Here is a 288,358-nt window from a genome sequence, read left to right on the forward strand (position 1 = left end):
AAAAAAAAAGGAGGACTATAAAAAATAATTCTAAACATTATTATGTCATTATTATGGCTTTAAAAGAATAAAAAACTTTATTCATGAGATCACGAGAAATAATAAAGAAATACGTTTGTCAGAACTCTGTGTGAATATCAGCAGCAAAACAACTTCATTATTCTAGCATTATAAAGCACAAAAGAATGCTCTGCATTAAAAGATTGAAGAATTTGCAGCGTGAGGAATGTGTTATCTCCATTACGAACGCTAGTTTTACCAGACCGAGTGCTTCTGTCTCGTACTTGCTTCAGAGCATGCGTCGTTTTTGGTGCGTCGGAACAGCATACAGACGAGTGTTTTTTCCAATAGTATTTTTTTCCGTCGGAAAAATATAGAACATGTTCTCTAAGTCCGTCTGAATTTTCGACGGAAAAAGTCAGATGGGGCATACACACGGTTGGAATATACGATGAAAAGCTCACATCGGACTCTTTCTGTCTGAAACTCCGACCATGTGTATGCGGCATTAGAGACCGTAAGGAAGGATGGAATATCAGTCCCTGAGAGAGCAGATCTGGCCGTAGTGGGAGGGACAATGGGCCCTCCACTGCCATCTTTACGATTTCTGCATACCATGACCTTCTGGGCCATGCTGGTGCCACCAGAATTACCGGCTTTCTTTTCAGCTTGATCCTGCAAAGAAGTCGAGACAGCAACTGAATAGGGGGGGGGGGGGAATGCATAGATCAGTGAGAACTGATCCCATGGGGTCACCAACACATCCGTTCCGCATGCGAGTGGATCCCTTGTTCTGTCCACAAAGTTGACTAACTTCATGTTGAACCTGGACGCTAGAAGATCTACATCCGGAGTCCCCCATCTTTGGCAAACACCCCGACATATGTCGGGGGTGAAGAGACCTTTCCCCTGGGGATAACTGCTGGCGACTCAAGTATTTCACCTGCCAATTCTCTACTCCCGGGATGAAGACTGCTGAAAGGCGCGGAACATTCCTTTCTGCCCAAGTTAGAATATGGTTCACCTCTCTCTGTGCTGAGAGACTTTTGGTGCCCCCCCAGCTGTGGCATTGTTGGGTTGAATCCTGACAGGACAATCCCGTAACCTGAAAGTCCAAGCTTTTGGAGCCAGACGTACTGTCCGAATCTCTAGGATATTGATGGACAGGGTTCTTTCGGTTCTTCACCACTGTCCCTGGACAGTTGTCTTTTCTAGTACTGCTCCCCAGCCTGAAAGGCTGGCATCCGTGGTTACCACTTTCCAGATGACTGGTCTGAAGGATCTTCCTTTCAGTAGAATCTGGGTTAGTAACCGCCAAGTGAGGCTTTGGGACACTCTTGGGGACAGCTGTATTGGTAAGTCTAAAGCTTGAATTGTTTTGTTCCAAGCAGACAGGATACTGTTTTGCAACAGTCTTGAATGAAACTAGGCATAGGGAACTGCTTCGAATGAAGCCACCATGGTTCCTAGTAACCTGATGCAAAGGCGAATGGAGGGGTCGCCATTTGACCTGACCATCCACACCAGCTCCTTTATGGAGTTGATCTTTGCCTCAGGCAAGAACATCCTTTCCTGAGCTGTGTCTATGATCAGACCCAAGTCCTCTAGTCTCTTTAACGGTATTAGGGAAGATTTCTCTAGGTTGAGAATCCAACCCATACTTTTCAGATAGTTTGTTGCTCCAAACGAGCCACCGACTGATCTATTAGCAATAGACTGTCTAGGTATGCTATGACTGTTATGCCCTGTGCCTTTAACCAGGCTAGAGGTGGGGCCAGCACTTTGGTGAACACCCGGGGTGCTGTGGCTAGCCCGAAGGGCAGGGCTACAAATTGAAAATGCTGCTGTTCTAACTTGAACCGCAGAAACTTTTGATGAGCAGGAAATATAGGGATATGCATTCCTGATTTCGATTGATGCCAGAAGTTCTGCTCCTAGAAGGATAGAAACTACTGACCTGATCGTCTCCATGCGAAAGGAGCAGATCTTCAGGAACTGATTTAGATCTCTTAAATCTAGAATGGGTCCGACGTCTCCATTTGGTTTTGGTACCATGAAAAGATTTGAATAAAACCCCAGATCTTGCTCTTTTGTGGAGATCTGTATAATCACCCTTTGAGATATTAATCGGTCTAGTGCCTGAAACAGAGATTGTCTCTTCTCTGGATCTTTGGAAATGCTTGACCTGAGGAAGCGTGAAGCGTTACCGTGGAGATGACCCATCTGTCCTGAATCTCCTTTTCCAGACTTCTGAAAACTGCAGAAGTCTTCCCCCCACCTTGGTGAGGGGGGTTGCCTCTTCATGATGAGGCTTTAGGATTCTGCTTTGAAGGTTTCCGACCCCAGGACTTCTTTTGAGCCTGGGTCTGACCCAGGTTTTCCTGTAGAGTCTGACGGCGGAGGCCGTCGCCACTGCCTAGAGGCAGAAGCCCCTGGTGCAGGGGAAAGAGCCCGTTTAAATGAAGGGCGTTTATACTTTCTTTTGACTGGCAAAAGAGTACTTTTCCCACTAGAAATTGTTTGGATATATTTATCCAAGTCTTCTCCGAATAATCGCTCCCCATCAAAGGGGAACCCAGTTAGGAGGTTTTTACATGGTGCTTCAGCTGACCAATTTTTTAACCACAGGATTATATGCACAAGCATAAGGCAAGACGCCTGGTGAATAGACTCTATGGCATCTATGGCAAAGCATAATAGCTTTGGTAGTTCAACCAAATCCCGAGCTTGTTGTGCAGGAAGCTCTCTAAGGACCTGTTTTAATTGGTTCTTTTTTGGTATTGGCAGATGCCTATCGCAGAGACTGCAGGCTGAGTAACGGCACCTGCCAAGGAAAAGGCAGACTTTAGCAGGGATTCCAAGATTTAACTGTTGGATCCTTAAGCATCTGTGCATTGTCTACAGGAAAAGTTAGGCTATTATTCACATTGGAAATCGCAGTGTCAATTGCTGGTACTTTCCATCTTTTGGAAATTCTTTCTTTCAGAGAATAGAGAATTGAAAATCTCTTAGGAGGGAGAAAATGCTTATCTGGGTGATCCCATTCAGCAAAAATAAGCTTTTCTAGTAATGCATGTGCAGGAAACGCATGGAAAGGATGAGAAGGTTTTAAGAAACCCAAGGAAGAAGCTGAGCTTTCAGGAGACTCCGTTAGGGGTAGCATGAAAGTAGAACGAACCATGTAAGAGTTTGTATCAGCAATTTCTCAGATTGAGAGGCTGAAAAAGGTTCATCTACTGTTGTTTCCTTCACAGAGGAATCATCGGTTTGCTTTTCCTCCTGATCGACTGAGGGTAACACCTCATCCTGTGCCCACTGTTCCCCTTGCAAAGGTTCTGAAGTGGGGGGAGGGGATCTAGCACGCTTCCTATACATTTGAATGGAGGATGCGATTAAAGCTGCTAATCTTCCTTCCAGACCCTGCAGGGAGGAGGAAAGGACATCTTCAGTCACGTATACAAGGGCTGAGATGTGAGAAGCAGCTGCACCATCAATTTGTTCCAATGGCTCACCCTGGCTTGCCATGACTGGTAATTCAGGTGAGGATGCCAGCGTGCAAATGCGACTCAAGATCCTAATGCCTGGGGGTGAAACCTCTAGTATCGTTTTGGTTTTTGTGGTGTCTATTTTGGCAGGCATAGTCCTAAGTACAAAAACAGAGGCACTATTCAAGTTTGCACTTAATTGCTGAAAATAGTGATGACTTTTAAAGCCGCTATACAGTTCAGGATAGTGCTGGATAAAGAGTGTCGTTCCTGTATTAGGAATGCCAGTTTTGCAACCCATACGTGTTCCACAGCTCATGTCCTTGTGTTGCAGGCTGCTTGTCTCTTCCTCATCAGCAGAGGAAAGACTTTCACAGCTGTGGTATTTATCTGTTTTTAGCCTGTCGTGCATCCTCGTGGGCGTTCACCGCGTTTAGGCCCCGTCCCCTCCAAGAAAAAATTCTGCCCCTTTTTCCATTTAAAATTTCCGGCGTCTGTGCGCTTTTCGCATTCCAGACCCGACATGAGGGGGAGAGGGGGAGTGGGAGGCGGGAAGGCAGAGGCCCATCCAATAGTAGGCACAAATATAGTAAAAAACAGCCACAGTAAAACCTTAGCGGGACCTCTGCGCTGCTGTCCCCCTAACCCTCTGGTCCCATCAGGGGGGAGAAGAAAACACTTTTGCAGCTTTCTCTTACCTTGCAGATTCTCCCTCTACACGCTGCTGCAACCACACACGGACTGAGCTTACAGTGAAGACAACAGAGTAAGGTATGTGCTTAGACTCCCTATAGTGGAGAATTAAGGCATGACAACATTTTTTCCCGAATGGAATACATATTTTTAATACCTAAGCTTCTTCCCTTACCTTATCCTCGCCGCAGGATTTGCTAAATTAACAAACAATCCAACCTTCACCCATCACGGTGGGCTGCGTAGCAAATCTTCAGGGACTGGGTCCCTAAAATGGGGTTCCAACTGCCCTGGACCTGTAAAGCACCCCACCAGGAGGTTTAGGTAATGTAACAAGACCTAAGCCCTGGGTTCCTGTGGTTCAGCCCTACAAAGAGAGGTGTTACAGGCAAAACCTCGTGCTTCGGATACGAGGCCCCAGGTACCATCCTTTTAGGCCTCAGTGGCACTTTGGATGGATCTGGTGTATGGAGGCTATTTAAATCCAGCATGGATCCCTCCTGGAGCTCTTCAGAGCACATCTTCACTCGTGACCAACACCTTTAGACACTGGCGAAAAAACTGATATGCTCCTGGAAGGAGGAGGGGTTATATAGGGGGTAAACTTCCTTGATTGGGTTTACCAGTGTCAACACCTGAAGGTAGCCTATAACCCATTAAGTAATTACTTAAGGCTCTGTGTCCCATGATGTACGATAAAGAAAAAAAAAAACGACTAAGTAATTTTTACTCTCTGGCTATGTTGTACTCTCATTCTTCTCTATTTACTGACTATAACATTAAAAGCAAAAGGGAACTACTGAGGATGGATAGATTACATAGATGTGAGCTGCCATTAGTGTCTTTGTTTCTTACAGTGCAATCTCCAAGGCTGACTTCCTAACTTTGTCTTCACCACCGAAGTAGTCCCTGATCTGGAGCAAACACTAAGCGAAGTCTGAATTCCTGTTCTACTTTATTGCTCTGGGTTAGCGACTCACTGACTGTAAAAGAAAACAGCTCTGTAGTCTGTGCCTTTAAAAATTTCAGGTCTGCAATGACAACTACCATATTTCCATCTTTCATGTTCCTTTATATATCTCAGACATGCTGAGTGTGCTGGTTATGCAGAGTTCATAAAACAGAGTTGTCTGAGAGTCAAGAGCTACTGCCTGTGTTTCTAAAAGGGGCAGTTTTAAATATACAGGATACACAAGGAAATCTCTAATACAGCTCTATAAGAGGTGAAACCCTCTGAAACCTCCACTTCAAATGCTGCAATAGAATGTTTTTTTTTTTTTTAAATTAGAGAGAAAAAAAAAGAGCCGAGTATGCAGTTCACACATAAAAAGACCCGTAGACAACTGAGACTATTTATGCCTCATTTACATATGCATACACCGGTGCAAAGGGATTTACCAATGCCTTCACGGGATTTACAGGTGTTCCGTGAATTAGTGTAAAGGCAGCTCCATTTATTTCTGTTGGGACGCAGTGGCTGCACGGACACAGCTGTTGGTCCCAATGTGACATCTGTGTGCGTGCACAGCCCTGAACACACACAGCCTGAATGAAAGAAATCTTAAACGCATTGTACACTTTCAAATGTTATTCTTGTTTAACTAGGTATTAGTGTAGCAATAGAAGATATCAGTGAGTGCTAGGGTTGCACCAATACAACTTTTTTAAGACCGAGTATAAAGTACCAATCCCCCCCCCACCCCAAGTACTCGCTGATACCAATTACCGATACTTTTTTTTTTAATGTCATGTGAAAGTGGCACTAATATGCAGCACTGATGAGGAGGCATGAATATGCAGCACTGATGGGCACTGATGAGGCGTGGTCTGTGTCAGTAGTTTTTTTTTTTTAAATTTTTTTTGTTATTTTTGTTTAGTGGAGTGGACAGTGTCAGTTTTTTTTATTACTTACATTTTTACAATTTAACCTTTAAATATTGTATTTATTACAATTCTTTCTTTATTTTTATCAGCCCTGTTGGGGGGCTTTGGTGAGATATCAGGGGTCTAAACAGGGATTTGGACCCCTGACATCTCCCTTTTGAGATAGGGAAAGGAGAAGGGACTGAGGACACAGATTTCCCAGTCCCATTTCTCAACAGCCTCAGCTGCACTGAAGATGAATGGACAGGAGACAGAGGCTCCTGTTCATTCATAAACTGGAGCAGAGTAAACATAGTATAAGATGCTCCGTGACAGTTATGAATGGACAGAGTCAGTGATCCCTGACTCTGTGCATTCAGCAAAGGAAGGAGCCAGTAAATGACAGATTTACCAGCTCCTACCTCCCCTCTCCATCGTGATAGATCCGGGATAAGGGGGACCAGAGGAGGACACGGAGAGAGCGAGGAGCACACAGGGGAGGCGGAGAAGGACCCAGAAGAGGACACAGGAGACAATCGGTGCGGCGGGGGGTTTACAAGCACCGATCTCCCTGTATAGCTTTCAATAAAGCAGCTCACAGCTGTGGGAGTGAAAGGAGAAGTGGCTGTCAGGTGCTTTATTGAAAGCTATACAGGGAAATTGGTGCTTGTAACTGCCCCCACGATCACCTGTGAGGCTGCCTGGTCCCCTTGCTATGCTGAGGATGCCTGGCCTGATACAACAGGTATCGGATGAAGCATCGAAGCATTTGCACGAGTACTCGTGCAAATGCTCCTATCGGTCCAACTCTAGTTTGTGCCCATTTTCCTAAGCCGGTTCTAGACTGTAAAGTGAAGGTGATCTGGTGGCCGTATAACTGCTGATCATTTTCAGTGCAGGAGGCATAGTTCTTGGGCTGCCTTGCTCTTACCAGGAGCCTGGAACCACAATGAAGGGCTTCAAAATGGCAAGTAGGAGCAGACAGAAACATCCATTCCTTGGATCTCCTATACACAGAATGAAACTGGAAGCAACAATGATTTAATCACTTCCAGTTTTAGAGATGGTATTCATTGGCTCATACAGCCAGGGAAGCATCTGAGTGGATCTCTGCTTGGTTAGATGCTTTGGAGGGCATGGGAGACACTGGGGTCTATTAACCAATGAAAGCAAAAAAAATAAATACAAGTAAAACAAAAAAATTAAAGTGTTACTAAACCCACAACAGTAAAATCAGTCTGTATATGTAGTAAAGCATGCTTGTTATACTCACTGTGGAACCTAAGGGGTTAATCCTCTGCATTGTGTAAAAAGGCTGTTTGATCCTGTATGCACAGATCCTCCCCTTCTTGCATTGTCCCCAAAACATCTCCGGATAAGACAGAGATAGTGGAGTCAGTCTGCACATGCTCAGTTTGGTGTGTATTGCTAGAGAGGTTTTTTTTCCCTTCGGGAGAGTTCATGTGAGCAGCACATGGCCGATCTGCACTATCCAGACAGAGGGTCAGGCATCCTTATAGTACATTTATGGGAGAATGAGAACTCATCCTACAAGCTTTAACCAGACACTGATAGAAGTCACAAGACTGCTATATACTGCTGATGAAAAAAGGTATTTAGCAGTTTATATTTACTAAAATAATTGCATTCCATGTTCTGTGGGAGATCAAATATAGTGAATGCAGGGTCCTGGGATTAGTAACACTTTAAATTACAACAAAATTTATTAAAAAAAAAAAGTAAACTGATATTGCACCACACATGTGAAGTATTGCTGTGACCGTCAGTGTGAGAGCAATAATTCTAGCACCAGAGCTCACAGTTAACTCTAAACTGATGAGCAGTAAAGGCTTTTAATTCATCGCATATGGAGATTTTTGGGTACCATTGTTTTTCTCAATATCCTAGGTGCACACCATTTTAAAGTGATACTAAAGTCTTGTTTGTTTTTGTTTAAAAATAACAAACATGTTATACTTACCTGCTCTGTGCAGTGGTTTTGTACAGAGCAGCCCTGATCCTCCTCTTTTTGGGTACCTCGCCGGTACTTCTGCCCCCCCCCCCCCTCTGCCGAGTACCCCCACAGCCAGCAGCTTGCTATGGGGGCAACCAAGCTGAGCCGCTGCTCTGTGTGTCCATTTAGACACGGAGCCGCAGCCCGGCCCCATCTCTCTCCTCATTGGCTGACTAACTTTGACTGACAGCAGAGCAGAGGGAGGCAATGGTGCCCGCTGCTGTCTCAGCTAATGAGGAGGGAGAGTCCCAGACAGCCGAGTCTCTTGTGCAACATCGCTGGATTGAGATGGGGCTTAGGTAACTATTAGGAGGGCTGCTGCACACAAAAGGTTTTTTTTAATCTTAATGCATAGAATGTATTAAGATAGAAAACCTTCTACCTTTAGAACCACTTCAGCCCTGGAAGGATTTGCCCCCTTCCTGACCAGGTCATTTTTTGCGATTCGGCACTGCGTCACTTTAACTGACAATTGCGCGGTCGTGCAACGTACCCAAACAAAATGTATGTCCTTCCCCCCCCCCCCCACAAATAGAGCTTTCTTTTGTTTGTATTTGATCACCTCTGCGGGTTTTATTTTTTGCGCTATAAACAAAAAAAGAGCGACAATTTTGAAAACAATCTCAACCAATCAGCAAAGAGAATATTGGACGAATGAGAAACTCGTGGACATCACTGGACAGAGCGGGACCTCAAGTAAGTGTTTAGGGAGGGGGGGGGAGCTGATGCACACAAAAAGGTTTTTATCTTAGAATGCATTAAGATAAAAAAAACCTTCTGTCTTTACAACTGGATGTAAACCACTCTCATCCTTTCTAAACTACTGCCATAGGGGTTATCTATAAGGATATACATGCCTCCTGCATGAATCCTTACCTGTCAAATGTCTCCCCTCTGTCTGTGATAAGGCCCAAAAAACTGCATATTCTATGGGTGGGTCTGTTGTCTGGAGCTCGGTGGGTGGAGTCGTGATGTCAGTACACTCCCCGCGTCAATATGCATTTTCTCCTGTGTATTGCTAACACTGAACTTCTTCTATGATCACTAACATCCAGTCAAAACCCAGAAAAGTCACCACATGACTTCAGCATGCCCAATTATGCTGAGGTGTGGAGCAGCCAATCCTGGGAGAGCTGGAGAAGAAAGGAGGAGGGATGTGAAGTACACAGAATGCCTCTCTCAGGCTTGTGCATGAAATATGTAAATCACCTGTCACTCACAGCAAGGGGGAGAAATTGACTCCTATTTCTCTGTCTGACCATTTTTAGCTCACTGAATAAAGATAAGAGGACTGCCCTGAGCTTGATTAACTCTTCGTGGCAAGACTGGGCACAGATGACATGAAATCCTATACTGTACAAAGTGCAAGCATTAAAAGAGAAAAAAAAAAATTGGGTTTACATCCACTTTAATTCTTGGCATATTTGGAATCTATTTACTCGGCACAACCCTCTCTTTTACATTTTACCAAAACACTGGGCATTATATTGTGTGTGTTTGTGGTGTATTTTTTTTCCTGAAAATATGTGTTTAATAAACAGTTGTGCAATTATCGTGCAACACAAAAAAAAAAAAAAAAAAAAATCAATCACAGCACAGGTCTTTTTATTCTACAGGTCTTTGGCTTTCAGAAAATATATTTTTTACGTGTACAAAAAAAAAAAATATATATTTATTGAAAAAAAATGCCTCTGTGTTGAAGTGGTGAACAAGTATGCCCAGCTTTAGGCTGTGGTTGTTAGACGTGCTGTTTCTAGAAAAGGAAAGACAGAAAAAAAAAAAAAAAACGACAGTTTATACACAGTTTATGCAACAATCTATAAAGCCATTATGCCTGCCTATAATCCTGCATATACAGTATAGCTTAGCTAGAATTTAATAGTTATACAATATATAGCTGTTTTCTAGGGACATACATGCACAGATATTTCAGTAAACAGTAAAAATGCAGTGAACTAGATTTTCGGTATATAATAAAAGAACAGTACTTCCCAACCCAAGAGAGATGAGTCCTGCACTATGTGTGGTGAGTGGAAGTGTTCAGAAGAGATTAGAGCAGCAAAGTACTTACCCTGATCCTGCTTTGATCACTGCAGCCAAATGCTTCTCACACCGCTTAGTAGGGCATGCTGTCAGACTGCAGCTGGTGGGAGGGAGGTCCTGTAAACCAGGAAGTGGCTGCAATGAATTATGGGATTTGTAGTAAGCACATGGAAGGAAGACTCTGATCATGTGCCTATAGTCCCTGGCTTGTTTCCTGCACAGAAGACTTGAGACACAAGCAAGTGAGTAGGAAATGCAGTCTTCAATAAATCATACAGATACAGTTTAGAGCACAACAAATGGCGGCTACTTATGTTTGTTTTACATGTATTTCAGTTCTTCTCTAAATGCAAAAACAAATATTTTAGGCTAAATCAACATCAGTATGAAATATGTTTTAGTGTGCATTGCTGTGCTGTACTGTTAGTAAACAGGCACTAATATCAGTGCAGCACAGCAACCCCTGGGGAAATACAAAACGTTTTACTTAGTTACGCTTTAAAAGCATAGTCTACCTTTTGCTAAAAAGTAATAAATGCACCCACAATATAAAAAATTATAAATGTGTATTTATTTGTTTTACTTTTATTTTAATTTTTTTATTTTGGAGCCTGCAAAGATCAGTGGATTGCTCCAGCCTTGGGTCTGTACAGGGGAGGAAGTAATGAATGAACCAACTACTGTATGTGCTTGGAGGTGTCACAGCACTGGTACTCCATTGAGATCTATGAGTCTTCGTGCTGTAGTGGCAGATGAGACATGTAATCTTCTATTGACTGATCTGAGTGGTTCTGTGAATGAATGACATGGATGTGTGGGTTGCTAGGACACAAGCAGCCATTCAGCACAGGCTCTGCTGACTACACATTGATATTCACATTTTGACTGGCAGTGACCAATAAACTGCATTAGTGCTGTACACTAGTATGCATGTAAACCTTAAAGCAGAGCTTCACTTAAAAGGAAAAGTTCTGCCCATCCTCCTCCTCCCCCTTCTCTACCACGATTGGCAGTTATTTTTTTATTCTATTTTTTTGGGAGCGTGTAGTCTTTTCTGACAGGTACCTGCTCCCACTTCTGCAATTGTCGCATAGGGGCAAACACATATACATACTGCTGTGTACGTGCCCAAAAACTAGATGCTATGTGCATCTGTACACAGCGCTTTTCATGCCCTAGGTAACACCCACATGATGTGATGGTGAGTTATCATATTTGAAAGAACTGGAATGAAAGGTCCGGGCTAAGGACTATAAAGCTGGGGAGGAAAAAGCTGGACGACCTTGGATGTCCTCCAGCCAAGTAATGAGATGAGCTCTATCTGACTTTGCTGCAGCTTTTAAAAGAGAAGTTCGGGAATGCAGAAAATAGAAATCCTACTCGCCTACATGGCTGCAGCACCGATCCCAGGTGCAACTGTCCCCCTCCGGCTCTACCCCTAGAACTGAGCAATCAAACTCCGCTGATCACTCAGTTCCCCCCCTTCGGTCTGAGCCAAGAGCTCTGACCGTTAGTCACAAGCTCTCTGCTCTGCCCATCCAGTGCTCAATAGAGCGCCGGGCTGTGGAGGGGGCTGGATTGAGGGGCTCGCTCAGGCTCTTAGCTGCCGGTTGAAAGCCTGGACCAGCTTGGATACGTCAGGGAACAGCGGGCTTTAGCTGTAAACAGGTCACAGGAGTGCATAACGAACTGCACTGCTGTGATCCATAGGAGAAGCTTAGCCAAAAAAAGCTTTTGTTATACTTTTCCTTTAATGCACATTGTGAAACTCTCACAGTGTGCAGTGAAATCAGTAAGTAATCTAAGTACAAAAGAGGAGCCTGAATAACCTTGCAAGACTGAAGGTACAGCTAGAATTCAGATTTAATATGCGAAAGCTTGTGTGTTAATGCCCACAAAGGTGTCAAGGAGTCCTTACATATTTTGTCTGTTTTTAAAGGAAAAGTATAGCCAAAGCTATTTTGACTATGCTTCTCCTATTGATCACAGGAGTGCAGTTCATTCTGCACTCCTGTGGCCCATTTTCAGCTGACAGCGGATTAATGTCCTTTAGCCGGTCCAGGCTTAGGAAAGATACAGATTTTACAGTTGGGATCCGTCAAAAAGCCTGGACTGGCAGCTGGCTCAGGCTCTCAGCAATACGCTGAGAGCCTGAGCCAGCCACTCCCACCCCCTCCACAGCCCAGTGAATGCTGGAGGGACAGAGCAGAGAGCCGGTGACTGACAGTCACCGGTTCTCTGCAGGCTGAAGACCAAGAACTGAGCGATCAGCTGTGTTTGAGTGCTCAGTTCTCTGTCTTAGAGGGGATGGGGGACAGCTACAGCTGGGATCGGCGCTGCAGCCATTTACGTGACTATGATTTTTTTTTTTTTTTTTTTAAAAGCCATCATTTTTGTTTAATTATTTTATTTTTCAATGCATTTTTTTTCTGCATAAGGTAGAACTCCCTGATCTGCATGTTACCAAGCTGCTGCTTCTGGATTTTTAGAGCCTCATGCACACTCTTCTGAATGTTTTTTCTCCTTGCAGGTGTAAAAAAACACACCTAAAGCTGCGTTTAGGTGCATCAAATGTTTCAACGTTCATTCATTTCGTAGGCCAGAATATTAATTTATTCTGGCAAGTGAAGTGAATAAACACTGAAGTACTGAATTTGCATAGCGTTTAGGCATGTTAAGCATTTTATTTGCCATAACGCTTCTTTCCTGAATGTGCATGTGATGGTTTTTTTTTGCCTGTAAACACCTATGTATGCATGGACACATAGGCTAATATGGAGGGGCATTTAGAGGCAAAAAAAAAGTCAAATGCCCTTGTAAACCCTTACACACCACTTTTACCTACAGGTAAGCTTACCTGTAGGTACTGGAAATATCTCCTAAACCGTACAGATATTTACCGTATACGATTGACCCGATGTCATTGGCACATGCGCACTGAAGAAAGGGCACGATCATGCCATGCCGCGACCGTCGGCTCCCTTAACACCGACCAGTCACAGAGCTGGAGTCCACAGCCCTGAAAGGAAGAGGGGTAAAGATGGACGTGGCCACCAGGGGGGACATTGCGGGCTTTGTTTGCAGGTAAGTGGCACATAATGGGCTAGTGTGCGATGCATACTAGCCCATTATGCTTTTACTTTGCAGGGAACAAAAGAAGAAGTAAAACTCATCAGGGTTTACTTCCTCTTTAAAAGTGGTGTTTCTGACACCCAATGTGTCCAAGCCTTGAGCACTTCTGTGTTCTTTTAATTCAGTACTCTGATGCACGGATAGATCTCCCTTCCTATCTCTATCCTCCATACCTCTTCTTTTGTCCCAAGCTTACAAAACAGAAATGTGAACCTGTGGATCAGGAGGGGGAGTGGGTTGTTTGCCAGATAGCAGCCAAAAAACTGCCATGCAGAGCTCCCGGCAAAAAATCCCTGGGGAGAACACTGTAATTGTAGTGATAATGTAGGGCCAGGTTCCCATCTATCTGTGGCTTTTTTTGTCTGTTTTTATGTAATTTTTTTTTTTTTTAATGTGTGTTGTAGCAAGTTTGCATTATTCTATTGGGAATTACAGCTCATGAAGAGGCACAGAAAATTAGACATGCTTCATTTTTCCCAACGCAGTGCAAAGCAGTGTACAGATAAGGCATCACTGGATTCGATGTATTTTTATGACGCGTGTTTTTGTGCATTCTGAAAAACACAAAGATGTGAACCAGGCCTTAGGTTAAATGCAGAGCTTTTCATTATCACTGCAAGCAATGTATGATCACTGTTGGATAACCTAGATATTTATTGCGTGGATGCTTTTTTTAAATAGATGTGAAACAAAAAAAGGAAGGGTTTTTTTACTAATTATTTGAAAGCTCATGACTGTTATTTCTTTTAAATTAATAGCAGATGGTCAGTAGTGACTGTTAAGCATTCAGCAATGTGGATTTTAAGAAGGTGTTTGAAGACATTTGCTTCAAGGTAAGTGTAATGCTGCCTTTTCGAAATCCAGAGATGGGACGTGTAGAATTACAAAGCAGGGTATGTTTGAGGATGAAACATGAGAATAGGGCCTGCTTGATAAAATCAATATAATACAAATAGGTCTTAGATACAGAAAATCTAATTTTATTCCAGCTTCTTTGGAACCCCGCAGTGCAGTTGGCTTTTTTTTGCTTACCATGTTTCCACCCAACTCTGCCATAGGGTATTTTGACCTGACAGGTTCACGTGTTGGCAGGTAAGTTATAATATTCTATGGCAGCCATTCCTAACCAGGGTTCCGTGTAACTCTAGGGTTCCTCCAGAGGTTGCAACAGGTTCTTTGAGCTGTGGCTGCTTGACCTCCCACCTTATGGTGCCTGTATAATTCTGGGTCCAGCATCACATGGCAGAGTTAGCGGCATACTGCAAAAATTGAAAGAGATAGTCCAGCCACTGCACACCTCACCTGGCCTGAGTGGTTAGCAGGTAAAAGCAGCCTCAGCTCAATTCATCCAAGCCAAATCCCCAACATGTTTCGCCCCACTCTAGGGCTTAATCATTCTCCATGGTTAAGACCCTAGATGGGGCGAAACATGTTGGGGACGTGGCCTGGATGAATCGAGCTGAGGCTGTTTATACCTACTAACCACTTTGGCCTGGTGAGTTGGGCAGCAGCCAAGGCTATCTCTTCCTATTTTTGCAGCATGCTCTGGGCTGGACAGACCTCCCCATAGCCTTTACCCTCATCAGTCAGCGGCATCCAACTCATTGGACCTTGAAATTCTGAGGGGGGACCCTTAAGCATTTATCATGGGTCACAGAGAGCCAGCGGCATGGCACCAGTGATCTTTTTAGCCATCTGTAAGGAAGACATTCTTCCCACTGACACCTGATGAATAAATTTTATCTGGGGTTCCCTAAGACCTGGAAATTATTTAAAGGGTTCTTTTGGTGTTAAAAGGTTGAGAAGGCTGACATACGGGAGCAACGTGCACAAGTCAAGAATAGGCAAGTTGTGCTACAAGTTGCTGTAGAAACTGATGGCCAAGTCATTGATACTATATGGGAGCCGCTGCCATTTCCATAGTTGTCAAAAGGACTGCACTGTAGGGTAGTGCTGGGAAACCCCAAATTTTGTCTGGGCAGGATAGTAAAATGCCTCTGTCTGCAAATGAACTTTTTACTTGTTTTTCCATTCTAAAAAACATCATCTGCCCTTTACAATTTCCACAGACATTAAGTCTTACCTTATCCAGCAGCTTTTTTCCAGCCAGGCAATAGTTACATGTCTGTCGCAAAAGCAGAAACCATCTAATAATTTTTCACGGCATAATTGGTCAGATAAGTTTGAAAACTTTGCCCTAATGCTTTTATGCCCCAGACATAAGCCAGTGGTGGCAATGCCATTATCCAACATCATCCTCTTCCCTCCTCCTTTCTTCCTTAATAGCGTAAGCACAAGCCCTCATGATGGAGATTGTGATGTCATCAGCCCAGCTCTCCTCCTCAGCCAGTCAGCCATTTATAGAATCCAAGGCTTCCCGTGAATGACTGACCAGCTCTCAGCCCAACTCGATTTTGTCCTGGTAATGGGAAGGGAAGTCACCATCCCACTTCCGGAACACAGTTCTTCTGTATACTGTATGTAGCTGAAGCTTTATACAGTCTATACAGCTTGGTCCAAACAAACTATTTAAACTTCACTAAATACTAGAGATCAGCTTTAATAGTAATGCAATGCGAAGAGACCTTCCAATGAGGGGAAAGCAAGTGTTAATCTCTATCCACCAAGGTCCTACTCTCCAGAGAGTCTGCTACTCCTTTTGTGTGGAATCAGAGGAAAACAAATTCAGATCATATCTCAGAAACATGCTGTCAGGACTTCCATGGCAGCTTTTGTTGATTCACACTGCTCTTCTGTAAAAGTGTCAGGATTCTGTAACAAGAACAACAATATTCTGCAGCCAAGTGAAGCACTAGCAGACCTGAGATTAAGGAATGCTCCACTTCTGTTATCTGTGACCTTTTCCTGGTTTGCAATATATTGTTGTTATTATGCTTGTTGCAAGATTCTGACAGTATAACTGAGTCTTGTAGGCTTTTTACTATAAGTAAAAATGTTCTTTAAAGCGGAACTCCCGAAATTACAGTACTTTCAAGAAAATGCTGGTTTTAAGGGTTACATCCAACATAGTGTATGCCATCTTAGGGAAGGCTCTCTTTCATTTACCTGCACCGAAAATACAGCTATTGGTTTACTTCCGGTGCACTGACATGATCTGTGCTACACAGATGATTTCAGCCACTCTGCCCGCTCTCCCCTTCGCTGTCCATTCACGGATCACTTTGAATGTTGTAAACAGGTTCACATAATACAAAGCCTTCCGTGACAGGGCAAGAGGAGAGGGTGGGTGGGGAGACCTGAAAATCCAGTGTTGGAGTGCCAGAAGCATAGGTATACTTAGAGATGGCAAGGCCTGAAAAAGAATCTTTTTTTTTTTTTTTTTCAATTCTTTTTTTAGAATGCATTAAGGTAAAAAAACCTTGAGGGTTTACAACTCCTTTAGACTTTAGGTGAAATCTTATTTTATTTTTTATTTTTTTTTATTCACTTTTTTTGCACTTTGCAAAAATATCCTGTAGTTTGGGAGTCTTTTTTTGTGACGTAAAACAGAACTACACTGCTTCTAAGCACTACAAACCAAAAACGCTATTTATTTTATTTTCTATATTCAACGAAGACTCGCCCATCCATGTCCCCATACTTGGTATAGACAGATGATTCATGCAGTATTTACCTTCTGGAATCTATCTGCCTTCAGCTCAGGCAGGTGAGCATGCTTGGCTGAGAAAACCCCTCCTCCCTTCCTGAAGACTCTTGGGATGTATGATATAATTTGCCTAGGCCTGGAACCAGGAAATTCTGAAAAATGTTCCCTCCCCCTTCTCCTACCTATTGTCATATGGGGGCCCAGGATCACCTCCAGACACTTGTAAAAGTGACAGAGTTTTGGTATTTGCAAACTGTACAGAAGATAAAACCGCTTACTTGCAGCACAACAAACACAAAGTAATATATATCTCTGGCTTACATGGCAAAAACAAGGTAATAGTGCACCACCACCATACTGGTCCCACATTGGAGGTTTTGGGGTTTCACGTTGGCTTCAGGGGTCCAGAGAGGAGGATTTCACAGCTCAGCAACCGTGGCTTGTTCCTAAGGTGAGTTCACCCTTTTCACTCAGGGGTCCAGCTCTGTCTCAGAGCCCAGATGCCGACTGTTTCCTCTTCCTTTTCTGGACTCTGAGGCCTCCGGGTTAACTTCTTTCTGGACCAAAGTCCCTGTAATCAGGGTTTGGAGGTTCTTCCCGCCCAAAACTCCTTGAACCTCCGAAATTCCAGGTCCCTAGTAAGGTCTTAGTATTGCAGAGAGTACTGAAAGTCAGTCCTGTCCTCTCCTGTCCCGGCTATCCCAGAACCCCTCACTCTGCATGGGTGAGAACCCCTGAATAGTCAACATTACCTCTAAATTGTCCCCCTTAAAGGGACCACAACCCAAGTAGTGGGGAAATATACCTGCCATTCAGTACCAGGAGGCATCCTGTAAACTGTCTTGCATAACCTTTGTAAAAATGATCTGTGTGCTTACCTATTTTTAATCCTCTCTGGTCCGGTCAAGTGGACCTGCACCTCTGGCTCTCCTGTGTCAGTGAGCCGCTGCTGAAGGAAAGAGGAGGGAGCGCTGACATCGGCTGTGCCATGGGAGCCTATAGGTGATGTCATGTATCCCAGAATTCCCAGCCATTGTATAGTGCTCCCTTACACTGAGGTACTGGAGCTGCACGATTCCATGACAGAACCAGGCGGGATTAAAAATAAGTACACAGATCTTTTTTATACAGAGTATGCAGGATAGGTAGGAAGCGGGGGAGGAAAAGTTTTTAAGAATAGTGTATTAGGGCCCTTTCACACGGGCTGTCCGATCAGGTCCGCCTGTCAGGTTTTCAGGCGGACCTGATCAGACCCTCTAGTCTCCCCTATGGAACGGCAAATATCGGCAGTGACATGTCCGCCGACATGCACCGCTATCCAATCCTGCAAAATCCACAGATGGTGGTTCTATTTTCCATCCCTCTGGTGGATTGGATACGATTTCCCCATAGAGGAGAGTGGGATGCTCTGCACAGTGAGCGGAGACAGACCTGCCATCCACCTGCTCAGCGGGAATCAGCGGAGTGGAGCGATCCCCCGCTGAGCAAACAGGTGTGAACGGGGCCTTAGGCTTTCCTTCTACTTTAAGTTGCTGAATAGCATAAGGTAGTGCTTGCATACCTTTTGGATTCTTTACTAGAATTTTTTAAAATATTAATTTAAAAAAACTGTTGTGGTAATGGGGTTTAGAAGAGAATATAGTAGTTACTGAAAGTTTGTTCAGTTTTGGCATTGTTTAAGTAGCATTTCAATATGTTTATGATCATTGGTTAAAAGAAATTGTGTTGACAATCATGTCGCTTACTGATGCTTACACACAAACTCAATTTCTAAATGACTTATGCAAAGTTTAATCTTAGTATTAAAAAGGCATTACCATTAAAGTAGATGCAAAAATAAATCTTTTACATGGTAATGCCATTTAATAGTTTTTTGTAAGCTGCAGCTTTCATTAAAGTAATACCTGGTCATCCTGCCACGTGTTCTTCAGGCACTTCCTGTTAGGGGGACAATGTTCTGTCCCTGTTTCCCATTTGCTCTCCTGCAGTTTCCTGCAGCTCTCCTGCTCTGACGGCAGTTGTAAATGCTGCCTACACACCCTGTGTGTGGCCAGTAGCAGCTTTCAGCAGCAGCTATCAGATTTGTACAAATCAATGCCCAAAGCTGGTGCTGCATGCATGTAACTGCAATGAGCTCCCAGCACAAACACAGGTTCACACATATGCAGCCCGATGGAAGAAGATCAATTTCAGTGAGGCTGCATATGTATGTACGTACACTTGTCATAAAGGGGTTATTACACGGTGCACCAATGATATAGCCCCACAGAGCTTTAGTTTTTTTTAAAGGGAGAGCACAGCAGAATCCGTTTACTATTAGGCTGTCTGTCTGCAATTGCATCTCTGTAAGGCCCTGTCTGAACAGAGCAGGCAGGGACTGTGTGCTGGGGAAATTGGTCACTCCCGTGACTCATTTGGTTGCGTAAATTTACTGGAGTTTGTGCTATTGAGCTCTCTATGACACTTTGCTACAATGTAAAGTTGTGAGTGTACAGCTTGTATAACAGTGTAAATTTGCTGTCCCCTCAAAATAACTAATCTCTAATCCGCTGGCAAGAAAAGGTGAGCACACCCCTAAGTGAAAATGTCCAAATTGGGCCCAATTAGCCATTTTTCCCACCCCGGTGTCATGTGACTCATTAGTGTTACAAGGTCACAAGTGTGAATGGGGAGCAGGTGTGTTAAATTTGGTGTTAACTCTCTCTGAGGATCTGAAAAAAATAATTGTTGCTCTACATAAAGATGGCCTAGGCTATAAGAAGATTGCCAAGACCCTGAAACTGAGCTGCAGCACGGTGGCCAAGACCAAACAGAGGTTTAACAGGACAGGTTCCACTCAGAACAGGCCTCGCCATGGTCAACCAAAGAAGTTGAATGCACGTGCTCAGCGTCATATCCAGAGGTTGTCTTTGGAAAATAGACGTATGAGTGCTGCCAGCATTGCTGCAGAGATTGAAGGGGTGGGGGGTCAGCTTGTCAGTGCTCAAGACATACGCTGCACACTGCATCAAATTGGTCTGCATGGCTGTCGTCCCAGAAGGAAGTCTCTTCTAAAGATGATGCACAAGAAAGCCCACAAACAGTTTGCTGAAGACAAGCAGACTAAGGACATGGATTACTGGAACCACGTCCTGTGGTCTGATGAGACCAAGATAAAAATATTGGATTCAGGTGGTGTCAAGTGTGTGTGGAGGCAACCAGGTGAGGAGTACAAAGACAAGTGTGTCTTGCCTACAATCAAGCATGGTGGTGGGAGTGTCATGGTCTAGGGCTGCATGAGTGCTGCCGGAACTGGGGGGCTACAGTTAATTGAGGGGAAATATGAATGCCAACATATACTGTGACATACTGAAGCAGAACATGATCCCCTCCCTTTGGAGACTGGGCCGCAGGGCAGTATTCCAACATAACGACCCCAAACACACCTCCAAGAGGAAGCTGAGGGCAAAGGTGATGGACTGGCCAAGCAGGTCTCCAGACCTAAACTCTATTGAGCATCTGTGGGGCATCCTCAAACAGAAGATGGAGGAGCGCAAGGTCTCTAACATCCACCAGCTTCGTGATGTCGTCATGGAGGAGTGGAAGAGGACTCCAGTGGCAACCTGTGAAGCTCTGGTGAACTTCATGCCCAAGAGGGTTAAGGCAGTGCTGGAAAATAATGGTGGCCACACAAAATATTGACACCTCGTGCCCAATTTGGACATTTTCACTTAGGGGTGGACTCACTTTTCCAGCGGTGTAGACATTAATGGCTGTGTTTAGAGTTATTTTGAGGGGACAGCAAATTTACACTGTTATACAAGCTGTACACTCACTACTTTACATTGTAGCAAAGTGTCATTTCTTCAGTGTTGTCACATGAAAAGATAGAATAAAATGTTTACAAAGATGTGAGGGGTGTACTCACTTTTGTGAGATAGCGTAACTGAGCAGAGGATAGCCTGGATAGATAGCCTGAGTAGAGAATAGCCTGAGGATAGCTTGGAAGGTAATGTAAGATGCAGCATAAAGCTCCATCTGCTGGCTGGAAATGATAATGCAGAATATAAATATGTATTATTTAAATTTTTCCTGACTAAAAGGATAATGTTATAGTCTTGGCCATAATAAAAAAAAAAGAAAAGAAATATTTAGAACAGAGAACGCATGCAGCCCCATTAGGGTTATTTCAGACTTTCTCTTCAAAGTTGCACTACAGATTGTTTAAATGTAATGTCAGATTGTTTGAATGTAATGTATGCCTAGGAGCAGGGGGAAATATAGGTTTCTGGCACTAATCCCTGTAATGTTTTATGGTAGGATGAAGGGCTGGGATTAAGGAAATGATGATTCAGTAGAAGGTTAAGGAAATATCTCTTTCAAGGCTTAAGGACATAGATAAGCATTTGAATGTGTAAATTCTACCAGTGGTAGATTAAACCTTTTTTGAGCTTAAGCTGCCCGGGGAATTGGAGTGATTTAACCCATTTTTTCCAGAGAGACTTTGGAAAACTTTTTATTACCATGAATTTCTGGCGTCTCGAGCAGCATTACAGTTAATGTAATCTTCAGACACTAATAGGAGCTGCTGAAGTATGTCAGGCCTGATTGACTTTCTTGAAAAAGTACTCTGTATAAGGTTGTATAACAGGAGACATATACTGTAGTAGCTCAAATAAATTGAATTCAACAAGGAATTGGACAGCTTGTAAAAAAAAAAAAACTATATGTGACGGCATTATATATTATATTCTGGGGTTCTCTGAGCAATGTATATAGTGTTTGTTAAAGGGAAACTATAGTCTTTTGCTGTTTTTTTTTTGCATATGCATGTGAAAATGAGCAACTTTACATCAATTCAAGCACTTGCTGTACAAGTGACTGTACATTTGATATTTATTTCCAGTGGCTTAGAACATGGAGTGTTATGTAAATTGCAACTAGAGCTTGGATGGTTGTATTGTGTCCCTCAGCTGCCTTATATACGCAAACTCTACCTACTGAATGAAACAATAACCACCAGTGTTTGCATTAGTGTCAGTGGGTGCATTAATAAACCCTCATTATTGGAGTCAATAGATTTTTTTCTGCCTGGAAACTCCCCTCAGTGTTAGCCATTGTGCCCATGCACACTATGGCTTTTTCAGGAGTTTACAGGCTTATGATATTACTCGTGTTTTTGAGAGGCGCTTTCGAGCAGAAAATTGCCTAAGTGCCCAAAAACGTGAAAAGAAGCTCGAAAATGCACATTAAAAAAAGGAAAAGTGAGCCGAGAGGGAGGGTTTGTGAAAAAAATGCTTCTGCTGCAAAAAGCACAAAGAAGCTTAATAAAAACGTGTAAAAGAGCAAATGCCTGTAAAAGCTTTTTTTTTTTTTTTTTGAGCTGCAGTGAGCATGAGCCCTTAGGCTCGATTCACATCTATGCATCTTGCTTTTGAGTGTTTCTGCAGTGCTTTTTGCGGTGCTTGCCGCCTTTTTGGACGCGCGAATTTGCCGCAATTTGCGCTCTTTTTTTACACGGGAAGCCGGCGGCGGCGTCCTCAATAACCAGCTGTCAGCGGGCTTCCCTGCTGACAGCTGAATGTAAAAGAAAAAAAACGAATTGCCTGCTAAAAAAAAATCCTGAAAAAAAACAGCGTGGGGGACCCCCCTCTAGGTCCATCCCAGGCCCTTGGATCTAGTATTGATTCGGAGGGGACACCCCACGCCAAAAATGGCGTGGGGTTCCCCCAAAATCCATACCAGACCCTTATCCGAGCATGCATCCCGGCAAGTCAGGAAAGGAAGGGGACGACTGAGCCCCCCCCCTCCTGAACCATACCAGACCGCATGCCCTCAACATGGGGGCGTGGGTGCTTTGGGGCAGGGGGGGCTCTGTTGATGGGGACCTCTTCCCCACAACCCTTACCCGGTGGTTGTCGGGGTCTGCGGCCGGGTGGCTTATCGGAATTTGGAAGCCCCCTTTAACAAGGGAGCCCCCGGATCCTGGTCCCCTCCCATGTGTATCGGGCACATTGTACCCCTACCCATTCACCAAAAAAAGAAGTGTAGTGTGAAAAAACACAATAGACAGTTTTTGACAAGTCTTTTATTAAAAATGTCTTCTTCCTCCTCCGGGCTTCTCCCGCTTCTTCCTCCGGTCTTTTTTCGCTCTTCTTCTTTCTCCTGTCTTCTTCTTTGTCCGGTGGTGTTCTTCCTCCGCCACCGCTCCCGTCGACGACCCTCCTCTAAAGCTGCGTCCTGCTGATCTGTCCACGCCTAAGCATTTCTTAGATAACGATGGGGGCGTGGCCATCGGATGATGTCACCCGGAGGCCCCACCCCCTTGTGACGTCACCGCCCAGGGCATGATGGGCCTGGGACTTAAAAAAATGGCGTGGGGTACCCCCCAAAATTCGTACCACAAGGGGGCTCCCAGATCCCAGCCCCCCCCCATGTGAATGGGTATTGGGTACATCGCACCCCTACCCTTTCACTCCAAAAAGCAGTGAATTTAAAAAAAAACTGTTTTTTGACAAGTCCTTTATTAAAAAAGAAGCCCAGAGCTGACTTTTCCCCGCGCTGTCTTCTCCCTCGCCGCCGGTTACCCGCTAAAAACAAAAAAAGGCCTTCTTCTAAGACTGTCTTCCTCTGTTGTGCTGTCGCCCGCTGTCTGGCATTATATAGCCATGGGGCGTGGTTATCCGATGATGTCACCCAGAGAGCCCCCTCCTTGTGATGACATGCCCCCAAGCACCCCCCCATGTTGAGGGTATGGGGCCTGGTATGGTTCAGGAGGGGGGGGCGATTGCCTGTCCCCTCCCTTTCCTGCCGGACTGCATGCTTGGATGAGGGTCTGGTATGGATTTTGGGGGGACCCATGCCATTTTTGAAAATAATTTGGTCCGATTCCATACTAGACCTTGAAGGGCCTGGCGTGGACCTGAGGGGGAGGGGGGCTGTTTTTTTTTGCAATTATTTTTTTTTTTTCTTACATTTAGCTGTCAGCGGATAGCCCTGCTGATAGCTGATGACTCATCGGTTGTTAAGGACGCGACGGCCTGCTTCCCAGCTTCCTCCTTAGCAACCAGCTATATACAGTGTTTTAAACAGAAAAATAAAAACTGCAAAACACATCAAAAATCACATCACAAACACAACACTACACATTTCTGGTGCAATTCCATTGAAGTTGATTACACACAAAACTCGGAAAAAAGTCCCCGACCCTTTCCAAAAATGCACTGGCCGCAAAACGCATAGATATGAACGTGTACCACGGGAAACCATGTTAATTTGACTGTAGTGCATTTCTGCAAACTACAAAACACACTAAAAAACACATGGGAGTGAACCTAGGGTAAGTAAATCAACCCTGGATTCTAGAGTCTGGGCTCTAGTGGGGCACTGTCAATTTGTAGTTTCATGTATAAAAACATACTTTTGCATTTAAACGCAGCATAGGGGTTCAATAGTTTCTTACCCACTCCTGCAAAGGTGCTTCTCTGTAGGGCTGGATCTTTCCGCCTGACAAAGGTAGCACTAGTGCAGTGTGCGGTGGTAGAACTACTCTCCAGTGAATACCCCACTTTAGTAACAATTATCTCTGTGAGATCTGAGTAGCAGCCACAGATGGTTTGTCAGTAAATTATAACTGCCTGGAGTTATTATCTTTCTCTTAACTTGGTGAGGTTAGCCATTTTACCAATCATCAAACTATTATATAAACTATTAATTTTTAAATCAATCCATCTTATGACATCCGAATGTATTACATTCTGATTGACATGTATGTAGCAAATCAATGCTAATGGTATTTGTTGTTAATTATTAAAACATATATTTTAGTAAAACATTAATACCATAGGCCTTTTCATGTTGTAGGCATTAATAATTTATATAAAACAAACATAGTCCTAATGTTAACAAAGATCTCTATGCATATATTTGGCTATTTTGTTACTACAGTAAGTTTTCTACATGTACCCATTGGGGCTGATTTACGGAGAAAAACTGGAGAGTACAAAATCTGATGCAGCCCTGCATAGAAACCAATCAGCTTGTTTAACTGAACAAGCTGAAGTTAGAAGCTGATTGGTTACCATGTACAGCTGCACCAGATTTTGTACTCTCCAGTTTTTCTCCGTAAATCAGCCCCAATGGGTACATGTAGAAAACTTACTGTAGTAACAAAACTCTCCAGTTTTAGTAAATCAACCATATTGTCTACAAAATTGCAGTTCTGTGAAAATCTGTTGGTTACACAGTTATCATTTTAAATGTAAAACATGTGCAATTAAAGTGCATGTACTAAAGCTTACAAACTGTTTTTATACTAGTGATGGTACACTAATTATTTTATCCAGTGGTCCCCAAACTTTTTTTTGGCACAGGGGACCTGCGTTGTGGAAGAAAATTGTGCCAAGGCCCAGTGTATGTGGGCTTTTGTGGGCAATTTGTGGGGGAAATGGCTGGTGTTAGCGCTTCAATCATCACGCGACCATGGTTGATATGGTGTCAGGATGATTGAAGCACATTATTTCTATTATTACACCCTGGTTAACATTGGTGCGTTTTGACATGCGATTTGACATGTCAAATCTGTGGCAATTTCCGGCAATGGCACCGTCCTAATCGGTGCGATGCTGCAACGATTTCAAAAAGTAGTTTCTGTACTACTTTTTTGTGATTTCGGGGTGCGATTTCCATTGACATCTGTGCAGAAACCCACACAGATGTCTGTGAAATCGGGACTGACGTGCGGGAGTTTAGCTGAACTTGCACGGCTTCATTCCCGCAGTTCAGCGTGAACCAAGGCTACAGTGTAATATAAAATGAAACAGTTCTAATTACCATAATGCAGAATCTGCCACCAGATGCAGAGTGTCACTTGCCACGTTGCCTGCCACCAGATGTGGTTTGTCACTTGCCACGTCGCCTGCCACCAGATGCAGCTTGTTACTTGGCACGTCGCCTGCCTCCAGATGCAGCTTATCACTTGGCACGTCGCCTGCCACCAGATGCAGCTTGTTACTTGGCACGTCGCCTGCCTCCAGATGCAGCTTATCACTTGGCACGTCGCCTGCCACCAGATGCAGCTTGTCACTTGGCACGTCGCCTGCCACCAGATGCAGCTTGTCACTTGGCACGTCGCCTGCCACCAGATGCAGCTTGTCACTTGGCACGTCGCCTGCCACCAGATGCAGCTTGTCACTAGGCACGTCACCTGCCACCAGATGCAGCTTGTCACTTGGCACGTCACCTGCCACCAGATGCAGCTTGTTACTTGGCATGATGCCTGCCACCAAATGCAGCTTGCCACTTGGCACGTCGCCTGCCACCAGATACAACTTGTCACTTGGCACGTCGCTTGCCACCAGATGCAGCTTGTCACTTGGCACGTCACCTGCCACCAGATGCAGCTTGTCACTTGACACGTCGCCTGCCACCAGATGCAGCTTGTCACTTGGCACGTCGCCTGCCACCAGGTGTGTATTGTCACCTGCTACCAGATGATCTCACCTCTGCTCCCCCGCCTCACCTCCAGCAGTATAGCAGCCCTGCTATGTCATCTCTCTGCACGCCTGCCACTGCCGCACGTCAGACAGTGCAGCTTTCGTGGCCCAGCTGCAAACAGGCCACGGCCCGGTAGCAGGCTGGGGCCCAGGTGTTGGGGGTCTCTGATTTTACCAATACAAAATGTGTTCTGTATTCTCACTAACATATTTTAAATTATTATGCAGAATTATTATTTATTTGTAGCACTCCAATTTTTGACAGTTATGTAGGTTAGTACGATTTTATTATAATATTGTTTCGAGGAGAAGTTATAATCAAAATATGACTAAACAGTAACCGTGTATATCCTATTGTTAGCAAATATTTTTGCAGGTTTGGTTCCATAAATGTTTGGGTTGGTGGGGAGGGGGAGCTGTGCCTTTAAAGTAGCCTATAGAGGATACAGTTTTTCTTCATTCAACCAGGGTTTGGAACGAAAAAAATATAAAAAACTATTCCCACATCCACTTGGCGAATCCTCCCCACTGAGTTATTGTATTTTGACAGTGCTGCTGTCTATAGCCGGATGTGTTGATAGAGCGGGGAAAATCTGACATTGCGGTTGTACAGAAGTTGATCAAGAGATCAACTTCTGTACAACTACCCTGCCGGTTCCTGCTGAGGCGGCCAAATTTTGTTCCGTGTATTCCGGCTTAACTCTGTAGCTGGCCAAGGTTTAAGCCATGGGTGTCCCTGCTAATGCCACCTGACTCAGCAAACTATGTTTGAGTAATTGAAGGAGCCAAATGGAAAAAGGTTGGCCAAATAATGACGTGAAGGCAATTTAGCTGCACTCACTGTTTGTGTATTCTTACAGCCATAAGTGGCAGCTGTCAGAATACAATAGCCGGTAGTGGAAGAGTCGGCCATCTGCAATGTTTAACATGGATGGAGAAATCTATGGAGTTGAGCCAAACTAGAGAAATCATCATGCTTGTGATGCAGGGTTTAAAGTGATGACGTTTAAAATAAAAATGAAAGGCTAAATATTTGTGTATAGATATAAAAACATTCTAAATACCTTTTCTCAGCTGCGTAATAACTGGGGAAGGAGAAACCAGCACACTGAGCTTCCCAGTGAATGGCTGTGCAGGGGCGTGTCAGAACAAGTCTGATCATTGGAGGAGAGCAGGCTGAGTTCCCAGCATAGCTAGAGAACTGACCACAATGTGCTCCCCTGCTTAGTGTGGTCAGTTTTCTAATAGGGAAGCAGAGGGACTGGCAGGAACACCAGGGATTTCACACAAAGAAATACTAAGAGAACAGGATACTTTCTTATACAAGTACATGGTACAGCAGGTACATATCAGAGAATATGAAATCTGAGGTAACATATAAAAACAGCTGGTGGGGAGGCAGTATAAGGCCTCCTCACTGCCTGTCAAATGCCATCTTATTCAAAGCATATTGCTCTTTAGAGGGCACCACATGTGTGTATCTGCTTCTTACAGTGTCCAAAATTAAAGCATATCTAAAACCAAAACAAACTTTTTAATATATCGCAGTTTACCAATCCTAAAATGTGGTGGATGCATCTTTTCTTTTTTTAGTCTTTTTTTCTTTTATTTTCACCTGGTGAACTGGCTAGTAACACACTTTCAATCTTAGGTTGTTTCCACTCTGGATAAAGGCGCAACAAAGACATCATTTGACATAGTTAAATTGATTGAAAAGTCTTGTTGTTTTTTAGTTACAAGTACCAAACATGTCATACTTACCTGCTCTGTGAAGTGGTTTTGTACAGGGCAGCCCAGATCCTCCTCTTCTCGGGTCCCCCTTCGGTGCTCCTGGCCGCTTTCTCCTGTTGAGTGCCCCTACAGGAAGCAGCTTGCTGTGGGGCACCCGAGCCGAGTCACAGCTCCCTGTGTCCATTCAGACACAGAGCTGCAGCTGGGCCCCACCCCATTTCAAACATCATTGGCCGACTGACTTTAATTGACAGCAGCGGGAGCCAATTGAGCTGTGCTGCTGTTGCAGCCAATGAGGAGGGGAGTCCCAGGCAGCCGAGACACTCGTGCAACATCGCTGGATCTAGATGGGGCTCAGGTAAGTATTAAGGGGGCTGCTGCACGCAGGTTTTTTATTTTAATGCATAGAATGCATTAAGATTAAAGAAAAAAAACTGCATTTACAACCCCTTTAATCTAAGGCAGTGGTTCTCAACCTATGGGTCAGTACCCCCTCGGGGGTCGAATGACGATTTGCCAGGGGTCACCGAATCCTGGGCTGTTCCTGAAGCCCGCACCACTCTCCCAGCCTTTTCGCGGTCGCCCAGCAAGGCTGTCCCTGGAGCCTGTGGCCGCTGAGCTGGGCTGTTCCTGGAGGCCACCCACTAAGCCTCTACGCAGCCACCCATTCAGTTCACGGCATGGTTGGGGGGCAGAGACTAGAGGCCAGCTGACTGGTGAGGAATGTGAAGTGGGAGAGGCTGAAGGAGACCCTATCTCCTGATGCCAGCATTGGTATCACTGCTACGAGACACCAAAAAGTCCAGCAGCACTGCCACTGATCCCCCCCCAGCACGGCCACTCATCCCAACTCCCTGCCAGCGCCGCCTCTCATCCCATCCCCCCCCCCCCCCCCCCACCAAGGAGTAAGACAAGGAATAAAAATAGAGAATACATAGATGGGAGAGGAAAAGAGGGGAGGGGGGGGGACAAAGAAAAAGGGAGAGAAAGAATAAGAGAAAGAACAAGAAAGACGGCTAGAGAGAGGGATGGGAGAAAAAAACAAGAAATTAGGATAGAGAGAGATAAAAGGGAAAGAAAGCAGAACAAAGAGAAAGAGTGGTACATCCTAAAATGTACCATAAAGGGTTTAATATTGTACAAGTTGAAGGGACTCAGGGAACGCTAAATGTCTGTGGGTTAGGGGCGCAAATTACTTGTATTGCCTTGCGTGCTGACAACCCAAGCTATGAAAATAATTTTACTGTTAGAAGGTGGGATTTTATGAGGGTGGGATAAAGGTTTTATATAAATGAGTAAAAGCTGACCATTGTAAGTAAGCACCCCTGTAAGTGCTAAATGGTTTGTCTCAACCCTCTAAGTACCACTTTTGCTGTCTAGCTTGGTCTGTTAAAGCAAGTTAAAAAATTTAAAAAAGTACTGGACAGATCACCAGGTGAAAATAACGAAAAAATGTCTAAGAAATACAGCCACCACATCTAAAAATGGGTAAGCTTCAATATAACACCTGTTTGCTTTTGGATTTAGATATGCTTTAAAGTGGTATTAAACCCAAAAGCAAACATTTATTATATTGCAGCTTATCAACTCTCAGATGTGATGGCTGTAATTAATTTTTTTTTCTTCTTTCTTTTCTTTATTTTCTAAAGCCAGTAAGTCTGTTGTTTTTCAAAAGATCAAGCTCTCCAGCAGAATGTGTTAGTTACAGAAATGAGATTTAAGACCAACAGGGGTGCTTACAATTATTAGCCTTTATATTTGTAAAAAAATGTATCCCAAAGATTTAATTTGTTAGTATATCTAAATCTGCCAGTACATCTAACATGCCCCTCCCCCCAGATTAACAATGCTGCTGTGCAAAGGTGCACCCTGTGCTCCTTCACCCAGAGCGAGGGCACTAATACAGGAGGTGTATTACTGGCCAGATCACCAGATGAAAACAATGGGAAAAAACTTAAAGAATGCAAACGAATGCAGCTACCACATCTAATCCTTGGTAAGCTGCAATATATTACATTTTTGGTTTGGGGTTTAATACCACTTTAGGTTCCATTTCTGACAGCCGATCTTAGGGTTTTCTAAAGCTGAATCCTTGTTGTTCCTTACAGAAGATGGCATATGAACTGCTTTTTTTAGGCTAGAGAAACTTGTACTGGCTATCCTATGTCCTTTAAAGTGGACCTGTACTTTTTGCATACTAAAGCATTGGTGGAGGGGGGTTATGGTATGGGCTTGTTTTTCAGGGGTCAGACTTGGCCTCTTAGTTCCAGTGAAGGGAACTCATAAGGCATCAGCATACCAAGACATTTTGGACAATTTCATGCTCCCAACTTTGTGGGAACAGTTTGGGGATGGCCCCTTCCTGTTCCAACATGACTGCACACCAGTGCACAAAGCAAGGTCCATAAAGACATGGATGAGGGAGTTTGAGGTGGAGGAACGTGACTGACCTGCACAGAGTCTCGATCTCAACCCGATAGAACATCTTTGGGATGAATTAGAGTGAAGACTGTGAGCCAGGCCTTCTCGTCCAACATCAGTGCCTGACCTCACAAATGTGCTTCTGGAAGAATAGTCAAAATTTCCCATAGATACTCTTAAACCTTGTGGAGAGCCTTCCCAGAGTTGAAGCTGTTATAGCTGCAAAGGGTGGGCCAACTCAATATTGAAAAAAGGAGGGGTGTGGAGGCGCCAACTGTGGTAGCTTGTTTATGCAAAAATAAAAGTTAGTGTAACAATTACACTTACTGGTTCGCAGGGTGGAGGTGTTTCTTTGAGATTTAAAAGTGTCCTGGGATGTGCTGTGATCTTGTTTCCGGCTCGGATTTCATTCCTTCAGGCGTCTGGGTGTGGAGTCTGTACACAGGCTGAACCACTGCATCCAGTGCATGGAAAGCTCCACGCTGACCACTCTGGAGTGCAGAAGAGGAAATGATGTCACTGATGCACGGCAAACGTCCAGGCTGGTGTTGGGGATAATGCAGGGATAGTACAGGCTACGCGCTCGGGGCTCACAGCTCCTTCTACTGGCCTTTTTGCTCCCTGGAGGAGAGCAGCTTGAATATATAGTGGAGGCAATTAGGTTAATTAGGTTAATTGGGTTAAGGTGTATGGGCTGGAGGTCTGTGGCTGTGGAACCACAACAGCCAGCAGACCCACAATCTTCCAAAAAGCACAAAAAAGTTGAAAGTAAAGTATGAAGAATTAAAAATATGATGAATTGGGGGTAAGTTTAATAAATATAAATATAAGGATAATAATAGTTAGTGGAATTAGAGTTAAAACATTTATTTAGAAGATGAAAAAATGTGGGAAAAAAAAAAAAATGAAATAAAAATAAATATAAACTAAAAAATAATAAAATGAAAAATAAAAATAAAAATGAGAAAAAAACAATGAAAAATAGAAATAAAATAAATAAATAAATAAAATAAATAAAAAAATAATAAAATAAAAATAAGTATAAAAATAAAAATAAATGTAAAATTAAAATAAAAAATAAAAAATGAGATTAAAAAGCACTGGGATACACATTATGAGGATGAGCTCAGGGGGACATGAGGGAAGGGGGGGTGGGGGGGGGGGGAAGGGGGTGAAGTTGTTATATAGAACGATGGAGTTGCTATCTGGGTCCATGAGGGGACAGCGGTCCCTCAGGTGACTGGATGATACGACAGCAAAGGACCATGGGGGTATTTTTATGTTGTAAGAAACTTCTACATGGTTTGTATAGTGATGGGCAAGGTGTATATATATATATATATATAATAAGAAAGTGAAGAATGAATGTATGATTGGAGAGGGGAAGGGGGGGGGGGGGAGTAAACTACAACAAAGAATGTGTTTCTAATTCTTCATTGAGTCCCCCTGGCGAGAGAGTACCCAATGAATATATCCAGTAGGCCTCCTGCTGACACAGGCGTTTAAAACGTTCTGCAGCAGGAAGACCTCTGGGCATGGCCTCGATGACCCAGACTCTGAGACCCATGGTAGATTTTTGGTGTTCCTTCAAAAAATGAAGAGGGACACTGTGTTTGTCCCAGCCCTTTTCTATGAAACGTCTGTGTTCGCCAAAACGTTGGCGTAGGGGGTGTATGGTCCTGCCCACATAAAAGAGACCACATGGGCAGGTCAGGCAGTACACCACGTATTCACTGGAGCAATTATAAAAGTCTTTTATGGTGTATGTTTTGTCTTTAACAGTGGAGTTTTTTTTGTCCATGGTCAACAAATTTGCACATTAGGCATAATTTTTTCCGGCATTGGTACATTCCCACTAATGGAATTAGGGGGATGTGTGAGGCTGGAGTGAGTGGGACTTTACGGATTTTACTGGGTGCTATCCTACTTTTAATATTTTTTGCTCTACGATATGAAACCTTGGGTAGTTGGGTGAGGGAAGAACCTAGAAAGGGGTCTCCAAGCAAGGTGCACCAATGTTTGGCTAAGATGTTCTCCATCTTCTTGTGACAATCATGAAACTGGGTAGTGAAACGTGTTGGTTGTGGATTATCTGAAGTTTTGAGTTTGGGTGGAGGTTTCTTTGCCTGTTGGAGGAAGGCCTTTTGTACCAGATGTGGTGGGTATCCTTTGTCTTGAAATTTATTGGAAAGGAGTTTACCCTGTATGTGGTAATCTTCGTCCTTGGTGCAATTCCGACGAATTCTATGGAATTGGCTCTTCGGTATGTTGTTGATCCATGTTGGATGGTGACAGCTCTGGTAGTGAATATAGGAATTTCCAGCGGTGGGTTTGACAAAGTTTGTAGCATGTATTTCAGATTCACTATGAAAAAGTTCTAAGTCCAAGAAGATTAGTTTTTCAGGGTCTATGACATAGGTGAAGGATAGCCCTAGGGAGTTGCAGTTGCAATGCTTGACAAAGGACTCTATACTCTCTGATGTGCCCTCCCAGATCAGAATGATATCATTGATGTAGCGCCCATAATATATGATATGGGCGGCAAAAGGGTTCTTATGTGAGATGTATTGTAGTTCCCAGTAGCCCATAGTCAGGTTGGCGTAGCTTGGGGCAAAATTGGCACCCATGGCAGTGCCTTGAGTTTGTAGATAGAAGGTGTGGTCAAACTCAAAGTAGTTGTGGATGTACTGGGCCTGTCTGGGATTGATGAGGGGGTCCTCAGAGAGAAAATATTCTACTGCTCTGAGGCCTACTGCGTGGGGGATGGAAGTGTATAGAGATGTAACGTCCAAGGATACCCACTGGTAGGTGGGTTCCCAGGTGTAGAAGGAAAGCATCTCCAATAGGTGGGTACTATCTCTAATATAAGATGGGAGGTGTTGTGCAAGGGGTTGAAGGAAATGGTCTATGTACATAGAAAACCCGCTGGTGATGCTCTCCATAGCAGCTACTATGGGATGGCCTGGTGGGTTGGACTGGTCTTTATGGATTTTTGGTAAATGGTAAAAATAGGGAGTTTTACGAAAACCTTTGATTAGAAATGACAGTTTTATTGTTATTATTATATTTTATATGTCATTTTGTAACATATAGCGCACTTTTTGTATTGAGTCACTTTTCATCCAATTTTGAAGTATTCCTTGTTTATTTTCTGGCCATTGAAAGATGGCTCGAACCTAATTCTTTGCTTTTATAATTTCTATTTATACACATAGCGCTACACTATATATACATTTTTTGATTTACTTCTATCTTTGTCTTAGAGGTGTGTTAGCCGCTTATTGTGTAACTACCTTTATAACTTATTATTGGAGCAGCGCTGTACTTACTTCCCATTTGATTCACTTACTATTATTATCCTTATATTAATATTTATTAAACTTACCCCCAATTCATCATATTTTTAATTCTTCATACTTTACTTTCAACTTTTTTGTGCTTTTTGGAAGATTGTGGGTCTGCTGGCTGTTGTGGTTCCACAGCCACAGACCTCCAGCCCATACACCTTAACCCAATTAACCTAATTAACCTAATTGCCTCCACTATATATTCAAGCTGCTTTCCTCCAGGGAGCAAAAAGGCCAGTAGAAGGAGCTGTGAGCCCCGAGCGCGTAGCCTGTACTATCCCTGCATTATCCCCAACACCAGCCTGGACGTTTGCCGTGCATCAGTGACATCATTTCCTCTTCTGCACTCCAGAGTGGTCAGCGTGGAGCTTTCCATGCACTGGATGCAGTGGTTCAGCCTGTGTACAGACTCCACACCCAGACGCCTGAAGGAATGAAATCCGAGCCGGAAACAAGATCACAGCACATCCCAGGACACTTTTAAATCTCAAAGAAACACCTCCACCCTGCGAACCAGTAAGTGTAATTGTTACACTAACTTTTATTTTTGCATAAACAAGCTACCACAGTTGGCGCCTCCACACCCCTCCTTTTTTCAACATTAATTATCAACAGAGGTAATGGACACCCTCTGAGGATGGCTGCCTCCTCATTCTAGAATTTACCTGCCTTATTTTATTTACCTTAGACATCACATGTTGCGGAGCGCCGGAAAACCCCCCCTTTTGTTTCTCTGCTGATTACAACTCAATATTGAACCCTACGGACTAAGACTGGGATGCCATTAAAGTTCATGTGCATGTAAAGGCAGGTCACAATACGTTTGACAATATAGTGTATGTTGTTTTTCAACAGAACAAACTGTCCTGCAGATGTAGCAGTTAGATTCTTCAGGTTCGATCTGAGATTAACATGCAAAAAAAAGAAAAAAGGTCATTTGTCTGATAATCTCATCGTGTGTACCAGGCATTAGATGTTTTACTATTGGGAGTATCTCACCAAAAATTAAATTTTTGTTGCAGAGGATGCCTGAAATCTGACTTGTTTCTTAGTGCAGACTTCTGGGAAAATTGGTGAGCCAATCACACAAGCAGGAAATGATGTTTCTGAGGGGGGGCGTACTGTACATATTTTGTGAACAGAACACCTCCGGGTAGCCATATTTCATTGCATTTTACAGGAAATTACAGAGCTGCAGATTGAAAAAGAAAGGTCATTTTTAATAACATTCAATTACACTATTTAATAAAGAGATTTTGGATTGCGAGATCAGAATGGACAGCACATCCCAATTTTTTATGAGGAATACATGAAAAAAGGAAAACTGTGGGACTTTAAAGGACTCCAAAAAAAATATGTAGTATTTTTTTAATTATAAAAAATATACTTTATTAATGTCGATAAAAACATCATAAAAAAATCCCTTGTTGCATATCAAATTCATTTCATATACATATACAGACACTACCGCTCTACATGTTTTGCTTCGAGTGAGCTTCTTCAGGAGCTTCTAGAGTGCTGTATGAAATGATTACTAAAAAAAGTAAATAAAACAACAACAAAGATGGGATTAATTACTACAAAATTACAATTAATTACAATTCATCAAAATAGAGGTGCATAAAAATACACTTATGTATATATGGAGTATCGCCAAAAAGGAATTTTACAATCAAACAATATTGTTGAAGCATATTCCGAAAAGTAGATAAAAAGGTAGTGGTAAAAAATGATTACCTGGATTAATGTTGGTAGGATCAAAAGGAAAGGAGAAATATCATTCAGGCTGAGTATTTTAGCCTGAGAAGAGGGAAGAATTGCAGGGTGTAAATCTGGGGGAGCAGAATCCAAGTCTGTTTGAATATCACTCCACCATAAATCCCCCAGTGTTTGGTTCCCCTAAATAGAAAGTACTGTATATACTCGAGTATAAGCCGAGATTTTCAGCACATTTTTTTGTGCTGAAAATGCCCCCCTCGGCTTATATTCGAGTCAAGCACTTTTCTGCAGCAGAGAATGACATTTTCCGAACCGATTTTGGGGCCCCCGTATCTCGGGGCCACTTGGTGCTAGGAACCCCAGTGGAACTAGCACTACAACATATCAAAAGCTGGGGTTCCTAGCACCAAGTGGCCCCGAGATACGGGGCCCCAAAGTCAGTTTGGAAAATGTAATTCTCTGCTGCAGAAAAGTGCTTGACATTTTCTGAACTGACTTTGGGGCCCCGTATCTCGGGGCCACTTGGTGCTAGGAACCCCAGCTTTGGATATGTTGTAGTGCACTGGGTTTGCACACCAAATTTGGGGTTCCTAGCAGCAAGTGGCCCCGATATACGGGGCCCCAAACTCGGTCAACTGTATCCATCTGCAGCAATGTCATTTCGGGACCCTTTGGGTCCAGATACCCCAAATTTTGGCTGCAGCTAGGGGGCATCTAGGAACCCTTAACTACTGAGTTTGAAGTTCGGGGGACCTATGGCTGCAAATGGGCACAGTGAGGCTGCAAATGGGCATTGTTGACCCTCTTTTCCACTTACAGTAGCTGCACATTTCTCACCCTAGGCTTATACTCGAGTCAATACGTTTTCCCAGTTTTTTGTGGTTAAATTAGGTGCCTCGGCTTATATTCGGGTCGGCTTATACTCGAGTATATACGGTACATCAAAGATGGCTTGCCTGAAAGACAAGCCAAATAATAAGTGATATTGTTTGAGAAAATAAGAGTTTGTCCATAATAAAAAAGTTTGCCATAGATTCAATAGTTGAAAAAGAGCGAGTGAACAGCAAACAGACAACGATGTATCACCTGTCCGCAAATAACCGGATCCGCCATCTTGGAAATGGGCTGCCAGCACATTGCGAGAGCTGCTGAGTGTGAGGACCCAGAACAGCGCAACAATTGCAACAGCCTGCGCAGGAGGGAGACAAGGCTAAAAGCTTAGCTGGAATGGAGCTCAACCTGATAAGGGAACATTAGACTTAAAGCGGGCTCCGGTCAGCATTTCATACTTGAACAATTAAGAAAAGACTGGTGCCCGGGGCGTCTGTGTGGTTACCAAGTGTCCAAACAATCAAAGCCGTTCTGCTGAGTTACCTTCAGAAAAATAGACGAAGTATTATTAGGGAAATATAAAGAATAATAAGTAAAAAACTATATACCGGTATTAAAGTCCATCTTAATGCTTCAGTACAAAACTGCATACATTAATTGTGATAAAGAGTATACAAAGTCGCATATTGAAAATACTTCTTTTTGATACATATGAAGGTGCAAAGGAGATATATAAGGAAAAGCAGTTATAGAGAGAAGGTACATTTTTTTTTTCAAAAATGTAGTTTTTCTAAAAAGTCAAAGCATTGTGATGCACTTTAACTTTCTATAAGAAAGGTTTGTAACTCAGTGCATCATTCAAGCCTGGAAGGTTTAGGGCTGATAGACTATGAATCCAGCAGGCTTCGTGCTGTAGAAGTATTTTGTCATTGCCCCCCCCTCTTTCATTCAAAGGAATATGTTCCAGCGCATAAAAATGCATCTGAGAACAATCAAAGCCGTGAAACAAGCCTATGTGCTGGGCACCAGGGAGACATGGTCACAGATTCGATGAAAGAAGGGTCTTTTAGTTTTGCCCACATAGTATGCCCCACAACTACACAGCATAATGTATACCGCTCCCACTGATTGGCAGGTAGCCAAAAATTGAGGTCAAAAACAGACGCCCATCAGGAAGAGTCATTTCTGCTGCTTTAAGAATATATTTACAAAAATTACATTTGTTGCAAGGAATGGTTCCTTTTAATTTGTTCTGAGTTCTTACCTTTGGTTCATAATGACTATGGACAAGTTTGTCCTTGAGCGATTTGGATCTTCTGAAAGTAATTTCAGGATAAGTTTTTAAATACTTAGAGATAGTGCTGTCAGCCATTAGGAGATACCAGTATTTTTGCATGATTTGACGAACCTGTCTGTGCTGACCCGAGAAACGGGTAATCATTCTGACTCCTGGATTAGCTTTGGGATCTTTTCGACCATAGATTAATGAGGCTCTATCTGTACTCTTTGCTTTGACGTTAACCATTTTGAGGCATTTCTTGCTATAGCCTCGTTGTATGAGGTGTAGCTGAAGTGCCTTGGCTTCGGTTTCAAAAGTCTTGTTGTCGCTGCAATTTCTTTTTAGCCTTCTTTCATCGAATCCGTGACCATGTCTCCCTGGTGTCCAAAAAATGAATGGAGACACCAATCAGCCGACACATGGGCTTGTTTCACAGCTTTGATTGTTCTCAGATGTATTTTTATGCGCTGGAACATACTCCTTTGAATGAAAGAGGGGGATGCAATGACAAAATACTTCTACAGCGCGAAGCCTGCTGGATTCATAGTCTGTCAGCTCTAAAACCTCTAGGCTTGAATGATGCACTAAGTTACAAACCGTTCTTCTAGAAAGTTAAAGTGCATCACAATGCTTTGACTTTTTAGAAAAACTAAATTTTTGAACAATAATGTTTACCTTATCTCTATAACTGCTTTTCCTTATATATCTCCTTTGCGTGTTCTTATGTATCAAAAAGAAGTATTTTCAATATGCAACTTTGTATACTCTTTTATCACAATTATTGAATGCAGGTTTGTACTGAAGCATTAAGATGGACTTTAATACCGGTATATCGTTTTTTACTTCTTATTCTTTATATTTCCCTAATAATACTCTATTTTTCTGAAGGTAACCCAGCAGAACGGCTTTGATTGTTTGGACACTTGGTAACCACACAGACGCCCCGGGCACCGGTAATAATTTTTTAATACTACCTTTTTATCTCCCTTTCGGAATAATCTGGGTTTAACTATAGAGTTATATAAATGTACAATTATATGTGGGCAATGGGGATATGTCCCGGTACACTTTCTTTCTCTCTCTCTCTCTCTGTGTATATATATATATATATATATATATATATATACACCCCATATAGATATATATAGGTTTCCTTCTCAGGATTCAGTCTGTTTATACCAACATCGCCCCCCTGTGGTTACCATGTCCTGTACATGCAGTTGTCTGCTGGGAGTATTCAAAAATTAAACGCCCAGGCGTTGTATTTTGCAAAAGTTCTCATACTCTGTAGGTCCTTTTATGCTTCAACAATATTGTTTGATTGTAGAATTCCTTTTTGGCGATATTCCATATATACATAAGTGTATGTTTATGCACCTCTATTTTGATGAATTGTAATTAATTGTAAATTTGTAGTAATTAATCCCATCTTTGCTGTTGTTTTATTTACTTTCTTTAGTAATCATTTCATGCAGCACTCTAGAATCTCCTGAAGAAGCTCACTTGAAGCAAAACATGTAGAGCGGTAGTGTCTGTATATGTATATGAAATGAATTTGATATGCAACAAGGGATTTTTTATGATTATGCTTTTATTGACATTAATAAAGTATAGTTTTTATAATTAAAAAATACTACATCTTTTTCTTCAAGTTTAAAGTCCCACAGTTTTCCCTTTTTCATGTTATCCTCAGTTGTATACACTATATTATTTTTTCTTTATTTACTATTTTTTTCCTCACAAAAGTGGAGTTACCCTTTAAATTTGCATATGAACCCTGAGATTTACACCTGAAGAAAAGTTGATCATTGTGAAATCTCTTGGGTTGGTTTCTTGACTGCAGCAACATCTGCCTAAATACCCTCAGCTTGAATATTGGTCCTGATTAGAGCCATCTATGTGGGCCTTTAGATCTGCAGCTGTCTATGGTTTGTATGCCTGCCATTAACCAGAAACCAGTACTAAAATCCTGTGTAGGTAGTATGACCAGTCTTGTATGCAGAAAGAGGAACTCTGATTTTGAGGTATGTGCAATATGAGTTTTAATTGTGAACAAAGTGCAAAGACAAACAATGGTGTAAAAAATAATGGACAAGGAAATGAACAAGAACTCAAACTAATGCAACTAGCATGACCGTGATAATAAAAAATATCAGTGTAATAACAGAGTGTCAAGCAGGGTTAAACAGGATTAGACTAGGATCAGAGAAGGCAGTGTAATGGATAGGAAGCCACAAAAAAGGCAAACATGCCAAGGTACAGGTCACAGGAATGTGTGGAATTAAATGGTCAGCCAGGCTTGGGTAGAAGTTGATGATAAAAGTGCAATGACTGTTGGGAGACACGCACTGGTGGCTTTCAGAATTACAGCAAGAGAGCCACAGGAGCACAGAGACACCAGCAGGTAAAACAGGGGAAGAACAAGTTCCTAGCAGCCAGATTAAAAAAATGCCTATCAATCCTTTGCGCTTCCTCTATCCATTTTTAATACTCAGTCTGTCCAAAAAAATTAACTGGTTGCGTATCCATGCTGTACTGATAATTTTTTCCGGTATGGTCTTTTTTTTTTTCTTGACTACATGCATCTTTGGGTATCTTATACTATTAAATAATACTCTAGTATTAAGAAACGGGTGATGCTAGCACCCCTATGCAAAAGCCTTGATTATGTATAATTTCATGTAAATATTCACAGAAATCCAACAAACTAATTTTCTAGCGGTAGTTTTCTTTTAGAACTTGGAGAATTGTATAAAAGCTCATGCACTGCTTTATATAAATGTATGTGAATGAATTAAAGATACTAAAGTCTTGTGTTTTTCTTTTCCATTAAAAATAACAAACATGTCATACTTACCTGCCCTGTGCAGTGGTTTTGCACAGAGCAGCCCAGACCCTCCTCTTCTCGAGTCCCTCTTTGTTGCTCCTGGCCCCTCCCTCCTGTTGATGCCCCCACAGCAAACAGCTTGCTATGGGGCACCCGAGCCGCAGATCCCTGTGTCCATTCAGACACGGAGCCCCGTCCCCCGTCCCCTTTTACTCATTGGCTCACTGACTTCGATTGACATCGGCGGGAGCCAATGGTGCTGCGTTGCTGTCTGAGCCAATGAGGAGGGAGAGTCTCGGACAGCCAAGACTCTTGTGCAACATCACTGGATCTAGATGGGGCTCAGGTAAGTATTAGGGGGCTAAAAGGAGAGCTGCACACAGAAGACTTATTATCTTAATGCATAGAATGCATTAAGATAAAAAAAAACTTCTGACTTTACAACCACTTTAAATAAATATTCCAAAAGTGAACAAATGTGTATGTTGTATATCTCTATATTATATTAATTGGGACTGCTGTTACCACTGTTAGAGTGTACCAACACACTACTCAATCAAAATACTATACAAATAAATGGTGCACTGTCTCTTTTAAGACAACTGATCAATTTTAAACCAATATACACTTATTGTGATTTTCTTTTTTACCAAAGACATGTAGCAGAATACATTTTGGCCTAAATGTATTTATTTAATTATTTTTGTCTAAATTCTTTTTATCCATTTTAGAAAAAAGTTACAAGTGCAATACAACACAATAAAAAACTCATAAAACAAACAAACAAAAATAAGGAAACATTTAGATTGCATACACAACACATATACATATACTTGCAGACATATATAAAAGGTGTATATCCTAGAACCTTATCATAACAACCATGTGTATCATAACTAAATACAGTGGAATCTCGGATTGCGAGTAACGCGGTTAACGAGCGTTTCGCAATACGAGCGCTGTATTTTGAAAAATCTTAACTCGGTTTGCGAGTGTTGTAAAGCAAAACGAACGAGATTCAGGCCAAAGCGGTGTGCAGTACCACGTTTGGCCTGAGGTGGGGCGGGGGCGCTGGAGCCGAACTGCGCCAATCGTAGCCGTTCGGAAAGACTCAGAAATACTACGTTCCTGAGCCTTTCTGAGGTTTGCCGAGGTCAACAGAGCTGTCCTCTGGTCTTTCCCGGCTGTTTCCGAGGCTCTCCGGCACCCCCCGCCTCTGGCCGCAAGCGGTATTGCATCCCATTGAAGTCAGTGCGGAACAAATTATTTTCATTTCCATTGACTTCAATGGGGAAACTCGCTTTGATATGCGAGTACTTTGGATTACGAGCTTTCTCCTGGAACGGATTATGCTCGTAATCCAAGGTTCCACTGTATTCCCTAAAGGGGAGGCGAGAGACATTATGAGAGGTGGAGGTCTCCCACAACTAAATGTAAATAATCCGACAGATCTTTCTCCCCAGTAAATCTAGGAGTTACTAGGCCTCTCTACCTAATCCCTACCTTCCGTGTCCTTAGTCACCCACCCCCTTCCTAACCCCCCTCCATCACCACCAACCACCCCTTACTTCCAGTGTTTGTGACCTGATCAAAAAAACAAACAAAAACATTAGTGGTGCTATAAAAAGTTACACTTGACTTCCTCCTTAGTTCTACCCTTCCCTTCTCATGCCGTACTCCCATACCCTTCCCCTTTATCCCTCCATTCCTCAACGGAAAGGAAAAAAAAAAAAAAAATGATATTTTCTATTTTTTGTTATAAAATATATCCAGTAAAATCAAATTTCTTCATAAATTTAGGCCAAAATAGGGATTTCATAACGAAGTAGAAACTATATATTTTTTTCATTTATAAAATAAAAAAAAAACAGTGGTGATCAAATACCACCAAAAGAAAACTTTATGTGTAAAATTTTTTTTATATAAATTTCATTTGTGTACAGTAATGCCAAACTGTGCAATTGCCAGTTAAAGTGGCACATCGCTGAATAGCAAAAAATGGCCTCGCCATGAAAGGCGTAAAACCTTCCAGAGCTCAGGTGGTTAAAACTTTTAACTCAACTGCATTTAGTGTGCACTCTTCTTGTTTGTTTGTTTTTATGTCATTCTTTTTTTGTTGTTGTATCCCTTTCATGACTAAGCCTATTTTTGAAATTTGGTGTTTACAAGTTAAAATCCGTATTTTTTGCTAGAAAATTACTCAGAGTTCCCAAACATTATATATATTTTTTTAGCAGAGAATCTAGAGAATAAAATGGCGATTGTTGCAATATTTTTTATCACATGGTATTTGTGCAGCGGTGTTTTAAACGCAAATTTTTGGGAAAGGGACACTTTCATGAATTTTAAAAAATCCAAACAGTAAAGTTACCCCAATTTTTTTGTATAATGTGAAAGATGATGTTACGCCGAGTAAATAGATACCAAACATGTCACCCTTTATAATTGCACGCACTCGTGGAATGGCGACAAACTACGGTACCTATGAATTTCCATAGGCAACGCTTTAAAAAATTTTTACGGTTACCAGGTTTGAGTTACAGAGGAGGTCTAGGGCTAGAATTATTGCTCTCGCTCTGACAATTGCGGCGATACCTCACATGTGTGATTTGAACACCGTTTACATATGCGGGTGCGACTTCTGTATGCATTTTGTTCGCTGCTCGAGCTCGCGGGGACAGGGGCACTTTAAAAAATGTTTTGTTTTTTTTTTATTTATTTTATTTATTTTTTTACTTTATAAATTGTGTTTTAAAAAAAAATTTTTTTTTTACTTTTATTGCTGTCACAAGGAATGTAAACATCCCTTGTGACATTAATAGGTGGTGACAGGTACTCTTTATGGAGGGATCGGGGGTCTAAAAGACCCCTGAACCCTCCTCTGCACTTCAAAGTATTCAGATCGCCGAAAACGGCGATTCTGAATACTGTGTACTTTTTAAAATTCGGCGCCATTGGCAGCCGAGTAAACGGGAAGTGACGTCATGACGTCGCTTCCACATTACAATGAGAAGGCTGGAACGAAGCCGCCCACAGCTTCGTTCCAGCCCGCCCCCCAGCCGCTGAAGGTACACAATTAGACACCGGGCCTCCCGATCGCACGGGAGGCCCGGTAACAGCGGCGGGAGGCGGCGGGAGGGGGGATGTCCCCTCCCGCTCCTCCGGTATAACAACCGAGCGGCTTTTAGCCGCATCGGTTGTTATACTCGGGTAGCCGATCGCCCGCTGTAAACAACGGTACCGGGATGATGCCTGCAGCTGCGGGCATCATCCCAGTATAACCCCGGAAAGCCGAGTACGCATATCTGCGTACGGTCGGCGGGAAGGGGGTATAGAGGAGGAGGATAGACTGGTGCAAAGTGTTATTTTAGTGTTAAGGTCTGCTTTAAAGTTTATGTTCAGCCAGAAACTTGACTGGATTTGGAGTTGGGAAGAGGTTAAAATCCTTGTCTGGTTTTTACTGTTGTTCGTAGATCATTTAGAAAGATTTACTCTGACTTCCTGTCCTGCTGACAGCATTTTACCAGACAGGAAGTGGGGGTAACTCTTCAGCAGCAACACAGACAGAAATAAAATGATTTTCTGTAGAATAACAAAGGAAGAATAGAACCCCTGTCAGATGTTTATTGCTGTCTGCAGCCCTGTTGCAGATTTTCCCCACTCCTGCCTTGGTAATATGGTTGTCAGCAGGTCAGGAAGACGAGTGAAAATTTCTCTAAACAAGCTGTGAACAACAATAAAAACCCAGCAGGAGTTCTAATCCTCCCCCACTCTATCCAAAATGAAAGAAAATGATATGTAATTGATAAATGATATATAATTCTTCTTTGTCGATTTATCTTCAAGTGTTCAGACTATATCGGTGACATATCCTAGGTTTTTAAAAATATATATATAAATAATGCGCTATAAATCAACCTTCTAATAGTGCACGGTGCCTCAATAAATTAATTCCATGTGCAAATAATAATAAACCAACTATTCAATAAATTTATACTAGCAGCATGATGGCTAATGAAAAAAAAAAATATAAAAAGAATGTGCCACAGTAACCAAATAGAAAACAATACAAAAACGATTATTGAGCTCAAAGTCTTTGCTGAAAACCCAATTAAACAGACTTCAATAGATGATCATAATAATAGATGGTCAAATCAGAGATTCAGCTACTTGTTCATTAGTGCTGGACAGGATGTGAGCCTGGTTTTGTTCCCGCAGTACTCAAGGAAAGAATAGGAAAAAAAAAACCATTGCGCAGATCATAAAAGATAGATTAAACTGTGTGATGACGGTGCATAACACTCACACTTTTACTGCCGAGCAGATCGCATATAAAAATGGTCAGTTGCACACAGAGAAACAGAGAACTCTCCTCCTCATTCGCAGACAATGCCAACCAAGCACTGTGGGTGACGTCACTGGCTCCTCCTGATGCGTTGCGTCACTAGACACGTGACTTTTTCAAGTAGCTGAACAAGTAGCTGAATCTCTGATTTGACCATCTATTATTATGATCATCTATTGAAGTCTATTTAATTGGTTTTTCAGCAAAGACTTTGAGCTCAATAATCCTTTTTGTATTTTCTATTTGGTTATTGTGGCACATTCTTTTTATATATATATATTTTTTTCATCAGCCATCATGCTGCTAGTATAAATTTATTGAATAGTTGGTTTATCATTATTTGCACATGGAATTAATTTATTGAGGCACCGTGCACTATTAGAAGGTTGATTTATAGCGCATTATGTATATATATATATATTTTTTAATATTATTACTTGTGTTGTCAGTACACTTTTTACTAATTGCAGCTGTATCATTTGGTTATCTTCTAATAATTTATCACATAATTTTAATTATTCACCTCAGCGCTTTAGTATTATATATATATACTGTATATCTTAGGTTTTCTAGTTGTTGGGGTTATCAGCCTCATGCCAAATCCAACCTTTCCTTTGAATACTTCCAGGGTTTGTTTCCTTTTCCATTTAGCTTTACTACTTTTGAAAAGCCTGCTTGCATTTTCAGTTGTTCTCTACTATTTCACACCCTCCTTTCCTTTCAGCTTTCTGATTTGGGTCATAAGGGGCATACAGTCCCTACCACAATAAGGTAGCAGTTCCCAGGAGTTACCATATTCTGTTTAGTGAACTATAATCACTTTTATTTTGTGAAGCGAAGCATTTGCAGCACTTGTTATTTATATTGAACTATTGTCATAATTCATGACTTGTATTTTACAGATCTTTGAAAAGGTGGAGACATAATGATTCAAGAGATACTATATTTGCACTTTCCTCTGGCCATGGAAAATGTGGTGTGGCAGTGATTCGGACCAGTGGCCCCGCCAGTCAACAGGCACTGCAACAGTTAACCAAATTGAAGATATTTCCTCCACCACGGCAAGTCACCCTAACATCGATTATTTGTCCAACATCTGGAGAGCTGTTAGACAGGGGACTGGTGGTATGGTTTTCAGGTAAGCAAATGCCTGCACATTCATTTTCCAGGTGTCACTACTGCAGCTAATACAGATATAATATCTTTAAAGGGTTACTAAACTCACAACAGTAAAATCAGTCTATATATGCAGTAAAGCATGCTTGTTATACTCACTGTGGAACTTAAGGGGTTAATCCTCTGCATTGTGTATAAAGGCTGTTTAATCCGGTCTTCTCTGATTCTCCCCTTCTTCCACTGACTCCAGAACAGGTCCAGATAAGACAGTGCCTTTGGAGTCAGGCTGCACATGCTCAGTTTGGTGTGTAATGCTAGAGAGGTTTTTTTTTTCTTGGGAGAGTGCATGTGATCAGCACAGATTCAATCAGCACTGTCCAGACAAAGCCAGGAGCCCTGCAGCCTCATAGGACAGCTCAGTGCAGTATGAAAACTCCTCCTACAAGCTTCACCAGGAACTGATAGAAATCACAAGACTGCTATATACTGCTGATGAGAAAATGTATTTAGCAGTTTATATTTACTAAAATCATTGAATTTCCATGTGGGAAACTGTGGGAGACCAGATATAGTGAATGCCGGGTCCTGGGTTTATTAACACTTTAAATGCACTTTAATGGAAAAGGGGGGTTGAAAAAAGGTTCTAAGTTAGTGGTCTCCAAACTGCCACCCTTTGCTTGCCTTTATCTGTATTTTGGGGCTCTATTCCTCCCACTGATATTAGACTCTATTCTGCCAACTGACATCAACAATGGGGCACCATTTCTTCCACTGACAATGGGGTACTACTCCTCCCAATGATACCAGTGGTGGGACACTATTCCTCCCAATGATACCAACAATGGGGCACTATTCCTACTCTTAATACCAAATGTGGCGGTTTACTCCCACTGATGCCAGGAAAATATACAATCTCGCTGGCCACAGGCTGGCCCCTCTAAAGTCTAAAGGTCAATAAATTGGTTTGGAGACCTCTGCTCTAAGGGAATTATGTTTGGAAAATAAGAAATAGTACTCAGTTTTACAAATTTTTCTTTCCCTCTGCAACCCTTATGCTACATAATTCTTGCACCTATTAATCATCAGTTATCTGTCTTTTTTATAATCCAGTAGATGTCTGTGGGTTATATAAGGCTTGTTCTCATCGGATTATTTAATTCCTTTATTAAAACTGCTGTTATTTTAATGTATTTCTTTTTTGTTAGGTCCACGTAGCTTCACAGGAGAAGACTGCTGTGAATACCATGTGCATGGTGGACCAGCTGTGGTCAGTGGCATACTACAAGCTTTGGGTAGGATATCCATGAAAAACACCTTCAGTGGTGGAGATTATGTATTTGCTACTTATTTTCCAGTAATTTTAGATATTACTGGAAAACCATGAAGGAAATTTATAACCTCACACTCCTCATCGACTGACTTACATCTTCAGCTCTCTTCCACCCCTTTGTTTACTGCAATCCTCTCCTTCACTATATGCCCTTCCACCTCTGCACCCCCTTTCACCACTGTGCTCTCTTCCACCTGTGCACACATTATTGTACCATCACCACAGCAACCACTTTCACCTCTATGATTGCAAAGACCTCCCCAATACATTTGGTATGCAAAACATTCCTGTGTGAGGATTTAAATCAACCTGTGGAATTATAAAGCCCCCCTGACAATTTAAAGGGAATCTATTAATAGTTTGCAATTTAAAGGGAATCTATTTTGGTTTGTTAAAAATAGGTACTTTAGAGGTACTATTGAGAAGCAAGTGTGGAAAAAAAGAGAATAAAGGAAAGATAGAGTAGAAAAGGAATATAAGAGGGAGAAATGAGGGAAGAAGGGTGAGAAGGGAGGAGAGGGGAGGTGAAAGGTTGCCGGCATGCAGGGCCATGTGTTGAAGAGAGGGTTGCATTAGGGAAGTGAGAGACAATGTTAGGTGGCTAAGTCTGATTAATTAGTTTAAGGGGTTTCGGTAATGAGATTTTTATATGAGGAAGTGGTCTTAAATTTTTTCCAAGAATCCCATATGAGAGAATGTTTTTGAGAGGTCCCTCTGTGATCATGGGTGATACTTTCCATGAGGTGTACGTTATCAATCATTTGTAGCCAGTTTTTAATAGGAGGAATTACTGGTTGACCCCATAGAGTGGGAATCAAGGCCTTGGCAGTGTTCAGTAGATGAGGAATAATTGAGCGTTTGTACAACCTTATGGGAGTTTTTGTAACATGAAAAAGTATAGCCCACGGGTCGTTCGGTATGTGAACCTCTGCAATCTGAAAAATCAGATCACGAATGGCATCCCAGTATGGACGGATAAGTGGGCAGGACCACCATATGTGTGCATGGGTAGCTTTGTTCCCACAGTTCCTCCAGCACAAAGGGGAACTAGCAGGGAACATTTGGTGCATTTTAACTGGGGTGTAATGCCATCTAGTGAGCAATTTATAGTTGACCTCTGACATTTTTGATGCTAAGGACGTGGTGTGTGCTAATTGTAAGATCCTATCCTTTTGAATATCAGTCAGGGGAAGATCAAATTCAGCCTCCCATTTAGTCAAGAAGTGTGGGAATCCGGGATTTTGGAGAGTGATAAGGGCTTTATAAAATAACGAAATGCTATGTAGGGGAGGGTCTTTTGGATAAAATATAGCTTCTATAGCGTTTAAATCACTAACGCCCCTAAGTGGAGTAGTAAGAGAGTTTAGGAAGTGTTGTATCTGGTGGTATCTCCATTTATCTAAATACGTAACAGGTTTAGGGGCGAGGATCGTAGATAGTGGTTTCAATACATTGCCATTAAGGATATGATGTAGTAAGAGAGGTTCTCCCGGTCTCCATGTCTTAAAACCTGAATCTAGAAGACCCGGCAAGAAGTATGTATGGTTGAGGAGAGGTAATAGGGGGGGAGTCATAAGCCCAGGAGAGTTTTTTACGTAGGGCGTCCCATACATCTAAAGAGGATATGGTGAGAGCCGAGGTGGAGCGAGCAAGGTTCCTGTGAGCTTTGGGTATCCAGGGCGCCACTGAGAGATCCATGCCACTCAAGGAATACTCAATTTGTACCCATAGCTTCGAGTTAAGAGCATATTTCCACTCAGCTAGCCTGGCCAATACAGTCGCTTGATAATATGCTTTGAAATTGGGAAGTGCCAGGCCACCTGAGCATTTGGAACGAAACAGTGACGCCCTGGATATTCTAGGATGTTTGTCCTTCCAGATGAAGCGGGAAACCATGGATTGTATAATAGTAAAGAACCCCACTGGAACATCCAATGGTAGCATTTGAAAAAGAAAGAGAATGCGAGGTAAAATGTTCATTTTAATTATATTTACTTTCCCCAACCAGGTGTGAGACAGGTTGGACCACTTTCGTAAGTCATTTCTAATCCTATTTAGCATGGGAATATAATTATATCGGAAAAGGGAGTGGAGGTTAGGAGTGAGATAAATGCCTAAGTATTTTATACATTTTTGTTCCCATTTAAATGGAAAGAGGGGTCTAAGCGAGAGAGCCTCAGATTTAGGGATGTTAATGTTTAAAATTTCGGATTTAGATAGGTTTATTTTGAAGTTTGAGATTGAATGAAACAAGGAAAATTCAGATATCAAGTTGGGGATCGAAGTACGTGGTTGTTGAATGAAAAATAGAACATCATCTGCATAAGCTGCATATTTGTGGGATTTGTTGCCTATTTGTATGCCTTTAATATTAGCGTTGTTCCTAATTGTAGCTAAGAAGGGTTCTAAGGTAATAGCAAAAAGGAGAGGGGAGAGGGGGCATCCTTGCCTGGTTCCATTATGCAGAGCAAAGGGGTCACTTAGCGTCCTATTAATTCTGATTTGAGCCAAGGGATCAGAGTATAGTGATGAGATACGGTGGAACATTTTAGGTCCCAGACCAAAGTGGCGTAAGGTCAATTTAAGGTACTCCCAGTCCACCCTATCAAAAGCCTTCTCTGCATCTGTAGACAGGAGTAGGGTGGGCTGGGAGTAGCGTCGGACATATTGAATTAAGGAGATTGCCCGAAGGGAATTATCTTTTGCTTCTCTGGTGGGTATGAAACCTGATTGGTCGGCTGGGATCCATTTGGGTATAAGGGGAAGTAAGCGATTTGCCATGACTTTGGCGAATAATTTAGTGTCAGCGTTAATTAATGATATTGGTCTATAGCTATTACAATGGGTAGGGTCCTTATCTGATTTGGGAATGACAGTGATATGAGATAGAAGTGATTCCGGGCGAAGACCTGAGGAGTGAGAGATAGAGTTTGCATATGCAGAGAGACGAGGAAGCAGAATGTCGCTGAATGTTTTATAATATAGAGTAGTGAACCCGTCTGGTCCAGGTATGTGACTGTCTCTTTTAAGCCTATAAGCTTTTATCTTGAATAGGTGTTATGTCTGTTCTGATATGTAGAGTGCATTGCCTTAATGCCTGGCACGCCAAGGTAACCCTTAAGTAACAGTTGGTTTACTTGACCTTTAAGGATAGGTGTCTCTTTCTGATTAAAAAAAAAAAAAGTTTTTTATTGTGCAAAATGAAATAAGGTACAAACATTCAAAGTGCATACTCCATAGGTATCAAAAAGACAATCAGAAATTCGTTTTACTCTATAATTACTCTACAAAAAATATTTCTTTCCCTTTTACCTATAGTCTGTACCTTTCAACAACATGTACTTTTTGTCTAGTAAAGAGAACAAAGCAAACTAAACAAACTTAAAAGAAAAACAAAACTTGTTTCGTATATGCATTCCACTTATAAGCATATATATGACACTTGGAGAACTTTTTGCCCGTCATAAAGCGACACTTCACCGGCATTAACATCCAACCTCCTACTCTGGCTCACTGCATGTACCCTCAAAAACCTCTTCATATATGAAGCAATCTGGTAAGAACTAATTTCAAGGCAGCTCCCCCCCGGGAGTATCCAACCACTTCTGCCACATTTTTTTGAATTTTTTTTAGGTGTGTTCCTATGCTGATAAGTGTTTTTTTCCGGAATTAATATTAATATAGCCTGTTGAATCCACTGGTGGCATGTAGAGGTTTGAGGCGATAACCAAAATCTTGCTATCATTTTCCGGGCTAAATAAAGCAGCCTGACAAGTGCAACATATGTGTGAGGAGGATATAAGTCTTCTACTAAACCACCTAGAATACAAGTAAGTGGATTTAAATCAAGTTGCACTTGGTATATACGATTAATAGTCCTAATAACCTCTTGCCAATACCGTACCGATTTAGGACATTTCCATAGCACATGACTTAAGTTTCCCTGGTGCATTTGACATTTCAGACAAATAGGGGAATCCCTCCTACCCCACTTATGCAGCTGCACTGGCGCGCAATATACCCGGTGAAGAATACAGAGGTGTGATAATTTTTGAGCAGCTTATACGAACACCAGTGGGCCAGCTGCCAATATTTGTTCCCATTTATCACTGTCCATGGGGCCAACATCCTCTTCACATTTTTCTTGACAGGGCAGCAAATCTGGCGCCTTAATATAGGTCAATAAACAAGCATATATGTGAGTAAAAATTTCTTTTTTATCAGAGATAGTAAAAATAGTATTAAGAAATCCTGATTCCTCCAGTTGCAAGGAACTTCTGCCCTGCATTCTCATAGCATGATGTAATTGCAGGTACAGATAGTGGCATTTATGCAATAAGGGGCACTCAGCGCATAGCTGATCAAAGGATTTCAAATCCCTCCCACTAAAGAGCTGTGAAAGATATTTGACTCCAGCATCTATCCGTATAGAATAGTTCAAGAATTTTCTTAATTTCTTATAATATCTATTACGGCAATTAGGGGTGCATTCAAGAAAGCCCACTATGCCTAGTCTGTGTTTCATTTCCAACCAAAGATTCAGCATCAGCTGCACCCGTAGGGCAATGTAACGGCAGCTCCGGGAGACCCATTTCCATCTGAGATATGGCAGAACACTTCACTAAAGTGGATGTAAACCCTCACACATACTCAGTGAAGTGAACAGCCCCAGATGATACACAGGGATGAAACAAATCTCCCTACATAAGATTAACATGTATATCTGCTGTCTTCATCATTATATACTGTTTAAAAAAGGGCACATTGTGTTAGGAGATTTTCTCTTCCCGGCCAAGACAGCTGATTGGAGGAAAGGAATGAATCAGCATGGTCCTAGAGGGGTCAGACACAAGGATAGGTGTCTCTTTACTTCTGCCTGTGATACTAATATTCCTGATGCTTCTGGTGCTCTGGCTGTCACCTGCCTCAACAAAGGAGATCTTGGAGTGAAGCAGTACCTCATTATTCATCTGCTTCCTCAGTAGTACCTAGGAATGCAGTGTCTGCTTTCCACTTAAGCTTCAGATCTCAAGGCCAGAATTCCTCTACCTCATCTGTTCAGCCATGAAGATATGCCCCACTTTTGTCAATGTAAATATCTCAAAATGAAAGTGTACTGCGCTTTATAAATTAAATTACTGATGATGATAATGCTACCCTTACTCCATTAAAAAATAAAAAAATACAAATGTCTGTATACATGACAAAATGAATACAGTGGAACCTCGGATTACGAGCATAATCCGTTCCAGGAGTATGCTCGTAATCCAAAGTACTTGCATATCAAAGTGAGTTTTCCCATTGAAGTCAATGGAAACTAAAATAATTTGTTCTGCATTGGCTATAATGGGATGCAATACCGCATGCGGCCAGAGGGGGGGGCGCTGGAGAGCCGCGGAAACGGCCGAAAAGGTACACTGCGCTTTATAAATTAAGTTACTGATGATGATAATGCTACCCTTACTCCATAAAAAAAAATTAAAAAATACAAATGTCTGTATACATGACAAAATGAATACAGTGGAACCTCGGATTACGAGCATAATCCGTTCCAGGAGTATGCTCGTAATCCAAAGTACTCGCATATCAAAGTGAGTTTTCCCATTGAAGTCAATGGAAACGAAAATAATTTGTTCCGCGTTGGCTATAAAGGAATGCAATACCACAATGCAGTAGAGGCAGGGGGGGGGGGCACTGGAGAGCCTCGGAAATGGCCGAAAAGGCCCAAGGACACTTCGGCTGACCTCGGCTAACCTTCGGAAAGACTTCCTACCCAAGATTTGCCAAGGTCAGCTGTCCTCGGGCCTTTCCGTGCATTTCCGAACAGCTCTGCAAAAAAGCGGTACTGCACACCGCTTTGACCTGAATCGTGCTCGTTTTGCGAGACAATACTCGCAAACTGAGTTACGATTTTTAAAAATACAGTGCTCGTATTGCGAAACGTTCGTTAACCGCGTTACTCGCAATCCGAGGTTCCACTGTACATATCTTTTATCAAAATATTGCAATTCCCATGTGAGCATAGAAAATGTGCAATGAGATGTACAAAAAAAAATTATATATACGTATCGATTTCAAATATTAAAATTATAAGTTTAAACAATACTGAGGAAGTCACTTGTGATGAAATGCTTCAAGTGGGAGGGACTGCTGATGTCTCCAAGTTCAGTGCTCTGATATCACTGACAAATTATCAGTTAACCTCGAAAGTGTTACTGATCCAAGCGCTCAAATGGACAAAAAGTTTAAATGCACACCATCAGCTATTATAAGTAAAATCAATCAATAAAATATGCTAAAAAAACAAAACAGTCAATTCAGCATTAAGAGCGCTAAAAGTGCAATGAAGGAAAAAGCCCTTTAAAGAATTAATCCACTACAGAATATATAGAAAAAGTCCACGTTTAAAATAAATGAAAAATAATAAAAGATGTGCTCCGTAACCCTTAGTAACCGGGGCTAGGTTTTTCATCTGGATACCATGCACGAGGTGTTGGTGATGGTATCTAGATGAAAAACCTAGCTCCAGTTACTAAGGGTTATGGAGCACATCTTTTATTATTTTTCATTTATTTTGAATGTGGACTTTTTCTATATATTCCGTAGTGGATCGATTCTTCAAAGAATTTTTCCTTCATTGCACTTTTAGCGCTGTTAATGCTGAATTAACTGTTTTGTTTTTTTAGCATATTTTTTTTGCTCTGATATCACTGTTGCTGATGCTGGGGAGAAGGGATATAAATCCAAGGAAGTCTGAGCAAGCATTGTGGAGCATTTCTGTAACCTGACGCGCTGTTTGACCATTCATAGTAAAGTGACCATTATTCCCTGGTGAGTGCTAATCCTTGAGGGGAAGTACATTTTTGGTGGCCTGCAGTTACTCTTTATATTTTGAAGAACTTTATCATCACAAAGGGGGATTATATATATATAGGTGGATTCAACCTTATTTCCAAAAAATTTTGGGATGCTGTGTAAAATTAAATACAGAATGCAATGGTTTGCAAATCTTATCAACCCATATTTTATTCACAATAGAAAATAGAAAACCTATTAAATATGTAAACTGACAAAATGTATCATGTTCAGAAACAGTTAAGGTCATTTTGAAATTGATGGCAGCAACACATCTCAAAAAAGTTGGTACATGCCCATGTTTGTTCATAACCAAATGGAAAGAACATGGCACAACAGCAAACCTAGCAAGAGACGGCCGCACACCAAAACTCACGAACCGGGCAAAGAGGGCATTAATCAGAGAGGCAGCACAGAGACCTAAGGTAACTCTGGAGGAGCTGCAGAGGTCCACAGCAGAGACTGGAGTATCTGTACATAGGACGACAATAAGCCGTACGCTCCATAGAGTTGAGCTTTATGGCAGAGTGGCCAGAAGAAAGCCATTACTTTCAGCAAAAAACAAAATGGCACGTTTTGAATTTGCGAAAAAGGCATGTGGGAGACTCCCAAGATGTATAGAGGAAGGTGCTCTAGTCTGATGAGACTAAAATTGAACTTTTTGGCCATCAAAGAAAACACTATGTCTGGCGCAAACCCAACACATCACATCACCCAAAGAACACCATCCCCACAGTGAAACATGGTGGTGGCAGCATCATGCTGTGGGGATGTTTTTCAGCAGTCGGGACTGGGAAACTGGTCAGAGTTGAGGAAAAGATGGATGGTGCTAAATACAGAGATATTCTTGAGCAAAACCTGTACCACGCTGTGTGTGATTTTAGGCTACGTTGGAGGATCACCTTCCAGCAGGACAATGACCCCAAGCACACTGCTAAAGCAACTTGGTTTAAGGGGAAACATGTAAATGTGTTGGAATGGCCTAGTCAAAGCTCAGACCTCAATCCAATAGAAAATCTGTGATCAGACTTTCAAGAGTACTGTTCACAAGCACAAACCTTCCAACTTGAAGGAGCTGGAGCAGTTTTGCAAGGAGGAATGGGCAAAAATCCCAGTGGTAAGTTGTGGCAAGCTCTTAGAGACTTATCCAAAGCGACTTGGAGCTGTGATAGCCACAAAAGGTGGCTCTACAAAGTATTGACTTTAGGGAGGTGAATAATTATGCACATTGACTTTTTCTGTTATTTTGTCCTATTTGTTGTGAGCATGTTCTGTAAATTAAATGATGCAAATCCTCAAACAATCCATGTTAATTCCATGTTGTATTGCAATAAAACAGGAAAAATGCCAAGGGGGGGTGAATACTTTGGCAAGGCACTGTAGATGCAGGATGTGGTTTAGCATTGTCTGCTGAATTATGCAATTTCTCAACCGGGGTTCCGTTCCGCAAGAAGTCCCCAGGGGTTCTGCTACAATTCAACATTGGGGTGAAAGTATATCGGCTCAATGTTGTTTCCATTATTCCCAATGCACGCTGACAGTGAGTACTGTCAGCGCACATTGATACCCGATGCCTTCTCTGTAGTTCCGGCTCATAGAACTCAGAAGGCGGAATCAAAAGGAACACAGAAAGCGGGAGTTCTGATATTTCAGAGCATGGAGACCGAGAGCCGTGGGAGCCAAAAATGAAATATGTGGAAGCGGGGAGCCGTAAAGGGAACTGAGATTGAAAACCATGGAGGCAAGAGCACAGAGTGGGAGCCGTGAAGAAGACTGAGGAGGCGGGGAGTACAGAGAGGCAGCCGTGATGAGAGCCAAGAATGGAGGCAGGAAGCACCAGATCAGAAGGTAAGATCCTGTCTGAACAGTGGCAGTAATGCATACTGTGGAAGGGGGAGCAGAGAATAGGAGCACAAGGCTGGATTGGAATGTGAGTCCCTGTGTACAGAAAGGATAAAATGTAGACTGCAAGGGGGTGGAGCAGAGAACAGGAGGTGACATCTTATGTGTATGTATAGCAGCACTGAATACAGAGAACAGGAAGGGACATCTTATTTGTATGTATATTAGCACTGAATGCAGAGAACGGAGAACAGGAGGTGACATCTTATATGTATATATAGCAGCACTGAATGCAGACGGCAGAGAACAGGAGCACACAGTTGGATCAGGCTGAATGTAGCAGGAGGTGAGATTATAATAGCATTATGTACAATTATGGCATATTATAATCTCACCTCCTGCTACATTCAGCCTGATCCAGCTGTGTGCCCCCACTCTCTGCTCCCCCTTCTGCAGTCTGCATTCAGCCACTGCCATACACAGGATCTCGCCCCCTGCAACATTCAGCCATGTGCTCCCACTGTCAGCACTCCTGGCACCACCCTCACAGGTTAAGAGGAGCTGGAATTGTAGAGGAGGCACCAGGTATCAGTGCACATTGAAAATAACATTGGTATCATGTGCGTGTAAAAATTCTCAAATGACACCAACATTATGGTGTGAACAGGGCACATAGAAATCAATTGTTTTCTTTATGTCTTTACAGAGACCTACTGTACGTTAGAAAAATGCATGTCTCGTGATGTGGACAAGACCAAAGTATTCTATGCAGGTCAAATCTGCACAATTTTCCATAAATTTCATCAATTATCCATGCATGCATGTTATGAACAAGGCCCAACTGTTCCCGTAGTCTGCTGTCATATTTATGAATCTCAATATTTGGGAGTTTTGTGCAAGTTCCGCAAGGCCTCGTTCACAGTATATGTGCAAAAAAAAAACAGCTATATATATCAAATGTTCATTTATCTATATATTTTTTATTTTCTCATATGGACAATATGGTTTATTATATTTTTAGATATATTTCATAGAAAATTCGGTCGCATCAGCTCCTGATGAGTGGGGAAAACCCACGAAACGCGTCAAGCTCTGTTTTTGATGCCCCAGCTACATCTTACACGGAACCATAGTTATTTGTACCATCTGTTTCTCCTAATTACTTCAACTTTTTCCTTATTCAGTAAATGCACATTTACCATGTGGGGGCATGTGTCGGTATCAGGCATGTTGTTGCTAGCAATATTATGCTCTATTACTTTTTATCAACATCATATCAAGTGCTGCTATATGTATATACTTGTTATTATGCCTATGTTATGTGTACATCTCTTATACATATTATGTAATGAATTTTTTATTGTATATGAAATGAATACGTTTTTATTGTCTGTTATTTTGTACAATCAATAAACATTTCATAATGCAATTTAAATATGGTTTATTTTACCTCCACTACCCAAGCGCTTCATTTAAAGTCCCAACTTCCCTTTCATTTTTACCAAAAAAAAAAAACGAAGAATTTGTGAAGATTTGACTTACACAGAATATTTTGGGCTTGTTCTAACGTAGGTCTCTGCAAGGACATAAAGAAAACAATAGATTTCTATGTTCCCTGTTCACACTATAATGTTGGTGTCAGGTTAGTTCTAATATTTATTCTATTATTTAAAGCTATTTTTACAATAATTGTGGTTATAGCTACAGCTCGCTAATCAGACCCAATGTTCCGTGAGCTGTAGATCTGAAATTTTTTTTAGGGGTTCCCTGAGATCTAAAATGTTTTGCCAAGGGTTCCTCCATGATAACAAGGTTGAGAAACACTGCTGTAGATGATGATAAATTTAGTCTTTGCAATTTTACGTTGAGAAATATTATTCTGAAATTGTTCAATCATTTTTAGTCACAGCTTTTCAGACTGGTAAACCTTTGCCCATCTTTACTTGTGAGATACTCTGATGCCCTTTTTATACCCAGTCATGTTACTGAGCTGTTGCCAATTAACCTACTGTAATTATTTGCAAAATGTTGTTCCAGCTCTTTCTCGTTAGTTCCACTTACTGTGCCAGCTTTTTGTTACACTGTCCCAACTTTTGTGAGACATGTTGCTGACATGAATTTCTAAATTTCCTTTTTTTTTCTCCTAAGATGGTACATTTTCTCAGCTTAAACATATGTATGTTTTCTATTTTCTATTGTGAAAAAAAAAAATGTTTCTGAGATTTGCAAATGAGGCAGGGTGGTTAGAGGCGGGGTTATACAGGGGCTTGCTAAATGTTTTTGTTTTTTTGTTTGTCAATGTCCTGACCTCCTAAAGGTGACACTATAACCCAATTGTCTACAAATTTCTATCTTTGTGTCCTCTGTACAAAAATCAGATTTTTTTTCTCCTAGGACATCTAAAAACACTTCGCCCTGCAAAGCCAGGAGAATTTACAAAGAGAGCTTTTCAAAATGGGAAACTAGATCTAACTGAAGTAGAAGGTCTGGGGGATCTTATCCATGCAGAAACTGAAGTTCAAAGGCGACAAGCATTACGTCAGATGTCTGGAGACCTTGGACAACTTTATCACAAATGGAGCCATCGACTGATTCGGGTTAGAAATAGCATGCTGTACATGTGCCTTTTGTGACTGTATTGTGTTTTCTGCTTAAATTGAATTTATTATGTATTTTTAGTAATATTATTGGAACATTTATCTAAAAGTAATTTTGACAAAGCTTTCACTTTGCTTTCTTAAGCTGGCTATAAATTATTATTATTATTTTTTAAACCAGCGGGCTCATCGAAAAAAAACAAATGGATTCCTCTCTATTCACACACTGGTGGATAGAGGAATCATCCCTGCTTAAACATTGTATTCTGATAGCGGGAACTGTAAATGCCATCAAGTCAACTCATTTCGTTCAAAAGCCCTTAAAATTTGTCTGGACTTGCTATTTATATAGAATATGAGACATATTAAACAGGCTTCATTAGCCCTCGTTCACATTAAACGCGGCTTTGAGTAACCTCTTGTCATCCTGTCAATGACTACCTCCTTGCTTCTTCTGCTGTCCTCATTACTCATAGAAAGCCAATGCATGTACGGGGGTTTATCCAGCTTACATCCAATTGTTATTAGCCACGGTTGCTTCGTTGTAAGTGATCTCCCCTGCCTGATAATCAACATGTGATTTTCTTTCTTTTTTTTTTTTTTTTTTTTATTACTTTGTGTTTTTTTTTCTTTATTTCATTCTCTACTATATTTGTTTATATGATTTATTTATTTTTGTTTAACTGTTTCTTTTACCACTGAATGTATGATTTCTCTTACTCAGCATACATACACTGTACATCATGTTTCTATATGATTCCTTTCAATAAAAATACTATTAAAAAAAAAAAATCGCGGCTTTGAAATCATGCAACTTCATCTGAACGCGCATGATTTTAAAGCCGCATTTCAGTACAACTTCGGGGGCGACTTGAAAGACTTCTGTGCGGGTTCATGCACAGATGTCTATTGATGTCGTCGCCAAAAGTAGTGCAGGAAGTACTTTTGGAAATCGGCGCGGCAAAGTCGGTGTCGCACCAATTGGGACGGCGCCATTGCTGGCAATAGGCTGCAATTTGTCATGCGTTTTGACCTGTCAAATCGCAGGTCGAACTGCATTGATGTGAACGAGAGTTTATAGTTAGAATTTTGTTTCTTTGATATTTTTTTTTTATCCTGTTTCTTCGAATTTTTGAATTACAAAATTTCGAAATATTTTTTCAACAAAATTCTACTAGTGTATGGCCTGACTATGTCCTAATATGGGCTGACAACACACAATACTTTTGCGGACTGAGTTTTGTCAGCCCTGCCTAGTCTTCTCTTGACAAATTCAGACCGTTTGTCTTGCCATTCCGAGGTTCGCTGTTTTTTACTGAACTTTTTTTTTTCTTTCCTAATCAGGCATTGGCTCATGTTGAAGCCTTTATAGATTTTAGTGAAGATGACCATATTGAAGAAGGTGTTCTGTCCGCAGGTATCCATAGAAATTCTGTCTATGTTATTGTAGTATATTGTGCATAGATGTTATAGCATTTATGTTAGTATTACCGTATTTAACAGCAGGGAGTACAATAGCATATGAGCCAAATAATACATGACATCATTATGCGTTCAATTCCTTTCAGCCAAAACAACTGTTATTTTGCTAGCCTGACAAGCTGAATCAGTTTTATACATGTAACCTCACATTTATTTAAAAGGATTTTCTCCCAGAAATGCTGCTAGAATACAGGAATATACAGTAAATGTATTAATATTTCTTAATTTAAACATCAATGCAGTCCAACACATTATGGCCCCTTTCACACGATCGGACCATTCAGGTCCACCTGTCAGTTTTGACGGCGGACCTGAACGGGCGCTCCACGTTAGCCTATGGAGCGACGGATGTCAGAGGAGACATGTCAGCTAACATCCGACCCCGTCTGATCTGCTAAAAGCAGACAGATGGCCCTACGTCCGGATCCGTCGCGGGCAGATCGGATCGGGTGAGATCTGATGAAAACGGACATGCTGTCCGTTTTCATCCGATCCCTCCATAGGCAGCAGCAGCGCCTGACAAGCCCCTCCCTGAGTCTCTCCCTCAGTGAGCAGAGAGGGACCTGTCATCCGCCAGCTCAGCAGAGATCAACGGAGAGATCTCCCGCTGAGCTGGTGGACCGAGGCGGACTCCGTGGAAGCGGAGTCCGCCTCGTGTGAATGAGGGCTATCCTTTATGTTTAAAACATTGTAACTGCTTAAATGCAAATCCTAGGCCTTGCAAAGTCTTAACTGTAAACTATGGGCTCTCTGTGAATTTGCTTTACTGCCATTTAGTATTAATGTCATTCATTTATAAAGTGCCACCATGATATGTAGTGCTATTTATTAAGCAATAAAACGATGCGGATTACAATCTGCAAACAGAAATTACAGACACAAAAAAGGTCAAAACTTTTGATCTAACTCATTTGAATTGGCAGTTGATGAAGAAGTAGAAAAGCTTCAGAAAGAGCTGGAGGAGCATCTCAAGGACAACCGCCGAGGAGAGAGACTGAGAGATGGGGTGCAGGTGGTTCTAGCAGGAGCTACTAATGCAGGGAAGAGTAGCCTGCTTAATGTAATAAGTAAGTATCTGCTTCTTTTTTTTTCTTTGTGGTTATAATATTTGAAATAAAAACAAACCTGTGCTCTTTAAATGACAGGTATTTTAGACAGGAAAATCTTAAGCACTTTTTTTATGTGCTTATGTTTTTATCCGCTTGCCTGTTCCTTCCTGCCTCCTGCACATGCTTATTGGAATCATAGTGATGAGCCAATAGGAATGAATGTGAGACTTGTGGCTGATTTAGCAAAGGGGTACATTTTCAGTTATCAGAGAAATTTTCCCTTGGCTTAATAAATGTGGTGAAAATTCACTTTGCAAATAATACCCAATTATATGCGATAAAAAAAAGAAAAAAAACAAAACATTTTTTTCTTGGATGAAGGAACTCAGCAGAACTTCACCTCATTCACTAAACTAAGGACAAATTTGCCTGCAAAGTAAACAGCTTATTTGCCTTTAGTAAATCCGCTGTATCTGTAGGCTTTGAAAAGCTGTTGCAGGTTAGTGCATGCAACTTTAGATTCCTACACTTTCTATCTGTAGCAATTGTTTAGTTTATTTTTGTTTAATGACTTAACATTTTGGTCTTTAGTAAAAAGATGTTTTCACTTGCTGAAAGTGGATTATCCCTAATGTATTGTAGCAGATCCCACAAGTGGTCTGACATCTGTACCACCTGGATGTTGGTATTTTTTTTATTGAGAGTAGTTTGATAAGGAGGGGTGGGTGCCTCAAAATGTAGGTCTTATGCCCTGTACACACGGTCGGACGACGGAATATGTTTCGATCGGAGCTTGTTGTCAGAAATTCTGACCGTGTGTGGGCTCCATCGGACTTTTTCCATCGGAATTTCCGACACACAAAGTTTGAGAGCAGGCTATAAAATTTTCCGACAACAAAATCCGTTGTCGGAAATTCCGATCATGTGTACACAAATCCGACGCACAAAGTGCCACGCATGCTCAGAATAAATTAAGAGACGAAAGCTATTGGCTACTGCCCCATTTATAGCGTCAACGTACGTTTTTTACGTCACCGCGTTCAGAACGATTGGATTTTCCGACAACTTTGTGCGCCTGTGTGTATGCAAAACAAGTTTGACCCAACATCCGTTGGAAAAAATTCATGGATTTTGTTGTCAGAATGTCCGATCAATGTCCGATCGTGTGTACAGGGCATAAGACCAATCCTCCTCCAATGACTGCCTTCCTAGAACCCAATCCTAGGCTAGCTCAAAAGGTGGCCTCTCTTTGTAAGTCATCTCTGTCAGCATAGCAAATAAATCCAAAATTGCTCAAAGGTCTGCTGCTGGAGAAGTTCATAAATGTTTAAAATTCTTTAACCACAATGAAACCCCTGCCCAACCGTCATTTTGCTATAGGCCAGGTAGGGGTTTCATTGTTCTGACTGGACGTCATATGACATCCTCCAGAACAAGCTGCTCATGCGTGCCCCTGGGGGGCACGACGATCGGTGGTGTGGAGTGTCCCTTGGACACACCGCATCTCCAATCACTGTAAAGAGCCTATGATGTAGGCTCTTTACCATGTGCCACCTCATCAGTGCCTATCAATGCAGCCTATCAGTGCCCATCAGTGTAGCCTCATCAGCGCACATCAGTGAAGTAGAAAAATGACTTATTTACAAAATTTTACAACAGAAACTAAGAAAAACTTTTTTTTCTTTCAAAATGTTCAGTCTTTTTTCATTTATTTAGCAACACATAAAAAAGCCAGTGGTGATTAAATACCACCAAAGGAAAGCTCTATCTGTTTCTAAAAAAATGATAAAAATTTTGTTGGGGTACAGCATTGCATGAAAGCTAAGAATTGGCCTGGGCCGGAAGGGGGTAAAAATGCCCTGTATTGAAGTGATTAAGCAGCAATTTAGCAATGTCTCTTTGGATAGAGACCTATTGTAGTTGGGTAGTAGATATGAGAGAAAATGGACTGGGTTTTGAGGACAGCTGTAAGGATGGCAGAATTAAATCCCTTAGTTGTAACAGGAAGATAAGTATAGGTGGGAGAGAACTATCCTACTGAGTCAAAGGCAAGGATAAAATCAAAAAGTCAGATTTCTAGATATTTTTCATGAAGTTGCTAAGTGCCCCAAGCTGAGAGAATTCTTGTGGGATTTGGTATAATAGTGTTCAGGGATGAGAGATAGAATAAGAGATCATCAGCATAGAGCGCCAGCTTGTGATGACATGACACCAGACACAGGCCCTGAAGGGAGGGGTTGGTATCCAAAGCGACAGCCAAGTGTTCCATGGTATGGATATAGAACAATAATGTCAAGGCACAGCCCTGTCTGGTTTCTGTTGTGGATAGACGATGGCGAGGACGGTTGACCATGCACCCAAATCCTGGCAGTAGGTTTAGAGTTAAGAACCGTAATGTTAGATACAAAGACACTACTCAGGCCCAAATTGGTGACAGAGAACTTTATGCACCCTGTTAAATGCCCACTCTTTGTCCACCACAAGAAGGACTACAGGGAGTGAACAACTACAAGCTGCTGAGATGAGGTTGATGCTTCATATATTATCATCCTTCACCTGTCTACCTGAAACAAATCCTGTCTGATCTTGATGAATTGGGCAGTCATGCAAGGGCTGTAATATTAAGCGTAAAGCTTAACAGCCACATTAATCAGAGATATGGGGCGATAACTGTAGCAGATCATTAATTCTTTTTTAGTTTGGGTGGGATAGTAATTTAAGCTTAAGATGCTTGATTTGGAAATGGGCAGGGATTGGAAAGGGAGTTACTTTTTTGAATAAAGACAAAAGCAAGGAAAGCTCCTATGGTTTTATAGAACCTGACAGTAAAACTGTCCTAGTCCTGGACTCTTACTGATTTTGAAGGAAGCGAAATTCCTGTTCAGAGAAAAGAGTATTTTGTTTGTTTACATCTCCTGGGGCTATATGAGGAAATAGATTTTCCTTTAGGTAGATGGAGATTTTCGTTTCTAGATCCTGGGGTGGTAAATTGGCAAATTTACCCCTTATGTTGTATAAAGAGTCACTGAAGGATCTGAAGGTATCCAAGATCTCTGTCAGAGAGTAAACTAGTAAGTGTTTTAATGGACGAAATGTACGTAGACATCTTTCGAGGGTAAATGTTGTGTGCCAGAAAACAGCCATATTCATTGCTAAATTCAAAATATATTTGTGAAACCAGCCTCTCTGATTATTAAAGTTGTGCAAATTTTTTCTAACCACCATTAATTCTACAAAAAATGCTTCAAAACAAAGACATTTTTGGGATTTTTAAAGGTGCCCGAGTTGCCCAGAAGAGAGTCACGATTTGAATTTTTTTTTCTTTCTGCAGGTGGTACCCATGTTTCATAGTGATGCCCCAAGGGCACACTTAAGGGCTTCCCCCTGAACAGGGAGTGGAGTAGGGTATTCTAGAAATTGCTAGATAGTGAGGTTAAATTCCCCCTGGCATGTTTGCCTTTTATTAGGTTGTCATTTGGTCTTTAAAGGAAAAAGTCCAGCCTGAACTCGTTTGGCTGGGCTTCTCCTATGGGTCACAGGAGTGCAATTCGTTTTGCACTCCTGTGACCTGTTTTCAGCAGAGAGCGGTCTGAAGTCCACTCTCTGCTGACGTCAAACAGATTAGTCCAGGCACCGCGTCATCCTGACTCTGTAAGTCTGGATCCGCTAGGTGCCTGGACTGATCGCTGTCTCAGCCTCCCAGTGAGCCGCTGAGGGGCTGAGACAGCTGCTCCCTGCCCCTCCACAGCTCAGCGCTCCAGTGAGCTTGGAGGAGCAGAGCAGGAGAGCTGCTGATTGACAGTCAGCAGCTCTCTGCTTGGGGAGCCAAGAGAAATGAGCCATTGGCTCGGTTCTCAATGCAGAGGCCCCGGGGACAGATGCAGCATCGGACTGATGCTGCATCCACCTAGGTATGTATAAAGGGGCAAAAAAATGGATTCCTTTAAGAAAGAGGTGAGCATGAAGAATGGCAAATGAGGATGGGGAAGGTGACTGCAGCATGGTCTGACCACAAAATACGTGGCCTAAATATTACAGGTGATCCAACAAAGAGCGATGGACTTATACTTGATCTATCTTGACTACAAGTGTCGTGGACGGATAAGTAACAGCTAGGGTGTGAGATCCTCCAGCAGTCCTGGAACTTTTGCCTGTGCATGTGGTCTCAGAGTCTACCCAAAGGATGCTCTTGAGAGAGATGATTTGTTGTGTTCAGATGTGCATTTAGGAGCAGGTTAAAGTAGAATTATAAAAAAAAATCTCTTTGGATAGAGTAAGGGAGGGTTATAACCACTGCCAAAACAGGAGGTGAGAGGACATCCCTTTAAATTAAGGGAATCCTTTTGGGCCCCCGAGGTCTCCAGAACTAGTGTCCCCATTGGCAGATTGGGAAAACCCAAATTTTGGGGATTTTCTTTTACAACTACAATTCCCAAAAAATCGGGACACTGTGTAAAATCTCCATAAAAACAGAATGCAATGATTTGCAAATCTCATAAACCCCTATTTTATTCACCATAGACAATAGAAAACAAATCAAATGTTTGAACTGGGAAAATGTTCAGTTTAAAAAAATTAAGATAATTTGAAATTGATGGCAGCAACATGTTTAAAAAAAAGTTGGGACAGGTCCACATTTACCATGGTGTAGCATTCCCACCTCTTTTAACAACACTCTGTAAACAATTGGGAACTGAGGAAACCAGTTAGATGAGATTTGGGAGAGGAATGGGCAGAACTGACAACCTTAAAAGGGTCCTCTGCTCACTTAGCAGGTGGCTAGTAGGGTTAATGGGGAGGGTGGAGGGGTAAGTCAAGATTATCAGGTAGGAAGATGGGTTAATGCAGTTAGAGGGAGTCGTAGGGGCTCACAGAAAAGGAAGGCCAGCCCTAGGTTTAAGTACCCTAACAGATTTGCCAAGTTGGGTGAAAATGTGGGGGTGGCAAGCTCAGAGGTAGGAGCCCTAGATGTCACTGCTACCCCTAACAGCCGGGAGAGCAGCCCAGCTAGTAGGGGTGGTAAGGGTAGTGCTGGTAGTCCTAGACAGTTGGTGGTAATAGGGGATTCTTTAATCAAGAGGGGTTGATAGAATAATTTATCACCAGGGTCGCCTCAACCGTATGGTTTGCTGTCTCCCTGGTGCCAGGGTTTGGCATGTGATGGACCGGGTTGATAAATTACTGGGAGGGACTGAGCATGACCCAGCTGTCTTGGTTCACGTTGGAATCAATGACAGAATATATGGAAGGTGGACGCTCCTTAAGAACCAATTTAATGAACTAGGCTGTAATTTGAAGGGAAGGACCTCCAAGTGTTTTTTCACCAATGCCAGAAGTCTGCCAAGCAAAATAGGTGAGTTGGATGCTCTGGTGCACGAGGAGAACTATGATTTAATTGGTATTTCTGAATCTTGGCTTCATTCTTCACATGACTGGGCTATTAATATTCCTGGCTATGCTCTCTTTTGGAAAGACAGGGTAAAACGGAGGGGTGGTGGTGTCTTTCTCTATGTGAGACATGATCTCAAAGCGAGTGTGAAAGAGGACCTAGTTAATGGAGAGTGTGATGAGCCTGAAGCATTGTGGGTAGAAATGTACATGGGTGTGTGTACTACAAAGGTTATCATTGGAGTTTGTTATAGACCTCCCAGTGTTAATGAGCAGGTGGAGACTCAGCTCCTGGAACAGATAGAAAGGGCTGGGATGGTAATAATAATTGGGGATTTTACCTACTCGACGGACTTGACTGGAGTAATGGCACTGCTTCAAAAGTTAAAGGGCAAAAATGTATAAACAAGGCAATTTTATGATGCAGTTTATTGAGGCCCCGGCTAGGAATGATGCTTTGCTGGACCTGGTGATCTCAAACCATGAAGGGCTTATTATCAATATTCATATAAAAAAACATTTGGGTAGCAATGACCATAACATCATTTAATCTAATGTTAGCTGTAAGCAACAAATACATTTGGGAAATATTTAAACACTTAACTTTAAGAGAGCAAATTTTCCAGGGATGAGGGCTGCTCTCCAAGACTTAGCCTGGGCGGGAATATTGGCATTTATGAACACAGAGCAGAAATGGGAATGCTTCAACAAGACTGTATACGAACTCACTGCAAAGTACATTTCCACGGGCAATGAGTTTAAAAGGCTAAAAATAAAACCTATGTGGCTCACTGTCAAAGTTAAAAAAAGCTATAAATATTAAGAGAAGAGCTTTTAAAAAATATAAAAGTGAAGAAACACTATCATCGTTTATATGTTAGAAATAATATAATAAAATATGTAAAAAGGAAATCAAGAATGCAAAAATTCAAATGACAGATTGTAGTAGGACAAACTCCAAAAAAATCTTCAAATACAGCATCTCACAAAAGTGAGTACACCCCTCACGTTTTTGTAAATATTTTTTTTATATCTTTTCATGTGACAAAACTGAAGAAGTGACACTTTGCTACAATGTAAAGTTGTGAGTGTACAGTTTGTATAACAGTGTAAATTTGCTGTCCCCTCAAAATAACTCAACACACAGTCATTAATGTCTAAACCACTGGCTGTTTAAGACCTTGCGTTCCTCCACCTTCCGATTGAGGATGCCCCACAGATGCTCAATAGGGTTTAGGTCTGGAAACATGCTTGGCCAGTCCATTACCTTTACCCTCAGCTTCTTTAGCAAGGCAGTGGTCGTCTTAGAGGTGTGTTTGGGGTCGTTATGTTGGAATACTGCCCTGTGGCCCAGTCTCCGAAGGGAGGGGATCATGCTCTACTTCAGTATGTCACAGTACATGTTGGCATTCATGGGTCCCTCAATGAACTGTAGCTCCCCAGTGCCAGCAGCACTCATGCAGCCCCAGACCATGACACTCCCACCACCATGCTTGACTGTAGGCAAGACACACTTATCTTTGTACTCCACACCTGGTTGTCGCCACACATGCTTGACACCATCTGAACCAAATAAGTTTATCTTGGTCTCATCAGACTACAGGACATGGTTCCAGTAATCCATGTCCTTTGTCTGCTTGTCTTCAGTAAACTGTTGCGGGCTTTCTTGTGCATCATCTTTAGGTGCATCACCTTCTGGGACGACAGACCAATTTGATGCTGTGTGCTGTGTATGGTCTGAGCACTGACATGCTGACCCCCCACCCCTTCAACCTCTGCAGCAATGCTGGCAGCACTCATACATCTATTTCCCAAAGACAACATCTGGATATGAGACGCTGAGCATGTGCACTCAACTTCTTTGGTCGACCATGTTCTGAGTGGAACCTGTCCTGTTAAACCGCTGTATGGTCTTGGCCACCGTGCTGCAGCTCAGTTTCAGGGTTTTGGCAATCTTCTTATAGCCTAGGCCATCTTTATGTAGAGCAACAATTCTTTTTTCAGATCCTCAGAGAGTTCTTTGCCATGAGGTGCCATGTTGAACTTCCAGTGACCAGTATGAGAGAGTGAGAGAGATAACACCAAATTTAACACACCTGCTCCCCATTCACATCTGAGACCTTGTAATGAGTTACATGACCCCGGGAGGGAAAATGGCTAATTGGACATTTTCACTTAGGGGTGTACTTACTTTTGTTGCCAGCGGTTTAGACATTAATGGCTGCGTGTGATGTTATTTTGAGGGGACAGTAAATTTACACTGTTATACAAGCTGTACACTCACTACTTTACATTGTAGCAAAGTGTAATTTCTTTAGTGTTGTTACATGAAAATATGTAATAAAATGTTTACAAAGATGTGAGATACTGTATAGTAAATAGTAAAAAGGTCAGGTCTGAGCATGTAGGCCCTTTACAAAATAATCTGTAGTTGGTGACTGGGGCAAAGAGAAGGCAAATGTATTAAATACTTTCTTCAGCTCTGGGTATAATAAGGAGCATGGGGGAGCTCAAGTCCATAACGGGGATGGTATTGACACAGCCCCAAATTATCCACAAAGGCTGAAAAGTGATATGGTCCAGAAATATTTAGACTGGATGAAGGTGGATAAAGCACCAGGACCAGATGGCATCCACCCATGGATCCTAAAAGAATTGAGCTCTGTCATTGCAAAGCCATTGTTTCTAATTTTTAGGGACACATTAATGACTGGAATAGTACCACTGGATTGGCATAGGGCCAATGTGGTGCCTAAAAAATATTTTAAGCAACAGACAGCATGGATTCATGAAAGACAGAAGTTGTTAAACAAACCTGATTTGTTTTTATGAGGAGATAAGTAAAACCTTGGACAGAGGGGTGACTGTGGACGTAGTATACTTGGATTTTGCAAAAGCATTTGACATTTCCCCACACATGGCTAATGTGTAAGGTTAAGTCTACAGGCTTGGAAAGATCAGTTTGTTAATGAATAGAAAACTGTCTAAAAGACAGAATTCAGAGAGTAGTGGTTAATGATTCTTCCTCTGAATGGTCTAAGGTTATCAGTGGTGTATCCCAAGGTTCAGTATTGGGACCATTATGCCGCGTACACACGGCTGGACTTCCTGACAGAAAAAGTCTGATGGGAGCTTTCGGTCGGACATTCCGACCGTGTGTATGCCCCATCGGACTTTTTCTGTCTGCATTTCCAACGGACTCAGATATAGAACATGTTCTAAATCTTTCCGTCGGAAATGCTGACAGAGTTTAGCCCATTGGCAAGTCTGGCCGTGTGTATGCGGCATTACTTTTCAATACCTTTTATAAATGATATAGGGTCTGGGATTAAAAGTACCATTTCAGTCTTTGCAAATGACACCAAGCTATGCAGTGGCATAACATCCTTTACAGGATGTATCCAACTTACAAGCAAACCTCAATGCACTGTTTCATTGGGCTACTATGTGGCAAATGAGGTTTAATGTTGATAAATGTAAAGTTATGCACTTGGGGGCTAAGAATATGCATGCATTATACACACTAGGGGGAGCACAACTGGGGCAATCCATAGTGGAGAAGGATTTGGGGGTTTTGGTAGATCATAAGCTTAATAATAGCATGCAATGCCAAGCTGTGCTTAACAAAGCGAGCAAAGCCCTTTCTTGTATTAAGAGAGGTATGGACTCCAGAGAGCGAGATATCATTTTGCCCCTGTACAAATCATTAGTAAGACCTCATCTGGAATATGCAGTTCAGTTTTGGGCACTAGTTTTCAAAAAGGATATCGGGGACTGGAGAGAGTGCAGAGAAGGGCAATCAAACTACTAAGAGGCATGGAGGAGCTCAGCTATGAGGAAAGATTAGAGAAACTGAATTTATTATAGGAATTTTTTATAGGAGATTAAGGGGGGATATGATCAACAAATACATAAGGGGTCCATATAGAGAACTTGGTGTTGAGTTATTCACTTTTAACCACTTCCGGACCGGCCACCGTTGTTGTACGTTGGTACTTTGAAGGAGGATATCGTTGTTATGGTAGCAGCTAGCTGCCATAACCCCGGTATCCTCTTCTTCAGTGAGCTTATTGGCGGCGGGAGACATGGAGACGAGTGAGGGGAAGATGGTCCCCACCCGTCTCCATATTATTGCAGGGCGGAAGCGACGTCAAAACGTCACTTCCACCCATAGCTCTTAATTGCATTTTAGTGTAAATATGAGATCTCAGGTCTTTTTGACCCCAGATCACATATTTAAGAGGTCCTTTCATGCTTTTTTTTCTATTACAAGGTATGTTTACATTCCTTGTAATAGAAATAAAAGTGACACAATTTTTTTTTTTTACTGTGTAAAATTGAAAAAAACAAAAGTCAAAATAAATAAGAAAAAATAAATAAATTTCTAAACGGCTAAACGCATCCCGTCCCGACGAGCTCGAGTGCAGAAGCGAACGCATAAGTGACTAGCGCCCGCATATGAAAACGGTGTTCAAAGCACACATGTGAGGTATCGTCGCGATCAGTAGAGCGAGAGCAATAATTCTAGCCCTAGACCTCCTCTGTAACTTAAAACATGCAACCTGTAAAATTTTTTAAACATCGCCTATGGAGTTTTTTTAAGGGTAATAGTTTGTCGCCATTCCACGAGCGGGCGCAATTTTGAAGCATGACATGTTAGGTATAAATTTACTCAGCGTAACATTATCTTTCACAATATAAAAAAAAAATTGGGCTAACTTTACTGCTGTCTTATTTTTTAATTAAAAAAAAGTGTATTTTTTCCAGAAAAAAGTGCGCTTGTAAGACCGCTGCGCAAATACGGTGTGACAGAAAGTATTGAAACGACCGCCATTTTATTCTCTAGGGTGTTAGAAAAAAATGTATAATTTTTGGGGGTTCTAAGTAATTTTCTAGCAAAAAAAACTGTTTTTAACTTGTAAACAACAAATCTCAGAAAGAGGCTCGGTCCCTAAGTGGTTAAGGTCATCACGGAGGACAAGGGGGCACGCTTTACGTCTAGAGGAAAAGAGATTTCATCTCCAAATACGGAAAGGTTTCTTCACAGTAAGAGCTGTAAAAAGGTGAAATAGACTACCTCCAGAGGTGTTTCTGGCCAGCTCAGTAGATTGCTTTGATTCTTTCCTAGGTGTACATAATATAACTGGGTACTAAAATTTATAGGTAAAGTTTATCCAGGGAATATCCAATTACCTCTCGGGGGGGATCAGGAAGGAATTTTTCCCCCTGGATCATGCTTTGCTGGGGTTTTCCGCCTTCCTCTGGATCAACTGTGGGTATAGGATTGTGTATATGGGATTGTATGGGTTTTTTTTGTTTTTTTTTGCACTAGATGGACTTGTGTCTTTTTTCAACCTGACTAACTATGTAAGGCTGGGTTCACACTGCTGCGGTGCGGGAACGCAGCGAATTTACTGCGGGTTCCCGCATCGCACCAACTCGCACGGCAGTTCACACTGCCATATGCGAACTGCTGGGGAGTGTCATACAATGTTAATGACACCCCCAGTTCAGCCCGCATATTGCAATGCGAACTGACAATTCGGACATTTTCGGATCGCATAGGTGTGAACACCCATGCGATCCGATTTTGGTCCGAACAAAAAAAAGGGTCCTGTGCGAGTTTGGACCGAATGCGGTGCGATATCAGCCATACTATCTGTATGGCTGATATCGCACAGCACAGACATCGCATGTGATGTGAACAGCAGTGCGCTGCGAATCACATGCGATGTCTGCCACCGCAGCAGTGTGAACCCAGCCTGACTATGAATGTTGTCCTATTCTTACCCGATATAGGATGCTAACTGCTCAACATCAATTTTGATAGGACTGTTATTATTTCATGCTCACAAATCTATACCCGCAGGCCCCTATTTTAGACTTCTGGAAGTCTTTTGTTAATAAATTGGTACCATTGTATAAATTTACATATGAATTTATACCCAATCATATTTCTGGGCCGTTGTCAATGAACCTAATTAGTTGAAAAATGTTCTCCCAGCTTTCCCTTATTAATACCACTTACTTTGCCAGCTTTTTGTTGCCCTATTTTAACTTTTCTGAGATGTGTTGCTTCCATCAATTTAAAAATCACCTTATTTTTTGCATTCAAAATTTTTTATTTATGTCGGCATAAAAACAAAACAAAAAACAGCCATATGGCAACAATATCACATTGTCAAGAGTAACACACATAGTATATTTCCAGCATGAAAGATTATAGTTACAACAGAGCACAAGGAGACCTAGGTTGGAGAGAAAGTTAGTGTAATAGGAAGTGGGTCCCGCCTTTGTACCACCCCGGAATTCATGGACAAAGGTACAAAGCTCCCAGGTCTGATCAAACAACTTACTGCAATCGTTAACAATCCCTGAAATCTTTTCATGTACCGTGATCCAAGATATTTTATGTTTCAATCGCTTAAATGATACTGAGGGTGTCTTCCATGCTCCTGCTATAACAATCTTAGTCGCTAGCAAAATAAAGAAAATTAGACATTTCAGTGGACGTGGCCAGCCCGAAGGTAAGTTATTAAGTAAGGCTAGATAAGGTTATTGCTCAATAGAGAGTCCTGTTATTTTTCAGAGCATCGAAAACACCCTATTCCAGAAGGTCCTAATTTTTGGACACTCCCACCAAATGTGAAGCATGGAGCCTTGCAAATTACAGCTCCTGAAGCATTCTGCGGTGGCTGTGCTATACATCCTGGCCAGGCCTAAATACCATCTAGCCAATACTTTCAGACTGGCTCCTATCAGAGAGACATTCAGGATGCCTTTGTAGGAAATTTGAAGTCTAGAACACCAAGACTCCAGGTCCTCAGCACAGTCCTAGGCCAGCCAGCATGTATGGTTGTTTCTGAGGTGGAGTGAGCAGTGACTCATATAACATAGAAATTCCCCCTCTAGAACCCTGATCTTTAGTGCACCATTGCTCATATGCTGTTAGAGCAGGAGGCTTCCCCCGAGGGCCACATTGACTGCAAAAAATGAGCTATTTGATAAAAACTGAACCGTTCTGTTGGAGGCATCTCCAGGACAGAGGAGCAATGGGAAAGAGTAAGGGGACCGCGATGAGTAAAAAAGTGATGCGATATAGGCCCTTGTCCGTTCACCACCTGAATGCCCTAATGTCCATACCAGAAGGAAAATCAGGGTTATGAAAAATATGAGCCAGAGGTGTAAATGTGGAGGTCAGCAAGGGACTAGAATGCACTTGATCCCAGATGGCAAACGAGTGGGATTGTGTGGGGGACTGTATTAAGGGTCTTTCTTTGAGGGGGCGCCACAGGAGGAAATCAATCGCGAAGGACGAAATAGCTTGATGTTCCATTGGAACCCCATCAGGTCTCTTGTGGCAAGAGTAGATGGTCGATGGTTGCATTATTTGCACTGCCTTATAGTAGGCATAGAAATCGGGAACACCAAGACCCCTCCCCCTTGATCGGGGAGCAAACAAAGTGGAGCGAGCCAATCTATGACCTTTAGTGCCCCATATAAACGTTATCACTTTAGCCTGAAAGCGGAAAAGGTCCAACCTAGAGACCCTTACCAGTAAAGACCTGAATAAATATAAAAGTTTAGGCAAAAGGGTAATTTTGATTGCATGAATTCTACCAAGCCGCGAGAGATTATGCAGGGCCCAACTAGAAAGTAGTCGTTCCAGGTGTCTAAAACAGGAAGAGTAATTTAACCTCATATAATGACGAGTATGAGGGAGAGAGATTAATCCCTAAATATGGAAGAGCTACCTAGTGCCATTAAAAAAGGAAAGGATTCCCTCTTACGTGAGAGCAGTGAGGCAGGAACATTAATATTCATAGCAGAAGATTTTGTCTCGTTCACTCTGAGCCCAGAGATCTTGCCAAAGTTACGCAAAGTCTGAAGAATGTTCGGGAGTGAGGTAAGGGGGGAGGTCACAAAAAATAGCATAATATTAATTTTTAAATAGAATAACACACATTTATGTGTATGGGGACTACATAGCACTTCTTTAATCGGGTCTTCCCGTATCACCACGGCCACAGTTTCGATCACAATAGCGATAAGCAGTGGGGACAGCGGGCGATAGGGTCAGAATGGTATCCCAACAACTTACCCTGGCTTGTGGGCGAGAGTAGAGTGATCCCAAGATACGTAAAAAGAGAGGAGCAAAGCCCCAGGTCTCTAAATCCTGAAACATGTACGTCCAGGACACGGAATCAAAAGCTTTTTGGAAGTCTAAGGACAGGAGGAGCCCCTCCTGAGAGATGCCCCCAGGCCATCCCGACTGCAGAAGCGTGATGACGTCCACTGCTCTTCTTATCTGATCTGGCCCCTGACAACCTGGGATGAAGCCCACCTAATCTCTATGTACATAAGAACTGATAAAGGATGACAGTCTGTTAGCCAATACTTTTGTGAACAGTTTAAGATCATTATCTATAAGTGAAATGGGCCAGTAGTTTTCAACCTCCCCGTATCCTTATTGGGCTTTGGAATAACTGATATATATGCCATATGGGAGGTGGGGTCCAAGGCGGCCCCATCCCTTAAAGTATTAAAGTACCGAATCAGATGAACCAAAAAATCCTGGAACTTGTGATAATATAGAGCCAGAAAGCCGTCCGGGCCTGGAGCAGAACCTGTCATTGAGGATTTTAAAAACAACCTTTTTTTTTCGTATAATGGTACATTTTTCTAAACATTTGATATGTTTTTTATTTTCCACTTCCTTTTCCTTGTCTTCTGTCTGGAAGTCTAAATGGACCGCCATTGCCACTCCCTTAGATTTGGAGACTAGATTTAGGGTGTTAATCTAGGTAGTGTAGTGTTTACTTTGTATGTATATTTTCTGAAGAAGAATATCCATTTTTAGCGAAAATTATATAGTATTTGAGACCAGTAGATGTACCATTAAGGCAATTAGAAAGGGAGCAATAAGTATTACAATAAGCAATCTTTGTCATAGAGGGGGAAGGGGAAAGAAAGTATATGAGAGTGTATGAGGAGATGGAACAACAAACTACAGAAATTTTTGTAGCACCCATTTTGTGTGGTATAAAACAAAACCATAGTGGGGAATGAGTTAACGAACACGACTAAGAAGTGAAATAGAAGGGCAGTGAGAGAGTGGAGGCCCATGTAGCAGGTCGCCTTCTGTTCCGCACCCATCCCCCTTCTGCCGTAGTTATCACTGCAATGGTATTGGCATAGGATCATGGGATGCAGTCTGGCTAATTTGTTGTGTAGACCCCTATATAGACTATCTAGTAACATCATCGCCATTTAAAGCAGAATTTCACTCTCTCAATCAACATTGCCTATTTTGAATCCTTATGCTGCTAGAATAAGTAAATAGATTGGAAAGTATATCATACAATTACATTCTTCAGTTACTTTCTAGTTTCCAGGCCTAGGCCAATTATGTCATACATCCCAGGAGTTTTCAGGAGGGGAGGAGGGGTTTTCTCAGCTAAGCACACCCTCCTGCATGCCTGAGCTAAGGGAAGATAGATTCCAGCAAGTACAGTAAATTCTATGGGAATTATCTGCCTTTACTCAAGGTGGCCACAGCCAGAAATGCGAGGGGGTGTTTTCCAAAGTGACTTCTCAGCAAGATAAAGTATGGAGATGAAATAGCGTTTTTGGTTTGTGGTTTGGTGTAGTTCTGTTAAGGAGAACACCGATAAAGATAAAATTACTGCAGGTGGAGGTAGACTGTTTGCAGGACAGGAGTAGGTGGATCACAGTTTGAATGAAAGGGAGAAAATCCCCTGACTAGATATCAGATGAAGTCTCAACAGATATCAACAATAAAATCCGAAAGTGGTAGATCATATAAAGGACCATATTTGCTCTTGCCCAGCCTGTAGCAATTGGTCAAAAGACTGATGTGCTTTTGTCAAAGCAGCAGAGGTACAGCTTGTTTTCAAACTTGCCTTTTGCCGATGCAGCACAGAGCTCTAAGGTTAATGAGCTTAATTAGACTAGTCTCCATTTGTATGCACATTTTTCTGTTCATTTAAGATCTGTTGACCTAGCTATAATATCAGTAATTGCCACGGTCAGTCCAGGCATGTATAATGCAATGATTTCTTGCTGCTTTCAGTGTCGCAGTTTATGAAACATACTGGCACCTACATGCAGTACGACATTTTGTAGAAATAGTTCTGGCCCTAAAGAAAAAAAAAATCCTCATGTCTGAGGAGAGGTTGTATAATATCCAAACAATATTTTCCATTATTATTATATTATACAGGATTTATTTTGCACCAACAGTTTGCGCATTGCTTTACAAAATTAAGGCAGACATTACAGTTACAATACAATTTGGAACAAGCAGAGCCGGATTAAGAGCATTATGGGCCTGGTGCTGAGGATTTTGGTGGGCCTTAAGGGCTGTGCGTCAGCGTGTGCACCTGAGGTGAAAGGGTGCAGCAGGACAGGCCCAATGCTATGAAAGTCTCAGGCTTCCATAAGAGCCCTGCATTGGCGTGCATGGCGCGCCCTGAGGTGAGGTTGAAGGGCACAGCTGTGCAGCCCTAACACAACACTACAGAAGCTGAATACCTGGCTTCCATTAGTACTACCCACGATGCCCGTTATTAATCCCGCCACCCAGCCCAGGTGGCGCATGCGGAATGCAGGACCGGTCAGACCAGGGGAGAGCTCTCCCTCTCGGCCCATTGCTTTCCATGCACAGCCTGTTTTTTTTGGGAGGCTGGGCCTAGGGCTTTTTTTTCAGAGAACAGGTGCAGGAACCCCCCTTCCTGCGGGGGAGCACGCCACGTCATGGGGTGGGTGTGGCCAAATTGTACAGTGGGAGGAGAGCATAATACACAGAGCCAGGAAGTGGACAACGTCTTCTGTATAGCGGTACTGGCTTGTTGCGGTGAAGTAAACGCTCCTCACTACCTGCTTGATTGATTGCAAGTTTATTAAAGATCATTGATGTACGTATATTTATTGAAGGGGGGTGTATGTATGTGTTGGAAGGGATTACAGTCAATAAACAGGATTACGCTATGTGCGCCTCTCTCTTTGTTTTTTGACTTATTGTGAGCCCTGAACATCTATGATCCCTCCGGAGTGGTGTTAACAGCAGCTGCTGGTGTGAAGTACTATTTTGAATGCTTTATTACTTTCCAGCTCTGGTGAGTTTAACCCCCTGAGGGGAGTGTGTTCACACTGGGTGGAATCTGGAGTGATCGGTGGAAGGTGCACGTTGAGGAATTTTTTCATGATCACCTGATGAACGCTTTATGAACTACACTCTGAACTCTGCATCACTTTTCTTTTTAAGGGACTTTCTTTTAAAGGATTTTCTTTTGCATGTGTAGTTGGCCACATGTTTATCATATTATTGCTCAACATTAGCGCTGTTTAGTGTGACAATTTAGTCTGGTTTTAGATTATTTTTAAACACTGTTTTTACATAATACACAGAGCGCTGGGTTCAGGAGAGCGTAATACGCAGAGCGCTGGGTTCAGGAGAGCGTAATACACAGAGCGCTGGGTTCAGGAGAGCGTAATACACGGAAAGCTGGGTTCAGCAGGAGCATAATACATAGCGCTGGGTTTAGGAATGTGTAATACACAGAGCGCTGAGTTCAGGACAGCATAATACACAGAGCGCTGGGTTCAGGAATGTGTAATACACAGTGCTGGGTTCAGGAGAGCATAATATACAGAGCTCTGGGCTCAGGAGAGCGTAATACACAGAGCGCTGGGTTCAGGAGAGCGTAATACACGGAACACTGGGTTCAGGAGGAGCATAATCCATAGCGCTGGGTTCAGGAATGTGTAATACACAGAGCGATGAGTTCAGGACAGCGTAATACACAGAGCGCTGGGTTCAGGAATGTGTAATACACAGTGCTGGGTTCAGGAGAGCATAATACACAGAGCTCTGGGTTCAGGAGAGCGTAATACACAGAGCGCTGGGTTCAGGAGAGCGTAATACACAGAGCGCTGGGTTCAGGAGAGCGTAATACGCGGAACACTGGGTTCAGGAGGAGCATAATACATAGCGCTGGGTTCAGGAATGTGTAATACACAGAGCGATGAGTTCAGGACAGCGTAATACACAGAGCGCTGGGTTCAGGAATGTGTAATACACAGTGCTGGGTTCAGGAGAGCACAATACACAGAGCTCTGGGTTCAGGAGAACGTAATACACAGGCAATGCCCATCAATGCAGCTTCATCAGTGCCCATCAATAACGCCTCATCAGTGTCATTAATGCAGCCTCATCATCAGTGCCCATTAATGCAGCCTCATCATCAGTGCCCATTAATGCAGCCTCATCATCAGTGCCCATTAATGCAGCCGCATCATCAGTGCCCATTAATGCAGCCTCATCATCAGTGCCCATTAATGCAGTCTCATCATCAGTGCCCATTAGTGCAGCCTAATCATCAGTGCTAATTAATGCAGCCTCATCATCAGTGCCCATTAATGCAGCCTCATCAGTGCCCATTAATGCAGCCTCATCATCAATGCCCATTAATGCAGCCTCATTATCGGTGCCCATTAATGCAACCTCATCATCGGTGCCCATTAATGCAGCCTCATCATCGGTGCCCATTAATGCAGCCTCATCATCGGTGCCCATTAATGCAGCCTTATCATCAGTGCCCATTAATGCAGCCTCATCATCAGTGCCCATTATTGCAGCCTCATCATCAGTGCCATTAATGCAGGCTCATCATCAGTGCCCATTAATGCAGCCTCATCATCAGTGCCCATTATTGCAGCCTCATCATCAGTGCCCATTACTGCAGCCTCATAAGCAGTCCCCATTAATGAAGTCTCATCATCAGTGCCTGGCCCCATCCCTTCAGCCTTACCTGGCTCAGCTGGCTGTGCCCAGGCATCTGAAGAGGAGAGCCACCGCAGCCGGTTTACACAGAGCAGGCCCTGTGCGGCCGAGTGACACACGAGGTTCGGCCTCCTGACTGGGTCGGCTCCTATGATGGACAGCTCAGCCGGTCTAGCAGGCAGGGCCTCATGTGTCACTCGCCCATGGATATTTTGACAGAACGACGGGTAAGCGGGAGATGGAGATCCCCGCTCTGTAAACCAGCGGTGCTCACCCCCTCAACTGAGCAGTGTGCGGTCACTTGTAGCACAGAAGCCGGGCTTCTGTGTTTACAAGTGACAGAAAACCATGACAGAGAGTCTGGCTAGCCAGGGCCTATTTTATGGTAGGGGCCTGGTGCTGCAGCTCCAATAGCCCCTATGTTAACCCGGACCTGGGTACAAGAGGAATCGGAGAGCCCTGCTCATTAGAGCTTACAATTCCATGTTTGACAATAACACATCTGAGAAAGATCTCCTGCTAAATCTCTAACAACTGACCAGTGTTTTGCTAAGCTCTTAGCCATTCTGTGAAGAAAATAGTATAAATATAAATATTTTTTAAACTTACACAGTGATTTACATTATAGCCAGAATAGGCAGACAGCAATACAGAACGAGGGCCTTTAAGCTGAATGCAGCCATCTGTATCTTGTAGCAACTGCTGTCTCCTATAGCAACTGAACTCTCAACTTTCAATATGGATCTGCACACGTAACTCACAGTAGCCCATTGTAGATCTTCTCCCACATCTCACAGTATCCCACTGTAGATCTTCACACTGAGCTCCATGTCTTTCTCACTAGACTTCCAAGACCCCAGCTGCCACTGGATCCCCTGAGCTCTTCCACAGCTAACCCGCTGTATACATGTCAAGCTTCACCCACGCTACCCGCTGGGTCCCTGACTTGATTCTGCTGAAGCTTTCCCACTTCTTCACCATCTCCGGCTAGTGAAAAAGGCTGCTCCGGTACTTATTCAGACTTCATACACTGGTCTCTGATAACAGGAGTGGTTGTCCCTTGGTGGCAACTGCTTCTCCTTTACCTCTGACCTTGATCCTCACTTGCCTCTGGAAACAGGAGTGGTCGTCCCTTATAGCAACTGCTTCTCTTTCACCTCTGGCAACATTCGGTTCCCTGTCCGGCTGAACCTTGGCAACTTGGTTAGGCTCCTGACCTGAAGCCCCAACCCCACGCTGCTCCACAAAGTCCTGGATAGGCCTCAGACAGCCTAGCAGCCAGGTGCTTCCAGATAGGCCTCAGGCTTCTGGCCTAGAAACCGCGAGCTATACAACATATGTTCACCGAGACAGCCATCCGGGTGGCACACAACCCCGATCACCTGACTCCTCCTGAATAAATATGCTCTCCCAGAAGGTCAGGGGCCAAAGAGACTTCTACCAATTGGCTGGGTCAACCTATCCACTCCTAACCCAAATTCACTATGCCATTGTCATCCTAGTGAGAGAAGAGAGAGGTGCACCAGATTCAGGTTTAGGGCAAAAGTCAGTGGATCACCCTAACAATTAGCCAGGCTAATTACCACCTAGCACAACTAGATTTATTAGCAGCCCTGTTTAGGACCAGGGTGCTACATATGTAGATTAAACACAGAAATGCCAGCATTTCTGGCATAGAGATATGGTTGATGCTTTTATTAAAGCTGTACAATTCAAACATTTTAATGTTTCGAAGGGCCTTTTTATCCAGCACAATCCAGTGTTCCTATACACTACCATAAATCATTTCAAACAATGTATACAAATTAAGATATTTAATGAACAAGTTTGGGGCTCTGAAAAAAAAAAAAAACCTTTACACTCACTTTAATGCTGCAGCATTGGTATGATGCAGCTGTCCCTTCATTTTCACCTCCATGCCACAGCATTGGTGTAATTCTGCAGGTGTCCCCTGTTGGGTCTGTGCCAGAAAACTGAGCGATCAAATGACCACTGATCACTCAGTTCTCTGTCAGCTTTGAGCAGAGAGCAGTGACTGTCAGTCACTGCTCTCTGCCCTGCCCCTCCTGTGCTCACTGGAGCACTGGGCTGGTGAGGGGACAAGCATAGCTGGCTTGGATTCTCAGCCAAGCTGAGGGCCAGAGTCAGCTGTCAATCAGGTAGCTGGGTGGATGCCAACAATATGGTCGGGATCCTTCCAGAGCCTGGACCAGCTCTTTGGCGTCAGCCGACAGCGGGCTTAAAAGCCATACTTCTCTTTTTATAACATACCAGTTTTATCAAATTAATACTTCTTAATAGGTTTTCAGTAATTTTAAGTAGCTGATTTATCTACTTACTGGGTATGCCATTTCTTTTATCTTTTAATCCTTGCTGATATACAAGTTTAAGCTGGTGCCATGACTTCTGCCCCTGGTTTCTTGATTCAGGGTGGCTCCTTTCTCTTGCAGGAGCCACCCTTGCATGCAGGGACTAGAAGTCTGTCTCCCTACACTGTATGCATCAATACAAAGACACTGTCCCTGTAGCCAATAGACTACACTGGACACTGTTAACTCTTTTCTGGGAAGAGTGAAAGTTCGGGGAAGCAGCACTGAGAAAAAGGGAGCCAGTAGCACTGAAAGTTGTAAACTGCAGGTGCTGGGTAAGAATTTTAACAAATAGTTTACTAGTGAATGTTTCTTTTATGGTATTTAATGTGTTTGTAGGCAGGTTGCCTACAGTTTATTATTTAGGCAGTGGCTGACCCAGGCTGGGGAAGAGGTTAATATTCTGCACTTCAGTTCCCAGGCTTTTGGGCCCTGCCTATTCACCCTTTGCTATAAAAGGGAGAGATGCCAGGTTCTGGGCCACTCGTGCCCATGCAAGAGGAGGATGTGACTATCATGGATCACCAAGAGGTACTGCTGCACCCAGCAGTCCGTCAGAGGAAGGAGTTAGTTAGGGGATGTTCCTTTGAAGGTGTTCATGTTTGAACGTTAAAAAGTAAAGCTCCAGCAACTGTTTTGAGCCTGGTCTGAAGTTCTTTAGAGGGGTGCATGATGGTTGCTGGCGTATGAAGGAACTAGGGTCAGTAAAGCACATGCTGGGTATAAAGCAAAGCCACTACGGAAGGTGTACTTGGTAGGAAAAGCAGGAGCCATGCAGTTGCTATAGGTAACTAAGAAATAGTGCAAGGTATATTGCAGACAGTATTGAGTGCGGTACCTGGTATAGATGATGGGTTCTCTGGTAGCAAGGAGATTGGTGATCTGATTCCCTCCCCAGTGGTCTATTTCTCACAGCAACTGGGACCAAACCCATGTCATGAGGACCGATAGCCCAGCCACATGGTACGGGAGCAGAAAGAGTTGATTATGTGCATGCAGGAGGTCTGTGCTTTGTGCACAGCGGAACCCCATTCTGTTATTGGAAGGGAGGTGACAGAGGTACGATGGACTCATGGAGAGGGCACAGGCTCAGCGGTGTCCCTTCTATATGCAACATCTACCAAGCTATGGTGTGTAGTGACATGGGACATGTAGTGATACGGGACATGGATATTTCACAGAAGGACTCTGTGTAATTAATTAATTGCACACAGTGGGAAGCTCTGCTCTAAGCTGGAGAACCGCCATAATGTTTGGCTGTCACATGATACGGTCCCCGCCGGGTCCCGGGCATTGATGAGCATGCTCCAGGTGAAAGGTACCAACACATGCAGGGCAAGTGACCCTACTCCCATGTTAAGAAAAAAAAAACGCTGAGGGTTCAATACTACTGTAATATAGATATGATTGTTTTACTAATGTAGTTCTCGTTTAATTTAAAGATGTGTTAAATCAGAATTGGTAAAACTAGAGAGAGATGAAATAATGAAATGGAAAGGGAGAAGAGTGACAGTCAGATGGCTTACTTGAACTGAATTATAAAGTAGGCACAGGAAAACTGGACATTTTACACAAACGTTCAATTCACACAAATATTAACCACCTACTGCCCAGGCCAATTCATACATTTCTCTTGTACATGTAAAAAAATTACTTAGAATCCCCAAACATTATATATATATATATATAAACATTATATATATTTTTTAAGCAGAGGGTCTGGAGAATACAATTGTGGTTGTTGCAATTTTCAACATGACACGATATTTGTGCAGTCATTTTTAAATGCAAATTTGTAGGGAAAATATAATTTTAATGAATCTCTGTGCACACACACAATATAATACCACATTTTTTAAAATATGATGTTGCGATGAGAAAAATAGATACCAAACATGTCATGCTTTAAAATTGTGCATGCCTGTAGAATGGAGACAAATAATAAATTATACATAGTCAGCACTTTAAAAGCCTTTACAGGCTGCCATTTTAGAGTTACACAAGCAGTCTGGTGCTAGAATCATTGCTCCCGATATCTCTCCTCTGCCCTCCAGGGCAGCCAATCAAACCGAGATTGGTTCGATTGGCTGCTTTACTAGCCGGAAACGGCTAGCCAGAAGTAACAAAATCCTGGTTGCTTCCGGATTCATTCACCATAGAGATGATAGAGGAACGGGTGTTCCACCTTCATCTCTATGGTCAACCAGTGAGACAGCCCACTGTGATATGGTAGAGCCGGGGAAACAGTGGCGGAAAGGGCCCCCTTTTGCTGCTTGTAAAAGTAATGGGGCAGCTGTTTAGCTGCTCTGATCACTTTTACAAGATACTGCATTGCCAGCTCTAAAAAGTGATATCAGGATCATGGCTGCATGTGCAATCATGATTCTGATATCATAGCACATAAAAATTCAGATCTCCGCTAGAAGAAAATTTTACTGACTAAACCACCTTAGATTTTAGTCGAGTACCCCTGCAACAGAGGCATGCTAATGGTAGCAATACAATAACAATATAGAAAAATAATATGTTTCAGCACATGTCCGGAAAACCTTTCAAGGCTATGAGCTAAACATTTTAGTAGCCTGTTTCAACATCAGACCCACACTGTATAGCATGTTTGAAATTATGGTACAGTGCACAAGATGGCACTGTTAACTCAGAAACATCATTCAAAGCTTCTGCTTAAACTGCTGTACTGCACTCTATTTCAAACTGAATACAGTTTGCTTTTCATCTCATGCAAGATACAGTATATAGGGCTACTATTCTCATATTTAACCTAGACTAAGAAGGATAAAAGCTAACTGTCAAAAACTCAGATTGCATCCTCAGTCAAACGAAACACATTTGCCTCTTACAAGACTAGTCAATCTTTTATATTAACAGTCAGCTTTAGGAAATATCTGGGGAAATATATGTTACGTAAAATAGTAAATAAATTATATACAACATCCAAAATGTGCTGTTTTAAAAAAAGGAAAAGTATGGCGAAAACTTTTTTGGGCCATACTTCTATGGATTAAAGGAGTGCACTTAGTTCTGCACTCCTGTGACCTACAGTGCCTTGAAAAAATATTTATACCCTTTGAAATTTTCCACATTTTGTCATGTTATAATTAAAAACGTAAATGTATTTTATGGGTATTTTATGTGATAGACTAACACAAAGTGGCACATAATCGTGAAGTGGAAGAATAAATATGTGAAAAGTATGGCATGCATTTGTATTCAGCCCCCCCCGAGTCAATACTTTGTAGAAGCACCTTTCACTGCAATTACAGCTGCAAGTCTTTTTGGATATGTCTCTACCAGCTTTGCACATCTAGAGAGTGACATTTTTGCCCATTCTTCTTTGCAAATAAGCCCAAGCTCTGTCAGATTGGATGGAGAGCATCTGTGAACAGCAATTTTCAAGTCTTGCCACAGATTCTCAATTGGATTTAGGTCTGGACTTTGACTGGACCATTCTAACACATGAATATGCTTTGATCTAAACCATTCCATTGTATCTCTGGCTGTATGTTTAGGGTCGGTGTCCTGCTGGAAGGTGAACCTCCACTCCAGTCTCAAATCTTTTGCAGACTCTAATGCCCCGTACACACGAGCGGATTTTCTGTCGGAAAACACTTGGATGGTTTTTCCGACAGAATTCTGCTCAAGCTTGCCTTGCATACACACGGTCACACAAAAGTTCTCTGAACTTTCGACCGTCAAGAACGCGGTGACGTACAACACTACGACGTGCCGAGAAAATGAAGTTCAGTGCTTCCGAGCATGCGTTGAATTGTTTCCGAGCATGCGTAGGAATTTTGTGTGTTGGAATTTGTACAGACGATCGCATTTTATAGGGAACATGCTCTCAGTCTTTTGCTGGCTGGAATTCTGCCAGCAAAAGACTGATGGAGCATACACACAGTCGCATTTTCCGACAAAAAGCTCTCATCAGAGTTTTGCTGGCGGAATTTCCGATCGTGTGTACGTGGCAAAACAGATTTTCTGCTAAAACTGCCCCGTATTTGGCTTCTTCCATCTTCCAATCAAGTCTGACCAGCTTCCCTGTGCCTGCTGAAGAAAAGCATCCCCACAACATGATGATGCCACCAACATGTTTCACAGTGGGGATGGTGTGTTCAGGGTGATGTGCAGTGTTAGTTTTCTGCCATACATAGCGTTTTGCTTTTGGGCCAAAAAGTTCAATTTTGGTCTCATCTAACTAGAGCACCTTCTTCCACATGTTTGCTGTGTTCCTCACATGGCTTCTTGCAAATGGGACTTTTTATGGATTTCTTTCAACAATGGATTTCTTCTTTCCACTCTTCCATAAAGGCCAGATTTGTGTAGTGCACTACAAATAGTTATGTTGTGGACAGATTCTCTCACCTGAGCTGTGGATCTCTTCAGCTCCTCCAGAGCTACCATGGACCGCTTGGCTGCTTCTCTGATTAATGCTCCCCCTGCCCGGCCTGTCAGTTTAGGTGGACAGCCATGTCTTGGTAGGTTTGCAGTTGTGCCATACTCTTTCCATTTTCGGATGATGGATTGAACAGTGCTCCGTGGGATGTTTAAAGCTTTAAAGGTGTGTTCCTTGACCTCCATGATGCTGTTTGTTCACTAAGGCTGGCCATACATTATACAATTTTCTTATTCAATTTTCCTTTAGAGTTACCAAAGCCATATAACATGAGGTCAAACCTAAACACACAATTTGTATGCAATCAGGCAGGCCCTTGAACTACATAGTTGAAGGTTAATCTAAAGAAAATTGTATAGTGTATGGTCAGCCTAATGGCCTGTACACACGATCTGAATATCGTACGAAAACTGTCGTCCGAGGAAGAATCGTACGATTTTCGGATCTTGTTTACACTACTTTTGAGAGCCAATCATGACAGTTCATCCGATATTATTCGATCGGACAAGCACGAAGATTTTCCAGATCGTACGATTTTCATTTAGTCAATATAGTTGTTGTCCGAATACATTACAACATATGACATCACTTCCGATTTTTTTTTCTTTTGTGCGAGAATTTTCGTGACTTTAGTTACCTATTCAATTTCTACTTGCGACTATTAAGCGAAAAAAGCCATACAATCTGTATACATTTTTAGATCTATCACATAAACTCCCAATAAAATGCATTTATGTTTTTGGATGTAACATGACAAAATATGAAAATTTTAAGGTGTATGAATACTTTTTCAAAGCACTGTCAATTCTACCAACAGAGGGCTAAAGCCTGCTGTCGCTAACATCAGAGTTGATCCAGTCTACGCAGGGATCCCAACAATAATTTCGGGATCCACCCAGATTCCTGACTGGCAGCTGGCTCAGCCTCTCGCCACGCATTTTACACTTATATACTGTCTTTTAATAAGATTATTAATGGAAAAATACAGTACGTTAAATTTTACTAGTGAAACCTCCTTCCTTGGCAATAACTACAACCGCATTCTCTCTGTATCTGCTAATCAAACCTATAGCACACCATAACATTTCAAAGAGATTAAAGCAGATGTTTAGGTATGGCAATCTTTACATAATTACATTGGGCAAGCTTAGACGATGTAAGTATATTTATGCCTTACCTATGGGATCCCTGTGGATGATGGAAATTTCTGTAATAGGCACTGCTGATACTTTGTTTGCACTAGCTTCTGGGTCCTGTGCCGAGGAGGTTGCAATCTTGGCACAGGTGCCATTCAGAGAATACTTTGCATTTTCTCAATGAGCGCACAGTGTTCTCTGATTAGACGAAGTGGAAATTGTGACGTCACCACCCCCACTCTCCACCTTGTCCAATCAAAGAACACTTTATATTCATTGAGAAAACACAAAGTGTTCTCTCAATGGCACCCATGCCAAATGAGCAACTTCCTGTGTTCACTATTCAGCAGGGCAGCAGCTCAGTATAGAAACTGAAAGCTAATAGAGATCACTGTAGTAGAGGTACCCACTACAGTGATTTCTAGCTTCCTCAGGGATACCACAGGTATCAGATGCCTGATGCTGAAAAGCTCATGAAGCACTAACTAATCTAGTGGAGTGCACTTTGACAGAGAAAGGTAAAACCCTGTCAAGTCTATAAGCTAGAATAATGAGCTTCTAAATCCACCTGGAAGAAGAACGAAGAAGCGGGCGACAGAAAACCAGATGGATAGATCCGCATCATTGAAAAAATGAACATGAAGTTAAGCATGAAGTTAAGCAAGCTCCGGGAGGCAGTGAAGGACAGAAAAGCCTGGCGCGCTATGGTCCTTGAGGTCACGAGTCAGACACATCTAAAGGACTGAACAACAAATCCACCTGGAGATAGTGGAATGAGAAGCAAGTTGTTCCCTACTGGGACCTTCAAGAATGACAAAAAGAGTGAATCTAACTCTTCACTATGGCTTCTTTTTGACGAACTCTAAAAGCATGGACCACATTCAGAGAATACAGGGAAATCTTGTGATGCCACAGACAGGAAGAAAAAAAAAGGGACCTTAGGGCTCAAAACAACAAGGCTGCCAACTTTCTTTACAGATTAAGGCTGCCAACTTGCCTCAAAGAGGTGATAGAAATGGGGAAAGCCACCTCATGGTTGAAAGCATACAGCAGAAAATCACTGGTAGGTTCAAAAGGTGATTTCCAGTTAAACAATAGAACCAGCCTAAGATCCCGTTGAGTTGGGGAACATACAGGAGGAACAATGTGTGTGACACACAGTAAAAAGGCTTTCACTAAGGAGTGAGAGGCAAGCAGTCTTTGAAAAGGAAATGCCAAGGCCCTTGATGGCACACAAGGCCAGATGTTGAACCTGACCAGACTGGGGAAAAGACAGAATTTATCCCACGCAGTAGTTCCTGGGATGGAAATTCCTTGCTTTTGACTATGAGAAATACACTTTCCAGCGCAATGATAGACTATGCGAAGAGTTGATTTCCGTACTTTTATAGGAATAACTGAATCGGTTATGCCCCTATCCATCAATACCTGGTCCATTAAAACCAGCGACCTGGAAGCGGGGTGGTAAATCGTTACTTGAAACAAAAGATCAGGGCAAGATGGAAGGGCCCATGGATAGTTTGCCAGGAATCTGATGAGGTCTGAGTACCAAATGTGCAGGATTCTATTCGGAGCAATAAGAATCACTGGCATTCCTTCCATCTTGTTCCTGCTAAGCATGCAAGAAAGGAGTTTCAGAGAAGAAAAGCATAGGTCAAGTTGAACTGATCCCACAAAGTCACCAGAGCTTCCATTGCAAAGACTAGAATTTTATAAAAAAAAAATCTAATTGTAAGGGGGCTTTGCTGAGACAATCCAGGATGAATGCCGTGCTGTTTGTCGGTGCGCTTCTCTGAGGGCAACTCGACCCCAAATAATCCAATAATGTTGAAAGAGCATAATATAAAAAACATATAGGGAAGGGGGAGTACTTCTAATGCCCTGTACACACGGTCGGATTTTCCGACGGAAAATGTGTGATAGGACCTTGTTGTCGGAAATTCCGACCGTGTGTGGGCTCCATCACACATTTTCCATCGGAATTTCCGACACACAAAGTTTGAGAGCTTGCTATAAAATTTTCCGACAACAAAATCCGTTGTCGGAAATTCCGATCGTGTGTACACAAATTCGACGCACAAAGTGCCACGCATGCTCAGAATAAATTAAGAGACGAAAGCTATTGGCTACTGCCCCATTTATAGTCCCGACGTACGTGTTTTACGTCACCGCGTTTAGAGCGATAGGATTTTCCGACAACTTTGTGTGACCGTGTGTATGCAAGACAAGTTTGAGCCAACATCCGTCGGAAAAAATCCATGGATTTTGTTGTCGGAATGTCCGATCAATGTCCGATCGTGTGTACAGGGCATTAGAAATGAGTCCCCCCCCCCCCCACCTATACGTTTTTATACAGGCAGCCCGCACAGGCAAAGCGTCGTACCTGCCTCGGGGTTTAGGGTGACGCTTTCCCTGCTAAGCAGGGATGAGAAACTTACAGATGTAGTAGTAAAAGCAGCACACATTAAACCCCTTGATCACCCTAGATGTTAACCCCTGCTGAGCCAGTGTCATTAGTACAGTGACAGTATTTAATATTTTCACTGATCACTGTATTAATGTCACTGATGTCAGCGGCAGTTAGTCCGTTGCCGCTAGCTTCAGTGTCAGATTGCCTGCCGCACTATTGCAGTCCCATTATAAGTCGCTAACTACTGCCATTAGTAGTATGAAAAGAAAAAAAAATCCAGTATATACCTGTATACACCATAATTTGTAGGGATTTTTTTATCAAAGACATCTAGACATTTTTTTTATTGGATATGTTTTGTAGCAGAAAAAAAAAAAAAAAAACAGCGGTGATCAAATACCACCAAAAGAAAGCTCTATTTCTGTAAAAAAAATGATATAAATTTTGTTTGGGTACAGTGTTGCATGACCAATTTCCAATTAAAGTAACGCAGTGCTGAATAGCAAAAGAAGAAGGGGGTGAAATCTTCTGGAGGTCAAGTGGTTAAGCTCTCCAGTTCAATGTGGTGTGCCACAACCATTGGCGCTATTTTAGCGCATGCCACAACCACTGCATATGTTTTAGCTACGTTTTGCATGTACTGTTAACCCCGCCCTCTACTCCACCCCTGGGGGGGGAGGGGACTTTACGTCTTTCCCCTGGGTACTGGATGACCTTGTCCTGCCACGGGCTAAGATGTTGGGGCCTTTGTGAACCCCCATGCAATACCAATAATGTAAAATGAAAAAAAAAAAAATGTAAAAGCACCCCAATGCCCCCCGTAAACACCCAAATGCAAATGCATGCATAGGGCACGCATGTGTATGTAAACATAAAGTGTGCCACGTGTCATATCGCCATGAATGTCAGCATGAGAACCATCATTCAAAGACTATAAGTAATTTCTAGCAAAAAAATGCTGATTTTATTATGTGTGCAAAAAATAAAGGAATTGCCCCAGTAGAAAAGTGGTTAACGTCAAGTAACATTGCCTTCAGTTATTACTGTGACTCATAGGGTGATCAAGTCCAATATTAGACGCTATTAATGCAGCAATTTTATTTCCATACTTTGTAGAAATTACATTTTTTGTGAAATTAAACATTCAAAAGCAGCTTCAGATTCCAGTCTATATTAAGCTTCCTTCCCTTAGAAAGTTTTTCATTGTGTAAATATGTATGCTTCAGTTTAGTATGTGACCCTTTCTAGAACCATTGAGTTTGACTAATGGGTTCAAGCACTCAGCTTTATTTTGCAGGTGAGGACAACAAAAGCGTAGGACAATGGGTCAATTAAAAGTAACTGGGCAGTACAAAGGAGAAGTGAATAATAGGGAGGAAATCCTGTTTGTCTGGACTATGAAATGCGTATTTATTTGTTGAACTGTGTTGTGCAATACTTTTGCAATTCTCTATTGTAAAACACACATATATTAGTAGGTATGTATATGATATAGTAATTAATACACTGATAAGCATACCTAGTTAAGCATTATACTGATCAGTGTGAATATTTTACCAGGCATCCTCATCAGGGCACTTTGTAATCTTTGCTTCTATTAATATACAGTGTCATGAAAAAGTATTCATACCCCTTGCAATTTTCCACATTTTGTCAAGTTACAACAAAAAACATAAATGTATTTTAGTGTGGCGTGCATTTGTATTCAGCCCCCCGGAGTCAATACTTTGTAGAACCACCTTTCACTGCAATTACAGCTGCAAGTCTTTTTGGGATGTCTCTACCAGCTTTGTACATCTAGAGAGTAACGTTTTTGCCCATTCTTCTTTGCAAAATAGCTCTGTCAGATTGAATAGAGAGCTTCTGTACAGCAATTTTCAAGTCCTGCCACAGATTCTCAATTAGATTTAGGTCTGGACTTCGATTGGGCCATTCTAACACATGAATAAGTTTTTGATCTAAACCATTCCATTGTAGCTCTGGCCATATGTTTAGGGTTGTTGTTAGTGGCAGCCTGTCCATTAGGGGAGCCCGGGCTCCGCCCCCTCTCTCCACTCCACCCCCCTATATGCAATGGATAGATTCATGCATAGCATGAATCTATCCATGGCCACCCCCTATTCATGCATCCAGCCCCTTTCGGGGCACCGGGTGCATGAGCCACAGCGACAGGGTTTTTTTTTTTTTTTTTAAGCACCCGATTAGAGCCAGAGGCTCTAATTGGCTTCAAAATAGGAATAGGGTGGGCTCAGGTCGCAGAGTATGCGAACTGAGCGTACCCAGGTGTGTTACAACAGCGAATTAACATTCTCTGTTGAAACACTGATCCTCAAACTGGCCAATCAAAAGCAGGTGCGAGACCCGTTTTCTTTTTGTCTGAAAAGAGAAGACTCCCGATTGGCCACCGAGGAGGAGGGAGGAAACAGAAGTCGCCACCGTGATTACCCAGAGAATGGGAGGCTGCAGGAGAACAGCAGGAAAACGGGAGGCCGCCGAGCAGGGTAAGCCGTCGGTGATGGGGTCAGTGCTACCGACCAACCCGGGGGGGAGGGGGTGGCATACTGTTTGCCGCCCCCCCCCCAAAAAAGATTTCACCGGCCGCCACGGGTTGTTGTCCTGCTGCAAGGTGAACCTCTGCCCCAGTCTCAAGTCTTTTGCAGATTTTCTTCTAAGATTGCCCTGTATTTGGCTCCACCCATATTCCTATCAACTCTGACCAGCTTTCCTGTCCCTGCTGAAAAAAGCATCCCCAAAACATGATGCTGCCACCACCATGTTTCACGGTGGGGATGGTGTGTTCAGGGTGATGTGTAGTGTTAGTTTTCTGACACACATAGCGTTTTGCTTATAGGCCAAAAAGTTCAATTTTGGTCTCATTTGACCAGAGCACCTTCTTCCACATGTTTGCTGTATTCCCTACATGGCTTCTCGCAAACTGCAAACGGGACTTTTTATGGCTTTCTTCTTGCCACTCATTCATAAAGGCCAGATTTGTGGAGTGCACAACTAATAGTTGTCCTGTGTACAGATTGTCCAACCTGAGATGAGGTTCTCTGGAGCTCCTCCAGAGTTACCATGTGCCCCTTGGCTGCTTCACTGATTAATGCTCTCCTTGTCTGGCCTGTCAGTTTAGGTGGACGGCCATGTCTTGGTAGGTTTGCTGTTGTGCTATACTATTTCCATTTTTGGGTGATGGATTGAACAGTGCCCCCTGAGATGTTCAAAGCTTGGGATATTTTTTTTATAACCTAACCCTGCTTTAAACTTCTCCTTCAACTGTATCCCTGACCGGTCTGGGGTGTTCCTTGGCCTTCATGATGCTGTTTGTTCACTAAGTTTCTTTAACAAACCTCTGAGGGCTTCACAGAACAGTTGTATTTATACTGAGATTAAATTACACACAGGTGGACTCTATTTACTAATTAGGTGACTTCTGAAGGCAATTGGTTCCACTAGATTTTAGTTGGGGGAATCAGAATACATTTTGGGCTAAATTTACGAAGAATTATTTATTTGCAAAATTTTATAACGGAAACTAAGAAAAACATGTTTTTTTTTCCTAAAAATTTTCAGTAATTTTTTGTTTATTAAAAAAAAAAAAACCCAGCAGTGATTAACCACTTCAATACCAGGCACTTAGACACCTTCCCGCCCAGGTCAATTTTCAGCTTTCAGCGCTGTCGCAATTTGAATGACAATTGCGCGGTTATGCTACACTGTACGCAAACAATTTTTTTATCATTTTGTTCCCATAAATAGAGCTTTCTTTTGGTGGTATTTGATCACTTCTGCGGTTTTTGTTTTTTGCGCAACAAATAAAAAAAGACCGAACATTTTGAAAAAAAAACAAGTTTTTCTTTGTTTCTGTTAAAATTTTTTGTAAATAAGTACGTTTTCTTCTTCAATGACAGGCACTGATATGGCTGCACTGATGGGCACCGATGAGGTGGCACTAATGAGGTGGCACTGACGGGCACTGATGATGGGCACTGATAGGTGGCACTGATAGGTGGCACTGGTATGCGGCACTGATGGGCACTACTAGGTGGCACGGATGGGCTCTCATAGGCGGCACTGATGGGCACTTGTAGGTGGCATTGATGGGTTCTTATGGGTGGCACTGATGGGTACTTATGGGTGGCACTGATAGGTGGCACGGATGGGCACTGATAGGTGGGCACGGATGAGCACTGACAGGTGGCACCGATGGACACTGATGGGTGGCACTGATACTGATTGGCACTGATGCCCTTAAGGGTGGCATTGCTGGGCATCACTGCAATATAATGGTGCCAATCAGTGCCCATTTGTGGGCACTGATTGGCACTGACTGGGCACATTGGTCACATGTGGATGGCCATGGGGTACATACCTGGCCATCCACATGTTGCCCCCTTCCCTGCTGGTCCTAGTGGCGATCCCTGGTGGTCCAGTGTGGTCATCTGAGGGGGGTCTGCGCTGATAAACAATCAGCGCAGACCCCCCCCTGTCAGGAGAGCCGCCGATCGGCAATCCTCTACTCGCATCTGTCAGACACGAGTGAGGAAAAAACGATCAACGGCTCTTCCTATTGACATCGTGATCAGCCGCTGATCACATGGTAAAGAGCCTCCGGCGGAGGCTCTTTACCAAGATCGGTGTAGCGGTGTGTCAGACTGACACACTGCTCCACCGATCGCCGCGATGCGTGTCCTGTGGGCGCGCGGCGGCATGTTATCCTGCTGGACGTCATATGACGCCCAGTCAGGATAACTGAACCACTGCCCGGCCGTCATCTGCTATGGGCCGGGCGGTAAGTGGTTAAATACCACCAAAAGAAAGCTTTATTTGTGTGAGCAAAATGCTAAACATCTAGTTTGGGTACAGTGTTGCATGATTGCGCATTTGTCATTCAAAGTGCAACAGCGCTGACAGCTGAAAATTGGCCAGGGCTGAAAGGGGTTAAAGGGGGGCTTCTATATACAAATAGGAAAAAGTTGGCGCTTGACATCAAATAGGATGAGATCTACCTGGCTAATAGCACACCTTAATGTAGAGGGAAAAGGAACAACATTATGAGAGCGCCACTCTAAGTGCAGTATAAAACACAATTTATTAGGGCACAGGATCGGCATCCCGGGCTTCTGAGGACCAGGAAACGCCAGTATCCACTGGCGCAACCCGCTCCACGGCTCGCACGTCTTTGCCCCTACGGACTCTCGGCCGAACACCCTAGTGGACTCCCTGATGGATTCCCCCTGGACAGCTTACTTCGTTGCAATGCCTACCTGTCACATACCTTTGTGAGTACAACACATCCTGTGCCCTAATAAATTGTGTTTTATACTGCACTTAGAGTGGCGCTTTTTGTGCTTTCTCTCCCGTTGAAGGGGGGCTGAGGGAGCTGTTGCAGAAGGTGTTTTTTTATCTTGATGTATAGAATGCATGGAGGTAAAAAACCTTCTGCCTTTTCAGACCACTTTAATTTCCTTATGTGACACATTTATATTAGGTAAAGTGGTATTAAACCAAAAGGAAGTATTTATTTTATTGCAGCTTACCAATTCTTAAATGTGATGGCTGCATTAATTTGCTTTTATCAGGCTACGTTAATGCTTTCATTTAAAAGAACAAAGAAAATTTGCTAGCTCACTTACCAGTCAGCCGTGGGTGTTGTGAAGTGGCCCTGCAGTTTACACATATATTTGCAAATGTATGCAAACTAGACCCCTGATTTTAACATGCACTGTTAGACAGGACAATTTGGTTTCTTGCAGGCTGGCTGGTAAGTGAGCTGGGATTTCTTTGTTGTTTTGTGACATGCGTCGTCCTTCCATGTGCTCCTTGCTCCAAAGGCCAGTTATGGATTGGAATGGTTGTCATTTGTTTGTAAGCTTATGCTTTCATTACTATATAATATCAAACCAGCTACATAGCCATAGTTGCACAAGCCAAGTGAGAAGTAAGTGTATATCCATAGTCACAACATGGACCCCTAGTTATTGTTGTTGCCAATATTGAATTCATTTTTCTGACCAAAGAAGGATGCTTCCCAGCAACATCTCATCATATATCCAGACACACAGTGGGTTTGATTCACTAAACCTGGAGAGTGCAAAATTTGGTGCAGCTGTGCATAGAAACCAATTAACTTCCATTTTTTTGTCATAGCTTAAGTGCCGGTTCACACAGGGGCGACCTGTCAGATGACTTAGCTGCCTCACAAGTCGCACTCCATGCAGAGCTGTTCTAATAGGAGCGACTCAGGTCGCTCCGACTTAGAAAAAGGTTCCTGCACTACTTTGGGGCAACTTCAGAGCGGCTTGCATTGACTTCTATTGCAAGAAGTCGTTTGCAAACCGTGCTACAGTTGCGCTGCGCGGGGCGGCTTCAGAGTCAGACGACTTTGAAACCCCCCTGTGTGAACCGCCATTCATTGAACAAGCTGAACTTAAAAGATTTTGCACTCCCCAGGTTTAGTACATTAACCCCATTATCTCCTTGAAGGAGTTATAAAGGCAGTAGATTTATATCTTAATGCATTTTATGCATTAAGATAAAAAACTTTCTGTGTGTAGCACCCTCCCCAGTGCCCCCCCCCCCCCCCCCCCAATTACCTACCCGAGCACCTTTTCTCTCCAGCGATGTCCACAATCCCCTCAGCCATGCAGTACACTCCTCCTGATTGGCTGAGACAGAGCAGCGGCGCTATTGGCTCCCACGACTGTCAATCAAAGACAATCAGCCAATCAGTGGAGAGAGGGGGTGGGGCCAGGTCAGGGCTCCGTGTCTGAATGGATAAACGGAGCTCTGACCCAGCTTAGGTGACCCCTGTAGCAAGCTGCTGGCTGAGGGGCACTCAAAGGAGGCAGGAACTAGGAGCAGCAAAGAGGAACCCGAGAAGAGGAGGATCCTGGCTGCTCTGTGCAAAAACAACTGCACAGAGGAGGTAAGTATAACATGTTTATTAAAAAAAAAACGAGCCTTTACAATTACTTTAATCCCAACCTTGTAATTTAATTTTCCTGGAAATATTGTATAGTTGAACTTGCTGTTGTGTTTGGCTGATTTCTGCAATGTTTTTTTTCAAGAAGTGAAATGTAGATGAAGTAGTAAAAAAATGAAGTTTTGTTTGTATTTATATCAGGCCAAAAGCCAACAGCCATTGTTTCTTCCATCCCTGGCACCACCCGAGATGTATTGGAGACCACACTGAACATTGGGGGTTATCCCATTATTATGAGTGATACTGCAGGATTGCGAGATTCTGAAGACCCAATAGAGAGAGAAGGAGTCAGACGTGCCAAGGCAAGGTGAATACATTTATTTCTAGGTTGTGACCCATGCAGAACTGAAAGTGATTTGCAGAACATAATTAACATGTCATCACGAAAGAAGACAGTAGAAGACTCCCTGTTGCAATTTGTTTTTAAAATAATTAGCTCCACGTTCTGTTAGCAGCTAAACTGAAAACAAAACTCTGGAAATCGTGCTACTTGCCTCAATTCATGTAGCTCATTGGAAACATTAATAACCAATGTATAAAAAGTGGGTGCTGCGCTGACCTGGAAATGGGGTATATAACCTCTAACAGTGTAAACTAGATACACAAAAAAATAAAATCATATATAAATGAACGGTGCCAATGTGCACGATGTGTAACCTGTAAAGCACTCTTTCGTGTTAGAAACGGCAATATGTGTCCAGTATAGCAATACTAAGCATACAGGGAATAGACGTCCTCAATCCTCATGCATGCGTAGCAGTCTATATAAAAAACCTAAAGTGCTGTTGTGCTAATGTGAGGAGCAAAATAAAAAATTATCCATAAGAATATTCTATAAATATATGCCTGTGTAAACAAAAATCAGAAACAATTCCTATTGCATAAAATAACTAAATGACATATATAGTGTGCAATATAGTGCCAATAAACAGATTGTGCAAAAACCAGCCTAGTTTTCACATAAGTGCAAACAACGCAAAAGTGCAGGATGAGTATATGGCGTATATCTTGGTCACTTCCCAGACCTTATCGCCCTCATCATATATTTATATCCTAATACACACTAAATGTGTGTCACATATTATTGAATAAAGTGCAAATAAACAAATATTGTGCAAAGTCCAACACATATAATATTGAATAAAGTGCAAATGAACAAATATTGTGCAAAGTCCAGCAAATATTGCAATCGGTGCAAACAACGCAAAAAAAGTGCAAAGTGAATAAGTGGCGTGTATATTGGTCACTTCCCAGACCCTCTCGCCCTTATAACATAAATCCCAAATATGTCCTTACACACATCAGACGTGTGTCACAGTAACAGCATAAGGGTGGACCATAAAGTGATTAGTTTCCTTAAGGTTCAGTGTGTAACATCACAGCCAGTGGGGTGCCGAAAGAGAGAGAGTGTGTCCGTCCTCTTCGTGCAAGAAACACACACAAGTAAAGGGTGGTCCCTTACCTTAAGGCAATGGGACAATTGCATAAGAATAATGCTGCAGGGGGTAGTCTCTCTTTGGGATCCCTGGACCGGAGCAGATGGTCCCTGTGTTTGAATTTCCCAGTACCAGCAGAGTCCAGGAATCCCCTGAAGAATTCACGTGATCCGATGACGTCACGCGTAGGGACGGGATAGGCACTGATACAAACAGGATTTGACGAGCTCGCCGCTCGTAGGAGATGTACAGATTGTACAGTTAATTTATGTGAGTACATGCATTTTAACTTAAATAAAAACTGATGTGTTTGGCAATACTACACTATCTGGTACTCCTCTGTTCTTATACATGTGGACTCTGCTGGTACTGAGGAATTCAAACACAGGGACCATCTGCTCCGGTCCAGGGACTTTTGCGTTGTTTGCACTTATGTGAAAACTAGGCTGGTTTTTGCACAATCTGTTTATTGGCACTATATTGCACACTATATATGTCATTTGTTTATTTTGTGCAATAGGAATTGTTTCTGATTTTTGTTTACACAGGCATATATTTATAGAATATTCTTATGGATAATTTTTTATTTTGCTCCTCACATTAGCACAACAGCACTTTAGGTTTTTTATATAGACTGCTACGCATGCATGAGGATTGAGGATGTCTATTCCCTGTATGCTTAGTATTGCTATACTGGACACATATTGCCGTTTCTAACATGAAAGAGTGCCTTACAGGTTACACATCGTGCACATTGGCACCGTTCATTTATATATGATTTTATTTTTTTGTGTATCTAGTTTACACTGTTAGAGGTTATATACCCCATTTCCAGGTCAGTGCAGCACCCACTTTTTATATATTTTTTCTGCCCATGGGCTTTGTTTGATCCCATTCGGTGTCCGCAGCTGTCCGTTTATACACTGTTTTTTTTCCCAGGTAGCGCAGGAATAACTTACACTTTTGAATAACCAATGTAACTGTAGCATATGGCTACATCATCCTTTCTGTACTCTAGCACAAAACTAAGTGATGCCTTCATAAAGACTGGTTGGGGGGAACCAGTTGTCCTCCCTGTTTTTGTTTTTGGTACCTACTTCTACTGAAATGCGAAAGTTCACTTTTTTTTTTTTTTTTTTAATTCTTCTTAATTTTTTATATACCAGTAATGTACCTCTATTGCACAAAAATACAAGTTTTTGAATACCAGTCCTCACCTCCATCTGTGGCTGTAGTTTGCAGATCACTTCAGAAATTTCTTAGTAGACAGAGGACAGACACACAGGACGGACCAGCCAGTATGACCCAAGAAAGAGTTTACAAGCTGTCCTCATTAGCACACCTTCGCACATCAACTAAGTTTTCACAGCACCCCCCCCCCCCCCAGCATTCCTCCATTTGTGAATTTGCCTGACTTCCCCAGCGTCCCTTCGGATGGGCCCAGGGTGCAGTCTAAATTCCCTGGGGACATCCCTAGTCGTAGTGCAAGTGCCTGCCTGATTGGATTAATGGTGTCTCCTCCTATTATATCATTTTGGTAAATCTAAAGGAGATTGTAAAGAGATTGTGCAATAAGATTGTATAGTGCATGGCCACATTTATACACCTAAAATTACCTAGTTGCGCTTTCAGTGTCATTAATTGTTAACGGCACACCAAACACAGAAGAAAACACACATTTTGCCACATGAAAAAACAGGTGACAAATGCAGTTACAAATTTACAAAAATGTCCTTTGAGCTACTTTGCCTTGTGGAGTGCAGCCCATTGAAATTGACTGGCTGCCCTTTGTGTGTCACTGGAAAAACAAACCAAAAAACATGCACTTCCGCAATTCTAGGTGTGAATGGGGCCTGAAAGTGAAATTGGTGCGTTTACAGAAGAACAATGAGGCTCCATTCACATCTGTGTGTTTCCAAACGCGTTTGCCATGTGCTTCATAAATGCTGCAAATGTGCATTGTGTTTGTGTTGTCATCACATGTTTAAGGCTCCCCAAGTGCGGCAAACACACTGAAAACTGCAGTAACGCACCATGCACCGCTCCAAAAATAGTTCTGGAGCTTCTCTGGGGCGATTGTTGCACGTAGGGCAGTCTATTCGCGTGAATGGGCTGCCCTATGCATGACGATTGAAAACACTCAAAACACACAAAACAAACGCATGCGGCAATGTGATTTTTTGTTAGGTGCAGATGTGAATGAGGCCTCATGACTGAGTGTCTCTGTCCACTCCCTCTTATGTACTTGTATGAAGATGGCATACACTATGCTATCTGATTGTACAATCTCTGTACAATTTCCTTTAGATTAACCAGAACTATGGAATAGAGGACACCTGAACAATCCTTTAAATTTGTAGCAAATTAGGCAGGCCCTTGTACTACATAGCTGATGGGAGATCTAAAGGAGATTGCACAATCAGATTGTATAGGAAGTGGGTGGAAAGTGGTATTGTAATGAGGGTGGTGTTGTCCAGAGTGGTGAACACACCCTATCACGCTCTCTGCTGTGATGCAACAGGGAAGTGATGGCTTCTGGGAGATGACCTAACAGGAAGTGAATGCTGATACAAGCTACAGGAAATGATGTAATCTGAAAATCCATTCAAAGATACAGCAAGACTGACAAGATTCTAAATATCATGTGAATTAGGTAATTGAAAGAAAATCACATTGGGAGGGCTGGGTCAGGAATGGCATTGATAAACGCTTCTATTTATTATGAAAAGGGAAATTCTGCCCAAAAAGGTGAACTTATCCTTTTATCCTTTTATACTTCAATGTATTGCACTTGAGCACCATAGTACCAATGGTACAACCAATCCATGTGAACTGAATTGTGCGTTCTGTTTGTTTTGCAAGGCTCATAAATGTGTACAACCTCAAAGTGTCTAATGGAAAAACCACAGTGTTTCAATACTGCACCTCTGATGACCTCAAATGTACCTCTATTTGATGACTTACAGTATATGATCTTGATAATACAAATATTGTAGACATCTCATTTTGCTACTGAAATATTGGGAACTTTGAAGTCCATACGCATACCTTGTTTTCTTTTTCAATTAAAAATCCAATGCATTAAAATAAATTATTAGCTCTGCATACATTTTAAAGAATTTGGGAAGTACCAATATAAATGCAATGAAAGTCATACTACATCATTAAAAAGAACCTGGTTTTATATTCTTTTTTCCCATAATGCAAGTTTGCTCCCTGTTAGCACCATGCTAAGTCTTCTTAAGTCATATGGCAGGGATTTCAGGGCTGACCTCTCATCAGATATGTCTGTGGGTGTAATGACAGATGTGCAAGTGTATAGAGCACAGTGCATTAATGGCAACAACATCGACACAGCAATGCATGTCCATTCTTCAGCATCCTAAATGCCAGTAGAGTAATGTGGAGAGAACAATGCATGCACATATCAGTGGTATATAAGGTTTATTGCAGAAATTAGGTAAAAAGAGCACATAGGATTGTCCGGTGATTGACTTGGGCCAGTGGCATTATTTCCTTCAGCTATAAATCTAGTTTAGTCCATCAAAGGAAATAAAAATGGGATCTTGCATAAGCACAGTCATTTCTTGAAACTGGATGGATTGATGATAATTAATGTGATCCTAGTCCTCTCAAAGCTCATATATATTTGTGAAATATAATGCCTATAATAATTGAGATCATAATAATATTAAATACTATTGTATTCCCAAAGCAACCTGTATTCAAATGGAGGATCAGAAATTGATAAGCAATGCTTCCAATTGGTCTATCAAGGTGATTTAAGTTTTCTGAAGACCATATCAGTTCTATGCAGAAAACCATATCTTCCTAAATACTTCTAAACAGCCTTACATGAAAGAAATATAATCTCAAAAATTGACTTTCAATTAGTCTGACCAGAGGAGATATGTCTTCTAAAGAAAATATATTCACACGAGGCGGACTCCGTTTCCACAGAGCCCGCCTCAGTCCGCCGGCTCAGTGGGAGATCTCTCCGTTGATCTCCGCTGAGCCGGCCGATGACAGGTCCCTCTCTGCTCACTGAGCGGGGAGGGGCTTGTCAGGCGCTGCTGCTGCCTATGGAGGGATCGGACGAAAAGGGACAGCGTGTCCGTTTTCATCAGATCTCACCCGATCCAATCCGCCAGCAACGGATCTGGACGTAGGGCCATCTGTCTGCTTTTAGCGGATCTGACGGGGTCGGATGTCAGCGGACATGTCTCCACTGACATTCGTCGCTCCATAGGCTAACATGGAGCGACCATTCAGGTCCGCCGTCAAAACTGACAGGCGGACCTGAACGGTCTGATCGTGTGAAAGGGGCCTTAATTCCATGCAGTAAAACCATATCTTCCTGAATGCTTCTATATATCGCTCTGTGGAACAAATCTCTTCTACACTCGTCAAATGTAGAAGGTGTAAAATGCTTCCAAAAAGATGGAATACAAATATATACTCTTTACCTCTCCACCTTTTGATTAACAAAATCCTGTGATCATTTTTTCTTTCAGTTGACAGTGCCTTTCCTGAAGATTTTAGGGGAATATCACTACAGCAAATAGCTCCGAACTGTGCTTCACCCTGTTTTGTCTGGCAAAAAGTCAACTGCTGCTAAAATAAAGTTCCTGCTAAGTGCTCGGCAGGAAAAGATTCTGGAGAGATTGAGACAGCTACATCCTTTGTGTGCATTAGCTGATTGGGATTTCTGACAATTTTAGCATTGGAGGACCACAAGTCTCCCTTGTAGAATGTAGCACCATACTTATCCCTGGCCAGGCAACATTGTTAGATTTTTCCTAGGACCCTGCATGTGGTCTTTTGTATGCTAGCTTATCCATGCACGTATAATGACAATTTTGTAAATAATGTTATATAAGCATGCACTCAAACACATATAACTATCATTTGATCTCGAACCTTGAACAGTCTCATTGGCCATACAGATTAGTTTGGCACACAGAGCACTGTCACAATGATTCTGCCTTTGTGGTCAGTGACTTTAAGATATAGAGCAGTAACTTTGGCATGTATGTCGTTGAATATTATCTTAAGCACTTCACCTCCGGAAGGTTTACCCCCCTTCCTGACCAGGCCATTTTTTGCGATATGGGACTACGTTACTTTAACTGACAATTGCGTGGTCGTGCGACACTGTACCCAATAAAATTATGTCCTTCCCCCCACAGATAGAGCTTTCTTTTGGTGGTATTTGATCACCCCTGCGGTTTTTATTTTTTACGCTATAAACAGAGAACAAGCGACATTTTTTTTTTTTTTATTGATCTGAAGATAGTAAATTTATTTAAAAAGATTAGAGCTGTTACTGATTAAAATTTTCATGTTCAATTAATCCATTTTTTTTTAATCGACTATATTCGATTCATTATAACGCATATATATATACATATATATATATGTAATTAAGTAATTTCCTAGCAAAAAAGTACTGATTTTAACTTTTAAGCAACAAATGTTTCATGCAAAAAAAAAGTGCAAAAACAGCTCTGGCAGCATAAGGGTTAAGGGACACAGCTCTCATGTGAATGAGCCCCATTTGTCCCAGCATAAGCTATCAGAGAGGGAAATACCCCCACAGAGGGGACACAAGTTCTGGCGATTACTAGGGCTTCTTCTCACTTCCGGTTTTGACTCTGGAACAGGAAGTGAAGGGAAATCTCCCGAAGGGGGACACCTTTTAATGACATAATGATGTTATGGAGTGTGTACACATCTCTGACACCTGGTGTCTGCCAGTCTCTACACATTCAGAAAACCGTGACAACAGGCAGATCCCCCCTCCCCTTACCGGAAAGCCTAGGGGAGCGGGCTTGTCTGTCGGTATGAGGAGTGTGGGTTGCCGTCTGCCGCCCCTCCGCTGTGTCTGGCTCCCCCCGCCTCGCGCTCTGCTCCTGGACCTGAAGTTCAGCTCACACTCCCACAGCGGGTGGAAGAGGGGGGAGGCCATGTCATGGGACCCACTATCGCTGATAAGCCAAAGAAGAAAACCACACCCCGCGTGACTCCTCCCCCTTCCCTTCGTTAGCAGACGGAGGCACATGGGGAAGGGGGGAGGAGTCCGGTGATGTCGATGTCCGTGACATCACCGGAACTCCCTGAAGACCCAGAAGCCGGCGGAGAGGTGAGTACCGATCAAAAGAATTTTGATGGATCAAAAAAATTAATGATTAATTGAGGAATTAATCGTTAATTTCCGCAGCCCTAAAAAAAAATGTTTTTACAAATATCCATTAAATCATAAAAATATTTCTTCTCTTAATGGTTCCAGCACTTCACACTAAGCCTGACTCATACTCCTGGCGACCACGTTGAAGCATATTTTCTAGGGACACTGAGGAACTTGAAACAAGTTGGCATGAAATGACTGGTCATGCAGGTAGTGTTTATAGGTGGAGGTAGGGGGCGCCAATCTAGTAGTGGAAGATAATAATGCTCCGCTGCAAAGTATTAATGGAATGGCAGGATGCGGAAGGAGGGTCAAGACATCCATCTCAATGTCACTATGCACACATCTGTGTCCATCAGAGGCATAATTGTACATTGCTGAAACACAAACTGGGTTGGTGCTACCTTCCCTCTATGCCACCATCCTAACAGTAATGTAAAATCCGTTTGAATTGAACATTCCACGATCAGAGCTACTTCAGGAAAGCTCCCCAGCTCCCCCCCACAAAATGGAACATTCCAGTCAGGTGTTCTTATACCTGTCAGGTGCGCATTGTGCAGACTGGAGAAAAGGTACTGACTGTAGCATAATGGGCTGTTAGGTAAGGCGTGGCCCTGCCTGGCAAGGGCAGGTCACCACTTCTTCTTGTGCTCATCCATGGACACTCTGCCAGGCCCCAGCGCCACGACCAGCAGCAGCCCACCCGTTAGAGAGGGTCTCGAAGAAGTTGTACTTCAGGAAGTTGTAAGATGGCATCATGCAGAAAGCATTCTGGAGGACGTTGATGACCATGAGCCAAAGGACCAGAGTCAAGGCTGCCAGCTTGATCTTATAGCCAATTGCAACCAAGATGATGAGGGTCAGGCCGAAGAGATTTTTGAAGATTTCAAATGTGCTGGCATTGTATCAGAGCAAGGTCATGAACATTAGGATGAGCAGCATGCGACCTCCTAGCTGCATGTACTAACGCAACGACCTCTCTCCTGCACTGGGTACCCAGGCAAACAAGGACTTCAGAACGGGACTCAGCCAGTAACAGAAGGAGACCGCCACCCAATGCCATGTTTCTTATGAGAAACTTCAGGTTCCACAGGATATTGTACATGATTATCTGGAGGACGATGATCACGAAGAGGCCAAGGCAAGCATATGGTACAAATTTCCTAGTAAGGACAAGGACACATCCAGTCAGCTGTACAAACATATTGATAAGGACGAAGATGGTATCCAGGAACATCCTGCAGCCCTACGACATGCTGATGTAATCTCGCTGCTCGTTCTATTGTAGCCACATGCGGAGACCATCTGCCAGGAAGGTGCTGATCAGGCACAGGTGAGCTACATGAGGCAAATACCGATTGGTAACTCGGAGGAACTGGTCTGCCAGGCGCCATCTCCTCCTGTGCTGTTCTTCCAATGACCGACAATTTTGAAGAAAAAAAACAATATTTTTTACTTTCTGCTCTAAAACAAAACATCCAATTAAAAAAATAATGTAAAAATTCTAATTTCTTCATCAGTGTAGGCCAATATGTATTCTGCTACATGTTTTTGGTAAAAAGAAATCCCAATAAGCGTAAATTGACTGGTATGTGCAAAAGTTATAGCGTCTACAAACCATGGGGTATTTTTATTTTTTTTTTTAATATTTTTTCTTTTACTAGTAATGGCGTCGATCAGCGACTTATAGCAGGACTGCGATATTGCGGCGGACAAATCGGACACCTGACACTTTTGACACTTTTTTGGGGACCAGTGACACTAATGCAGCGATCGGTGCTAAAAATATGCATAGTCACTGTACTAATGACACTGGCAGGGAAGGGGTTAACAAATGGGGGGCCATCAAAGGGTTAACTGTGTGTCCAGCTAATATTTCAGTGTAGTGGGGGAGGTGCTTTTACTAGTGGAAGGCATGGTGTCCCTGCTTTACAGAAACACAGGATCCATGTCTTCTGTACTGACAGAATGATAATCTGCTTTGTTTACATAGGCAGACTGCCATTCGATCAGTGGGTGCTGGCAGAGATGGGGTCCGCGGGACCGGCTGTGTAAAATCACAGCTGGTGCGTGCTGCTGGTGGCATGCACTCGCACCCAAAACCCGGAAGTTCAGAATCACGTGTGTATATAGAGTTGTGCTCATAAGTTTACATACCCCCGCAGAATTTATGATTTCTTGCCCATTTTTCAGACAATATGAATGATAACACAAAAACTTTTCTTTCACTAATGGTTAGTGTTTGGCTGAAGCCATTTATTATCAATCAACTGTGTTTACTCTTTTTAAATCATAATGGCAACAGCAACTACCAAAATTACCCTGATCAAAAGTTTGCATACCCCAGTTCTTATTACCGTGTATTGCCCCATTTGACATCAATGACAGCTTGAAGTCTTTTGTGGTATTTGTGGATGAGGCTCTTTATCTTCTCAGATGGTAAAGCTGCCCATTCCTCTTGGCAAAAAGCCTCCAGGTCCTGTAAATTCTTGGTCTGTCTTGCATTAACTGCACGTTTTGAGATCTCCCCAGAGTGGCTTAATGATATTGAGGTAAGGAGACTAAGATGGCCACTCCAGAACCTTCACTTTATTCTGCTGTAGCCAATGACAGGTCGACTTGGCCTTGTGTTTTGGATCATTGTCATGTCGGAATGTCCAAGTACGTCCCATGCGCACCTTCTTGGTTGATGAATGCAAATGTTCCTCCGGTATTTTTTTAACAGACTGCATTCATTTTGCCATCAATTTTGACCAAATTTAGAGTGCCTTTTGTATCTCACACATCCCTATCAGTGATCCACCTCCGTACCTTTCATTATAGGCCTTGTTGACTCCTCTCCAAATGTAGCGTTTATGGTTGTGGCCAAAAAGCTAAATTTCTTTATCGTACATCACGGGACACAGAGCACCATAATAATGACTATCTGGGTTATATGCTACCTTTAGGTGATTGGACACTGCCAACCAATAGAAAGTTCCCCCCATATAACCCCTCCCATACAGGAAGTACCTCAGTTTTTTCGCCAGTGTCTTGAAGGTGATTATCATGGCTGTTTGAAGCTCTTCAAAATGTAATGATGTCCCAGCAAAGCGCGTTATGATCGGATTCGGATAGCATGAAGGCTAAAATAGATGGTGTACCCGAGCCTCATGGGAAGGAGAGAAGATTCCTTGAGGTTTTGCCTGTAATGCAGCCTTACGGCGCTGGACCCTGCGTGATGGAAACCTGTGCAGTGTTTGTTCTGAACAAGGTGCTTTCCTGCAGGGTGCTATACAGGTCCAGGGGAGTGGACCCCATATTGAGGGAGACCCAGTCTCTGAAGGTCTTTATGACAAAGCTCACTGTGATGAGTGAAGATTGGACTCCTGTTATGTTCAGAGTCCTGCAGCAGGAATGGTAAGTCTGCATTTGTTTGCAGTTTCTCTTTTAAAAAAAAAAAGAGAGAGAGAGATCCAACTGTCTGTTCTCCCGGTGGCCACTGGGTGCAGTGTGCCGTTTAATCATGCTATGTACTCTTACTCATGTGGACTGCTTGCAATTTTGTTGCTTAAATGCATGTTTAAATATACACGTTTGGGAAAATGTGGGCAGGTCTAGTTGGGCCCAACTTCCGTTAACCAGATGTTTGCAAAACCTGCTGAAACAGCACGATTGCTAAAAACGGACGGTTGCTGGAATGCACGGTTGCTAAAAACACACGGTTGCACAAGAATGCATGATTGCACAAAGATGCATGTTTTTGTCATGTTTTGCATGAATATACATGGTTATACATATTTGCATAGAGATACATGATCATGGTTGCACAGAATAATGCATGGTTGCTTAAAGCGGGGGTCCACCTATCTATCGTTTTTTTTTTTTTTGAGTTAATTCACAAACTTTTCTTCTCAGCATTACATACTCACATATTGTGTGTAATATGTCCGCCTGTGTCAGATTTCGTCGGATAGAATAACTTATATTATTCACTGCAGGCGATTTCCATCTTCATTGTGGGCATTTAAAGCCCACAAGCATTTATTTCCTGCATGTGGTGAATGCTGTGCTCTCAGCATTCACCGCTTGTTCCCGCACATGCTCAGTGGCATCCTGGGAAGCCTGAGACTAGCTCCCAGGAGTCTGGGAGAGGCTAGAAACACGCCTACTCCCACGGGAGAAGAACCAGGAAGTGCAAAGAAGAATAGAAAAATAAAAGGTAATTACGGCGATTTAAATTTTTTTAAACGGCATGTCAGCATCTAGGCAAGGAAGAGAATACATACAGATATTGTTCAAAATTTGGGTGGAACTCCGCTTTAAGCATGCATGGATGCACAAAGATGCATGTTTATTCATGTTTGCAGAAATGTACAAAAATGTACATGTTTGCATGGAGATACATGTTCATGGTTGCATAGAATGCATTATCAAAATCAAATAATGCTTGCATAAAGATGCAGGTTTGGACATGTTTATATAAATGGACATTCATTTTTACATAGTCACATAAAGATGCATGGTCACATAGAAATGCTTGATCACATAAAGATGTTTGATTGCATAAAGATACATGATTATACATGTTTGCTTGAATATACATGGTCATACATGTTCACATGGGGAGTTGTTTGTGGAGGGCAAATCCGCTTTGCACTGCGGGTGCACTTGGGGGTGCAGTCGCTCTGAGTCTAGGGGGTAGATCTAAAATAAGGGGAAGCTCTGCTGATTTTGTCATCCAATCATGTGCAGGTTGAAATGCTGTTTTTTAGTTTCCTTGCATATCCCCCTCGGATCTCCGGCGACTTTACTTCCGAGTGCACCTGTGACACAATTGTGGTGCGGGGTGGGTTTGCCCTTAGTGAATAACCCCCATAGTTGCATAAACATACTTGATCACTTAGAGCTGCTTGAATACATAAAGCTGCTTGATCGCATGAGAATGCTTGATCATATAAAATTGCTGGTTCGCATAAAGATGCTGGATCGCATAAAAATGCTGGATCACATATAGATGCTGGATCATATAAAAATACATGATCGCACATAAAAATACATGGTTGCATAAAGATGCATGTTTATACATATCTACATAGATACATGTTGCATAAACAAGTTTCATAAACGCATTCTTGCTTATTGCGAGAATGCCTGTTTCCATGGGCACGGGTTGCATGAATGCGTGTATATAACGCACACTTTCATATTTTACCCAAATGCATATTTGCATGTACACATGTTTGCATGGAAGCATATTGCTTAAACACATGCTGGCATGTTTTCATTTGTACTGCATACACATGTTTATTACATTAAGCTGTATACATATGTACTTGTTTTCTCCGGGACTATTTACCTATGTACTTATTTACATAGGACTACATGCATATGGGCCTATTTGCCGGGGTGCTTGTTTGCCTGAGGGTACAGCAGTATGAGCGTATTGACCCTGTTTGCATGCCTAGGTGCTTGCATACCTAAGGGCTTGTATAGAGGTAAACCAACTTTGGTTTAGGACTGCATCCTTGGAGGACTGTTTATTGGGATACCTGTTATACCAGTTAAACGGTTTAAAAAAAAAATTAAAAAAAGGAGAGGCAGCCAGGGGAAGCAGGAGCACCACTCTCAGGTTCAGTGGTCTGGCAGGTATCCAGTGGTTGGATGGACAGTGGTTTCAGGTGCATCGGAACCACTGTGGTGTTTGGCTTTGCAGGGTGTCCTGGCGCATTCATTTTTCATCAGACTGTGGCCACATCACCTTGTTCATGCCTGATCTCGGTTGATTGAAGCCTAAACAGGATCAAGCCTGGTTAGTATACAGATGGGAGACTGTCCGGGGATACCAGATGCTGTAAGCTATTCCCCACCAGGGTGAGGAAAGCATCTGAGGCTGCTGGGTTTTTGAGAGTATCTCAGGCCAGTCAGACTTAGGGCAGTCTCTGAGGTGGTTTTGTTCCATCATTTGCCAGCAGAAGCCTGGTAGGTTAAGGGCACCTCTTGGGTGGGGATTTGTCACAGTCTTCAGTCTTTCCCTTACATTTGCTCTTGGAGCAGGAGTTTTCGGGCTCATTATTGTGAGACAATTAAATGGTGGCAGTTCCAAAATCAAGGAGGACCATGAGGTCTATCTAAAGATCTCAACTCCCTGAACATCCTTCTGTTTTCAGATAGGTTAGACGGTTCAGTGATGACCTCTCTGCAAAAGGTAGGTTTCATGTGGCGGTTTGTTTCCAGGCTCATCAAGGATTTCTGTAATTGTAGTGGAAAGCCATTTTTTGTGAATCATCCCTTTGGGTTGCCCACAGCTCAGGAGGATTCTCAAAGCTTCTAGCCCCAGTGCTGGGCTTGCTGAAGACACCTCATTGCTCTTTACCTCAATTTTTGCTCAAGAAGCGGTCACGTCCAGGGGTTCCTTCGATATGTTTTTACAGAAGGAGTCTGTGTTTGGGTCAAAGCACGTTCTCTACATACAGCCCTACTCCAGTTCTTGGTAGAAGTTCATTCCCTGTCGTGAACTTGAGGATCCAGGCATTGCTTGGCCAGAAGGCTCTGTTTCCGGGGTGTTGCAGAGCAAAGATTGGTACTTGATATTCTTCCTTTTCAGGAATCAGGAAGATAACCACTGATGCCAGTCTCTGTAAGTTGACTTAAGGCTGGCTACAGTTCAGTAGGCTTGATCTCCACAGGAGTAAATACTGTCCAATAGCTGGTAATTTTTTGGCCAGTATGCCTTGCCCTGGATTATAGAACAAACCTGTTGTAGGTTCAATCTTGTAATGCCTTGGCAGGCATATATATATCAACCACCACCGGCACCAGAGGTCATGCAACTCAGGGAGGTGTCTGTCTGTATAGTACAAGTGCTGTCTCCATCGCCAATACATATGCCAGGTATAGGATAGTGGCAAGGGAACTCTGCAGGGGAATCTACTAGATTCCAAGTTCTACAACAGTTGGGACAGGTGTGTCCAGGTGTCACGTACCTGGTAGGTTTTGAGCCCGAAGTGCAGAGAAGGACCTCCCTTACAGCTCCCACTCCTGTTCCTCTGGAATGGAGACAGAAGGCCAGGAGTGAGGAGTGGTATGGGTGCCTGGCAGGATCAACAGTCACCGGAAGTTCAGGAGTGGTGGCACCCTCTGGATCCAGAAGCTGAAGAGGAAGCTGGAATGCAGAGAGGACCCGGAGCCACAGCAGGTAAGGAAGCAGGTAAGTAAGCAGGTAAGTAAGCAGGACTGGAACCAGGAACAAAGCAGCAGGTAGTAGCCTGGAACGCTGGACTGGAACCAGGAACAAAGCAGCAGGTAGTAGCCTGGAACGCTGGACCGGAACCTGGAACAAAGCAGCAGGTAGTAGCCTGGAACACTGGACTGGAACCAGGAACAAAGCAGCAGGTAGTAGCCTGGAACGCTGGACTGGAACCAGGAACAAGGCAGCAGGCAGTAGACTGGAATGCTGGACTGGAACCAGGAACAAGGCAGCAGGTATTAGCCTGGAACGCTGGGCTGGAACCTGGAACAAGGCAGCAGGTAGTAGACTGGAACGCTGGACTGGAACCAGGAACAAGGCAGCAGGTAGTAGACTGGAAAGCTGGACTGGAACCAGGAACAAGGCAGCAGGTAGTAGACTGGAACGCTGGACTGGAACCAGGAACTAGGCAGCAGGTAGCAGACTGGATACAGGTATCAGACTGAGGGATGGTCAAACAAGCCGGAGGTCGGTATCGGTCGATCAGCAGAGGTACCAGGGACAACACAGAGGGATGGTCAGGCAAGCCAAGAGGGTCTGGTGCAGGCGGAAAGCAGGATGGTCTAACAGGAAGCCGGGTCAGATAGCAGAGTACACAGGTCAGATCAGGTTAAGGCACACGGAACGCTGTAGCAGACAGCGGGGATAGAGTGTGACAGGCCGGTTTAAATAGCCCGCCTGGCACTAGCGGGAGTGCGCGCATGCCCGTGCGTGACAGCACCCGTGAACGCGCACGCGTGCGCAGTGGAACCCGCAGCCGTGTCCCCCTGCGTCTGGATCGCTGATTACTGGCAGGATCTTCATGACATTGCCCCCCCCCCCAAGGGGCAGCCTCCGGATGCCCCTTTGAAGGAATTTCTCCGAATGGGCTCTTTTAAAAGATTGCAAAAGATTTTCAGCATGAATATTATCCTCGGGTTCCCAAGAATTTTCTTCTGGGCTGAACCCCCTCCATTTTATCAGAAATTGATTTTGGTTGCCTCTTCTCCTATGGTCCATGATAGCCTTCACCTCGAATTCTTCCTCCCCATCTACCAAAATTGGATCAGGAGGATCCGTACTTCGGCCTGGAAATGGGTAAGAAACAGAGGGTCTGAGTAGAGACACATGAAATACTGGATGCACTTTTAATGAATCCGGGAGTTCAAGTTCGTATGCCACCTCATTAATTCTTCGCTTGACAGGAAATGGTCCAAGTGTAAAAATCGAGTTATTACTGTATTAATAACTATATTTCAATAATTCATATTGATGAGAAAAGTTCCAAGAAAAATCCGTTAAGTTCTTGTGTAAAACCTCCAAAATTGAATTAATGATCACTTAGCAAAATGTTACAAAAACAATGTCAAAATGTAGAATACAAAAATAGATTATTCTTAAAATAAAGTTTAAATCAGATATGTCTGTGTGTATATCTTGAGATCTGTGTGTGTGTGTCTTGATGGAGAGCTGCAGTGCAAGTGTCCCTCTCCCCACAGCCTGTCTGTACTCCATTAATTAACCCCACCTTTCCCAAAGAGGCTGGCTTAAAAAAGGTTCGTTATAGTCCCATAGAAAAGACCGGGAAATTTGAATTACTCCTTCCAACATTCCTAAGGGTGGGGCTATGAACTTTGTGAGAAAAGCTATCGTTTAAGAATCATTTAACTTACAATATATACATTTCCTTTAAACATATAAAATCCTACATATCAGTATACATATATTTAAAAATGCAGTGTTCTTATTAATAATATCTTAATCAAGAAATATAGTAATGTAAAGAAACAGCTTATATTCTTAACATATTGGAACTTTGTGTCTTTGGAAAGATTGTAACTTTATCTCTTACGATGGGGGAGGTGAATTAGTCGACACTAAATTGCATCCATATGTGAGTTGAATCTCTCCCAAGAAATGCATACTAAGCCTATACCAGCATAAACTCTCATGAGTATAAAAACCTATGTAACTTCACCTTTTCCCAACATAGAAGATATGTATACATTTATATATATATTTATATATATAATTCAATTATCACAAGAACTCAACCATTCATAAATTCTGATATTCTAACATTTCCCTCTCAAAATGATTGATTTAAATTAATCTTATCATTTTAAATCTAAATAAATCTGAATCTAACTCTAAATCCATTTATACCTCAAACGCATCACATCCGTATTCATTCATCCTCAAAGATCTTAAGATAATTGACTCAAATATATATTTTCAAATTTGATTCTATATAAGGAAAAGTGAATTCATAACCCTTCATCTTCATATACCATAACAAATATTTTCACCCTTATTATTTTCTTTTTCTTTTACCAAATAAATCAATCCCCTTAATTTCATGATTCATAAATGTAACATTGTTGTACAATACTTTGAAATATAGATATCACTTCAGAAATTTGTTTCATATTTTCCCTCCAAATTGTGTTTAACATAAATCTATAATCCATAAAACCTTTCTAATAACCTTGTCAAAATTAAACATAAAATATGTTCTTAACTTCAATTTGTTCATATAAGTGAGATGATTTCAAAACTAAATACATATTACAATGTAAAGTTAATCCTATCTTGTTTATGTACCTTTAAGAAAAATGTACTCTGTCTTAATTAACACCAGATGTTCCCTCTAACTAGGATGACTCTATTGTAGGGATGTTTAACCCTTTCAACTCTGAAAATACACTATATATGAGTGTAAAAAATGATGTGTAAAAAATATCTCATCTTGATATGATAAACATGTCCTGTCACATAAAAATGATATATAAAAACTGCAATATATCTGATGGATAAATGATTTCATCAGTAGTCAAAAAAAATCAAAAGTCCATTGTTTTTAGAATGTCCTCTCTTATCAGAGGTTCTCGAGAATTTTTTCTTCCTCTTCTTCTTCCTGCACTCTGTAAAGTTGGAAAAACTTTATTGAACATTAAAATGACAACAATAATTATAACGAATGAATCTCTTCTGTCAATTCTTCTCCTAGAACCGATATTCTTAAACTTCAAGATTTTGTTCCCATCTGGAAGGTCTAGAAATATTACATTTCTTTCTTTTGGTGACTTACAAGTCAGATCCTAAAAAAGAATGCAGTATCATTATTGAGAATTTAAATACATGCAAAATATACCCCTACTTTACTTATTCATTTTACATACCAAAATTCTAATATGTTATTATGACATACAAACCATATTTTAATAATAACATTTCTAATTACCTTACTTTGCTCTATTTTTCTTAAAATGACCTATACTCTAATTTATTATTCTGTGTATTTAAACGACAGGACGCAATTTCTCTTTTTTTAGTCATAATATAAAATCTTGTTTTCATAAACCAAATAAAAGATTTTAAATTACCCCAGAAGACAAAAGCGAATTGTTTATCCATTCACTTCTCCTCTATAATATTTCAGAGTAATGCGTGCTGTACTGTACTTCTAACATTTTCAATTCAGCATTTTCTGTAGAATTTTTGCTGAATAGTATAACCATTCTTTGGGTAACACCTAGAAAGACCTGTTGAACAATTCTTAATATTATTGACAAATCCTGTCTCAAAGCATCTCTCAGCACTTGTTCTAACAATCCCATTTATAGGCTTTCTGAATAAATTTAGCTGAGAATGTTCTGTTATCACATCTACCTCTATGGGTTTAGATTTTAAAGTTTTAAAAAATGGGCAATATTTGTCATATAATTCTCCTGAATGAATTCTCTTAAAAAGAATTTTTAATGACAGATCAGGTGTCCGTAATATGATCATCCTAGATCTCACAATCTTTTCTGTTACTTTGACTGCAAAATAAACACTTAACAATTGCTTCATATTTGTGTCAAAAGTCTTTTCCATATTTGTTAAACCTCTGGAGAAAAAACCTATTATTTTCGGTTCACCATCTTTTACCTGAAATAAAATTACTGAGATGGAATTCTCAGATACCTTAGTAGACAATAAAACAGGCATAGATATTCCAATTTCGATTGTATGCAATGAAACAGCATTCTGCAAATCTTTTTTCAACATTTCAAAAACATCTGTATGGGTTTGAGACCATTGATCAAACACAACATCTTTTTGTTTCAAGAAATCAAATAATGGTTTAACTTTATCATCATATTCTTGTAAAAACTCTTTGCAAGAATTTACCTCACTCAAAAATTGATATAATGCCTTGTAAGATGTTGGAACTGGAATAGCAAAAATGTTTCTAACTTTTTCCTGTGATAACTTTCTCTTTCCATGACTAATTTGCATATGAAGAAAGTTAACTTTATCTTTCATTAACTGAACTGACTCTGTGTTCAATTTCAATCCTGCTGTTTGTAACAGAGTAAATAACTCTGTCAACAGAGTGACATGTTCCTCTGTATTTTGGGTAGACAACAAAATTTTGTCCACATGTTGGAAAATACATTTTGGTCTAGAAAATTTTGATAAAACTTTCTCCAAGCACTCGTGCACTATTCCGTCACTGATTTCCATTTCTGGAATTATTCTAGTGAAGGCATAAGTTTCTTTATTGAAACTGAAGGCAAGTTTATAATGACAGCTATTTGTTACTGGTACTTAAAAATGACTATTGGAAATTTCCAGTACTGAAAATACTTTGGCCTTGGCATCCATTTGTGACATTAAATTTAAATTAGGAACAATAGGTTTGTTATTTGTGATGCATTTATTCAGTGATCTTAAATCAACTGATAAAGAATATGAATCATCAGCATTCTTGATAGGCCAAATACAATTATTTACCACTGATTGTGCCTTCTTTAATATTCCTTGTTGTAAAAATGATTGTACAATGTCAGAAACTGGACCTATTGATTCTTGTGGCAACTTATTTTGAATTTGGGGTTCAGGGTCTCGTCCCTCAATTTCTATCTCAATATCTTTAAACAAACCTGTATCCATTTTGTTCTGACTCCAAAGACTTTTATGTGCTCTTACCGATTGTTCCAATTCGAGATTGGTTCCTGTGTGTGGCCAATTAAGATCTGAAGAAATGTCAGCGACTGCTGTACAAATACTTCCAACATTATTGTACATGGAAGAATCTATTAACCTAGATTTGGGCCTAGATGAATCTTTCCATATAGTAGAATTACTTAAATCAATAATCCAATCTAATTTACTAATCACATCCATGCCTAAAATATTCTCTGTATTTTGGCAACACCAGATGTCTATTTTAGTTTTTAAAACTCCTGGAATCTCGAAATTCACACCAGAAACTTTATCTGCAACTGTATTTCCTTTTCCATTGAAACCAATTAAATTACATTTTGGAGAATCAATATTCACATGTAATTTGTTTTTAGTTAAACTGAGTTTAGATCCTAAATCTATTAACCATTTAGTATCCTTGCCATTTAGTAAACCATGGCCTTCCACTTTCATCTAATAAAAGTGAAGTCACATATTTTAATGTTGGAGATGACTCAGAACCTTTTTTCCTAAATCCTGATGGTGATGGAAGTAATCCATCCCTCTCATTTTCATCATTGTTTTTCAAATTGATTGAACTGTCATTAACAGTCAATGTACTGATCTGTTTGACTTCTGAAGCATAAGGCAAATCAGTCAAACTATTGTTTGAAGAAGAAAGAATATATTGCTCAGAAATATGTTCTGTATTTTCTACTTTCAAAGTTTTCCTTTGTGTAGTATGTAGGGAAGTATTTCCTGTCTGCTCTGAAACTTTAGTTCTGCCTGTGACGTGTATCTCACCATCCCTGGGTGTGGCCTTACACGTGGCACTCTGAACGCCATTTTTCTTTTTTTTATCTAAACGGCGTCTGCATTCAGCAGCTTTATTCAGTATTTTTGTTTTAAGCAAAACTTCATGTTCCTGGTCATCAACCTTGAAAAACCGCATATCTTGTAAAAAAGGCTTCTGCATAGAATCTGCAGTAACATTCATAGAGTCTACATTAACATTAATCTCTAAACTCTTGCTTGACTCTGCTTTACACATTACATTATTCTGTAACTCAGACAACTGAATATCCTTTATTTGAATTGCACTCTGCAAATCATCTATCCTTTCAGTCAAAATCTGACAATTAGTACATAAACTATTGTTCTTTGTTTCCTCTTTTGTACCAACTACATTGCTTTCAAAAACTCCTGATATCATTGTATCATAAACTTTAATCAACTTAATGAAATTCCTAACCTGTTTGCTGAATTTCTTAAATGCAAATTTTGACTTTTGTATTTTCATATTAGCCTGTAAGCATTCATTGAACATGTAACACCATAATTCATCATCTTTAACAAACTTTGACAGATTTTTAAATTCTAAATCACTCTCACTGGATAATTCATGAATTAAATCCATAACTTACCAATGTAAGACGGCTTCCTTCATGTAACACGCGTTCCCTCTCTTGGCGGGAAATTACGTCATCAAGAAACAGATTTTTCTTGTACGTGCACAAACGTCTCACCGATTCTGATGTTTCTTTTCCTTCCAAGTTCAATTCAATGATGCCGAAAATTAGCTTTTTTGATTTCTCCTGAAAGCTTGTCTGAATAATCACTGTTTTTGCTGATATTCCCTCTCGACAAGCGGAAGGAGAAATTATTGAAAAAAATTCGATATTTGGACAAAAAGAATCTGGCAAAAGGCTCGCCACTGTAAAAATCGAGTTATTACTGTATTAATAACTATATTTCAATAATTCATATTGATGAGAAAAGTTCCAAGAAAAATCTGTTAAGTTCTCGTGTAAAACCTCTAAAATTGATTTAATGATCAATTAGCAAAATGTTACAAAAACAATGTCAAAATGTAGAATACAAAAATAGATTATTCTTAAAATAAAGTTTAAATCAGATATGTCTGTGTGTATATCTTGAGATCTGTGTGTGTGTGTGTCTTGATGGAGAGCTGCAGTGCAAGTGTCCCTCTCCCCACAGCCTGTCTGTACTCCTTTAATTAACCCCACCTTTCCCAAAGAGGCTCGCTTAAAAAAGGTTTGTTATAGTCCCATAGAAAAGACCGGGAAATTTGAATTACTCCTTCCAACATTCCTAAGGGTGGGGCTATGAACTATGTGAGAAAAGCTATCGTTTAAGAATCATTTAACTTACAATATATACATTTCCTTTAAACATATAAAATCCTACATATCAGTATACATATATTTAAAATACAGTGTTCTTATTAATAATATCCTAATCAAGAAATATAGTAATGTAAAGAAACAGCTTATATTCTTAACATATTGGAACTTTGTGTCTTTGGAAAGATTGTAACTTTATCTCTTACGATGGGGGAGGTGAATTAGTCGACACTAAATTGCATCCATATGTGAGTTGAATCTCTCCCAAGAAATGCATACTAAGCCTATACCAGCATAAACTCTCATGAGTATAAAAACCTATGTAACTTCACCTTTTCCCAACATAGAAGATATATATACATTTATATATATATTTATATATATAATTCAATTATCACAAGAACTCAACCATTCATAAATTCTGATATTCTAACACCAAGAAACTTGGGACCCAATTTCTTTGATGGGCAAGCCATCCTGAGATTTACTGTAGACAACCATACCTGGTCCTCGGGTGTAAGTAACAGCTCACCTCGTCTCTTCTTATCAAAAGTTGCTTTATTATACTCCTGGGTCCTGGTCATGGTCTCCTGCAAAACTTGATTGTTGGAAGTGAAGAAGTCCAACCTCTCCTGAACTGCGGGTACTGTGCAGTCTGGAAGAGAATTAGGCAGAAATGAAGGGTGGAAACCATAATTTGCAAAAAATGGGGTTTGTTTGATAGCGGAATGAATAGAGTTGTTGTAGGCGAACTCAGCCAATGGAAGAACAGAAATCCAATCATCTTGGGCAAATGAAGAGAAACAGCGTAAATATTGTTCAAGAGTCTGGTTTGTTTTCTCTGTTTGCCCATTAGTCTGGGGATGATAAGCAGATGAAAATGAGAGTTCAATCTTCAATGTTTTGCACAGAGACCTCTGTACCCCCGATCTGAAACAATATTAACTGGTACCCCATGGAGCCTGATGACTTCTCTAATGAATGCCTGTGCCGTTTCTGTAGCTGAGGGGGTGCCCTTCATTGGGACAAAGTGGGCCATCTTCGACAACCGGTCTACTATGACAAAAATTGAGGTTAAGCCCCCAGCCGGAGGTAATTCCACAATAAAATCTATAGAAAGCATCTTCCAAGGCCTATCTGGGACAGGTAATGGCTTTAGCAAACCCCATGCCTTGGTCCTGTGCCCCTTGTTCCTGATACAGGTGGTACAGGATTCAACAAATCTCCTACAATCCTCACGTAACTGAGGCCACCAAAAGGTACGCTCTACCAGATCAGTAGTCTTAGCCACTCCAAAATGCCCAGCCAATGCATGGTCATGACAGAGTTCTAGTACTGAAACTCGTAGTTCTTCAGGTATAAAGATCCTATTCTCGTGCCACAATAACCCATCCTTAACTTGGAGTTCTGACCTAATGGAAGATCCCAACTCTGCGGAAGTCTGCTTAATCTGGGAAAGCAGGTCTCCCTGAAGCAAAAGAAAATTCCCCGGGAACATAATGGTGCCTGGAGGGGAAACCTCTTGGGGCTTGTGAAACATCCTGGATAGGGCATCAGGCTTGGTATTCTTGGAGCCAGGGCGATAAGTAACATGAAAGGAGAACCTGGAGAAAAAGAGGGCCCACCTGGCTTGGCGTGGCTTCAACCTTTTTGCAGACCTCAAATACTCCAGGTTCTTATGATCTGTAAAAATTAAGACTGGATGAGCGGCACCCTCTAGCAGATAGCGCCACTCCTCCAACGCTGATTTGATAGCCAATAACTCTCTGTCACCTATATCGTAATTTCTCTCTGCCGTGGACTATTTACGAGAGAAGAAGGCCACAGGATATAACAGGGCCTTAGTTCCCTGTCTTTGGGACAACACTGCCCCTACTGCAATTTCGGATGCGTCCACCTCTAGTACAAATGGCAGAGAGGAATCTGGATGTTTTAGCACGGAAGCAGAAGTAAAAAGGCCTTTGAGAGTCTCGAAAGCCTTTTGAGCCTCAGCAGACCAGTGGAAACGTGTACCCTGTTTAGTTAGCTGTGTGATGGGTGTGATGATGGCTGAAAACCCCATAATAAATTTACGGTAAAAATTAGCGAATCCAACGAATCGCTGGATCCCCTTCTTATCTGTCGGGACTGGCCAGTCTAGCACTGCAGTGACCTTTTGAGGGTCCATCTTAATGCCCTTGCTGGAAATGATTAACCCCAAAAATAGAATACTTTCTTGTTCAAATTCACATTTCTCAGCTTTTGCATATAGACCGTGTTGTCGAAGCAGGCCCAACACACTTCTGACGTGCCTGCGATGGGATTCAAGGGAACAAGAAAAAATTAGTATGTCGTCTAAATAGACGATAACAAACAGATCTAGAAAGTCTCGTAAAACATCATTGATGAAGTACTGGAATGTAGCAGGGGCATTGCACAGACCGAACGGCATCACAAGGTATTCAAAATGTCCATAACGGGTACGAAAGGCGGTCTTCCATTTGTCTCCGTCCCTAATACGAACCAAATTGTAGGCTCCGCGGAGGTCAAGCTTAGTGAATATGGTAGCTGTCCCAAGTCTTTGGAACAACTCTGGTACCAGGGGAAGAGGGTAACGGTTCTTTACAGTGATTTTGTTCAGCTCGCGGTAATCTACACATGGTCTGAGGGTCTTGTCTTTCTTTTGTACGAAGAAGATACCTGCACCTGCTGGAGACGTGGATGGACGAATGAAGCCTTTCTTAAGATTCTCATCAATATATTCTTTTAAAGCCCCTTGTTCCACTTCCGTCAAAGGAAATATTCTTCCAAAAGGTATCTCAGCACCGGGGAGTAATTCGATAGGACAGTCATAGGCCTGGTGAGGGGGTAAGACCTCTGCCCCCTGCTTGCTGAATACATCTAAGAAATCATGATATGCAGAAGGGATGGAAAGGTGTAGACTAGGATCTGTGTTCAAACAGAGCAGGGTAGGGTTCTCCTGAGTGTTCTGAAGTCTACAAGACTGTTGGCAATATGGGGAAGAAAAGGTAACTTCACCTGTGATCCAATTAATGTCAGGATTGTGGGCCTGTAACCATGGCATGCCGAGGATTATGGGGAACAGAGGTGAAGCGATGATATCTAGGCGTAACAGTTCTTGATGAGAATTGGAGATGGAGACGGGTATTGGAACAGTCTCTTGGGTAACAGGCCCAGACTTAATGGCTGTTCCATCAGCTAGATGGATGAAAAGTCCATGGGCTTTAGGCAACAGAGGTATCCGGTGTTGGGTAGCAAAAAGAGAATCCATGAAACAACTGCAAGCTCCAGAGTCAATAATGGCGGTTATTTGCAGAGTCTCTCCTGGAAGCTGTAACAGGAGAGAGAGAGCAAGGTGAGTAGTGTTCTTAACCAGAGGTGCAACATAGTAAGTGGACAGGGATAGGCACTTACGGAGTTTAAGGGGACAGTTCCTGACATAGTGCCCAGGTTCCCCACAATACAGGCACAGATTATTCACTCGACGACGTTGTCGTTCTTCCTGGGTAAGAGAAGGCCGCAGAACCCCTAATTGCATTGGCTCAGGTGGGTTAAACGCAGAGATTGGTGGTGCTGGTGACATATGATGGGGAACTTTAGGGGTAACCCAAGTTGGGCGAGAAGTTCCCATAGCTCTCTCAGTCCTACGTTCTCTTAGACGTCGATCGATCTGGATGGTTAGATCGATCAATGCATTCAAAGTCTGTGGGGTACCCACCCTGGCCAATTCATCCTTCAGAGAGTCAGAAAGTCCCATTCGAAACTGATAGCGGAGAGCCGCATCATTCCAATTTGTGTCCGCACTCCATTTTCTGAATTCCGCCACATAGTCCTCTGCAGCCCTGCGACCCTGCTGAAGGGTGTGCAAAGCCGCTTCTGCAGTCACGGACAGCTGGGGGTCATCATACGGCTGACCTAGTGCGTCAAAGAAGGTGGAGAGATTAGTCAGGGATACGTCCTTTTGCTCCAAGAGGCGGTGGGCCCAGGTTTGGGGGTCACCAGAAAGCAGAGAGATTATGAGCCCACCTTAGTAGCCTCCAGGGAAAAGGTACGTGGCTGAAGAGCAAAGAACAATTCACAGGAGTTGCGGAAAGCCCTGAATTTGAGGCGATCTCCGGAGAAACGTTCAGGCGTCGGGACCTTGGGTTCTGGAGGGAGCATCACCACTGTTGAGGAAGGCCCGACTGAAGGAGCAGGAGCGGAAGGAGCTCCCTGAGCCCCAATGAGATTAGACAAGGTTAACACTCGTTCCTCCAGCCTGGTGTATCCTTGCTGTAGATTCTTGACTGCTTCAGTCAATCCTGCCAGGTGTGCACACAGTTCCTCCATGGGAGATGTTCCCTGCTCAGACTCAGACATGGCTGTCTGCTACTGTCACATACCTGGTAGGTTTTGAGCCCGAAGTGCAGAGAAGGACCTCCCTTACAGCTCCCACTCCTGTTCCTCTGGAATGGAGACAGAAGGCCAGGAGTGAGGAGTGGTATGGGTGCCTGGCAGAATCGACAGTCACCGGAAGTTCAGGAGTGGTGGCACCCTCTGGATCCAGAAGCTGAAGAGAAAGCTGGAATGCAGAGAGGACCCGGAGCCACAGCAGGTAAGGAAGCAGGTAAGTAAGCAGGACTGGAACCAGGAACAAAGCAGCAGGTAGTAGCCTGGAACGCTGGACTGGAACCAGGAACAAAGCAGCAGGTAGTAGCCTGGAACGCTGGACCGGAACCAGGAACAAAGCAGCAGGTAGTAGCCTGGAACGCTGGACTGGAACCAGGAACAAAGCAGCAGGTAGTAGCCTGGAACGCTGGACTGGAACCTGGAACAAGGCAGCAGGTAGTAGACTGGAACGCTGGACTGGAACCAGGAACAAGGCAGCAGGTAGTAGACTGGAACGCTGGACTGGAACCAGGAACAAGGCAGCAGGCAGTAGACTGGAACGCTGGACTGGAACCAGGAACAAGGCAGCAGGTAGTATCCTGGAACGCTGGGCTGGAACCTGGAACAAAGCAGCAGGTAGTAGCCTGAACGCTGGACCGGAACCAGGAACAAAGCAGCAGGTAGTAGACTGGAACGCTGGACTGGAACCAGAAACAAAGCAGCAGGTAGTAGCCTGGAATGCTGGACTGGAACCTGGAACAAGGCAGCAGGTAGTAGACTGGAACGCTGGACTGGAACCAGGAACAAGGCAGCAGGTAGTAGACTGGAACGCTGGACTGGAACCAGGAACAAGGCAGCAGGCAGTAGACTGGAACGCTGGACTGTAACCAGGAACAAGGCAGCAGGTAGTAGCCTGGAACGCTGGGCTGGAACCTGGAACAAGGCAGCAGGTAGTAGACTGGAACGCTGGACTGGAACCAGGAACAAGGCAGCAGGTAGTAGACTGGAACGCTGGACTGGAACCAGGAACTAGGCAGCAGGTAGCAGACTGGATACAGGTATCAGACTGAGGGATGGTCAAACAAGCCGGAGGTCGGTATCGGTCGATCAGCAGAGGTACCAGGGACAACACAGAGGGATGGTCAGGCAAGCCAAGAGGGTCTGGTGCAGGCGGAAAGCAGGATGGTCTAACAGGAAGCCGGGTCAGATAGCAGAGTACACAGGTCAGATCAGGTTAAGGCACACGGAACGCTGTAGAGCAGACAGCGGGGATAGAGTGTGACAGGCCGGTTTAAATAGCCCGCCTGGCACTAGCGGGAGTGCGCGTGCCCGTGCGTGACAGCACCCGTGAACGCGCGCGCATGCGCAGTGGAACCCGCGGCCGTGTCCCCCTGCGTCTGGATCGCTGATTACTGGCAGGATCTTCATGACACCAGGACAAGAGTCCCACTGCCAATGGTGGTACATACACTGGTAATACCTTTAAGGTCTGGTTCTCCCTAATTTGACACTTTTTCCCTGTTTAGGATTCTGCCACATCTGTTGCAAAGAATCCATAAGGTGGTAACACTGATATTAGTGTTGGTCGAATTAGCCCAGGAGGGCTTGGTACGCAGACATAGCAGGTCTTGCGGGGGTTACTCCTTTGGACACTCCCGGTTCAGAGGGATATGATGGTCTTGAGTCCTGTATCTCAGCACTGTTGAGCCCCTGGAAGCCAGCTTCAGCGAACTTCAATTACAGGACTTACAAATAGTGGCACCCGCAGAAATATGTGGGGGGGGGAGGTTTTTCTCTTTATTTCTCCAATCGGTAGATGGCCTTAAGTACCGTTAAGGGTCAGGGTTCATCCCTATCCTTTTTTTTTTTCATACCTCATACAGTATGTAACTTGGACAGTGCTGCCTGTCAGGCCATTCTTGTGTCCTTGGGACTTGAATTGGTCTTGACTGTCCTTGCAAAGGCCACTTTTTGAACCAATCGGGGGATTCTGTTGGTCCTTTTATCTCAGAAGGTGGCTTCTTGGATTTCTATCACTTCACGAAGTGGAGTGTCAGTATTGGCGGCTCTTTGATGCAAGGAGCCATTCTTGGTCTCACATCACAAGGTGATGTTGCGTCCTCATCCATTTTTCTTACTTAAAGCGCTTTCCAGTGTTTCACTTGAATCAGGACTGTGTCTTGACTTTTATATTCCTCCTAAATCCACAATCGGCAGGAGAAAGATCGCTACCTACTCTAGAGGTAGTTCAGATGCTCAGGGTCTACTTGAATTGTTGTCACAAGTCAGGAATCCTGGTTGGGCTGCCAGAAGAGCCCAGGAAGGGCAAGCGGCATCCAGGTCAAATATTTAGCAGTGGATCTGTCAGTTTATCAATGATGCCTATGGTTTAAATGGCAAAAAACGTATTTTTTTCCTGGGGAGAGATTCTCTGCCAGATGTGGGAGTATCTTGGGCCATCCATCATTGGATGTCGGTGGCCCAGGGGTACAAGACCACTATTTGGTCTTTGGTTTATACATCTACAGGGTTTTTACCAGGTCAGTGTCAGTCACATAGAAAATACTGCCTTTGGCCTCAGCGTATTACAAATAACGGAGTAGGTCCTCCTTTGGTGGCTGTTTCTATAATAGTGTCTCCCTACCCTCAGGGGCATTGCTTTAAGACATCCCAGATAGTCATTATTATGGTGCTCTGTGTCCCGTGATGTATGCTAAAGAAAAATGGAGTTTTAATACAGCTTACCTGTAAAATCTTTTTCTTGGAGTACATCATGGGACACAGAGGTCCCTACCCTTTTTTCTGGGATCTTCATTGCTTGCTACAAAAACTGAGGTACTTCCTGTATAGGAGGGGTTATATGGGGGCTACTTTCTTTCTATCGGTTGCCAGTGTCCAATCACCTAAAGGTAGCATATAACCCAGACAGTCATTATTATATTGCTCTGTGTCCCGTGATGTACTCCAAGAAAAGGATTTTACAGGTAAGCTGTATTAAAAATCTATTTTTTTGGTCTCATCACTCCAAATGACTTTGTGCCAGAAGGTTTGAGGCTGGTCTCTGTGCTGTTTGGCGTATTGTAAGTGGGATACTTTGTGGCATTTGCATAGTAATGGCTTTCTTCTGGCAACTCGACCATGCAGCCCATCTTTCTTCAAGTGCCTCCTTATTGTGCATCTTAAAACAGCCACACCATGTGTTTTCAGGGTCCTGTATTTCACCTGAAGCTATTTGTGGGTTTTTCTTTGCATCCCAGACAATTTTCCTGCCAGTTGTGGCTGAAATTTTAGTTGGTCTACCTGACAGTGGTTTAGTTTCAACAGAACCCCTCATTTTCCACTTCTTGATTAGAGTTTGACTCTGCTGATTGGCATTCTTGATTCCTTGGATATCTTTTATATCCCTTTCCTGTTTTATACAGTTCCAACTACCTTTTCCCACAGATCCTTTGACAATTCTTTTGCTTTCCCCATGACTCAGAATCCAGAAACGTCAGCTCAGCACTGAATGAAAGATGTCAGGAGTTCAGAAACGCATTGGCCCTTTATACACTAATTACAAGCGAACAGATCACAGGCGAGGATGGTTACCTTTAATAGCCATTCAAAGGGGCACGGCTTGGCGCATGGAGAGATAGGACGCGTGACTGCACGGCTCCCGCTCCGGTCCTTCTCTCACCCAGCAGCACCGCAGACAGAACTCGCCCAGCTTACCTTATGAGCAGGAGGGACAGCAGGAACACCCCCGCACTCTGGGGACCCAAAAGCCAGAGAAATAGGCAGTTATTTCCCCAGGAAGGGACCGGATCCCAGGACCACGCCGGCCTCCAAGATGGCGGCTGCACATGCAGCATCTCGGGTACAGGCCGTGCGTCCTTCTCACTCTCCCGAGACCTCAGACCTGGATCTCATTCACCTCAGAAGCCCTTCTCTTTCCCCACACAGCCGGGATATGGAGGCTTACATAAAAGCCCTCCCCACAAAGCAGGACATAGAATCCTACATAAGCAGGCTGGAGAGGTCATATAGGAGAGAGATTATTGACCTCCGCAATGATATAGGCCACCGCATGGAGGACATTGAAAACACTGTGGAGGAGTCCATCACTAAAATCTCTGAGCATGAGAGTATCCTGCAAGAACACACAAACCAAATCCAACAGTTGTACGGTCTGTACGACCAAGAGAACAGAAGCCATCACAATAACATTTACATACGCGGCTTACCAGAGTCTGTGGAAAATAAGAATCTTGCAATGCCAGCCGCCGCCACATTTGATCAACTTTTGAACAAGCCCAAAGATGCACCGATCAAAATTGACTGAATGCACAGGTCCCTGGGACCCCGCAACCCAAATCCTGCTTTTCCCAGAGATGTCATATGCAGGATACATTTTTTTCAATGTGAAAGCAGACATAATGCAAGCAGCCCGCTCAAACGGAAACTATTCTGTTCAATGATTCCCCTATCATGCTACTAACTGATTTGCCCAGACAGACCCTACTTATGCGGAAAGCCCTGAAACCAGTCACGGATGCTCTACAATCCAGACAGATCAAGTATAGATGGGGATTCCCATTCCAACTCTCCACATCCCACACAGCAAATCAGCTGTCTTCCGCACCCTCGGCCACCTTGCTAACTTCCTAGGGTCCTTTGAACTACCACAAGTATGGGTGCCGGACTGGTCCCTTCGACCTGCAGCCCCCGGCCTTCCTCTTTTCTCTGGATGGGAAACATACTCTAAGAAGAAGCGCTCCCGCTCACGCACTTCCATATCTCCGGCTGGATGATGCCCCGCACACCTCACTGGCCGGTGAGAGTTCTGTCCTTTCTTCATTTTGGGACCTGGAGCCCCGGTAGAGGCGGATGACCCCCTTTGTTGATCATACCTCCCGAAAGCCCCGGAAATGGATGTCCTAATGGCTAAGTTGCAAAGGAAATGCATGTTATAAGTGTTATAAGTATGATAGTTAGCTAGTTATATGTTATCCATGAACGATCCATCTATTGACTAATCTTTCATTCCTTCAGTGGTGCTGCATAACTGGTTTCCACTTGTTCTGTTTAGCTTTTGACCGGGGCGGGATGCCCCAAGTCAGTTTTGCCACATTTCCCACGTTAGGGTTTGCAGAGTCTTTACTGCCTCTGTAGAGTTTACTCTAGTTCTACTTTGTAGTACCCATTATCTTTACCCCAAAATGGACCCTAGAATGAGCAGCTCCCCCACTGAACGTTCAGCCATACAGAACCAGGACAAGCACTACACTGCTCCCCACCGCACCCTCTCTAGGACCACATTGCACTAGAATTGTACATTGCTCAGCTACAACTGCAACCAACCTGGTGCATGAACCCTCTCCCCCTATCTTGCCCTCTCTCTTTTTACCTCCCCTCCACCCCTCCTTCCACCCCAGCTATGAATTATGCCATTAAGCCACATCACGCTACTTCACGTGATGTGGCTTAATGGCATAACAACATACAGCTCCCCGCTCCACCCCCCCCCCATGGCTTCCACCTTAGTGTTTAAGATATCCTCGCTGAATTGCAGAGGATTTAACACTCCTGAAAAACGCAGACAAATACTACACCACCTCCACAAATCTAAAACACAGATACTTCTAGTTCAAAAAACTAATTTTCACTCTGACACAATTCCACGACTACCTGACAAACCCTTCATGACTTGGTACCATAGCACAAACCCTATAGCCAGAACGAAGGGTGTCTCGGTGGCCTTCCATTGCTCCTTTACCCCAGAGGTGCTCGACTCAGAGATAGAGCCTGGGGGGGCTTTTTGTTTTTGAAATTACAATACCAGCAGACGATTTTCACAGTTGCTAATGTTTATCTCCCTAACCAGGAGCAGCTCCACTTCCTTTCCTCTGTGACAGTCCACCTGAAAGCCTTTGGGACCCTCAACCTAATCCTAGGAGGTGACCTCAATGTCCCCCTCATCCCGAGACTGGATTCCTCCACTGGTAAGTCACACATTTCCCCCACCACACTAATCAAAATATGCTCCACCCAGCGGACCTCTCCCTGGTGGACGCATGGAGACTTCTACACCCCTCTGACAGAGACTACACATACTACTCCCCTGCACACAGGTCCTATAGCAGGATAGACTATATCTTTCTCTCACAATCCCTACTGGACCTCAACCCCACTAGCACGATCGGACTGAAACTATGGTCGGACCACACTCCAATACACATCACCATAGGTAGACTACTGCAACGTGCACGTAGAACCACCTGGAACACTGAATGGCAATCTACTCACCAACACAGCATGCACTGCAGCAGTTACTAAAGCCATCACGGCTCCCCTCCAATCCCACACCAGACCTCTGCCATGAATAAATGGGAAACACTGAAGTGCGTTCTAAGGGGGATCTTTATTCAACACAGCACTAGACTGAAACGAGCTTGCACGGAAGACATAACTCGCCTCTTCACTCTAATCGCCTCTCTCGAATCAATGCACAAGCGCACACTAGACCCCAAGACATTAGCCGAACTATCAAATGCGCGTAGAGATCTCCTACACCTTTTTACGGAACGCTCACTGACCGCCCGAAACAAAGGGAGCCATATCTACTACTCCCAGGCTAATAAATGCGGGATACATTTAGCTTGGGTTATACACCCCAGACAACACAGACAAAATATACCTCACATTATCTAAACATCCAACCAAAAACTACATAAGAACTCAAAGATTTGTCTCCGAATTCAAGGAATACTACTCCTCACTTTACGACCTTCCCCCTCCCCTGGCACTGAGTGCTTCATCCACCCCCGTCCCCTCAGACCTACAACAATACGTACATGACACAGCTCTCCCCAGGATCCCCCCATCTGATGTAGACAGCCTCGAACAACCTTTCACCCCCTCAGACTTTCTGACCACGATTAAAGGGCTTAAGAATGACAAAAGACAGGCCCGGACAAGTATACCCCCTGGTTCTATAAAATGTTCGCTCACCAGCTGGCCCGATCATGGCGCGAGCATTTGAGGAGGTGGATGTAAATCACCCACTCTCACCACAACTTCTCCAGGCTCAGATAGTGGTACTGCCCAAACCCGGAAAAGACTACTCACAATGCGGAAATTACAGACACATATCTCTATTGAATGTTGATCGTAAACTCTTTTCAAAAATCATAGTGAACCGCCTAGCCCCCCTACTCCCCTCCCTTGTTCACAGTGACCAGGTTGGTTTCATCCCGGGCCGGGAGGCTAGAGACAACACCACAAAAGCTCTGCATCTCATATCTTACGCTCAGCGCCAGAATATCCCCGCATGCTTATTGGCATGTGACGCCAAAAAAGCATTCGCTAAAGTCAGTTTTCCCTTTCTACAAGCATCCCTTCAACAGAGAGGCCTAGGCCTGAAATTATTGAACAAAATTATGTCCCTATATACCAACCCCTCAGCGAAAGTAGCAGCCAATGGGGAGTCTTCGAAAGCCTTTGAGATTAGGAACGGCACAAGACAGGGGTGCCCGCTGTCCCCACTCCTGTTTGCGATTACTGTTGACCATCTACAGTATCTCACAAAAGTGAGTACACCCCTCACATTTTTGTAAATATTTTATTATAGCTTTTCATGTGACAACACTGAAGAAATGACACTTTGCTACAATGTAAAGTAGTGAGTATACAGCTTGTATAACAGTGTAAATTTGCTGTCCCCTCAAAATAACTCAACACACAGCCATTAATGTCTAAACCACTGGCAACAAAAGTGAGTACACCCCTAAGTGAAAATGTCCAAATTGGGCTCAATTAGCCATTTTCCCTCCCCGGGGTCATATGACTCGTTAGTGTTACAAGGTCTCAGGTGCGAATGGGGAGTAGGTGTGTTAAATTTGGGTGTTATACTGGTCACTAGAAGTTCAACATGGCACCTCATGGTAAAGAACTCTCTTAAGATCTGAAAAAAAGAATTGTTGCTCTACATAAAGATGGCCTAGGCTATAAGAAGATTGCCAAGACCCTGAAACTCAGCTGCAGCATGGTGGCCGAGACCATACAGCGGTTTAACAGGACAGGTTCCACTCAGAACAGGCCTCGCCGTGGTCGACCAAAGAAGTTGAGTGCACGTGCTCAGCGTCATATCCAGAGGTCGTCTTTGGGAAATAGACATATGAGTGCTGCCAGCATTGCTGCAGAGGTTGAAGGGGTGGTGGGTTAGCCAGTGCTCAGACCATATGCCGCACACTGCATCAAATTGGTCTGCATGGCTGTCATCCAAAGGCTGTCTTTAGGTCGTCCAAGATCTAAAGATGATGCACAAGAAAGCCAGCAACAGTTTGCTGAAGAAAAGCAGACTAAGTGATTACTGGAACCATGTCCTGTGTTCTGATGAGACCAAGATAAACTTATTTGGTTCAGATGGTGTCAAGCGTGTGTGGCAGCAACCAGGTGAGGAGTACAAAGAAAAGTGTGTCTTGCCTACAGTCAACCATGGTGGTGAGAGTGTCATGGTCTGGGGCTGCATGAGTGCTGCCGGCACTGGGGACCTGCAGTTAATTGAGGGAACCATGAATGCCAACATGTACTGTGACATACTGAAGCAGAGCATGATCCCCTCCCTTCGGAGACTGGGCCGCAGGGCAGTGTTCCAACATGATAATGACCCCAAACACACCTCCAAGACAACCACTGCCTTGCTAAAGAAGCTGAGGGTAAAGGTGATGGACTGGCCAAGCATGTCTCCAGACCTACACCCTAATGAGCATTTGTGGGGCATCCTCAAACGGAAGGCGGAAGAGCCTTCCATGATGTCGCCATGGAGGACTGGAAGAGGACTCCAGTGGCAACCTGTAAAGCTCTGGTGAACCCATGCCCAAGAGGGTTAAGGCAGTGCTGGAAAATAATTGTGGCCACACAAAATATTCACACTTTAGGTCCAATTATTACATTTTCACTTAGGGGTGTGCTCACTATTGTTGCCAGCGGTTTAGACATTGATGGCTGTGTGTTGTTGGGTTATTGTGAGGGGACAGCAAATTTACACTGTTATACAAGCTGTACACTCACTACTTTAGATTGTAGCAAAGTACCATTTCTTCAGTGTTGTCACGTGAAAAGATATAATAAAATATTTACAAAAATGTGAGGGGTTTACTCACTTTTGTGAGATACTGTAGCTCAAGCCATACGTAGTAATGACACTATCCACGGGATCCCCACCCCCGGAAGCCCTGAATATAAATCCCTCACCCCGACAAACGTATCCATAATTCAGCGGCAATTCCCTTTTCACTGGTAATCACGATCAATTAAATACCTAGGGACAGAGATCCCTCGGGACTCTCACGACATATATGCCTACAGTCTCTTAATGACTCAAATTTGACGCTCACTGGAATCATGGCATCACCTCAAACTCTCTTGGTTTGGCCGAATGAATGTCCTCAAGATGGATATTCTCCCCAAATTATTATATCTATTTTAAGCCCTCCCCAACGCCTTCTTTCAGACGCTCCACTCCCTAGCGATCAAGTTCATCTGGCAACACCATCCCTCCAGACTTAAACATAAAATACAATGTGCCCCCAAAACTAGAGGGGGCATTGGCCTTCCAGACTTTCAACTATACAACTATTCAACTATACTATACTCAGCCATAATATCAAGACTTCTCAAATGGTTCCCCCGACCCCCGATTAAACCGTCCACGGTTATTGAGCAAGACATGGCACGAGTAGATCTTCGGGCTCTATTATGGGAATATAACGCTAAATTACACACAATGAATGGAATATCCCATCTAACGCTGGCGGCACTCTCCCTATGGAATGGTACACAAACCACCTACGCCCTGTCCACAGACCCTAGCCCGTTGTCCCCCCTATTTGATAACCCGGCACGCCTGACTTACAACACTTCTTGTGGTTCTTATACAAGAGCGCAATGGCCCACCACATGACTGTTTGTCCACCCCACCACAGGCCAATTCCGATCGCAACCAGACCATCAATCCCCCACCTCGATTGACTGGCTATCCATGTTGTCTCTGTCGCAACTCAACAAAACACTTCACATCTCGGGACAGATCCATAGACTCACAATATTTGAGGATATGTGTAGTTTCTCTCAGACCCCCAAATACCCTCTCTCTTTGATATATAAAGACATACTGTCCTATAAATACAACACACCCCATAACTTCACGCAAAGGTGGTCCAGGGATCTGGGCATGGAGATACCCCCGGAACAATAGTACACTTTATTCACACTCACACACAAATCGTGTATCTCCGGGTTCTCACAAGAGAAGAATTATAAACTCTTTTCTCGGTGGTACAGGGATCCAGTCACGGTACATAAAATGTACCCCAACACTACAGGCATTTGCTGGTGCTGTCACAGAGGAAAAGGCTCTTACATCCACGTGTGGTGAGAGTGCGACCAATTTCGTCCTCTTTGGGACAAGGTTTTTGACATATACAACAATTTATACAATGTCTCTCTCACCCCCTCCCCTAAGGTGGCCCTTTTATCCATCCTACCAGGCCCCATTAACTCTCACAAACAATGTCTCCTCAGATTCTTTGTATCTGCAGCCCTCCATGTCTTATCGCAACATTGGAAAACAGAAATCATCCCCTCCATTAACAGATGGATAGACATTCTCAATGACACCATGCTCACGGAGGAGTTACAGGCAAAGACGAAGGACACTTGGGATAAACACAAACAATTACGATGCTCACCCTCGGACCTCCTCCTCAACAGAATTTTTGCCTGAGGAATAGGTCCAATCTCATACGGTTATATGTGGTATGACTTTGCTTACCCCCCATTGGGGACACCGATACACTTGAATCACCAATGAAGGTGGCTATGATACCCCCCCAGGGCTTAAAATACCGGACATCAGGATGTTTCTAGACCTGTAGTGCTGGGTTCCCCCCCCCCCCCCGTTCTACCTCCCTCTGTTCCCGCTTCTATACCCACCCTCATATGACTGTCAGCTCATGTGTCATATATCATATGCAATGTTTTGTATGTCGGGCGGTAGGTGAATACCCTCCCTCCCCCTTTTTTCTTCATTCTGTATCCCCCTTTTGTTCCTGTTTTTTTCTTTTTAAAATCAATAAAAACATATTCAACCTTAATAGCCATCCAAACCCCTTTATGTCAACTTCTGTGCGTGTTATCAGGCCAAAATCACCAGGGTATGTAAACTTTTGATCAGGGTCATTTGGGTAGTTTCTATTGCCATTATGATTTAAAAAGAGTAAACACAGTTGATTGATAATAAATGGCTTCAGCCAAACACTAACCATGAGTGAAAGAAAAGTTTTTGTGTTATCATTCATATCCTCAGAAAAATGGCCAAGAAATCATAAATTCTGCCCAGGTATGTAAACTTATGAGCACAACTGTGTGTTTTTGTGTGTATATATATATATGTGTGTGTGTGATTCTGCGCAGCACGGCCGCCCTGTAGCAGTAAATCTGCTATGGTTAGGTGCTAAAATATAAGTCGGTCTACTAAGCCACAGTTGTCTTTGATTAAAAAATCTCAACAAATACATTTTTTAATGTACACGTTGTGTTTTGCTTAGTGTTGTGATAAAAAAAGCTTAGTGCTTTAAAAGAGAGGGAGACCAACATGCCAACGCAAAGTAAATACATTTATTTCTAGGTTGTTTCCCATAGAGAACTGAAAGTGAATCGCAGAATATATTTACAAGAAGACACCGTGATTGTCAAGCAATGATTAGCTTTGCATAAACATTAAAGTGGAAGTAAACCCAATGTCATCCTTTCTAAACTACTGCCATAGGGGTTATCTATAAGGATATACATGCCTCCTGCATGTATCTTTACCTGTCAAATGTCTCCCCTCTGTCTGTTGTTAGACCCGAAAAACTGCATATTCTGTGGGTGGGTCTGTTGTCTGGAGCTCGGTGGGTGGAGTTGTGATGTCAGTAGACTCCCCGCCCACCCCCTACACTCCCCTTGTCAATAGGCATTTTCTCCTGTGTATTTCTTACACTGAACTTCTGCTATGATCTCTAACATCCAGTGAAAATACAGGAAAGCCACATGACTTCAGCATGCCAAATCATGCTGAGGTGTGGAACAGCCAATCCTTACAGAGCTGCTGAAGAAAGGAGTGGGGGTGGGAATTAAAAAATAATGCCTGTGTCTTAGGCTAGTGCACGAAATATGTAAATCACCTGTCACTCACAGCAAGGGGGAGGATTTGACAAAGTTTTTCTCGGTTTGTCAAGTTTTATCTCACTGAACAATAAAAGAGGATTGCTCAGAGCTGGATTAACTCTGTGTGGCAAGACTGGGCTCAAATGATAGGAAATCTTATACTCTACATTATGACATCAAAAAAAAAAAAAATTGGGGGTTACATCCACTTTAAAGTGTCATTAAAGCGGAGTTTTGCCTAAGAAGAAAAATTCAGCAGCTACAAATTCTGCAGCTGCTGACTTTTAACATAAGGACACTTACCTGTCCAGGGTGCCCGCGATGTCCTCACCCGAAGCCCACCCGTCCCTTGGCTCCGGGTGGTGGCACCGCCATCTTAAGTAAGAGAATTAGGAAGTGAAGCCTTGCGGCTTCACAGCCTGGTTCCCTACTGCGCATATGCGAGTCGCACTACGCGTTCTGAGTGGTCCCTGCTGTCTTCTGGGACCTGTATGTCTCCCAGAAGACAGCAGGGGAGACGGAGGAGGGGCCGGACATGGCATAGATCGCCGTGGATACTGCCGCAATCTTTCGCCGGAAGTGGGAGCAAATACTTGTATTACACAGTAAGGATGAGCTCCGGCGTGTTCGCACAACCAACGTGCAGAGCCTGCCAGGAAATCGGCACTACGCTGCACTAATCACAGGCAGTAAGACATTTCCCAATCTCTGCAGCTGCGAATCGGCACAATGTCTCACTGCCTGTGATTAGCGCTGTGCCGACTTCCTGGCGGGCTCTGCACGTGGGTTGTGCGAACACGCCGGAGCTCATCCTTATTAGACAGGTATCTGCTCCCCCCTCCCACTGAAAGGTGTGGAATGTGACACCGGAGGGGGGGATCCGAACAGCAGAAGTTCCATTTTTGGGTGGAACTCCGCTTTAAACCCACATCATAAAAAACTATCAATAACTGAGAATGATCTCAAAATCATCCTAAATTGTTCTTAAAGAGGTTGTAAAGGCAGAAGGTTTTTTAAATAATTCTATGCATTAGAGCAGAGTTCCATCCAAAAGTGGAACTTCCGCTTTAAGTACTCCTTGCCCCCTGACATGCCACATTTGGCATGTAATTTTTTTTGGGGGGGGGGGGGTGTACCTACTTTAGAGTGGGACTTCCTGTCCCACTTCGTCCTTCCTACTCTTGGCCGCCTAGGCGACGCCCCCTCTTCCCCAAGGCGGCCCCTCCCTCTCTGCAATCTTCTGGACCACGTCACAGGTCCCAGAAGATTTCCTGGCCACTAGTAGAGCGCAGCATGATTCGCGCATTCGCAGTACGCGCCCGTCCGTGAAGCTGAAAGCTGTCACGGCTGGGTGCCCACAGTTGCTAGGACGGCGTCGGCAGAAAGGAGGGAGAGAGGAGCGAGGCTCTGGGCGCCCGCATCGCAGGACCGTGGGACAGGTAAGTGTCTGTTTATTAATAGTCAGCAGCTAAACTTTTTGTAGCTGCTGACTTTTAAAAAAACGAAAAAATGTGTGGAACTCCGCTTTAGGTTTAAAAACCTTTTGTGTGTAGCAGCCCCCCCCCCCCCCCAGCAACCCCTAATTACTTACCTGAGCCCCTTCTATCTCCAGCGATGTCCGCAAGTGTCTAAGCCATCCGGGACAATCTTCCTGATTGGCTGAGACACAGCAGTGGCACCATTGGCTCTCACAGTTGTCAATCAAAGTCAGTCAGCCAATCAGGGGAGAGAGGGGGCGGGCCGAGTCAGGGCTCCATGTCTGAATGGATACCTGGAGCTCTGACTTGGCTCGGGTGCCCCCATAGAAAGCTTTTGGCTTAGGGGGCACTCGATAGGAGGGAGGGGCCAGGAGCAGCAACGAGGGAGCCAAGAAGAGGAGGATCAGGGCTGCTCTGTGCAAAACCTCTGCACAGAGGAGGTAAGTATAACAATGTTTTGTTAGTTAAAAAAAAAAAAAAAAACAGACTTTACAATCACTTTAAGTGCAAGCTGAATTAAACTGAAAACAGGCTATATTTGCCCATCAATACAAATGTAAACACTGTCAAAATAGGCCCTTTGAGAATGGAAAGTGAATTGTGTGTGACAATAAGTAATTAAATAATAGGCTATAGTGCAATGACATATGACTTGGCAGATTGATATAAAATATAATTTTCCTTTTGTTTCTTTCTAAGGGTCACTGAAGCAGATATTCTTGTAGCTGTAATTGATGTAAGCAATAGTTCACTCTCTCAAGACTTCATTTTGGCCCAACTGCATAACATGAGCTTCCGTGTACACGAGGATGGTCCAAGGAGTGTCATTGTAGTACTGAACAAAATAGATCTGCTGAGCCAAGACAATTTGTCTACTGTGCAAGAGCTATGCCGACAGCATGGACTGCCACCAATATGTCTGTTGTCCTGCCATACAGATGAAGGGATTGGTGACTTCTTAAGAATCCTCAGACAGACTTTAGAAACCATGTAAGTGAAATGTTGAAGCCTAAACATACAGTTCTTCTTGGTGCACTTGTGTGTAGAAAGAGACTAGGACAGACAATGTTTATGTGCTTTTTTTTTTAACAGATTGCACATATTAATGCAGATATTTAAAGCGGAACTCCACCCAGAAGGGAAAGTTCTGCTTTAAGCATTCCCCCCTCCTCTCCTATGCCAAATTTGCCATGTCTTTTTTTTTTGGGGGGGGGCAGGTACTTAGTTTTGACAGGTACCTGCTCCCACTTCCGCTCAGATCGCCTAGGCTGGAGCAAGGAGTAAGGTAGGTATTTGTACTTTTGTGCTTATTCCAGTCTCCCTGGACAAAATTTATAATTTAACCCATTTTTTGGGGTAGGGGGGCACAGCATGGTTACATTTACAACAGCTTTTTGTTGAGCTATAAGCCTGTTACAGAGTGACATTGCTCTGTGTCTATCTTCCATGGGGAGTACAAGTGGCGTACTAACATATGCTGATCTGGTCTGGTGTTGTCACCATTAGGAAACTTTCGCTAAGGAATACCATACAGCCATCACTAGAGTACAAGCATGTAGACAGTAAATGCTTTCAAAGAGGCTGCAGGAAATCTGCAGTGCTAGTATGCAATAAGGAATGGTGAAAACAATCATTTTATTAAAGTGGTTCTAAAATCAAAACTTTTTTACCTTAATGCATTCTCTGCATTAAGGTAAAAAGACATTCCAATACCTGTTCCCCCCTACCTCAGCCCTAAACACCTGAGTCCTTTCGATCAAGAGCTGTGCCCATCTGCAGCAGCAATGCTCTATCTTTCTGGTCTCACAGAAGACACAGAGGGCACCGAGAGCCATAGGCTGCTGCTGATGTCAGTCAAATCCTGTGAGGGGGGAGCGGGGGGCGTGGCCAAGGGCACTGTGTATGTCTATGGATGCACACACACGAGTGTTCCCACACAGTTGCACCAATTGCACACTGCTTGCTATGGGAGCACCCGCAGGAAAGGAGGAACAGAGAGTGCTGTTAGGGGACTCCAAAAGGAGGTAAGAGACCGCTCTGTGCAATATAGTTGCACAGAGCAGACAAGTATAACATCTTTTTTTATTCTAGAAAAAACAAACATAGACTTTAATATATTTTTAGGTAAGAATAATGTGAATAGCTTCTGATACACATTACTTCTAAATAAGTGCAACAATGTAATACCCTTCCTCTCTGTATTTATTATTTTCTGTTTCCTTTCAGCTATGGTGACCCTCTTCAGGGAATTCCAACAATAACTCAGGCTCGTCACAGGTTTCATCTCACTAAATGCCTACATGCACTGAGACGCTATGATGTCTATCGGCAACAAGATTTGGTTTTGGTTGCAGAAGAACTGCGTATTGCCCACAGACAGCTCGGCACTATCACAGGAAGGGTAGGGGCGGAAGAAATTCTGGATATTATATTTTTGGATTTCTGCATTGGAAAGTGACTACCCACTTTATTTGTGTCACATTGACATATGATGTATCCTTTCAAACTTTTTTTGGACCACCAGAATACATCATCTACCGACCTGTTCTGAAGCAAGCTGCTTTTCTTTACCTTTACCCTAATGGATTCTTTTGTATGTATATTGTATGGCTTCATGTATATTTTTAGTCACCTAATGAACAATTTGCCAATTGCTACTTGGAATACAAAAAGCATAACCAGTTACAACATTTCATGCAGTTACTTTGATATGATTAAAATGTTTATATAGCCCAAACTTTTTTTTATGCTTTGGGTAGAGTTTGGAAGGGTTGGAACACCTGTCAAGTTTTTTTTTTTATTGCTGTTTACCACTGGGGAGTTTCAACCTCTTTACTTTTCCTGTTGGCTATTGTCATCAAAATGGAAATGATGGGACATCAAAAGGTTTATAGTTGTCCCTTGAACATTAATAGGAAGTATTCCAATGAGGTCACTTGTTCTGGTGACAGATGTTTAATATTGGAACTCCCCTCCCTCCTGTTCAGTCTCCATGACAGGAAGTGAAGGAAAATCTGCCCAACAGCACACAGACAGCAAAAATAAAGTAATGGTATTTAACACTTTCCTAATCTATCAAACACTCAAAACATTTTGGTTATACATATGCTTTGACCACTTGCTTACTGGGCACCTAAACCCCCCTCCTGCCCAGACCAATTTTCAGCTTTTAACGCTGTCACTCTTTGAATGACAATTGCGCGGTCATACAACACTGTACCCATATTAAATTTTCATAATTTTTTTCCCACAAATAGAGATTTCTTTTGGTGGTACTTGATCACCTCTGGGTTTTTTATTTTTTATTAAAAAAAATTTAAAAAGACCAAATGTTAAAAAAAAAATACAAAACCGTTTTACGTTTTGTTAATAAATCTTACAAACAGGTAGTTTTCTCCTTCATTGATGTACGCTGATAAAGCTGCACTGATGGGCACTGATAGGTTGCGTTGATGGGCACTGATAAGCTGCATTAATGGGCACTGATAAGGTGACACTGGTGGGCACTAATAAGGCGGCACTGGTGGGCACTGATGAGGTGGCACTGGTGGGCACTGATGAGGTGGCACTGGTGGGCACTGATGGGTGGCATTGGTGGGCACTGATGGGTGGCACTGATGGGCGGCACTGAAGGGCATTGATAGGTGGCACCGAAGGGCACTAATAGGTGGCACTGATAGGTGGCACTAATGGGTGGCAGTGATGGGCACTGATCGGCACTGGTAGGTGACACTGATAGGCAGCACTGCTAGGTGGCACTGATTTGCACCACTGGTGGGCATTGATAGTTGGCACTTGTGGGCACTGATAGGTGGCACTGATTGGTGGCACTTAGGTACTGTGGGCACTGATTGGTGGGCACTGATTGTGGCACTGGCAGGCAGTACTGGTGGGCACATATGAGGCTCTTCCTCTTTGGGACCGATGTCCCTTTAAACAGAAGCTGTCAGCGTGAGAAGAAAAAAAAAAGATTACCTGTCCTCTGTTTACATCACATGATCAGCTGTCATTGGCTGACAGCTAATCATGTGGTAAGGGGGCGGGATCGGCCCCTTACTCGGATCTGTGATCACCCGAGTCTCATTGACTCGGGTGATCACAGCATGCGCCGCACACGCCTTTCAGGGGGCCGTGGTGAGCCTGCAAAGGAGAGGATGTCAATAGACGTACTCCCGGCAAAGCAGATCCGTGCTGTAGCAGTCATTCGGCTATAGCGCAGATCTGAAGCAGTTGAATGTAGTGTGATCATTTATGGGCTTTTGGGTCTGGAACTGATTACTTATGTTTACATTAAATCCTTTGCTTAGTCTGTGAACCACCATGCTTATGATAGTTTATGTTATGTTGAATGCAGATTGTAATACTTGTACACCACAATGGGTATCTCTAAAACACAGGTCTTAAAAAAGCATACAGCTGCACAGCTGTTCATCCATGTGTCCATTTAAATTTTCTGCAAACCTGTTATGTGTAGTCAGAGGCAGCATTTACCATAGGCCACCTCTCTGCCATTGGCTGAGAGCGCTGATCAGGAGTCGGTTGGCTGCTAGTTTTCCAGCATGCACGTCCGACAGACCGACATACACACGGGGAGAATGACAGACGTGTGAAACAAATACAATAGTGAACAGAAGTGATAAGTCATGTTATTATTAATATATTAACTATAATTGTGTAAGGGTTAATTATATTTGCATCAATTTGATTTAAAAAAAATAAAATAAAATAAAGGGGGAAAATGTCTTTGGGCTCCATATACGGTTCATCATTTTATCTTCGTAATTATGCTTCTGTTAACTTATAAACAAACCATTTGTCTTTGAAAATAATTTGCACAGTTTAAAGAGTACATGGATCATTTAGCAAAAGGGTACTCTAGTGTTCAAAGATACCTATTTTCCAGATGGTCTTCCCATGTAACAAGTTTGCTCCAGTGGTTCCAGGAATCTCATAGTTTAATAATTCCTTTATGTAATGTCACTGATAAATCTGTTCCAAGAACTCTTTATACCTTACTGTGATAATGATACTGTGACATACAAGGACATTGTAACTGTCACTCTATGCTTTCATTGGAATCTTCCTTTTTATAGCAAACAATAGCAAAGTAAATATTTTTCTATGCACAAGAGAGGTTGTCCAAATCCTGTATGCTCTAGGGAGATGGGAGGAAGTACTACTTTACACAATGGGTGGTGGATTTATAAAATAGATTTCCTGCAAAAGTGATATGCCGAAAGTACATTTAAAATAAACTGACCAGGGTTATATTAAGGAAATCAAGAATATGGTTAGAATCGTAAAAAGCAAATATCAGAATATATTTTTTAATGCTATTGTGCTGCACGCATAATGTGCTTTTCAGCGCACTGACTACATATTTGCACATAATCTGTCTTCATGCTGTGTTACTTCCCTTTAGAACTTACTAAATACCTCTATTGTTAATGGGCAGCGTAATCTGAGAAAGGTCAGACCTAAGACATATACAAAACAAAAGAACGTATGTCCTATTTTTAAAATGCCTTAAAAGCCATAGCACATTCCTGGAATGAAAGTTTAAACTATTCCGGAAGCTGTGTTTTTCATGTTATGATTTTTCCACAGTCTAGTAGACAGTAACATCTGGTAATGTTGTCTTTTTTTATGTTCATTGATTTATGTTTGTGGCATGAAATTGAGGTAGGCTGTACACAAGTACTATGTAACGCTGTAGTATGACATCCAAACACTTGATCTACATTAATATAAGCACATTTTAAAAGAATCTCATTCTTTTTTTTTTTCTTTTAACCTTAATTTAGAACATACAGTACATTGTTGGTACATTTTAATTTATCTGTGTTTATAATATACTGTACAATCTACATTTGTAAAATGTTAGCCATTTTTGTTGCACCAACACCACAAAGCAGCCATCTTTCCATATACCAAACTGCACCTGAAGGGCCTAAAAATTTCTGGAACTAAATAATTTAGAGTGATGAGACCAAAATATGGTCACAACCATAAGTACTGTTTGGAAAGGAGTCATCATGGCCTGCAAAGAGAAATACAATACCTCTACTGTAAAACATGAAGGTGGATCTCTCAAGGTTTGGGTGTATGAGCTACAGAGAAACAAAGAATTTGGTCAAAATTGATGGCAAGATGCATTCATCCTATTATCCGAAAATACTGGAAGAAATTTGCATTCATCAGCCTGGAAGCTGCGCATGGGGACACTTGGGCACTTCATGACCATGATCTGATACATAAGATTAATGCTGGCCATACACTAGACGAAAAATCGAACATACATTTGTGAGAGCAAACGATCATGCCATCAGGTAATGACTGATTTTCGAACAATAAATTGTTTACGGACATCAATTTATCGTTTTTTCATGTGGTTTTTGCATATAAAAAGGAAGTGACAAAATGTATTTGACCTCTGCACCCTGGCTTCCTGTGGTTTATGTATACGCCCAGAGGCGCAACATGCGTTCGTCAGAAGGAACCTTGTGCATAGTGAGCATCTCTACTGCATCACCTACATCAGCACCACCTTCAATATGGATGTGGATGAGAGGACATTGCCATAGTAATGCTTGGAGTGATGGCTATACAGAAAGCAGAGGAGCCCAGAAGCAAAAGGCAAAGGTTATGGAGTAAAATGTGGCTGAAGAACCGTGATAACTTCCCTCATATGAGATTGGTTCAAGAGCTCAAGGAAAACAATCCCGATGATTATCAGAACTATCTGAGGATGCCTGATGAGTCCTTTCAGCTGCTCCTGAGTTAAGTGTCACCCCTCATAACAAAAAAGGACACAGTCTTAAGACCTAGCATCACAGCGGAGCAGAGACTGGTAGCAACACTTTGTTTCCTGGCAACTGGACGAAGTTTTGAAGACCTCAAGTTCACCACTGGAATCTCTGCCCAGTCGTTAGGCCACATCATAACTGAGACCTGCCAAGCCATCATAACAATCATGCACGAATACTTTAAGGTAATGACACAGTGCTTTTATTTTTAACTCTCAAACACTGTACAACAGAGGTTGCTTTGGTAATCTTTGCATTTTGAAGCTCTAAACATAGGAGAAAACTCAAACTAGTTCATAACATGTCAAACTGACACACATAAAATGTTTTAAACCAAATGTATGTTATTCACAAAGATGTGTACTGATAATCATGTCCCCAGTTGTTTTGTGGACGATCCTGCTGTGTGAATGGTACATGCCACTGATGCATTTGTTGAGGTTGTTGAGATGATTGGGTGTGTGTGGTTTGGAGCTCAGCTAAGTGCGTATTTGTGATGAGCTCCCCTCTTAAGCCTTTAAGAAGCCGAAAGAGTAATGGTTCCAGTAATTGTTTTTGGTCTTCTGACATCCGGCGTATTTTCTTGGCAGTAAATGCACCCAGATCATCACATTCATCCCTCTTCTGATTTAACGCGGCAGGTGCTTGTAGTAGAAATTTACCTGTAGACTCTTGCCTCGTCTTTCTCTTTTTGTTCCTGCTTTCTGGTGGTGATGTGACAGTTTGTGATGCATTGCCAAATAGATCCTGTATAATAAATGAAAAAATAAAAATTTATAGATAATTAAGCCTAAAAATGTTTTCAACATATATTATTACCTTTCACAGCTACCGGCATCTGTGGAGGAATGGAAAGCAACAGCTAAACAATTTAACAACTATTGGAATTTCCCTAACTGTGGTGGTTCCATAGACGGGAAGCATGTTCGCATAACGCCCTCAGCAAATCTGGCTCCTTCTATTTTAATTACAAAGACTACTTCAGCATTGTCCTAATGGCAATCGTGAATGCAAAGTATGAGTTTATCTTTGTGGACATTGGCAAAAATGGACAAAATTCAGAAGGGGAAATAATTGAGAAAACTGCATTTCTCATTGTTTAAAAAATGGACTTCTGAATCTACCATCCCAAGAGGACATTGTGAAAGGACTAAACTTCATATTTGTTGCAGATGACGCATTTGAATTATCTGACCATGTGTTGAAACCATTCACCCTTTAAAAACCCTACACCTGATCAAAAAAATCTTTAATTACAGGTTATGTCGTGCTAGACGAGTTGTAGAAAATGCATTTGGTATTATGGCCAAGCGCTTTCGTATCTTCCATGCTGCAATAAATGTAGCCCCCCCCCAAAAAATTGACACTATAGTTCATTGTTGCTGTGTGTTGCATAATTTCTTAAGGCGTACTACCTCCACCTACATGCCACAATCCATGGTGGACCGGGAAGATACTCTGTCTGGGGATGTCATGCCTGGAGAGTGGCATAATGATACTGAAGGACCTGGCCCGTGCCCCACCACGTCTCTCTGGTCAACTAGCCCGTTAGAATCGCCTGGATTATATGCAATATTTTCTGGGTCATGGAGCAGTAGATTGGCAAAATAACCTCTAAATGGTATATGCAAATTTGATTGTCTGCATTTAGCGACTATTTCAGTACTAACCACAGGTGTCATGTTATTTTTGCCTTAAGAAATCAAATGTACAAAGGTACTGTTAACTTTTGGCCTTCCAAATTTTAATGTGTGGTGTAATTTTGTATGACTTTTATTATCTTTAATCTAGATTTTCTTATCTGTACATATAAAAGTGTATAATAAAAACCTATATGATTACTTACCTGACTGTCTGCCATTTCCTCTAATGTTCCATTTTTTTCATCTCCTGAAATATTTCCACTGATACTGTCTAAACTTGACGCAGAGGGTCGTGCTTCCTCCTGGTCAGTCAGAAAAGGGAGACTCTCAAAATACCACAGGCGTGGCACGTATACTTGATCTGCACCAGAACTTTTGGAAACATTCATTTTATTCAATTCTTTTTTGAATATAATACGCAGATTTGCTATTTTTTTGGTCACATAGGATATATCTGCTTTGGCATACACAACAGTGCATAGTTCCGCTAATTTAGTATACGCTTCATTACACCTAAGACAGTCTGAAAAGTCTTTGGAGCGTACTTTCCATAGACATGGAAGGTCTCGGTACATTTCAATGAATTGGGGCAGGAAATGTTGTGAGGTAAATTTGTCCACCATTGCTCCTGAAATAAGAAACAACGCATCATTGTACAGTTGCCAAACTACACCAAACAATTAATACCCTAAAACTATTGTACTGGTCTGTTTACTTTCAGTTGTTACGAATCTTCTGTGGATTGGTCCGTGTAATCGTTCGTGATAACGTTCTGTATGATGGGTCGGCGTGTACCGTGGTGCTCTATGGAAGTTTCCAAGCTCCGCCTCTCTTCTTCATGCGGTGCCATCTTTAGCAGCAGAACGATGGCTGAAGAAAAGGAGAATGCCGTTCCCAAACGAATAAGCCGGCACAGGGTGAAAAAAGCAACACCTATGTCCCTGGATGAGGTGAAAACTATGGTGAAGATTCTTGATAAAAATGATTGATGGGATGCTCTACAACTACCCCAGGCCTAATACAAGAAAAGACACCATCATGGAGAAGGTTGTCCATGTGATTGAGAAGAGGTATGGTGTGGAGCGAACAAAGGACCAGCTGCGCAAGAGATGGTCTGACTTGAAGCATAGGGAGGAGGCTCAGTTGCAGAAAATACATAGAATGATCAAAAAAGGTATTTTAGAATATTTTCTGCCATTTCTGCTCTTTCAGCTAGGCATGCAATACATCTAGTCTTCTCTGCAATGTCTTCATTAATGCAAACCATATTATTTAGCATGCATGCTTCTGTGATTACATTATTATGTACAAGAATACTGTACTGTGCTGTAGGAAAGGTGTTCTTTTTTAATATGTGTAAACTTCCATTTTAGCCACATTTTAAAAATGTACACTTTTCAGGACTCTACCCATATTGTGTGCTTGAATTTTTAAAGGCCAATGTTTCATGATTTTCTATTATCTTAAACCTAGAAAGACACAAGAATGCACTTTGATACCAGAACTGCGACAACAGGAATTGCTATCATTCAGGTTGATAACACAGCTTCAGCTACTGCTACAGGACCTGATGGTGATGCAGAACCATGCCACACTATATCAGATGTTGAAGCAGAGTATGCACAGCATTCCTCTGATAACATCACAAGCAGCAAAGGTAAGTCACTACACATACACTTTAAAGCGGGGTTCCGGCCGGGAAAAAAAAAATTTAAAAGTCAGCAGCTACAAACACTGTAGCTGCTGACTTTAAATAAGCACACTTACCTGTCCTGGGTGCCCACGATGTCAGCCGCCCGGGGTCGACCCGTCCCTCGGCTCTCGGGTCCCGGCACCGCCATCTTAACTAAGGGAAACAGGCAGTGGAGCCTTACGGCTTCACTGCCCGTTTCCTACTGCGCATGCGCGAGTCGCGCAGCGCTTTGTGAATGGGATGCGATGTGTTGTGGGACACACACATTTCCCATAACACACCGCGCCCCATTCCCCAGAAGACAACGCGGGGAGGAGAAGACTGAAGATCGCTGCGGCGTAGGAAGAGGCAGATTAGGAAGATTGCCTAGCAACAGCCATTTCAGGTGAGTCAAAAAAAAAATTTTTTTTTCTTCAATTTTTTTAGGAATTTTTTTATGCAATTTTTTTTTTTTTTTTTTTTTTTTTTTAGGGTGGACCTCCACATTAACATCAACTACATTTAAAACACATTTTCCAGCACGTCATCTGTCTGAGGAACAGGGATTACATTTCCTCACTGCCCAAAGATTGGTAGCTGATCTTTTGAAGTGCTCATCAGAGTTAGAGAAATCCAAAGATCACTTGACCTCTGTTCCACAAAGTTTTATGTTTGTAGTTGACACCAGGCCCGGACTGGCCATAGGGCAGACCGGGCATTTGCTCGGTGGGCCGCTGGGCTGCATGTCTGGGACATGCAAAGTCGGCCGCGGGTTCTGACATGCAGGACCGGTGTTCTAACATATAAAAAAGGGGGGAGAAGACCCAAAGAATTTCTTCATTGAGAATAGACCGGTGAAATACTGGAATTCATATAATGAGTATCCACATAAATTTTATTTAAACACAATGATAGAAAAATATCAAAATACAGTGATAGAAAATTATCAAAATACACACCAACCCACAACACATAATCTAAAATAGACTGTACGTCTAGATGAAAGACAGGTGGCCACCAATTCTGGATCATACACTCCACATCACTCTCACATACACAGGCAGACACACACCGATCCAAATATCTGGTCTGGGAATATGGTCCTGAAGTCCCAGGTATAGAAATAAAGTGCAGTTTTTAGGATGATGGTTTTTCCAATGAAAGCTTAGTTCACAATAAAGTGAACAAGTGTCAGTAATTGTAACAGCAGTAATACCGGCAAAATACTGCAAAATGCTGCTAGGATACAGTTAAAAGTTCCCATAGGAGTGTGCACATGGTGTTTGTTATGTGTGGAGATATCCCCATTTGTAGATAAGCAATAGATATATGCTGAGCAGTCTGCAGCAATAAAGAAGTGCTTTTCAGAGGAGATTTGAGATAACTGACAGGTGCTGTGAAAGATATCTTGAACACAGTGTCAGAAGGCAGGAATCACTGGTAGTAGGTCTTAATAAGAATAGGTTAAGTACATCTCACCGTCTTATGCCTTCTCTGTATAAACCGTCAAAGCATCCACTGTCTTGTCTCCATTCAAGTCATCTCTATCCATGCCGATTGCAGGGGAAGCAAAGACAAAATATCCCATGAAGTTAATTCCACCCTTGAGCGGGTATAGAGAGTAAAAGGGTCAGAGTCCTATGGCTTCAAAGCTTGCAGGTATATATTCACAGTCCCGAACCAAGGCAGCTCCGTGTACCTGGTATCTGTCAGCAAATGGGATGCATATAGCTGCTTGGGGTAGGCTGTGGGGGGATCGCAGAAATTGGTGGAATTCACCGTGTCTTCACACGAGTACCGTGATTCAGATAATGCTTACATGTTTCGCTTGGACACAAGCTTCTTCAGAGCATGGTGTTCTAACACCGGCCGCTGATGTTCCGCTAGTGGCGTACTAAGTGGGGGTTGGGCCGCCAGTGACAGCCGCTTTGTGCACTGTTGTGCTGTGTAGTGGGGGGTGGGTGCATGCGAGCCTCGGAGCTGCACTTGAGTCACGTGACACACACGCGTCGGCACATCAGGGGGCCGGGACCTGTAACGATCCCCTCCTCTCTGGCCTGGTGGCCGCGGCTCTGATCAGTCTCGGCTCGGCTGTCTCACACAGCCGAGCAGAGTGAAGCTGCCTCCCCCTCCTCATTTATGTCTACACAGGGGGAGGGGACCCGACATGCAGTCCCGCGCTGATCTGAGGTACATTGTGGGTCTGAAGGGGGGGTTCTGTATTGTAGGGGGGTTCTGTATTGTACGGGGGGTTCTGTATTGTAGTGGGGGTTCTGTATTGTAGGGGGGGGTTCTGTATTGTAGGGGGGGTTCTGTATTGTAGGGGCCGGGGGTCTGTATTGTAGGGAGGGGTCTGCACTGTAGGGAGGGGGTCTGTATTGTACGAAGGGGGTCTGCATTGTAGGGAGGGGGTCTACATTGTAGGGAGGGGGTTTGTATTGTACGGAGGGGGTGTGCACTGTAGGGAGGGGGTCTGCACTGTAGGGAGGGGGTCTGTATTGTATGGAGGGGGTCTGCACTGTAGGGAGGGGGTCTGCACTGTAGGGAGGGGGTCTGCACTGTAGGGAGGGGGTCTGTATTGTAGGGAGGGGGTCTGTATTGTAGGGAGGGGGTCTGCACTGTAGGGAGGGGGTCTGGACTGTAGTGAGGGGGTCTGGACTGTAGGGAGGGGGTCTGCACTGTGGGGGGTCTGTGTGACAAACAGGGGTCCAGAACTGTGGGGGGCTGTGTAATGTAAAGGGGTCCAGAGGTACAACGTGCTGTGTAATGTAAAGGGGTCCAGAGGTACAAGGTGCTGTGTAATGTAAAGGGGTCCAGACCAGAGGTGCAGGGTGCTGTGTGATGTAAAGGGGTCCAGAGGTACAAGATGCTGGAACCCCACATCCCATCATCAACCGCCGCCCCCCCCCCCCCCCCCTCTGCTCAGTCTAAAATGCCCGGGCCTATTTTTTGTCCCAGTCTGAGCCTGGTTGACACACTATGTAAAATTTAACATGTGTCACTTTTGTCAATGTTTTTTTTCTTTCCTCTTTGTATAGTTCAGTTTATGTGGTCATTGCAAAAAGTTGCACCAAAACTTTAGCTATTTCTAATGTTGAGGACAAGCACTTTATTGTGGAAATAATGTTTTACATACTGCATCTGTGCGTGCTTCGTGCACATTTATACTTCAGGCCTGTCTAGGAAAAACCTGGTTTGCACTATAGTAGGGGTGACCGTGAGAGATAATTAAAAATCATTGTTTGATTGATGTATAATGTTATGTAAAATGTGACAAGAATGTTTAACATTTTTGGAGGCTATTAAAAAAAAAATAATTATACACAAAAAAAGTTTTTAAAATGATTTCTTTACATTACTTTTAAAACAATTGCAGTAAAGTTTTAATAGTGCATATTTGGTCTGTTGTACTATTTTTTACAAGATAGGTATATCACGATTGAAGAGGTTGCAGGTTATATAGTTGAAGGTGTGTACTATTTGGCTTGACCTTTTGACGTGAACGTTCTTTGGCACGAATATTTACCTTCCGAGTTAAATGTTTTTCACCCATGTGCAGTAGCAACCATTCGTTTTTTCACAGGCGAATAATGCATTAACCTTGCAATTTATCGTTCATATGGCAGAAGTTTTCCAAACTTGCCGTTCGTTTTTTTTGCCACAAATACGTCACAACCGATTAATGATTTGTGCCCATTAACTGGCCGAAAAACGAACAAAGTGTCTAAATGACCGATTTTCATCCGATTTTTCATCTAGTGTATGGCCAGCATAAGGCTGGTCATATATTATACAATTTTCTTATTCAATTTCCTTTATGTTCACCTTTGACTATGTAGTGCAAGATCCTGCCTGATTTCATACAAATTGAGGTTTGACCTCATATTATATTATTTAGCAAATCTAAAGGAAAATTGTTCAAGAACATTGTACAATGTATGTCCAGCCCAAATCAACCCTTGGTCACCAGGACATGTGATTTGCTCCAGCTTAGCCCAGCCCCTGGCCCTGGTCACAGTGACCTAAGACATAAAGATAAAACTTTTTTTAACCACTAGAGATCCGCGCTATAGCTGAATGACGGCTACAGCGCGGACCTGCTTTACCGGGACTACGTCTATTGACGTTGTCCCGTGCACGAGCGGCCTGCGCGCCCCCTGCAGGGCGCGCACGGCGCGCTCTGTGATCAGCGAGTCTATGAGACTCGCCTGATCACAGATCGGAGTAAGGGGTCAATCCCGACCCCTTACCACACGATCAGCTGTCAGCCAATGACAGCTGATCATGTGACATCAACAGAGCCGGTAATCGGCTATTTTTTCTCCCCGCGCTGACAGCGTGAGGAGGAAAAAAAAGACGATCACCGGCGGCCATGAGAGGGACAGCAGTCCCTCTCATGGCGAGCGCCACCAGATCCTCAGTGCCCACCTGTGCCCTCTGCCAGTGCCACCTAGCAATAGGCAGCAGTGCCGCCTACCAGTGCCACCCATCAGTGCCCACAGTGCCACCTATCAGTGCTCACAGTGCCACCCATCAGTGCTCACAATGCCACCCATCAGTGCCACCTATCAGTGCCCACAATCAGTGCCTCAACAACAGTGCTGCACATCAGTGCCACCTATCAGTGCCCATCAGTGTCACCTACCAGTGCCCATCAGTTCCACCTATCAGTGCCACCCATCAGTGCCACCCATCAGTGCCACCCTTCCGTGCCACCCATCAGGGCCCATCAGTGGCCACCAGTGCCGCCTTATCTGTGCCCATCAGTGCCGCCTTATCTGTCCCCATCAGTGCCGCCTTATCTGTGCCTATCAGTGCCGCCTTAACGGGGCCATCAGTGCCGCCTTAAATGTGCCTATTCGTGCCCATCAGTGCAGCCTATCAGTGCCCACCAGTGCCGCCTCATCGGTGCATATCAATGAAGGAGAAAAATTACCTGTTTGCAAAATTTTATAACAAACTATGAAACATGATTTTTTTTTTTTTAATTTTCCAACTTTTTTGTTTGTTTAGCTAAAAATCCCAGCTGTGATTAAATACCACCAAAAGAAAGCTCTATTTGTGGGAAAAAAAATGATAAAAATTTCATTTGGGTACAGTGTTGTATGACCGCGTAATTGTCATTCAAAGTGTGTCAGCGCTGAAAGCTAAAAATTGGTCTGGGCAGGAGGGGGGTTTAAGTGCCCAGTAAGCAAGTGGCTAATAAAAAATTTCTGATGTTTAAAATAATCACTGGTTGTGTTCCCTGTCTTTACAAGATTCAATAAATATCTGGTTTTACAGCCACTTTAAGGTGTATTTCCACTTTTGCAGTGAAAGTTTGTTATGTGTTCTGATTCACACAGCATACCTAAGGAAAATTTTAAAAATATGTATTTCTAAACTTTTTATTTATTTATTACAGGTACTATAATAAACATATAGTGCTGTCAATTTGTAGAGTGCTTTTTTTTTAATTGGAAAAAGCCAACTTTATTTGGATATGGCACATTTTACAATGTATTTGTTTACAGATGTGAATAAAAGTACATTATACAATACATATTGTGTGAGTTTCATTGTACATACATTTTAAGACCAAAGTTAGTGCACTTGTATCAAATGGAGGAGATTTCTCATGTCTCACAAGAAATAATAAAAAAAAAAGACCGATAATGAGAGAAATTGAAAAAAATATATAATATAAAGGAGGATGCCTGGGTATGATTTTCAAGTTTTGTATCATCCTATATCATGTGTTCTCTACTTTTGTCAAGGCTAGTCTTGCATCAGTGTTTGTGAAGTATCATGTACAGGTTTCCCCGTCCTTGAGCCATCTATCCCATACTTTCGTAAATTTGTGGGCACATCCTCTATGGGCATAACCCCTTCCCGCCGAGCATACGCAGATGTGCGTAATCGGCTTTCGGAGGTTATACCGGGATGATGCCTGCAACTGCGGGCATCATCCCGGTACTGTTTTTTAGAGCCGACGATTGGCTTTCTAGGTGTAACAACCGATGCGGCTAAAAGCCGCTCGGCTGTTATACCGGAGGAGCGGGAGGGGACGTCCCCCACTTCAGCCGATCTTACCGGGCCTCCGATCCACCGGGAGGCCCGATTACCAATCCGCCGCCGGAGGCGGCTAGTGACAGTCTGGAACGAAGCCGTAAGCGGCTTTGTTCCAGCCTCCTAATAGCCTCCTAATTGTAAACACGGAAGAGACGTCATGACGTCACTTCCCGTTTACTCGGCTGCCAATGGCGCCGGTTTAAAAAAAAATATACAGTATTCAGAATCGCTGAAAACGGCGATCTGAATACTTTGAAGTGCAAAGGAGGGATCGGGGGTCTTTTAGACCCCCGATCCCTCCATAAAGAGTACCTGTCACAAGTTTACATTCCTTCTGACAGCAATAAAAGTGATCGAAACTTTATTTATTTTTTTAAACACAATTTATAAATATAAAAATAAATAAAATAAATAAGTAAAAAAAAAAAATGTTTAAAGCGCCCCCGTCCCCGCGAGCTCGCGCAGCAAATTAAACGCATAAAGAAGTTGTGCCCGCATATGTAAACGGTGTTCAAATCACACATGTGAGGTATCACCGTGATCGTCAGAGTGAGAGCAATAATTCTAGCACTAGACCTCCTCTGTAACTCTAACCTGGTACCTGTAAAAAAATTTTAAAGCTTCGCCTATGGAGATTTTTAGCTACCGTAGTTTGTCGCCATTCCACGAGTGCGTGCAATTATAAAGCGTGACATGTTTGGTATCTATTTACTCGGCGTAACATCATATTTCACATTATACAAAAAAATTGGGCTAAATTTACTGTTTGTTTTTTTAAAGTTCATGAAAGTGTCCCTTTTCCCAAAAAGTTGCGTTTAAAACACTGCTGCACAAATACTGTGTGATATAAAATATTGCAACAATCGCCATTTTATTCTCTAGATTCTCTGCTAAAATGTCCTTCTTCCATTGCGTATCATAGGAAGTAGGGCCTGCATCCATACCTTAACAATTACCTTTCGTGCTATAAACAATGTTTCGTACAGAAATACAGCGTGGTACTTGTCAATCTCCGCGCCAGCAAGTAGTCCCAACAGGCATAATTTAGGGTCTAGGACTGCAGGGGATCCCATCTTGTCATGAAAAAACCTGACAATCTGCGTCCAATATGTTTGAATACTTGGGCTGGATTAGATGATAAAAAGTGCCTGGGGCTGCATGACACAGATGACATGTCATATGTGCCAAGGAACTTTGCCTTTTTCACCGGGGTCTGGTATGCTTTAAGTATGATATATAGTTGCATCAATCTGTCTGAAAGCTTGGGGGATGCTGTTTTAGTTCCCTCCAATATTTCATCCCATTCTTCCTCTTCCATTTGGCCTATGTCATGTTCCCATTTTACTTTTGCCTCCTGTGCAATGTTTGTCGTCCTCTGTACTCTGAGAGCACGAAACAGGTTCGATATGAGTTTAGAAGGGTCCATTCCCTGTGTTATACTTAATACAGGTGGGGAATCTGCCACTGCCTCTAGACTATGTAATTGTGTTCTTATTGCATGTCGGAGTTGTAGATGCTTAAAAGCTAATTGATTGGGAAGTGTGTATTCTTCCTTAAGTGTATAGAACAGTTTAAGCCTGGAGTTAGACACCACCTGATGTAGTTATATTATGCCATTTGAGGCCCAGGCTGACAAGTCCGGAATGGATTCTAGTTCACGTAGGTGATTGTTATGCCATAATGGGGTGTGAGAGCGAATATTGCCCGAGTTATGTTTTTTCAGTGCAATTTCCCAAACTCTCTGGTGATGAAGTAACATTCCCATATTGTATCTAGGGGGTTTATTATTTGTTTGTTTCGCTTGGAAAATAGCCTGGAGAGGGGTGAACACTGGGTGGCCTGGTTTGTTGCAAACTAATGATCTGTACCATTGAAATTCTATAGTATTGAAGTGGTAAAAATGGGAGAGTTAAGCCGCCAAGTAGTAATCTTGTAAATCAGGTAAAGATGCTCCCCCCCTGTCCGTTGGGTTCTTTAAGACATTCCATGCTAGTTTATGTCTGCCATTCCCCCATACAAATGAGTTTAGGATGGCCTCCATTTGTTTGTAGATTTTTAAGGGGACATAGAGCAGAGCAAGCCACACCGTGTAGAGAATTTTAGGTAATAAGATCATTTTTATTATATTTATACGTCCCATTACTCCTAGCGGCAGTCTAGAACATGTCTGGGTTTTGGACTTAATAAACTCAAAAATGGGTGAGACATTCAGGGGGGTATAGTCTGTCAGTGTCCTAGTAACTTCCACCCCCAAATACTTAATTTGTGATACTCTGAGTAGTGGTAGCACTGGACTCGTCTTGGGGGGTGGGAAGATGTCTATGGAAAGAATTTGGGATTTGAAACGATCACTCCACTGAATCAAAGGCTTTGGCTGTGTCCAGTGCCACCACCGCCCTAGTACCAGAGTCGTCATGCTGGGCCTGTATATTCATATACAACCGTCTAATGTTCATTGCCGTGTTCTTCCCTGGCATAAAACCAGTTTTGTCTGGATGTATTCGTGTGAGCATAGCTGTGTTTAGGCGGTTGGCCAACATTTTAGCTAGAATCCTAATGTCTACCTGCAATAGGGAGATGGGTCGGTATGACGCAGGGTAGTGGGGATCCTTTCCTGGCTTGGGAAGTACTATTATTTGAGCTTCCTGCATAGATTGAGTTAGTGAGTTTGTTTCTAATATGGAATGGTAGAGTGCCTTGAGCTTTGGGATAAGTGTCTCAGAGTATGTTGCGTAGAACTCTAGGGGCAGTCCATCTAGTCCGGGGGCTTTGGACTTGGCTAATTGGGCTATCGCATCTGTAACGTCCTGTGTAGTGATAGGAGCATCTAGTAATTTCACTTGTTCCGGGTTTAGCCTGGGGAATTGTATTGTGTTTAAGTATGTTTGTATTTGTATTAGATTGAGGTAGTGAGTTTGTTTCTAATATGGAATGCTAGAGTGCCTTGAGCTTAGGGATAAGTGTCTCAGAGTATGTTGCGTAGAACTCTAGGAGCAGTCCATCTAGTCCGGGGGCTTTGGACTTGGTAATTGGGCTATCGCATCTGTAACGTCCTGTGTAGTGATAGGAGCATCTAGTAATTTCACTTTAGCCTGGGGAATTGTATTGTGTTTAAGTATGTTTGTATTTCTCTTTGCGTGTGTATGCTTTGGGATTTGTATAGGCTTTCATAAAATTGCTAAAACTGGGCCGCAACTTGATGTGGGTCTGTGATTTTGTTTCCCTGGGTATCTTTTAGGGAGACCACTACCGGTGGCCTATCATCCATGTGAGCCAAATATGCCAGAAGCTTGGCTGCCCTTTCCCCCTGTTCATATACTCTTTGTTTGCAGAAGAATATGCGTTGTTTTGCCTTTTCAGTATATAGTTGTGTTACCATGCGGGACTGTAATTTTACCCTGTTTAGATTTTCAGTAGTGGGATTTGAGTTGTATGCAGATTCTAATTCTTGTAATTTATCAGTTGTTAGTTTTAGTATTAGGTTGGATAACTGTTTGAGCCTATTTATTCTAGTGGATAAGATCCATCGGGTCTGTGTTTTGAATGCATCTCAGTGTGAATTGAGAAATGTTGAATCTCTGGGTCTATCTAGAAAGTAACGTAGTTCTCTTTCAATGGATTCATGGTCTGAAATGGCCAAGAGCCAGTGGGGATTCAATCTCCACATTTGCTCTGGGGGGGCACTTCTCAGGGAGGCTGTCACCCAACACGGCGAGTGGTCAGATAAGGTCCTAGGTGCGATCCCCGACCCCGTTATCTTAGGTAGTAAGGCCTGGGACACCAGTATGTAGTCTATTCTAGACATAGTATAATGACTTGTGGAGTGGCAGGTGTATGCTCTGGTTGTTATGTCTCCACACATCCACAAGAGCAAATTCCGTCATGGTGCGAGATAGTCTGGTCTGCATGGGTTCTCCCGTTTGGGCTATAGGCTGTGTCGGACGGTCTATTGTTGGAGACATGGTATTGTTAAAGTCCCCCATCCATATTGCTGGCACTGTCGGGTGTTGGGCTATGAATGCTAGGCCCTCCGTGACCACTTCAGCTCTGTATGTAGCTGGCTATGAATAGCAAGGGGGCTCCCCCTATAAGTGCATGCATAGGTCTGTCTCCACTGATATTGGCTCAAATGGGGTGGACTTGGCTATAAGTATTGTGACCCCCCCTGGACAGGTTCATATGGGTGCTGTGATACGCCCAACCTATCCAAGGGCGTCTCAACGACGCCTGTAGATGCCCAGTAACATGGGTCTCCACCAATGCAATAATATCTGCTTTTTGTTTTTTAAGAAATGTTAGTACTGCCGTACGTTTAATCTTATCCCGCATACCTCGCACATTCCAAGTTACAATTTTAATATCAGCCATGTTGTTCATGTCTTGCTGTGGGTACATAAACCGGCAGGGTAGTGTGCATATCCAACATATATTGCTCTTTCATTAGATATACAGTACAATTATTCACATAATCACCATATACTGGTGGGCTCATTTTCCAAAATGCAAACTCGTGGAAAATGGTGCACTGATCCCCAGTGCTTTGATCAACTGATCTGGCATTTTCCATCCCTCCCAGCTTCTCATCTCCCCAACTTGGTGAAAGCATACAATACCCGTTAACCAGTGTTTGAACTTTCTTTCAGCTTTGCAAACTGACTGGATGTGCATTTCTTATACCTGTTGTAGCATGAAAAAACGCTGTAATGAAAACAGACTGTTTAAGTGAGATGGGGGCGATTTCTCACTGTTTAGCGCATGGTGTGCTTGCAAGTGAAGTCCCATAATCAATAGTCCTTCAATCGCGTGAGGCTCTTGTTGATAGGGTTCACATAAACTCCTGCGTGCACATGACATGAGCGTACTGATCTGCTGCATCCCCAGGGGAGATGTGTCTTTCAAAGTGACAGGGAAGTTATTAACCACTTCAATACCAGGCACTTAGATACCTTCCCGCCCAGGTCAATTTTCAGCTTTCAGCGCTGTTGCAATTTGAATGACAATTGCACGATCATGCTACACTGTAGCCAAACAAATTTTTTATCATTTTGTTCCCACAAATAGAGCTTTTGGTGGTATTTGATCACCTCTGCGGTTTTTATTTTTTGCGCAACAAATAAAAAAAGACTGAAAATTTTGAAAAAAAACAAGTTTTTCTTTGTTTCTGTTAAAATTTTTGTAAATAAGTACGTTTTCTTCTTCAATGACGGGCACTGATATGGCTGCACTGATACGGCAGCACTGATGGGCATCGATGAGGTGGCACCAATGGGGTGGCATTGATGAGGTGGCATTGACGGGCACTGATGATGGGCACTCATAGGCAGCACTGATGGGCATTGATAGGTGGCACTGATGGGCACTGATAGGTGGCACTGGTATGCTGCACTGATGAGCACTGGTAGGTGGCACCGATGGACACTGATGGGTGGCACTGATGACACTGATTGGTGGCACTGATGACACTAATGGGTGGCATTGCTGGACATAACTGAAATATAATGGTGCCAATCAGTGTCCATTTGTGGGCACAGACTGGGCACATGTGGATGGCCATGGGGTACATAACCTGGCCATCCACATGTTGCCCCCTTCCCTGGTGGTCCTAGTGGCATCCCTGGTGGTCCAGTGTGGTCATCTGAGGGGGGGCTGCGCTGATAAACAATCAGCGCAGACCCCCCCTGTCAGGAGAGCCACCGATCGGCTCTCCTCTACCCGCGTCTGTCAGGTGCGAGTGAGGAAATGCCGATCAACGGCTCTTCCTATTGACATCGTGATCAGCCATGATTGGACACGGCTGATCACGTGGTAAAGAGCCTCTGCCGGAGGCTCTTTACCAAGATCGGTGGAGAGGTGTGTCAGACTGCTGGACGTCAAATGACGCCCAGTCAGGATAACGGAACCAATGGTGATAGTGAGGGAAAAGACTGCGCTAAAATTAATCAAATAGGTGAACACAAGCTGCTAACACTCAAACATACAAAGTTCAAAATAGATAATATAGTGACAGTGTAGCGCTGTCATTATATTACACTGTCACTATATTAGGATAACTGAACCACCCCCCGGCCGTCAATCTGCTATATCCCGGGCGGGAAGTGGTTAAAGGTCGTGGCGGTGTAAACGTGTCCTGTATATTGGCATATTGTTCATGCATGAAATGAGGGTTGCCTTACCCCCTAAATACAAGACTCGATATACAGTCCTCCTCTCCCATAATAGTTCTCTCGCTCAGATAAGGAAAAGTCAGGGTGTAGGGGGACGCTGAGGAGAGGGGAAAACAATGGGGGTAAATCTTCCGATATTTGGCAGGGCTGAGGTGTTAGTACTCCCTCAGTGTCTCTAGGCAGCATATCACATTGCTGGGCTTCCACACTGATCCAGCCAGGCTGCACCAGTCTTAGGATCTTCATTATAAGCGTGTCCTTTATATTGGCATATAGTTGATGCATGAAATGAGGATTGTTTTACCCCCCAAATACACGTCCCGGTATATAGTCCTCCTCTCCCATCCCCATCATAGATCTTTCACTCAGATAAGGAAAAGTCAGGGTGTAGGGGGACGCTGAGGAGAGGGGAAAACAATGGGGGGCAAATCTTCCGGTATTTGGCAGGGCTGGGGCGTTTGTACTCCTCAGTGTCTATAGGCAGCATGTCACAGTGCTGGGTGTCCACGCTGATCCAGCCAGGCTGCAGCAGTCTTGGGGTCCTCAAAGAACTGGATGCGGCCATCTTCTTCCACTCTTATGCCCTGTACACACGGTCGGATTTTCCGAAGGAAAATGTGTGATGGGACCTTGTTGTCAGAAATTCCGACCGTGTGTAGGCTCCATCACACATTTTCCATCGGATTTTCCGACACACAAAGTTTGAGAGCAGGCTATAAAATTTTCCGACAACAAAATCCGTTGTCGGAATTTCTGATCGTGTGTACACAAATCCGATGCACAAAGTGCCACACATGCTCAGAATAAATAAAGAGATGAAAGCTATTGGCTACTGCCCCGTTTATAGTCCCGACGTACGTGTTTTACGTCACCGCGTTCAGAATGATCGGATTTTCCGTTAACTTTGTGTGACCGTGTGTATGCAGGACAAGTTTGAGCCAACATCTGTCGGAAAAAATCCTAGGATTTTGTTGTCGGAATGTCCGATCAATGTCCGACCGTGTGTACGGGGCATTAGCCTGGCAGGGAATAGCATAGCATATTTAAGGTGCAACACCCTCAGCCGTCTTTTGACATCCTGGAACTGTGCTCTTTTCTTTTGTACTTCATTAGAGAAGTCCGGAAAGACTGCCACATGTCCATTGCCCAGTGGGATATTACCTTTCTCTCTGGTCAATCTCAGGATTTTATCTCTGTATTTAAAGTTAAGAAACTTTGCAATGAAGGTTCTGGGAGGAGCTCCCACCGGAGGGGGTTTTGCTGGGATGTGGTGGGCTCTCTCCACCGCAAACATGACAGAGAAAGCCTTCCTGCCAAAGTTATTAATCAGGAGCGATTCCAGGTATTCAGCAGAGTTGTTACCTTTTATCTTTTCTGGCATGCCGATACACCTGAGATTGCATCTCCTGAGTCTATTTTCCATGTCATCCTGATGTGCATGTAGTTGCTGTATTTGTCTTTGCATGTCTTCTGTGGTATGGCTTAAGGGGTGTAGAATGTCCTCCGCTGCTCCAATCCGGGTCTCAGCCTCTGTGACCCTGTCTTTCACTTTAGATAGATCCTGGCGAAGTAAGGATATGTCTATCTTAACTTCATTAATCTTAGCCGTTAGTGTCCCCTGGAGAGTGGCTATGGCGTCTAGTACCTTAGCTGTGTCTGCTCCCTGATGCTCCGGAGCGGAGCACATGTCAGCGCCATCTTGGTCCGGCGGGGCCTTGTCCTGATGCCGGAATTGCGCCAGCTTGTCCACCGTTTCTGTGGTCCTTTTGGGCGGTGACATGTTCGCGGTCCACTCCATGGTGCTGTGCTCGTGTTGGCTATATAATTTTAAGGCTGGTTTGTGTGCAGGATGGCTGGAAGGATATTAAACAAGAGGAGCTCACTCTGCTTGCCTCCTACTCCATCGCTGTCCAGGCCAAGCCCCCAATTTGTAGAGTGCTTTACATATATTTATATGTTATACATTCACAGCTGTCCCTGCCCTCTAAGGTTCCTAACTCACATTCATACATACACATTATAGGGCCAATTTAGAGAAAAGCCAATAAACCTACCAGCATGTCTTTCGAGTGGAGAGGAGACCCACACAAGCACAGGGAGAACATGCAAACTTTGTTCAGTTAGTGTCATGGTTGAGATTCGAACAGACGACCCTAGTGCTTACCTTTTAGATTTTTCTTATAAGGTGTCATGGCAGACTCTGGGCTGTCCTAAAGTTCAGAGGAAGCTTGTCCTAATAGGCTAAAGACAAGCTCAGTTTCCTCTCATTTACATAAAATGCAAAAAGTAAACTAAATCCTTAACCCTTTTTCGGATAGACAATGTTCAAATCTAGTTTACAACTTATAATGAAATCTGTCAGAACAGTACAGATAGGGTTAATTATTGCAAACACAGCTCCCTGGCCCCCTATAAAATGCAAGTACATAGTGGGATTGTTTTAGTGCTGAAGTTATCAGATAAGTTATTTGTGCTGAAGTGAGCACTGTGCTTTGTGGGGGTAAAAAATGCAAAGATGGCATACAGGGACACTTCTTGTTGGAGCATTTCTTTAAGCAGCCACTGGTTTCCTTTTCTCCTATCTTTTTAGGAAATGATATCTGCTAATTGTCATTGTGGCATAATTTCCTGTTGGCGAGACCAGTTTTTTCAATGCCCCACACACTAAATCCTGAGGTTGGATTCTAGTCAAGATGTTTTCTAGAAGACTTTTTCTGGACAGTTCTCCTCAATGACACATTGATAGCCCTTCAGATTGCTCCTCCTTGTGTCAGTCAAAGAAGAAGAGCCTAAAGCTAAATTATGGTGCAGAAGATTTTTCTGGATTAGGTGAAAAAAAGATTCTCTAGAGGAATTAGGACAGGCATGTCCAAAGTCCGGCCCTGGGCAAATCGCGTCCCGCGTTCCGGTTTTGAACGGCTTGCCTGGTTATTTGGACATATATATCTTTTGTGGTCCCCAACGATCTCCCAGCGCAGGGGCCACAAAAGATATATATGCTGGCTTCCCAGGAGGGGACAGGGAGGAGGCGGGATGAGTGCCATACACACAGGAGAAATTCCTGTTTACACGGCAGCCTCTGTAATAGGAAGTCCCATTTCCTGCGCTGCCATTGGACGACTGTTATCTCCATCATAGGAGGTGGGACTTTGTATTAAAGAGGCCGCCAAGAAAACAGGAGTTTTTCCTGTATGTAAAATTTTGCCACTCGTTCCGCCCCCCTACCCCCCCCCGTCCCCTCCAAGGCTGCAGATGGATAGGCATCATTCGGGCTACACTGATGGCAATGGTGAGTCTGCATTCCTGGCAATGGTGGATGCTGCATTCCTGGCAATGGTGAGTGCTGCATTCCTAGGAATGGGGGTGCTGCATTCCTGGCAATGGGGGTGCTGAATTCATGGCAATGGGGGTGCTGCATTCCTGGCAATGGTGGGTGCTGCATTCCTGGCAATGGTGGGTGCTGCATTCCCGGCAATGGGGGTGCTGCATTCCTGGCAATGGGAATGCTGCATTTAATGGCAATGGTGGGGTGTGGTGCATTCCTGGCAATGGGGGTGCTGCATTCCTGGCAATGGTGGGTGCTGGATTCCTGGCAATGGGGGTGCTGCATTCCTGGCAATGGGAATGCTGCATTTAATGGCAATATGGGTGCTGCATTAATGGCAATTGGGGCGCTGCACTCATGGCAATGGGAGTGCTGCATTCATGGCACTTGTGAGGCTGCAGATGGGCACTGACCCTTATTTTGCTTCACAGTTCATTATTTAAAATGTAAGTTTTTTCCTGAAACTTCCCTCTTAAAGTGAAGGTGCGTGTTATACGCCAATAAATAACACGCCCAAGCTCATCTCTTTACTCACAGCCACAAAGGCAAGAGAATTCTTGTTGGGCATGGTATTAGTGCTCGAACGAACACATGCTACTTTCACACTGGGGCATTGAGGGCGTCGGCGGTAAAGTGGCAATATTTTTAGCGGCACTTTACCGTCGTTTTAGCGCTGCGATTCGGCCGCTAGCAGGGTGCTTTTAACCCTCGCTAGCGGCCGAAAAAGGGTTAAAACCACCCTCAAAGCGCCGCTGCAGCGGCGCTCTGCTGGCGGTTTGGCAGCGCTACCCATTGATTTCTATGGGCAGGGGCACATTAGGAGCGATGTGCACACTGCTCCTACAGCGCTGCAAAGATGCTGCTTGCAGGACATTTTTTTACCGTCTTGCAAGTGCACCACTCCAGTGTGAAAGCACTCGGGCTTTCACACTGGAGTGAGAGGAGAGGCTCTTTACAGGCGCTCTTTTTAACGCCTGTAAAGCGCCTCAGTGTAAAAGCAGCCTTAGGTTCAAAGAATGTCTGGCAAAAAGGTCGGCAATCACGCATGTTCACTTCATCAAATCTGGCCCTCTTTGGAAAAAGTTTGGACACCCCTGAATTAGGAAGTTTTAAGGTTAAAAACCAGACTTGCCCAGAGATGGGCTTTAAAGTAGAATGTCTCATAAATGCAATTTCTGCTTTCAAAATTATTTGCAGATTTTATGAATAAGTATACAATTTTGTCTTTACAGAAAGTCTTATTTAGAAAACATGTTTTATTTTCAGGGCCTATTAGGGAAATTCTCAGTTTACGAATTGGTTCCAAATAAAACACCATCTTAGTCCATCTGGACTAACACCGGACCTTCCTGTAAAGGTTCATAAATACCCAAAACTGCGCTATGTTTGGCCCTTTGCCAGGTGCAAAGCACTTCATGAAGGTCTTACGTTGCCCAAAGTACTGTGCAGTTTTATATCCTCAATGATAGAATAAATTCTGGAATGGCTATAATTGTACTCCCAGGTTTTTTTTTTCGGACTGACATTGTGGAACTTTGGCCAGACTGGAACCCCAGAACACCTGGAGAACTGCACTGATTACTAGTAGCATATGTTACATGGCCACATTTTTGTATTGCAATTGACTGGAAAGGCGGTAAAATCACTTTTCAATATTTTTAGCATTCAATATAATGACATTCTGGGATATAGGAACTGTAAAAGTCAACAATGTTTACACAGTAGTACACCTGGTCCAATATAATAGCCTCATATCCTTTGATCATTATAAGACCTAATAACTCCCATGAGATGGCTGCCCATAAGGAAAATCCATTCGTGTTAAACAACTGTAAACTGGTTCTGTTGCTTAAAGACATCTTTTTGCCGTTTGCTAAATGGAAACTCCTTCTGGATGTAACAGTAGATCAGAACAGATCATATTACTCTTTTATATTGCTTAGGGTCCAGTGTTTTGCTCTCCTTAAACCAGCCTGTATGTATTTGTGCACTGGTCTTCCATATGAGCCGTTTCCTAATGACAAACCTGCTCTAAATTCCAGCTTTGTAAACCTTAACCACTTAAGGACTGGAAGGATTTACCCCCCTTAATGACCAGGCCATTTTTGCCTGGTCCTACTCTGTTATACCCAAACAAAATTAATGTCCTTTTTTGCCCACAAATAGTGCTTTCTTTTGGTGGTATTTGATCACCTCCTGCGGTTTTTATTTTTTGTGCTATAAACATAAAAAGCATACATTTTGAAAAAAAAAACAATATTTTTTACTTTTTGCTATAACAAATATCCCCCCAAAAAAGAAAAAAAACAAATGTCTTCCTCAGTTTAGGCCAATATGTATTCTACATATTTTTGGTAGAAAAAAAATCCCAATTAGCGTATATTGATTTGCGCAAATGTTATCACGTCTACAAAATAGGGGGGGGAGTGGACTGACTGGGAGTAGAGAGATCGCTGTTCCTAATCACTAGGGACAGACAATCTCACTCTACTCCCCTGACAGATCGGGGATCTGTTTGTTTACACTGGCAGATCCCCGTTCTGCCTCTCTGTGGAGTGATCACGGGTGGCCAGAAATGGCATAACCAGCCAAACAGCAGACAAAAAACTTGTCGAACAAGTAAAGACTTCCGGTCACGGCCGTAACCGGAAGTGACGTCACTAAGCTCCTCCCGACGCGTTGCGTCACAACACACATGACTTCAAACTTGATGGTATCAAGTTTGTGTGTGATTACCGTACACCTGAAAATTAGATTCCCACATTCGTCCCTTTCCCCCTCATCTTTATTTGTCTACATAGGAAAATTGTGATTTACATCTTGAATAAGAGATTGATCACAACTTTGAATCATTAGATTCCTTTGGACTGCACTCTATCATTGCACTTTATTATTTGGACTATTTATATTAAATGATTATTGTAAGGTATCATGTTATGACATAATTTCTATTTGAACACAATTTTATTGAACACAGGTTATTTATGTCTCTTGATGAGACCTATTTGAGATAATCTTTCACTTCATTATATATTATTTTGTTTTGTTGATAGTAATTAGCGCTACTTCACTTTATATACACTTACTTAGGGGGGTTGGCAACACTTTAGAAGTTTGTCCGCTTTTTACTTCATTAAGCACTGTTCATTTGTGCACCTTTAGCACAGGAGCACTTTATTCGGTTGTTAACACTGTTGTGGTAGCGCATTAGCACCTTTTTTCAACCGTACACTGTAGTTTTACTGCTACAGTACAGGCCGGCTGCGCAGAATCTCATATATACACTTGATTTTGCATTTCCGGATAGGAGATGTGCGCCCGCCTGTGCTCCAGCATATGCTGATCGAGATTGGTGGTCAGAGTGAGTGACAGGAGAGAGCTTTGTGTATGTAAACAACACAAAGCTCTCTTCTGAGAGAGGCGTACTGGTTTTTGTTTCCCAGCAAAGCACGGAATAAAAACCGGCACATACCCTAATAAAATCAGCACACATTACACATAGTAAACATTGTTACACACATTTAACCCTTTGATTGCCCCAGATGCTAACCCCTTCCCAGCCAGTGTCATTAGTACAGTGTCAGTGTATATTATTAGTACTGATCACTGTATTAGTGTCACTGGAGACATCAGTGGCAGTTAGCCATTTCCCACAAAGTGTCAGTTAGTCCTGCTGTAAGTCACTGATCACCATCATTACTAAAATAAAAAATTCCAGAATATATCTCATAGTTTGTTTTATTGGGAATTTTTTTTTTTTTTTACCAAAGACATGTAGCCTACATTTTGGCCGAACTGTATGAAGAAATTTGACTTTTAAATGTTTTTTTATTGCATATGTTTTATGGCAGATAGTAGAAAATACCAATTTATTTATTTTTTTCAAATTAATGCTGTTTTTTTTCGTGTATAGTGCATAAAAATAAAAAACCCAGGGGTGATCAAATACCACCAAAAGAAAGCTCTATTTGTGGGAAAATATTTTTGTTTGTGTTCAGCATTGCATGACCGTGCAATCGCTAGCTAAAGTAGCGCGATGCTGAATAGCAAAAAATAGCCTGGTCATGAAGGGGGTAAAACCTTCCAGAGCTTAAGTGGTTAATTATGAGGGGTTCTGGGTCAGGTAAATCACAGAAGCAGTTGGATTACATGATTGCCCTCTGAAAATTCTAGTCTGGCTATCAGCAATGACAGCTCAATAGTTTCCTTTAAACAAGATGCAAATCCATGCACCAGACTTATATCCTGTTGAAAACTGAACTAATACAGCACAGTGGTATCTCTGTGGTTATTGTTTCTATCATTGCTGTGGTCACAGACATTACAAAGGGCAGGAATGCAGACACACTGGCCATTGCACTGTAATTTCTGAGCCATTTTCCCCTAGAATCATACATAAACATATACCCAGTAGACTCATTCAATTTTCTCCTCTACTTCTTATAGTCATAACCTAGTAGATGCCTGGAAAACCTTTATATTTATGAACAAATATCTTTACTGTTTTAGAGTGTCAGTTGTACTGGAAGATCCAACTGTCTTCTAAGCTTTCTGCATAATATATTTTCAATTAGTTTGCCACATGTTAACTTCAAAGTGTCAGCATGAAAAGTGGTCGGGCTTCTTGGAAATTCTAAGTTTCCCACCCTTCTGCGTTGACTTAAAATGCCTGTCCAACCAATCTACAAAAAAAAAAAAACTGGTGCTGTCTGTGTAATGCAGTGGTCATCATCCCTATCCTCAGGGCCCACTAACAGGCCAGGTTCTATGTATTACCTTGGGGAGATGCAGACTAGAATACTGTAATCACTGAGCAGCAAATGATGTCACCTGTGATGTATTTCAGTTATCTTGCAAACCTGGCCTGTTAGTGGCTCGTGAGGACGGGGTTGATGACCACTGGTGTAATGGACATACTTTTAATACAATATGGTGGCAAAAAGCTATGAACTACCTGATGAGCTAAATGTAAGGTACGAAATAATGTTAAGTAACATTTCATGGCCCAACCACACTTTAATATCTATCACTTGGACAATTCATGAAATGTTCTATATTACGCTGCGCTATCCCAAGTCATTGTTTGCAACTATCAGAACTGAGGCAAAAAAAAGGTAATTGAGAACAAGTTTACTTTAGAAAATGTTTATGTATAAAAAAGCTTTTAAGTTCTGGAAGAACTGATTTTATTGGATAGATTTTACCTCCTCGCAGGTCTATGGGAACAGCCCTTACAAGGGATAAGTGCATCAGTGGGAACCCATGAGTCAAGGCTTATATCCTTGTGCTTATAAGAGTAAGGTTCCCTGAAAACTGTGGAGATGACCTCACAACAACCACCACAACCACCCCTCTCCTCTTCCATCCCTTTCCATACCCTTGCCCCTTTTTTTACTTCCTACCCCACACCCTCTATTCCTTAAAGAGGTTGTAAACCCTTGTATTTTTTCACCTTAATGCCCCCCTCCGTTTTACTTACCTGAGCCCTGGAATTTCACGTGCCAGAGACGCGCTCTTCATCTGCCCAGGGTTCTTGGCTCTTGATTGGATAGATTGATAGCAGTGCAGCCATTGGCTCCCGCTGCTGTCAATCAAATCCAATGACGCGGGCAGGGGCCAAGTTCAGCATTCGTGTCTATGGACGCAAATGCTGGACTCGGGAGCGCGCCCGCAAGGTAACCCCCCCGGGAGAGTGCTTCTTCTAGGGGGTTATCTGATGCGGGGAGGAGCCGCGAGAGCCGCCGAGGGACCCCAGAAAAGGATTTTCAGAGCCACTGTGCAAAATGAGCTGCTCAGTGGAGGTAAGTATGAAATGTTATTTAAAAAAAAAAAAAAAAAAAAAACGAGCCTTTACAATCACATTAACTACTTTCCAGGATTCAGGCTAGAGCCTGATCTGTTTCCCCAATAGACAGGGAAAAACCCACTTCTTTATAAAAAGGTATCATTCAAGCTAGCAATGTATACAACGCCTAAAGTTAGGCCATAAATTGATATACAACAGATGATAATGACCTTTAACATTGTAATATGCTACAATACAGTGAAGATTGACAAAGCATTAATGTGTGTACAAGGGATTGAGGTGCCCAGGGCCTAGGAAAAGCATACTGTACTTTTCAGTTAGTCAAATGGCAGCATGCTTAAACGCATGTAAAATTGCTTCTCGAGGATAACTGTGCTGGGGGAAATGTGGGGATGCCATGCTGACCTGAAATACTTATTGGCTAGTCTAACCTGGACGGATTTGGAATTCTCAAGTAAATGACCAGGGGTCTCACGTGCATAGGCTTGGTGTTCTATTGTTTCTCAACACAACTTAACCAGAAAAGGAAAAGATTAAAATGAGTCGGCCATATGCCCCTCTGACATGTATCTTACATATGTCTGTAAAAATGCATTGATACCTAAACATGTGTCTAGCAAGGAAAAGATTGTGGAGGTGTACTGCGAGATAAGAGCGAGTGAAGTAGGAAGCAGATAAAATTAAATTCCTTCTTGTGATGTTGATGTCCCATTAATGTCTCACAACATTTCCTCCATACATTTAAAACCCAGGATCCTGTCACATGCCATTGCCAGCAGGATATCCGCACACCCAAGTGATTAAAAGCAGTTATTGTGTTAAAAAAAAATAGCAGAGCTGAATAACTCCTTCTAAACTGTAAGGATTGTTACCAACAGCAAACTAAATGCAAGGTGAAATATAAACTATATTAAATTGTCTGCTGCACCAAAACCTAACATCTGTCACCTTTTAAGTTTTACGTTTATTAGTGACTTAGTGGTTAGCACTTCTGTCTTGCAGCACTAGGATCTGTACTTTGAATTCCAATCCAGACACTACCTGCATGGAGTTTGAGTCAAACTTGTAAATTAGTTAAAAGGGAGTGGGATTGGTTTTGTTTTATTACCCCACCCCTGACCCAAACTACTGACCCATAGCTTTAAGCTAATGTAAAATGCGTCCACTGACATCCTTTTACCTCTGCGTCTGTCCATGTCCAGAAATATAAAAGGAAAAGGTCTGCGTCCTTTTCTGTTTTTTTTGGACCTCAACCTGACAGATCGGATGTAGCCTGATGTAAACGGATGCAAGTCCAGTAGATCCAGCATGAATTTGGAAAGCTCTGGTTTGTTAATTTGGAAAAAACTGAAAGGGAAAACAGATGTCACAAAAGTAACATAAGCCCTTTCCTGATCCAATTCAGCAAGGGATCTGTTAATGGATCCCCTGCTGATCAGACAGGACAGTGTCCGTGTAAATGGGGTCAAAATGTTTTACAGCACATTAGTTTGCTGAGCATATGCCAATATTTCCCACACATTTAGCTGACTTATTCTAACAAATGATGCATTTATATTAAGGTGGAAAAGCAGCATCATTGATTATACCTACTCATACCAAATACAAACTTCCAATCAATGATATTCCAGGTATGAAGTATAGAAACTTCTGGAAAGCTATGTGACATTTTGATGCAAGAAATGCAAAATGTCATAGATGTGTCGTCAATATAATCTTTGTAGGTTGTTCATTCTACTTCCTACTGTTTTGTGACCAACATTTATCTTATGCATTATGGTATTCTTGGTATAGAATCAGCATTATTGTTACTTGATTCATATATTTATGTATTGCTAGATATAGATGCATCTTCTTTGTGGGTAATCTCTGTAAATTAGTGAGATAGTTTACTTTCAGGGACCACACTTTGCACAGATGGCAGCATTACTTCAAGTGTTTGTAAATGTATGTGTGGCAGACCCACCCAGTGCAGGGGCTTTTGGAGGGGACTGCAGGGTGGCCTCTTGCCTACTGACTATGGGCCCTGGTTTTTAAGGGAACACTACTCTTTGGGAGGTGTGTGCCTGGGGGACCCTTGGAGTGGTCTTGTTTGGATTCAAGTCCATATCTGCCCAAAACACACAGACTCTGGGAACTGGAGGCTCCATATACATCTCAACAGCTCAAACCACTGGGGTCGCCTGCCATAATGTGTTTATTGTAAGTAGGTCTCTCCCATAGTGTGCCTCCTAAGTGTCTTCCTCCCATTGTTAATTGGATCCCCTATTAATTCTGTCTGTCTGTTTTCTCATCAATGTGTTTATACTTGTAATAATGGGTATTGTATAGTACTTTGTATTCAGGGTTGTAGGTGCTGAATGGTCTGGTCACTTAGGCTGGTTTAAGTGCCTAGTTAATTAGCTCATGTTAATTGTATCACTGTCAGCTATTAGTTGCTAGAGGTGGATTAGCTTATAGTATATGTGGGTTGTTCCTTAGTTATGTTAATTATATTCCTGTATGCAGTTTTCTTTGCATACGATAATGGGATCAAGCTTTTATTTGATTTTGTGTGGTATATAAATTCTCTGTGGGTTTTCAGTAACCAGTTTTTTGTTTTTCACCACCCTACACTGTGTCCCAATTAGTGACTGGGTGGGCTGCTGGATCTTGTATCATTCTGTTACCTGGCAAGGGAAGCTTATACGATGGACATACTCCTCTTGAGTACCGGGGTCCATCACAGTATGCAAAATAAAAATTAAAGTACTGTAATGGAAGGCTTTTTGAGCTAGCTAACTGGAATGTATGCATGGATATTTTTGTGTTGTTCTGTATATTGCCCTGCCCACAAGCACCTTTAATTTGGTTAATTAAAATTGAGGTGAGCTGCTCCTTTTGTTGCATTACACAAACATCATTAACCCCACAGAGGTCTAAAGGGCTGTACACACGGGCCAAATGCTGGGCAACATCGGCCGGTTCAATAAAAACCGGCCGTCATTTGGCCCGTGTGTATGGCACACTGTCTGACAGAAGCCGGCTGTTTGGCCAGCTTCTGTTGGATAAGCATGCTGGAAAACCAGCATGGCTCTCGATCAGCGCTCTCAGACAAAGGAAGAGTGCTGATCGGAGTGTTGTGGCGGGTGGGCTGTCCCCCTGTGAGAACAGCTCAGCGGGGGATTGTTACTACAGCGGCTTCGACCGGAGCTGACAGTGTGTACCAGGCATAAAGTCGGCCATAGATGGTTTGAATCTCCTGCTAAACCAGCTGAGATTCAAACTGTGTGTGGGCAGGCTGAATGTGCCAAGTTGATCGATCGATCAACTTGGGTACAACCAGCCTGCCGGATTTACTTGTCATTATCACTAGTGGCTACTATAGCCGCTAGTAATAATCCCTTCTTCTCCCAGTAGGACAATTGCTTGTCAGGACGGATACCCCTGTCAGCACTGTCTATGTTGATAGGGGAATCAAGTAAATTTCTATCCTGCAACCTGTGGTTGCAGGAAATAAAATTTGCACCATCTATGGCCTGACTTAAACCTTACCCAGACTACTAAACAAAACTACACTATATTGTCAAAAGTATTGGGGTGCCTGCCTTTACACGCACATGAACTTTAACCGCTTCAGCCCCATAAGATTTGGCTGCTGAATGGCCAGGCCATTTTTTGCGATTTGGCACTGCGCCGCTTTAACTGACAATTGCGCGGTCGTGCGACGCTGCAGCCAAACAAAGTTGACGTCCTTTTTTCTCACAAATAGGGCTTTTTTTTTGGTGGTATTTTATCATCTCCGCGGTTTTTATTTTTTGCGCTATAAACAAAAAAGAGTGACAATTTAAAAAAAAACACAATATTTTGTACTTTTTGCTATAATAAATATCCCCTTTTTTTTAAAAAAAAAAAGCACATTTTTTCTCAGTTAAGGCCGATATGTATTCTTCTACATACTTTTGGTAAAAAAAAACGCAATAACCGTATATTGATTGGTTTGCGCAAAAGTTATAGCGTCTATAAAATAGGGGATAGATTTATAGCATTTTTTTTTTTTTTACTAGTAATGGCGGCGATCTTCGATCTTTATCAGGACTGCGACATCATGGTGGACACATCGGACACTTTTGAAACATTTTTGGGACCATTGGCATTTATACAGCAATCAGTGCTATAAAAATGCACTGATTACTGTAAAAATGTCACTGGCAGGGAAGGGGTTAACACTAGGGGGCGATCAAGGGGTTAAATGTGTTCCCTAGTGTGTGTTCTAACTGAAGGGGGATGGGTCTGTCTAGGGGAGTTGACAGATCTCTGTCCATACTTTATATGAACACACGATCTGTCTCTTCTCCCCTCAGAGAACCGAGATCTGTGTGTTTACGCACACAGTTTCCAGTTCTCGCTGTGTCACGAGCGATCGCGCTTCGGGAGCGAGCGCACGCCCCTAGTGGCCACGAAAGCTATGTAACATAACGTCGTTTCGCCCAGCCGTGCTATTCTGCCGCAGTAAAACTGCGGGGGGGATTATGGCGCGGGGTTGTTTTTTAGGGGTTGGGCTTGGCCCCTTAGTTCCAGTGAAGGGAACTCTTAAGGTGTCAGCATACCAAGACATTTTGAACAATTTCATGCTCCCAACTTTGTGGGAACAGTTTGGGGATGGCCCCTTCCTGTTCTAACATGACTGCTCACCAGTGCACAAAGCAAGGTCTATTAAAACATGGATGAGCAAGTTTGGGGGGGAGGAAATTGACTGGCCTGCACAGAGTCCTCACCTTAACCCGATTGAACACCTTTGGGATGAATTAGAGCGGAGGCTGCAGACCAGACCAACATCAGTGCCTGACCTCACAAATGCGCTTCTTGAAAGAATGGTCAAACATTCCAATAGACACACTCCTAAACCTTGTGGACAGCCTTTCCAGAAGAGTTGAAACTGTTATAGCTGAAAAGGGTGGGCCAACTCAGTATTGAACAGTACGGACTAAGACTAGGTTTCCATTACAGTTCATGTGCGTGTAAAGGCAGACGTCCCAATACTTTTCACAATATAGTGTACTTTCACCTCCTGTCTCAATGACCACACATACATTTAAGGGAAATCTCTTTAATGGGATCAAAGACAACAACATGACAGGTTCAAACCTTTCCTGCCCAAACACTTTTAAAATACATTTTGTCTATGATTGGGCTAATTGCAATTGTCTTCCTTTTATCTTAACTCATCATCTATAAAATACCAAACAACTGCAGCAACTAGCTCATAGTGCTCAGCATGGTCACATCCTGATGACCTTACCAATAGAAAATTGTATTAGAATAAACGCTAAGCTCAATAGTAAAAAGGTCTTAAAAAGAGCAAACTCCACTTGTAGAAAATTGTATCAGAGAAGAAGCTATTCTTATTAGTAGGAAATATTATTAAAACGGAGTTCCACCCAAAAGTGAAACTCCAGTTATCTGCTTCCCCCCCTCCGGTGCCAAATGGGACGGGGGGCGGGTACCTCTTTGACTGGTACCCTTCCGCATTTCCGGGAGACAGCGTCGTCCCTCGGAAGTTCAGCCTTCTTCCTCTGCCGGGCCAGTTAGAAAGCGCAGTGCGCGCCGCCCATGCGCAGTTTCCCTTATGAAGAATAGCGACTGCAGCACCCGACATCCGACCCGAAATGCGTCTGGGGTGCCAACATTGCGGGCTTCCCGGACAGGTAAGTGTCCATATATTAAAAGTCAGCAGCTACAGTAATTTTTCCCCCCAGGTGCAACACTGCTTTAAAGAAGGAGCTAGCTGAATTAAAAGAAAATCTTTTTGAGAAGAGCTGGCCCTGCAAGTAGGGCATGTTATTTATTTATTGTTACAAGTACTTATATAGCGCTGTATATTTATGCTGTGCTTTACACAAACATGTGCATCTCAAAAAATTTGAATATCAAATAGTAAATTCAAGAAGTGAAACTAGTATATTATATCGATTTATTACACACACACATATTTCAAGCATTTCTTTCGTTGAATTTTGATGATTATGGCTTACAGCTAGTGAAAACCCAATATTCAGTATCTCAGAGAATTTGAATATTACATAAGACCAATTAAAAAAAGGATTTTTAATACAGAAATGTTGGCTTACTGAAAAGTATATCCATGTACAGTATAGTATGCACTCAATACTTGGTCAGGGCTCTTTTTGCATGAATTACTGCATCAGCCTATGGCACTGCTGAGGTGTTATGGAAGCCCAGGTTGCTTTGATAGTAGCCTTTAGCTTGTTTGCATTGTTGGGTCTGGTGCCTCTCATCTTCCTCTTGACAATACCCCACAGATTCTCTATGGGGTTTAGATCAGGCGAGTTTACTGGCCAATAAATCACAGTGATATCATGAACATTAAACCAGTGATTGGTACTTTTGGTGCCAAGTCATGCTGGAAAATGAAATCAGCATCTCCATAAAGCTGGTCAGCAGAGGGAAGCATGAAGTGCTCTAGAATTTCCTGGTAGAGGGCTGCGCTGACTTTGGACTTGATAAAACACAGTGGACCAACACAACAGATGACATGGCTCCCCAAATCACTACTGGCTGTTGAAACTTCACACTGGACCTCATGCAACTTGGATTCTGTGCCTCTATACTCTTCCTCCAGACTCTGGGACCTTGATTTCCAAATGAAATCCAACATTTACTTTCATCGGAAAAGAGGACTTTGGTCCACTGAGCAACAGTCCAGTCTTTTTTTCTCCTTAGCCCGAGTAAGACGCTTCTGATGTCTCCGGTTCAGGAGTGGCTTGACACAAGGAATGCAAAAGTTGTAGCATCCTTCACAATCCTCTCAAGACTGTGGTTATCCCTGTTGCTTGTGCACCTTTTGCTACCACACTTTTTCCTTCCGCTCAATACAGGACACAGCATGGATACAGCACTCTGTGAACAGCCAGCTTCTTTAGCAATGACCTTTTGTGACTTACCCTTGTGGAGGGTGTCAATGACTGTAATCTGGACAACTGTCAAGTCAGCAGTCTTCCATATGATTGTGTAACCTACTGAACCAGACTGAGAGACCATTTTTTTTTTCAAATACATTTTTTTTATCAATCAGCAAATGAACATAACCTGTGCACTGTAATGTACATAAGTCACAAGAGCAACAGTTTAGCCAATGCATACAGTGCATCAGTACATAGCACTGTGAATGGTGAGTAATCATATCTGGCATACTGAATAAAACATCAATCCTCAAACGACATCTGCTACAGGCTATTACATGCTCAGAGAGAAACAGGGAGGAAAGAGTAAGAAGAAGCAAGAAAAACAGGTTAGAAAGTGAAGAAAGGGGTAAGACTAAGAGGAGGGTAGGAGGGGAGGGTATGGGGGGTAGGGATGGAGGCTTGACCCTCGGCTCAAGGCGGATCTTCATGGCAGTGTCACTCCTCCCAGACCTTATTGTGCATTTCCAGCCTACCTTGTAGTCTAGCTGTCATCTTTTCCATGTGTTCTACATCTTTTATTCTAGCGTACAGGTCTTCCTGGGAGGGGGGGGGGGTGCCTTTTCCAGTGGAGGGCAACCAGGCATCGAACAGCTGTTAGAATATGTCTTAGCAATTTTTTAGAGGATTTGGAAATCCGTAGAGGTGACAACTCTAGTAAAAATAGTTTTGGAGTCAGGGGGACCTGTACTCCCAAGAGGTGGGATAGCAGGAGCTGTGTCTCTGTCCAAAAAGGGACAATCTTGGGACAGCTCCAGTATATGTGGTAGAGGGTGCCCCTGTCTCCCTGGCAGCGCCAGCACCTATCCAAGCAGGAGGGATATATAGTATGAAGCACGTCCGGTGTCAGGTACCAAAAATAGAGAACTTTATATGTGTTCTCCTTATAAAGGGTACAGTAGGAGCTTTTTGCTGCCTGAGACCAGATTGTCTGCCATGTCGCTTCTGGGATCACTTCTCCCAGAACTTTCCCCCAGCGAAGCATATACGCGTGCTTACCTTGGATGGTGGTGGAGTGGGAATTAAGCAGCCGGTATATATCAGATATGAGGCCTCGGTGTGCCGTTCCTTCTAGGATTATGCTCTCGAAAGGGGATGACGCTGAGAATTGGAGATTCAGGGCAATAGATTGGGCGTAGTGACGTATCAGCAAATATCCATAAAACACCTGGCGAGGCAAGTCATGTTTTGTCTGAAGTTGTGTAAATGAAAACAGTTTGCGTGACCTGGGGTCCACCAGGTGGCCTATATGAAAAAGGTTTAGTGTCGCCCATGGCAAGGACATCTGGCGTGTGAGACCGGCAGGCAGGTCCGGGTTGTAAAGAAAGGAGGTTAGGAGTGACCTCTCTGAGCTGAGCCCATGGGTATGAGAAAGTCTACGCCAGAGCGATCTAAGTAGGGTAATTGACCCCAGAAGTCTCTCCGGGTCCACCTCCGCGTTTGCACTCCAGAGCAAGCTATTTGGGTGTATGGGAGCTAGCCATATCTTTTCGATTTCCATCCTTTTATTATATGCCCTTTGGGGGAACCAGGAGGTGATGGCTCTCAGTTGAGATGCTTGGTAATACTTCACCAGGTCTGGAAATGCCAGCCCCCCGTCCGTTCGAGAAGCTACTAGCACTGAGCGGGGTATCCTGTATCTCTTATAGTTCCAGACAAAGCGCACCAGGTCCGCCTGAAGTTTCCGCAGTTGTCCATAGCGGACTGGAATGGGCAGTGTCTAGAACAAATACAGAAGTTTGGGGAGAATGGTCATCTTTACAGACGCTACCCTGCCCAAAAGGGAGATATGGTGGGTCTTCCATTTCTGTAAGAGATCCCTTATTTTGCGGAAGAGGGGGTGGAAATTTGCTTTATATAGGGATGTATAGGACGGCGTGATTTGGATCCCTAAGTATTTCAGGGCCGAGGTCTTCCAGTGATAGGGGAAGCATTGCTGGAGATGCTAGGCTTCTGCAGCCGGGATATTAATTGGGAGTGCCTCTGATTTGGTTAATTTTGTATCCTGAGAGGGATTTGTAGGTATCAAGTTCAGCGTGTAAATTGGGAAGTGATATCCTAGGTTGAGTGAGGGTAAGTATGACATCGTCCGCAAACAATGCTAGTTTAAACTCCCCCCCTTGGACCGAAACACCCCGGATATTCGGGTTTCCGCGAATAGACGCCACCAGGGGCTCAACGCACAGTGCGAACAATAAAGGAGAGAGCGGGCATCCCTGGCGGGTACCGTTCGCTATTGAGAAAGTGGGGAATTGAGCAAAAGGGGTCTTAACCTGGGACGTGGGGTTAGTGTATAAATGTTGAATGGCCCGCAGAAAGGGTCCCCGAAAGCCCATGTGTCTTAGCGTGGCGAACAGGAAAGGCCAGCCAAGGTGATCAAATGCCTTTTCTGCGCCCAGGACCAGGGACGCCTGGTCTTCCCTGTTCGCTACATCTATCAAATCGATGACCCGCCTCGTGTTATCCCCTGCTTGGCGGAGGGGGACAAAGCCCACCTGATCTTTATGTATCAAGGATGGCAATATCGCATTCAGGCGTTTGGATAAGAGCTTTGTAAAAATTTTTAAGTCAGAATTTAGGAGTGCAATTGGCCTATAACTAGCACATAGGGTTTATCGGGTTTTGGGATTAATGTGAGAAATGACCTCTGTATGTCAGAGGGTATAGGTGCTTGTTGGAGGAAAGCATTAAAAAGTTTACACATGTGCGGCAGAAGAATAGGGAGAAAGGATTTGTAGTATTCATAGGAGCGTCCATCTGGGCCTGGGGATTTACGGGTGGGCAAGGTTTTGATGGTGGAGCTAATTTCCTCCTCAGATATGATTGTGTTGAGAGGAAGGAGGTCTGAGGCCTGGAGTCGGGGGATCCCACTACGTTTCAGGTATTGGGTCAGTCGGTCAGTCAGTTCAGGAGAGGGAGGGCCATGGGGGATCTCGGAGTTATTATATAACGTGGTATAAAATTCCGCAAAGGTTTGAGCTATATCATGGGGATGGGAGATCAGGCAGCCCTCTTTGTTTTTAACCTGATAAGGTGTGGTTACGTTTGAGCGTTCAGCCAGTTTGCGGGCCAAGAGGGAGTGGGCCTTGTTACCCTTATCATAATAGAGCTGTTTCAGTCTCCGTAATGCTTTTTCCACCTGGCCAATTGCGAGGTCTTTGAGAGTCATGCATAGGCAGACAATTTTTTTTAAGGAGGGGTATTGATGGGGAGACTTGTAGATTCTGCTCCAAGGCCCTAAGCTCCCCTTCGACCCGCAACTTAGCAGCCATTGTGTCTTTTTTCATGGCCGAGGCAAGCGCTATGCACCCAAGAAGGACTGCATTGTGGGCCTCCCAAAGGACTGAGGGGGGAACCTCAGGGGTTGCGTTCTCAAGGAAATAATGCTGCAGTGTTGAGTCTAGCTCCATCTTAGAGGGGGGGTGTTGTAGGAGAAAAGTGTTAAGTTGCCAGTGGCAGGGTCTACGATTAGGGGTGCCTAGATTCAGTGTCATGAGAATGGGGGCATGGTCCGACCAGGAGATCCGATTGATCCGCGCATCGTCGGTAACCCGTAGAGTGGCATTGTTAACAAAGAGATAATTGATACAAGAGTGCGTGCGATGGGGTGCAGAGTAAAACATTTACTGTCTTTCCCCGGGATGGAGAGCCTGGTCTGTGAGTGTCTGGGGTTTACCGTGTGGCGGTCGTATACCAAGGAGTGGGACAGAATAAAGTCCCCTCAAACTATCAGGAATTTGTTGGGCGCTCGAAACAGGCGTGCTAATACCTTAGTGAGGAAGTTAATCTGATGGGTGTTTGGAGCATAGAGGGTGCATAGGGTGACCATCTGAGTCTGCCACTGTCCGCTTAGTATAATGTAGTGCACCCTTGGGTCGATATAGGACTCAGAGCATTGAAAGGGTGAACCCTGCTTGAAAAGGATAGCCGCTCCCACACGTTTATGGGGATTAAACACCTGATAGATCTGAGGGTAACGTCTGGAGGCGAAGGAGTCACCCTTGTTAAAATGAGTCTCCTGAATCATGATAATGTCTGCCACAGAATGCCTGTACTCAGTAAGCGCCAGATGTCTCTTCCTGTTGGAGTTTAACCCGTGTACATTCAATGACATTACCTTAGCCATAGTGATGGGTATGTGCAAAGGAAAAGATACTTATCTGGTCCAGCTGCCGGAGTGCCATGGTGCCAAGGTAGGGAGAATGCCGAGAGCCGAGGGGATGTCCGGATGGTTGTCAGGAACGTGAGTTGAGCCGGGGAAAGGGTAAAGAAGGGAAAAGTAGAAGCAGAGAGAGAGGAGAAGAACAGGTTAATATTATACACAATAAACATGGTAGACATTGCATGCAAACTCTGCATGTCCTGAAAAATGCAGGATTAACTAAGTTCCAGTAGGTCCGACCGGCTAGAAGTAAAAACAACAGGCCGGGGGGACGTAAAGGAATAAGGTGATGATACTCTAGAAACAACAATAGAACTTTAAAGGAACTCTAGGGAGTAAACTACGGGGGGGGTCTGGTAAACGGAAGGTCAACCACTCACAAATCTTCGATCAGAAGCGCCCAATATGCTTTGCGGGGGAATAACAGTGGGGGGCCTAGGGAGTTATGGAACATGTATTAAGGGGTGGGCCAAAGAGGTCAGCCTGAGGGATATGCTTTTCGCAGCTGAGAGAGTCAAGTATTGAGAACTTGGTCTCTGCAGTCCTTTTTAGGTTTGGCAGTCTTATGGGGGGTGCCTTGACCCCGAGAGCGCTTAGTCAGAGGGACCCTCTGCCAGACTGAGGGAGGAGGGGGTGGGGTAGCCAGCAAGTCCCAGTCCTGGAGCCGGGGGACAGGGAGCCCCAAGGTGTTGCAGAAGGCCTCCAAGTCTTCGGGGTAGCGTAGTACGGCCGACTGTCTGTCTCTCTGTGCTGTTAGGCTGAAGGGGAAGCCACATCGGTAAATAATGTCCTTTTCCTGCAGCAAGAGGAGAAGGGGTTGTAGGAGCCTGCGTTTCTGCAAGGTGATCCATGAGAGGTCTGGATAAAGCTGAATTTGTGTATTAGCGAAGACCACCTTCCGGATGGATTGGGCTTTTCGCATGATATCCTCTTTTAGCGGGTACGAGTTGACTTTGCAGATGACATTGCGTGGTTTAGAGACCGGTCCCTTAGGACGTAGAGCACGATGAGCCCTGTCCATTTCTATGGGTTTATCTGGGGGATCTCCCAGGAGGTCATTGAATAGGGTTTGCAGGGTGGTGTGCAAGTCCTCTGGGCCCTCCGATTCAGGCAGGCCCCTGACTCGAATGTTGTTCCTGCGCCCCCTATTGACCAAGTCCTCTACATGGTGTTGCATATCTCTCAACAACATGCGATGGTCCGCACCTTGCAATTGGGTACGATGCACTGCTAGTTTGGTTTCCTGGATTTCTTCCTCCGCCATCTCCACCCTGTCAGACAGGTGTTTAAAGTTAGTTTGGAGTACTTGAATTTCAGCTCGGCAGGTCGATTTAACATCTTCGATTAATTTCTTAAAATCCTCCTTGGTTGGGATGGCTTGAAGGTAAGCTTGCCAAGAGGGAGGTGGGCCTCTGTGATTCCCCTGCAACAGTAGAAATCGGGGAGCTAGCAGCCTGGGCATATGTAGCGGCCCGGTCCCCATCCCCTCCTGCAGTATCTAAGCCCCTGGAGCGAGATTGGTTTTGTGTTTTAGAGGGGCTGGGGTCTGATAATAGGCCTGCTGTGGCGTATGTTGCCTCTGGAGACCTGCTGGGGTAAGCTCATTGTCCTGCGTGTATAGAGGAGCTGGCGGGGGGGAAAGTCCTCTGAATCTTCTGAGGAGGTGGGGAAGCCGGGGGGCCTCTGCTGACATGCTTGGGTCTGAGGCCGTTCGCAGCAGCCGTGGAAAGGTGTCTGTGCACTGTGTGCAGGAGGCTCCGGTGAGGCCTAGTGGAGCGGGCTGTATTCCCTGGAGCAGCGTCTCCTGGGGAGCAGAGTGGGGGGAGAGACTCACTGTGCCCTTCGGTGCGGTCTGCGGACCGGGCGACATCCAGTCCAGCGCAGGGGAGCTCTGTGGGTGGATTAGAGCCTGGCGTCCCAGTGGCGGAGTCCGCATGGAGGAGGCCGCCGGCGCTATTTTGTCCATCCCACCGGCCGGCATGGGAGGGGGTGTAAAGTAGCCCCTGAAGGTCTCTGATGAGCCGGGCCGAGGCTGGGATGATCCCCGAGCTTTGGTGGATCGGGTTCTCCTGGAACCACCCATGTATGGGTGTAGTAAAGTCCCCTAATTAGGCCGTGTAGCTGTGGGCTGAGAGGGAGCAGGTCCATGCAGGTCGGCTTCCGGTCATGCCCCCTCAGAGACCATTTAAAGGCTCAGAAAACCTTTACAGGTGTTTTGAGTTAATTAGCTGATTACAGCATGACACCATGAGTCTACAATATTGAACTTTTTTACAATATTATAACTTTCTGAAATATTTAATTTTGTGTTTTCACTAGCTGTAAGCCATAATCATCAAAAGTAAAAGAAAGAAATGCTTGATCACTCTGTGTGTTTATATTATTTTTAGATAATATGAGTTTCACTTTTTGAATTGAATTATTTTTGATATTCTAATATTTTGAGATGCACCTGTATATATATTGTTCGTTCACATCAGTCCCTGCCCTCAAGGAGCTTGCAGTCCCTAACTCACATTCATACATACAGTACACATACTTGGGCCAATTTGGAAAGGATCCAGTTAACCTACCAGCATTTTTTTTGAGGGTATGAGGAAACCCATGTGGGCACAGAAAAAACATGCAAACTCCAGGCAGAGATTTGTTTTGTTCAGTGCACAAGGGAACAGGAGAAATTTGACATATTCCTCAATCTATACCGAACAGTATGGATGAAGGAACTTCCCCTGCCAGCTGTTGTAGACAGCCGCAGCACCCCTGGCTTTCTGAAAACCCAGACAGTGACTGCATGTTATAGGATGGCCAACAATTTTCACCTGGCTTCTTCAATTTATTAATCAAGTTTTTCGAGCAAGGTGGTGTCCACGGCTTGAATTATGGCTGATTCAGCAGGAGTTAATCAAAACTTAAACCATGTATGGACAACTTATATTAGAACTTACAGTTGTGCTCATAAGTTTACATACCCTGGCAGAATTTATGATTTCTTGGCCATTTTTCAGAGAATATGAAAGATAACACAAAAACTTTTCTTTCACTCATGGTTAGTGTTTGGCTGAAGCCATTTATTATCAATCAACTGGGTTTACTCTTTTTAAATCATAATCACAACAGAAACTACCCAAATGACCCTGATCAAAAGTTTACATACCCTGGTGATTTTGGCCTGATCACATGCACACAAGTTGACGTAAAGGGGTTTTAATGGCTATTAAAGGTAACCATGCTCACCTGTGCTGTGGAAAATTTTATTAATGTATGTTGTCAGATGTCCCCCAGTGTCAGTGTTGCTGTAATACGCTCATGCGAGCGTATTCGCACATACAGACGTTGGTAGAAGACCATTGGCTGCAGAAATCTTCCCGTGGACACGACAGATCTGTTTGCTCTTTTAGGGATGTTCGTTTATGCCTCACCAAGAGACTGGCCACCTCATGGCGACTGCATTAACACTCCTAGCCAACAGATCTGCGTACATGGGAACCATAACATAACCATACAAAAATTATGGCCCACGGAGTCATGATAAAGTACGATGATAGAGCACTTTGTGTCTCACAAGACGCTTGCCGCATGGCTCTGCACAAGACCATCTGCACACATCACGACTGGAATTCTATTTGAATATATACATGTGTGTGATTGGTTCTTTTGAAAGAAGACAAGTGTCTGGCTGATTCTGAAGCCACCATCCTCCTTTGTTGTTCATGTTTACAGTATAAATAAAAGCAGTAGAGCATTCTCTGGAAGGATTTTGCTAAGCTCAACATGATACCAGCGTCTGTCTGTGTTACTTGGAGTTAAAAAAGCGCGCTTCACAACATTATACAAGAAAGCTATGATTGACTTATTAGCGCATGGAATTATTTGCTTATAGGAGAAGCTTTATTTAATCCACAACAGATGACGAGCCAGAAATTTCAGAGCCAACAGAACTTTCTTATCCAGCGGACCTCGATGGGGGAATGAGAATCTAGAAGCAGACCAGCAAAGGCCAGCCTATAGTAAGACAACCATACTTCAATTTTTTTGAACATTTTTTCTGTTCTGTTTTTCCGGATCTTGATTTCTCTGTCCGCTGTATGGGTTAAGTTCTGCTAGGCAAAAGAACCTTTTGGTTTTTGTCGCTTTCTGTATAATGGCGGGACTTTAATTTTAGGATATATTTTTGTCATTGTAGGTAGGTCTATTAATTGGGGGAGTAGCTATATTTAAATCCTCTCTAGGTCCCATTTAATACATACTTAAAGTGAATTCTGTGTGTGACTAAGCAGGCTGATAATTAACTGTATGCTGTGTATGACTGAGCAGGCTGATAAGAAACTGTATGCTGTGTATAACTGAGCAGGCTGATAAAAAAAACTATGTATGCTGTGTAGTTAGTTTGTGATGTACAGTGCCTTGCAAAAGTATTCACCCCCCACCCCACACCCCCCCCACCCCCTGGCTTTTTACCTATTTTGTTACATTACAGCCTTTAGTTCAATGTTTTTTTAATCTGAATTATATGTGCTGGATCAGAACACAATAGTCTAAGTTGTTGAAGTAAAATTAGAAAAATATATACATAAAACTGGCATGTGCGTATGTATTCACCCCCTTTATTATGAAGCCCATGAAAAGCTGTGGTGCAACCAATTACCTTCAGAAGTCACATAATTAGTGAAATGATGTCTGCCTGTGTGCAATCTAAGTGTCACATGATCTGTCATTACATATACACACCTTTTTGAAAGGCCCTAGAGGCTGCAACACCTAAGCAAGACGCACCACTATCCAAACACTGCCAGGAAGACCAAGTGTCACGGTCCCTACCGTGCCATGCAAACGGCCAGGCGTGGTCACGCCCCAAGTGGCTTAAGAAGGTATTGAACCCATGGCTTTCTGCGAACTGCTCCTGTTGTATTGCCTCTGAGCCACACCTCAGTTCACTATTCTGGTTTCCAGCTATGCCTTGTTCTGCATTGAGCACTGAGGGCTATACTCTGGATCTTGCTTTGCAATTAGCATCTGTCACTTTTGGTTCAGCTGAGGCAGTTTATCTAATCAGCTGGGTATAAAACACTGCCTCACTCTGAGGCCTTTGTCAGTTAATTGTCTCTTGTATTGCCAAAGGTTCCTGTGTTCTTGTTTTCAAGTTGCAGTGTTCCAAGTCTAACCCCGGCTTCTGACCCTGGCTCTGTTCATCGTTTACTCTTCTGGAATCCCTGACTACGGCCATACCTCGACAATCCTTTGGTTAATGCCTGTCAAGCCCCCATGCACAGATTCACAGCCCAGGTAGCTTTTTACCTTGTTATTGTGGGCTGTGTGTATTTGCAAGGGTGAGCATACATCTCTGCACTATGGACTCCAACCAAGGTAATCCCTTACATAATGAACTGACTGTCATGGAGTCCGCAGAGATGTACAAGATGCTCACCTCCCTTGCTCAGCAAGTCTCCAGCCTGGATCAGACCGTTTCGGAGCTGCAGCAAAAAGTCTTCTTGTTTAAAACTACAGTACGCCCAGCCACGGAACCAGCATGTCCTGAACCATTTGTTGTGATCCCTGAGAAGCTCTTACCGTCTGGTCTAGAGGCAACTATGCAACCTTCTGACAACAAACCAGTTCCTGCGGTCATCCCAAGCTCCATAGTGGTAAGTGCAGAAACATCATCTTGTCCTGCCAAGGAAGTTTTACTACCTGACTGCACGTATGCCTCGAATAGCACCAAAGTTTGGAGATGTTTGAAAAAGCTTTGCAAAGCAACAAAAGTCTCCCCTGAAAGAACTTCTAACAACAACAAACACCTTGACAATCCTTTGGTTAATTCATGTCAAGCCCCCGTGCACAGATTCACAGCCCAGGTAGCTTTTTACCTTGTTACCGTGGGCTGTGTTTATTTGCAAGGGTGAGCATACATCTCTACACTATGAACTCCAACCAAGGTAAGCCCTTACACCAAGGAACTCTCCAAACAAGTAAGGGACAATGTTGTTGAGAAGTACAAGTCAGGGTTAGGTTATAAAAAAATATCCAAATCTTTGATGATCCCTAGGAGCACCATCAAATCTATCATAACTAAATGGAAAGAACATGGCATTACAGGGCATGACAGGGCATTAATCAGAGAGGCAGCACAGAGACCTAAGGTAACTCTGGAGGAGCTGCAGAGTTCCAGAGCAGAGACTCGAGTATCTGTACATAGGAGGACAATAAGCCGTACACTCCACAGAGTTGGGCTTTATGGCAGAGTAGCCAGAAGAAAGCCATTACTTTCGGCAAAAAACAAAATGGCACGTTTTGAGTTTGCGAAAAGGCATGTGGGAGACTCCTAAAATGTATGGAGGAAGGTGCTCTGGTCTGATGAGACTAGAATTGAACTTTTTGGCCATCAAAGAAAACGCTATGTCTGGCGCAAACCCAACACATCACATCACCCAAAGAACACCATTCATGTTTTTCAGTAGTCGGGACTGGGAAACTGGTCAGAGTTGAGGGAAAAATGGATGGTGCTAAATACAGGGATAGGTATATAGTAGATTCAGCGCTCAGGATAGTAGCGGGTTGTAGCCCCCCCTATTAGGTTCCCAAGGGAACTTACAGAAATGGAGATAAAGGATGGGGTAATTGGCGCTACCCTATAAAGCAAACAAACCAAATGTGTGTGTGACGGTTGAGGGTGAGGTTATCGGTTGTTCCTGTAATGGCGGAGTGCGGGGACTCCGATGTGGAGAGGTACAATAGTGACATTAGGACCCAGTTTTGAGACACTGTGGAACGACTTGGGAGGTCCTGATCGGATTGCACCCCTGAGTTCGAGAGGATAGCTGGAAGAGCCCGATGGAGAAACTGATGGGATAGTAAGAAAAGCTGAGGAGGAGGTTTATCCACAGTCACCCACTCTTTGCCTAGTACCCCTGCAGGGGTAACTACGTTTGGTGAGTGGGGACCCATTGGGGGGAGCACTACGAGTCACATTACGTCCTGAGCACCGAAGTCACCTGTTATAAGCCACCATTCGCTATTTTTGGGATCACACTCTATTCATTTCTACATGTGGGACTTTGATTTTTTATATTTTTTTATATTGAATTATATTTTTTACAATTTACTTTTTGTTTTCTATACACACGGTTTGTGTGGGACTATGTATATTTAGTTGTTTATATATTTTGCACTGTATATTTTGCATTCACTTTGGTGCATATATATTTATATATTTCATCCTCATTTTTGTGTATACAACGTTTTGGGTTTACCACAAGATATCTGCTTGTTATATTTGGCTGGTTAATCATGGAAGATATTTGTGTCACACTGGTTATATGCTAAGGTGTCGGGCTCAGTTCTGACTGAGAGATACACTTACACAACCTTTTTTATATTTGGGATGTTACTTGGTTGATTATTTATACATTCTGGTGTACCTGTCACACATTTGGTTTGTTTGCTTTACCACATTTTTTGTAACACTGAAGGTTACACATACACATACTTTGCCTTATAGGATAAGGTACTTCACCTTTCTCTACAGATTGGCACTTTTATACTATTTTTTACTATATTATACATACTCATTTGTTTTATAGGGTAGTGCCAATTACCCCATACTTTATCTCTAAATACAGGGATATTCTCAAGCAAAACCTGTACCACTCTGTGTGTGATTTGAGGCTAGGACAGAGGTTCACATTCCAGCAGGACAATGGCCCCAAACCCACTGCTAAAGCAACACTTGAGTGGTTTAATGGGAAACACGTAAATGTGTTGGAATGGCCTAGTGAAAGCCCAGACCTCAATCCAATCTGTATTCAGACTTAAAGATTGCTGTTCACAAGCGCAAACCATGCAACTTGAAGGAGCTGGAGCAGTTTTGCAAGGAGGAATGGGCAAAAATCCCAGTGGTAAGATGTGGCAAGCTCATAGAGACTTATCCAAAGCAACTTGGAGCTGTGATAGCCGCAAAAGGTGGCTCTACAAAGTATTGACTTTAGGGGGGTGAATAGTTATACACATTGACTTTTTCTGTTATTTTGTCCTATTTGTTGTTTGCTTCACAATAAAAAATAAAAAAATAAATCTTCAAAGTTGTGGGCATGATCTGTAAATTAAATGATGTAAATCCTCAAACAATCCACGTTAATTCCAGGTTGTGAGGCAACAAAACACGAAAAATGCCAAGGGGGTGAATACTTTTGCAAGGCACTGTATATGAGAAATAGAAATGTATGAATTGTGATTATTACCTATGTATGGGACCAACAAGCCAGTTGTGTATATTGTTTAACTGATGCAAGACACACGTCCCCATAAATGCAATAATATTTTTCACCTACAAATGGTTTAGTGAACTTTGATGTCGTTTAGAAAAGGTTTGGTTGGAAGTTGTTTTTGAAAAAAAAAAAAAATTAAAAATGCTGCATTGTTGGGACATGTTTTACAGGATTCTAGGCAATAGCATGGGGGGAGTTCTTTTGTTTTGAGATGAAAAGATCAAGCATGCAAGCAGCATTGTCTTGGTCCTGTGTATCTGTTGACCTTCTAACTTTCAGAGTGAAGTATTGAACAGGAGAGTATGTTTGAGCCGTGTTATTTTGTGTTTTATGTAACTTTAGCATTTTTGAATGTGTTGTTTGGTTGGATAGCCTATGTTCCTATGGGCCCTAGTTGATGCAGCCTAAAGTGTTTGTCTATGGTTAAGTGTTCATTTGGTGTCTCAATTGTGTAGTCAGTTGGGAGAAATTTTGTTTTTCTAGTGAAGAAATCTCGGTTTGTGCTGGTTTTGGCGGGGTCAGCGACTGCATTTCATATGTTAATGCCACCATTTTGTCGTGGTCCGGCTTTCGTCTGCCATTTTGCTGTAGTCCGGATTTCATTTTGTTGTGGCCTGATTTTTGTTTGTTGCAACTGCCATTTCGTTTCTGCTGAGTTTTGGTTCTGGGTGGAATTGCTCTTATTTTCGGGCCAGGTTTCAGTGTTTAGTGAGGTTGAGCCATCTTTTTGCAGGAGTTTCAGTGGACTTACTGCCCAGGGGATATGTATGCAACAGGAAGTTCTTTGCAGGATGTGATGTATCAACTGAAAGTTGGTGGGAGGGGCTTGGGGTCTTTTGAAATAAGCATGTGGACAAAGGGACTTGTGTTTGGAAGAACGATGGAAATCACTTTGGTTTTTTTAATTTAATTCCAGTTGTTTTACGAAGTTTTATACTGTAATACAGTTTTGGGTAGAGAGTAAACGGGAGGCATCCACGTTAATGTTGTAACATGTAGGTACAGAGAGAAGCCACATCGTTCTGTAGAGAAAGCGGGCGTAAGTATGCTGTGCAGTTTAGTCAGGCGACGCAGTGTACGGCCGTACAGGGAATATGCTTGTGTATGCATACACTGTGAGGGGTAAAGACATAATTCCTGGGGTGATCTGTGGTTGTTGACTAATCGTTTGGCATAGTTAATAGTTGGTTGTTATTATGGGTATTGCAGTGTAAAAGAGTGGTACTCTGTAGTTCTGTGCCAAAAGTGTTGGAGCAACAAGCCAGAGCGTTTAATAACGCTTCGGTTAGGGCTTCTACTTGGGGGACTGGACCAGATATTGTGGATGGAATTTGAATCAGCAACCAGCAGTCCGGTGAAGGAGGCTCCCATCCCAGATACTAGGAACCTTTTTGTCAATGGTTCCAGGTATTACACCCTAGATGGTAAGCCACACGCAGGTTCAGGGACCACATTCGATGAAAAAGGGTTCACTGTTTTCACACATCTGGGTTATCTCCATAAGAGGTTTGTTTGAGGGTCAACCAAAAACAGGGTTGTACTTTCCTCAGTAGCTGTCGACATTCTCAGCTGGTTGGGTAGGTGCAGGCACTGTAACGTGAACTTCAAAAGTCCACCACAGGAGTTCCTCCTGGACCCTGACACAATAACCGGTTTACATTCTTTCCAACCAGGTGTCTGGGTCGTTAGCTAGAGGTATGAGACAACTGGATACACGCCAGCCACTGCAAGGAGCTGCTCAACCACACCAAAGAATGAGGTGTATCTTTGTTTATTTATATTTTTTAGTTTAGTATATTTTAGCAAGGATAACGATGAAAAGCATCCCAACTTATTGTTTAAAGTGTTTTCTCCAACTAGCAAGAAAGCGAAAAGGACCAATTGCTGGGTCTACTCTGAATCTCCACCAAGCTTTAGTACCCCATCAATGACAGCGGTACATGCTATATATGATGTTCAGATTGGTATGAGGAATCTTGTCAGGAAACAGGCAAGTACCAGTCTCGCCAATATCGCTGCCTTCCTTCACACATGCGCGGTAGAGCGGCACTCCGGCGCATCCCTGGGCACAATACAGCGAAACGGCTAATGCGCGTGCGCAATTCGGCTAAACAGCAAATGTTTGTGTGCAATTCAGCGAAACGGCTAATGCGGGTGCGCAATTCAGTGTAACGGCGTACGCGCGTACGCAATAGCGCGCACAACATGAGCCTCCCACTGGCCTATAAAAGCCACTCTGTGCCATGGCCAGATTGCTGGTTTGTCTTTCAGCTCCCCGTGTGTTCCTGCTTTGTATCCTGATTCTTGATTACCTGTTGTGACCCGGATTGACCTTGACCTGTTCTGATCTCTACCTGCATCTGACCCTCGGCTTGCCTCTCGGACTTCTCCACTTGCTTACTGTGTTTGACCCTCGGCCTGGCTACGGATATTGCTTCCTGTCTCCAGTGATTGACCCTCAGCCTGCTCCTGGACTTTGCTATTGTCTTTGGTGCTCAACCCCTGGCTTGCTCACAGACTTTGCTTCCAGTCACCTGTGTTTAACCCTCGGCCTGCCTACGGACTTTTTCCTATCAATTCAGTACTAGTCATCAGCCTGCTGACAGACCTGCTGACAGTCCTTGCACTAGACTGTTTTGCCTATCTAGAGACTCTTACTAGTCAATGGTGTTTGACCCCCGGCCTGTTGTTGGATCAGCTGTTTATCCTCCTTCCTGAGCTTCAGCATCTTCCAGTCCTGCACAGCTCTCTCCCTGCCGGTGACCTTCACGCAAGACCTGCCCAGCCTGCTGATGACTCGTGCCTCATTGTGCCCTTCACCCCCTGTACCATCTCCAGGAGTGGAGTGCGCTTAGTCGCAAGAGGTTACCGCTCTCAGCATCTCGGCCTCGGTGAGTACCCTTATCTGACAGAACAAACCAGCCATGTCAGAGGCCGGCAGAGCGGGTTCTCCTCTTGAGGCCCTGTGCCAGCAGGTTGCAGCCCTCACACAAGTCGTCCTGAAATTGCAGGAGGGTTATGTCCAAATGGAGGGTCGTCTCCATCATCTGTCTGGGTCGCCTGCTCCAGCTGCCGCAGCTCCTATACCTTCTTCTGGGGTCACCTCGCCTCAGGCACAGACCAGCTCTACCGTGGTAATGGCCCTCCCTGAACCCAGGGTTCCTACACCTGAGCAATTTGTTGGCGACCGGAAGAAATTGAGAGCTTTCAAGAACGCCTGCTCCTTGTACCTGGCCCTCCAACCCAGAACTTTTTCTACAGAAGTTGTAAAAGTAGGATTTGTAATCTCCTTATTATCCGAAGAGCCGCTCATAACCTTATGGAGCAAAGAAGCCCTATACTGAGCTCACTGGACACTTTCTTTGAATCTATGTCTCAATTGTATGAAGACCCCCAGTGCACCGCCACAGCTGAAGCCATCCTACACACCCTCTTCCAAGGGAAAAGACCAGTAGAAGACTACACGGTAGACTTCCGAAAATGGTCAGCTGATACAGCATGGAACGAAGCTGCCCTAAAGTACCAATACCGTCAAGGTCTTTCTGAGACACTTAAGGATGAGCTGGCTCGGGTCGAGACTCCAACTACTCTGGAGGAATTAATCCAATTGGATCATTGTCTGGCCAAGTCAACCTGTCATTGGCTACAGAAGAATCAAGTGAAGGTTCTGGAGTGGCCATCTCAGTCTCCTGACCTCAATATCATTGAGCCACTCTGGGGAGATCTCAAACATGCAGTTCATGCAAGACAGCCCAGGAATTTACAGGAACTGGAGGCTATTTGCCAAGAGGAATGGGCAGCTTTACCATCTGAGAAGATAAAGAGCCTCATCCACAAATACCACAAAAGACTTCAAGCTGTCATTGATGTTAAAGGGGGCAATGCACGGTATTAAGAACTGTTGTGATTATGATTTAAAAAGAGTAAACACAGTTGATTGATAATAAATGGCTTCAGCCAAATACTAACCATGAGTGAAAGAAAAGTCTTTGTGTTATTCATATTCTCTGAAAAATGGCCAAGAAATCATACATTCTGCCAGGGTATGTAAACTTATGAGCACAACTGTATATAACAAACAAAGTTAGATTCACCAGTGGGAAAAATTGAATTACAAAAGTAGTTTGTTTTGTAGTAGGAAACATATAAGAAGAGGAAGCTAGTTTACCAGTAGGAAATCTAACTATAGAAGATGCTATGACAAAAACATACACAAATTCACCATTCTGTTCAAGACTCGCCCCTCCTGTACATGAACAAGATGGGCGCCGGCCACAGCAGTCTGCCTCCACTCCCCATCTGAAATATGAAAATAATGTATCAGTCACACTCCACTCTTAAGGCCCATTCACAGTAGGAACTGCATGCGAATTGCACAGCAACGCTGTGCAGTTCCTGTGTGATTCACAACCAGTTCTGTGCAGTGCGATTTTTGCATCACACCAAAAGTAGTGCATGCACTACTTTTTGAAACGCACAGCCACCACATTGCATGGTACTTTTGTATCATACAATCCAGTGTAGGTGGGTATGGGCAAATGCACTGTGTTTGCGACCTGCATTTGGTGTTGTCGTTAACATCACACTGATCCCCGTAGCAGATCGCGAGGGCAGTGCAATTGGAATGCGATGCGGGAAGCCGCACAGGAACGCGTATTTCCTGCACTGCATTCTAGTGTGAACGCGCCCTTGGCTCCTCTTGCTGCATTTATCAGTTGTCAACAAAGTGACTGCATGTAACAATGTCCCCCACACAGGAACCAACCTTCCTTGATGTACTGCACCACTACTGGCTTGCTCATAAGGATAGGAGAAGTCTGTACATACTATAAACATAGGTGTGAGCAACTCTTAAACACACACATGCATTTCTGTGTATGTGTATACATACAGTATACACACACACTCTTATAAATGTAAACAAACATTTTAAAATGTACTAAACAGTGGATGTGTCAGTAGGACAGTGGATGGTGTCAATCACTGGAGTAATGGATGTGTCAGTAGGGCAGAGGACTGTGTCAGAAGTTTTTTTATTCTTATTATTTTAATGTTTTTTTACATATTTATTTATTTTTTTTTACAATATTTTTTTTGTTGCAATTTTTAAGAGCCCCATCAAGGGGCTTTGGTAGAATGTCAGAGGTCTAAACAGACCCCTGATATCTCGCTTTTGAGACAGGGAAAGGGACTGAGGACAGAGATTTTCTAGTCCCTTTCTCTGCAGTGTCAGCTGCACTAGATAGTAAAAGAATGGGAAGAGCGATGCGGAGTGGCTTCCCGGTCATTCACAAACTGAAGCATTGTAAGCACAGTTTACTATGCTTCAGTTATGAATGAACACAGGGAGTGATTGGTACTGATCACTCAATTTACTGGCCCCTTTTCCTGCTCTATTCTGAAGCATCCCCCTGCGTGCCCATAGCCGAAGCTGGTGGAAGAGGAGAGGAGGGAAGCCAAATGGGGATGGGGGATGATTGGGGTGTGCTCGCCAATGCCTCTAAGCTTTGAGTGTATCAAGGTACAAAAAAGTTTTGGCTGGAATCTGGAACTTGGCTATATGTTCTCAGATTGCTCAGGGGAAGGAACCACCAGCTCCCCTAATTAAAGGGCGCAAACAAAATTGCACAGAGACCCATTATCCACCAAATATATTGTTTTGGCAATCCCATAGCTTCTAAATTAAGGTAGCTTCATCCACCATAGTCAGTAGGGCCCAAGTGATGATACCACTAACCATTGTTTATAGTCATGTTTATTTAACACTTACAAACATGTCTCCATTTTATTTTATATTATTAATATTATGATGTGCATAGCTCATGCCAGTTTTTAAGTTATGACCCTTTTCAACACACAAAAAAAAAAAAATCTTTGAGTAATCGGGAAACGTCTCTTGTATCAGTTGAACATAAAGTTTATTCTTCACATCCGTAACAGGCAAGAAATATGTACAAAAAGAACAATGTGCGTGTGTTTATATGACCATTTAATGAAAACATTGCTGGCACACAAAGACAAACAGGGGTTTCCTGTAATAACTTAAGCATTAATCACATGACTGGGGACAGAAAGTCTTAGGCACATCCAGGAAAGTTCTAAATAGGGAAGGGAGCAACAAACGCATTTCAAACTGCATCCTGGTCAGTGGAAGTACTGAAAAAAAAACCTGACTTGATGCTTCATACGTAAATGGCTTAGTACAAATTTTAATAGTTCTCTTGAAGGCTTATGGAAAATATTCAATTTACCAGGGGCTACATGCATTTCTGTATGTGTGACTTATGCTCATTTAAAGAAACTAACCTTTGAAATATATCAATTGTTTAATATTCAAGGAATTGAAGAGCATTCTTATAGCACGAGCCTTAAGGTCCTAGCTTGGGGGTCTTCAATGTCCCATTTAAGCTTAAGGGTTTGGCTACTCTTATAACATTTGAATATTCCTGCAAGGCTACCATATTTGTCACATGTATATCTATCCTCTATGAGCTCCTCATGTGCCCTTTACGCAAACTTTTCCAAATTACCCAATGGGAACATGACCTGGGCTCCACCTTTGACATGGAGGATTGGCAGACAATTGCGCATAATCTGAGTCTAGGTATAAAATACTATTGCGGTTCTGGTCGTATATGGTTCCGGTCAGAGTGGCCAAAATGTATCCACAAGCCTCTCTTCTGTGTTTTAGGCATTGTGGCCAATTAGGCACTATGTTTCATTTATGGTGGCAATGCCCAAACATTGGATCCAAACCTTCACCCTAATACGCACAGGTAACACATGTTAAAATCTCTAGGACCCCTGAAATAGCCCTGTTCCAGAAATGTAACATAGAAACATCCAAACATAAATGAAAATTGATAACATACATGATTCTGGCAGCCAGAATTGCCATAGCTAAATGTTGGAATCAATCGACAATATCGTTTGAATTGGATAATATTTAACAAAAAGTTGTCATCTGTTCTCACCAATACTCAACTCAAAATTCAATAAAATGTGGCAGCCATGGATTCGCTATTTTGATAAGGTAAAGTGTGCTCCGGAGATTCCCTCAATGACTCTCTACTTCTCTTTTCCTTTTTTCCTCCTGGTGACAATCTCTTCCCCTATTATCTGTACGTACAATTTTTTTTTCGTGGTCACTTGGTACATATACACTGTTGAATGTGGAAACTCTTTTGTATATTTGATTCACTACTACTTGATCCTATATGCAATTTTACCACTTGACAGCCTATCGATCCTCGGGTGTGCACCCCTAGAGGAATTACTCTCAAGACTTTTTTTTTTTCATATGGCTGTTATGTGCCTTAAAGTGTTACTAAACTCAGGACACTGCATTCACTATATCTGGTCTCCCACAGTACATAGAACTTGGAAATGCTTTTTTTTTATAGTAAATATTACCTGCTAAATACCTTTTCTCATCAGCAATATATAGCGGTCTTGTGACTTCTATCAGTGTTCGGTTAAAGCTTGTAGGAGGAGTTTTCATTCTCTTCTGACTGTCCTATGAAGCTGCATGACTCCCAACCCTCTGTCTGGACAGTGCTAATTGGCCCTGTGCTGATCACATCCACCGTCCAAAAAAAAAAAAAACTATCTAGCAATACACACCAAACTGAGCATGTGGAGAGTGCCCTCACAGCTCTGTACTATCAGGAGGTGGATTGGGGACTGTGGAAGAAGGGGAGGGTCAAAGAAGGCAGGATCAGTCTTTTTACACAATTGGCAGGGTTAAACCCTTATGCCGTGTACACGTGTGCATCAAAGGTCCGACTGTCTTTCCGACAGACTTTCAACGGAGTTACGACAGACTTTCTAACGAACGGACTTGCCTACACACGATCACACCAAAGTCCGACGGATTCGAACATGATGACGTACGACCGGACTAAAATAAGGAAGTTGATAGCCGGTAGCGAATAACTGCCCTTGCATCGGTTTTCGTCCGTCGGACCAGCATACAGACGAATGGATTTTTCGACCTGACTCGAATCCGTCGGAAAGATTTGAAACATGTTTTAAATCTAAAGTCCATCTGATTTTCGACCGAAAAATGTCCGATGAAGGTCCGATTAAGCCCACACACGGTCGGATTGTTCGACAGATTCGTTCCGTAGGACCAGTCCGGTCGAAAAGTCTGCCATGTGTACACGGCATTAGGTTCCACATTAAGTAGAACAAGCATGCTTTACTGCATATACAGGCTGCTTTTGTTGTGAGTTTAATAAAACAATAACTGTGTTCAAATTCCAAGTGCCTACGCTGGTATTCTGTTGTTTTTCCCTTGCTCGAGAGCCTGTTTGTTAGTTGAAAACTTTAATAAAAAGATTAAAACATAAAATATTTCAATAACAATTCATTAAACATTAAAATCATTCTTATAGAACTACAGTAATAATATATACAATGTAATATACAAGCATACAATCTAATTTTATATTGGGCTGTTAAAGTATAGTTAGGATTTAAAATTCAATATACCTTTATATACTCAAAAACACATGACCTCCATTATAATATGAACATATGATTGGCTTTTTTTTTTTTTATTTGATATACTGATGTTATGTATAATAAAAAGCATAAGAATCCGCCTTCTTCATTAAAACATCACTTTGTACTTGAGAATCAATATTATTAAGGTTGATGCAATTAAGACTCTCTTCTCCTTTATCTTTCTTCCTTATTTCCTGTAGTTAAAAAAAAAGAAAAAGACTTAAATTCAAGTGGTTAAAGTGGAAATGCAGGCAAAAGTATCAGGATTGCATGTATATGCTATATACCCTACATTACTCTTATAGCTGCAAGCTGTGATAGGACAATAAAAGTACAGCACAAACAGCCTAAGAGGACATTCATATAGTCATGGACGGGACATATGTTACGCGCAGGCTGTGAGACTACATTAGAAACAACTGCTTTCAGCTGCTGGAATAAATACAGGGCCTGTAAGCATAGGCCAGAGCTGCTAGAGCCAGCAAAGAAATAAACTACACCAAATTGAGTGCCTGTGTGAGGCCCCTTTCACACTTGTACGACTTGTCCCACGATTTGGGACTGCAAAGTAGCATGACAAGTCGTTCCCCATGATTTCCAATGACAACCATTAATATTAGTACGACTTCAAGTCGTGCCTACTTCAAAGTAGTCCCTGCACTACTTTGGTCCAACTTTGATGCATGTTACACAGGTATTCCCTGAAATCGTGGTAAAACCGCGTGACTTTGAAGTCGCGGTAGTGTGAAAGGGGCCTGAGCCTCAAAAGAAAAAAACATTTCATAACTGTTGGCCAGAAGACTGGAAACGGCCTTGCTTTACCTGTCCCCCAGGAAGACTTCCTCTTACCATTTATGAAGAGCAAACAAAGGCAAGACACCAACTGTTATTTTCATGCAGACCTACCTGTGTACCTGTCCAGAAAATTGCACTGAAGTGGTCATGCTGAGACTCCTTCCTTTTTTGCTTGCCATTTGATACTACACCCCCCCCCCGCCCTACTTCTGCCTGCCTCTTTCACTCCTTTCCCCCCGTTTTCTTAGGTAGTGTTAGAGCTTGCACACTACCTAACACACACCCACCCATATTCCTTCGGACCCTTTATGATAGGCTGCCTCAAAATGAATTAGTAGAAGGCAGGAAAAGCAGGGGAAAATCAGTACTATCACTTATTTTAGTAAATCCCCTCCTATGTGTCATGAAAGACTGCAATAAATTCTAAATACATTTAGGATGTCTGTCCTGCTAGAAAAGATAAGGCTGGGGTGGGGGGTGACTACCGCTAGCGGCTTAAGCAGCCGCTAGCTATAATCGCAAGAGAATCCAGCAGGCTGGTTGTACCCAAGTTCATAAATCGATGCTACATTCAGCCATGGCCATTAATGGTTAAAATTTTTCCAGGTTCCTACTGAACAAAGTTAATTATGACAAACACAGCTCTCCAGCCCTCATAAACAATGAGAGATAAGTGGATTTTTAAAATATTTTTTTAAATGATATTATGTGAATGAGAACATGTAAAAAAATATAAAGTAGGTGTTATCCTAATTTGGCTGCAAAAGTGGCAATACACTTTAAGCATACTGCATACATTGGGACAAGTGTATTCTGTATCTCCTTTGGATTGAGTATATTGTGTTTTGACGCTTTAAGGGGTTGTTCGCACATGCAGCTTGGAGTAGTGGGCATTTAAACAAGGTGGTTAACCACCCGCCTAAATGCTAAACCTACAGCTGCACACGGATGTACATATGCCACAGTCATGATGCTGTATTTCATGGCCACCGCAAAACCTAGACAGCATGCAGCTTTCAGCAGGTGATGCTGCTGCTGAACGCAACTAATACAGTCCTATTAGGGACACCCTGCAGCCGTTCCACAATTGTATGCAACGCATGCTAGTACAGCACAGTAGCGAAGCATTTAAAAGGGTTAAATTGGGGATTGAGGAAGCAACTTATCGCCTCTTTACAGTCTTTGAAACACCTCTGAAAAGCAATCCATGCTCAGATGTGGTCTCTGCCTCACATGTGAACAAGCCCTAAGTAGTTTTTCTCTAAATCACTGTATTGCACTTACATGATTATGGGCTTATTCAGATGAGCACTGAGACCTGTCCTATGTGCTGAGCTGCTATCTGCTGTGTGTGACTCCACCTCAGAACTGCGTGCAGGCAGCTCATAGAAGTGGATGCAGCAGCTGCACGGAGATAGTTGCATGTCAAAATTTGACATGCATGCATGAGCGGGTGTATGAATCTGAACACACAGTGTCATGGATCTGAATGCACACTATTACTCCACTGTTTGGAAAACACTGGTAAATAAATTCTGTTTATATATATATATATATATATATATATAATCTACATATATACACACACGGTATACAGTGCCTTGAAAAACTATTCATACCCCTTGCAATTTTCCACATTTTGTCATTTTACAGCCAAAAACGTAAATGTATTTTATTGGGTTATTATGTGATAGACCAACACAAAGTGGCAAATAATTGTGAAGTGAAAGGAAAATGATAAATGGTTTTCAAAATTTTTTACAAAAAAATATGTGAAAAGTGTGGCGTGCATTTGTACTCAGCCCCCTTTTACTCTGATACCCCTAACTAAAATCTAGTGGAACCAATTGCCTTCAGAAGTCACATCATTAGTAAATAGAGTCCACCTGTGTGTAATTTCATCTCAGTATAAATACAGCTATTCTGTGAAGCCCTCAGAGGTTTGTTAGAGAACCTTGGTGAACAAGCAGGCGGGCACTGATAGGCGGCACTAGGGGGCACGGATAGGCGGTATATATGGGCCCTGATGGGCATTGATGGACAGCAGTGATGGGCATTGATGGGCAGCACTGATTGCCAGCACTGACTGGCATGGCTAATGGGCACTGATTGGTGGCACTTGTGGGCAGTGGTGGGCACTGTATGCTGGCATTGGTGGGCACTGTATCGCGACACTATATTTCTTTATTGTAATCAGGGCACTGATGATCAGTGCCCTGATTACATTCCTACATGACCCCCTGTGAGGAGATGCCACTGATTGGCTCTCCTCTCCTCACACACTGTTAGTGTGAGGCGAGGAGAGCCGATTACCGGCACTTCCTTGTTTACATGTGATTGGCTGTGATTGGACACAGCCGATCACATAGTTAAAAAGCCCTTTACACAGATCGGGGTCGCACCGTGTGAGAGCGGCCATTCAGGGACGCCATCATATGACGTCATCCCAGAACAAGAGCTGCACCGCCCCACCGTCATTTGAAGCAGTTAAAGCTGGGATAGGTTATAAAAAAATATCCCAAGCTTTGAACATCTCACAGAACACTGTTCAATCCATCATCCGAAAATGGAACGAGTATGGCCCAACTGCAAACCTACCAAGACATGGCTGTCCACCTAAACTGACAGGGCAGGCAAGGAGAGCATTAATCAGAGAAGTAGCCAAGAGGCCCATAGTAACTCTGGAGGAGCTGCAGAGATTCGCAGCTCAGGTGGGAGAATCTGATCACACGGGACAACTATTAGTCGTGCACTCCACAAATCTGGCCTTTATGGAAGAGTCTTAAGAAGAAAGCCATTGTTGAAAGAAAACCATAAGAAGTCCTGTTTGCAGTTTCGAGAAGCCATGTGGGTGACACAGCAAACATATGGAACAAGGTGTTCTAATCAGATAAGACCAAAATTTTACTTTTTGGCCTAAAAGCAAAACGCTATGTGTGGCAAAAAACTAACACTAAACATCACCCTGAACACACCATTCCCACTGTTAAACATGGTGGTGGCAGCATCATGTTGTGGGGATGCTTTTCTAGAGCAGGGACAGAAAAGCTGGCCAGAGTTGATGGGAAGATGTATGGAACCAAATACAGGGCAATCTTAGAAGAAAACCTGTTAGAGTCTGCTGAAGACTTGAGACTGGGGCGGAGGTTCGCCTTCCAGCAGGACAATGACCCCAAACATACAGCCAGAACTACAATGGAATGGTTTAGATCAAAGCATATGCATGTGTTAGAATGGCCCAGTCAAAGTCCAGACCTAAATCCAATTGAGAATCTGTGGCAAGACTTGAAAATTGCTGTTCACAGACGATCTCCATCCAATCTGACAGAGCTTGAGCTTGAGACTAGGGATGAGCTTCGTGTTCGAGTCGAACCCATGTTCGACTCGAACATCGTCTGTTCGACCGTTCGCCGAATTGTGAATGATATGGGCCGTTCACGCCAAATTCGTGTGGCGCGTCACGGCCCATAATTCACTGCGGCATCGCAGTGCATTGCTGGCTAATGATTGGCCAAGCATGCACTATGACCCACATGCTTGGCCAATCACAGCGCCATCTGAACAGAGAGCCGTAATTGGCCAAAGCCAAGGAGGCTTTGGCCAATTATGGCTCAGGGGATTTAGTACACGCCCCACACTATATAAGGCCGCCTGCACGGCGGCCCTGTGTAGTGTGTGTTCCGGCGTTGAAAGAGATAGACAGAGAGACAGTGTCATTTGATTTAAGTTAGATAGATTAGGCAGGACAGTCAGTGAGTTAGCTGCACTTACAGTGTATTGTGTATATATATATATGCATCCCAGGTGTTGTGTGTATATATATATATATATATATATATATATATATATATATATATACACACACACTGTATTCAGTTTAGCTAGATCGGTTCCTGTTATCTTCCTACTGACAGGCAGGCTTGTCTTGTTACAGTATTTACAGCTACCTGAAGAAAATTGCTGGTGTTCTTTTGATCCTATTAGTACCACAATCAGGCAGCTAGACTATTTACAGTTAGTGTATTGCGTCCTCCTCACAGTGTTCAGTTAAAGCTACAAGTTAGTTTAGTGTGACCTCTGCACAGTGTTCAGCTAAAACTACAAGTTAGTGTAGTGCGTCCTCCTCACAGTGTTCAGCTAAAGCTACAAGTTAGTGTAGTGCATCCTCCTCACAGTGTTCAGCTAAAACTACAAGTTAGTGTAGTGCGACCTCTGCACAGTGTTCAGCTAAAGCTACAAGTTAGTGTAGAGCGTCCTCTGAACAATGTTCAGCTAAAACTACAAGTTAGTGTAGTGCGACCTCTGCACAGTGTTCAGCTAAAGCTACAAGCTAGTGTAGTGCGTCCCCCTCACAGTGTTCAGCTAAAACTACAAGTTAGTGTAGTGCGACCTCTGCACAGTGTTCAGCTAAAGCTACAAGTTAGTGTAGTGCGTCCTCTGAACAGTGTTCAGCTAAAACTACAAGTTAGTGTAGTCCGTCCTCTGAACAGTGTTCAGCTAAAACTACAAGTTAGTGTAGTGTGACCTCTGCACAGTGTTCAGCTAAAGCTACAAGTTAGTGTAGTGCGTCCTCTTCACAGTGTTCAGCTAAAACTACAAGTTAGTGTAGTGTGACCTCTGCACAGTGTTCAGCTAAAGCTACAAGTTAGGGTAGTGCGTCCTCTTCACAGTGTTCAGCTAAAACTACAAGTTAGTGTAGTGCGACCTCTGCACAGTGTTCAGCTAAAGCTACAAGTTAGTGTAGTGCATCCTCCTCACAGTGTTCAGCTAAAACTACAAGTTAGTGTAGTGTGAGCTCTGCACAGTGTTCAGCTAAAGCTACCTGTAGAAGGTTGGTGGTGTTTTCCTGATCCTATCACTACCGCAGGCAGCTAAATAAGCTACAAGTTAGTTTTTTGCGAGCTCTGCACAGTGTTCAGTTAAAGCTACAAGTTAGTTTAGTGTGACCTCTGCACAGTGTTCAGCTAAAACTACAAGTTAGTGTAGTGCGTCCTCCTCACAGTGTTCAGTTAAAGCTACAAGTTAGTGTAGAGCGTCCTCTGAACAATGTTCAGCTAAAACTACAAGTTAGTGTAGTGCGACCTCTGCACAGTGTTCAGCTAAAGCTACAAGTTAGTGTAGTGCGTCCCCCTCACAGTGTTCAGCTAAAACTACAAGTTAGTGTAGTGCGACCTCTGCACAGTGTTCAGCTAAAGCTACAAGTTAGTGTAGTGCGTCCTCTGAACAGTGTTCAGCTAAAACTACAAGTTAGTGTAGTCCGTCCTCTGAACAGTGTTCAGCTAAAACTACAAGTTAGTGTAGTGTGACCTCTGCACAGTGTTCAGCTAAAGCTACAAGTTAGTGTAGTGCGTCCTCTTCACAGTGTTCAGCTAAAACTACAAGTTAGTGTAGTGTGACCTCTGCACAGTGTTCAGCTAAAGCTACAAGTTAGGGTAGTGCGTCCTCTTCACAGTGTTCAGCTAAAACTACAAGTTAGTGTAGTGCGACCTCTGCACAGTGTTCAGCTAAAGCTACAAGTTAGTGTAGTGCATCCTCCTCACAGTGTTCAGCTAAAACTACAAGTTAGTGTAGTGTGAGCTCTGCACAGTGTTCAGCTAAAGCTACCTGTAGAAGGTTGGTGGTGTTTTCCTGATCCTATCACTACCGCAGGCAGCTAAATAAGCTACAAGTTAGTTTTTTGTGAGCTCTGCACAGTGTTCAGTTAAAGCTACAAGTTAGTTTAGTGTGACCTCTGCACAGTGTTCAGCTAAAACTACAAGTTAGTGTAGTGCGTCCTCCTCACAGTGTTCAGCTAAAGCTACAAGTTAGTGTAGTGCATCCTCCTCACAGTGTTCAGCTAAAACTACAAGTTAGTGTAGTGCGACCTCTGCACAGTGTTCAGCTAAAGCTACAAGTTAGTGTAGAGCGTCCTCTGAACAATGTTCAGCTAAAACTACAAGTTAGTGTAGTGCGACCTCTGCACAGTGTTCAGCTAAAGCTACAAGTTAGTGTAGTGCGTCCCCCTCACAGTGTTCAGCTAAAACTACAAGTTAGTTTAGTGTGACCTCTGCACAGTGTTCAGCTAAAGCTACAAGTTAGTGTAGTGCGTCCTCTGAACAGTGTTCAGCTAAAACTACAAGTTAGTGTAGTCCGTCCTCTGAACAGTGTTCAGCTAAAACTACAAGTTAGTGTAGTGTGACCTCTGCACAGTGTTCAGCTAAAGCTACAAGTTAGTGTAGTGCGTCCTCTTCACAGTGTTCAGCTAAAACTACAAGTTAGTGTAGTGCGACCTCTGCACAGTGTTCAGCTAAAGCTACAAGTTAGTGTAGTGCATCCTCCTCACAGTGTTCAGCTAAAACTACAAGTTAGTGTAGTGTGAGCTCTGCACAGTGTTCAGCTAAAGCTACCTGTAGAAGGTTGGTGGTGTTTTCCTGATCCTATCACTACCGCAGGCAGCTAAATAAGCTACAAGTTAGTTTTTTGCGAGCTCTGCACAGTGTTCAGTTAAAGCTACAAATTAGTTTAGTGTGACCTCTGCACAGTGTTCAGCTAAAACTACAAGTTAGTGTAGTGCGTCCTCCTCACAGTGTTCAGCTAAAGCTACAAGTTAGTGTAGTGCATCCTCCTCACAGTGTTCAGCTAAAACTACAAGTTAGTGTAGTGCGACCTCTGCTCAGTGTTCAGCTAAAGCTACAAGTTAGTGTAGAGCGTCCTCTGAACAATGTTCAGCTAAAACTACAAGTTAGTGTAGTGCGACCTCTGCACAGTGTTCAGCTAAAGCTACAAGTTAGTGTAGTGCGTCCCCCTCACAGTGTTCAGCTAAAACTACAAATTAGTGTAGTGCGACCTCTGCACAGTATTCAGCTAAAGCTACAAGTTAGTGTAGTGCGTCCTCTGAACAGTGTTCAGCTAAAACTACAAGTTAGTGTAGTCCGTCCTCTGAACAGTGTTCAGCTAAAACTACAAGTTAGTGTAGTGCGAGCTCTGCACAGTGTTCAGCTAAAGCTACCTGTAGAAGGTTGGTGGTGTTTTCCTGATCCTATCACTACTGCAGGCAGCTAAATGAGCTACAAGTTAGTTTTTTGCGAGCTCTGCACAGTGTTCACCTAAAGCTACCTGTAGAAGGTTGGTGGTGTTTTCCTGATCCTATCACTACCGCAGGCAGCTAAATAAGCTACAAGTTAGTTTTTTGCGAGCTCTGCACAGTGTTCAGCTAAAGCTACCTGTAGAAGGTTGGTGGTGTTTTCCTGATCCTATCACTACCGCAGGCAGCTAAATAAGCTACAAGTTAGTTTTTTGCGAGCTCTGCACAGTGTTCAGATAAAGCTACCTGTAGAAGGTTGTTGGTGTTTTCCTGATCCTATCACTACCGCAGGCAGCTAAATAAGCTACAAGTTAGTGTAGTGCGACCTCTGCACAGTGTTTAGCTAAAGCTACAAGTTGGTGTAGTGCGTCCTCTGAACAGTGTTCAGCTAAAGCTACAAGTTAGTGTAGTGCGAGCTCTGCACAGTGTTCAGCTAAAGTTACCTGTAGAAGGTTGGTGGTGTTTTCCTGATCCTATCACTACCGCAGGCAGCTAAATAAGCTACAAGTTTTTTGCGAGCTCTGCACAGTGTTCAGCTAAAGCTACCTGTAGAAGGTTGGTGGTGTTCTCATGCTACAGGCAGGCAGTTGATTTTGCTAGCTGCAGTATCAGTATATATATATATATATATATTCCAGCTTAGTGCAGCTACAGGCCATTAGTATGTCTGGAAGGCCAACAAGGAGAGGCAGACAGTCACAAGCCAATAAAAGAGGGCAAGCAGGCTCTGTGTCTAGAGGCAACAGTGCTGGTCGTGGAGACGGTGCATCCTCATCAGCACGTGGCCATGGGACACACTTGGCCTTTTTTTCGGCAGCTGGCCGTGTTGAGCTGCAACATGAGGAAGACTTGGTCGAGTGTATGACCAAGCCGTCCTCATCCTCCTCATCCTCTCTCACCCATGCTCAGGGTACTTTGTCTGGCAAAGCAGCTGCCAACTCTTCCCTCAGCTCAATGGCATCAGTGACTCCTTCCCTAGCCCCACCATGTCCTCCTGAGGAGTCCCTCGAACTGTTTGACCACAGTGTTGGGTACATGCACCAGGAGGATGCCCAGCATTTAGAAGGCCCTGATGATGATACTGAGCTAGATGAAGGCAGTAACGTGAGCACGGACAGAGGGGGTGCCCAAGAAGGATAGCAATCTGGCAGTCATGCTCCCCCTGCTGCAGCATACTGCCAGGTTTGGTCCAGTGATGAGGGAGGGGATGATGAGGTCACTGACTCAACGTGGGTGCCTGATTGGAGAGAGGAGGAGGAGGAGGAGGCACATCACCAACGAGGCAGGATGCCCTCCAGGGGCCAGCCTAAGGGCAGCACACTGACTGCATCACACCCCAAAGCTCCGCATGTGCAGGGCGCTGCTGTCTCTGTGCGTTATTCCAAAAGTTCTTTGGTGTGGGCCTTTTTTGAGACGAGTGCATCAGATCGCACCGCTGCTATTTGCAACATATGTCTCAAGCGTATCTCGCGTGGCCAAAACATCTCCCGCTTGGGCACCACATGCTTGACCAGACATATGTTGACCTGCCATGCAGTTCGATGACAAGCGTATGTAAAAGACCCACACCAAAGAACAAAGAGGACCTCTCCTTGCTCCTCATCAGCTGAGATCTCCAACCTCACTATACCTTCAGTCCTCTCTGAGACCTGCACTGAGAGGAATAAAGGTGTAGAATTAGGTATGTTACAGCCAAGTACTTGTGGGCAATCTGCTTTCGGTACACTGACGTCAGATTGTACCAGGCAAATTTCCCTGCCCCAGCTGCTGCACCGCCGAAAGAAGTTCGCTCCCAGCCATCCACATGCCCAGTGGTTGAATGCTAGTTTGGCAAAATTGCTAGCACTTCAACTGCTACCTTTTCAGTTGGTAGACTCTGCCCCCTTCCGTGAGTTTGTGGAATGTGCGGTTCCTTAGTGGCAGGTACCCAAACGCCACTTTCTCATGAAAGGCGATTCTGGCTCTCTACCGGCATGTGGAAGGCAATGTCCATGCCTCGCTGGACAGGGCGGTCAGCGGTAAGGTGCATATTACCGCTGACTCATGGTCCAGCAGGCATGGACAGGGACGTTACCTAAGTTTCACCGCGCATTGGGTGACTCTGCTGGCAGCTGGGAAGGATGCAGGACAAGGTGCAGTAGTGTTGGAGGTTGTTCCGCCACCACACCTCCAAAATGCCACTACTAATGATTGTGACACACCTCTCTCCTCCACCCCCTCCTCTTCTTCTTCCTCCATGGCCTCTTCCTGTGCTTTGTCCTCGGAACCAGCGGTGCTCCGTAGCTGTTCAAGGGGCTGCGCAAGTATGCAGGCCAAAAGATGCCATGCGGTGCTTGAGCTGGTGTGCTTGGGGGAAAGGAGCCACACTGGGGGCAGAGGTTCTGTCAGCTCTGCAGGGGCAGGTTCAGAGGTGGTTGACGCCACGCCAACTTAGGGCAGGAATGGTGGTTTGCGACAATGGCACCAACCTTCTCTCTGCCCTCCGACAGGGACAAATGACCCATGTGTCCTGTTTGGCTCATGTCCTTAACTTGGTGATGCAGCGGTTCTTGGGCAGGTACCCGGGTTTACAGGATGTCCTAAGGCAGGCCAGGAAAGTCTGTGTGCATTTCCGCCGGTCATATAATGCCAGTGCTTGGCTGGCAGACCTCCAAAAGGAGTTTAACCTGCCCAAGAACCGCCTAATCTGTGACATGCCCACCAGGTGGAACTCAACGTTGGCCATGCTGCAGCGGCTGCACACGCAGCAGAGGGCCATCAATGAGTACCTGTGCGACTATGGCACCAGGACAGGGTCAGGGGAGCTTGTTTTTTTTTCCTCACGCCAGTGGGCCATGATCAGGGATGCATGCACTATCCTGTCACCATTTGAGGAGGCCACGAGGATGGTGAGCAGTGACAGTGCATGCATCAGTGACACTGTCCCCCTTGTCCACCTGTTGGAGCACATGCTGGGTGGAATAATGGACAGGGCACTTGAGGAAGAGGAGGACTTCCTTAGCTCTCAAGGCCCCCTTTATCCAGACAGTGTTCCTGCGTGCCCGCCGATCACACAGGAAGAGGAGGAGGAGGAGGATTGTGTCAGTATGGAGGTGGAGCCTGGCACTCAGCATCAGTCTTTAAGGGATCAGTCCCAAGAAACACATGGACTTGTACGTGGCTGGGAGGAGGTGGCTGCCGACCATGTCGTCCTTAGTGACCCAGAGGACTCCGGACCGAATGCCTCAGCAAACCTACGCTGCATGGCCTCCCTGATCCTGCAAAGCCTGCGTAAGGATCCTTGTATTCGTGGTATCAAGGAGAAGGACCAATACTGGCTGGCAACCCTCCTTGATCCACGTTACAAGGATAAGGTTGCGGACCTTATCTTGCCGTCGCAGAGGGAGCAGAGGATGAAACATCTTCGGGAGGCCTTGCAGAAAGGTCTGTGCAACGCGTTCCCAGAGACTGGGAGGTTACAAACTCCTGTTTCTGGACGTGTTGCTGAGGCTTCGGTCAGTCAAAGAAGGAGCGGTGGAGAAGGTGGCCGTCTGACTGATTTTTTAGTCCGCAGCCCCAAGGTCTGATCGGTTCCAGCAACCATCGCCAGCGTCTGTTTTACATGGTGCAGGAATACCTAGGGGCAAGATCTGACTTGGACACCTTTCCCACCGAAAATCCTCTGGGTTACTGGGTCTTGAGGATGGATCACTGGCCAGAGCTTCCACAGTATGCAATTGAGCTACTGGCCTGTCCTGCATCCAGCATTCTTTCGGAACGCACATTCAGTGCTGCTGGAGGCTTTGTAACCGATCACAGGGTGCGTCTGTCCACCGACTTGGTCGATCGACTGACCTTCATAAAAATGAATCAGTCTTGGATCACCACCAGCTACCAAGCACCTGATGCTGATGTAACCGAATAATTTTTTTTGAAATCTCAGATCCCTTCAAAGACTGCCTATGCTGATGCTGAGTGACTATCCTGAGTAATTATCCTCTTCCTCCTCAATGATCAAGCTGATAGCTTGTAAGAACATTTTTGTTTCTGGGCGCCGCCACCAGTGCCTAAGGCCCAATTTTTCAGCCCCTGTTTAACAGGGGCGTGTAATTACAATTTTTGATGCAATACTTTGCAGCAGGACTCGTTCCTGCGTTCCAACTAGAGTATCTGTGAGTTGTTGCAGTGTTGTGGCACCAGTGCCTAAGGCCCAATTTTTCAGCCCCTGTTTAACAGGGGCGTGTAATTACAATTTTTGAGGCAATACTTTGCAGCAGGGCTCGTTCCTGCATTCCAACTAGAGTATCTGTGAGGGGTTGCAGTGTTGTAGCACCAGCACCAGTGCCTAAGGCCCAATTTTTCAGCCCCTGTTCAACAGGGGCATGTAATTACAATTCTTGATCTAATATTTCACAGCAGGGCCCATTTCTGCACCCACCAAGAGCAAGTGAGGACTTACAGTGTTGTGGAACCAGCACCACCACCACCACCAAAGGCCCAATTTTTCTGCCCCTGTTCAACAGGGGCATGTAATTACAATTCTTGATCTAATATTTCACAGCAGGGCCCTGTCAGGGCTTACAATGTTGTGGCCACAACAACACCTAAGGCCCAAATTTCTGCTGAGTATATAGGGCAGGCCCCTACTTTCAAACATCCAACTTACAAACGACTCCTACTTGCAAACGGAAGGAGACAACAGGAAGTGAGATAAAATCTACCCCTAGGAAGGGAAATTCTCTCCTGTAAGAGTTAATATGGGAAAAACATTTCTCCTTTCCACTGATGCTTTATCACCAATCCTTGTTTCACAAAAAAACCCCAAATTTTCAAAAAACATTTGTCATTGGGACAAAAAGTGAGGTGAAATCTTCTGAAAAGGAGCACAGACAGCAAAACAAATGTCACAGGGGTGATAACCCTTCCCTATGTTTTCCAAAAAGCTTAAAATAGATTTTTTGGCTGGAGCTAAACACGTTAAAAATGTACCAGTTCAAAATTACAAACAGATTCTACTTAACAACAAACCTACAGTACCTGTCTTGTTTGCACCGTCTGTATACTGCTGTTCAGAGTACAGAGCCTGTATACTGCTGTTTCCTTTTTTAATTTGGGTGCGGGGTTCCCCTTAATATCCATACAAGACCCAAAGGGCCTGGTAATGGACTGAGGGGTACCTATGCCGTTTGTCTCACTGATTTGCATCCATATTGCCAGGACCCGACATTACATTAAAGCCGCAAGCAGTTTTAAATTACTTGTTTTCCTTTAAAAATGTCATTTTGTGCAGGGACTGTTCTAAGCACGGGAAACACGCACCACTTTACAGGCATACTATAGACACCCCCCCCAGGTACGATGTTTAAAGGAATATTTCACTTTTTTTTTTTTTACTTTAAGCATCATTAAAATCACTGCTCCTGAAAAAACGGCCGTTTTTAAAAGTTTTTTTTGCATTGATACATGTCCCCTGGGGCAGGACCCGGGTCCCCAAACCCTTTTTAGGACAATACCATGCAAATTAGCCTTTAAAATGAGCACTTTTGATTTCGAACGTTCGAGTCCCATAGACGTCAATGGGGTTCTAACGTTTGTGCGAATTTTCGGTACGTTCGCAGGTTCTGGTGCGAACCGAACCGGGGGGGTGTTCAGCTCATCCCTAGTAGAGACCCAAAAAGACTTGCAGCTGTAAGTGCAGCGAAATGTGGTTCTACAAAGTATTGACTCAGGGGGGCTGAATACAAATGCACGCCACACTTTTCAGATCTTTATTTGTAAAGAAATTTGAAAACCATTTATCATTTTCCTTCCACTTCACAATTATGCGCCACTTTGTGTTGGTCTATCACATAAAACCCCAATAAAATACATTTACATTTTTGGTTGTAACATGACAAAATGTGGAAAATGTCAAGGGGTATGAATACTTTTCTGTATATACGCACTGTATATATGCACGCGCACACACACACACACACACACACACACACACAGTACTGTGCAAACGGTTTAGGCGGGTGTGAAGAAATGCTATAAGAATGCTGTCAAAAAAATATATTTTAATTGTTTATTTTTAGCAGTTTACAAAATGCAAAGTGAGCGAACAGAAGAAAAATCAATATTTGGTGTGACTACCCTTTGGCTTCAAACCAACATCAATTCTTACACTTGCACAAAGTGAGGGATTTTGTAGGATTAGAGTCAGGTGTATGATTGGTTTGTTCGCCGCCCCACCCCCACCCCTCAAAAAATGGAGCACCAACCACCAGTGGTAGAAGCAGTGGTAGGCCAAGGAAACTGCAGCAGAGGAAAGACACATAATGCTTACTTCCTTTCAACAACAGAAGATGTCAAGCAGTGCTATCAGCATAGAACTGGTGGAAACTAGTGGGACCCAGGTACACCCAAATACTGTATGTAAAATTCTGGCCAGAAGTGGTCTTTGTGGAAGAACTGCGGCCAAAAACCCATACCTCCGACATGGAAACAAGGGTAAGCGATTCAACTATGCATGAAAACAGGAACGGGGGTGCAGAAAAATGGCACAGGTGGCCTGGACTGATGAGTCAAAATGTGAAATATTTGGCTGTAGCAGGAGGCAGTTTGTTTGATGAAGGGCTTGAGAGCGGTACAATAATGAGTGTCTGCAGGCAACAGTGAAGCATGGTGGAGGTTCCTTGCAAGTGTGGGGCTGCATTTCTGTAAATGGTGTTGGAGATTTGGTGAGGATCATTGGTGTCCTTAGTGTTGAGAAATCAATACTTATCCATCATGCCATACCATCAGGGATGTGCGTGATTGTCCCCAAAGTTATTCTCCAGCAGGACAATGACTCCAAACATACAGCCAATGTACTTAACTATCTTCAGCATAAAGAAGAGCAAGCAGTCCTATAAGTGATGGTGTGACCCCATAGATCCGTGATCTCAACATCATAGAGTCTGTCTGGGATTACATGATGAGATAGAAGGATTTGAGGCAACCTATGTGTGCAGAAGATCTGTGGTTAGTTCTCCAAGATATTTGGAGCAACCTACCTGTCGAGTTCCTTCAAAAACTGTGTGCAAGATCTACAAAACCTATATGAATACACATGATCCATTAGTTGCGGGCGAAATCTCCTACAAACGCCTAGAACTAGACTCACTCCTCACATATAAAGCAGAAAAGGCACTTAGATATAAATTAAAGAATGCTTCTAGTCAATTAGTCACAAACCCAAAAGATGTCTTATCAATTTTCCAAAAATTTTACTCAGACCTCCTCTCAAGCCCCACATCTTCCACCCCAGCCTCAGACTTTTCCTGGCTAGAAAATATTCCAATACCATTCCAATCTCCTCCTCAAATTGAAAAATGAAACGCTCCATGTACTGAAGATGAAATTCTACAAATGATTAAATCCCCTAAAAAAGTACATACCCAGGCCCAGATGGATTCACCTCATTTTATTACAAACAATTTGCCCCTCTTTTGACACCTAAATTAACAGCATTATTTAATAATGTTCTTAATAGAGGAGAATTCCCAGAAGCAGTGTTGCTAGCCAATATGTCCCTTATATCTAAACCAGATAAAGATCATACCCTACCCCAAAACTATAGGCCAATCTTGGTAATAAATAATGACCTAAATGTTTTCTAGCAGATAAGTAGCCAACAGACTATCGTCAGTGATTCCTGCACTGATCTCCCCCTTTCAATCTGGTTTTATTCCAGGATGCCACATTACGGACAATATTTGACTAGCAACAGACATAATCTAATAAGCAAACATAAATCCTCAAGAATTACTTCTTTTGAGCCTTGATATAAATAAGGCTTTTGACAGTGTCTCTTGGAAATACCTAGACATCATTTTACAAAAATATGGGCTACAGGGTGAATTTCTTCATGCTTTCCACACACTATACAATAATCCTCAAATGAGAATTTGCCTACCTAGATGCAACTCAGTTTTTTTTTAAATAGGTAGAGGGGCTAGGCAAGGATGCTCTCTTTCCCTTCTCCTCTTCGCTCTTGTTATAGAACCCCTAGCCTCAGCTATTCTATTACACCCAGATATTAACCACTTAAGGACCAGAAGGATTTGCCCCCTTAATGACCAGAGCATTTTTTACAATTTGGAACTGCGCTGCTTTAACTGGTAATTGCGCGGTCATGCAATGCTGTACCCAAACAAAATTTGCGTCCTTTTTTTACCACAAATAGAGCTTTCTTTTGGTGGTATTTGATCACCTCTGCGGTTTTAATTTTTTGCGATATAAATTAAAAAAATGAAAATTTAAAAAAGAAGATATTTTCTACCTTGTTTTAAAAAAAAATCCAATAAACTCAATTTTTGTTATAGATTTAGGCCAAAATGTATTCAGTCACGTCTTGGGTAAAAAAAAAAATTCAATAAGCGTATATTTACTGGTTTGCGCAAAAATTATAGCGTCTACAAACTATGGTACATTTTCTGGAATTTATGCAGCTTTTAGTTTATGACGGCCTATCTCATTTCTTGAGGTGCTAAAATGGCAGGGTAGTACAAAATCCCCCCCAAATGACCCCATTTTGGAAAGTAGACACCCCAAGGAAATTGCTGAGAGGCATGTTGAGCCTATTGAATATTTTATTTTTTTGTCACAAGTGATTGAAAAATTACAAAAAAAACCCCCACAAAGTTGTCACTAAATGATATATTGCTCACACATGCCATGGATATACCGTATTTATTTAAGAGAGAAGTTTCAGGGAAAAAACGTAAACATTTTAAATAAAGAATTTTGAAGCAAAATAAGGGTCAATGCCCATCAATGCAGCCTTAGTGTCCATCTGCAGCTTCACCATACCCCATCAATGCAGCCTGATCAGTGCCCATCTGCAGCCTCAACATTGCCCATTAATGAAGCCTGATCAGTGCCCATCTGCAGCCTCAACATTGCCCATCACTGCAGCCTAATCAGTGCCCATCTGCAGCCTTACCATTGCCAATCATTGCCGCCTTATCAGTGTCCAACTGCAGCCTCGCCATTGCTCATCATTGCAGCCTGATCAGTGCCCATCTGCAGCCTCATCATTGCTCATCATTACAGCCTGATCAGTGCCCATCTGCAGCCTTGCTCATCATTGCAGCCTAATCAGTGCCCATCTGCAGCCTTGCTCCTCACTACAGCCTGATTAGTGCCCATTTGCAGCCTTGTGTCAGGGCTGGGCTCAGCCCTGCCTTCTCAAAGCTGGCCGCTCAGCTGTCGGCTAATTGCCAGCTCCTATCTCTCCACAGTGATTTACCTGTTGATGATATCCTGCTCATCAGTCCTGCCTACTTAAGCCGTCCAGTCCAGATGATCTCTGCCTTGGTCACATCTCTAGAAACGCTCTCCTGTGTTCCTGTTAAAGACTTGCTTGGCTGACATTCCTTCTGGCTCCAGATCCTGCTTGCTGTTCTACTATGCTTGTCTCTGGCTCCCTGATGTTTTGGCTTGTTTGACTTGTTCTGAACTCTGGCTATGTTTTGACTACGTTTACTCTGTTTACCTTTTTTTTTTATTATTATTAAACAAGTGTGATTTAACTGTACTTCTGCCTCTGTCTGATTCATGGTTGCTGACAATAGGCGAAGGCCATGAATTCAGAAGATGCAGTCAATCCACTTGTTGGTAATATTTTTTCCAGATTGGATGAGCAGGATCACTGCATGGATCAGTTTGCCATGGCGTTACAAGCGATCCTTATTTGCATGGCTCATCTGGAATCTCTCACTGTGGCTGCTCCAGTACAACCTGTGTTGCAGGCCATCCCTGCTGCTGTCTCTGTGCAGGCACCCGGCTCAAATATTACCTCTATAAGAGGTATGTCTGGTTCCGCTCCGCTTCTCCAGCGATTTGGGGGTGATCAAGTCCAATGCAGAGGGTTTCTCAACCAGGTTGAGATATACTTTGAGATGCTGCCCCTGGCGTTTCCCACAGACAGAAGCAAAGTAGATTTTGTGATAGCTTTGCTTTCTGAGAGAGCCTTGGCCTGGGCAAACCCTCTATGGGAGACGCAAAAACCTGTTGTCTTGAGTTACCCTGAGCTTGTGGCTTCTTTTAAAAGGGTATTTGACGTTCCTGCACTCTCCGCTTCTGCTGCCAAGTGCCTCATGTCCATCAAACAGAGTACGAGAACTGTTGCCGATTATGCCATTGAATTCTGTACTCTGGCAGCAGAGGTTGCTTGGAACAATGAGGCCCTCAAGGCTGCTTTTTCTCATGGTCTCTCGGATACCATCAAGGATGAGATAGCAGCCCGAGAGGTACCCACTGAGCTAGAGAAGTTGATCACATTTACCATCCTCATTGACTCCAGACTCAGAGAAAGACTCCCTCTTAAGGAGCGCTTGCGGAAGCCTACTGTACATTTGTGACTGCAAGCCGAACCGAGTACACAGGAGATACGGCTCTGTCTATTTCGGCGACGCTTGTCCCCTCCTTCCCCTCCGTGACAGCCTATATCAGCGTACAACACGCACACATGATTTCCCCTTATTTTAAGGGGGAAGAAGTGTGTGTTATACGCCGATAAATACGGTATGTAGAATTACACCTCAAAATACATTCCGCTGCTTCTCCTGTGTACGGGGATACCACATCACCGCATTCAGGCTTTCTAAGGGCGTAAAATGGTGATTTCACTTCCTCTCTACCTATCACAGTTTCAGATGCCCTGAAATGTCAAGATAGCACAACCCCCCCCCCCCAAATGACCCCATTTTGGAAAGTAGACACTTCAAGCTATTTTCTGACAAGCACATTGAGTCCATAGAATGTTTTATATTTTGCCACAAGTTTTGGGAAAATCCTATTTTTTTTTAACACAAAGCTGTCACTAAAAGATATATTGTTTAAACATGCCATGTGTATATGTGGAATTACACCCCGAAATACATTCTGCTGTTTCTGAGTACAGTGATACCACATGTGACACTTTTTGGCAGTCTAGCCGCGTATAGGACCCCGAAATCCAATCACTGCCTTCAGGATTTCTAAGGGCGTAAAGTTTTGATTTCACTCCTCACTGCCTATCACAGTTTCGGAGGCCATAAAATGCCAAGATAGCACAAAACCCCCCAAATGACCCCATTTTGGAAAGTAGACACCCCAAGCTATTTGCTGAGAGGCATGTTGAGTATTTTGCAGATCTCGCTTTTTGTCAAAGTTTTGAAAATTGAAAAAATAAAAGAAAAAACTTTTCCTTTCTTCATTTTCAAAAACAAATGAGAGCTGCAAAATACTCACCATGCCTCTTAGCAAATACCTTGGGGTGTCTACTTTCCAAAATGTGCTCATTTGGGGTTTTTTTTTGCTATCTTGACATTTCAGGGCCTCCGAAACTGTGATAGGTAGTGAGGAAGTGAAATCACCATTTTACGCCCTTAGAAATCCTGAAGGCGGTGATTAGTTTTCAGGGTCCTGTACGCGGCTAGGCTCCCAAAAAGTCTCACACATGTGGTATCCTCGTACTCAGGAGAAGCAGCAGAATGTATTTTTGGGTGTAATTCCACATATATCCATGCAATGTGTGAGCATTATATCGTTTAGTGACAACTTTCTGTAAAAAGAAAAAAAAATTGTAATTTTACCGAAACTTGTGGCAAAAAATTAAAGATTCCATGGACTCAACATGCCTATCAGCAAATAGCTTGGGGTGTCTACTTTCCAAAAAGGGGTCATTTGGGGGGTTTTGAACTGTCCTGGTATTTTATGCACAACATTAGACAACATTAGAAGCTTATGCCACACATCACCCACTCTTCTAACCACTTGAAGACAAAGCCCTTTCTGACACTTTGTTTACATGAAAACATTTTTTTTTTTTTTGCTAGAAAATTACTTTGAACCCCAAACATTATATATTTTTTTAAAGCAAAGGCCCTACAGATTAAAATGGTGGGTGATTTTTCAAACGCAATTTTTTTGTAAATTTTTTTTTTTTTAATTCTAATGCACTAAAACACACTATATTGCCCAAATGTTTGGTAAAATATAAAAGATGATCTTATGCTGAGTACATAGATACCAAACACGACATGATTTAAAATTGCGCACAACCGTGCAGCCGCGACAAACTACATACATTTTTAAAAGGCTTTAAAAGTCTCTACAGGTTATCACTTTAGATTTACAGAGGAGGTCTACTGCTAAAATTACTGCCCTCGATATGACGTTCATGGTGATACCTCACATGCATGGTGCAATTGCTGTTTACATAGGACACGAGACCGACGCTTGCATTCGCACTTGAACGCCAGCACGGGGGGGGGGGGGAATAGGGGTGCTTTTTTTGTATTAGTATTTATTTTGCTTTTTTATTTTATTTTTACACTGTTCTGTTCATTTTTTTTTATCATTTTTATTGTTATCACAGGGGATGTAAATATTCCCTATGATAGCAATAGGTAGTGACAGGTACTCTTTTTTGAAAAAATTGGGGTCTATTAGACTCTAGAGCTCTCCTCTGCCCTCAAAGCACCTGACCACACCAAGATCGGTGTGATAAGATGCTTTACAAATTTTTCAATGGCGCTGTTTAAATCCGGTGAAACCGAAGTCATGAAATGCTTGTAGCTTCCAGTTTCTTAGGCCATAGAGATGATTGGAGCCATTCTGGTCTTCGGTCAACTCTATGGTCAGCTTGCGGAACCACCATCTACATTCTCAGGTTCCCCGGGGGGACAGGGGAGCCCGAGAAAACCACGGAAGACAGTCTAGCGGCTAATTAGCCACTAGGATTGCTTTTACATAAAAGCTGACCACTGGCTGAAAATAACAATACCAAGATGATACCTAAACTTGCAGGCATCATTCTGGTATGACCACTCAAAGTCCAGCAACATACCAGTACGTTGCTGGTCCTTGTTGGGCATATATTCTAATGTTCTTTTTTTTCAAGCAGCCTGTGGGCTGAATGAAAAAAGATTGATCGTTGGGTATGCCCACCATTAGAATACCGGCCTGCATCCACCCACTTCTAATGATGGGCATACATGCACCGTTTTTTTTTTTTTAACTGTGGTGGTGAAATCACCTCCTACAGCGCTGGAGTCGCTGATTTACGTTTCATGAGAGCAAACCCTGTTGCTGTCAAAATAAATAAATCTGTCCTGCAGCTGAATGGCGTACCTGAAAAGCAAACAATGGTAACAATAAAACATTAACTCAATAAAACAACAACAATCTGTGCCTTAAAAAAAGAGTAAAAAATATATGCCAAAGCATGGGGGCAATCCGCCCTTAATGTTAATGGCGTACCTGCAAAGCAAATAATGATTTACAATAAAACAAAGTAACATTACAGTATAACAGTAAGACATACCATACCTGCAATGCAAATACAATAAAACACAGTAAAAATAAAACATTACAGTTAAGCATAAAATACAGTAACAATAGAGAAAGAACAATAGATAGAGAAGAAAAATAAAACGACAACTATTTATGGCTTTATTTTTTATTTTTTGTGTTTTTTTTCCTTTTCTTTTTTTTTAACTTTTTATTTTAACTGTAAACATTGCAGATTAGGGTCTCTCAAAATGTGATGGCCATTTCATCTTTCGAGACCCTGTGTTAGTGTGCCGTAGGACTGTGCAGTACTCTACCCTACGCTAATACTCCACTAGTGTGTGGTAGCGACAGAAACATTCACCAATGCAGAGACCAGGTTGGCCAGGACAGGAGGGACAATAATAGCGTGTGTCATGCCTATATCCGCATTTTCTGCAGACGCGACATCTTCTTTGGGGTGATCTTTGGCCTGAGGTACCACGGAGGTTTTCTGGAAAGTGCCTCTCTCACAGCTGGCTCACTGCATTTGCATTGGGAAGTTGGGCCAAAGCACCATCTGGAAACAGAAGGGCCGTGATGGTCTCTTCCTGGAATTTTAGGAAGGATCCAGTTCGTCCTGACACTTTGTATAGCACATAAGCGTTCAGCAGAGCCAATTGGAATAAATATACAGACACTTTTTTTATACCGACGTCTGGACTTACGGCAATTAAGTAGGGCGCCATCATCTGGTTGTTGAAGTCCACCCCTCCCATGTTAAGGGAGGGTTGGACACAGAGGGGCTTCACAACAACACCAGTCGCCGTTGGAATTTTGACTACCGTAACTGCGTGAAGGGAGGACAGAACGAAAACATTCCTTGTATCGCTCCACTTCACTGCAAACAAATTACTACACTTCAAGCAGGCTCTCTCCTCTGTCTAAGTTTGGAATCTATAAGCCGTTGGGGAAAGCCCCAGCGATTAGATCACACGGTGCCACATGCGCCAATTTGATGATCAAACAAGTGACTAAAAAGTGGCAAGCTTGTGTAATAATTGTCCATGTACAAGTGGTACCCTGTTCGGAATAAGGGTGACACCAAGGCACGCTTTTTTGGGGAGATACTGTTTGAAAGACAAGCGGCCAGAAAATGTAATCAGGGATTTATCAATGCAGTAAACTTTATCAGGAATAAACAAGGCTGCAAACTGTTGGTTGAATTGGTTTATGAAGGCCCGAATTTTGTGAAGCCTATCGTATTCAGGGTCACCCGAGGATGACAGAGTTCATTGTAATTGAAATGCATGAACCACAAGATCTGCTCTTATCGTGTGCTGGTCATGGAAGCAGAGAACACGGGCATATGGTGAATTGGGTCAGTGGACCAATATGACCGCAACGCACTCTTTTTAGTAATGCCCATGAGGAGGAATAGGCCCAGAAAGATCTTAAATTTGCAAACCGTAACAGGTTTCTATTCTCTGGCAAGGGTCAATTGGGGATTAGTGGCGATGAATTGACCAGCATACAAATTGATTTGGTCCACAATAGATCTATGGAGATCTTCTGCGAAAAACAGCGAATAAAAATCAAGTGACGTAAAATCAACCAGTTTCCACCTGAATTCCAGGTTGGCCAGTGAATGGGGGAAGTACAGGTGCTGCAGAAGTGGTGGGTTCTCAATCAGGATTGGCATATGTAGCGGGAAGGGCACTATGGGCTCTACAGGCCTGTGCTCAAACTCTTGGTGGCTGCGGGACACTACTTGTGCTAGCCACCGCACCAGCTTGAGCTGCACTTATGGGACTCACCACGTCACCAAGTGTTACTGCAGTGCTGGTTTGTCTACCACCAGGATGTACTAGGCCGCTGGTGATTGCCAGTTCACCAGAAGGATGAGAGGCACTAGTACTGGCTCTCTGCTTAATATGAGAGCCCTGCGGTTCTTGCACCTCAACAACAGAAGAACGGGGTCGGGTACACCTGACCTTAGCAGGGACCACTACCCTGTCATCTGAGCTATCTGTCAGGGTGCCGCTGTTCTCTACCGGTTCGTATACTGAGCCTGAATCTGACAGTGAGGCGGCTTTCCCATCGCTCTCATCTGTCATGCTCAGCAACGTGTAGGCCTCTGTCTGGACATTTTTGCCTCTAAATCTCTAGGTACAACTAGTGCGACTCACAGACAAAAGAGCAACTGGTTGTCAGTGACTGCTTCAATCGCTACCATAAAATTTAACTGTTAGCATTCGTAGGGATCAGGCCTGACTCAGCGAACGCTGTAGTTATGTGTGTTGTGTTTTGTAAGTGACAGTGATCGATTGATACTGCACTTGGGTGGGCTGGGCGGAGGGGCTAAACGCAGGTGCTAGCAGGTGTCTGGGCTGATCCCGCTAACGCTGTGTTTTTGGGAACACTAAACTACTGGGGACGCTAATATAGTTCTGATACATTCAAAAGATATTGACTCATTCAGACACTATACTAGTAAGAGAGATGTATGGTGTGCGTGTGGGTGTTAGCGCTACTGTCACTAGTCTGACGCTGCCTGGGATTGACGCTGACCCTAACCAATGCTAATACCTGTACTGGTGGGCGATCAGGGGGTTAAACCTTTATTCATTAATATATGGCGAGTACCCTGACACTATAAAAACCTGATGGTGACAGTAACTAGCTAACTGGCTAACTAGCGTCACCTGTGACACTAAATACAGTGATCAGAAAAGAGATATGTACACTATATTAGTGACACTGGTGACAGGGGGTGAAAGGGTTAACGGGGGTGATCAGAGGGTTAAACTTTTATTAGGGGGTTAATGGGGGTTACCCTAAAGCTACCTGGGCCTACTACTAACTGCCCTAACTCTGATTAGTTTCACAAGTGACACCAGTACAGTGATCAGTGAAAAATCTGAAAACTGAACTTAGTAACAGGGAGTGAAGGTGTTAACTGAGGGGGGGGGCGATCGGAGTGTGATCAGGGGTGAAAAGTGTGCCTATGTAGACTGTGTCATTGTAGTGTTGGTGCAACTCACGTTGAGATGTCCTCTCTCCTCTCTGGAACCAAAAAGGGTTCCACGAGGGGAGATGACATCACTTCCTTTGCCTGTGTTTACAGTTCACAGGCAGAGGAAGCATTTTATTCGCCAGAACCGATCACCAGATCCAGGCCAGAAATCATTGGCCTGGGACTGGAGACTGATCGGTTCTGATCCGACTCCGATCGCCACGGGTACGCGCCCGACATACCATGACGGCGATTCGCCCAGGAGAGCCAACCTGCCACAGTATAACTATGGCGGCTGGTCTTTAACTGGTTAAGGGATACACCTCATCATATGTATGCCAATGATATGCTCTTATTCATTACCCAACCTATCACCTCGTTACCGAATTTGTTTAAAAAACTACAACATTTCTCCTCCATTTCAGGTTTATCGGTCAATATCTCAAAATCCATTGGCATGCCCATAAACATTCCTACAACACATTTAGCGCCTTAAAAAATTTGTTTACATTTACATGGTCATTAGCTTCTATTTCCTACTTAGGGATTTACCTTAGTCCATATGTTAAAAACAAACTTAATAACAAAAAAAATGTGTATAAAAAATGAGTCCCTCTGTGAATCAACTAGTTGATTCACAGAGGGACTATTTTTATACACATATTTTTTTGTTATTAAGGTTGTTTTTAACATAACCACCATTTTTAACTCACTTAATAGAGTTTTTTTTTGCACCAATATAATTTTTTTTATTTCATTTCAGGACTGTTTTTTAGACTTTGTTTCACTGGTTTGTTTCAAGTTTTAGTCACTTTGTATCAATTGTTCACACACATTTGGTATTTGTAAATAAGTCTATGAACTTATACACTTAGAAAAGTGCCCTGTCATACACTTAATAAGTGTATGACAGGGCACTTCTCACTTAATACCACATTTACCACATCCCACCAATCCAGGGTTTTTTTCAGTGCTGCAGTCTTTCACTATGTTGGCCAAGCACACCCTTTTTTAATTGTACAAAGTAAACCTGCCAGCTTCCATTGATGGCCTCTTTCACAAAATTTTACCTTTTTTTCCCCTTTTCCATTAAGTACGTGATGGTAATTGTAGAATGTGAGGTCGTATCTGTAAAATAATAAATATTAGGGAGTGATAATTTGATAAATATATATACACAGAAACAGGATATACACATCAGATACACAAATATGGCAATAATATAGAAATCACATTGGAATATGGCTAATGGAAACTAAAATTCTGAGATGACAAGGTCGATATTTTATACTGGGATTAAAATATAACTGACAAAATTGATGATGGCTATATGTTGCAAATCTATGGATGCAGTAATGTCAAAATATTGTGCAGAAGACTGAGTACTTGCTTGTAACCTCAGTCCTAGATAAGCAGGCCCTTTGCGGGCAAATATTTGTACTGTTCCTACCAAACCTCATGTCTAATTTTTCTAGATGTGTAGGTGGTTCTCCCATATGTAAGAAGATTTTTCAGCATCTTGGACTTGATAACTTGGGACATTGTTCTTGGCACATTATAATATATGTTTTTGTTTTAGAATATACACATCTTATATAGTTGCATGGCATTTAGGAAAGGTTTTTTGCTAACTTTGAACCATCATAAATGTAAATAGTTATTTTTTTTCTTCTAACTTTCATGTGCATAATGACAGCTAAAATTGGATTGGTTGCTGTAGCAAAACAAATTATTTGTAACTTATTTGTACAGTGAGGGAAAAAAGTATTTGATCCCCTGCTGATTTTGTACGTTTGCCCACTGATAAAGAAATGATCAGTCTGTAGTTATAATGGTAGGCTTATTTTAACAGCGAGAGACAGAATAACAACAAAAATATCCAGAAAAACGCATTTCAAAAAAGTTATAAATTGATTTGCATTTTAATGAGTGAAATAAGTATTTGATCCCCTAGTAAGCAGCAAGATTTCTGTCTCCTAGGTGCCTTCTATACAGGTAACGAGCTGAGATTAAGAGCACTCTCTTAAATCTCAGCTTGTTACCTGTATAAAAGACACCTGTCCACAGAAGCAATCAATCAGATTCCAATCTCTCCACCATGACCAAGACCAAAGAGCTGTCCAAGGATGTCAGGGACAAGATTGTAGACCTACACAAGGCTGGAATGGGCTACAAGACCATCGCCAAGCAGCTTGGTGAGAGGGTGACAACAGTTGGTGCGATTATTCGCAAATGGAAGAAACACAAAATAACTGTCAATCTCCCTCGGTCTGAGGCTCCATGCAAGATCTTACCTCGTGGAGTTTCAATGATCATGGGAACGGTGAGGAATCAGCCCAGAACTACATGGGAAAATCTCGTCAATGATCTCAAGGCAGCTGGGACCATAGTCACCAAGAAAACAATTGGTAACACACTACACCATGAAGGACTGAAATCCTGCAGTGCCCGCAAGGTCCCCCTGCCCAAGAAAGCACGTGTACAGGCCCGTCTGAAGTTTGCTAATGAACATCTGAATGATTCAGAGGAGAACTGGCTGAAAGTGTTGTGGTCAGATGAGACCAAAATCGGGCTCTTTGTCATCAACTCAACTCACCGTGTTTGGAGGAGGAGGAATGCTGCCTATGACCCCAAGAAAACCATCCCCACCATCAAACATGGAGGTGGAAACATGTTTTGGGGGGTGTTTTTCTTCTAAGGGGACAGGACAACTTCAATGCATTAAAGGGACGATGGATGGGGCCATGTACCATCAAATCTTGGGTGAGAACCTCCATCCCTCAGCCGGGGCATTGAAAATGGGTCATGGATCGGTATTCCAGCATTAAAATGACCCAAAACACACAGCCAAGGCAACAAAGGAGTGGCTCAAGAAGAAGCACATTAAGGTCCTGGAGTGGCCTACCCAGTCTCCAGACCTTAATTCCAGAGAAAATATGTGGAGGGAGCTCTGAAGCTTTGAGTTACCAAATGTCAGCCTCGAAACCTTAAAGACTTGGAGAGGATCTGCAAAGTGGAGTGGGACAAAATCCTCCTGAGATGTGTGCAAACCTGGTGGCCAACTACAAAAAACGTCTGACCTCTGTGATTGCCAACAAGGTCTTTGCCACCAAGTTCTAAGTCATGTTTTACGAAGGGGTCAAATACTTAGTTCACTCAATAAAATGAAAATCAATTTATAACTTTTTTGAAATGTGTTTTTCTGGATTTGTTGTTATTCTCTCACTGTTAAAATAAACCTACCATTAAAATTATTATAGACTGATCATTTGTTTGTCAGTGGGAAAACGTACAAAATCAGCAGGGGATCAAGTACTTTTTTTCCCTCACTGTACATGCAACACAATGGCTAAAATTACATTGGTTCCTGTAGCCTTTATTTTCAGATATTTAATTTTCTTCAAGTCTATAAAATTACCTGAATGACTCATTGTAACCGGATCTATATTCTTCCTCCAAACTTTCATTTATTAGTGCAAAAGATTTATCCACATTTATCTACATTACAAATCCAAAAGTGTTCATCATACATTATATGCAGATAACCAATTTTTCAATTTTTAAAATATGCACCAAAAATCATCTGGGACACTTCTCACCTGTTGCCTCCGGCAAACTGCTAACTCTTCATCCTTTCTTATATTTTGAATGTAAGACTGTTTAAGTTCATCCTTTTTTGCCACCGCCTCCTTTTCTAATAAAGCTTTTTCTGTTGCTAGGTTATTTTTTTCTGCAGTGACAATGGTCTTGTCTTGTTTGCACTTCTCCAAATCCTCATTAATTTGTGCATTGATCACCTTCACCTGGGTGTTTTCAGTGAGAATAACATTAAGATCTTGCCTTAACTTGCCCAAGGTAAAATCGATCCTGTTGCTAACCATGTCAGAAATTGGTCTACACCTCACAGTTGAATCATAGGAGCTTCCAGATTGTATAGCTGCTTCAACCATATTTGTTAAGCTCTGTACCTCCAGCTTGAACTTTTCATCAATTTTAATACACGATTCATGAAGCATGTTTAGCTTAGTCCCCAGGTCTTTCTTATCCCTTTGAAGCTGTATCATTTCAGAACTGACTTTATGGTCTTTGGTGACATAGTTAGTTATTGTCTTTGTGCAGTTTTCTTTATACTGACTTAGTGTGAAGTGACACTGCATCTTCTCATTCTCTGCCCTAAGTTTGTTATCTGTTTCAGAACAAAAAAAAAAAATTAACAGTCAGGTGAGATTATACTGGTAAAATGTATTTATGAATTCTACTTGATACTAGTGAGAATGGTTAGGCTGTTTTTTTTGTTTCTGTTTTTTTTAAGATATAGGTGTACATATTGCTAAAACTTAAAAATAAAGGAATTCTCACTTTAAATAATTGTTATTAGAAAGATTTTTGCATAGTTACAGAGAGTCACACATTGGTCACATTTTTTGGTAATACATTTACATAAAATGTGAATGTTTGTGAAATACTGTATTTACATACTCATCTTTACACATAACAAGTTCACGCTAGCGATAGCTGGTCTAAAGAAACGGCATGATCTGCTATGCTCTCTGTGCAGTTAAAGAGATAGGGAAGGAAGAGGGGGAAAAAGAGAAGAGAAAAGAAAAGAAAGGGGGAAGAAGTGAAAGACACTAAAGCATGAGTCAAAAGAAGGGGACCTCACAAGGGGCATGGGAAGGAAAACAAAGAACTAGGGAGAGAAGCAAAGGTTCTGGAATCCACAATGTGCATCCCCCTACAATTATGTCTACAGGAAAAAAGCCCCTGATGACACCTTTTTGTGACAAAGCCTCTAGACATTGACATCATGATGCCTGCTGCAAAACAGTGTTCCATGATTCTATATGGGGATGATACCATATTTCTACACATACTGACCTCTAGTCTCAGTCAGTATGCACATAGATATTATGGTGGATGTGCTTTCTTCTTACAGCAACAGAAGTTTGATTGACATGGAGGAGTATTTTTTCGGTGGGGTAATATCATCATATATCTGTAACGTCTACCCCAATGCAGGTGGTCAGACACTATAGCTGACTACTGTGTGCTTCACCTATAGCAGCCCCCTTTTCCTTAAGGCAAGCAGGCCTACCGGTACTTGGTTACCCCCAGGACTTATACACAATGCTATAGTACCTGGCCACCACACCAGGGCAGATGCGAACTGAGCAAAGCAAAGAGATACTTGCAGTTAGCAGACAGATAGCGTGGTTCTATGACAGTCCAGGTAAAAAGGCAGGCTGAGTTCAAGGAATAGTCTAATAATCCGGTCCAAAGTCATACACAGGGAAATCCAAACTAGCAAAGAAGGGGAAAACAGACAGGGAGCTTGATCAGGAACAAAACAGGTATCACTCACTATCACAAACAAGGGACTGAGTGTTTGGCTTGATTATTGCAGGTGACTGAGGACATCAATCACCTTGCAGGTGGACACAGACAAGGAGAGTGCAAAAGCCAAAACCTGGTGCTGGAATGAGGAGCAGGAGCACTTAAGTGATCCTGACTTTATTATATGCACAGTTCCTTCACAAAACAGTGGTGGAATATTTGTTACTGAGAATTGCATTGGAGGACTTTCACTTACAGCGCTGCAACGTTTTATATATGTCTATAGGGAGGCATAACCATCCAAAAGGATGGGTATGGGGAGCTAAAGGGGTTCTTACCATCTTGTTTCAACCCCTCTATGCTGTAACACAGATGTTCTGCCTTCTTATAACCAACAACTGCATGTATGTTCCCTGTTATTTATAAGGCTTAGGAAACTAAAATCTGTCACATCATATATGTGTTTAAGTTTGATTATACTGTATATAAATAGATAATCCATTAAGCCAGATTTAATCTAGATATATGATTGCTGGGAACATTTTGAAGAAGCTAAGAACACTTGGAAAGCATATATTCAGACTAGAATATAACCTTTGGAAAGAATATTAACACTTAAATACTAAAAGTACTTGAACAGTGTGGCCAGGCTCCTTCCAAGTGGAGTGTCTTAGCACTCTGTTATCTTCTTCAGCATTGGTGTGCACAGCCTATTGTATTAAGGTGTGCACCCCAGAGCATGAACACACATGTGTGTATATCAGCAGAGCAGTGGATGGTGTCAGTAGAGCAGAGATTGGCAGGGCAGTGGACGGTGTCGGTAGTTTTTTATTTTTATTATTTTTTACAATTTCATTTTTTTATTGCTTTTTTACAATTTTTTTAGGAGCTCCGTTGGGGGTCTTTGGTGAAATATCAAGGGTCTAAACAGACCCCCAATGTCTCACTTTTGAGACAGAGAAAGGAACTGAGGACAGAGATTCCCCAGTCAATTTTTCTGCAGCCTCAGCTGCACTGGACAGTGAACAAATAGGATGTGCTCTGTGCTGAGTGTCTTCCTGTTCATTCACAAACTGAAGCATAGTAAACACTGTTTACTATGCTTCAGTTAAGAATGAACACAGGGGTGATCAGTACAGATCACTCACTGTGTTCATTCAGAAAAGGAAGGGGCCAGCAAATGAAATGAGAGAAACATCTCACAGCAGCCAGCGTGAGTGGGGAGATGGGAAGCTAGAAGCACCAGAGGGCACCAGAAAACAGGGGGAATCAGCACCACAGGGGATGATTAGGGTGTGCCTAGGCACATCCGGCACACCCTGTACGCACACCTATGTTCTTCAGAGCACCCGAGATTAGAAAACTGACAAGTTTCTGATGGGAATGGATCAGAGTGAGCTGAACTGGTTTAAACAAGGAATTCAATGCTTCTGCGAAATTTGAGAAGGAATCGCTCTACAATACATGCAATTACAGATACAATAGAGTACTATTTACCACAATCCAGACTCCCAAAGCTGATGGTCCAGTTATCTTCTCTGCAGAACTGGAGTGTTTGTGGGTACTCATACATTATTGCATACAATGGACAAAAGGAGTAGTTGTCAACATTTGGAAATAACTAGGAGAGACACTTTGATGATTTGGTGTGCCACCTGCTAGACACGTGAAAAGTGGAAAAGTGGGTATGGCCAACAACATGAGTGTGACTTCATGGCATATGGCTGATATTTAAAATTAATAAAATAATAGTGAAGCGCTTTAAACTAAACTCTAAAGTGACAAGTGCAATAATTATACAAAAAAAAATAAATATATATATATATACAGTATCTCACAAAAGTGAGTACACCCCTCACATTTTTGTAAATATTTTATTATATCTTTTCATGTGACAACACTGAAGAAATTACACTTTTCTACAATGTAAAGTAGTGAGTGTACAGCTTGTATAACTGTATAAATTCGCTGTCCCCTCAAAATAACTCAACACACAGCCATTAATGTCTAAACTGCTGTCAACAAAAGTGAGTACACCCCTAAGTGAAAATGTCCAAATTGGGCCCAGTTAGCCATTTTCCCTCCCCGGTGTTATGTGACTCCTTAGTGTTACAAGGTCTCAGGTGTGAATGGGGAGCAGGTGTGTTAAATTTGGCGTTATCGCTCTCACTCTCTCATATTGGTTACTAGAAGTTCAACATGGGACTTCATGGCAAAGAACTCTGAGAATCTGAAAAAAAGAGTTGTTCTTCTACATAAAGATGGCCTAGGCTATAAGAAGAATGCCAAGACCCTGAAACTGAGCTGCAGCATGGTGGCCAAGACCATACAGCGGTTTAAACAGACAGGTTTCACTCAGAACAGGCCTCGCTATGGTCGACCAAGGAAGTTGAGTGCATGTGCTCAGCGTCATATCCAGAGGTTGTCTTTGGGAAATAGACGTATGAGTGCTGCCAGCATTGCTGCAGAGGTTAAAGGGGTGGGGAGTCAGCCTGTCAGCGCTCAGACCATACGCCGCACACTGCATCAAATTGTCTGCATGGCTGTCATCCCAGAAGGAAGCCTCTTCTAAAGATGATGCGCAAGAAATCCCGCAAACAGTTTGCTGAAGACAAGCAGACTAAGGACATGGATTACTGGAACCATGTCCAGTGGTCTGATGAGACCAAGATAAACTTATTTGGTTCAGATGGTGTCAAGCGTGTGTGGCAGCAACCAGGTGAGGAGTACAAAGACAAGTGTGCCTTGCCTACAGTCAAACATGGTGGTGGGAGTGTCATGGTCTGGGACTGCATGAGTGCTGCCGGCACTTGGGAGCTACAGTTCATTGCGGGAACCATAAATACCAACATGTACTGTGACATACTGAAGCAGAGCATGATCCCCTCCCTTCGTTGACTGGGCCGCAGGGCAGTATTCCAACATGATAAGGACCCCAAACACACCTCCAAGACGACCACTGCCTTGCTAAAGAAGCTGAGGGTAAAGGCGATGGACTGGCCAAGCATGTCTCCAGACCTAATCCCTATTGAGCATCTGTGGGTCATCCTCAAACAAAAGGTGAATGAGCGCAAGATCTCTAACATCCACCAGCTCCGTGATGTAGTCATGGAGGAGTGGAAGAGGACTCCAATGGCAACGTGTGAAGCTCTGGTGAACTCCATACCCAGGAGTGTTAAGGCAGTGCTGGAAAATAATGGTGGCCACACAAAATATTGACACTTTGGGCCTTTTTGGACATTTTCATTTAGGGGTGTACTCACTTTTGTTGCCAGTGGTTTAGAAATTAATGGCTGTGTGTTGAGTTATTTTGAGGGGACAGCAACTTTACACTGTTATGCCGCGTACACACGGCCGGACTTGCCAATGGGCTAAACTCCGTCGGCATTTCCGATGGAAAGATTTAGAACATGTTCTATATCTGAGTCTGCGATGGGGCATACACACAGTCAGAATGTCCGAACGAAATCTCCCATTGAACTTTTTGTGTACGCGGCATTATACAAGCTGTACACTACTTTACAAAGTAGCAAAGTGTCATTTCTTAAGTGTTGTCACATGAAAAGATATAATAAAATATTTACAAAAATGTGAGGGGTGTACTCACTTTTGTGAGAAACTGTATATATGTATATGTATATATATATATATATATATATATATATATATATATATATATATATATATATATATATATATATATATACACATACACATACACATACATACACATACACACACAAACAAAATAGTTCATATGTGAATCATACAAACAATGTATAGAAAGTGCCACAGAAAATCAATGATACAAAAACGGTGTAAAAAAGTGCAAAAAAACAAATAGTCCCATATAGAATACAATATCTGTGCAATCAAAGGAAAACAGAAAAAAAAAAAAAAAAACTTCCTCTGATCCATATCTTCCTCTGATCCATATCTTCCTCTGATCCATATCTTCAGAAGTACGAAACAACACCGCAGTGCCCTTCACCACCCATTGTGGGTATTCACTCACCTGATACTGTGAGCCCGATAATATGTAAAGTCATATGCGCTTTGTAAGTAATGACTCAAATCCCTCTTCATTCCATGAAGCTGACCATCAGATCGCAAGTATGTTCTCAATAGCCGATAAACCAAGGAAGGAACCACAGACATATAATAGTGCAGAACGCTTAATTAATAAATATTGTTAAAAATAAGTATTGTACTTGCATGTAATCCATAAAATCAGGCACGGTATAAACATAGGCAAAATATTGTTCTCTAGGATTTCATCCAAGCCCCACCCAGCATTATGTCAATGCCCATCTGATTTGTAGTGCCCAATTGGCTTTCTCAAAGTCATCCTTTGAGAAAGCCAATCGGGCGCTACAAATCAGATGGGCATTGACATCATCATCACACTGGGCAGAGTTTGGACGCCATCTCAGAGAACAGTGTTTTGCCTATGTTTATATCATGCCTGATTTTATGGATTGCATGTACGTGCATTACTTGTTTTTAATAATAAACATGCATTAAGCGGTCTGCACTATTAGATGTCTGTGCTTCCTTGCTTGGTTTATCAGCTATTGAGAACATACTTGAGATCTGATGGTCAGCTTCATGGAATGAAGAGGGATTTGAGTCATTACTTACAAAGCGCATATGACTTTACATATTAGTGGGCTCCACAGTATCAGGTGAGTGAATACCCACAAGGGGTGGTGAAGGGCACTGCGGTGGTGTTTCGTACCTCTGAAGATATTGTGGATCAGAGGAAGTTCTTTGTTTTTTTTTTTAATCTTTTTTCATCTGATTGCACAAATATTGTATGGTCTATGGGACTATTCAGACTATGAATGTTTTTTTGCACAGGTTTTATCATTGATCTTCTGTGGCACTTTGTATACATTGTTTATAGGCTTCACATGTACATGAAGTATTTTGCTATATATTTATTTAAATATTTATTTATTTATTGTTTTGCATAATTATTGCACTTGTCACCTTAGAGTGTTTAGTTGAAATCACTATTTTTTTATTAGTTTTGGATTCTGCATTTAGTGTAGTGATAGCACTGTTAGGTGGTAGCTGCTTTCTATAATATATTATATATTTTTTATTATTTCTGTGATAAGTTTGGGGTAGCATATAGTACCGCGGGGATATATATTTACTCATATGGCTTTTATTGTTGCACCTTTTCCCCTTTGATTTGCTATGTTTAAGACAAAATGGGGCCTGGAGGTACACTGAAGAGAAGGCACAACATAAGTCTGATTGTTGATGTCTGTAGGAATAAAAATAAATCCCATCATGGTGTCAGTGGTGAGTGAAATAAACCACATCGTTGGTGTCAGTAGAATGAAATGAATGCCGATTCCTGGTATTGGTGGGATAAAATAAGTGCCAATCCTAAACCACTTGCCTACCATGCACTTACACCCCCTTCCTGCCCAAGCCATTTTTCAGCTTTCATGGCTGTCGCACTTTGAATGACAATTGCACTACACTGTACCCAAACACATTTTTTATCATTTTCTTCACACACATAGAGCTTTCTTTTGGTGGTATTTAATCACTGCTGGCTTTTTTATTTTTTACAAAAAAAAAAAAAAAGACCAACAATTTTGAAAAAAAAAATGTTTTTTACTTTTTTCTGTCAGTAAATTTTGCAACGAAGTAATTTTTCGCCTTCACTGATGTGCGTGATGAGGCGGCACTGATGGGCTCTGATAGGCTGAACTGGTGGGCATTGATGAGGTGGCACTTATGAGCACTGATGAGGCGGCACTGATTAGGTGGCACTGATGAGGCACTAATATGCCGCACTTATGGGCACTGATAGGTGGCTCTGATATGCGGCACTGATGGGCACTGTTAGGTGGCACTGATGGGCACTAATAGGCGGCACTGGTGGGCACTGATAGGTGGCACTGGTGGGCACTGATAGGCGGCACGGATAGGTGGTACTGATGGGCACTGATGGGCATTTATGGGTGGCACTGATGGGTGACACTGATGGACATTACTGATGGGCATTGATGGGGCAGCACTGATAGGTGGCACTGACTGGCATCGCCAATGGGCACTGATTGGTGGCACTTGTGGGCAGTCGTGGGCACTGATTGCTGCCACTGATAGCTGGCATTGGTGGGCAATGGTGGACAGTGATTGGTGAAACTGTGTTGCACTATTGTAATCAGGGCACTGATGATCAGTGCCCTGATTACATTCCTACATGTCCCCCTGTGAGGAGATGCCGCTGATCTTCTCTCCTCTCCTCACACTCTGTCATTGTGAGGCGAGGAGAGCCGATTACCGGCACTTCCTTGTTTACATGTGACCGGCTGTGATTGGATACAGCCGATCACATGGTTAAAGAGCCGCGGATGCGGCTCTTTACAGAGATCGGGGTTACACCGTGTCCTGGCAACACAGTGTGGCCGCGATCGCCGCGCTCCGCGCCCCCGAGGGCGCACGATAGCGGCCGCTCTGGAACGCCATATGACGGCGTCCCAGAACGAGAGCCGCACCGCCCTGCCATCATTTGATGGTGGGCGGGCGGCAAGCAGTTAAAGGGTAACTTTACTTTTGTTGAGAAAAAAACATTTCCCTCTCGGTGATATGTGTACAAAGCAAGGATTTTAACAAATTTTACTGCAGAGTCCTACCTTTTGTTATTTTGAACAAATAACTGTTTGTGTCCATGTGCACAGTGAATCTGTATGGGAGTGGTTTTATAATTATCAATCAGTTGCTCTACATGCAGGGCTCTAATGGAGGAAATTTGCAAGGTCTGCATCCCTTTAGACATGATTTCCCTTTGGCAGTATCTCACCAAAATTTACATTTTTGTTGCAGGGGATGCCAAAAATCGGACTTATATTTTAGTGCAGACTTCTGGGAAAATCCGAAAGCCTATCACTCAAGCAGGAAATGACATTTCGGGGGGGGGGGGGGGGGAACACTCTGTACACCATCTGTTTACAGAATGCCTCCAAGTAGCTATATTGCATTGCATTTTACAGAAAATTACAGCACTGCAAATTGAAAAGGAAAGGTAATTTTTAATAACATCCAATTACAATATGTTGCAATTGTATACACTGTACATTTTTTTTTTTATTTCTTGATTTTTTTTCCCCATGAAAGTGACGTTACCCTTTAAAGCTGAACTCCAGAAATTATCTATTTTTCAAACTTACACTGGGCCAGCTTTGTTACATGTAATTATCCATTTGTCACATGGGGGGGCCACTGGAGTTACTGAAATTCACTGTAGTAGCCTGTGCTACATACAGTCAGCACTGTCCTGTTGTGGGTGCTGCTGGAGCAATCTACTGTCTGTACACTAAACACAGGGAGTTGATCACTGTATGTGACAATGAGTGTGGTGGATAAGACATTGTTGAATGATTAGGGTGAAAGGAAGTGACATCTGTAGAAGAAGAGCAGAAGAGTAGTGCAAGCAATATGAGTAAAAAAGAGAACAGGGTTTGAAGGGAGGGGCTAAAACTGGAGGGTGAGCAGCATTAGAACAAAGGTGCAGGGGATAGGTAGGTTGAATCACAGGGAGAGTTGGAGAGAATCCCCAAATGAGCAGTAATAGAGCGAAGGATGATGGCATTCAAAGGTGAAGTAGAGGAATTCCTAGAATGAGTGCAATTGAAATGGAGGAACGGGTAATTCAGAGTAGAAAAGTGAGGAAGCCCAGGACAAGCAGTGGTAGAGCAAATCCTGCAGAAAACAGACACTATGGAACGGTGTTCAAAACTTTGGAACTTTACCATAGGATCTGGGACATTTGGCAGCTATGTAGAGGTGGAATTGTACAGTATGTGATGACACTGGCAAGAGGGGTGGTGGTAAAACCAGTTGAGGACCAGTAAAAAAAAAAACAGCTTCCAGGGACCAGACATCACAACCAAAACTCCCCCTTCTTCTCTGTTTGTGGGTCTTTTTTAAATTGTAGTTTCTAGGATAGCTGGGAATTACTGTATTTATCGGCGTATAACACGCACCTTTTTCCCCTTATCAGGGGAAAATCAAGTGTGCGTGTTATACGCCTATCCACTGCGATCCCCCGCTGACTGAGCGGAGCGATCGCCGGCCGCTGATTTGAAAATAGCGCCACCGGCGCCGAAATACACAGAGCCGGTCCTCGGCTCTTCTCGGCCACTTTCGGCTCTGCTCGAGCGCCGCCCATATACAGATAGCCGAGTGTACTCAGCTAGGTTCGGTTAGCTCCGTTCACAGTCACGCCCATCCCGGGCGGGACTACGAGTGGAGCCGAAAGTGGCCGAAAGTGACCGAGAGCCGCCGAGAAGAGCCGAGGACCGGCTCTGTGTATCTCGGGGCCGGCGGCGCCATTTTCAAACTGCAGTGACACTGACAAGTCACTGCAGTTTAACTGCCGCCATGGGCAAGGCTGCAAATGGACACAGGAAAGCTGCAGATCGGCACTGACAAAGCTGCAAGGCTGCAAATGGGACACTGATAAGGCTGCAAATGACACCAAGGCTGCTGACTGCAGGGCTGCAAATGACTGCAAGGCTGCAAATGACACCAAGGCTGCAAATGACACCAAGGCTGCAAATGACACCAAGGCTGCAAATGACACTGGACAAGCATGCAGATGGGCGCTGTGCAAGGCTGCATTGATGGGCATTTAAATGTAAGTTTTTTTCCTTAAAACATTTTTTTCCTTATAATTCCCTCCTAAACTTGGGGTGCGTGTTATACGCCGATAAATACGGTATATGCTAAATGTTAAGATCAATGGAAGGGTCGCTTTCCCCCTCCCCCAAGTACTAGCCAATGGTTTGGGGGAGAATGCTTGAGCCTAATTCCATGAACAGTGGAGTGTCAGACTTGAAAGATTCTTGTTGATAGCTAAAATAAACCCAAAAAACATTTTGTAATATTTTGAGCTGATGAAACTCGTAAAATGTTAATTAGTCATAGAGAGCATTTATATTTAAAAATAGAACTCACAAATGCAGGTCATGTTCAGATTGTCCATGGCAGTTTGTAAATGGTTGCAGGTCGGTATTAGTGGCTAAAATAAAATTAAGAAGAAAAAAAGATATCAAAATTCATGTAGTCTATAGCTGAATTTTTTATGGTTATATTTATCAATCACCACAATGAATCTGGTCCATTAAAAACATAAAATGCCCACTTCTTTCAATTGTTTTTTATTAAGAATTAACATTTGACAAGGCACAAAAAGCATTAACATCATTCAAATATAGACAACAGTAGAGTAGCCATTCACATTATGTTTGAAATACTAAAGAACTTTTATAGCTAAAATATATAATGCCCCGTACACACGGTCGGACATTGATCGGACATTCCGACAACAAAATCCTAGGATTTTTTCTGACGGATGTTGGCTCAAACTTGTCTTGCATACACACGGTCACACAAAGTTGTCGGAAAATCCGATCATTCTGAACGTGGTGACGTAAAACACGTACGTCGGGACTATAAACGGGGCAGTAGCCAATAGCTTTCATCTCCTTATTTATTCTGAGCATGCGTGGCACTTTGTGCTTCAGATTTGTGTACACACGATCTTCTGACAACGGATTTTGTTGTCGGAAAATTTTATAGCCTGCTCTCAAACTTTGTGTGTCGTAAAATCCGATGGAAAATGTGTGATGGAGCCCACACACGGTGGGAATTTCCGACAACAAGGTCCTATCACACATTTTCCGTCGGAAAATCCGACCGTGTGTACGGGGCATTAGACTTGTCAGCAAGTAAGATTTATAAAATGCCCACATCAAACCATCCTATGTGACTGTCTAGGGTTCACATTGATTTGAAGATCAACAGTGAAATTTCTGACTGTGGCTGCTAATTTCTGGGTTTGGTTGACAAAATCTAAAGCTGGCAATAGATGGATCGAAATTGCCTGCTGAACTGGCCAAATTTCAATCCATGTATGTCCACATTGATGGAACGGAAGTCGATCTATCGACTGACTTCTGTTCAACCAGCCTATTGGAAAAAATCCACTGCAGGCTATATCCTTCAGCACCGATCTGTGTATTCTGACAGCGGGGAAGTTATTAATAGTAAAACAAAAGGCATCCAAACACCAGCAAACAGTAGGCACAAAGATATAAGTGAACAGTTAACCGAAGGACAAAATGCCTAACCATCTAACTATAATACAATATGTACAATATATACAAGATGACAAACACAGATCACAGGGAATACCAGTGATGCAGGGAATGGGAAAACCAGGACAGGGATCAGGAACAAGGGTAGCAGGATGCAGGGTGTAACATAAAAAAATAAATGATTAGGGGAATGAAGAAGTTGTTAAGGGGCCTAACTCTATAGTCTAGATGGGTGTCATCACAAAAAAATCATTACACAATCATTACACAAAACAGAAAACTTGGAAAAAAAATAACATCTGCTAGGGGAACCTCATCTAGAGATATTTTCCCTGTTTGCCCAACCTGGGCATGTTTAAAGTGTTTCTTTCACATATACTGAATGGGGCCAGTAGGGTCCTATCCATTCGTTGTTGCATTGTTTGCCTGTAGATATTGTCTTTGTGGGCTCTAACATTTGAAGTCGCATACCTTGATTTGTATGTCATTGCCTAACACCTAAGTTGTGAAATTTGACTTGCATTTGCTTTTTCTTCCCTTTTATATGCTGTTTTCTTTATTTCTTGTTCTTTCTATGTGTAGTACCTTCTAGGTAGGTAGGTGCTAGAGGTAGGATTTCTGTATGACAGGTACATTTAGGCAAGCCTGGCTGACAGCCAGGCCTGTTTGTTTTGATCTGGTCTGGACTGGGAGTGGCTCAGGTTAGCAGCTGGTGACTCACAGGCAGCATCACTGAGACATCCCTCTTCCTTCTAGGAGTTTGCTAGAAAGTTCTGGAAAGAGAGGAGGAGAGGTGGAGCTGACTGGGGTGTTTTAGGGAACCCTGACCTATCCCCAACCTGGTTTGGCAGGGGGCAGGCCTCCTTAAATACCCAGGGTCAGCCCAGCTGGGCAGGAGTTGTCGGGTGGAAGAGCTGGAGTGAGAGAGTGTGGAGGCTGTTGGGGCCTTTGAGAGAGCTCTCCAGTCTGGGGGGGTGATCTTGGGCCTGGGCTCGTGTGCAATCAGGACCACCTTCAGGCACAGTCAGGAGGACTGGGGAGGCACGCCTGAGAGGACTGGGAGCTTGCAGTCTGAGATGGGTGCAGAACCAGAAGTGTGGAATGTGGTGGAAGGGGCAGTGGAAAGAGACAGCGGCAGCCAGGAGGGCTGGCAGGGCCTGAAGAGGGCTAACTGGGGTCAGTAGACATAGGGTGGCTAGCACAAGGACTTTTCTGCTACAACTGTGGGGCCCGAGGTCCCAGCCTGCAAAGGGCATTTGCTGAGGCCTGACTGAGTCAGTGTCAGGTCTAACCAACAAACAATGCTAGCTGTCCCTGGGGAACCAAGTGAAGTGCTGGAGGTGACTAGGAGTAACAGTCTGCAGCAAGTGATGTGCTGGTGGAGTGAGGAGTGATGAGCTTCATGAGTGATGAGTTTGTGCAGAAGGAAGCTGAAGGAGTATGTACAGGGAGTGTACATAGTTGTCCCCAAACCAAGTGCGGTTATATTGATCTATGCTGGGCATCACATAGCTCCCATCCCCATCCAAGTTATACCCCTCAAAAAAAGAGAAAACAAAGAAAAACAGTTCTCGGACTGCTTTTTGTCTTGGAGTGCCTGAGTGTAAATGCAGGGCTGGGCAGGGTGACAGACATACCACAATTTTCAGCAGCCCCTATGGCGGTACTGCTACATATGTATGGGAGACAACTGTACTTATGTGTCAATCCCACTATGTTTTGTATAACCCTCTTTTTTCTATTGGAAAAAATAATACAAATTATTGGAAATGAAAAAAATTACATCAGCTAAGGCTACCTTAAATATTTAATTTAACCTCTTGCCGACCAGCCGCCGTCTTTATCCTGCGGCACGCCGGCTCTCCTGCGCAAACTGACGTAGGTGTACACCGGTCTGTGCAAGAAGGAAATCGGGCGCTGATGGCCGCCAGCGATCTGTGATCGCAGTGTAAACAAGGCAATTACCCATTCATCCTAATGACATGTCAGAGATCTTCTGTTCCCAGTGATCGGGAACAGTGATCTCTGTCATGTCCCAGTGAGCCCATCCCTCTTACATTTAGAACACACCCAGGGAACACACTTAACCCCTTGATTGCTCCCCAGTGTTAACCCCTTCCCTGCCAGAGTCATTTTTACATTGATCTGTGCATTTTTATAGCCTTTGCAAACCACGTGACAATAGAAACTCGAAAGCTTCAGACTCATCAGCAGGCAGCATGGAAGCAGACTGGACCACATCAGCAGGTAGCATGGAAGCAGACAGGATACCATTAGCAGGCAGCATGGAAGCAGACTGGACCCCATCAGCAGGTAGCATGGAAGCAGACTAGACCCTATCAGCAGGTAGCATGTAAGCAGACTAGACCCTATCAGCAGGTAGCATGGAAGCAGACTAGACCCTATCAGCAGGTAGCATGGAAGCAGACTGGACCCCATCAGCAGGCATCATGGTATCAGGAACTGGCTGAATGTAGGTTGAGGCAGCAGTGGATAGTGGCAGAGTTGTACGAGCAGGAAAAAACATTTTTCTTTTTGCCATTATTGGACGCAGGGTATTGGTATACAGGAGGTATGGAACACTCAGTAGCAGCTGTGGTTGCTAAGGGTAACGGATGTTTAGAGGAAGATCTGAATCGGTGTGAAGCAACTGAAACTGGGGATAGTACCTCTAACCAGGCTCGGAGGAGAGGCTGAACAAAGTTTAATTTACAGCTCTCTTGCATGACTAGCAAAAAAGCACATCAGTAACACAAACTAACAGCACCTGTTGTGAACAAGCTGAGTACTTTAAAAAAAGGAACCTGTACCATTTTCCAGCAACCATATATAAGACTGAACCTGAGGCATACTAAAGGGTGGAATGAAAACATCATGGCCATGAGATGTAGCAGGCAAAGCTAATTTGAGAACAGACCTAAACAAAGGGATGTATTTCGCCAAGTGAAAATCTGCCTTGATCAACCAAGGTATGTGCTACTTGAATATGCTTCAGCAGTTTTCCACTAATGGAACCCTGCAAAATCTGGCGGCAAAGATCTTTAACTTCTAATGCCAATTTTACATGACTAATAGCCTCCCCTAGATACATCTTAAAGAGGAGCTCCAGTCTCCTCCAGAAACATTTAACCACTTGCCCCCCGCCATATAGCAAAATGATGGCGGCAAAGTGGTTTCAATAATCTGACCAGACGTCAAAAGACATCTTCAGGATATTAAGCCACTGCGGGGCGCGCATCGCGGTGATCGTTGTTGCGCTGTGTCTGTCTGACACACCGCAACTCCGATCTAGGTAAAGAGACTCTGATGGAGACTCTTTACCACGTGATCAGCTGTGTCCAATCATGGCTGATCACAGTGTAAACAGGAAGAGCCGGTAAATGGCTTTTCCTCACTCGCGTTTGTCAGACGTGAGTAGAGAGCCGATTGGCTGCTCCTCTGACAGGGAGGGTCTGTGCTGATCGATTATGAGCTCAGCCCCCCTGAGGATGCCCACACTGGACCACCAGGGATGCCACCAGACCACCAGGGATGCCCACCACCAGGTATGCCACCCTAGACCACCAGGGATGCCAATCAGTGCCCACAATGGATGCCAATCAGTGCCCACAATGGGCATCACTGATTGGCAGGCGTTTTTATTTGGCACTGATTGGCATCTATCAGTACAATACATTACAGTACATCAGTGCCACCTATCAATGCCCATCCATGCCCATCCGTGCCGCCTATCAGTGCCCAACTGTGCCGCCTATCAGTGCCCATCCGTGCTGCCTATCAGTGCCCATCTGTGCCGCCTATCCGTGCCCATCCGTGCTGCCTATCAGTGCCCATCCGTGCCGCCTATCAGTGCCCATCTGTGCCGCATATCAGTGCCACCTATCAGTGCCCATCAGTGCCGCCTATCACTGCCGCATATTAGTGCCCATCAATGCCACCTCATCAGTGCCACCTCATCGGTGCCCATCAGTGACACCTTATCAGTGCCCGTCAGTGCAGCCCCATCAGTGAAAGAGAAAACGTACTTATTTACAAAGTTCTGTAACTGAAACACAAAAAAACATTTTTTTTTCAAAATTTTCCATCTTTTTTTCATTTGTTTAGCAGAAAATAAAAATCCCAGAGGTTATCAAATACCACCAAAAGAAAGCTCTATTTGTGGGAGCAAAATGATAAAAATTTAGTTTGGGCACAGTGTAGCATGACCCTGCAATTGTCATTCAAAATGCGACAGTGCTGAAAGCTGAAAATTTGTCTGGGCAGGAAGGTGTATAAGTGCCCTGTATTGAAATGGTAAAGTAAGCAGCTGCAAATATTGTAGCTGCTGACTTTTCATATAAGGGCACTTATCTGTCCAGGAATCCAGCGATGTCCGCACCCCAGCCGATTCTGCAATTGATTTTGGGTCCAGGAGCCAGAATCTGAAGTTAGGGAAACCGGCAGTAAAGCCTAGCGGCTTCAGAGCCGTTTTCCCACTGTGCATGCGTGAGTCGCGCTGCGCTTTGTGAATGGTCCCACAGTGCTCAATTAAGTAAATATTAACTCCAATTCAGTAAGATTGTCTATTGTATCCATGGACCAATAGTGAGGATGCCCAAGCTCAGGTTCAGAAAGCTAGTATCTACATGAGAGGTAGCAGGTATCTATATGAGTTACCTGGGCTTTGGGGCTCTCTGGGTTCTCTCTAAGTGATGTGATGGTATATGCAAATACATTTAGGTGTCTGCTTTTCATGTCTACTATTCACAATTAACAGTTTCAAAGTGACAAAGGTCTCTGTGAGATGATTTCTTATATTTTTGTTTAATTAAAATTCATTTTAGGTTGTGTTTAGTGACCCAACATAAATATTTTAATGGATTTACGAGTTAATGTTCATATTTTTCATTACATTTTACTTGGATAAACATATCTAACATTTTATAGACCTGTTAGTTTAACTTCTATAGTCTGGAAGATACTGGAGAGTTTAATAAAAGACCACATAGACGAGTTCTTGCTGGAAAAAAAATATTTTAAGCAACAGACAGCATGGATTCATGAAAGACAGAAGTTGTCAAAGAAATCTGATTTCTTTTTATGAAGAGGTAAGATAAAACCTTGAACAGAGGGTGGCTGTGGACGTGGTGTACTTGGATTTTGCAAAAGTGTTTAACACAGTTCCCCACACACGGCTAATGTGTAATGTAAAGTCTACAGGCTTGAAAAGATCAATTTGTAAACGGATAGAAGACTGTCTAAAAAACAAATTCAGAGAGTAGTGGTTAATGATTCTTACTCTGAATGGTCTAAGGTTATCAGTGGTGTACCCCAAGGTTCAGTGTTGGGACCCTTACCTTTTAATATCTTTATAAATGATAAAGGGTCCGGGATTAAAAGTAAAATTTCTGTCTTTGCAGATGACACTAAGCTATGCAGTGGAATAACATCCTTACAGGATGTCTCCAATTTACAAGTTTACCTCAATGCACTGTCTAATTGGGCAACTAATTGGCAAAAAAGGTTTAATGTAGATAAATGTAAAGTTATGCACTTGGGGGCTAAGAATATACATGCATCATACATACTAGAGGGAGTGCAACTGGGGGAATCCATAAGTGGAGAAGGATCTGGGGTTTTTGGTAGATCATAAGCTCAATAATAGCATGCAATGCCAAACTGCAGTTTCCAAAGCAAGCAAAGTCCTTTCTTGTATTAAGAGCGGTATGGACTTCAGAGAGTGAGATGTAATTTTGCCTCTGTTCAAAACATTAGTAAGACCTCATCTGGAATATGCAGTTCAGTTTTGGGCACTAGTTCTCAAAAAGGATATCGGGGAACTGGCGAAAGTTCAGAGAAGGGCAACCAAACTGATAAGAGGCATGGAGGAGCTCAGCTATGAGGAAAGATTAGAGGAACTTAATTTATTCTCTCTTGAGAAGAGGAGATTAAGGGGGATATGATCAACATGTACAAATACATAAGTGGTCCATATAGTGAACTTGGTGTTGAGTTATTCACTTTAAGGTCATCACAGAGGACAAGGGGGCATTCTTTACATTTAGAGGAAAAAAGATTTAATTTCAAAATATGGAAAGGTTTCTTCACAGTAAGAGCTGAGAAAATTTGGAATAGACTCCCTCCAGAGATGGTTCTGGCCAGCTCAGTAGATTGCTTTAAAAAAAAGGCCTGGATTCTTTCCTAAATGTACATAATATACAATATCTCACAAAAGTGAGTACACCATCACATTTTTGTAGATATTTTATTATATCTTTTCATGTGACGACACTGAAGAAATTACTCTTTGCTACAATGTAAAGTAGTGAGTACACAGCTTGTATAACAGTGTAAATTTGCTGTCCCCTCAAAAGACCTCAAAACACAGCCATTAATGTTTAAACTGCTGGCAACAAAAGTGAGTACACCCCTAAGTGAAAATGTCCAAATTGGGCCCAATTAGCCATTTTCCCTCCGCCGTGGCATGTGACTCGTTAGTGTTACAAGGTCTCAGGTGTGAATGGGGAGCAGGTGGGTTAAATTTGGTGTTATCGCTCTCACTCTCTCATACTGGTCACTCGTTCAACATGGCACCTCATGGCAAAGAACTCTTTGAGGATCTGAAAAAAAGAATATTTGCTCTACACAAAGATGGCCTAGGCTATAAGAAGATTGCCAAGACCCTGAAACTGAGCTGCAGCACAGTGGCGAAGACTATACAGCGGTTTAACAGGACAGAAACCACGCAGGACAGGCCTCGCCATGGTCGACCAAAGAAGTTGAGTGCACACGCCCAGCGTCATATCCAGAGGTTGTCTTTGGGAAATAGACGTATCAGTGCTGCCAGCATTGTTGCAGAGGTTGAAGGGGTTGGGGGGTCTACCTGTCAGTGCTCAGACCATACGCCACACACTGCATCAAATTGGCCTATATGGCTGTCGTCCCAGAAGGAAGCCTCTTCTAAAGTTCTAAAGATGATGCACAAGAAAGCCCGCAAACAGTTTGCTGAAGACAAGCAGACTAAGGACATGGATTACTGGAACCATGTCCCGTGGTCTGATGAGACCAAGATAAACCTTTTTGGTTCAGATGGTGTCAAACGTGTGTGGAGGCAACCAGGTGAGGAGTACAAAGACAAGTGTGTCTTGCCTACAGTCAAGCATGGTGGTGGGAGTGTCATGGTCTGGGGCTGCCGGCACTGGGAAGCTACAGTTCATTGAGGGGACCATGTTAGTGTCAGGAAGCTAGTTATTAGTTAATTTGGACAGGGTATAATCCCCAATCCTCATTAAATTAGTAGGTACAATGCCCGGTGGGTGTGGAGATGCGACTTGGTGTACATCTTGCGGCATGTATGCGTTCCTTGATCATCCGATCGAGGGCGAATACTGCTGTGCAAAATGTAAGCACATTGTTTCCCTGGAAGCCCAGGTTCTGAATCTGGGGAAGCAACTGTCAGCACTGAGAGGTCCCTCCATACTAAAGGAGAGCCAGGATTGTACACGGCAGGTGCCGGTAGAGGCCAGCACAGAGGCAGGTGGAGACAAAGAGGTACAGGCACTAGGAAAGAGTAGATGGGTGACAGTCAGGAAGGGTAGAGGGGGAAGTGCCAGGGAGGCCGATCCAGGGCTGGAGCATCCCAATAAGTACGCTCCATTGAGTGACATTGGTGAAACCAGTCAGGGACCAGCACTGCTGGAGCTGAGGAACTCTCCTAGCTGTCGGGGGAAGAATTCCTCCAGTGAGAGTGGGGGGGGGGAGCGAAGGGAAAGGTAAGACAGATTCTGGTGGTAGGGGACTCAATTCTTAGAAGGACAGAGAGGGCAATCTGTAACAAAGACCTGAAGCGCCAAACTGTATGTTGTCTACCGGGCGCTCGTCTTTGGTACATCATGGATCTGGTTGACAGATTACTGGGAGGGGCTGGGGGAGACACGTTGGCACCAATGACAAAGTCTGAGGCAGATGGAGTGTCCTAAAGAACAATTTTAGGGACTTGGGAGCTAAATTGAGGAAAAGGACCTCCAAGGTAGTATTCTCAGGAATACTACCGGTACATCGAGCCACACCAGAAAGGCAGAGGGAGATTAGGGAAGTAAACAAGTGGCTGAAGAGCTGGTGTAGTAAGGAGGGCTTTGGGTTCCTGGAGGACTGGGCCGACTTCTCAGTCTATCACCAGTACTATAGAAAGGACAGACTGCACCTAAATGAGTAGGGTGCAGATCAGCTGGGAGTAAAGATGGCCAAAAAGTTAGAGGGGTTTTTAAACTAGGCGAAGGGGGAGGGCCCAGAGGTAGAGATAGTCAGCACTGAACATATTCCAGAGGGTAGTATTGGGGGCATTAGTGGTAGGTTGACTAAAGCACATACCTCAAGGTAAGTATAGTAAAAAGTCCTAGTTGCAATCTTGGAACACCCAATATGAGGATAGTATGCGACTGGTCTAAACTACGTGGCATGTTCACCAATGCCAGGAGCCTGGGAGACAAGATGGGTGAACTAGAGATACTGTTGTACAAGGAGGATTTGGATTTTGTGGGAATTTCAGAGACCTGGTTCAACTGCTCTCATGATTGTCTGGCAACCATTCAAGGGTATACCCTTTATCACAGGGATAGAGAGGGTAAAAAAAGGGGGAGGGGTATGCCTATATATCAAGAATAATGTACAAGTGAATGTGAGAGATGACATCACTAAGGGAGCTAGGGAGGAGGTGGAATCCTGATGGTAGAGCTCCAAAGGGATGAAGCTAAGGGGAAAATATTACTGGGAGTATGCTATAGGCCCCCTAACCTGAGGAAGGAGGGGGAGATGGATCTCCTATCACAAGTTAGATTAGCAGCAAGGGTGGGAAGTTTTATCATAATGGGGGATTTTAATTATTCAGACATAGACTTGGCGGAGGGAACCAAGCATTCGTCTAAGGTTCGCCAGTTCCTAAAGGTCTTGCAGAAGAATTTCATGGTTCAGATGGTAGGCGCACCAACTAGAAATGAAGCGTTACTGGATATACTACTTACCAACATTACAGATCTGATCACAGATGTGGAAATACGGGGCAATTTAGGATATAGTGATCACAGGTCAATTGGCTTCAGTATAAATCACACAAATAGGAAACATAAGGGGAATACAAAGACATTGAATTTCAAAAGAGCCAACTTTCCTAAACAACGAACCTTGTTAGAAGGCATCAATTGGGATAAAATCTTAGGAACAAAGAACACAGAGGATGGGTTTGGTTTAAGAGTATATTAAATAAGGGCATGAGCCAATGCATCTCATTGGGTAATAAATTTAAAAGAGCGAACAAAAGTCCTGGATGGCTTCACTCCAATGTAAAAATGCATATAAAAGCAAAGGAGAAGGCCTTCAAAAAATACAAGGTTGAGGGATCATCATCAGCATTCAGACTTTATAAAGAATGCAACAAGAAATGTAAGGGTGCAATTAGGGTGGCTAAGATAGAACACGAATGACACATAGCGGAGGAGAGCAAAAAAGATCCCAAGAAATTCTTTAAGTATGTAAACAGTGAAAAAGGAGGACAGACCATATTAGCCCCATAAAGAATGAGGAAGGACATCTGGTTACAAAGGATGGGGAGATGGTGAAGGTATTGAATTTATTCTTCTCCTCAGTCTTCACGAGGGAATTGGGGGGCTTCAGTAACCAAAACTGCAGTGTTTATCCTTATGACACATCACAGGAAGCACCTCCATGGTTAACAGAGGACAGAATTAAAATAAAGCTTGGGAAACTTAACATTAATAAATCACCGGGACCAGATGGCTTGCATCCGAGGGTACTTAGGGAACTCAGTCAAGTAATTGCCAGACCATTGTTCCAAATTTTCTCTGACAGTCTACTGACTGGAATGGTACCATATTGGAGAAAAGCCAATGTAGCATCAATATTTAAAAAGGGACCAAAATACATCCCTGGGAATTACAGACCAGTTAGCCTAACATCAATAGTATGCAAGCTCTTGGAGGGGATGATAAGGGACTATATACAAGATTTTAGTAATGATAACGATATCATTAGCAGTAATAAGCATGGATTCATAAAGAATCGTTCTTGCCAAACCAGTCTATTAACCTTCTATGAGGGCGGCACAGTGGTGCAGTGGTTAGCAGGGCGGCACAGTGGTGCAGTGGTTAGCACTCTTGCCTAGCAGTAAAAAGGGTCGCTGGTTCGAATCCCAACCACGACACTACCTGCCTGGAGTTTGCATGTTCTCCCTGTGCCTGCGTGGGTTTCCTCCGGGTACTCCGGTTTCCTCCCACACTCCAAAGACATGCTGGTAGGTTAATTGGCTTCTGTCCAAAATTGGCCCTAGTATATGAATGGGGACCTTGGATTGAGGGTAGGGACTGATGTGAGTGTGCGATGTACAGGGTTAGGGACAAGGGTCAGGGTTGTAGACACACACTCACTCAGGTTGAACTGGATGGACTGGTGTCTTTATTCAACCTTACTAACTATGTAACTATGTAACTATGAGGAGGTGAGTTGCCATCTAGATAAAGGAAGGCCCGTAGACGTGGTGTATCTGGATTTTGCAAAAGCATTTGACACAGTTCCCCATAAACGTTTACTGTACAAAATAAGGTCCGCTGGCATGGACCATAGGGTGAGTACATGGATTGAAAATTGGCTATAAGGGCAAGTTCAGAAGGTGGCGATAAATTGGGAGTACTCGGAATGGTCAGAGGTGGGTAGTGGGGTCCCACAGGGTTCTGTGCTGGGACCAATCCTATTTATTTTGTTCATAAACGACCTGGAGGATGGGATAAACCATTCAACCTCTGTATTTGTGGGCGATACTAAGCTAATCAGGGCAATAACTTCTCCGCAGGATGTGGAAACCTTGCAAAAAGATCTGAACAAATTAATGGGGTGGACAACTACATGGCAAATGAGGTTTAATGTAGAAAAATTTAAAATAATGCATTTAGGTGGCAAAAATATGAATACAATCTATACACTGGGGGAGAACCTCTGGGGGAATCTAGGATGGAAAAGGACCCGGGGGTCCTAGTAGATAATAGGTTCCGCAATGGCATGCAATGCCCAGCTGCTGCTGACAAAGCAAACAGAATATTGGCACGCATTAAAAAGGGATAAACTCTAGAGATAAAACGATAACTCTACGGCTCTACAGGACTCTGGTCCGGCCGCACCTAGAGTTTGCTGTCCAGTTCTGGGCACCAGTCCTCAGGAAGGATGAACTGGAAATGGAGTGAGTACAAAGAAGGGCAACTAAGCTAATAAAGGGTCTGGAGGATATTACTTAGGAGGAAAGGTTGCGAGCACTGAACTTATTCTCTCTGGAGAGGAGACGCTTGAGAGGGGATATGATTTAAATTTATAAATACCGTACTGGTGACCCCACAATAGGGATAAAACTTTTTCGCTGAAGGGAGACACATGGCCACTCATTAAAATGAGAAGAAAAGAGGTTTAAACTTAAACTGCGTAGAGGGTTCTCTACTGTAAGAGCGGCAAGGATATGGAATTCCCTTCCACAGGTGGTGGTCTCAGCAGGGAGCATCGATAGTTTCAAAAAACTATTAGATAAGCACCTGAACGACCGCAACATACAGGGATATACAGGGATATACAATGTAATATTGACATATAATCACACACATAGGTTGGACTTGATGAGCTTGTGTCTTTTTTCTACCTCACCTACTATGTAACTATGAATGCCAACATGTACTGTGGCAGACTGGGCCGCAGGGTAGTATTCCAACATGATAACCACCCCAAACACACCTCCAAGATGACCACTGCCTTGCTAAAGAAGCTGAGGGTAAAGGTGATGGACTGGTCATGCATGTCTTCAGACCTAAACCCTGTTGAACATCTGCGGGGCATCCCCAAATGGAAGGTGGAGGAGCGCAAGGTCCTGCTCCTCCGCAAGGTCCATCAACCAGCTCTGTGATGTCGTGATGGAGGAGTGGAAGAGGACTCCAGTGGCAACCTGTGAAGCTCTGGTGAACTCCATGCCCAAGGCAGTGTTGGAAACTAATGGTGGCCACACAAAATATTGACACTTTGAGCCGAATTTGGAAAATTTTCACTAAGGAGTGTACTCATTTTTGTTGCCAGCGATTTAGACGTTAATGGCTGTGTGTTGAGTTATTTTGAGGGGACAGCAAATTTACACTGTTATACAAGCTGTACACTCACTACTTTACATTGTTGCATATATTCAGTGTTGTCATATGAAAAGATATAATAAAATATTTACAAAAATGTGTGGGGTGTACTCACTTTTGTGAGATACTGTATCTGGGTATGGCATTTATAGATAAAGTTGATCCAGGGAAAATCCAATTTGCCTCTTGGGGGTTCAGAAAGTAATTTTTTCCCCTGCTGTAGCAAACTGGAGCATGCTTTGCTGGGGTTTTTTGCCTTCCTCTGGATCAACTGTAGGTGAAGGATTGTGTATGTAGCACCCTGGAGTTTAGGCATTGTTGCTCCTCACAAATTTACTTGCCAGGAGTAGTTATTCTGGTTGATTGCTAGAGATCCATTGATTTCTCCCTAAGTTTGGCCTTGTTGCACTTTTTTCTACTACCACTAGGTGGCCGGGTACTTGGTGGTACTAGATACAAGAAGGGCAATGCAAGGTCAGGTTATGGGTATATGGGGTATCTCAACCTATGGGCAGGGGTTTTCTTGAATCCCTTGGCCAGCTGGGAGAGTCTACATAGTCGGGGGAGGTCAGGTGATCTGTGTTCTGTGCCACCTGGATGGCTGTCTGGGTAGACGTGTTGTATTGCCCGCATTGCTAGGCCAGAGTTTGGGCCTATCCCTGGCACATCTGGCTGCTAGGCTGTCTGAGGGCCTATCCAGAAGCAAGAGAGCAGCGCAGCGTTGGGACTGCGGCTTGCAGTCCAACCAAAAGTGATGGTTCTGTCAGCCGGAGAACCTGTCGTGGTCGGAGGTAGAGGGGAAGCTGTCGCCAGTAAGAAACTATCTGCCTTATTACCAGGGACCACAGTGAGTAACTGAAGCAAGTACCGGAGCAGCATTTTCACCAACCGGGGACGTTGAAGAATCGGGAAACTTCAGTGGGAATCAAGCCAGGGACCCAGGCAGTGGAGGTGACACTTGCAAAGTAGCCTTGTGTGTCAAGCCAAGGACCGAGCAGGCCAGTGTGGGTGAAGCTTGAGAGGTATCTAGAGTGCCAAGCTAGGGACCCAACAGAGAAGCGGGGGTGATGCTTGAGGAAGATACCACCATGAAGATTGGAGGAGCTCAAGGGATTCAGTGGCAGTGAATCAGTGGGTCTGGTGAGAGACCGGGATCTCAGTGTGCTGAAGAACCACAGGGAGCGACTGTAGTGAAAGTGAAGGAACTGTTACGTTTGTGTTAGGAACTGTTAAAGACTGTTGCCATAGGAGACAGCATTCCTGCACATGCAAATGTGAGTGCACCAGTTTTAGTAAATCTCCCCCTGTGTCTGTTTTGAGTCAGGGATGCAGAAGTGAAGCAATTTAAATGAATTAAAGCCTTGAAGCACACATCTTCAGACATTTCAGCTACCATATTTCTTTCCAAATGCTAGGTACACACGGGGAGTTTTTTTTTTGCGTTCAACCCAGTGAAAAAAAAAAAAAGGAAAGGTCACCATACTAACTAAGCAATGTTAGTACAGCAATCTTCCCCGCTGAGCGATTGTGTTTTGACAGGGGGACTGCCCCCCCCCCCCCCCCCCCCACTAGAACACACTGATCGGCGCTCATAGTCATTGGCTGCAAGCGCTGCGCTGATTGGATGGTTTTCCAGCATGCCTGCTTGATAAAAGCTGTTAGACCAGTTTCTGTCAAACAGGCTGCTGTGCACACAGCCTGCGTGCCGGCCACTTTCTATTGAACCGGCCGATACCAGCCAATATTCGTCCCGTGTGTACCAGCTTTTAGGAAAATGGATAATGGGCACTGGATGATTACTTTATTTTCTTGTTATTATTATAATCCAGTGTAGAGAATCTGAATATTGGGCTAGCAGTTTCTACACACTGCAGGGTTTCCACGATCACTTTGGGCTGTGGTAAGAATGAGTAATTAGAAACTGAAGCATCACACTGTAATCTTCCAAATGCAAGTTTATGCCAATGATAAAATATTTGCATAGCCAGCATGTTTTGGAGGCTGTATCTCCACCCCCTTCAACAAGGTTAATGTGCATTGTTCTAAAAGTTCAAAGTACACTTTCATAAAGCAGACCTTCTTCTCCCCACCTAATAAATCTAAAAACATGTTACTAAATAAAATGATTACTTTACCTCCTCCCATGGATTCCCGAGTATCAGTGCCCATGTTCTCCGCTAGTCATCAACCCACACCACCGTTAAAGAGAGGAAAAGTCTGATGTGGCACATACACAAGATGAGGCGCATGATGTAATCGTTAGGCTTGCAGAGAAGGAAGAAGCCAGCCATCGCTGACATCATCTGCATTATCTTGTGCATGGCTGTACTGCATTACCTTGATGGAAGAAAAAAAATGTTTTTTTCTTTCAAACAGATGATTAAAATTTAGTATGGCGTATGCACAAGATGAGACACTTGATGTCACGCACTTGATGTCACACAGATGCCATATACAATTACACTTTTTCTCCTGAGATCTTGCAGTTAGGAGTTGCTGTTGCTCCCTCCCTGTTGCTTTCCCAGGTGGCATCTGTCTGACAAGGGCTGTCCCACCATTGCCTTTAGGGAAACCAGGAAGAACAAAAAAAAAGGTAAGTAAAAGCAAAAAAAAATGTTTAACAAAACAAATGTTAGATGATTTCACACCAGCATGGAGCACTGCATGCTGATGTGAATTTTTTTAAAATGGGGTAAGGTCTGTTAAAGCTTTTTAGGCTTCCTGAACTATGTGTGCTTTGCTATGGCCAACAATGTGTTATCATTTTTAATTTTTCACGTTACCCTTGATGAAGGGGGTGCAGATACAACCTCTGAAACATGTTGGCTTTGAAAATATTTTAGCATTATGCCTCGTACACATGATCGCACATTCCGACAACAAAATCCACGGATTTTTTCCGACGGATGTTGGTTCAAAGTTGTCTTGCATACACACGGTCACACAAAGTTGGTCAGAAATTGCGAACGTCAAGAACGCTGTGACGTACAACACGTAGGACTGGACTATAAAAGGGAAGTTCAATAGCCAGTGCGCCACCCTTTGGGCTCTTTCTGCTAATCTCGTGTTTATCTTGTGTTAGTAGAAGTTTGGTGAGAGACGATTCACGCTTTTAAGACTCGTGCTTTTCCGATGGTTACTGCTCTTCAGTTTGTGCTTGTGGGTTCGTATCTGTTCTTCGGTGCGTGTAGTCAGTTCGCATTTGTTGGGCATATTATTATTATAGTACGTATTTGATTTTCAGTGCGTTTTTGTCCGCTCGTTTCTGATTTTCAGCTCGCTCTTCTCAGGCCTTGCTGTTTTTCAGTGCTTTCTGTTAGTTTGTTCTGACCAGCCGACCATTTTGAAGCCATGTTGCGGGTACGTACTTGTCGTAGAGTTTGTGCTGTGCAGGGGCTGGGTGTTGGGGTTCTTACTTTGACCCAAGCCCAGTCCATGAACAGGGTGGGAAGGAGTTCATGGACGAAGAATTGGTTGCTCCAGCATGACCAATTCTGTCATATGCCTTTGTTGAGGGAGATCCATGAGAATAATCCTGATGATTTCAGGAATATTCTCCCAAAGATGGACCCCGTTTTTCACCGTTTGTTGGCTTTGCTGTTCCCTTATATTAGCAGGCAGGACACCTGCATGCCGCAAGCTATCACTCCCGAACAGAGGCTCATCGCCACGTTGCGGTACTTGGCGACGGGGAAAAGTCTGTAGGACATCAAGTTCTCGACAGGTATCTCCCTCCAGGCTCTGGGGATCATTATTCCAGAGACCTGTTCTGCCATCATTCAGGTCCTGCAGAAGGACTATATTAAGGTAAGATTTCTCCTTTAACATTACATTCTATGTATTTAATGTTTGCTAATGTATTGTATTTCTTTAATCATTCCCTAATTACCATGATTGTAATATGCTGTGAATGTCCTCTTTATCCTCATGCATTCTGGAAGTTTTTAATGCTCCTTTTTGTCCTTCATGCATATTTGCCTTCACAAACCTCCCCAGCATGCTATCCTGGGCCCATATCCACCTAGCCTAGTCATTTAACAATGTATTTTGTCAGCTCCATAGTAGTGCTTTACCCTAAACACCCCCTAAAATGTGTACAAATGTTATTTGTGTGCTTAAGTTCATGCAGAGTGCCAGAGGCTTTTTTTGGTTCCCAAAATAATTTGTAACCCTCCCCCCAACCGCTAAGTCAACCGATACCAATCCTCTATCTGCTGACTTTTCCCAACCCATACACACTATACCTACCTCTTTTGTGGTCATATTTATGGATGAATTCCCCAAAGCATGTAGTGAAAGGGCCTGCCTGAATACTTTCAAATGGTTAAAGTTTTTTTTTCTCCTATTATCTTGATAGGTAATTGCAGAATGTGAAAATGTGCTTCAATTAGGACAGTGTGCATTTCTATTTTTGTATTATGACACTTCTTACCTGTCCAGTGGGCTGGCAATAGTGCAAGTAAGGAGGGGCTGACCAAAGTAAAACACATTATTTATGCATTCAGCATTCAAATAAGTGTTATACTGATGTTGGCCAAGAATGTTTGTGTCTAATCTGCTTGCAATGTTTATGTGAAAAATGACTATTTTTTTTTTCTTGTTTGACTCCACAGTTTCCTTCAATGCCACAGGAATGGCAGACTGTGGCATCCCACTTTGCTGTTCGTTGGGACTTTCCCAACTGCGGAGGGGCAATTGATGGGAAACAAGTCCACATAGTCCCACCCCCCAACTCGGGGTCATACTATTATAAATATAAGGGGTTTAATAGTATTGTGATGTTGTCGGTGGTGTCGGCGACATATGACTTCCTCTATGTGGACGTGGAGAAGAATGGCCGGATGTTGGATGGTGGAGTCATCGCCCAGACCGAGTTCTACAGGCATCTCCAGAGTGGTGGCTTGGGATTGCCACCTCTGGAAGAGAACGTGGAAGGACTCCCGTTTGTGTTTGTTGCTGATGAAGCATTTGGTCTGGGTGAACACCTGATGCGGCCGTTCCCCATGAGGACCCTCACCCCGGAGCAGAGGGTTTTTCAATTACCGGCTGGCCAGAGCCAGAAGAGTAGTGGAGAACGCTTTTGGGATAATGGCCAGCCAGTTCTGCCGATTCCTCACTGCAATTAACATGGCGGAATATAAACTTAATCACATAATTCTTGCCTGCTGCATTTTACATAACTTTTTGTGCAAAAATGCAGCAAACTATGTGGCCTCAGTTGGGCCTGAGGCCGGATTCTTACCAGATCCAACACTGACGGCTCTTGAAGCTGGCCGGCCTGGCTTGCCCCCCCAAAGCGCCCGTGAAGTTCGCCAAAAGTATCTAGAGTACTTTGCGGGTAGGGGAGCCATTGATATGCCACCAAATGTATGAGACATTTTTTAAATAAATATCTTTTTGATACAGAACTTATATTTCATTTGATTTACTGCTTGGGTTTCTTTTAGCTGTCTCCTAGGTTCTCCAATAGGCTTTTTTTTGGCCTTTTTCTTAAATAGTGCAAACGTAATTTCTTTGATACATGAGGTGAAAAATCTCTTCTTCATCGAAATATTATGTTGCGGGTCTGCTACACACACACACCTTGTTTTTGTTGTTAATGTCTGTAATGCATTAATGATAAAAATATTCATCATTTTCAGCACCATGAATGAGATTTGTGGATTCATGAAAATGGGCTGATTGTGGCAATTTATAAACCACTGTGGGTGTTATTTACTAAAGGCAAATCCACTTTGCAATACAAGGGCACTGCAAAAGTGCACTCTGAAACTGCACTGAAAATGCACTTGTAGTGCAAAGTGAATTTGCCTTTAGTAAATAACTCCCGTTGTCACTGTAAACACCAACTTACTCCAAAAACTGCTATTGAGCATTGAAAGAAGATGCCACACATTTTTGAGTAGCAAACATTTTATTCAAAGCACATTCACATGTGCCTTTCGAAAAGGGTTATTGAATAAACCAACATCTTTGGTGTTTAACATTTTTTTGGTCACATTAGAAATAGCCTTTTTTTGGTTAAATAGGCATGTTTCAAAACATAATATACACAACTCAGGAACTTACAAAGTTCAACTTTGATAAATTGAAGGCAATATGAGACATTATTATGTCCAAACTGTGTTGATGTTGCCTTCATCAGATGGGGTGATGTCACCCCTGTAAAAGCCAAATTTTGAAGATGCACACAAATTGGTATTCAAACTGGGAATTTCCCTCCTGATCCCATGCCTAATGTCAACATGTGCTAGCTCCCATCATGGGGGATCAATGGACGTGTTTGGGAGTGCAACCCCTTCCTCTCACCTAATTTCGTTGGGAGGAAGGGGTTGCACCCACAAAATGCATACATTCATATCCCGTGATGGCAGATAGCACATGTTTACACACCGTGTGCATCTTCAAAATTTGGCTTTTAAAATACTTTAAAACTTTTTTTAAAATTCAAAAATACACAATAAAACAGTACAATTTTGTTGTTTTTTATATTCTGCCTAAAACATTAATTTTGTACTTCATTTTTTGTTGAACATCATTGATGTTTTCCTTTATATTTTCTAAATCCCTATTGCACCCCATTATCTCCCCGATGAGGATCTGAGCACTTTCACTTGTGAAATGAGATTCTTCTTCCACGACTTCCACATCACCTAAAAGAAAAAACACTCCATGTATTATAAATATGCAGGCATACATCTATTACCTGAAGCTGTGGTCTCAGACACTCACTTGTTGTGACAATTTCTCCCACTTCATAAACGTCTCCCTCCTCATCCTCTGCTTGTGTTTTGGTGACTTCCCCTTCTTTAGGAGGTGGGGGGTCCCTGGTGTCCCGAGTCTTTTCTCCCCTATGTGAATAAAAAAAAGGTATACTTAGCACACAGATATTTGAGGGCAGAAATAGGAATATGAAACATACATTGCTTGGAAGTGACGTACAATTGTCTGTTTTGCCAGAGTTCCAAGGTGAAGACATTTTTAGTTCCTTTCTAAAGCTGGAATACTTACCTTTTTTGTACAATTTTCACACATGGAGACACCCCTGGTATCCACTGGAGTACCTGTGTGGGACACCCTAAAAAGTTTGTTCTGGTGTTCCATACTAGTGCTCCGGCGTCCAGATGTGTAAACAGCTGCTGAGTGTCCTCTCCTTACACTGAATCAATTTTGCATTTCATTCTAGTTACAAACCCATCTAGACAACAATGTCATAAACTTCTTTGAATACAAATAGGCATGACCAAATGTAGTTAACCTGCATCTGCCAAAAACATCGTATTAGTGGGCAAACGAACGATGTTTCCTACGAACGTTACTGTGCCCACGAACATGAAAGTTGCTATTTTAAACTGTACAACAGTAAAAAAAAGCACATCGAGCAGCATGCAAGTAATACTAATAATAGAAACACAAGACAACTACTTACATTTTTGAAGCAGTTTCCGGATCCTTCTGTACTGATCGTGCTCCCTCAATTTCAGGTCTGACCAGCGTTTCCTCAGTTGATCCTTGGATCGTCGTACCCCAAAATTCTTCTGCAGACTTTTCACAACTTTAGTCATGATCTTGGCCTTTCTCACATTTGGGTTTAGGTAAGGTCCATACTTCACGTCATAGTCGGCCCTCTTCAAGATGTCCACCATCTCTACAAAGGACATATTTGAGGCCTTCATCTCCTCCGGGATCGGGACGTTCATGGCTCCAGGCTTTCCTCATTGCTGCTCTCCTCTGCATGCACTGCTGTTTCTCCGCCATGTTCTCTACCCACTGCGCCAAAAGGGAAGTGGCGGGGAATACACTAGAACGAACGTCAGGGGCGGGTGGAATTTCACGCATGCGCAGTGTAAATAAAGCATAACACGCATGCGTAGTACGTACAATCTGTGAGCGGAGGACGGAGTATCGGAAGCGACGATCGTTATTTATTTATTTATTAAAATGCTTAACCTATGCAGTCTTACCCGAAGGCCTCGATGCGCAAATATTATAGTTATAATAAAGGTACAATTTTAACTTGGTGCATCAGTGGCCTATACTGCTTATAGTTTGAGGCCTATATTGGATCAAGATTAGGAGAGTTTCCCCTGACATTAGGGTTTGTCTTGCGTTGTGTCTTGCAGAGACAATGGATGGGTTCAAAGACCACAGCTTCCTCACAATATTCATAGATAAATACAGGGAGCTGCCCTGTCTGTGGCAGGTCAAACACCCGCGTTACAATAACAAAATAAAAAGGCAGGCAGCGCTGGACAAACTGCTGGAGTTGGTAAAGCCACAGGTCCCCACGGCCGTTAAAATAAAAAATTGTGAGCATACTAAGGTCAGGAAATCCATGAGATCAGGAGCTGCAGCAGATGACATTTATGTCCCCAGGCTTTGGTACTATGACAGACTGCATTTTCTGGCAGACCAGACAGAAGTCAGGGAATCCCTCTCAACCCTTCCTTCCACTCTTCCTTACACGCTTCCTTCAACCCCAGCTGAGGCTTCCGACGCCCACCCTGGGCCTTCCACCCAGGAAGAAGTGGAGGAGCCCAGCTTGAGCCAAGTATAGCATTGTTCAACATATTTATTGTCATAAAATAAATGATGTGAAATAGATGTTATTATTGATAACTAATTGCTGATTTAATAAAGTGTTTTACATATCAATAGACAGTAGTAGCCAAAAAGGTTTGGGACAAGAATGACAAATGCTGGGGTCAGAATGATAGTCTTTTATATTTATTAACATTCAATTTGCAACAATCATGATCTGAAAATTGTGTATGATTGATGAACAAAATACTAAAACTATGTCCCTTTTTCTTAAAGCCTCAGCTAGGAGGAGGCTGTGGAATGTGGCAGCCAGGAGGACGCTGTGGAATGTAGCAGCCAGGAGGAGGCAGGGGTTAGTGGCAGCCAGGAGGTGGCAGGGGTTAGTGGCAGCCAGGAGGTGGCGGGGGTAAGTGGCATCCAGGAGGTGGCAGGGCCCAGTAGCCTGACACAATCTCAGGTCCATCCCCTCCGCCTTCCACAAAAAAGGGCCAGGAAGAGGAGTAATGTGGAGGAGGCAGCACGTGGGCTGATTCGGGAGGCTAATGCTGCTCTCAGAACCCCCCTCAATCCTCAAGAGGCCTTTGCCTCCATGGCAGCCTGCAAAATGCAGGACATGGAGGAGGGCCAACGCATCGTGTGTGAGGAAATCATTTATCTCACATTAAATAAGGAGTTGAGGGGCCAAATCACACCCAATACCCACCTGTGTGAGTTGGACCATCCTCCACCTCCTGCCACACCTCCAACACCACAGCCACAGCCTGGAAGCAAGCGTGAAAGCAAGCGTGGAAGGAAGATAAGAGAGTAATGGCCTGGGTTCAGTCTGGTCTGGCAACAGATGCAGGCTGTTGTATGACCACAGCCTGGGAACATAGATGTCATCTGCTGCTGTTCCTGATCTCTTAGAGTCCTGGACCGGATTGTGCTCACTATTATATGGACTCCTCAGGCCACCAATTTTGGCTGGCAAATAATTGATGTGTGCCCTGGGGTACAAAGGCTTCGCCAATTTCACCAGTTTCTCCAGCGTTGCTCTCCTCTTTATTTTGTTATGACCCAGAATAAATGTATATTTATTTTTAATAAATACTTGCCTATGTGTTTTACTTCAAAAAGGACAGTTTGTTTGTGAGTAGGTAGGTACATTTCCAAAATACAGTGTCAAATTAACAAGGGACACCAACACCAAACAACCTCCTTGAGATTAAAAAAATACAAGATAATAATGGTGTTGTGGTAACTTGAACCACAAAACGAGAGAAAATATTAGGGAGATCACGAAAAAAATAAAATAAAAATAAAACAAGAGATCTTGATTAACCCCCCCCCCAAAAAAAAATCACTATAAAAACAAAAACAAAAAGTAATTCTGGAGATCTGACGAAACAAAAAAATTATATTCAGGAGATCATGAGAAATAATATAGAAATCAGTTTGTGAGAACTCTGTGTGAATATGAGCAGCAAAAAACTTCATTCTTCTGTGCTATCTCCATTACGAACGGTAGTTTTACCAGACCGAGCACTTCCGTCTCGTAATTTATTCTGAGCATGCGTGGCACTTTGTGCATCGAAATTGTGTACACACGATCAGAATTTACACAAACGGATTTTGTTGTTGGAAAATTTGAGAACCAGATCTCAAATTTTGTGCGACCGAAATTTCGATGGAAACTGTCCGATGGAGCCTACACACGGTCGGAATTTCTGAAAAAAGGCTCCCATCGAATATTTTCCATCGGAAAATCCGACCGTGTGAACGGGGCATAAGAATAAACTTGAAGATTCCTGACAGGTTACTTCATAATCTTTCTTTGTCCCCAAAAAATAATCAGCTTGTTGGAACATCTTCCTCTGTGTAGATCCTTCATTCTTCTATGCAGTAAAATGAAGCAGCGCAAATACCCTTTATGTACCTTCACCATTGCTGGAATTAGTTACAGAAGTGGGTAGATGTCACCCCAACTGTAATTTTAAGGATGATATCTGATGACGGTGGTTTATGGCTTACCTTAAAGCCCAATTCCAGACAAAGTTTTTTTTTTTTTTACTAGTCTTGGATAAAGTGGACAAGGTTAGACCATTGGACCTGTTTCTTTAGTTGTTTGCTCTGTGTCCCTATGTCCCCTCAGTTCCTGTCCTAGTGAAATGGGACAGGAAGTTATAGGAAATCTCTACAGTGGGGACAGAAAGCGAATACAAACAAAAAAAAAGGCAAAGTGCTGTAAATAAAAAAAAAATTGAACACATTGGTTGGATTTTGTTTTGCACAATATTTTTAAATTGCTTACATAACTATTCTGCCAATAACAGCATTTCCTAGTCAGGATAAGTCACTGTCTTGCAATTAGCAGCAGCATTGCCAACCTGCTTTGCAAGCTGCTTCAGTAGGCTAAGTGGATAAAAAAAGTCTACACCCCTGTAAAAATGTCAGCTTTCTGTGATGTAAAAAAATGAGACCAAGATAAATAATTTCAGAACTTTTTCCACCTTTAATGTAACCTATACACTGTACAACTCAGTTAAAAAACAAACTAAAATCTTTTTTTTTTTGGTGGGGGGGTAAAAATAAAAAACTAAAATAATGTGGTTGCACACCCTATTATAACTGGGGAGGTAGCTGTGTTCAGAATTAGGCAATCACATTCAAACTCATGTTAAATAGGAGTCAGTGCACACCTGCCATCATTTAAAGTGCCCCTGATTAACCCCAAATAAAGTTCAGCTGTTCTAGTAGGTCTTTCCTGACATTTTCTTAGTTGTATCCTTCAGCAAAAGCCATGGTCCGCAGAGAGCTTCCAAAGCATCAGAGGGATCTCATTGTTAAAAGGTGTCAGTCAGGAGAGGGGTACAATAGAATTTCCAAGGCATTAGCTATATCATGGAACACAGTGAAGACAAGTCATCATCAAGTGGAGAAAATATGTCACAACAGTAACATTACCAAGAACTGGATGTCCCTCCAAAATTGTTCAAAAGAGGAGAAGTGGTGGTGGCAGCATTATGCTTTGGGGCTGTTTTTCTTTAGCTGGAACAGGGGCCTTAGTAAAGGGAATTATGAACAGTTCCAAATACCAGTCAATATTGGCACAAAACCTTCAGGCTTCTGCTAGAAAGCTGAACATGAAGAGGAACTTAATCTTTCAGCATGACAACGACCCAAAGCATACATCCAAATCAACAAAAGAATGGCTTCACCAGAAGAAGATTAAAGTTTTGGAATGGCCCAGCCAGAGCCCAGACCTGAATCCAATTGAAAATCTGTGGGGTGATCTGAAGAGTGCTGTGCACAGGAGATTCCCATACAATCTGACAAATTTGTAGTGTTTTTGCAAAGAAGAGTGAGACAATATTGCCAAGTCAAGATGTGCCATGCTGATAGACTCATACCCAAAAAGACTGAGTGCTGTAATAAAATCAAAAGGTGCTTCAACAAAGTATTAGTTTAAAGTGGTTGTAAACTTAGTTACACCACTTGTACCTACAGGTTAGCCTATAATAAGGCTTACCTGTAGGTACTGTAAATATCTCCTAAACCTGCATGGCTTAGGAGATATTTACCATATACGCTTGCGCCAACATCATCGGCGCATGCTCACTGAAGAAAACGGCTCGCTCGTGCCGTTTCTGCAGCAGCCGTGCCGTGACCGGTGGCTCCCGCACACGGGAGTGTTGTCATTGCGGCTCCGGCCAATCACAGCATCGGAGCCTGCAAACCCAGAATTAACTCCGGAAGACAAGTCGCTGGTCACAGCGGTGTGCGGGGACCGCTGCAACAGCTTCGATCTAAGGTAAGTATTTCATAATGAGCTAGTATGCGATGCATACTAGCTCATTATGCCTTTGTCTTACAGGGTTTGTTTGTTTGTTTTTTTTGGGTTTACAACCACTTTAAGGGTGTGCACACTTAAGCAATCATATTATTTTAGTTTTTATTTTTAATTCCCTCCACCTAAAAGATTTTAGTTTGTTGTTGAACTGAGTTGTACAGTTTATAGGTCACATTAAAGGTGGAAAAAGTTCTGAAATGATTTATCTTTGTCTCGTTTTTTTACATCACAGAAACCTGACATTTTAACAGGGGTGTGTAGATCGTTTATATCCACTGTATACAGTATATTAGACCTGATAGGCAGCCCAATGGTAATGAAAGGAGTGCTGACAACTCTGCAACTGCTGCAAATTGTGAGGCAGTGGTTTAGCATTGTCAACATGAAGCAGTAGATGCTATTATTGGCAGGATTTCCATTTAGGAAACCCTGTAATAGCCTTACAAACTCTTTGCTTAAAGTGTTACTAAACCCAGGACCCAGCATTCACTATATCTGGTCTCCCTCAGTACACAGAACATGGAAATGCAATTACTTTAGTAAATATAAACTGCTAAATACCTTTTATCATCAGCATTATACTGTATAGCAGTCTTGTGATTTCTATCAGTGTCCAGCCAAGCACTGGTTAACCTCCCTGGCGGTATGATTATTTCGGATTTTAGGTGCTGAAAGCGGTACCATTATTTTGCATGGAAATTTGGCATTTTATATTGTAGGTCTGTAAATCTTAACAATAACACACTTAAATCTGTCCAAACCAGAGTCTAGTAGATATCCCGGGTATGATAAAGTTTGAAACACAAAAACATAAATTATAATATAATAAATAAAAATAAATAATTAAAAAAAATTAAAAAAAATAGTAATAAAATAAATTTCCCCACAATTCACTATCGCTCAATTCTGCAAGTGTTCTAATTTACTATCGCTTTTTTCTAGCTGGTCTAAAGCCACTTTTGACGTAAAGGGACACTTTTTGGTTGCTATGGACAATCTCCAGTTTCCAGGCAGAAAGAACAGTGTATATCATGTAAAACTGCATGCAGGGCATGGGCCAGAGCACTGGGGACAAAAGGGATGTGAAATCATTTCATACAGTACTGTAATCTGTAAGATTACAGTACTGTATGTGTTATGATTTTGACATTTTTTTGAATTTGCCGCCAGGCTCCGCCCCCGTGCGTCGCGCCGCTCGCAGGGAACGGAGCCTGGCACGGAGAGGCTTCGGAGGAGGACGGAGCCCTCGGACACTGCGGGGGACATCGCAGGATCCTGGGGACAAGGTAAGTAACGCCGCCCCAGGATCCTGCAATGCGATCCCGAGTGTGGCTCGGGGTTACCGCTAATGGTACTGAATTTTAACCCCGAGCCACACTCGGGAATACCGCCAGGGAGGCTAAAGCTGGTAGGAGGAGCTTTAATTCTCCTCTGACTGTCCTATGAGGCTGCATGACCCCTGACTTTCTGTCTGGACAGTGCTGATCACAGGCACCCTCCCCAGAAAAAAAAACCTCTAGCAATACACACCAAACTGAGCATGTGCAGAGTGCCTTAAAGGCTCTGTACTATCAGCAGATGGATTGGGGACAGTAAAAGAAGGGGAGGCTCAGAGCAGACAGGATCAAACAGCCTTTTTACACAATGCAGAGGATTAACCCCTTAAGTTCCACAGTGAGTATAACAAGCATGTTTTACTGCATATACAGACTGATTTTACTGTTGTGGGTTTAGTAACACTTTAAGAAAACTGAATACAGTGATGCATGATGTCAAACCTACTGAAAAAAAAGAGATTTAGAGTTCACATATACTTTGACTTACCACTGAGCAATGCTGGCATAATTAACCTAATAATAGAAACTCTTGACATTTTTAATTGCTATCTTTGATTTCTGAAAATCTTTAAAGATAACAATATTTTATTAGTTAGTTATAAAAAAGCGATATTAAACTCAACGTCAAAATCGTATACATTTCAGCTTACCAGTCCTTGGATGTGGTGTCTGTATTAGTTTTCTGCTTTAGGCTTTATTATTACTTGGGCAGCACAGTGGCTAAGTAGTTGGCCCTTCTGCCTATCAGTACTACGGTTGTCATCATGTTCTACCTGTGCCTGCGTAGATTTCCTCTAGGTACACTGGTTTCCTCCCACACTTCAAAAACATGTTGATAGGTAAATTGGCCCTAGTGTATGTATGAATGCGAGTTAGGGATCTTATATTGTAAGTTCCTTGAGGGCAGAAACTGTAGTGAATGTACAATATTGTTTTATTACTATACAATACAGTTGTGCTCATAAGTTTACATACCCTGGCAGAAATTATGATTTCTTGGCCATTTTTCAGAGACTATAAATGACAACACAAAAAAAATTTCTTTCACTCATGATTAGTGTTTGGCTGAAGCCATTTATTATGAATCAACTGTGTTTACTCTTTTTTTTAAATCATAATCACAACAAAAACTACCCAAATGACCCTGATCAAAAGTTTGCATACCCCGGTGATTTTGGCCTAATAACATGCACACAAATTGACAGAAAGGGGTTTGAATTGCTATTAAAGGTAACCATCCTCACCTGTGATCTGTTTGCTTGTAATTAGTTTGTGTGTGTATAAAAGATCAGCGAGTTTCTGGACTCCTGACAGACCCTTGCATCTTTTATCCAGTGCTGCACTGACATTTCTGGTTTCTGAGTCATGGGGAAAGCAAAAGAATTGTCAAAGGATCTGTAGGAAAAGGTAGTTGAACTGTATAAAACAGGAAAGGGATATAAAAAGATATCCAAGGAATTGAGAATGCCAATCAGCAGTGTTCAAACTCTAATCAAGAAGTGGAAAATGAGGGGTTCTGTTGAAACCAAACCACGGTCAGGTAGACCAACTAATAATTCAGCCACAACTGCCAGGAAAATTGTTCGGGATGCAAAGAAAAACCAACAAATAACTTCAGGTGAAATACAGGATTCTCTGAAAATGTGGTGTGGCTCTTTCATGGTCGAGTTGCCAGAGGAAAGCCATTACTATGCAAATGCCACAAAGTATCCCACTTACAATACAACAGCACAGAGACAAGCCTCAAACCTCCTGGCACAAAGTAATTTGGAGTGATGAGACTAGAATTGAGCTTTTTGGCCACAACCATAAACACTACATTTGGAGAGGAGTCAACAAGGCCTATGATGAAAGGTACACTATTCGTACTGTGAAATACGGAAGTGGATCGCTGATGTTTTGGGGATGTGTGAGCTACAAAGGCACAGGAAATTTGGTCAAAATTGATGGCAAGATGAATGCGGTATGTTATCAAAAAATACTGGAGGAACATTTGCATTCATCAGCCAGGAATCTGCGCATGGGACGTATTTGGACATTCCAACATGACAATGATCCAAAACACAAGGCCAAGTCGACCTGTCATTGGCTACAGCTGAATAAAGTTTAGGTACTGGAGTGGCCATCTCAGTCTCCTGACCTCAATATCATTGAGCCACTCTGGGGAGATCTCAAATGTGCAGTTCATGCAAGACAGCCCAAGAATTTACAGGAACTGGAGGCTTTTTGCCAAGGGGAATGGGCAGCTTTACCATCTGAGAAGATAAAGAGCCTCATCCACAAATACCACAAAAGACTTCAAGCTGTCATTGATGTTAAAGGGGGCAATACACGATATTAAGAACTTGGGTATGAAAACTTTTGATCAGGGTCATTTGGGTAGTTTCTGTTGTCATTATGATTTAAAAAGGGTAAACACAGTTGATTGATAATAAATGGCTTCAGCCAAACACTAACCATGAGTGAAAGGAAAGTGTTTGTGTTATCATTCATATTCTCTGAAAAATGGCCAAGAAATCATAAATTCTGCCAGGGGATGTAAACTTATGAGCACAACCATATGTACCTGTAAATAATTTCTGTCACCTGGGCAGTAGGGGGTTGATTTACCAAAAACTGGTGAGTGCAAATTCTGGTGCATAGAAACCAACTGAACAAGCTGAAGTTAGAAGCTGATTGGCTACCATGGACAGTTGTACCAGATTTTGCACTCTCCAGTTTTAGTAAATCATCCCCTCAATCTGTTATTTTTCAACTTCTTTTAACAGACCAAGCTGTCCAGCAAAAGTGGCAGTTAGAGTGTTGGGACAAATCATTTAACACTGACAGGGGTGCTTACAATGGTCAGCTTTTATTCATTTATGCAAAATCTTTAGCTTAAAAAATGAAAAACAAAACTGTTGTATCTGTTGTAGAAATGTGTTAGCTTGGCCTTGGCTTTATTTGTTAGTTAAGTCTATGTAAAACTGCTAATCCATCTAACACTATCCTCTCCCCAAACTGACAATACTGTTGTCCGAGGATGGCTCCATTGCTCATCCAATCGAGAGTGGTAACACCCAATGACATAAAGTGTGATGCTGTATAGATCACCAGGTGAAAATAAAGGGGAAAAAATGTATGCAGCTAGTTCTCTTAAGGATTGGTAAGCTTCAATATATTACATTTTTGTTTTTTGAGTTTGAAATCTTTTTAATGTATCCTTAATTAGCAGTACAATTCAGTAAAATAGTACAAAAAGCAATAGGAATATGCAAAGTGTAGCAAACAATTAGAAATCATCTCTTAAATGATCTAAATCTAGTAAAGTACTTATTGTTCATACATCTCTAATGCTCTTTACCCTAGTCTAGAATAATAAAGCATTCCTGTTACCATTAGTTACAATTACTTACATTACTGCAGAAATATATTTAATATATATATATTCACACATATACACACACACAAGTATATGTATATTTATATAATATTTATAAGTTTGACAAGATCATCATTTGCTAAAACTTTTTGGACCATGATCCTGCAACATAATACAATGAATCAAAAAATCTAAACAAAAGTCACTCTACACCAAATATTCCCAAAATTGTACTCACGTATCTTGGACAGGGAGCTGTTTTGTTCGAGGTGCTGATGGTGGAACGCGTCTTGATGAGAGTATCGCTGAGAACATCGCTGCAGTTTTTCAGATTTTTTTCTGTACTGGTAAGTCTTTCGTTTTGCAAACTGAAATTACCTTTCAGCATCGCATGCTCTATTGTTAAGCCTTTATAACGATTCTCTAAACTTTTCAGGCGAAGTTCTGTGCCACCATGGGCATTGCCATAGAGCATGAAGAGCACCAAGCCTAGGATGATAAGGAACTGGATGATAGATGAAAAAATGAAGACATATTTCATATAATGCCAGCAACCTTTTTGTTTGGATCTGAGAATGTCCTTGGACTCCAAGCCAAACTTGGCCATTGCGTAGCTTGTGTCCATGTATGCCTCTTGCTATTATGATAAAGGGTTTTTTTTTCGTATTGTTTTTCTTCCTTGGCTTCTCAGTAAATAACATACACTAATAAAAAAAGAAGAGCTTAAAGACTCCTCTTACAAAATCTGCAGTCCTTATGTGACCAGTACAAATTCAGCAGACCATTAACTCTCATCTGCATAGAGCTTGTACCTTAAAGTCTTGATAGCCTCATCATTTTATCTTGAGATGGGCTATGGGACAGGGTGTGGTTTTTTCACAGCCACTTACTGATAAGACTGTTTTAATGTTTCCCAAGCCTGGCTCCTTCCTGCTGCTCAGGATGCGTCCAACTTCCTTAAATTTGTCATAACACTCCACACTGTGAAAACTCTATTGTTAGTGGGTTTAATGGTCATAGTGCATATTTGCATGTGTTCCTAGTATAAGCAGAACTGTAATTATTATTTGATTATCTTTATGATAAACATTCTAAAGAAAAATATGAATGTTTCTCAAATATCCCTCTTTGGTTTCATTTACAGCTCTGTACATACATTCTACTTAACTACCATGTATTATATTGCTGTTTTTTAGAGTTCATACTTTAAAGGACTGTGTTAACAACTATTATTGACTATACAGTGAAAAACAAATAAGATACTGGGTCTTAAAAAGAAAAGGAGCAACTGATGTATTTCAGGCAAACCCACAACTCAAGATTGTTTTTTTAATGAACCCCAAATTCAGCTCGCAAATATACTTTCTTATAAAGCTTACTGGCTGTGCAATGGCTAATGTGTAAGGGGGGGGGGGTTACAGTACTTTTTGTTTTGGCCACTAGGTGGCGCCCTCTCTTAGAATATATAGAGAGTGGGTTTTGGGGGCTGTCTGGGTGGAGAGTGTAAGGAGGTAGGAACTCTGCTCTGTAGTGGGCCTCCATGGGACTTGATGGGGCCTTTTCCTTCAAAGAAGTAAAGACCCCAGAGTATGGTATTCCCAGGGCTTGAGAATACCTGGCAAGGTCCCTACACCCTGAGTAGGACTGAAATTAGGGACAGGTCTAGAACTGCAGTCAACCTTCAGGGTAAGAAGATGGAACCTATTTTTCCCTGAAGTGATGTGTAACCTAATTATGTATTCTAGAATTGGATGCCCTAAACTTAGAAGTGCTATAACTGTGTGCCACTGTTGTCGCCCACCTGTAAATTAAAATTTTGAAAATGCATAAGACTTGCCTCCATTATTACTTGTGGCTTATCTGGGAAGTGGTTAGCCGGTTCATCCGGGAGCATGTGGGGCACAGTGTAGGGCAGAGTGTAGGGCATAGAAGTGGATATATACTAAGGAGGTACATGTAACGACTCCCTTCAGGAGTGGGAACACAAACTAGAACTAGAGTAATGAAACCTGGTAGTGGTACCTATGAATAGGACATATTGCCCAAGTTGGGTTGGCCCTGCATACAAGTGGCTATACTACATAATAACACCCCCTGACTTTATCGGGAGCAGTGTCTTAGAGACAGAGTCACATGACCATTAATTTTAATAAAAACTTTCTATAAGTTTATATGCTCATCAAATGTATTTTATACATGTTGTTTACCTGTAAACGATTCCCTTGTGTGGGTATCCAAAAGACCTGAGATTGATGCTGAGATGTTCACAGCCCCAGAAGACCAGGACCTGATATTCAAGTGACACCCTAAAGTATTACCTGTTACTTGCTCCCTGGCAGCTACATAAAAGTTATGCAGGAAGATGAGGGGAGGAGTGGAGGTGCTGGGCCAGCACAGACAGTAAATAGACTTGCCCAGAAGAGAAGGGATATGATGTGCAAACAGGGAGGGGCAGTGCTAGGAAAGTGATGATTCCTGGAGTAACCATATTTTCTAGAAAAAATTGCACATTGTAAGTGAAAAGGGAAATCATTAATGTAAACACTGCATGTGAGCATTTAAAATACTTGATTTTTCTGCACTTTTACCTGCAATTTTTGAAAAATATGGTGACAGGGTCACTTTAACTTTTGCTTTATATTTGTATATTTCCTGTATATGCAATCTTTGTTTTACAAACAAATGTTTATTACAAATTATTCCAAGCACACTTTGGGTTAAAGAGACAGCAGTAACTGACTGCATGTTATGTCATTTTGGGGTTGATTTACTAAAGGCAAACTGACTGTGCACTTTGCAAAATGTAGTTGCCCTCTGCCAATGCAGTTTCTTCAGAGCTTTGTAAATGAGCAGAAGCTCTGCTGAACTCCATCATCCAATCCAAAATTCTTTTTTTTTTAATTTTCCTTGCATGTGATTGGGTATTTTTTGTAAAGTGAAACTTTACCTCATTAACTAAGCTCTGGAGCAACTGTACTTTGCAAAGTGCACAGTCTATTTGCCTTTAGTAAATCAACCCTTTTGTCTTAAAATGCAGACTGAGCAATCCAATAAGGGATGAGTCACTGCTGAACAGTCATCCACTTGTGTGTGTAAATAGTCTATATGTACACACACATATACACATACACACACACACACTATATATATATATATATATATATATATATATATATATATATATATATACATATACAGTATATAATCATATACGTTCCATCACTGGTGAGCTGGTCTAAGTTATTAACTGTTTGAAAACAAATGCACTCCTTTATAAGCATCATAATGCCTGCAGTGTTTTCAGCGCCTAAGAAAAATGAATCTTTATACATTAGAGATACACTTTCGCCTGTACATGTGCGTATATGCCATGCAGCCACTAGATGATGCTCCTGGCAAATGTTTAATCAGATATGCATTTGTCTAAACACATGTATGTTGCCATTTCAGTTAAATTTTTTTCTATGTGCAATGTTTCATGAACATAAATAGTTCTCTCACCGTGCCAGCATCTAAATACATTTGTATAAATTTACACTAAAATAACTAAAGATGCTATAGTCCAGGAGTAGGCAACGATTTTATAACAAAAAAATTCACACTCTCAATTGCGAAAAGGATTTTTTATAAAGTAAATGCTGTAAACTACTTCAGTATTAGTGACAAATTAACATCCTGCACTCTCACGCCTCAGATCAGCCCCAATTCCTGCAACTCCACACCTCAGATCAGCCCCAATTACTACACCTCCAGTCCTCAGATCAGCCCCAATTCCTACACCTCCAGTCCTCAGATCAGCCCCAATTCCTACACCTCCAGTCCTCAGATCAGCCCCAATTCCTACACCTCCAGTCCTCAGATCAACCCCAATTCCTACACCTCTAGTCCTCAGATCAGCCCCAATTCCTACACCTCCAGTCCTCAGATCAGCCCCAATTCCTACACCTCCAGTCCTCAGATCAGCCCCAATTCCTACACCTCCAGTCCTCAGATCAGCCCCAATTCCTACACCTCCATTCCTCAGATCAGCCCCAATTCCTACATCTCCAGTCCTCAGATCAGCCCCAATTCCTACACCTCCATTCCTCAGATCAGCCCCAATTCCTACACCTCCAGTCCTCAGATCAGCCCTAATTCCTGCAACTCCAGTCCTCAGATCAGCCCCAATTCCTACACCTCCAGTCCTCAGATCAGCCCCAATTCCTACACCTCCAGTCCTCAGATCAGCCCCAATTCCCATACCTCCAGTCCTCAGAACAGCCCCCATTCCTACACTTTCATACATTCACTGTACCCCCTGCTAATCTGTCCCACCTCTGTACCCCCCTGCTCTTCTGCCCCACCACTGTAACCCCCTGCTAATCTGTCCCACCAATATACCTCCTTTCGCATCTTCCCCACCGCTGAACCCCCTACTCATCTGTCCCACCACTGTAACCCCCTTCTAATCTGCCCCACCACTGTAACCCCCTTCTCATCTTGCCCAACACTGAACCCCCCTGCTCTTCTGCCCCACCACTGTACCGCCCTGTCCCATCACCGAACCCAGTGGCGGCTGGTGAAGTTTTAGGATGGGGGGGGGCAGACCCCGCCCTTCCTTTTTGACCACTCACACTTCCCATAAGCCCCACCCCTTATAGAATCTACCCACTTCGTCCCCTGTATTCCATTTGCTTCCACCCATAGTGTCAGGGGTATGCAGCACAGCATCACAGATACGGTATATAGCTCACCATTACAGATACGGTATATAGCTCACCACCACAGATACAGTATATAGATCAGCACCACAGATACGGTATACAGATCAGCACCACAGATACGGTATATAGATCAGCACCACAGATATAGTATATAGATCAGCACCACAGATACGGTGTATAGATCAGCACCACAGATACAATATATAGATCAGCACCACAGATACAGTATATAGATTGTTTAGGCTGAAGAGGCAGGGAGGGGGGTTTAAAAAATAAGTGTGGCGCTAAAAAATGTACGTCATTGAGCAAAGCCAAACTGAATGTTATCTGAAAGGCAATATGCGCAACAAAGTATATTAATGAAACTGAATCATATAAGGACTATTATTTGACACTAACAGAAATAAATGGACAATATAAACCTAAAGGTGTATAAGTGAATCATGTAAATGAATCAAATGTAAACTATTAATAAACACCTGAAGTGAAAAAGTGGCAAAACAATATAAGTGTAAATAAAAAGGAAGAAGAAGAACTACAGATCCCACCAATGGGGAGGAGCAGTTCTATACAAGTGGACCGAAAATAAAATGGTGGTATTCAACGTTACAAAATTGTGTTACACGCAGATAAGATTGAACGTGTAGTGAAAAAATAAGCTACAAATGAAATTGACATAAACAATAGTGGACATGTAAACTTCTAATGAAACTAATAGTCCATCATGAACTTGTAAATATTATTAATAACTCAAAGTCCAAATAATGCGATTAGGGACGATCAACAGCCGCCAGAATTAGTGATGAGGGACCATAGGATCCGAGAATGGCATCCACAAATGAAGGTATCAGACATCTGTATGAAACGGATAGGCATAAATACCCTTACCAGCGATGGTGGACTCCCAGCCAACGACTTGGGAGTCAGACAGGCTTGTAATGGAGCGGGGGGATAGCTCCTGGTTCCCAACAGCTGAGGATGATGAAGGGATGACAACACTCACCGACCCAACTTCTCTGATCTGACTGACCTATAGCATCGAAGATGTCAGTGGAGGGTGCTCAAAGCAGATCCGGCTTCATGGACGGGATGTCAATCCTCAAAAGTAAAGGCATAAAAACGGAGACTTCCCCATAGTGTAAATCAGCTTGGAACCAGCTTTATTAAAACAAAGTAATAAAAAACTCTCTGGCTCTTTAAAAAAGAAGTACAAAGTAGATAAAGCGCTAAAATTCAAATGGTGGCAAGACAGGCATAACAGACTCTACGCATTTCGTCCTATGGGACTTCGACTGGGGTATATGCCCGTCTACCACTTGTGCCTGTATATATGTAAAATAATAATAAACAAATGTTAACAGCTGATCGCGCCATGTATGTCATCATTTCCGGGTTGCGGGACCATGACTTCCGCATCTATAAAGATCCAATCAAGGTAGTTTAAAATCGGCCTGTAACCAAGCCTCAGTATGGATAGCCCAATCCAAATGGTGCCATGAATGGCGTCACCCTATGTCTGACAATGCATAGGTCAGATGATGTTCCCCCTCCCATGAACCTTCGGGCCGGAAGATGAGACGTCGAGTCACATATACGTCACTCCCCTCTACCTATCACGGGGAACGTCGGCGAAATACAGCCCCCAATGCTGGAATGTGGTAAGGACGTGTGACGTCATTCCGGCGTACAACCGGAAGTGACGAAGACTGTAACGGCGGTGGAACACAAATGCGTGCCACGCCTCGCTGAGAAGGGAACTGGTGAGCGGAAATGCTGGAGCGTGGAACGCAAATACGGTCCAGCTGTAACAATAAAAGAAAAAACAAGGCCATAATTACTTTTAAAGATGCTGACATGGCGTGAACATTGTTATAAAGAACTATGCAATGAAAAGTAAACAATGTACTGTATCACTACAGTCACAAATCACTAATAAGATGTACATATCACTGTCATTATATCAAAATACTTTTGTATAACCAGTATTATTGTGAAAGAGGGCATCTAGACAAGAGAGTATAAAGTTAGAATGCCCACAAAATACAATAGCGAGCCAAGTGATCTGTGATTCATAGAATCACATGGGAAGAGAGAGACCATAAAGAATATTCTAAAAAATAATCAAAAAATATAAGACTGAATATATTAAAACTAAAAGAGAAGAAATCATTTATATAACGATAATATGTGTAAAACAACCGACTGTTGAAAGACTAATCAGACAGCTGTGAGCCGGGTAAGACTACAAAACTATATATAAATTAATGTTAGGCATAAAAATCCATCTCTAAGCCGATCTTTAAGAATAATGAAGGACCAGTCTGATACCATGAAAAAGACAAAAAACTAAAAGAAAAAATTAAGACTGATTGATAAAGGAGAATATGTCCCAATCGATATTAAGGCCAAATGGCGAATAGCACTTTAATTGGTGTATCCAAAAGGTCTCTAATCTTGATACACCCCTCTTCATGGACTCGCCCCTCCAATGGGGGGTGAATTTATCGATAACTTGGAACTGAGTTCCATTTGGATTCTGGTTGTGGCAATGCAGAAAATGTTTGGGAACGCTGTGGTTTGTAAGGCCCTTTTTGATATTAGCTATATGCTCATTACCTCTCACTGCAAAAGTACGTATAGTGCGACCCACGTACTGTTTTTTACAGGGACACGTGATCAAATAGACCACGTATCTGGTTTCACATGTTAAAAAGTGTTTGATCCGATACTCCTTCCCTGTAGCAGTGGAGACAAATGTCTCAGTTCTCCTCCGTCCACAGATGTTATGTGTACAGACGTTACACCGCTTACAAGGGAAAAACCCTTTCATATTGTGAAAGAAGGAGCGAGTCACCGGAGGGTCAGTGATATTAGGGGCAATTTGACTTCTAATAGAGGGAGCCCCTCTATAAATAACACCACCTCGCTCAGGAAGAACAGGGCCCAATACTGGGTCATTTTTAAGGACTCTCCAATGTCTCGCTACAATTTGCTTGATCTGTCTGTGTTGTATGGAAAAATTGGTCAAAAGGGACCACTTATGTCTATTGTCGGGACCACCTTTAGGCTTGGCAACCAACAGAGATTCTCGGCTTATCTGAGCAACCTTGTTGATTTCGTTGTCAATTTCCGCCGGATCATAACCTCTATCGACAAACCTGGACTTCAAAATATGTGTTTGGTGTAGATAGTCTGTAAGATTACTACAATTGCGTCTAATCTGCGTAAACTGGCTACGTGGTACAGACTTCAACCAGGTAGCATGATGACAACTACCGACCGGAATGTAACCATTCCGGTCGGTAGGTTTGAAGAACGTTTTAGTTTCCAAATGGTTATCAACTACTGATATTTCGAGATCTAGAAAATGAATTGTGGAAGAGCTGATCTCATACTTCAGCTCTATCCCAATGTCGTTGTCATTTAATCTGCATAAGAAAACATGTAAAGATTCAATACTTCCTCTCCATAGGAGGAGGATGCCGTCTATGTACCTCACCCAGAGAGCTAGCTCTGGGGGGTCAAGGGCATAGACGACATCCTCCCCCCAACGGGCCATAAAAATATTGGCCAGGCTAGGGGCGAACTTAGCGCCCATAGCCACTCCCTTCTGTTGGATGTAAAAATCCCCATTATACCAGAAGTAATTATGTTTGGTAGCGAACCGTAATAGGTCCATGATAAATCTCTGTTGGGTTCTGGGAATGGACTCCTCCCTAGACAGGAAGAGTTCAACAGCTGCAAAACCCGCATTATGAGGTATAGAAGTATATAGTGACGTAACGTCAGCTGTAACTAAAAGGAGATCATTGCTGTAAGTAATATTATTCAACTTAGAGATGGTATCCTTGGTATCCCTTAAGTAGGATGGTACAGATTGAACAATGGGTTGTAAAAAAATCGATATATCTCCCTATGCGGGAAGTAATGGAATCGATGCCGCTAATGATAGGGCGGCTGGGAGGTTGTGTAATGCTTTTATGCACTTTTGGTAAATAATAAATTACAGGGATTCTCGGAGCAACCGGAATCAAAAAACTTTTTTCTTTATTGTTAAGGATACCTAGCTGAAACCCAGTATCAACCAGGTCAGTAAGAGATCTCTTATAAGAATTTGTAGGAGTAGTGTAGATCCTCGAATAGGTGTCAGTGTCACTTAAGATTCTAGTCATCTCTAGATGGTAGTCGTTTTTATCCAAAACGACTATCCCACCTCCTTTATCCGCAGGTCGGATAATTAGGTCTTTCCGTTCAACTAATTTTTTGAGTCCTATTTTCAAAGTGGGATCATTGAAAGACCTTTTAATGGGTAATCTATCCAAGTCCTGTAAAACCAGATCCCGGAAAACTTTAATGGAGGGAGCGGTGGGGCCAGGAGGGTTAAAGAGGGGGGTTTGTTTAGGGTGGAGAGGGAAGGGGGTTATTGTTTAGGGTGGAGGCATGGAGGGGGGTATTGTTTATGGTGGAGATGGAGGGAGGGGGGTTATTGTTTATGGTGGAGAGGCAGGGAGGGGGGTTATTGTTTAGGGTGGAGAGGCAGGGAGGGGGGTTATTGTTTAGGGTAGAGAGGAAGGGAGAGGGGGTTATTGTTTAGGGTGGAGGCAGGGAGGGGGGGTTATTATTTAGGCTGGAGAGGAAGGGAGGGGGCCGTTCTAGAGTGGAGAGGCAGGGGGGGCCGTTTTAGGGTGGAAAGGCAGAGAGGGGGGCCATTTTAGGATGCAGGAAAGGGGGGGTTGGGAACCCCACAGCTGCCAGTCACTGCCCTGCACCACAACACTCAGCAGCCCCACCCTCCCACCTCCAGGAAGCTCTGCAGCATCTGAGAAAAGTGAACAGAGGTGGGGGGAGGGGGAGGGGGAGCCAGGCTCACGGCAGGACACACTACACAGCAAGTGGACCAGTCACTCTGTTGCCACCCTGCAGAGGAGTCTGAGGACTCAGGGGATGGGAAGCATGTTGGCGGGAGGGAGAGACATGCAAAAATCCTCTGTCATTCACAGTCAGTGAGATCATCTCTGGTCCCTGTACTCAGTCACTCCCCTTCTGCTCTGGCACACTGGGCTCGGGCTCAGTTCTGCAGCCACCCGCCGCATCTGTGATCAGCTCCCCGCCTCACAGTACAGGGTCAGGTTGCAGTAATAAAGTAGTCTCAGTGTCCGCACTCCACTCTGACTCCAGGAAAACTGGAAGTGACGCCGTAGTGCTGAAAAAGCACCGCCCCGTCGCCCTCTGGTCCAGGCCAATGAAAATAAATGGACAAGAGCCAGGGACAAATCACTGTAGAGTGGGAGTGTGTGCGGGTGCACAGCTTGTACCCGGCACACGCCCTAAACACGGGCAAATCAGCTTTCCAGCTTGTAATCAGCTCTTAAAGTGACCTTTTTTTTTTAGCTGGGGGGGCAGCGCCCCCTATGGACGGTCCACCACTGACTGAACCCCCTTCTCATCTCTTCCTACACGGTATCCCCCTGTACATCTGCCTCACTGCTGTACCCCCTGCTCATCTGCCTCATCGCTGTACACTCTACTCATCTATGATATGCGCCATATGCAGAGTGGTGCAAGGAAGCAGAGATGAAGGAAACACATCTACCTGTCCTGATGAGCTCAGGCCAGGGGCAATTTCTGAAAGCAGTGGGCCTGTTAGTAAGATTATAAGTTGGGCCACCGCAGCTGAGAAAAAGTACGGCGCAGATTTCCTCAGCAAAAGTTGGGTGTGATTTTCATTGTGCTGAATACTGTCTGTGGCTTAAACGGACAGAGCGTTCAGGGGTTCAGTAGTAAGTATCGCAAAGGTTCAGGAATAAGTGACGCAAAGTTCAGAGGTCAGATGTAAGTGATGCAGAGTTCAGAGGTTGAGAGTAGGTGATGCAGAGGCTGTTATTAGTAGACGATGCAGATCTGAGGGGTCAGTAGTAAGTGGCATACACACACAATTATATATACTGTGTATATATGTATGTATATATGTGTGTGTGTGTGTGTGCATGTGTGGGAGTGTATATATATATATATATCAACAAAGTTACCAGAAGCTCAACAGTAATTCCACAAACTGTCACCTGATTTTGGTTTTCTCAATCACAGTGAGATCCCTTCTTTCTGCGATCGGTAATGGCAACCAAGCGAGTCATCTTCCTCCAGATCATGGACCGGGGCTAGCAGGACTCTGATTGGCTTCAGCAGTGGCCAATCACAGACCTCCTCCTCCTGTAAACAGGGACTGCCCCCCCCCCCCCAGCAGAACTCCACCCAATTTCTTCCCCATCACAAAAGCTGATGATCGCAACTATGGCAGAGTTAGAGAACCAAACAATGTTTCCCATCTTTTACAATGTGTGGGGCCACCAGCCTCCCCCTCAGTGCAGGTGTGGTGTGGGGAATTCTGAGATTGGAATGCATTAATGCGACACAAAGTTGTGTCTCATTGACACTTCCCTGCACTGCTCTGCTGATGGGCAGGAAGTCGAGTGCTGGAAATGGAGGCTTTGCGTGCCGCTTGTGGCACCCGTGCCGGGGGTTGCCTACCCCTGTGCTATACTATAGTAACAAGTCACTAGTGTTCAGCATACTGGCCTGGTAGCTCGAAATCTACAAATGCTGAACATAGAAGTAAACACTACTGAAGTTTATGGGAGCCAAATCTTATGGGATTGTAGGCAGGACTGCCTGGACATCAATGAAAACTAATAGACCAACTTCTGTTAATAAAATGTTTTATTGGATAAAACTTGGCCGCGGCATATATTATTGGATTATAAACATATTTAACCACTTCAGCCCGGACCATTTGGCTGGCCAAAGACCAGAGCACTTTTTGCGATTCGGCTCTGCGTCGCTTTAACTGACAATTGCGCGGTCGTGCGACGTGGCTCCCAAACAAAACTGACATCTTTTTTTCCTACAAATAGAGCTTTCTTTTGGTGGTATTTGATCACCTCTGCGGTTTTTATTTTTTGCGCTATAAACAAAAAAGCGTCAATTTTGAAAAAAAAGCAATATTTTTTACTTTTTGTTATAATAAATATCCCCAAAAAAATATATAAAAAAAAAATTGTTTTCTTCAGTTTAGGCCGATACATATTTATAAAAATTGCAATAAGCGCTTATTGTTTGGTTTGCGCAAAAGTTATAGTGTCTACAAAATAGGGGATAGTTTTATGGCATTTTTATAATTCATTTTTTTTTACTAGTAATGGCGGTGATCATCGTTTTTTAACATGACTGCGATATTATGGCGGACAGATCGGACACTTTTGGCGCTATTTGGGACCATTCACATTTATACAGCGATCAGTGCGATTAAAAATGCATTGATTACTGTGTAAATGTGACTGGCAGTGAAGGGGTTAACCACTAGGTGGTGCTGTATGGGTTAAGTGTGTCCTAGGGAGTGATTCTAACTGTGGGGGGGGGGAGGTGCTATGTGTGACACTACACTGATCATGGCTCCCGATTACAGGGAGCTGTGATCAGTGTCACTAGGCAGAACGGGGAAATGCTTGTTTACAATAACATTTTCCCGTTCTTCCTCTCCGTGAGACGATCGCGGGTATCCCTGCGGACATCGAGTCCGCGGGACCCGCGATCCTACTTACGGAGCTCGCGGCGGGCGCGCCGCTGGCGCAGCGCACGCGAGGGCACGGCGCCAAATTCAAAGGGACGTACAGGTATGCCCATTTGCGCAGCCATGCCATTCTGTCGACGTATATCTACATGCGGCGGTCGGCAAGCGGTAATAAATTATAAATTACCATACGGATTTTATTTCAACATAGAAATAACTCAATACCAAATATTTCAGAAAATACAGCTCAGCCACTAAGACTCAAGCTGAAAAACAATCTGTCTTTAATATTATTTCACAAAACTGTCCCCCTTTACTTAAATAGCAAAGGGGACTTTGCCACATAATAAAGTCGCGACCAGGGAAGGGGGGGGTAGGAAGTTCCACTATAGATTCACCTTAGGCGACTGGCCCCGGACCCCACTGATAAGCTCTTTATATAGGGACCCCCTGGAATTCCAGAATGTTCCAGGGGGTCATATGACCCCAGGTGACCTATCCCAACCCTAGGTGTTTTTTCCCTATTTCCAGAATATTCCAGGTCAGCTGACCTGGAAAGCCAATCCCAGGCCTTCCTGCCGATTCCTCACAGCGGAGCCTGGAAACTGCTTCTGCCATAATTCCATAAGGAAAAGGGGAGCCTTAAGACAGGCTAATCCCCTTTTCCCTCCTTGGGATTGTAGGCAGGAATGCCTGGACCTCAATGAAAACTAATAGACCAACTTCTGTTAATAAAATGTTTTATTGGATAAAACTGGCCGGGGCATATATTATTGGATTATATACATATTTAATAAATGATAAATGACCATACATATTTTATTTAAACATAGAAATAATTCAATACCAAATATTTCAGAAAATACAGCTCAACCACTAAGACTCAAGCTGAAAAACAATCTGTCTTTATTATTTCACAAAACTGTCCCCAAAAGACAGGTTGGGGTTGTCTCAACCCTGCCTGTCACCAACCCCCAGCACGCGGCCCTTTCAATACACGACTGGAAAGCAAGGTTCATTATGTCCAGACCAATGTCTGATAGCAGTGTTAATTTCATCAACTAAAACATTTTAGTCGACTAAATGAATATTATTTTGGTCGACTAAAATATGACTAAAACTAAAACAACTGAGGTGACTAAAATACGACTAAAACTAAAATGGCCTTTAAGTCAAAATACTAAAATGGGACTAAAACTAAAATGCCATTTTAGTCAAAAGACTACGACTAAAAGTAAATTGAAATTTGACTTCAAAATTAACACTGGTCTGTAGTGCATGTTAATACCTCAATACCATAATAAATAACACTCGATTTTCACTCCAGCAGTATATAATGAGTTTGGAAATTGTAGAAAAATGTTAACTAATGGATTACAATTTAATTACACCCATTTGGTTTTAGACGACTAAAACTAGTTTTAGTCGACTAAAATGTACTGGAGATTTAGTCGACTAAATACGACTAAAAAATAAAACAATTGCAGAAGACTAAAATGGGACTAAAACTAAAATACCATTTTAATCCTAAGACTAATGCCGCGTACACACGAGCGGACTTTCTATCCTACTTGGTCCGGCACACTTTCCGACGGACTTTGTCCGCCAGGTGCGCCGGACTTTAAAACGAACGGACTTGCCCACACACGCCGGGATTTTCCGGCGGGCTAAGTCCGCCCGTCTTTCCGACGGACTTTCGCCGGAGTTCCGGCGGACTTTCAGAATGAACGGACTTGCCCACACACGGACAAGTCCGTTCATTTTGAACGTGACTCAGGTGCGACGGGACTAGAGAAGGATGTCAATCTTGCCGCTTTTATCGGCGAGATTGACACCTTGCTAGCCCCGTCGCGGGGCATACCAGGCCCTTAGGTCTGGTATGGATTATAAAGGGGAACCCCGCTACGCCGAAAAAACGGCGTGGGGTCCCCCTAAAATCCATACCAGACCCCGATCCGAGCACGCAGCCTGGCCGGTCAGGAAAGGGGGTGGGGACGAGCGAGCGGCCCCCCCCCTCCTGAACCGTACCAGGCCGCATGCCCTCAACATGGGGGGTGGGTGCTTTGGGGGAGGGGGCGCCCTGCGCCCCCCCCCCCCAAAGCACCTTGTCCCCATGTTGATGAGGACAAGGGCCTCTTCCCGACAACCCTGGCCGTTGGTTGTCGGGGTCTGCGGGCGGGGGCTTATCGGAATCTGGGAGCCCCCTTTAATAAGGGGGCCCCCAGATCCCGGCCCCCCACCCTATGTAAATGAGTATGGGGTACATGGTACCCCTACCCATTTACCTAGGAAAAAAGTGTAAGTAATAAAACACACTACACAGGTTTTTAAAATATTTTATTAAACAGCTCCGGGGGGGATCTTCCTCCGGCTTCGGGGGTCTTCTTCCGGCTTCGGGGGTCCCTCCGCTTCATCTTCTCCCGGCGTCCGGTTGGTTCTTCTCCGCTCTCCGGCCTCTTCTCCCGGTGTCGCAGGTCTTCGGCCGGCCCCTCCGCTCTCTTCATGTAGCTCTATTGCGAGCGGAGGTCCGGACTTCTTGGCTTCTTGGCTTCTTGGCTTCTTGGCTTCTCTTCTCTTCTCTTCCCCCAGATGTTGACACGACGCTCTCTCCGGCTGGACTGGTCTCTGAGGGCTGCGTTGTGACTTATATAGGCGGAGACCCCGCCCCCATATGATGTCACAGTCCCTGGGCATGCTGGGACTGTGACGTTTTAGGGGGCGTGGTCGACCACGCCCCCTAAAACGTCACAGTCCCAGCATGCCCAGGGACTGTGACATCATATGGGGGCGGGGTCTCCGCCTATATAAGTCACAACGCAGCCCTCAGAGACCAGTCCAGCCGGAGAGAGCGTCGTGTCAACATCTGGGGGAAGAGAAGAGAAGAGAAGCCAAGAAGCCAAGAAGCCAAGAAGTCCGGACCTCCGCTCGCAATAGAGCTACATGAAGAGAGCGGAGGGGCCGGCCGAAGACCTGCGACACCGGGAGAAGAGGCCGGAGAGCGGAGAAGAACCAACCGGACGCCGGGAGAAGATGAAGCGGAGGGACCCCCGAAGCCGGAAGAAGACCCCCGAAGCCGGAGGAAGATCCCCCCCGGAGCTGTTTAATAAAATATTTTAAAAACCTGTGTAGTGTGTTTTATTACTTACACTTTTTTCCTAGGTAAATGGGTAGGGGTACCATGTACCCCATACTCATTTACATAGGGTGGGGGGCCGGGATCTGGGGGCCCCCTTATTAAAGGGGGCTCCCAGATTCCGATAAGCCCCCGCCCGCAGACCCCGACAACCAACGGCCAGGGTTGTCGGGAAGAGGCCCTTGTCCTCATCAACATGGGGACAAGGTGCTTTGGGGGGGGGGGCGCAGGGCGCCCCCTCCCCCAAAGCACCCACCCCCCATGTTGAGGGCATGCGGCCTGGTACGGTTCAGGAGGGGGGGGGCCGCTCGCTCGTCCCCACCCCCTTTCCTGACCGGCCAGGCTGCGTGCTCGGATCGGGGTCTGGTATGGATTTTAGGGGGACCCCACGCCGTTTTTTCGGCGTAGCGGGGTTCCCCTTTATAATCCATACCAGACCTAAGGGCCTGGTATGCCCCGCGCTCGCCGCAATAGGAAGATTTGTTTTTCCTATTGCAGCGAGCGCGAGATGCAATACCATCCCCTCGTGTCGTATTTGGTCCGTCGGACCAGCCTACACACGAGCGGGCTTTCCGTCGGACCAGCACACACACGAGCGGACTTTCCGCCCGAAACTGAGTCCGACGGAAAGATTTCAAACATGTTTAAAATCTAGGTCCGGCGGGCTTTTGGGAAGAAGTCCGCCGGAAAAGTCCGCCGCCGCCCACACACGGGCGGATTGTCCGGCACACTCTGGTCCGCCGGACCAAGTATGCCGGAAAGTCCGACCGTGTGTACGCGGCATAAGACTAAAACTAAATCGAAATTTGCTGCCAAAATTAACACTGTCTGATAGGTGTACCCCATCAAACCTATAAAAACCTGCAATTCCTCCTTCAAGATCTACATGACAGTAGGAAAAGCCAAATTCCGGGGCCATAAATTTACCAATAGCTCTATTAATCCTTTTTCCGACTTTCTCAAAAGGTTTTAAAACCACAGAATCCAACCATCTTAACCTTGGGATAATTTCAGAGAAAATGATCACTAACTGTGGGAGGACATTTTCAGAAGATGGATCTTATTTTTAATACTAAAAATAAGGTCCAATGTACGCATCTGACCCACATCATTCCCTCCCAAATGTAAAATTAGAATGTGAGGAGCAGGATTTTTGACAACCTTACTGGTTTGCAACATCTGGACAAAACACTACTTAATTGGAACTTTGTGAGAGGAGACGAATCTTTGTGAATAAAAAGAACTCCACTTTTATTAGGACGAATAGCCAAATAGGATGACATCCTCATCACTGGGCAAATCTGAGAACCTGGACAAGATAACAAATGTAACCAAGTTCCCTTCCCTGCCTGGTCAGTCTTACTAGACCAGTGGTTCTCAACCTTGCTAGTGCCGTGACCCCTTGATAAAATTTCCCAAGTTGTGGGGACCCCTAACAGTAAAATTATTTTCGTTGGTCCTTCATTGCTGTAATTTTGCGACTGTTATTAATCGAAATATAAATATCTGATATGCAGGATGTATTTTCATTCTTACAAATTCAACATTTTAAAGCGTAGTGATTAATCACAAAAACAATCTGTAATATATAGTGCGCAATATTTATAATTACCATATAAGTTACAAATTAATAAAATGTTTACGACTTGCATTTATTTATTTTTTATTCATTGTGTATTGAAATGTATTCACTGTATTGTACAATCATGTGAAAACAAACCTTAACAACAGTAACAATCCTAATTAGATTAGTCTTAATATAATAACAGTAAACAACATTGCTACAAAATTGTTGCGAAACCATGCATCAAAAAACTAAAGCGTCAGTGAGAACGCCGAGGTTGCTTCTTTCTCACCAGATCAGAAATTCTCGGGGAAGTCTATGCAAGTAAATATAGGAAAATATTGAAAAAAACTGCGCTAAAAACCAAAGTGAAAATCAAATAATGTGAGAAGCAGCAATCCCCACAAAAACGTCAATTGTAAAAGTATAAGAAAGAATAAAGGGTTGCGCTACTACTAATATAACATAATAAATAATTTACAGTGAAAGAAATTCATATAGTGATCATCAGTAAAGATAAATCAATGTGCAAAAACGTTTGGTGATAATGAAAAAAATCCCATTAAATAAAACGTCCATTAAGTGTGATTAAAAAATCCAAATCACCAACAATATACAAAAAAAGTCCAAGTGATAATGATGAAATTCTGTGACAGCAAAGAAGGGTCCACCACCAGAAATGGAAGGGGTTACTCCTTACCAGAAGGCCATGACCCCCCACCACAGAGGATCACAGCAAGCAGGAAACTTTAAAGGCCAAGAAATGGGAACTGCCAACGGTGTCCACCAGGGGTCATCTCATCATCAGCAACTCCACCAGCCCGGGGCATAGATACCATAAAATATAGAAGGGGCTCACATAGTGTAAAACCGATTTAATTTATTAAAAAGTAAATAAAATACAAATGCACACTTACAGAGTGTAAATGGATAAAACAGCCTTAAGTCCGGCTCCGTGGCCACCGGAGCTCGGACAAACCCGTCCTACTGGAATGCAACTCGCTTGGGGGTGACGTCAGCACGTCGTCTGGCTCCGCCCTACGCGTTTCGTGACATTATCACGTCTTCCAGGGGCACATCATCACGTCTTCCTCTGTGCCCCTGGAAGACGTGATGATGTCACGAAACGCGTAGGGCGGAGCCAGACGCACTGACGTCACCCCCAAGCGAGTTGCATTCCAGTAGGACGGGTTTGTCCGAGCTCCGGTGGCCACGGAGCCGGACTTAAGGCTGTTTTATCCATTTACACTCTGTAAGTGTGCATTTGTATTTTATTTACTTTTTAATAAATTAAATTGGTTTTACACTATGTGAGCCCCTTCTATATTTTATGGTATCTATGCCCCGGGCTGGTGGAGTTGCTGATGGTGAGATGACCCCTGGTGGACACCGTTGGCAGTTCCCATTTCTTGGCCTTTAAAGTTTCCTGCTTGCTGTGATCCTCTGTGGTGGGGGGTCATGGCCTTCTGGTAAGGAGTAACCCCTTCCATTTCTGGTGGTGGACCCTTCTTTGCTGTCACAGAATTTCATCATTATCACTTGGACTTTTTTTGTATATTGTTGGTGATTTGGATTTTTTAATCACACTTAATGGACGTTTTATTTAATGGGATTTTTTTCATTATCACCAAACGTTTTTGCACATTGATTTATCTTTACTGATGATCACTATATGAATTTCTTTCACTGTAAATTATTTATTATGTTATATTAGTAGTAGCGCAACCCTTTATTCTTTCTTAAGTCTATGCAAGAGCACAACGAAGATCATCTTCTGCAACAAGTCTACTTCTGTATTTACTGTAAATAGAGTGTTTTTCTAAACGAAAATAGCTAAATAAAGTGAAAAAACACAGTGGGGCTAAAATATAACTTCTATATAAAAAAATCCCTTATTTCAGGCAATCCAGTGAAAAAAACAACAATATATGTACAATATATCCCCCAAGTGACAAGTGATATTATTAAAACATATCAAACAACGTTGTAATCAAAAAATCACAAACCAACAAAAGTCCTTAAATGGTGACTTCTTCTTATAACTTCCACCACACCCAAGTGTTCGGTGATCCCACTCCCTATGGAAATCCACTCACCGACTCTCAGTGCCCACACTCTTGTGTAAGGCTCAAATGCTTTCTGACCGCATCATAAGGGTGATAAGGAGATTTTTATACCTACCTCACTTATATGGAGTGATTAAACCTTTTCCTATACAAGAATTAAAAACGAACGATAACAGTGCGAAAAGATAAACAATTACATTTATTTGTACAGAAAAGGAACAATAGAGATTACCAAATACAAAGTGGAGGATACAACCGTAAAACAGAGACCAATGATACAAAATATTGCTATAATGGTCATACACATGCTAGCTAGAGATTAATAATATATTAAGGCAAAATCCTACAGTAGAAAAGATTACAGAAAAGAAAAGAGACAGAAGATAATGGAGATACATTGTATAGAGAAGTCTTACGTAACCATCCTTCATCTAGACCGTCAGCACAAGAGAATGGGCAGTGATCTGTGCTGCAATATATAGACTTGTAAACCCCCCCCCCTTCCTTCCATATGCCAAAACTGCTACATTGAGTCAATGGGGGCGGGGGGCTCTCTTACCAGCTACCATATCATGACCAGGTTATTCCTGTTCCCTTCACACCTCCCACCTCCTTTGAAGTGACACTGTACTATCAAATGGTCAGATAGCCACTCCAGATAACATTCCACAGCAGGGCAAGATGTCTCTGTTAATTCCAAACTAGGGTTCTCAAACTATAGTCATTGAAAAGTCAATGCAAATAACATTAATAATAAAGTCCATCACCTTCAGGGCCCAAATCTCCACCACAGTCCCCCCTGAAGTTCATTCTTGAACTTATGTCCTCCTTCAATGATTCTGTACCCACCTACAACAGCCCAGAAGCCCCGACCCTTCCCCACCACCACTGCGGCCTCTTCTTCCTTTCTTGAACACGCCGGAACTCCTCAAGGTAGGCTTAAGACAGCAAAGAAATTCTGATGCCTTTGAGACTTCACATCCAAACCATGAGTGTCTGTACTGCAATGTTTCATCGCCCCTCTGCCTTGGAAGAGCGGAACTCCAACATTGATGGCGGGATCCTGGCATGTCTAGTCCTGTATCTTTGTAAGACCATGTAATGGTTGCACCAATTGGATCGAACCGCGAGACAGCACTTTTCAGCATGGTGAAGGAAAGTTCAGGAAAGTCTTATTCGTGACATATTTATCTCAAGAAATAAATTGGTTGTCGTTGCTTCTTCAGGTGGGGGTCGGGCGGGCCTCCAGACAGTCGTGCATGAATACAAAAAGAGAGAGGAGAACGTTAGTGTACAGATATTGGAGGAATGCCGGACAGGAGCAGAGTGTTGGCCATTAAGACTAAATACTTATAAGGGGTGTAATGTGGACGAGTATCCCCACAGGGTACAGAGTCTGAGCAATAGCCAGTATCATCCATGGCCCTTGATGGTAGGGATAGTCAACACTGCCTGTTATTGCCAGGTCCCTGGGTTCACCACACCTGCTCACGGGGCTCAGATTAAAGCAGTAGGTAGACTAGGGGAGGTGGAATTACATTAAGACATAAAAACTGGATGTCCAGGGATACTTTAGTTAAAATATGATACTTGCGGGCAGGCAAAGTCATTTTTAAACAAAATGATATGTCATTATCTTGAGAAGATAGATGATAGAAAGAAGGAAAAAGAACGGAAGAGAGGTGAGTAATGAAAATGAACAGGAAAAATAGTGGGAATAATAATGAAAAACACAAAAAAACGAAAAAACTACAGATTGAACGCTGCTCCAACCAAGACTGTTAAAGAGCCTTGAATCTGTAATTAAAAAACGAATACATCGGTTGAAAAAAATAATAACACAAAAAAATAAATAAATAAATAAAAAACAAAAAACTAAAAACGAATGTTTTTCTTAAAAAAAAAACCTCCTCTCCCATTAACAGTATTTTTGCAGGTCAGGTACACAGATATTAACAACAAAAGGGAGAGAAAAAAAATAAATAAATAAAAATAATTAAAAAAAATGATTAAAACTTTTGGAATTTAGGTAAACCTGACTGCACTTTATTACTAAATTTTATCGGTGTTTTATCCCTCAGATTCGATAATTGGGTTTCACGGCTTTCCGAACAAAGAAGATCACAGCCTCCATAGACAATTTTTTTCCTGGTTTTAGCACCATTATCTAGTTGATGCTTCTATTTGTCAGCCCATTCGGCAGTGTTTTTGACTACCTAAGTGTTGTATGTTCTGATCCAATTCTAGAAAATCAGTGGCTATGCTGACTTGTGTAGATTTGTTTAAGACTGCTTAACCCCCCTGTGGTTATGGTATTAAGTTACACATCCAGCCAGTGCTTAAGAATACCGACGTAACATTAGTCATGGAACTAGAGGGTTCCTTGAACCTAACCATAGGTAGAGGTGCATTGTATACCCTGGGCATGGTCTCTGAAATCCAGGCACAGGGATGGAATTGTGTGGGCACGCTGTATTCTCCTCAGTGGATACCCATAGGTGTCCTTTCTATCCTAGACTCCTTGCGTACCTTAGCTAGTGGTCTGTGTCCTGCATGACAGGAAGACCAGTGCCCCATAAGGTGTGCAGCCTCTATGAAGAGACAAGTGTACCTGGTGGCAGGTGGTTTTCAATCCGGGTATTCTGACTATTTCCCATCCTTAGGAAAGAGAGGCTTAATGGAGACTGTCTTTGGAGCTGGAGGTGGGGCACTGGGTACCTTAAAGCACTATGGAGCTGGAGATATTCAGGATCACATTGGGGGGGTCTCGTGCTACAAATCTACAAATCAGGGAAGGGGTTAGGAAAGCCAACTTGCTCTGTCCAGCATCACTTTGCAAGGACAGACAGGGGGGGGGGGGGTAGTATCCAGGTTGTCTATGAGTCGTAATAGATTGGTGGATGACTCAGTTCCAGGATCGTCAAAAAATCTTACTTGCACCGTTCTCATCCCTAATGGCAGAGATGGAACATTGTGCAGATATCACGGTCAGTCTGGGTACTATCCTATCAGACTCTACTGGGTTACACCCTGGAGTCCATCTTGTTCTGATGGTTTGAGTATGGACAGCCTCAGATGACTGGTACTGATGAGTGCTAGAGGAAGGTAGGGGTTGTGCTATTGGAAAAGGCAACAATGCTGGCACAGGAGGGGGTCATGTCTAATAGATGCCGGGGTAGTGTCCCAACTGGTCCTAAACAAAGTTAGAACTACTTGAGACTGGAGACCAGGGTACTGGTGCTAGTATCACATGTCTAATGATGCACTGTTTTCAGCATCAGGTTAAATGGTACTCAGCAGGGTACACTACGTCGGGGAGTCTATGGTACACCTCCTCTGGCTCGTGGCATGGATATAGCAGGAACACCGGGTTGTATACCCCGATCACCCCTGAAGAAAGGTTTTATAGCAAACCTGACATTCCCCTTACACCTACAGAAACTTCCTCTGGGATTTGGGGCTGAGTTAAAAGCTTGGCTGATGGATTTCGGACAACAGGATGAAATATTAAATGTACTAAGAGATGCTGAGAAACAAGCCACCATACGACTCACCCATGATCAAAATAGACTGATCCAAGTATCCCATGCTTTAGACGCAGACGCTAAGATTTCCTGGTGGGAAAGTTTATTTGGGTATAGGCCGAACGCTACAGCTTTCCTAAACATTTTTCTCCACCCTGTTGCTGTCCTAATCTGTGCAGCCTAATTGCTTTTCCTGATGCAGGTAATAATGTGCATTACTATCAGGAGAATGAACGCCAAAGCTATGAGAATGTGTATCCCAACAAGGTATCTTCTCTCAAGGAACAGAAAGGCCACTAACTCAGAAACAAATCTCTGAGGAAGCCAGATCCAATCCAGATCAGTACAAAGAAGTTGCGCATTTAAGAGAGGACCCTAGAACTATATTTTTCTTGTTCCAGGGATAAGCCTCTTTAATTTTTAGTAATAAAGTGCAGTCAGGTTTACCTAAATTCCAAAAGTTTTAATCATTCTTGGACCACCTCCTCTGGATTAGTAGTTTTTACCTGCGGCTTACAAAATATAGGGGCAATTTTTAAAGAGCTCTTACCTTCCTGGGATTTATTCTTGTTGATACATACCTTAGGTGTGGAGGACGTCCCCCTAAATTCAGACCTACCCAAATCAGTTACCTTGTTATCTTCTCTATCTGAAAACTGATCCAACGGCTCCTGGCAGCTGACAGATAATGGTTTCACCCCACCTTCTGCATCCTTCAGTCTCTTTCCCAACTGATGAACGTCCTCCTGTAATCTTTTGTTTTCTAGTACTAATTGCTGGTGGGTAGCCTCAGAATTTAACATAGAAGCTTCTAAAGTACGGATGGTACCTTTGGTTATTTCTAGCGCTTCTTTCAGGGATGTAATTTGCACTTTCAAATGTTCATACTGATTAGCTAACCACCTGGCCACAAAGATTTGTGGCATTTTTCCCGTGCGCTTACTACAGCTTCTTTCAGTGAAATTTAATTCCACATCCTCTCCCGTCAGCGGGACAGAAAGTGTCCCTTCTGACTGGAAACTTTCCTCCCTTAATGCCAGCAGGGCCATTTCCTCTCCATGTCGTGGGGGCCTACTCTGTCT

General features: G+C 43.0%; 2 protein-coding genes, 1 long non-coding RNA gene and 1 pseudogene across 5 annotated transcripts; 1 reads left to right on the plus strand and 3 right to left on the minus strand.

The window, feature by feature from the left end:
- Window positions 1-9,643: 9,643 nt before the first annotated feature.
- LOC141103063 (uncharacterized) lies at window positions 9,644-10,357 on the minus strand. The gene is made up of 2 exons (XR_012235240.1): window positions 10,127-10,357; window positions 9,644-9,808 (listed from the first exon to the last, which is right to left on the minus strand). It is a non-coding gene; the product is annotated as an uncharacterized lncRNA (long non-coding RNA).
- On the plus strand, window positions 10,262-145,201 carry GTPBP3 (GTP binding protein 3, mitochondrial). Of its 3 annotated transcripts, none has more exons than XM_073592205.1 (10): window positions 10,262-10,340; window positions 13,989-14,063; window positions 45,713-45,948; window positions 47,132-47,218; window positions 58,348-58,550; window positions 59,895-59,967; window positions 60,956-61,099; window positions 96,727-96,892; window positions 137,250-137,540; window positions 138,777-145,201. In XM_073592205.1, exons 2-10 carry the CDS (start codon window positions 14,023-14,025, stop codon window positions 139,006-139,008), a joined length of 1,473 nt encoding a protein of 490 aa, XP_073448306.1. In that variant the 5' UTR covers window positions 10,262-10,340; window positions 13,989-14,022; the 3' UTR covers window positions 139,009-145,201. The 3 variants fall into 3 exon arrangements, with proteins under 3 accessions (XP_073448306.1, XP_073448322.1, XP_073448313.1); XM_073592212.1 differs by having other exon boundaries at window positions 10,289-10,340; window positions 13,992-14,063; XM_073592221.1 differs by lacking the exon at window positions 137,250-137,540.
- Window positions 104,768-105,610, minus strand: LOC141103059 (surfeit locus protein 4 pseudogene; annotated as a pseudogene).
- Window positions 145,202-193,298: 48,097 nt separating the features above from the next.
- Window positions 193,299-265,580, minus strand: PLVAP (plasmalemma vesicle associated protein). Its single transcript, XM_073592254.1, has 5 exons — window positions 264,958-265,580; window positions 234,361-234,424; window positions 223,644-224,230; window positions 221,115-221,172; window positions 193,299-196,104 (listed from the first exon to the last, which is right to left on the minus strand). Exons 1-4 carry the CDS (start codon window positions 265,342-265,344, stop codon window positions 221,134-221,136), a joined length of 1,077 nt encoding a protein of 358 aa, XP_073448355.1. The 5' UTR covers window positions 265,345-265,580; the 3' UTR covers window positions 193,299-196,104; window positions 221,115-221,133.
- Window positions 265,581-288,358: the final 22,778 nt, after the last annotated feature.

The sequence above is a fragment of the Aquarana catesbeiana genome, linkage group LG01 (genome assembly GCF_042186555.1).
Source record: "Aquarana catesbeiana isolate 2022-GZ linkage group LG01, ASM4218655v1, whole genome shotgun sequence".
Classification (NCBI taxonomy): domain Eukaryota; kingdom Metazoa; phylum Chordata; class Amphibia; order Anura; family Ranidae; genus Aquarana; species Aquarana catesbeiana.

Bases quoted from the DNA above. Each gene is read 5' to 3' on its own strand.
- GTPBP3 (XM_073592205.1), top strand. From the start codon at position 14,023: ATGTGGATTTTAAGAAGGTGTTTGAAGACATTTGCTTCAAG. The intron at 14,064-45,712 runs GTAAGTGTAATG...TGTATTTTACAG, and splicing joins TTGAAGACATTTGCTTCAAG to ATCTTTGAAAAGGTGGAGAC. The intron at 47,219-58,347 runs GTAGGATATCCA...TTTTTCTCCTAG, and splicing joins TGGCATACTACAAGCTTTGG to GACATCTAAAAACACTTCGC.
- PLVAP (XM_073592254.1), bottom strand. From the start codon at position 265,344: ATGGACACAAGCTACGCAATGGCCAAGTTTGGCTTGGAGTCCAAGGAC. The intron at 234,425-264,957 runs GTGAGTACAATT...ATTTTATTTTAG, and splicing joins CAGCTCCCTGTCCAAGATAC to CCACTAATACCGACCTGCAA. The intron at 224,231-234,360 runs GTGAGTTCTATT...GTTCTGAAACAG, and splicing joins TCTGAACATGACCTGCATTT to ATAACAAACTTAGGGCAGAG.